The sequence below is a fragment of the Gossypium raimondii genome, chromosome 2, assembly GCF_025698545.1.
Source record: "Gossypium raimondii isolate GPD5lz chromosome 2, ASM2569854v1, whole genome shotgun sequence".
In the NCBI taxonomy this organism is placed as follows: domain Eukaryota; kingdom Viridiplantae; phylum Streptophyta; class Magnoliopsida; order Malvales; family Malvaceae; genus Gossypium; species Gossypium raimondii.
The window spans coordinates 46,877,598-47,156,640 of NC_068566.1; the positions used below are offsets into that span (position 1 = coordinate 46,877,598).

At 32.2% G+C, this 279,043-nt stretch overlaps 20 protein-coding genes and 4 long non-coding RNA genes across 40 annotated transcripts; 8 read left to right on the forward strand and 16 right to left on the reverse strand.

The window, feature by feature from the left end:
- Positions 1 to 2,839: 2,839 nt before the first annotated feature.
- On the reverse strand, positions 2,840 to 5,419 carry LOC105789246 (vesicle-associated protein 1-2). 2 transcript variants are annotated; one of them, XM_012616547.2, is made up of 8 exons: positions 5,237 to 5,419; positions 5,080 to 5,150; positions 4,848 to 4,929; positions 4,417 to 4,532; positions 4,166 to 4,330; positions 4,022 to 4,072; positions 3,424 to 3,504; positions 2,840 to 3,258 (listed from the first exon to the last, which is right to left on the reverse strand). In XM_012616547.2, the coding sequence occupies exons 1-8, from the start codon at positions 5,286 to 5,288 to the stop codon at positions 3,151 to 3,153; spliced, it is 726 nt and encodes a 241-aa protein (XP_012472001.1). In that variant the 5' UTR covers positions 5,289 to 5,419; the 3' UTR covers positions 2,840 to 3,150. The 2 variants fall into 2 exon arrangements, with proteins under 2 accessions (XP_012472001.1, XP_012472002.1); XM_012616548.2 differs by having other exon boundaries at positions 3,424 to 3,501; positions 5,237 to 5,417.
- A 4,151-nt stretch (positions 5,420 to 9,570) lies between these two features.
- On the reverse strand, positions 9,571 to 11,470 carry LOC105789247 (probable aspartyl protease At4g16563). Its single transcript, XM_012616549.2, has one exon. It carries the CDS (start codon positions 11,208 to 11,210, stop codon positions 9,747 to 9,749), a length of 1,464 nt encoding a protein of 487 aa, XP_012472003.1. The 5' UTR covers positions 11,211 to 11,470; the 3' UTR covers positions 9,571 to 9,746.
- Positions 11,471 to 22,209: 10,739 nt separating this feature from the next.
- Positions 22,210 to 26,710, forward strand: LOC105789248 (protein arginine N-methyltransferase 1.6). 2 transcript variants are annotated; one of them, XM_012616552.2, is made up of 14 exons: positions 22,210 to 22,589; positions 22,931 to 23,138; positions 23,219 to 23,344; positions 23,435 to 23,599; positions 23,686 to 23,804; positions 23,888 to 23,967; positions 24,038 to 24,309; positions 24,376 to 24,612; positions 24,803 to 24,876; positions 25,080 to 25,173; positions 25,286 to 25,435; positions 25,509 to 25,583; positions 26,139 to 26,235; positions 26,348 to 26,710. In XM_012616552.2, exons 1-14 carry the CDS (start codon positions 22,246 to 22,248, stop codon positions 26,503 to 26,505), a joined length of 2,199 nt encoding a protein of 732 aa, XP_012472006.1. In that variant the 5' UTR covers positions 22,210 to 22,245; the 3' UTR covers positions 26,506 to 26,710. The 2 variants fall into 2 exon arrangements, with proteins under 2 accessions (XP_012472006.1, XP_052483654.1); XM_052627694.1 differs by having other exon boundaries at positions 22,446 to 22,589; positions 22,920 to 23,138.
- Positions 26,711 to 27,382: 672 nt separating this feature from the next.
- On the reverse strand, positions 27,383 to 32,517 carry LOC105789249 (chaperone protein dnaJ 13). The gene is made up of 13 exons (XM_012616554.2): positions 32,305 to 32,517; positions 31,910 to 32,196; positions 31,609 to 31,806; positions 31,412 to 31,526; positions 31,204 to 31,290; positions 30,959 to 31,047; positions 30,212 to 30,296; positions 29,834 to 29,887; positions 29,124 to 29,204; positions 28,932 to 29,009; positions 28,217 to 28,456; positions 27,740 to 27,847; positions 27,383 to 27,634 (listed from the first exon to the last, which is right to left on the reverse strand). Exons 1-13 carry the CDS (start codon positions 32,449 to 32,451, stop codon positions 27,578 to 27,580), a joined length of 1,626 nt encoding a protein of 541 aa, XP_012472008.1. The 5' UTR covers positions 32,452 to 32,517; the 3' UTR covers positions 27,383 to 27,577.
- Positions 32,518 to 42,435: 9,918 nt separating this feature from the next.
- On the forward strand, positions 42,436 to 45,831 carry LOC105789254 (probable pectinesterase 68). Its single transcript, XM_012616568.2, has 5 exons — positions 42,436 to 42,764; positions 42,854 to 43,043; positions 43,862 to 44,068; positions 45,103 to 45,341; positions 45,508 to 45,831. The coding sequence occupies exons 1-5, from the start codon at positions 42,472 to 42,474 to the stop codon at positions 45,662 to 45,664; spliced, it is 1,086 nt and encodes a 361-aa protein (XP_012472022.1). The 5' UTR covers positions 42,436 to 42,471; the 3' UTR covers positions 45,665 to 45,831.
- A 934-nt stretch (positions 45,832 to 46,765) lies between these two features.
- Positions 46,766 to 49,175, reverse strand: LOC105789252 (peroxisome biogenesis protein 19-2). The gene is given in 6 exon segments (XM_052623221.1): positions 46,766 to 46,937; positions 47,603 to 47,919; positions 48,386 to 48,550; positions 48,552 to 48,645; positions 48,848 to 48,908; positions 49,061 to 49,175. Coding segments are annotated over 6 exon segments (789 nt in total). The 3' UTR covers positions 46,766 to 46,900.
- A 289-nt stretch (positions 49,176 to 49,464) lies between these two features.
- LOC128031887 (pentatricopeptide repeat-containing protein At1g63330-like) lies at positions 49,465 to 51,795 on the reverse strand. Its single transcript, XM_052627695.1, has 2 exons — positions 49,893 to 51,795; positions 49,465 to 49,650 (listed from the first exon to the last, which is right to left on the reverse strand). The coding sequence occupies exon 1, from the start codon at positions 51,740 to 51,742 to the stop codon at positions 49,946 to 49,948; it is 1,797 nt and encodes a 598-aa protein (XP_052483655.1). The 5' UTR covers positions 51,743 to 51,795; the 3' UTR covers positions 49,465 to 49,650; positions 49,893 to 49,945.
- Positions 51,796 to 52,940: 1,145 nt separating this feature from the next.
- Positions 52,941 to 60,179, reverse strand: LOC105789250 (protein transport protein SEC16B homolog). Its single transcript, XM_012616555.2, has 14 exons — positions 60,027 to 60,179; positions 57,928 to 59,870; positions 57,371 to 57,691; positions 56,987 to 57,106; positions 56,779 to 56,901; positions 56,497 to 56,652; positions 55,913 to 56,038; positions 55,667 to 55,801; positions 55,148 to 55,275; positions 54,959 to 55,067; positions 54,560 to 54,883; positions 54,334 to 54,483; positions 53,943 to 54,241; positions 52,941 to 53,743 (listed from the first exon to the last, which is right to left on the reverse strand). Exons 2-14 carry the CDS (start codon positions 59,590 to 59,592, stop codon positions 53,224 to 53,226), a joined length of 4,176 nt encoding a protein of 1,391 aa, XP_012472009.1. The 5' UTR covers positions 59,593 to 59,870; positions 60,027 to 60,179; the 3' UTR covers positions 52,941 to 53,223.
- Positions 60,180 to 73,741: 13,562 nt separating this feature from the next.
- Positions 73,742 to 75,893, forward strand: LOC105789255 (probable aquaporin TIP-type). Its single transcript, XM_012616569.2, has 3 exons — positions 73,742 to 73,953; positions 74,441 to 74,691; positions 75,329 to 75,893. Exons 1-3 carry the CDS (start codon positions 73,827 to 73,829, stop codon positions 75,701 to 75,703), a joined length of 753 nt encoding a protein of 250 aa, XP_012472023.1. The 5' UTR covers positions 73,742 to 73,826; the 3' UTR covers positions 75,704 to 75,893.
- A 9,029-nt stretch (positions 75,894 to 84,922) lies between these two features.
- On the forward strand, positions 84,923 to 89,599 carry LOC105789256 (VAN3-binding protein). The gene is made up of 6 exons (XM_012616570.2): positions 84,923 to 85,409; positions 85,956 to 86,343; positions 87,230 to 87,394; positions 88,097 to 88,146; positions 88,581 to 88,638; positions 89,244 to 89,599. The coding sequence occupies exons 1-6, from the start codon at positions 85,158 to 85,160 to the stop codon at positions 89,486 to 89,488; spliced, it is 1,158 nt and encodes a 385-aa protein (XP_012472024.1). The 5' UTR covers positions 84,923 to 85,157; the 3' UTR covers positions 89,489 to 89,599.
- A 594-nt stretch (positions 89,600 to 90,193) lies between these two features.
- On the reverse strand, positions 90,194 to 93,058 carry LOC105789257 (formyltetrahydrofolate deformylase 2, mitochondrial). Its single transcript, XM_012616571.2, has 8 exons — positions 92,884 to 93,058; positions 92,646 to 92,758; positions 91,672 to 91,822; positions 91,529 to 91,602; positions 91,276 to 91,435; positions 91,028 to 91,126; positions 90,860 to 90,946; positions 90,194 to 90,478 (listed from the first exon to the last, which is right to left on the reverse strand). The coding sequence occupies exons 1-8, from the start codon at positions 93,022 to 93,024 to the stop codon at positions 90,332 to 90,334; spliced, it is 972 nt and encodes a 323-aa protein (XP_012472025.1). The 5' UTR covers positions 93,025 to 93,058; the 3' UTR covers positions 90,194 to 90,331.
- A 581-nt stretch (positions 93,059 to 93,639) lies between these two features.
- Positions 93,640 to 97,663, reverse strand: LOC105789264 (phosphatidylserine decarboxylase proenzyme 1, mitochondrial). The gene is made up of 12 exons (XM_012616580.2): positions 97,380 to 97,663; positions 96,959 to 97,047; positions 96,791 to 96,844; positions 96,620 to 96,685; positions 96,320 to 96,380; positions 96,081 to 96,190; positions 95,734 to 95,993; positions 95,395 to 95,501; positions 95,231 to 95,298; positions 94,850 to 94,927; positions 94,592 to 94,714; positions 93,640 to 94,066 (listed from the first exon to the last, which is right to left on the reverse strand). Exons 1-12 carry the CDS (start codon positions 97,546 to 97,548, stop codon positions 93,911 to 93,913), a joined length of 1,341 nt encoding a protein of 446 aa, XP_012472034.1. The 5' UTR covers positions 97,549 to 97,663; the 3' UTR covers positions 93,640 to 93,910.
- An 11,728-nt stretch (positions 97,664 to 109,391) lies between these two features.
- Positions 109,392 to 116,210, forward strand: LOC105789259 (disease resistance protein RPV1). The gene is given in 8 exon segments (XM_012616573.2): positions 109,392 to 109,912; positions 111,212 to 112,355; positions 112,460 to 112,810; positions 112,892 to 113,254; positions 113,256 to 113,768; positions 113,852 to 114,299; positions 114,830 to 114,960; positions 115,041 to 116,210. Coding segments are annotated over 8 exon segments (3,960 nt in total). The 5' UTR covers positions 109,392 to 109,436; the 3' UTR covers positions 115,575 to 116,210.
- Positions 116,211 to 122,189: 5,979 nt separating this feature from the next.
- Positions 122,190 to 174,695, reverse strand: LOC105789749 (disease resistance protein RPV1). The gene is given in 9 exon segments (XM_052627696.1): positions 122,190 to 122,286; positions 131,500 to 132,020; positions 132,105 to 132,235; positions 132,590 to 133,037; positions 133,119 to 134,012; positions 134,094 to 134,444; positions 171,705 to 172,700; positions 172,702 to 172,867; positions 174,177 to 174,695. Coding segments are annotated over 9 exon segments (3,999 nt in total). The 5' UTR covers positions 174,644 to 174,695; the 3' UTR covers positions 122,190 to 122,261.
- Positions 153,444 to 155,649, forward strand: LOC105789269 (TMV resistance protein N-like). Its single transcript, XM_012616596.2, has 2 exons — positions 153,444 to 153,959; positions 155,259 to 155,649. The coding sequence occupies exons 1-2, from the start codon at positions 153,493 to 153,495 to the stop codon at positions 155,287 to 155,289; spliced, it is 498 nt and encodes a 165-aa protein (XP_012472050.1). The 5' UTR covers positions 153,444 to 153,492; the 3' UTR covers positions 155,290 to 155,649.
- LOC105789258 (disease resistance protein RPV1) lies at positions 163,343 to 222,471 on the reverse strand. 4 transcript variants are annotated; one of them, XM_052627698.1, is made up of 7 exons: positions 221,974 to 222,471; positions 219,535 to 220,678; positions 219,075 to 219,425; positions 218,115 to 218,993; positions 217,566 to 218,013; positions 216,689 to 216,804; positions 163,343 to 163,955 (listed from the first exon to the last, which is right to left on the reverse strand). In XM_052627698.1, exons 1-7 carry the CDS (start codon positions 222,447 to 222,449, stop codon positions 163,410 to 163,412), a joined length of 3,960 nt encoding a protein of 1,319 aa, XP_052483658.1. In that variant the 5' UTR covers positions 222,450 to 222,471; the 3' UTR covers positions 163,343 to 163,409. The 4 variants fall into 4 exon arrangements, with proteins under 4 accessions (XP_052483658.1, XP_052483657.1, XP_012472026.2 ...); XM_052627697.1 differs by lacking the exon at positions 163,343 to 163,955 and adding an exon at positions 200,866 to 201,419; XM_012616572.2 differs by lacking the exon at positions 163,343 to 163,955 and adding an exon at positions 216,021 to 216,592 and having other exon boundaries at positions 216,674 to 216,804.
- On the forward strand, positions 163,417 to 216,404 carry LOC128039272 (uncharacterized). The gene is made up of 3 exons (XR_008193788.1): positions 163,417 to 163,565; positions 201,030 to 201,180; positions 216,354 to 216,404. It is a non-coding gene; the product is annotated as an uncharacterized LOC128039272 (long non-coding RNA).
- On the reverse strand, positions 183,107 to 184,032 carry LOC105789279 (uncharacterized). The gene is made up of 2 exons (XR_001132258.2): positions 183,726 to 184,032; positions 183,107 to 183,426 (listed from the first exon to the last, which is right to left on the reverse strand). It is a non-coding gene; the product is annotated as an uncharacterized LOC105789279 (long non-coding RNA).
- A 5,739-nt stretch (positions 222,472 to 228,210) lies between the features above and the next one.
- On the reverse strand, positions 228,211 to 232,775 carry LOC105789267 (uncharacterized). 2 transcript variants are annotated; one of them, XM_012616586.2, is made up of 9 exons: positions 232,568 to 232,775; positions 232,291 to 232,373; positions 232,138 to 232,206; positions 231,609 to 231,858; positions 231,168 to 231,426; positions 229,330 to 229,377; positions 229,204 to 229,252; positions 229,009 to 229,093; positions 228,211 to 228,928 (listed from the first exon to the last, which is right to left on the reverse strand). In XM_012616586.2, the coding sequence occupies exons 5-9, from the start codon at positions 231,309 to 231,311 to the stop codon at positions 228,547 to 228,549; spliced, it is 708 nt and encodes a 235-aa protein (XP_012472040.2). In that variant the 5' UTR covers positions 231,312 to 231,426; positions 231,609 to 231,858; positions 232,138 to 232,206; positions 232,291 to 232,373; positions 232,568 to 232,775; the 3' UTR covers positions 228,211 to 228,546. The 2 variants fall into 2 exon arrangements, with proteins under 2 accessions (XP_012472040.2, XP_052483660.1); XM_052627700.1 differs by having other exon boundaries at positions 231,609 to 231,876.
- A 3,980-nt stretch (positions 232,776 to 236,755) lies between these two features.
- On the reverse strand, positions 236,756 to 239,697 carry LOC105789275 (uncharacterized). 4 transcript variants are annotated; one of them, XR_001132253.2, is made up of 3 exons: positions 239,327 to 239,489; positions 238,345 to 238,625; positions 237,225 to 238,251 (listed from the first exon to the last, which is right to left on the reverse strand). It is a non-coding gene; the product is annotated as an uncharacterized LOC105789275 (long non-coding RNA). The 4 variants fall into 4 exon arrangements; XR_001132251.2 differs by having other exon boundaries at positions 236,756 to 238,639; positions 239,327 to 239,697; XR_001132250.2 differs by having other exon boundaries at positions 236,756 to 238,736; positions 239,327 to 239,697.
- Positions 239,698 to 245,070: 5,373 nt separating this feature from the next.
- Positions 245,071 to 249,194, reverse strand: LOC105789265 (uncharacterized). 4 transcript variants are annotated; one of them, XM_052627705.1, is made up of 12 exons: positions 249,029 to 249,194; positions 248,820 to 248,902; positions 248,565 to 248,633; positions 247,661 to 247,847; positions 247,313 to 247,563; positions 246,768 to 246,788; positions 246,620 to 246,638; positions 246,390 to 246,459; positions 246,200 to 246,302; positions 245,994 to 246,057; positions 245,764 to 245,863; positions 245,071 to 245,676 (listed from the first exon to the last, which is right to left on the reverse strand). In XM_052627705.1, exons 2-12 carry the CDS (start codon positions 248,877 to 248,879, stop codon positions 245,370 to 245,372), a joined length of 1,251 nt encoding a protein of 416 aa, XP_052483665.1. In that variant the 5' UTR covers positions 248,880 to 248,902; positions 249,029 to 249,194; the 3' UTR covers positions 245,071 to 245,369. The 4 variants fall into 4 exon arrangements, with proteins under 4 accessions (XP_052483665.1, XP_052483666.1, XP_052483663.1 ...); XM_052627706.1 differs by having other exon boundaries at positions 246,390 to 246,489; positions 247,751 to 247,847; positions 249,029 to 249,193; XM_052627703.1 differs by having other exon boundaries at positions 246,390 to 246,489; positions 249,029 to 249,193.
- Positions 249,195 to 252,660: 3,466 nt separating this feature from the next.
- On the reverse strand, positions 252,661 to 255,090 carry LOC105789276 (uncharacterized). Of its 2 annotated transcripts, none has more exons than XR_001132255.2 (2): positions 254,980 to 255,090; positions 252,661 to 254,523 (listed from the first exon to the last, which is right to left on the reverse strand). It is a non-coding gene; the product is annotated as an uncharacterized LOC105789276 (long non-coding RNA). The 2 variants fall into 2 exon arrangements; XR_008193789.1 differs by having other exon boundaries at positions 252,661 to 254,646; positions 254,980 to 255,062.
- Positions 255,091 to 261,154: 6,064 nt separating this feature from the next.
- On the forward strand, positions 261,155 to 264,492 carry LOC105789268 (uncharacterized). 2 transcript variants are annotated; one of them, XM_012616593.2, is made up of 8 exons: positions 261,155 to 261,326; positions 261,446 to 261,528; positions 261,629 to 261,697; positions 262,433 to 262,667; positions 262,745 to 263,004; positions 263,513 to 263,533; positions 263,621 to 263,721; positions 263,808 to 264,492. In XM_012616593.2, the coding sequence occupies exons 2-8, from the start codon at positions 261,469 to 261,471 to the stop codon at positions 264,181 to 264,183; spliced, it is 1,122 nt and encodes a 373-aa protein (XP_012472047.1). In that variant the 5' UTR covers positions 261,155 to 261,326; positions 261,446 to 261,468; the 3' UTR covers positions 264,184 to 264,492. The 2 variants fall into 2 exon arrangements, with proteins under 2 accessions (XP_012472047.1, XP_052483667.1); XM_052627707.1 differs by lacking the exon at positions 263,513 to 263,533 and having other exon boundaries at positions 261,156 to 261,326.
- Positions 264,493 to 265,775: 1,283 nt separating this feature from the next.
- LOC105789263 (uncharacterized) lies at positions 265,776 to 269,694 on the reverse strand. Of its 3 annotated transcripts, none has more exons than XM_052627708.1 (11): positions 269,482 to 269,694; positions 269,190 to 269,310; positions 269,038 to 269,103; positions 268,828 to 268,911; positions 268,659 to 268,724; positions 268,349 to 268,562; positions 268,200 to 268,261; positions 267,909 to 268,106; positions 267,214 to 267,318; positions 266,454 to 266,577; positions 265,776 to 266,363 (listed from the first exon to the last, which is right to left on the reverse strand). In XM_052627708.1, exons 1-11 carry the CDS (start codon positions 269,592 to 269,594, stop codon positions 266,005 to 266,007), a joined length of 1,512 nt encoding a protein of 503 aa, XP_052483668.1. In that variant the 5' UTR covers positions 269,595 to 269,694; the 3' UTR covers positions 265,776 to 266,004. The 3 variants fall into 3 exon arrangements, with proteins under 3 accessions (XP_052483668.1, XP_052483669.1, XP_052483670.1); XM_052627709.1 differs by having other exon boundaries at positions 269,190 to 269,288; positions 269,482 to 269,649; XM_052627710.1 differs by lacking the exons at positions 268,200 to 268,261; positions 268,349 to 268,562.
- Between the last annotated feature and the right edge of the window lie 9,349 nt (positions 269,695 to 279,043).

Genomic DNA, 279,043 nt, shown 5'->3' on the forward strand with positions numbered 1-279,043 from the left:
TCTTAGCTAATTGTCAGTATTTCTAGCAATATTGGAAATATGTAACACCCCTCACCAGGTTCTGTCATCGAATCTGAGCGATAAGATGCTACGGCAATTATTGGAACAATTACACACAATTCATAAATAAAAAATTCAATTAAATATTGAATAACTACATACATCCACATAAATCATGTTTTACAAGCAAAATCGGGTTTAAATTGAGCTTACGAAAACTCTAGAATTGACCTAATATCAAACAATAATCATTTTGAAACTTTTACAAAAAGAAGAGCAATTGTGCAAAACATGGGTCACACGGCCGTGTGCTCAGGCCGTGTGGTAAGCTGTAACCGTGTGAAATTAGAGTCACACGGCCATGTATCAAAACCGTGTACCTCACTATGGTCGTGTGGGTAAAAAATGCAATTATTCAACAAAAGTCACACGACCATGTAGTTAGATTGTGTAACAAACTGAGGCTGTGTGAAATCTAGATGACCATATCTATAGTAGTCACACGAGCGTATGGCTAGCTCATGTATCCATTGGAAATCGTGTGTTTCCTATACGTCCTATATTTTAGTGGCATACAGCCATGCCACTAACTTGCGTGTGACACACAGCCGTGTGGTCAGACCATGTGACATAAAATATGTCATTTAGGGCCTACTTCATGCCTAACCATATTCAAACCATAATCTATGTTCAAATGCACAATGATACCTACTCAAAACCTGCATAAATCCTATAGAAAATATACTAATTTGACGTAGCACATTCATTCAAAATACCAATATGCCTCAAATGACATCCAAAACATTTCAATTCACAATAAAAAAATATTCCCAAATTCAACCAAGTCATCCACAATACATGTTCAATCTATCAACAAATGACCATTTCATGTCTAACATAACCAATATTTTTCTTACCAATTCATATTAACATTAGCATGCTATTTACTTAATCATTTCACTATTAATCATCATTCAATATACCTTATCTATTTACTACCTTGCATTGTATCTATTTCATCTTTAAGCATATCCAACACATTATAAGCACAGGATCCATATCATCAATAGCTAACATTTACACATGCACCAACAATGCCAAAATATCAACATTCATCCATTTAGCAAAATATAGGTATGAGGCCCTTAAGTACATGCCAATAAACTAACTAAAGTATCACCAACATGATAAGTCCGAGATCACGACTGAATGTTGATATCAACAAATGTATGTGATCCAACACTTAACCTATGGACGGAAAATAAAAACGTACGTTGAGTATGAACTCAGTGGTATTTCCATAATCTGAATATTAGAACAAAATATAAAACATATAAAGATATGGATTAACGATCATAAGGTGTATCTACTAACCAAATATTAAACTATATCTACTATCATTATAATATCGAATGCAATCTTATAACATAGTTAACATCTCAACAAAATATATCGTCGTATGTCTATCTCAATTTTGAGCTTTCAATAACAATTAATATTATCGGTCTTTATATCAATTTATTTCATAATTCATGATTTCTGTTTTCACTTTTAACCCCCTATTAACTTGGCTGGAATTCAAACAGATATACGAATCCAACTAATCACACGAGTTTGACACCCACTTTTAAACTAGCTTGTGTCCGTACAACCGAACCTGCTAGGGACCTAAAGGGACCATGTTTGCACTTTAGGCAATAATGTTTTGTTTTGCAATGCAAAGTACAGCCATGCTCAAGCTCATTTCTTGAGCTAGCAAGCCAATTGTTGGTAAATTTCCATCATTCGGTTTCAATGTTTTGACGTGTCTGTTAATTTTATTATTCACACTTTAATCCTTGATTCCATAGGCAAATGGATGAACTCTCAATTAGTCAATTCCATTAGCTGATTTTATGGTCTTGCTTTCTTTTGTTTATCCAAATTGACTCCATCGATGTTTTTTCTTTCGAATCAGTTCATTCAAGTTAATGATAATAGTTAAGATGATCTTATAAGAGATCAAAAATTAATTATATCCATCGATTAGCAGTTATACCCAAATCAATGGACTTGCAGATTTTAATATATACACATATAATTTTTTAAAATATCTACGGAATATAATAAATGTATATAATGCAAAATATACAATTTTAACCAAAATTAACCAATTTAAACGATCAAACTAACAAAGGTTCAACCCGTTAAAACCTAAATCAATTTGTTAGTTGATTAAAGTACGAAATTGGTTAAGTCGAAGTTTCAAATTTTTTAACCAAACTAATTGATTGGTTCCCTTCAACCGAAGGAAAAGTCTTCGAAGTATGATACTAATATTGTTGAACAGGGTCGACTCTTTCGGAAGAAGTCTTCGAAGTGTCGTTCGTCGGGCAACCAACTCGGACCCCCAACAACCGAAAATATTGTCCCTTGGGGGAGGGTTTTGTCCCCAGCCTTCGAGGAGAGACAGCGTGTCGTGAGCGGCTGCCCAGAGGGCCTGGTTCATGGAGGGGGGCGTCTCGCCCATGGTGGGTGACTGTACATCCACTTACAGTCGAGGTGCTCCCTGCTCCATGAACCAGACCTTTAGGGCAGCCGTTCACGGCATGCTGGCTCTTGGCTGAGCACAGGAGACAAAACCCTCCCTCGGGGACAATACCTTCGGTTGTTGGGGGGTCCAAATTGGCTGTCCGGCAAACTACACTTCAAATACTTCTCCCGAAGGAGTCGGTCCCCCTCAACAAGTATGATATTCAATCTTAACCAAAAATAATTTTAAAAAAGATATGATATTCAGATTTTAATTCAAAGAATTAGGTATAAACTTTATAAATACATGATGATGCATCAATCAGTATGCATGGAAAAAAATGGTAGCTGATTTAAGCATTACAAAGCTATGTATAATCATTAACAAAATTTCTCACTTTTTTTCTTTTCTAAGTTACAGAAAGAATGCATGCTACAACTAGCAACTACAAGAATCAAAGAATTAAGAATTCAATTGTAATAAGTCTTTGCTAATTGGACTGAGCTAACCTTTTTCTAACCTTTTTCCTTCATCAAATTCATAAAGATCAACTAAAATATGCAGGTGCCACGTGTCACAATCCGCATTTGAAGTCTTGGCCCGTGCACAGGCAGGAGATAATTGAAGAAAACAGTCGCTTATGACTTCATCATATATCCCATAAATATGCCAAGCAAGCCGATGATGATGACAAACATGAACGACACGCCGCCGCCGCTTTTGTTGCCTTCGCGCTTCAACAGTTCCTAAAACATTTGTAATCTTTATGTGTAAGTTGGCTCAGAGATGAAGAGAACATAATAAAAAGGGTGGAGATTAATGTTTGATTAAATTTTCATTAACTAGCAAATTAAGGGGTCAAGGAACTTTACTACTCTACAAGCAATCAAGCCACAATCTATTCCCCTCACCAGTTCATGACGAATCTTGTTACATTGTTGAAGTGCGCTTTTTTTCTCCTCGGTCAGCTTCGTTATATGAGTTCTTGTCTGCTATTATAGAAAGTATTATTGAGGATTATATACTTGGCATGTATCAACATCACATTCAATATATGTTAAAGATTACAGAGCTTCAGGACTCAATACTGCAAAAGTCGGTTAAGCATGCACATGAACAAGGGGGAAAAATCGCAAGAACAATTGTTCCTTCTAGCTGCAACACTACATTCAATGATCAAATTGAATATGAGACAAATTCCAGGTACTCCAATAGATCTCCTGTTGTCTGACTAACAGAATCAGACTATGGGCCGGTGGGTTCCGTTGGTAGCTCTATACATTTTGGTCTGAACAATTAGAACTAAAATGTTTGTAAAAGCAGATAATTTGACTCGAAACCATCCATTTAACCAAGCAAGTGAATGGATATATCTGACCCAAAAATATGGACGTTACTAAATCTGGTCCAAAACTAATGACTATTACCAACTTACAAACATGAATTAAAATCAACTATGCATATGCAGCAGCAAACAATTACACAGCAAATAAAGAATAAGAAATTTACCTCGGGAGATAAATCTTGAGCTTCAAGCTGTTCGTTAAATGCTTTAGCAGCCTGCATTCAGCAACAAAAATGCACACCATTAGCATCTGTAGAATGAACTGCAGACAACAAGAGAAACGATAAGTATATGCAGCAAGATCTGACTGTAGAGAATTCTGCGGCATTGACATGTCCGTTGTCTGAAACCGAGCCTCTCGGTGAAGACCCTTCTTCTGAACCTTCATGTACTGGTGAAGGTGGTTGTGGTGGTGAAAGGTAAACAACTTTCAACTTGCATTCCTCAACCACATGCCCAGCTTCCTTGTTAAACTGGGAAAAATAAAAAAAGATCCCCATAGATCATCCTAACCATCAAGCAATAATACTAATACAATATAATATAAATAATTAGATACCAGTTCTGAAGTTATATCCTTTGCAGTTATTCCATCATTTACTTTTACACTTTGAAGGAGGAATTTATCCCTGCAATTCATATCAGGAGGTGCCTCTTTTTGCGCTTGCATGGTAACTAAATTAATATCAACAAATCAATTACAAGTTATCTGGAATCCAATCGATTTACTTATATTAGTGTAAACTTTCAGTAAAATTAAATATTTTAACAATTCAACCATCATGTTTCACGGTTAATTCCTGTATTCTGGATGGATACCATAGAAATATCAGATTGATTTGATACTTTACATGACAAGTACAAAATATTGACGAATTCAATGATCGGAGTGTTAAAATATTAGTTTTACACTAATGTAATAGGATTCATCCCTTAATAATAAGAAATTAACAGTAAATGAGCTAACAAAATGTAATTTATTTAGTGTACCTATAACATCGGATGTGGATCGAGGCAAGACGACACCAGCGTTAGGACGAACGCAATACTTCTTCGGATTTGTTGTTTTCACCTGAAAAGAAAAAAATAAAATCAATTAACTCACAAACGGAATCCACAATTTCGAATTCGAGATTCAAACAATTTTCAGGTTCACAAACAGAGCAAAAAGAATAAAAAAATTTAAAAATTAAAACACCGATATGAATGATGAAGAATATACCTTGAAAGCTACATAATTATCGGTTTTATTCGATAATTGAAGAGAGCAAGAGATCTGTTTCCTCAGCGCAACTATCCATAGAAACAAAACCAAAAAAAAAGAAATAAAAAAAAATCAAAGAAAAATAGAAATTACAGGAGGGAAGAAAATGACTTACAAGGAAACTTGAGTTCTAAAGGATGGATGCTGAGGAGATCGCCCCTGCTCATTTCGAAACAATGGCTTAATAATCGAGAAATTAATCAAAAATAATAATACAGAAATTAATCACTAATCTCTCTCTCTTCTTATTTTGGGGGAATCGGCTACTATTAGTAAACTGTGTTTTTCTTTTCTTTTGAAAACTAGTGATTTAAATTGATTCAATTAATTTTTTAAATAAAATTTGAGTTTGTTAAATTCGAAAATAATAATTTATTTGAGATTCTAATATATTTTAAATATTTAAAATTTGAAATAACTTAAAATTAAAATTACTTAAATCCAAAATAATAAAACTTCAAACCAATCAAATCGAAAATATTGTAAAACTGTGATTTTACACTCTAATTTAATATTTTATACAATTAATATTGTAATGATTCAACATATTTCATGTTCTATTGATGTAGATTATGTATGTTAAGTTATTTGTTTTATTTAAAAAAAGTTTCTCTGTTAAATATATATTAATATAGACAATATTTTAGATCGATATAATAAAGATATTGGATTGGTTCAAAAATTTACATACATCACAAATATAAATATCTTAGTAAAATCAATGATTGAATTATTAAAATATTAACTGTATAAAAAATTACGAAATAATGTTAAAAAAATGTTGAAATTCCCATTCAAACTATCCATTTCAAACTCCAACAATGACCCAACATAAAACCTCGTTGATAAACATTAATGATTCATACCTAAAATGAACCAAACTCAATATACTCGAAATTGCAGTAATTTGGTATGGTCCATATTCATTTTACGATCCATTAAGATTAAATCTCTCGAGGTTCGTAATTACTCTTCTGAACAATAATATCTTTAAAATTCGAACTTAAAATTTTTTTTAAATTACAGCGTGTTTTACGTTACTCCCAACACTTGTTAATAAAGACTAAGATGATTCAAGTTATTCTTTAAGTGGAAAAGTTAAATTAAGTTTTAAATGAAGTTAAATTTATAAACCAAAAATGAAAATGGTAACTTAATGGGCTTTCATGGCCCAATAACTAATTTTTTGAAGTATTTATTAGAGCGAGTCTAATAACTAGTTTTTCGTATTTTATATGTCCATTAAGGGAATAGATGTTAGAAACAAGTTTATATAGTATTTTTAAATTAATTTCACTAATTTAAATATAAAATGTTTATTTCATATCATAAATTAAATAAGAAAAAATGGGATTAGATTAGAATAATATGAAATCAAATTTGGGCCGTCAGAAAGCGAAAAGGCTTGTACTGTAAGAGGCCCACACGTGGGAAAATGGGCCCAGAGCAAAAGGAAAACGTGGAGAAACAACTAGAAGCACACGTGTGGTTTTAGCAGTACACACTTTTAGGCGTGCTTTTTTACCGCATCGGAAATCGAGCAACTAAAAAACATGTTAAAATGACGTCATTGTCCAAACCACGACAAAATATTATTCCAGGCGGCGTCTCTATCGTACTTTGCCACCTCTGAATAAATCCGATTTGTGATGACTCAGAATGTCAAAAAAAACACTCTTTACTTTATATTAAATACCAATGTTGTTTGAACGAAACCGGATCCGTGCTTGAATCAAAATTTTATTTATTTTTTTTATAAATTTTTAATAATTTATTTAGTTAAATTAAGCAAACCAATAAATTAACGAATCGATAGTTTGATTGGTTTAATTATAGGCCTGATTTATTTGAGCTGATTTCATGAGTCGATAGATAAAAACTAAAAAAATCTATAATATAAGATATTTTTTATGAGGGTGTATGTCGATATTTATTTGAAATCAGTAAAAATGAGATATTTCAATTCTCCTAATTCTACGCATAATCTTTTTCCACCTTAAAATTAGATAAAATATGCATTTAAATATGCTCAAACTCTATTAAAAAATATCATAACATAATAATTTTAGAAAATCTAACCATAGCTAAATCCAATGCAGTGGATTCATATATTAAACAAAACAAAACAAATTGGGTTTATTAAAATAAAGGTATTATCTTAAAATAATTATATGATTAGGTGAATAAAGTGTGGCTTACCTTTGAGGCATTGGTTGGTGAGGATAAGATTAAAGAATGATGGGCTCTTACATATATTTTAAATAAAATCACTAATATATTATTTGGTATTAAGTTTGATTTAAATATTTAATTTGATATTAATTTTTTAATAGTTTCTTGAGTTTGATTTGATGTTCAAATTGGTAATTAATTTATTTTATTCCAATTAAGTACATTATTGAGCCACATGATACTTGTTCGATTCAATTACCAAATTAAATATTGAAGTCAAACTCACATACTAAATTTGAGATAAAAAAACTCAAATTCCAAATCATACATTAAAGTTAAACTCAGATACCAAATATTAATTAACCTTAAATTTAATCAAAATGTTATATGTATGCATCTATAAAAGGATAAAACAACTTTTAGTCCCTGAACTTGGTATTATTTCCCAACATCGTCCTTAACTTGACAACTATTTTTAGTTTTAGTCCACGACACCACTGAAAAATCATTTTTTTATAAAAAAAATTAGGCAATGAAGTGTCACATTATCATATGGACTAAAATTTAACAAAAAATACAGATTTAAGGATTAATATGGACAAAAAAAGGATTTAAGGATCAAGCTAAAAAGTTTTTACATATTAAACAACTAAATGTTAGTAACGTCTAAAGTGAGATATTATTATAGTGAGATCCTCTTAAAATTAACATTTGTAGTTAAAAGACAAAAATAAAATATTATAGCCATTTGACCAAAACACGTTAAAAACTAAAAAATTGTGTTGATACTTTGAAATTTATTAAATCGATTATCGAATATGTTATTTTTTTAATTTAAATATTACGTAACATGGTCAACCTTTTTATTTCAGCCATTAACACAAAATCTCACCCTTTTTCCGAAGTAGTTTTGGTTTTTAGTATATAGAAATGAGAGTTGAATGGGAGACAGCTAATTTGCATGAGCAAGCACAACCAGTACAATGTGGTCCGCACACCCTGACCTTGGGGTTATCACTCATCGCAGCCCCAAAGGCATCAAATAGGACTGACCCTTTTTCTTTGAAACTAGTGTTTTAATAATTTTGGGACTAATATTCCTACTCATTGCCATGCAATGATTTTGATTTTGCCTGCCATAACATCACCCATATGAGACGCCAAGGTTGTACCAAAATGTCTCTTAATGGATGTATGTGCCCACTAAACAACACAGGCAATGTTTTTGGTCCACTTGATTCATTTTGGATTTTGCTTAAGAAGGTGCCAAAGTAGATAAATATCGATATTTGTTCCACTTGATTCATTTTCATCACGGCATCCTAATTTTAACACGTCCCAGGCTAAATTTGGAAAAGAAAAATATCTTAATCCTTTAGGGGAAAAAAATCAGCCATTTGATAACCTCTTGTTCGATTAGATTTTTTTTATCAATTTGAATTTTAAAAATTTCAAATTGTTTTAGTTTAAATCGACCCGTATAAACAACGAACAAGAAAAGTAGAGAAGATTGAACATAAATATTTTACGTGAAAAACTCATCAAAAAATGATAAAAAAAGGGCAAAGGAGGCTTCGGTTTTTTACTAAATGAGTAAACACATGAGAGTACAATATGGAGAAAATAACTTAAATGTATTAAACGTATATTATCCAAAACCCTGAATACAAAGCTTAAAATCTCAAAAAACAAATCGATAAATAAAACCCTAAATCTCATAATACACTCACAAAAGGGGTATAAAATACTCTCCGTAATCACCACGAAACTCTCACCAAAACTTATATACAACATCTTGTCGCCCATAGAAAAAGCCATTGCCGATTGGCATATCAAAAACAGAGATGTAGTGACCCCTTTAAATAGACTTAAATTAGAGTTCTAATTATACTAAAATATTCCTAGTATAGTCAAAGCACAATTGGGAAAAGAAAGTAGAATTTAACTAAGAGAAAAATACGAGAGACATCCCATGCTGATTTTGGGTTTGAGGTATTCAAAATTTGAATCATTTAGAATTTTGGGTTTAGATTATTCCAAGTTCCGAGTTATTTGATTGGAAAAGTAAGTGTTTTTTTGTATGAATTTGAATATAAAGTTTAAATTTGGACATATTTGAAGAGTTAACTTTTGGATAATATAAAATTTCATTTTGATCCATTCATCAAGGTGGAGATAAATTTTGAAAGTTTAAAATCGAATTAAATCAGATCAAGTAATAACTAAAATTAGGGTTTTTAAAAAAAAATTCAAATATTTTATTTTCAAATTGGGATATACACAAGCTTTTGCAATTTATTTATTTACTCTACACTTCAATTATTGGTTCATATATTCAAACACAAACTTTGACATCAAAGTATTAACAATGCACTGAACTGAAGTGCAGATACTGAAAAACGAAATTTACGAGCAAAACCCAAAAAGTTTCACTTTTTACCCAAAATCAAAACTTAATTTTTCAAACTATCCCACAAAGAAGAACATTTTCTTCTTGCAAATCCAACCTTCCTTTTCTCCAAATCATAAACCACTTCAAAACCTTGCTGTTGGTAATTCCCAAGTGTAGCCCCTGGCCCACCACTCAATTCCTCTTCATCACCACCGTTCATCAACATCAAACACCCTACATTCCTCTTTTCCCTTACTCCATCACCTCCGTCGATGAACTCGTAAAAGTAATTCTTCCTCGGCAGTACCACACTGGATCCGTTCCCCGCGAAATGCAACGTAATCGCGGGTACTTTGGCGGCTACTACCTTGTTATAAAAATAACACGGACTCAACCCGGTTGATTCTTCGACCGTGTTTGCTCGCTTGTAAAACCGGCTAACTCGGTGATCGAACTCAGTCACCACCGAGTCGTATAAACTCGCTGGTAACATAGTGAAAGTTGTACCTGAATCCACAACCATTCCTCCACTTCCTCTTCTATCAACCCTTTTTAAATTCTCCGGTGCCGGAATATTCCTTTTTCCGACTGAGATTCCTTCTAACCCAACAGAATAAAAGTAGGGATGTTTAGGATTAGAAAGCATACCGGTATAAACGAATTCAACGAGTTCGTTACCGAACTGATTTTCTTTATCCTCGTACCGACCGAGAATGAGTGGACTCGGTCGCCTGACTCTGTTAGAATCAAACGAGTGAGAAACTAAACAGTATGAGAATCTATTACCGAGTTGCGGCGACACGGAGGAAAGCTGAGCCGGTAAAGACAACCGGCCGAACCCGAACCCGGCTACACCGACCGGTTCACCCAACGTGGTGTGAGAACAGCCGAAAGTGAAGTTTTGAACCGAAAGTGAGTTCGGGAGAGTTAACGAGTCTTTATAAAGCCGGCCGATTAAACTGCCGTCACCGTACGCATAGTAAAACGGCGGACAAGGAAAAGAGTTACATTCCGACATTTCGATAGAATCAAGTGGACACCGTGCGATGGCACAAAGGTCAGAAGAATGAAGAGAAGAATGAGCGGCGGAGCAAGCGGAGGATTTGCATGGTACAGCAGTAGCAGATGAAGAAAGATTAAGCGGAGGAGAAAGCGGTGGCGTTTTCGATTCACATAAAATACATTCAAATGGTGAACAAGGAAGCCAAACGAGATCACTACCAGTATCAAGATAAAGTGAAATAGTTGAAGAAGAAGGTGAACCAAGAGTAAACGAAAGTGTATAATCACTACCAGGTGAAAGAGGGACTGACACTTGTTTGTGACGGTGGTGAAGATGGTGGCGGAACCGAGTTGCTGAACGAGTTGAGGTGGTTTTAAGCAAGTGGTGTGGAGTGGTGAATTGGGTTTTTGATAATGAATGAGTTAATGGAATCAACACCATTCCTGACGTTGAAACCATAAGGCACCATGTTGAAATTAACAGCCAATATAGCAAGCAAAGTGGAGTTACCTTTACCACCATGACTTAAAAACAGAGCAAAAACAGAGTACTTTTATGCTTTGGATTTTGAATTTTAAGTCATAAGTGAAAGGTGGTGCTTATAAAAGATGGTGAGTGGGGGAAGATGAGAGAAGGAAGGTTCTTGTTTGTTGGTTGGTATGGTGGGGGATTATGTGGGAAAGGTATTATTTTCTTCATTTCAATGCAGCTTTTAAGCCCCCAGGGCTAAACGAAAGCTGGCCATTGTTAGGTAATAATGATACCTTGGGCTGCACATTAGAATTGAACTCAATTTTCAAGTATATTTTGATTCCCTATATTTTTTTTATCATAATTAGGATATTTACTGCCTACAGCATTAACTAAGCCCCTTGAGTCCTTATATTTTAATTTGTTATAATTTCCTTCTCTTGATTTAATAGCCTCACATTAGTTCTTTTTGGGTATTTTTCATATCCATTTTATTGTCCATATTAAAGGTTGTGGTTGCCCCTCCCAATAATATTATCTCCAAGTTTCAAACATACGTCTTTTCTTTAGAAGTGCAATGTACCTTACAGCTACACGTAACACTTGTTGGTTTATGTCACACTAGTTAGTGTTAACTATTAGTGGAAAAAATACAAAGAGTAAATTACACCTAAAGTCACTAAAGCTATTCGTAAGTTTATGTTTTAATCACTCAACTTTGAAAAGATATAAAATGACCATTGAATTATTTAAAAGTTTTTAATTAAGTCATTGGATTATTACAATCGTCATTGTATGACCTTCTCCGTTCGCACTACCTGCACCCATCGAAAGCTTTTTTTTCCTTCCTCTTTTAAAGTTTAGTTTTGTTCATGAAACAACTTTGAATGTCATGAATTTACAAACTAAAATTTGAACAGTTTTTTTTTTCGATCTCCAGCACTAACTATTAGATTGACTTGAAGCTCGCTAACAAGACTTTAAAAAGAAAAAAATAGAGTTAATAATCTAGTGACTTAAATGAAAACTTTCAAATGGTTTAGTGACTATTTTGTAATTTTTTAAAGTTTAGTGACTTTGGGTATAATTTATCTAAATACAAAATAGTACATTTGAGTATAATAAAAGGACCACAATCAGCATTTGACCAAAAGTTTTTATTAAAATTCTTTGGCTGTTATTGAAATTTTTACTTTGAGCTGTTACGTCTGAGTTGATTGATGGTCCATTAAAGTTTCTAATACATGGGAACTTTAAATTTCAAAATTCTATAAAATAGAAAAATAAATAAATTTTGAATACTTGCATCATTATGATTATATATATTACATTATACAATACTTATATAAAAATTTAAATAAAATAAATAAATATTGGTTGAAATAGTAGAATTGAAATTATACTAAAAAGTATTAGGTGTAGTAGTAAGTTACATTATATTTTTAACGGAAAATATAAGTTTGAATATTAAAAATGCATTATTTGGAGAAGCAATCATAATTACTCGAAAAAATTAACTTTCATAAATTGTAAAACGGACATGAAAGGAACCTCAATTATGTTAAAGAAAAATACTATATGTCAAAAATAAAGCTGATGGTGCAGGGTCTAATAAGTTGAGTCGTTTGCAGGAGGGGGAGTGTTGCGGAATATAGAGGGAGCTATGCTAGGAATTTAGGGGTTATGCTCGATGTTTCAGGCGGAGGCCTGGGCGGTGACCTTATTTCTATCCTTTGCCAATGAATGGATGAACAAATGATGAAGCTATTGTACAACATATCAGGTCATTGTTAGACTCAATTGGAAAGTCTGTTTCAAGCATATCAACCGGGAAGCTAACAAAGTGGCTGATGCAATAGCAAAGATGGGGCTAGGATTTGCATTTGAGACAACTTTCTTTGAACAACCCTTTTTCGATGTGATTAGTCTTCTTAAGGAAAGGATTGTATCAAATAGTGATGTCACATCATTAGTATCTATTTTTTAATAGTTGTCACATCAATATTTTTATCTGGAAAAAAATCAAATACAAATAAAAATCCTGAAATTCAGGATGAAATTGTTGATGTGGCATTAAACTATTGGAAATAAATAATCCCTATTTTACACAATATTTTCTCAGTCTCCCTTATGGCTAATTTTGGAACCGTCTAGAGATTTTTGTTTTTAAGGTTGTTTAAAGCCTTCATTTTTTTACCAAAAAAAATATTTTTTTATAGATTTTATATAAACATATAAAAAGATAGACATACCCTACATTAACAATTATTACATTGTAAAAAGAACAAAATTTTAATCATTTCTCAGTTTAGTAAGTGTTCGATTGACTTGTGGCAATAACTAAATCAAATATTTAAAGGTAAGATACGTCAAAGGTCACTAAACTATTTGTATGTTTACGTTTTGATCACTCAACTTCAAAAGGTTACGAAATGATCGTTGAACTATTCAAAAAAATTTATCCAAGTTACTAAACCGTTAAGTTTTTTCTGAAAAAAGAAGGTTCAACTAATAAGTTCCAAGCAACAATTCGATGATTGGTACGGTGAATCAATACCCATCAGCGAGTTAAAGAACATACCTTAAAATCCAAGTCAATTTAACGGTCAGTGTTGGAGATCAAAGAAGAAAGTTTTTTGGATTTTGATTCATACATTTGTGACATTCAAAGTTGTTTTATGAAAAAAAATTGAATTGTATAAAGGAGAATGAGAGCTTTCGATTGGTGCAGGTGATGCGAACAAAGAAGCTGATACAACACCGCTTTTAACAATCCAGTGACTTAAATGAAAACTTTCGAATAGTTCAATGGTTATTTTGTAACCTTTTGAAACTGAATGACTAAAACATATAGTATAGGTAGATGGAAATATGTCAGACGTATCATTTTCCTATAACTTAATGTATGTTAAGTGTACGTGTAGTGTTGGGCTTAATTTGGTGTATCATAAAAGATTAGATGAAAGGTTTGAATGCATTTGACACCTTTGAGTAAAAGGCAAAATTGTAGTCTTATTTTTAACTCATATTCTAAATTGAACATTGCCATGTCTCCAAATAATGCAAGATAATGATGTAATTTAATGACTGAAAAAGGGGTTTTTCAATTTGGTCCCAATCACTTCATTATTGTAACTTCTTATATGATAAAATGTTATGCATCTATTTTTGGTCAATTCTTTTGAAGAGGGTCGTGTTAATGAATAATGGGGGAGGTTGAATTTCATATCAAAAATGAAATAATGCATTGAACTTCTTAATATACCCTACCTACATCTAATTTATAAAAAAATTAATTATAACATTAATTGATAATAGTGTTAATAAATTCATGGAAATCTACATGATCACTTTAGTGTTGGTAGTTAATAATTTATCAATTTGGATCTATTAATAAAATCATGAAATTGGAGTGCTTAAATCTTAAAATTTGAAATTGTAAAAGGACTAAAACCATAATTAGACACTTTCTTATTTATCTTGCTAACACTGGCATGTCTTTTATTTTTGCGACTCACTTATACTAAAATCATTGGTAAACTTTCAAAATAATTATCATTTACTTCATCCATAAAATGTGTCGTAAATTATTGAGTTTGAAAAAAAATCAAGAAAAGTATAGGAGGTATGATGATATTGATAAGTAAAATTGAAACTGAATTTAATTATCATTTCGATATTCAATTATTACATCGGGTCTCGATTAAATTTAGAAAGGTAGGTTGGAGATCTGAAGTAAAGTAAAGCTCTCTCACTAATGGTGACACTAGGAGATTGACAAGCTCTCCTTAAAACGGGAAATCTTATCTTTGACCCTTTAAATTTTATAAAATTTTATATTAGTAAATGGTATAATTACACTTTGATCTCTAAAAATGAAAATTTTGATTTAGTCCTTTAAAGAATTAAAAAGATATAAGCTATTACAAAATATATAACTTAATTTCGCCCACCAAAAAAATTCAGACTTTGCCCCTTTCTTCAACCATTGTCTTCTTCATCTAATGAAACTCGAATCTAAAACTTTACTTAAAAAGCATCAAACTCTTTACCATTCGATAAATCTAACATTTAGCATGTCAATAGGACCTACCTGGGACAATGATTTTATTTTGGTGGACAAAAACAAAAGAAAGGAAGGGTATCTTTTAGAAGCTATTGTGTTAAAAGGAAACCAAATGAATGATTTGTTGTGATGGACTTTCTACTATTGAAATAAGTCAAGTAATCCATTATGTGGACATGAGAAAACATGGAAGGCTTTGATTTGTCCTCTATGTAGCTTTAGTTTGTGAAATTTGGGCAAGGAGGGAGGGACCCTTTGGACCAACCATCTCTTTTATTTTCTTATGGCTAACTTTTATAATGAAGTTTGGGACTATATTTAGTCATATACTTTATGTCTTCGAAACATAGTTCATGTATTTGTTCCACAACCATTGAATCCATCCATCTACATGTGTCCCCCCAATTAATGATAGAATTGTGATTTCGAAAGATTTAAGATTTTAAGTTCATATTCCATAAGATTTAAGCTTTGAAAATCTTAAAATTAAATTTTTACAAACATTCATTTAAAAAAAATCATTTTAAATCATGCCACACGAGATTTTACATCTTATAGGTTGATAACATGTTAATTTGCAAGACTTTTTGTGTTTAATTCGGTTAATTTTTGAATTGACCCCTACTGAATTAATGTTTTTATATAATAATCTTGTCAGGGATGTAATTGGGGCGCTAAGAGTCAAAAACGAGCAGAAAAAGGACCAAATTGAAACACAATCAATGAAATGAGGCCGAATCAAAAATTGGGAAAAAGCTAAGGACTTGTCAAATTCTTTTGACTTTGTAAAAGCCAAAAATAGAAAAAATCTTTTTTTATTTTATTTTAATTATATGTTGAAGTGGTTAAAGCCAAAATTAGTAAATACCATGTATATAAATAGGGCTTTAATGTATTTACGAAAGACACATTCAATTTCACATTTTGATTCAAATTGGAATTGAATAGAATTATTTTCTTTTTCTTCCAATTTGGGCATGAGCATTCTGTTGCTGCCACTTGAAATTATTCATGCTTTGTAGATTTTGAAAGGTGATTTGATGATGATGGTGAAGAATGGGAAAGATAGGTACTTAGAAAGCAATTAGACCGATTTTGAAAGAACAAAGAAGTGTAAATGGAAGCAACAGAGAAGAAAAAGAAAATAATTCTATTCAATTCCAAATTGAAATCAAAATGTGAAATTGAATGTGTGTTTACTAAGTACATTAAAGCTGATATTTACTAATTTTGGCTTTAATCACTTCAACATATAATTAAAATAAAATAATTTTTTTTCTTTTTTTGGCTTTTACAAAGTCAAAAGAATTTGATGAGTCCTTGGCTTTTTCCCCATTTTTGATTGGCCTCATTTTATTGATTAATGTGTTTCAATTTGGTCCATTTCTGCTCGTTTTTTACTCTTAGCGTCCTAATTGCATCCTTGACAAGATTAAAACATAAAAGTACTAATTCAGCAGGGATCAATTAAAAAATTAACCGAATTAAACACAAAAAGTCATGCAAATTAACATGTTATCATAGGTTATTAAAAGGACCTCACTGAATGTAATTAGAATATTTTAAAGTTCAGGGATCAATTTAAAATAAAGGTTATAAGTTGGGGATGTATGACAAAATTAACTAATAATAATGAATGAAAATTCTAATTCAAAGCAAAAGGTTAAATGACTTTAAAAACATGTTGACCATAAATTCATTATTTTTAGGGTCTATTGGTCTAAGATAATCAACCAAATGGGAGCCATCATAAAATATAAAAATACAAGGAAGAAAAAATTGACCTGTCACCGGTCCATCATCATCACCTATAGTCTTTTGGCTAAAGACACGTAACTGGTGTGAGCTGGCATTTTTTAGCCGGTTCTGCATGCCGACGTGGCAGTCTGGGTCCAAAAGGATCCGGTTCCTTTTAATGGCAGACACAAACTTTGTTGCTTAGTTTAATCATTTTTTTTTTGTTTTCACTTTCTTTGGCTTGCGACAAACCCGGAATGCCCGAGCCGACCGGGTTTTTTAAACTAAATGAAAACTATGAACATATTTGAGAGGTCCTCTAGTTTTATTACGTTTTTCGTCTTGTTTTTGCCATTTTGCAGAAAAGTGTTGGGTGGTGAAAGAGATGATGCAGTTGTTGGAAGTACAGAGCAAAGGAAGAAGAAAAAATGGTGGAAGCAAGGGGTGGCTTGGAGGGAAAAAAATGAATTGAGGAAGAAGATGATGAACAGTAACAGGGGTAAAAAAGAGAGAGTCAAATTTGATGACATGAGCAGCTAACCGTGGTTAGGGATTTAATAGTTGGGTGGTCAAAATGATAAATTATTATAACAATAGTGATCAAATTGTAAATTTTTTTTATTTGGGTAATCAAAATGAAAGCGTCCAAAAAGTTGTGTGACTGATTATGTAGTTTACCCTTTTTTAACTAAATAAAATTGCTATTATAGGGATATAATCAAATTAGTCATTCTATTATTAAATGGATCAAATTAATTCATTTACTATTAAAAGAATAAAAAATGCCAAATTCAATAGATTTAACATTTGCTATTTAAAAAATTTTAATGTAATATTTTAATATTTTTATAGTTTTGTAAACAAAGCCTTTTGTTTGGAATTCATTTGCAATTGAAAAATAATTTTCAAGACAATTTTTATACAATAAATAATAACTATGTTACAATTTGGACTTATTTGATTCCTTTTAATAGTATAGAGATTAAATTAATTCATTTAATAATAGAGAGACTAATTTGATTTGGTCCCTATAATTCAGGGACATCCCAGTTATTTTAACCAAATCAAAGCCTATTCAAACTTAAACCGAAAGTATTAATGCTTTTCTTCAAACTGGTACCTTAATTGACTTAACGACAAAAAAGACTTTTGACAATTTTGAAACTTAATTAAAGATATATATGAATGTGATGATTGATGAAACTTAATCATGTTTACTTGTAATTTCAACATTAAAAAAAAAAAAAAAGCTTGAAAATGATATGTTAATTCTCAGCCATGCCTTTTTCAAAACCATGGGTGCCATACTTTGAGGAAGAACTACTAGTTGGTGCCTTTAACATCATATTCACCTAAGTCCCTTTCGAGATGTATTGCAAAAGCCAGTTGCTTTGGGTCACCAAACATCACAAAAAAGGATTTGTTTGATTCTATTTTTCTTTATCATAAGTAAACCAGACGCATAAAAAAAAACCATTTTCTTCCTATCAAGGAAAGTGATTTTAAAATATAAGCCCGAAAAATATAAGCCCGAAAAGTGAAAAGGTTTAGATAAAAATTTAAGCCCGATAAAATAAGCTTGGGACAAATAAATTTTATTATTTGACTGAATTAAAATTATTTTAAATTTATAAATTAATAAAAAACGACTACTTTAATAAACATAATTAAGCTTTTAACAGGCATGAAAAGGTTTAGGTTTTAAGTTTGGAATTTTTAAAGAAATATTTCACTTCAACCAACTAACATAAATTTTAACTGTATTAATAATTTAGACTAATTAAGACAGAACATTAATTATAGTAAGAGCCAAGAGGATGAAATGATAGGAAATTAACCAAATTAAGTAAGTACAAGTAGTATAACCGCAAATTGACCAATCCAAAATGTACCATTTGATGCAAATGGTTGCCGGTCGCCAACCCATGCATGCATGCAAACAAACAAAGCAGTCTATTATATATGTGTGTATAATTGCTTAATCCAGAACCTCATAAATCAAAAGAACCTGAAAATGATTTATTGTTTGTCAGCCATGCCTTTTACAAAATCATGGGTGCCACGAGGAAGAAATAGTCGGTGCCATTAACGTCATTCTCAAGTCTCAACCAAGTCTTTTTCGACTGCGCACCAGATTAGACCTAATTTATATGGTAGAATATATATGTGAAATAATTTTATATAAAAATTTTAGTATGTGGTATAATTATATTTTATCGTCTTCAAATAATAAAATTTTGATTTAATTTTTTAAAATATAATATATATAAATTATTAAAATGGTAAATTCTTATTTTGACTCTAATAAAATTTAGATTTTTTGGCTTCCCATGCCAATAATATCAATTGAATGGAATATTGACCCATTGATAATAAAGGTTTCAGAATTGTCGGAGTTTGTTGAAGACGAAGATGAAAATTTTCTTATAAGTTTAATTTAATATTTAAAGTTATTTTTTGGATAATATAATTTTAGCCCTGAACTTAGAAATTCAGTTTACTTTGGTATTTATGTTTTTTTGGCCCATTTGGCATTTGAATTTAATAAATAGGTCTATTTTGGTACTTAAACTGAAAAATATAAATGTTTGGTGATGTGCCACAATTAAAATTAAAAAAAATTTATATAAAATTCTAGGTGATGATGGTGTGGTTGAGCATGTTAGGTAACCGGTTCCCATTTCAATTGGTACAACCGCTAGATCAACAATAATTAAATAAATAATTAAAAATTCAACCTGTTTAACTGTCGCTTTTTATCCTGATTTTCAATTTTTACCTATTTTAAGTAATTTTCAAGTCAATCAGTTCAACATATTTGTTCGGACCATTATATCGATATTCTCAACCCATTTTGATTCTTTTATTAAAATTCTTCCTGTCCCACATTTGAAATAATAATTATATAACAAAAATAAATGATGTTATAATGGATTTAAATTTAATAACAAAATTTTAATAGTACTAACAACTGAAACTGAAGTTACATTTTAAATCGAAAAAGTAAAGTGCCTAAATTCTTGAAATAAAAATACAGAGACTAAATTTTAAATATATGATAAATATAAAGACTTAGAAACATATTTTAACTTTGTTATTTTACTTCTTTTTATAAGAACTATAATTGTTTAGGAATCGAACCCGAACGTAAATGGAAGACATAGCCGCTATATATAGGCATGATATGGCTAAAGAGGTATGAGCTATTTTAGTTTCGATTTCTTTTAAATTTGGGTTTTAATTTTAATGTAATACTTAGTGCAATACCTTAATTTTGATTTTTATTAATAGTATAGATGATATTCTAATTTTGATTTAATTCTAAAAAAGAACTAATGTCACACTATTTTATGTTTACTGAACAATTATATTTATTAAACGCGAAAAACAACTTAATTTATTTCTTTTAAAAAATACGTACCAATGGATTATAATCAAATTTTTATACAAATTAATGACACAAAATCAAAATTTATTTATTATATTGCATAAAAATCAGAATTTATAAATAATTTCAAGATTTATCTTCGGGCAAAATATCAAAAAAATCCTTATTTTTTTAAAATTTACCGAAATTGGCCCGGTATTTTATTATTTACCGAAATGGGTCATTTTCCCCAAAATCGCGTTCACGTCAGCGCGATGTCAGGGGACGTGTTAGAAAATCGCGTACACGTCAGCGCGCTTTGCTTACGTGGACACAAATCACGCCTACGAGGATGCGATTTTCTGACACATCAGCAAAACGCGCTGACGTCCACGCGATTTGCTGACACTCCCCTGACACCGCACTGACGTGGACGCGATTTTGGAGAAAATGACCCATTCCGGTAAATAATAAAATACCGGGCCTATTTCGATAAATTTTTAAAAAATAGGGCTTTTATGTGTAATTTGCCCCTTTTTTTTGGTATTTTTCCCCTAATAATACATATTAACGTAATATTGAAGAGTTAATTGATTAAAAAAATAAATGCAACAAATACAAAAAAGATTCAAAATAATTACCAACAAGATTTGAACCAAGGTACTAAAGCAAAAGAGCAAGCATCTTAACTAACTAAGCTAAACTAATTAATTAACATATTATAAAAATACTGTTATTATCTTAATTATATTACTTACGTTCTAATGATTTATCGGACCTATTCCATACACGTGTCAAATCAGAAAAAATAATACAACAATTCTGTAAAAAAAATTCGGTGTTTACTTCAAATAAATAAGGAAAATAATGATTTGAATGTTTCAAAATTCAATTTTAAACCGAAAAATCAAAATTTAGAGGTAAAAAAGGATATTTTTCGACAAAAACTACGGCAAACCGCCTTCGGCCGTTTGTCAGTGCGTAGATCTCCAAAAGTTATTCGAAATAAAAAAAAATCGTCTCAATCGGACAACCGAGCGAAAAGTTATGGCCTTTCAAATTTTTTCAAGCTAAAAAACATAAACTGTTCATGAATTATTGCTCCCACGTCAGCAAATCGCGCTTACGTGGACGCGATTTGTTGCCACGTAAGTAATCGCGCTGACGTGGACGCGATTTGCTGACACATCCCCTGACATCGCGCTGACGTGGAATCGATTTCGGGGAAAATAGCCCATTCCGGTAAATAATAAAATACTGGGTCCATTTCGATAAATTTTAAAAAAATAGAGCTTTTATGTGTAATTTGCCCTTATCTCCTTCCATATATATTTTTTAGACTTGAAATTCTTTTGGGTTTGAAATTTATTGAGTTGGGATATTTGGCCCAATTATTTTAGATTAATTTAGCATTGGCTTAAGTATAGTAATAACGGTATTAGGTCGAATTTCTATAAATTTAGTAATATCTCAATTTAAATATATAAATTTATAAATAAATTTGAATAGAGCTGAAGTATGATAATGCGTTGCTGATTGGATCTCTTTTGGCTGGTAATGCTGTTAGTAGTAAAACGGTGGAATTACATTTGATTCATGAAATGCTACGCCAAGAATAGAAAGTTCGAGTACGTTATGTACCGAGATCTTAGAATGAAGCTGCGGATTGCATGACCAAAGTTGCACCGACTTGCTACTTTACAATTGTTTGTTGCTCCTCCAATGACAGTGAAGGACATTTTGTTAAAAAGATTAAAAAACCAAATGAGAGGACCCATTTATGATTTTTTAAAATTTGTAAAGTTGTAATTAATTAATTATTAAATTAATAATTAAACCAAATAAAAACGAAAATTGATAATTTGATAATTAAGAGCAAAGCACCTTGCGGTCTGAAGTAAAATCAATTTCAGCTCATGAACTCACTTATCTCCAAAACCCTAATTCCCCCCATTTCCCTTAGCTCCTCAACTCGTTTGACTTTGACCCCCAACTCACTGCGTCACTTCAAACTACACTTACCTCGACTCATGAGTTCCGACTCTTCCCATCGACTCTTCCAACTCAAACTCGACCCACTCACCGGAAACTCGGAATGGGTCGTCATCGAAGACAATGACGATCTCCCTGATTGTCCCAAGGAACCACTTTTAGCTACGACGTCGTATCTCGACATGCTCAACGACTCTTGCCGGAACAAAGCCTTCCGTTCAGCCATTGAAAGAACTGTAACCAAACCTTGCCACGTGCTCGACATCGGGTAATAATTCCTCAATTTTTTTTGAAATTTATTTGATCTTTAATAAAATGATTATTAATAGGGTAATATTACTTCATATTTCCATAAAGTTTAATTTTTTAAGTTCAGGTGAACTTTAATATGCACATAGAACTTTGATTTGATGTAATTATGTTTTGATTCAATTGTATACATAAAGTTTTGATTTTGATTCAATTGTATGCAAAACTGCAAAAATTCAATAAATGTAGTATACAATTGCATAAAATTAAAGTTCATTGAATTCGAGTTTATGTGTAGTTTTGACATTAATGAAGTTGGAATGATTATATATTGAATTGGCCATTGAAGATATTTTGCAGTGCTGGAACTGGGTTGTTGTCGATGATGGCTGCGCGAGCAATGGGATTAAATGGGACTGTAACAGCATGCGAATCTTATCTTCCAATGGCGAAGCTGATGAGGAAAGTTTTACATCGAAACAGAATGGGGAAAGCCATCAGTCTTTTTAATAAACGTTCCGATGAACTCGAAGTCGGTGTTGATATTCCTTCTCGTGCCGATGTCCTCGTGAGTATATCATTTGGTTTTGTTTTAATCGATTGTTTGCTAATGTTATTAGTGATTGTTATCCGAAAATGTTAGTGCAGGTTAGTGAGATTTTGGACTCGGAGTTATTGGGGGAAGGGCTAATTCCGACTCTACAACATGCATACGATAAGCTCTTGGTGGAAAACCCGCTAACGGTGCCGTTCCGAGCTGTTACTTATGGCCAGGTCTTCATCTAAAGGACTTGAATTGTTAATCTATTACATGGTTTGGAGGGTCTTAGAATCTTAATTCTTTTAATTTTGTATTGTTTCCAGCTGGTTGAAAGTACATACTTGTGGAAGCTACACGATTTATCCGGTATTGAAGCAAAAGTATCGGATGGTATTCATCTTGTTCCTACAGGCTCAGATAGTATTATACAAGTCAAATCACGACAGTATCCGATGCATTGTGATGCTATCAGGGAAGAAATAAAACTGGTAATCTCATTAATTCGTCTACCGTTTTATATACTTTCAAGAAAGTCCTTTCAATTTAATTCCTACTTAATTCAGAACTATTCCAGCTCTCAGAACCCTTTGAAATATTTGAATTTGACTTCTGGAAACGACCAGAAAGCAATGGAGAGACCAAGGTGCAGGTCAAGGTGATTGATGACGGTAACATTCATGCCATAGTTTCATGGTAACTATATTCATGGCTGCACTTTTGTGTCAGAAATTTTTGCTTTAAGGAACTTCGATAAATTGTGTGTGTTCGTTTTGCAGGTGGGTTCTTCAACTTGATCGTGAAGGAACAGTCTTTTATTCTACTGCCCCTAGATGGATAAATTCACCTGCTAATATAGGTTAGTCAGGTCTATAATAGAAACTATTCTATGAGTTTATGGCCTCAATTGCTTTCTGATGCTTCATTAGGATATCGGGATTGGTGTGACCATTGGAAGCAGTGTGTTTGGTTCTTTCGAGGGAAAGGTATGTCTGTGTCCCAGGGAGAAGAGCTTCTTTTGGAAGCTAGTCATACAGAGACTAGTGTTTCATATAATCTCAATGTCCAAGTCCCTAAAAATGATACAAGGCAGCATGATCACAACATTCGGGATTTTCAGCTGTTATTGTCTCCGGAAAGAATTGCAATCTACGGAGACAGTAAATGGCGATCATCTGTGTTGGCAGCAGTGAGAAATGCCGTAAGCTCTCCTCACACTCTCTGTTTTTGAGCGCGTGTTTACATCACCTGACTCTATTATTTGCAGTTGCAGGGAAGAGTTAACCCGTTATGTGTTGTTGTTGATGATAGCATTTTCTTAACACTTCTCGCTGCAAATCTTTCAAAAACGTCTCATGTACTATCATTGTTTCCGGGGTTGAGAGAAAAAGGAGCCCAATATTTGGAAACTGTTGTTAAGGCAAACTGTTTCTCTATGGACCGTGTAGAAGTACCTGAAAAAAGGAAACCTTGTTTGACCTTGCACGATACTCGTGGGAAAAAGGTAATTCTTTTCCCGCTTTACCTTTCACTTACATCACATGCTCCTCGTGTACGGCTCTGATTTTGTGTATTTAATGTCACTCGACTTTTCATTTGTCCTCTGAAACACTGTTTTTGATTATGAGATTTTAACGTTCGAATACTCTCATATACAGTATTCAAACAAATTATTATTACGCTTTCTTTCACAGGTTGATATGTTGATTGGAGAACCGTATTATTATGCAAATGAAGGGATGCTTCCATGGAAGAACCTGCGGTTTTGGTACGTTCTTTTCTCAACAGTTTCAATAATGCAACTTGTTTAAAGATCATTCGGTTTTGTTTCACAATTTAGCTTTAGCCTAAGGATGGCCAAGTCATTTATAGTCTCCCATCATAATTTAGCTGCTTTTCATTATAAGTTTGTCAGTGAGCTCGTTTATAGAATTTCAATCATCTGTTTTTAACCTTTTGGCTCGGGTTTAGGAAGGACCGTACCTTGCTCGACCCTGTCCTTTCAGAAGATGCGTTGATAATGCCTTGTAAAGGAATCCTAAAGGCTTGTGCTATGTCTCTCCCTGTAAGTTCATACTTTCTACTCTGTCACCGAGAAAAGGAATAAAGAAAACACTAGACGGAACTTCTTGTCTTATTTACGATTTGTGCATGTATTTTCGTGACTACCAATCCAGGATCTTTGGAGCAGTCGCTGTTGCTTAGGTGATGTCGAAGGCTTTGACCACTCTATAGTAAACACCACCTTAGGTGCATGCGGTGAATTACCAGCACCGAAAGAGGGTCCCTTTCTTCCTTTCTCAATATGGCAATGTGGTGAAATTAAGGTAAGTGATGCATACGAAATTTGTTTTCAACAATGACAATGGATACTAATCCAACTGCATTGAAATGTTTTAGGAGCTAAGTGAGATATTTACCATCTTAGAATTCGATTTCTCGAAACCTATAAGTTCATGTCACGGAACAGCACAGGTACACCTTTTCGAACCAACCTATATAAAGAAAAGAGTAAACTATTAGTAAACTTTTTTTCTGATTACCCAACTATTTGATTTTTTCTTTTTCTGGTCGTCAGCCGTTAAATTACTAACGGAAAGATGACGTGGTAACTTTTAAATTTGGCATAATAGCAACTTTAACTCTCAACATTTATACATTGTTTCAATTTAGTTTTTATTCTAAAAAAAATTAACCTTCAACATTTATACATTGTAAAAAAATTATCAGCTAAATTTGATCGAAAATATACTAAAAATGGGAACACCAAAAAAATCAAATTAAACAATGTATACATGTCGAGGGCTAAAGTTGCCATTATGCCAAATGTAAAAGTTATCATTAGCCATTTAACGGCTAGTGACAAAAAAATTTGAATAATTGGGTGACCGTTTTATAACTTCTCATTATTGGGTAACTAAAAAAGAAACTTACCAATAGTTGGGTGACGACGAATGTAATTTACCCCAGAAGAAAGCCTACACAAGTACAAAAACTAAGATGATGATGTTATTATATCCTTTCTCATAGGTTAAATTCACTGAAGGTGGTGTATGCCATGGATTTGTTCTATGGGTGGATTGGATTATGGATACAGATAATTCTATTGTAATATCAACTGGACCAGGTACAGTTTGTATTTTTATATCTTGACCCTTACTTGAAAAGTATAATATATGTTGCACGGGATGACATTTTTGTATATTATAAATGATCAAACTTTTTGCATGTTGGTTCAGAGCATAGATATTGGAAGCAAGGGGTTAAGCTTTTGAGCAAGCCAGTTGCAGTTGGGATTAATGGATGTAATAGCAATAGTGAATATGGTTCAACCATAGTGGAAGCCTTATTCGAGCCATCGAGTAGTGAACTCATCCTTAAGCATGCTTTTCTGTGACACTTGTATCATTTGGTTTGTTGGTTTTTTGGGTTAAATTCTGCCATTAGTCTATGTATCTTACGTGAGTTGTGAATTTAATTATGTATAATTTGGTTTTTGTATTTTTTAAATTTTAAAATTTTAGTACTATCAAAAAGTTGTTAAATTCATTAAGTTGATACTGAAACATATTATCACATTTAATGCCATATATATTTTTATATATTACTCGTAAAAAGTAAGTTGGATTTGATTGATGTCAAATTACTCACAATTTTAATAGAAAATTTTAACTAGATTTAATTATTAATGTTTGGATTAAGATTGGAATTCAGATATTAAGAAATGCTAAGGATGAAAATTGATCAATTCAAAAATATAAAAATTAAAATTGATCAAATTATAGGATTAAATTTATAACTTAATAGTAAAGTTCAACCTTTTCCCTCATAATTTGTGGCAAAAACTATAATAATTGTAAGTGATCTCAAGAAAATGCAATGTTTGAATTGAACTAGACCAATTGAATAAGGAGAGGTTTTGAATTGCTTTGATCAAGAATCAATACAGATCATTAAATCAGTTAAAAACAATTGATTAAACGAATTTCTAAAATTTTTTTAATAAACAAGTTGAACCGACGAAAAGATTTAAAGAATATTGAGAAAATGTTGCATTTAACCCCCCCCCCTTCTTTTTTTGGTGCAAAAAGGAATGGCAAACTACTTATCTTCCTAGCACTATTACTCCCAAGGATAAAAGAAATATAACAAGAATCCAATTGAATCCCATGAATCTACTTATAGACTAGACATTTCAATTTTAACTCAAAAATTAGGAAAAAAAATAAGTGATACATGTATTCCAACCCATATGCATTGTCTCCAAAATATAGTTTTAAGATAAAATATGAAAGGAATTTTATTGAACAAGCAGAAAATTACATCAAATAACCAGTCTTATTATCAATGATACAATGTAATATAAATTGAAAATTTTGGTACCTCCATGTCAAGCATTGCAAGCAAAAATTTGTAAGGAGGTAAACCAGTATAGGTTTCAAAGTTCAAAAACAAAAAAAGAAGTGAAATCAGACTCTGTGTGCTATCTGGGGTATTATCAACTCCTCATAATCATCAACAGCAACCTGGTTCAGAAAATTTTCAAGATTTGTCAAACGCGCTTTTATTGCCATTCATTAAAGATGATTTTGGATTAAGACAATTGGGAAGAGTAATTCGTTGTAGTATACCTCGTATCTTTCGCCGTGATAAGTGTACTCCACGTGCAATTGCTTAGGTTCTCCGGGGCAAGGATCACAGAAGCCCATGATACCTGACTTCTTTACACCATCATGAAGCTGTGACAAGAGGATAAACAACCAAGGTTATGCTGATGGGATTTCTATAGTAAAAGTATTATGGATGCCCTTGTACTAGGTAGTCAGATTGCATTTTGCCTCCTTTACTAAAAAATAGGCAATTTAGTCATTGTACGTTAAATTAAAAAGCAAACTGGTCATTTCTGTTAAAGATTTCAATCCATTTCTGCCAACATGCCTTGTACCAGACAGTTACATGTAGAGAGGGCAAAATGCAATTCGACTTCTAGTACAAGGGCCTCCATAGTGCTTTTACTGATTTCTATCATAAGCACTTCTAGCAATATATGTATATATGTGTGTGCATGCGTGATATGTTGCAAACAAGCAGGATTCGAATAAACAAACCTTAAGTTGCCCTGAATCATTAACAAGGAAGTTAAGAGGTACTGTTACATCCAACACTTGTGAGGCTAACTCATCGTTTGTTTCTCTCAGCTCATCTCCTTTCTTTAAAGCTTTATGATTTCCGTAAATTGCTTTGGTAATAACGAGTCCACCTGTTTCTTGTTGCTTATTTCTTTTCCTGTTGGCTACATTCTCTAACAACTGCTGAGCTTTTGCAGCTGCTTTCCTTGCCTCTTCAACCTTTACAAAAATCGAGTAAAATTCACCTTTAAACCATTTGTTTTGGAACAAGACTAAGCTGGCTTATAAAAGTAGTGCACAAGCTGAAAATGTTTAATCTCGTAATCATTAAAAGTTATATGCACAACACTCCCTAGTAAGAAATCAAGAAATATATTAATCAAAGCATGACTAATGTATGGTAAAGGACTATACAGGTTTGCATCTCTGTTTTCATTCATGTGAGAAACACTGACCAACGATAATACATACATAATTAGAAAGAAGTTCCATCAGAAATATACAGCAGCAGAACATTTCTAGCCTGGAGGTCATATCCCCATATCTGTGTGTCGACACAAGTGTCAGATAGAAGTACTTCATGAAAAATGAAGAGTCCAAGCAATGTAGTTTCTAGCATCTTAAGAAACGTAATGGAAAGGCCAAAAATGAAACTAAAACTTTATGAATACCTAAAGCATTTGAGTAAACATACCTGGGTTGCAGTCCTTTCCATATTCTCTAATGCCTTCTGCTTTTCCCTCTTAAGGTAATACGGTTTAAACACAAATTTCTGCAAATGTATATATAACAATAGTTATCTAATAGCATTAAATATTTTTTTTTCAAAAGGCAGAAAATCTAGAAGCAATAGGTCGAAACTATAAGGAGAAGCATAAGTGATTACCTTCAGTATAAAGTAAATTGATGTTGGAACTACAAATGCCCCAGTAGCTAAAACAGGATTCAAATCCCTGGAAAGCAAAATCTGCATATAACAAACATAATTAACACATTGAATTGTAGGATAACTAATTCAGAATTGTAATCAATACAAGAGACCAATCTCCATTACAAAATCCCAACAGGAAACATTAAGTTTCAGTATTCTTCCTTGCATTAAGTCTACGAACTTTTTTTTTGTTTAAATCATGCTTTACATACAAAGCACATTGCTAAATTGTTACCACACTTCAATACTCGGATCTTACACTTCAATATATCCCAAGGATATATGATTCATTTCAGATAAGTCATATACACTTCAATATATCCCATGTAGAAAGCTCAAGTCATATACACTTGCAATGGTATCTTTTGATTTCTACTAAAATGTTGACAATTTGACAAAGCTTTCTAAATAATATCATAAAATTTAACATCAATCTGCTGTAACTTTAAAGCATTTCATTTCAGATAACTGAAAATCATACAAGGATAGAAAATTCTATCCTATGAAATTCTACAAAAGCACAACTTCACATTCTGGATCCTACTCCAGCGAAACTCAGCACTAAAAGAAATAAGTACAACACATTCAAGTTCATGATACAAAATCAGAAATGACTCAAATATAATACCCTTTTGAAACACGTCAAAGGACAAGAATATTCTTACAGGAATAAGTAACTTTTGGCCTCCACGGTGCAGCTCAAATCTCCAAAAGATACCCTGTCAACAAACAAAATGCTTAAAGATCTTGTTGTTTAACTCCTATATGACAATATCATCATACATATAAAGCAGGTCCATTTAGTTGATGGTTTTGCCATTTGCTTTGTCAAATAAAAAATTTTGAGAAGAGAGAAAAATAGAAAAAGGACCAGCCAAATGGAATCTTAAAAAGTTGCGATGACACAACAGGTGCCAACAAAATAAAATCCTTTGATTGGTTGCAGGTACGCAACATTTTTTCATAGCTATATTTATAAGTAAGATACAAAATATGTCATTATAATTTGTGGAATCCCTTTGCGTTAAGACAGATGCAATTACCCGAATTCCAATTGTATACAACATGCGAACAGTGCTAAAATCAGACACTTTCCTCCCACCACCAACTTCAACCTCAAGAGCGGCGCTGGAGAAAAAAATCAGCAGTAAGTGCAAAGCCTTAAGCTTAGCAGTTATGATCAAATGCTTTGTAAATTTGCTTAACATGTAATGATAATCAAATTGATCACTTGGACTATGATTGAAGTTATGCCTCAACAACTTCTCTGAACTTCTGGACAAATTATGAGAAAATGAATGAGCGTATATATGCTAGCAACTATGCATTTCAATTGTTTTAGACCAGCTCCTTATCAAACATTTGTGATACTTCTCATAGTGAGATGCATCCCTTTTGAATTTTTTTTTAATTTTACAAGTAGCTATATAACCATATATCAAGAAGTCCCAAGGGAAAGCGAGGATTGTTGTTCAGCTTTAGGACAGTATTGTGCAATATATGACAATGCAGAAAAGGCTATTTTCTTTTGCTGAGTATTCCCTTCAATTATGGTATTCCGATACATTTTATGCATTGACTCATAGTCCAGATCATGCAGTACACTTATATGGAAACCTGATAAACAGTTTGGAAGAATCAAGTCACACTGACATAATGAAACTGCAATAGATAATATTAAAAGAAAGAAAGGCAAAAGAAACTCATTTGTCACCATAAACAGCATAGAAGAAGAACAAATACTAATTTCCATCCTTTATTAACTATCAATATCGGTTACGCTAACCTACCTTCCAATTCTGCCTGCAATACGACCATGAGATTTTGAGGAAAAACGACGAGTATAACGAGCTGATATGCCAAAAGAATTTGTGCCAAACTGCAGTTCTTAACATGAAAAAAAATATTAAAAAGATTCATGTTGGCAGAAATAAATAAATAAACAAAAACAACTAGGATCATACACCAGTGGGATTTTTCTGGGTTAGTTATTCTGCCATAAACTCGGTAATCTAGATAGTGAACATAGACTTGCCTTCACTTCTCCAGCAGCAGACGTATTTTGGTCTTTCTTTTGCCATCCAACCCCAATAGATGACTGTGGACCAAGTAAAAGCTCTATCTGTAGAAATGGTGAAGACCAAAAACAAATTGAAAGAGATTAGAATCCTCAGACAGATCAGCAATAATTAAGACTCAGCATTTCATAGCATCTCAGCTGAAAATGACAAAAAGTAGCTTACATTTCCACTTGCTGTATCGGAAAGTTGACGAGTCCATACATTGGAAAGATTAATCGAGCCATCATGAAAAGACTTAGCAATACCCAGTGTCGCAGTTGAGTGTAAAGATAACTGACTGAAATAGAAAAGGAGACAATGAAGATACCGAGCAAAACTACAAACTAAGTAGACAAACAATTAAAACCCGAATTCCCTACCGTGTCATTTGCACCCCTATTAGACTACCTAAACCAACCGATCCCATAAACTCGATAGTAGAATCAGAAGCAATCTGATGCCTAAACACAGCCGAAGCAGCTCCAGCACCGGAATTCTCTTCGACTCCCAAATTTCCACTTAATGAAAGAGCACTACTTTTCGATAATTGAGATTGAACTGCACTAGCCATAGCCATTCTAAAATACAAAACAAAATTACACAACATGCTATATCAATGCAACAATCAATCAATCAAAATTAAGGAACCAAAACAAAAAATAAAAGGGCAAATACCCTTACCCTCTCATAATACCATCACCATCTAGAAACCCAGGCAATGACAAATTGGCAACTATTGAACCCTTGGGTAGAAAAAGAGCCGACATCTTTTGTTGTTCCTTCATCCTTTTTAGCTTCTCAAGCTGTTCTTTAATCTCTTCTACTTTATTCAACTTTGGGCCAAGTTCTAATCCAGAATTCAATCCTTCCATACCATAAATATCGTATATTTGTCTCTTGTTTTCATCAGATAAGATTTCGTATGCTTCACAGATTCTTTGGAAATTCTCTGTAGCAATTTCCTTCATCTATACATATTCAAATATATATATATATATAAAATAAAATCTCATGTAAAACATCGAATTGAAGAGTAAAAAGAAACATAATTTCCCCCTTTTTTCTTTAATACTTACATGAGGAGCTTGGTATTTGTCAGGATGGTAAACTTGAGCCCATTGACGATAAGCTCTACGGATTTCTTCATCGGAGGCTTCCGGTGATAGATGTAATAGTGCGTACAGTTCTCTGTTCGGAGGTCCGGTGCCGTCGTCTTCTTTCATCGTCTTGATTTTCTAGGAGAAATCAAAGAAATTGCTTCTTCTTTTTTGGGGTTTTAGGGGTTTTTGGATATTACATTGTTTGGTAACTGTTAAATTTCAGCTACTATATACTAAGTGTTTCAAAGGCCCAAAAGCCCATATCTTTGGGTTAATAAAACAGTTTGAACTCAAGCTCGACTCAATTTTGAGCTTGGTACTTGACTCGAGCTCAATTAAATACTTATTTTCAAGTTTGACTCAAGATATAATCAGGTCACTCGAGCTTAATTAAGTTTGCTTATCAATTTTTATACTCAAGCTTGAACCTAATTAAGTTCATATGTTATCATGCTTGAACTGAACTCGATAATTAAGCTTAGAATTATTAATATATATTACAAACAATGACTTGATTATATTAATACAAAAGTATTTATAATATATATTATAAATAAAAAGTTTTATAAGAATTATTAGCCGTTTGAGTCGAGTATTATTAATTTTAAATTCTACTCAATTAATAGCTCGATCTACTCAAGCTCAGCTTGATAATTACTAAATTGAGTTCGAGCTTTTTTCGACAGTTAAAAACTGTTAAAACGGAGTAGCTGCCGAAATAATCAAACAGTTACATATGGCGTGCCATGTGTACATCATGTTAATAAAATAACTAATTTGCTCTTTGATCTAATGTACAATGATTAATTAACTCTTTTTTTCAATTTACGAGTAAAATACAAAATGACTTTTAGTACAATGTTAGGATACTATCTTTGAGCTAAGACTCAATCAACAACAAATAAGAGATTTAATCTATTTATTTTAAATAAAAAATCATATATATTTTTCAAAATTAAAATATTATTATATTTAAAACAAGTTTTAAATATTCAATATCTATTTAAATTAAAATATAATTTAAAAGTCAATTTGATAGTAATTAAAATAATTTTTATGATTTTATAGTTAAAAGAAGTATTGTATAAAAATAAAAATAAATAGAAATTTAAGAGATAATTTTGTTCCGTTAGAAATTACCAGCAAGTGTTGAAAAGAATCGGTTCGAATATTAAAGACGATATTATTAAAGAAGGTAGTCACGAATCTTAAATATAAAAAGTAAAATCAACATATTAACTTTTTTTATGCAAAACATATTTTAAATATATGTCTTATATATCCAATAAACTATGAGATCAAGCCTAAGCACATAATTTCATTATAGGTAAAGGAAAGTTGTCATTTGCTTACTTTATATTTTTGGTTGACATTCCATTATTATAATATGCTATAATGCTAACATAATTACAATAAATTTTTTCAAACAAGTATGATAAATGAGGCATTTTTATTTAGATTTTTGCATTCAACTCTACTTGTTTATTCACTTTTCAATACTATAAAAATTAAATTATTGGAACTAACTTCCTCTTGAGTTTTGACCTAATAGTTTTTTTTTTTATAAAAATAGTTAGCCGATCGATAGTCCGTTTCTTGGGTATTTTGAACGGGCTGAATCTACTTAAAAATGGGCCTGGATTTGAAAATTTTTTGGAACTTGGTCTCGATCTCTAGTGGTGACATGACATTCTAACATTATGCAATGTCATCACCTAAAATTTTTTTTAAAAAAAATTGAGAAATGTTATCAAGTTTCAGGACCAAGTTAAAAAATTGTCAATTTTAGGGATTAAATGTTGCATTATCTCTTTTGACGAATATTAAATGGCTACCAACCCTAAAGTAAAGGACCTCCTGAATAATTATTCCAAAAGGGAAAAAAAAAGCCAACTAAGGTAATCCATCATTTGTTTGTGGTTACCACATCTGGGTCTCCCAAAAATGGTAAAATCCTCTTATAGATCTTAAAGTTTTACAAAATTACTTGATAATATAAAAGTTAATCTTTTAAAAATTTATAATTAATATTTTACCCCTACTGTAATTGTCTAGCTTCCCCCTATTTTCTTCCATCTCTCCCGAAAGACTCCAAAACAGACCATATATTTCTTAACATTTTCATTGGTTCAATTATCCAAATTGTCCCCATATTTCATTAGTCCACGAGGCTTCACTTAATAGCAGCACTACCCAAACTCCACCTCATTTTATCATCTTCCACCCATAGTTTCACCTCTTTAGGCTTCATCTTCCCTTTTGCACTCAAGCTTTGCTCCGGTTTCGGGATAGTTCATCGGCTCTACATCGACGTGGTACATGCATTCAGGCTCTTCTTTTTTCAGTTGAATTAGATAGTTGACCAGACATCTCCGGCCTGCAATGGTAACAGATGGCGGCTAGCTCTTTGTTTAGTTTCCCAATGATAATCTGTTTATATTTGAATCACAATCAAAATGAAAGTTTCATATGTATAATTGTACAAAATCAAAATTCATGTATCAAATTGCACATTAAATCAACAGTTATGTATAATTTTAAGATTTATTCTTACAATTTCTTTTCGGAAGTAAGCTATCCTAATTTTTTTTATTAGCTTTAAATTATAATTAAATGAAATCCATATCTATACATGTTTTTGATTTAGTATGCAATATTATATATAAATTTTGATTTAATATAATTATATACATACAAATTTAATTTTAATTCAATTTTCACATATTTATATGATACAATTTTTCATCATATCATGTGGAATTACGAATATAGCATTCTATTAAACTAAAAAAAAATTTACATTATTTCCACATAGATTTAAAAATACACCCATTTTATTAGTTTGATAAAATATTGCATAAGAAAATTATGCAATATAAATAATATTATAAGTGTGTTGTGAAAATTGAATCAAAATTAAAATTATATATAATCATATTATATAATAATATATCCATTTTATTTCAAATACTTTAAAAAATTGAAGGGGCATATGCACCTACCTTGACGTTGTCATCCACTATTATATATTAAAAATAATGATGATCTTTTCACGTATACAACTCCAATAAATTTAGAATTTGATTGAACAATCATAATGTGACATATATACTCAAAAATGAAGTGACCAACTTTACCTTAACATAATGTGACAAACTCTATGAACGATAAATTCGTCCCAATCATAATGTGACATATACACTTTAACATTTTGTACAAGTAAACAAACTTTTGACGCTTTAAAAAATAAAAAAGAAGTTATAATATTTATCAAATTGTAAAAAAAAAAAACCATATATGACACATCTCGATATGTTTTAAAAATTAAATCACGTCGAATTATTTGATGAAATTAAAAAAAGAGATAAATTATTATATATTACAGGTGCATAGGGCCTATGCACCTTTAGTTCATAATAAGATGACACATTATTATAAATGTAAAGTAAAAAAAATTAAAGGACTTAAAATTAAATACTATTAACTATATTTAAACATAATTAAATATTAACTATAATTATTTTGTTTCCTTTCAAGGTCTGAGCTTCGGAGTTTTAGATTTTGGGTTTTGATTTTTAGGTTTCAGATTTTAAATTTTGAGTTTCATGTATTTGTATTATTTAGTTTTATAAACTCTTTGTTTTTCTTTTTGTTTTTGTTGATGCAGTGTATAACAAGGAAGATGATGTGGTGGTGCTGAGAAAGCCAATTCACCTTAAGAGACGAAAAGCCGAAAAAGGCAAGAGGATAGGGAGAAGGCTAAGGAGGATTAGTGCTCCATAGTTGCTTAAGGCCTCAAAAGATTTTTTTTTCCCATTGTTGGAAGGGTTTTATCGGGGAGGTCCTCTTGTCTGCTAGCATGACGTGGCAAACCGTTATAGATGGGTTGCCATCAGGGAGTACGTGCAGAACGTGCATCGCGGACTCATTTTGTTATGGTAGTACGAGATTGTTATACTCAGGTGGGGCCCAATGGTCTCTAAGGGCATGTTCACACTTGCCAAGAAGATGGGTTATCCTTGGAAGTGGGAGGTCTAGGTCTTCTAGAGGGAAGCGAGTGGTTCTAATCCCTTGCCAAGACTGAGGGTCGAACGGAGAGCAGGGATTCGAGAGGGCTAGTCATCGAGGAGTCCGAGTAGAGTCGGATGGTTCGTCATGGGTGTTTCTCAGGTGGCCCTTCATGCTAGCACGTGTCCAAGTCTAGAGGAGGTGTAATAGTTTTGCATCGATGATGATGTATTATCTTATTATTAACTGATGTTACATGAAATTTGTGCATCAATGGTATACCAAATTATCCCCCAAAAAATTTTATTCCAAGACAAAAAAAAAAAAATACACATTCGTAAAGAGACTAAAAATGATCAAATTACAATATAAAAGACTAAATCCACCCAAAAAAATGCATAACACAAGGGCCTTATATAGAATTTTGCCAAAAGTTTCAATCTCTCTCAAAAGACTCCAAATAGACCCCATCTTACAATTTGTCCATATATATATTTCGTAGCTAATAGAAACCAAACACCCCCATATTTTTATCATATGATCCATGGCCATGGGGCCGCACTTAATAACAGCAGTAGCCAAATTCTATCTCTTATCATCAACCCCTAGTTTCTCCCCTTTAATTGTAGGCTTGATCTGCCCTTTCGCACTCAAATATTGCATCAATTTAAGGGTTGGTGTTGCTCGGCTTTACATTGATTTAATCCATGCAGGCAGGCTCTTCTTTTTTCAGTTGAATCGGATAGTCCTTGAAGCTGATCATCAACCAGCAGCAGCTCCGGCCGGTAATGGTAGCAGATGGCAACGAGCTCTCCGGTTAGTTTGCCGGAGGATAATAACCCATGCGAGAAGGTCGCCGCCAGCGTTAGAATTCAACGTGGCTAGCTTCCATACTCTCACCATGCTTTCACTGTAAGCACTCAGATTCTATTTCAGGGTGAGAAACATAAGAATCTTATATGATCCGGAAAACCAGAAATTTAATTTTCATACGAGTGTATATATCTGGGTTTCAAATCTCTTTAAAGGTTTAATTTTGATATTAATCCCTTTATTATGCTGAAATTTAAGATTTGATCCCTATATTTGGTAAAATTTAATCATGTATTTTGTAAATTGTTATTACTATGTGTGAATTGATAACACGTTTGTTGTTGGCATTAAAGCAATGGTGTTCATTATTTTTTTACTTTTACGTGTCACATCAAAATTCGAATTCGGTTAACCATGTTGAACCAATAATAAAGTGGCTAACAATGTTACTAATTCGGACATACTAATAATATTATAAAAGTAGAGATCAAAATATGCTAAATCAAAACAAAGGGATTAAATTCAGCATAGTAGAAGGACTAAAACTACAATTTGACCTTAAAAGAACCCTTAAAATTTCGAGTGTCAATAAATTGTTTAATTCTACTTTTAATCCTTTTGTTGTGTTAAAATTTGAAATCTAATCTCTTTTAATTTGATATAATTTGATATCTTTATTTTTATAAAATGTTAAATAGTAAGTATTTTGATTTAGTTATTATAATTGTGTGTTAGAATAAGTATTGTGTGTAAATTACAATACATGGGATTCCATTTTTATGAGTTTTGTTTAGGCATAATGATTTATTTGGTTCTCTAATTTTATAAAAAATTTAATTTTTCACCTCTTTTAGTCCTTAAACTTACATTGTTTGTCAAATCACTTTAAAATAGATAGAAAAGATTCAACAATTAATTAATTTTTAAAATTAAAAATAATAAAATATTTTTATACTTTTTTATAATTTGATAAACAATGTAAGTTTAAATATTTAAAAGAACGAAAAATTAAATGAAAGATTAAAATAATTTTTATAAAATTGAAGGACCAAATAAATTATTATTCTTTTTATTTAAAAGTTTGGGTTGCCTTAATTTTATTTTTCCCTTTTATGCATATTGGATACCGCGTCGTGGAAAGGGCATTGTATTTCATTTTCTAATAGCAAAATACCAAGTAGAGTCCTTTTCGCCTTCGGGTGCCAAATCCGAAAGCAAAAGAAGAGACGTCTCACTTGTGCCGTATTGCGCACTACCTATAGACGGACAGACGCCTACTCATGAACCAATGATATTTGCTCAAGCCAACTACTTAGAAAGTCCAATCTTGGTCCATAGAATTAGAGCTACCAAATTTTTTTTGATTCAAAATCGTACTATTCGGTTTGATTTACTTGTGTTTAGCAGTATTTATAGAGCGAGGAGAACTCAACTTAGATATGATATTGAAATCAAACAAGGCAAGGATGAGAGTGGTTTGGGGCGGTTTACAATAAGGTGGAAAGTCGTTGTATGTGGCGATCGGGGAATAGAGGTTGTTAGTTCAAGGGAGTTAGATGTGGAGAGAGAGAGTTCTCGGGACTGAGGGCTTATATACTCTCAGTTATGATCTCGTGATGTGTCATTTTTTATTGGTAGTCTTAAAGTAAGTTGGCCACATGACCTGTCACTATAGACTTAGGTAGGGTGGCGATTGGACATGATGTCAATCACTTTAAATGGGACATGACAATTAGTATCAGAAATAACAGTTAATGTATGAGACCCATTTGATTGTGTGATCGAAGAGTGGTTGCAAAGGGTTGCTCTTAGGGATATTTTCAAGGAGTATCTCCAGTGGATTCCTGAAGAGCATGTCTAAGGGGTAAAGGTCTAACAAATATATTTTATACTCGCTTAAGCTCAATTTGGCCCGAAATAAGGGTTTAAAAGTTTGCCCCAAATTGCTCATATTTGTAAATAACTAAACGAAGTCCACTTTAAGTCCACCCATATTAATTTTTTGATTTTTTAAAAGAAATTATATTATTTTTAATTTGATATTTATTATTTAAATATTTACATTATAATATTATATATTACTATAGATGCTTAAGGATTTAGATTCAGGCTCTATCATTCGCATGTTTTTTTTTTAATTTAAAGTATTTTCTTATAAATTTTATATAAAGATATATGGAAATATAAAATATCCCTTACTATTTATTAATTGCATAAAGCTTGGTTTTTGGTTTTTCATTGATCAAATTGGTGTTGAATTGGCTCGTGAAACTAACCCGATCATACACTTAAATAATAGTGTAAATTATAAAAACATTGTTAATTGCATAATATATTATATAAGTATTAAAGTTGAAATTTTTTGAACTAACAAATGGTTGAAAGAAGTGAAAGTGGACTTCTTCTTTAAGCATTTGGACTAAGTTTGAATTTTAGAGTCGATATTGTTTAGATGATTTTACTTAAATACCACCCACAGCTCGAACAGAATTGGCATCGAATTGTAAAATGGATGAAAACACAACACTTATACCAAAAACTTGAAAATTTTTAATATTTTTCAATTAAATTAGTATCGTGTTACCTGATGATCAACTCAATCAATACTTTTAATAATAGTATGGGTAAACTATGCCCAAAGTTGCTAAACTATTAGCAAATTTACATTTTGGTCACTCAATTTCAAAAAGTTCAAAATGATCACTAAACTATTTGAAAGTTTTCATTTAAGCGACTAAATCATTCGAAAGTTTTTATTTAAGTCACTAGGTTGTTAAATTTTTTTTAAAAGTTCAGTTAATGAGCTTCAAGTAACGATTCTATAACTAGTACGGTAAATCAATACCCATCAATGAGTAAAATAGCATACATTAGATCTAAGTTGATTTGACGGTCAAAAGTTAAATATTAGAGAAGAAAGTTATTTTGATTTTGATTCGCAAATTCATGACTTCAAAGTTGTTTCATAAAAAAAACTGAACTATAAAAGAAAAGTGAAATAAAAACTTTCAATTGAAAAAAACTACAATAATAATTTTAACAACTCAATTACTTAAATAAATAATAAAAACTTAAATTTATTAATAATTTAATATTCACCATGAATGCAGCTTACCCTAACGAAAGTGTGATTATCAATGGGAGACCAAAAGTCTAAGCAATGTGGGAAATTAAAAAGAAAACATCAGCACTAGATTATATGTAATATATTCCCTCGATATATCCACAAAAGCCATGATTTTAGGGCAAAACCTGTCACCACTCACCATGTTGTTTGCAAATCAACGTTAAAAAGAGTATATATATATATATACACTATAGCATCTTTTTTAGTAGGTCCCAAACCAATAATCAACCCAATCATCAGCATCATCATAATTCATAATCAAAGACCTCTTTTTGGTGTTGCAACTTTTTAATAAATCTAGAATTTATTTATTTATTTTCGTCGTAAAATTAAGAAGGAAAAAAAAACATATATATATATATATATATATATATGTACCAGAGTCTGGGCAATTTTGTCTGTAGCCGTAATGGTGAAAATGTTTTTTTGTAGTCCCAACGTTCAAAAGAAATACAAGTGGATCCCGGTAGGGACCAATGTGTGTTTTTTTAGGGGCCAAATTGGCCAAAATTCTTAGTTTCACTTTTAGAAAACAGACATTTTAGCCATGTCTAGTCCATTCAGTATTCTTCTACCATTATCAAAACCTTTAAATTCAGCATGGTTGAATGTTGTGGTGAAATATATTGTAACTTTAAGAAAAGATTTAAGGGTGGGTTTGGATGAACGGTAAGATATGTTTAGCTTATTTTTTGTCTTATCACTGTTTGTACATTAACTGTAAGTAAGCACACTACCCATCTGAACCCACCCTAAATTTGAATTTTAAAAATAACATTATTAAAAAAAATAATCATGAAGATTAAAAAAATAATTTTTATAAAACGTAAAAGTGACATGAAATGAGACATTTACATAGAGAGAGATTTACTAAGATATTCCTAGCTTTGGTAGAAAAGGAGTTTCCTTTTAGCCCATCTGTTGATAATTTGGTTAAATTCTGATTCTGATTTCTCTATTATTTTTAAATTTGAGATACAGTCATTATACTTTAATTTAGTATAATTTAATCTTTAAATAATATCATTAGTTAATTTAAATAGCTAACATCTTTTAACTATTTCGGTTAAAATATCTGACATGATTTTTCTTAAAACACCTACTCCAGCAACACTAAACAAAAATTTCATTTCAGCACGATAAACTAAAAGGGATGTTTTAAGAAAAAAATCATGCTAGCTTTTAAACTAATTAATGACATTATAAAAATATATGAACCAAATTATGTCAAATTAAAGAATGGGATCTGAAAATAGTAGAGCGATCAAAATCGTAATTTAACACTAATAATTAGCAAGGACAACACTACAAAGAAAGATTAATAGGTTTACCCAATTAGACTAACTTCTCAATTTTCGTAAAATAAAGAGATGAAATTCACAATTAGACCAATATATATGTATATATAAAGATGTTAAAATATCTTTCACAGAATTTTAAATTTAGTTCATATACTTAATAAGCTAAAATTCAGTTCTCCTACTTTTGCAATTTAAAGATCCTAATCCAATCATAATCGTTGTTGGTAATTTTAATCAATATTTATCAATTTAACATATATATACTTATTTTTCATCAATCATATGTCACGTTATATAAAAATTTTATCAAATTACAATATAAAGATAATAATATAGTGTTATGTATATAATTAGATACTCTCTCTTTTTTTTTGAATAAGCTCATTATAGATTATGATCATATCTATTATTTTTGACATAATATCTAGAACTACCAATAGCCCTTCTCCAATCCATAAATAAGAGGATAGTGCGTTTTAACGCACTCAAACTCATGTCCTCATACATTAGCAACAATACCCGCACCAATCAAGTTAAAACTCAATCAGCCTTTGTAGTTAGTACTAAAAAAAATCTAACACATTCCGAATTTTTTAATAAATAAACAACAAGCAAATCTCTGTCGGAAAATGACAAAAAAAAATTCAGAAACATATACTAAGAAATTATATTCGTTGGTAGATAATGCAAATCCAACCCCACAAATTTACGTATAATACAGCCAAGAACACCATAAGGAGGGAACAAAAAAAATGACCGTTGCAAACACCCAAAAAATTTATTATTAAAAATTAAACTCAATTTGTGGTACAATATAAATACCATGAAAACCAAATCTATAATCATGAAAAAGAAAATCCCAGTTTTTTTTTGTTTGCTTAATGCTCTATTTTAATGGAGTTTTCATCTTCATCTTGTTTCAGTTCCTTTTTATTATTGTTTTACGTATGTTTTTGCTTATGTCTTGCAACGCCGCCGTTAGTGGTGGCAACAGCAAATGGTTCTTCTTGTAATAATACTAATACAACGAGGCATCACCATAAATGGATTGGACCCATTGGTCACCGGTTGATTACCGTTGATGTTAACGGGTCGGGTCAGTTCCGGTCAGTACAAGATGCCGTTGATGCTGTACCGGAGAATAATAGAAAGAATGTTATGATCTTAATCAGCCCTGGACAATACATGTAATAATTTTGTTTCTTTTTGTTTTTTGTTTTTTATGTAGTAATAGATATTAAAGCACTTTAAGAATAATGTGTGGTGGTGATGGCAGAGAGAAGGTGGTGGTGCCGGCGACGAAGCCATACATAACGTTTCAAGGTGCCGGTAGAGAGACGACGTTTATTGAGTGGCACGACAGAGCTTGTGACCGAGGGTCTAATGGTCAACAGTTGCGTACTTATCAAACGGCTTCCGTTACTGTGTATGCTAATTATTTCTCTGCTAGAAATATTAGCTTCAAGGTAAATATAAAGAAAGGTTAAATTATGATTTTGGTATTGAGAATTTAATATTTTAATTTGCTATAAGTTTGTGTTTAAATAGCTAAATATTATTGTACTGAGGCTTGAACTTTTTTTTGTTTAAGTTAATTCCTAAATTCGATAATTATTCTCATATTGGGGCCTGAATTTGACAATTGTTCCCACATTAGGGGTCTAAACTTTAGGATTTTTAAGGAAATATCAGGGATTAACTTTGACCAAAAAAGTGTTTAGGCCCCAAAGTGAGAACAATTATCAAGTCTAGGGATTAATTTTGACAAAAGAAAATCCAAGTCTCAATGTGGAAATAATTACCAAATTTAGTCCCCAAAAGTGATTTAACCCCTTTTTTTTAAAACTAGAATAGGAAGCAAGGTTAACTATTTAGATTAACTAATGATATTAGAAAAGCAAATATCAAATTATGTTAGATTAAAGTATAAGGATTAGATCTTAAATTTGAACATATTAGAAGGACCAAAACTATAATTTGACTAATAAGAGAAACATTTCTCTTCTTAATGTTGCAAATAAGCTTCGTGTGTATAATTCTATGCTTTATTAATGGTTATGATGATAACCCATCAAACTTAGAAGATTGTTGATTATGCGACCTCATCTAGTTTATTAGCTCGGCATAAAATTATAAAATTATACACCCTCAATGCATTAATACCGTATTATAATATATATATATATATAATATAGCCGATGTAGCTAGAATTCAAACCCTAGTAACTCATCGTCTAAATTTGTAATGATAGAGAGAAAAGGTTACAATGCATTAAATCATGCAGAATACAGCACCGGCTCCGAAGCCGGGAATGCAAGGGTGGCAAGCTGTGGCGTTCCGTATTTCTGGTGACAAGGCATATTTCTCGGGGTGTGGATTCTACGGTGCACAAGACACTCTTTGCGACGATGCCGGACGTCATTATTTCAAGCAATGTTATATTGAGGGTTCCATCGACTTCATCTTCGGGAATGGCCGTTCCATGTACAAAGTAAGAACAAATACTATTTTTATTATTTAGGGTAAAATATGTCATAAGTCTCTATACATTTTGTAAATTTAAAATTTAATCGTTGTACTTTTTATTTTAATAACTCAGTTACTCTACTTTTCAGATTTAAAAATTTAAGTCGAGTTGTTAATGTTGTTAAAATTATTTTAGCTACCGAGTGTTTTTAATTTTAAAATGTCATACCAATAAATTTAATTAGATAATTTTTAACAATGTTAGCAATTAAACTTGAATTTTAAAAATGAAAAGTGGAGGGCTAAGTTTTTAAAAATAAAATCACAAAGACAATTCTAAATTTTTGAAAAGTATAGGGACTTATGGAGTATTTTAACCTATTATTTATTATTTATTATTATAGTGTAGGGCCAATCTGACTCTCTTATCCATAAAAGCTTTAAAAAACCAAAAGGAAAAGGAAAAGATCTTTTCTATGTCAGAAAGTTGTTCATTTTAAATTTTAAAAATTTTAATTTATTTTGAGTTGTTTTGTTTTTCTGCTATTTGGGGTAAGAAATATTTTACGTTTGAGTAATTAGAGTTTATCAATTAAGTTTTTAGATTTGGATAATTTTGAGTTTTGTTATTCGATTTTGGAACATTTAGATCTTAATTGAGATATTTTAGGGTTTTATCATTTGAGTTCGAGATTATTTTAAAATACGAATGGAATGAGTTCAATTTGTTGACTATTTATAGTCAAATTATGATAAGTCGAGTTAAGATTCAGATTAATCCAATCAAGCTTTTGAGTTCAGATATGAATTGAGAGGTCTACTCATACTAGGTTGAATCCAAAGGGGTCATGAATTGGCTTTGGTCCTTCCTTCGTTTAAATGGTTAAATTACTTTTTTACCCCTTCACAAAAAATTATAATTCAATTTAAGCCTTCTTAATAAAAAATTTTATGCCTTTAGCTCAAGATTTTTTTTTTTAATTTTTAGTTTAGGGTTTAAATATTATTACTTGCAATACGAGACTAAAATAAAATTGTGAGAAATGGAATGTTTTACAGGAATGTGAATTACACTCCATAGCTACGAGATTTGGATCCATAGCAGCCCATGACAGGAAATCACCAGATGAGAAAAGCGGGTTTGCTTTTGTAAACTGCACAGTGACGGGTACTGGCCCACTTTATGTCGGTCGAGCCATGGGTCAATACTCCAGGATTGTCTATTCTTACACCTACTTTGACAATCTCGTTGCTCAAGGCGGTTGGGACGACTGGGACCATGTTAACAACCAGAATAAGTATGTCCCCTTTTCTTTCCTATGAATTCTTATATGTACATGAATGATCTAGACTCAAACTGATCTGAACTTGAAAATGATCTCAATATGTAAATTGAAATTCAAGCTCAAATTAATTTAATCCAAATCAATTCAACTCAAAACCGTTGTTCCCTTTGATTTATAGGACAGTGTTTTTTGGAGTATATAAATGTTGGGGACCCGGAGCTGCCGCTGTTGGTGGAGTAGGAAGGGCCAAGGAACTAGATTTTGGGACAGCCCATCGATTTTTAGCCAAAAGTTTTGTCAATGGGAGGCATTGGATAGCACCATGGGATGCTTAGCCCCAACACTCACAACATTCACCATAGTCTAATTTATTCTATTTCTTTTGCAAATTTCATTGATTCATTTCATTTTTTTTTTTTGCATATATTGTAATGAACACAATGTACCATTTCTCATTCAACTCATTCTTTAAGATTTAATACATTTTATCTTTAGAAAGAAACCGATGTTTTTATTTTGGTCTAATTGCGATGTTAGTCCCTCTATTAGGCTAATTTGAAATAATTTGACCTTTCTACTTTTTGTAATATTATTAATACATCCAAATTGATAATATAGTTGTTTCCACTTTTCATTGAGATTATGAGGTGAAGTTAATTTTTTTTCAATAAATTGCACCAAGCATCCTCAAACTATGACTCACATTTTAAAATGGTTCTTAAACTTTAAAATGTTCTAGTTACATCCCTAACTTTGACGGTTATATCAATCAAGTCCTTTTGCTACTAAAACAATTAATTTCACCATTAAGTGACACTTTAGATCTTATGTGGCATAACTTAAAATTAAAAATTAAACTAAAATAAAAACAAACCTTGTATTGAGTGAATTGCACCAAAGTTTCACTGTTTTGCTTTTTTTTCTTTTAATTTTTTAACTTTAAGGTTTAATTTTTTAAAATTTTAAATTAACACAAGATTTTATGTGTCACTTAACGATGAAACTAACGGTTTTAGAAATGAAACGCTTTGATTGATATAACTTTAAAGTTTGAAGATGTAATTAAAATATTTTAAAATTTAAAAGAATGTGAGTCATTGTTTGAAAATGTTTGGTGCAATTTACCTCTTCTTATTGTTCTTTGATCATACAAAGACTACACAAAATTTTAGTCAATCATGTAACATGTACAATCAATAATAAATTTTAAAAATTGCATTTCACTTTAACAATCATTATAAAAGTTTTATAAAAGAAACCCATTTATACCAAATTAAAATAGAAAGATTAAATTTCAATTTCCAGTATAGTAGGAGGGCTAAAACCATGATTAGACCTTTTATTTTATTTTAAAGAATCACCTAAAGAGCACAATTGAACCTTGGGCTAATGAACATCTTTCACAATAACCATATATAAGCTTGACAAAAAAAAAAAAAAAAAAAACTATGCTTGAACATTGAGTTTACAAGGATCAAATTACTTGGAAGTTAAAAAGGAAATCTACATTTCTTTTATTCCCTCAATCTATGGAAATATAAAGCACACATAATCTGCATTAGGAAATTGCCTCAACGTTTCTGCTGTGAATCCACCATCTCTGGGGATCTGCAAGAGTATAACTGTTTGTTACCACAACGATAGATATACCTGATTAAAAATTGATACAAGTGTTTTAAATATGTTCAACATCAGATTCAAGCTAACATTTAACACCTAAATCAACATCAAATTCAAGCTAACATTTAACACCTAAATTAACACCAATATGATATTGATACTTTCGAGAATACGAATTTGAAGTCTAGGACCAATTTAAAATCGATGAAAGTACCTAAGAAATCCTTGTATCATAAAGACTATATCAAATTAGTCCTATTATTAAATGGATCAATTTAGCTCTGTATTATTAAAAATAATCAAATAGGGGCTAAATTGGAATAGAACTAATATTTTAAATTCTTTTATGGTTCTTTAAATGAAATCTTTTGTTTGTAATTAAATTGCAATTGAGAAAAATAATTTTCAAGATATTTTTATATAGTAAATGTTAATTCTATTACAATTTGGACTTAATTGATTTTTTTTAATAGTATAGGGACTAAATTGATCCAGTCCCCATAATACAGAGACCTCCTACGTACTTTAACCATTTAAAATTTGTGCCATAGCTCGGGAAGACATTGGCTAGTAGATTGGACAAAACTAGAACATTGAAAATGAATGTTCTTTTATTTCCATTATTAGACTGCTTCAAAAGAAAGGGAACTTACAGCTAGTCAAGATTCCATAAACCGAATTCAGGAGCAAGATCTTGCAGGATATCATTTGGTGGCTGGCCACATTCTTGCATTTTCTGCATGAGGTCAACGATCCAGGTGAAGTTACGAGGATCATTTTCATAAACTCCATTAAGTTCCTTTATCAGCTCGTATTGGAGGGAGTATCGTTCGTGTTCTTCTTTGCTCAAACTGGTTTTGTGCTCATCTAACCACTGTGGGTATCTTTCTTCGATTTCCTTCATCGGTCCATGAAGAATCTCTTTGGAAAAAAGTTTTTGCATCACAGTCTCTACAATCGATTCCATGTCCTGGTCAAAATGAAGGAATAATTAAGAACGTATTCCCTAGCATGTGCTACTAATGAAACCTAAAACCTGTCTCAATTGATAACACACTAAAACAGGCTAACAATGTATTTTAAAGCAAAACATTAACGTGCATATATTTAACCTGTCGGGAAAAAAACCCGAGCCTCAAACTCAAACCCAAACCCAAAATGACTAGAACCTAAAATTGACCCAAACCCAAAATGATCGGACTAGAAATTGACACGGAATCAAAATGATCGGTAAATTTTAAAACCTGAATTGATCTGATCAAAAACTAACCCCATCCCCCCAACAAGTTTGAAAGTTTGAGATGGAACTAAAGTAGAAAAAGGTTAATGGATGAAAATACCGGAAATGTGAAATTACACCTACAGCAAAAATCTGAATTATAATTGCGATAAACAAGGCCTTGAAAGGAAAAAAGAAAACATTCAAGTAAATATACCTGAGACCCGGCAAGCTCCTCAAACTGCTTGAACCAATCCTCCATCATTGCATCCTTACTGAGATCATATCCGCCAAGTTTCGACATTGGTGCCAATCCTTTTACAGCTTCTCTGGTCTGTTCTCTCAGTTTATGAAGAGCTTCTGCAATATGAGACTCCCTTGAAAACCTTTTGCTTTCCCTTTTTCTTGCACTTCAAGTCAGGTAATCCAATTCCTAACCTTTGAAAACTAGGCAAAGTATCAGATTCTTGCTTTTCTCTTCATCATCTCCTCCTGCACACCAAATATAAAGTTACATATTTGGCAGAAATTTCACAAACACTAAAATATATAGCTTTTGAGGGGGGAAATAGAAGAAATGGATTTTAGCTTGGGGGAAAAAATTGGACTTGAATCAAAAAGGGATATTGAGAGAAAAATAAAAAAAATATAGGATAAATATGTAGACATATAAAAGTACATGTAAAGAGACCTTTGAGGACGAGGGGTAAGGTTGAGATTCTGGAAATCATCCAAAGCATCTGAGATAAAAAGGGTTCAAACTTCAGAGGTTTAAGAAAAACAATTAAAACAAAGATTAAAGACAGAGAATCATAGTACCATGAAGTAGGTCTATATATCATCAGGTTGAGCTCAAGCAGCCTTCATTTGCCTTAAGGTCAGAAATTATCACCAGTAACTTCAAGTGAAAATCCAGGAAGTTGAGAAGCATGTTGCAAAGATTGAGCGACCAACAGGAATAGTCTGCTTCCTGGTCGCCAAGGATACCAACGAAATTCTAAACTCATGGAAAACCTTGTTGATATTGTTGAGAAGAGTCACCACCAAATACACAAAAAAAACATGGTTCACAAGCTGCTCTGACATTGTGAAAATGATATTCAGTGATTGCAGGCGGTTACCTCTCTATTCCACTTAATCTTTATCTTGGCATCAAATTTACATTCCTTTAAAATGATGGCTTTTCGAATTTCATGTGCGCAGGTTGGCCTACTTGAACTGTGTTTCTCAAAGCAAGAGGTTGACTGTGTTGGGTGCCTTCATTCTGGCTTTAGTCGCTCGGTAAACTGAAATTTAGATATAAAAACTATAGAAAACCTATATAGCAGGTGGAGTAAAAACATTGAACTATACTTGGTTATTTGTATTGTTAAATCTTGATCATTATTTACCAATTCGGCTGTGAATGAATCTTTTTTGAGCTTTTTTTGCATTGTTTTTGTACTTTTGCTTCATTTTCCCTTTCTGATTCACTTCAACAAGCTAAATTCAAATAAAGGGTGGTTCATTGTTACTAAGGTTACAACTAGCTAGAGATAACAATAAAACTCGGGTTTTGGGACAGGTACATTAGCTTATACTTAAGCATTTCAATGATGCAGCTCCTACCATTTCATTAAGAAGCTCTAGTAAAATAACAATAAAAATTGGCTCAATAATGTTAACATTACCTGAAGAATGCAAAAGAATGAAAGTAATAGAAACATAAAAGATACGTTGCATACCTAGTAAACGTTCATATTCACTGTGGAACTTCCTCTTTATTGTTTGACAATCTTCACAATGCCTGCCTTATCTCATAAGTTGGTTGATCTTCTTCAGTCACTGCCAATAGAGTCACTAACTTGACTACTGTTAATGAATCAGCAGAAAATCCTTTATCTACCATTTCATGAAGAATTTTCATAGCTTTAGACATGTCATTTCTTTGAAGGAAACCCCGAATTGTAATATTGTAAGAGATGTTATTTGGAAAACAATCATCTTCTTCCATCTTCCTGAAAAGATCATATGCTTTTTCAGGTAGTCCTTCATTGCAAAGTCCCTTGATCATTATGTTATATGTCGGCAGACTAGGCTTTAAACCAATAGCAAAGACGTGTGAAAAGAGTCTTGTTGCAGCTTCGAAATGCTTGGCTTCGATCAAGCCATCAAGTAGGATATTATAGTGGAAAATATAGGGTTCTAACTCATTGTTTTGCACTGCATGAAATAGTTCTAATGCCACATCAATTTGACCACGTTTGCATAAACCATCTAGCAAAACTGAGTAAGTAATATGATTTGGAACTTGACCACAAGCACGCATATTCTCGAAGAGTTCTTCTGCATCTGAAAGCCTCCCTACTTGGAACATGCAACGCATAAGACTAGTGTACGTAGCAACGTCGGGAGCCGGTCCTTTCTGAGTCATTTCATGAAAGAGCTTTAGCGCTTCCTCTATCTTGTTAGTTTTACAATATCCATTGATCATGATATTGTAACTAAATACATTACGTTCACATCCAAGGTTAACCATCGAATCAAAAACCTTTCTAGCCTCATCCAATTCACCCTGCAAACAATACATGTTTATCAATTCACTATACGTAATAACATTAGGCCAAACCCCTTTACGAGTCATCATTGCAACCACACCTAAAGCCTCAGAAATTTTCCCTTCTTTACAAAATCCACCAACCAATATATTAAAAGTCACAACATTCAGTTTCAAATCGTTACTCTCCATTTCATTGAGTAATCTCTTCACCTCACTCCAATTTCCCAAACTACACATCGCTCGAATTAACGAACTGTAAGTAACAACATCCAGTTGAATACCTTTGCCCTTCATTTCATCCACAATGTCCAAAGCCTCTGATATATACTTAGTCTTAAAAAGGCAATCTATAACAGATGTATACGCCACTAAATCAAGCCTGAAACCCCTTTCTTTCATCTCCCTCAACATTCTAACAGCGCCATCGCTATTACCCATTTTACAATATCCATTAACCATTATCGTATATAAATACAAATCCGGTCGAAACCCCATTAAAACCATCTCATCAAACAACTTACCAGCTTGACCAACTTTACCTTGAGTACAAAACCCTTTAATCAAAGTAGAGTAAGTAACTAAATTCAATCTATAACCAAGCTTCAACATTTTCCCTAAAACCGAAAACCCGAAACTGACACAATTCGAAAGACAGAAACAATTCATCAAAATATTAAGAGTATAAACATCATGTCTTATCCCCAACAATTCCATTTGTTTACAAAGAGAAACAACAATGGCATAATGTTTCATTCCCACAATAGAACCTAATAGTTTGTTGAATTCAACAATACATGGCTTGGGAGAAGCATGGGTCATTTTATTAAACAAAGTAAGGGCATCAACAATGTTATGAAACTCATACTTTTTTCTATTTCCTTTCTCGGATGAATTTGTGGTGCTGTATACGCCATTAAAAGAAGAAGAGGAGGAGGAGGAGGAGGAGTTGGTTTTTATATGAAGAAGTGAATAATGGTTACCGATTTGATGAAAACGAGGAAGAACAGTTTTGTGCAGCTTCCACTTCATTATCATGGAGGGGATTTTGCGGCTACCAATTTGAGGGTCGGCAGCTTTTGGCTTTTGGGGGGGGGGTGATAGTGGTTTGGTTCCTGAACTTTTGAATAAGCCCCTAAACTATTTTTAAATTCAGCTCCAAATTCCAAATTTTTCTATTGGCTAAAATTTTGGAAAAGCCCCTAAACTATGGTACTTTATTTATGTAAGTCCCTATTTAATTTTTAACCCTAATAAGCCTATATAAGTTAACTTTTTAATTTGTGAGCGTAAAATTAGATATTAGTTAAAATTAAGGATTCTTCGGAATTCTTTTAGGTAATGATTAAATAATTTTTTTACATAGTAAATTATATTATTATTATGAAGATATTTTTATATTTTTAAAATTTAACTTAATCATTGTTTTACAAAATAAACTATATTATTATGGGGATATTTTTATTCTTTGGGATAAATCTCAAAATTATACACAAATTTTGATTTAATTTACAATTATATACATGAACTTTAATTTGGTGTAGTTATACACATGAAACTTTAATTATAATTTAAATGTATACTTAAAACTTTAATTTTGATTTAACCATATACATTTAGAGAAATAAATACATCAATTTATTTTTATATTGGATAAATATAATTATTTATGTATTTAATATATAAACATAAAATGATGTTACATCAATAATTGTGTTAATAATTTACAAAATTGGGTAAAATCAAAATTTCATGTGTACAATTGTACATTAAATCCTAATTCATATATAGTTTCGAATATACCCTTATCCATTTATATCTTTTAAAAATTATATTTTTACATCTTTTATATAAAAATTTGAAGAAGAATACACACATTTCATTTCATTTATCACAAAATTTCAAAAAGTAATGCTTCTTATATTTTATTTTTGAATATTCTTTGACCAATAGTGTTAATGTACTAAAAAAGGCTTATTCCAAGAAGTATGTACATTGAAGTTATTTTTGGTTGTAAAATAAAATCCATGTATGGGTAGCATTTTGATATTTAAAACTATATAATATAATATAATATTTGTGTCATATTGCTTTGTCCTCAACACAATATTTCCATTCTTCAACAAATGAACAAATGCTGTACAAATGATGCCTACTCTAAGGCATTTGTTTCTTTTTAGTAACCAAAAACAAATATAAATATCCAGCCGTAAATACATGTAAAAAATAACCCCTATTAATACAATTAAATAAGACTCCATTTGATTGATTTCATGCTTTTGTTTCTTTTGCTATCTGTTTCTTGTTTCCCTTTCTATCCAAAAATTTACCAACCAAATGAAACCTAAGAAAATTACCTCAAAAATATCAAAATACAAATGCTGAAAAAGGGGGACGGTAAAGAGGGTTAAAAAGTTAATACTGGTGCATGCTGCCATTGTTGTATATGCTCGGAAATATCGTATTCAGATCCAAGGAACAAAACTTTTTGATATTTACATCGTCGACGAATCTTCAGGTCAAAGTTCCACCTCATGTAGTTGTTCATCTCCAAAACTACCATTAGCTGGACCAGGCATGAACAATGGTGGAGGTTTTCCCGGTGCTTCTCCTGAAGGTCTTATTTCGGGTTTACTAGGAGGACTTAATGGATCATCAAAGTTGCCTCCACTCCACGAGACTGTTCGTCGTGAGTGTGGTGATGGATAGGCATTGGCATTTGTCGTAAAGACTTCTTGAGGGATGTTATCCATGCTTGGGAACCTTGGCCTAGTCACCGCCGGCAGAGGTCTGGGAGATTGACAAAAGTCATTGACACTAGAAGTGGAAGTGGGAGTGCTGGGATTATTGTTAGTAGCATTCTCTTCTTGTGCATTTTCAGTAATTGCCTCCATTGATTGTTCGCTCATTGTTGTTGATATGGGCATGGGAATAAAGAACTTTGCATTTGCGGCAGCAGCAGGTTTAACGGAGGAAACAGCAGGTGACTGAAATAAATTCGCTTGGCCACCACCTCCTTTGTTGAAAGTGTCCACGTACCTGTCGAGAGATCATAATGGCATAGGGAAATCAAACGAAAAACGTAAATATTAGCCAGGTCTATTGAAATACTGCATTTACTACCTTATCATACTTTTGACATCCATTTCCCTTTTAGCCTATTTTCCACCAAGTTTGTTCCATAGCATCATTCAAATGAAATAATGGGCATTGCTAAAAAGTAAAACTTTAGAAGTACCTTGCTCGAACACCCATCCGTCCACGAGCTGAGAATTGATTGGAGCTTGTAGGAATGGGAGGGATCCCAGAAGCATGTTCTATTGGGGTTGGATTTCGGAATTTTGGGCTTCCATTAGGGGGAGAACTTTCACTCTTCAATGCAGAGTTCAAGTTGTAATCAGATGTTCCATTCTGGAATGAAGCAGTGGTTGGAGGTGGTGGCAAGGCTGGTTCTTTGGCCAGAGGTTCAGCGCCTTCCTCCACCCATCTCTTAAGTTTTTCATCATAGTAGAATTTGTTCTTTTCACCCAGCTTAGCCTTCAGATAACGATGCAAATTAAATTAAATCAAACAATTTATATATCAGGAGTGGTTATCCATCTAGTTTGACAGTAGGTAAAAGGAATTACCTGTTTATCAGGGCGAGGTCTTAAGACTAACCCAAAAGTTTTCTGGAAAAGCTGTGAGCCAAAACTAAAACGAGAAAAGCGAGATGCCCCTGGTGAGACTGATTGTTTGCCTTGTTCATTGGATGGTCCTGTTTCCTTTGATGAATCAACCTGATCCCATTAAATATCAATAAGATGCACAAGCAGCTAATAGCAAATATATTTTCAAGTGAAGGTAGCTGTAAACCTGTCTTGTTGTTCTGCCAATGTCTGGTTCTGAAACACTTCTATTATGCATTGTCATTTTACCATCAGCCCCCCTACCCTCCCAATCATTTATAGGTTCCATTGAAGATGAGGGCATCAAAGATGACATAGCCATTGTTGATTGGCTAGCTGAGACTCTTGGCCCGGTTTGTTGGTTGAAATGGTCATTACCTTGAGAATTTCCATTTGATGCTGATGTAGGAGGTGGTGGTAGACCCCCCACAACTCGATGCGCAGTGCTATCAAAAAAGTTTAGCAACTTACCAACTAATTTTACTGGAGCCAAGTTCGTAGCATATCCCCCCTGCAAAAGCAAAGCCCAATATGAACAGAGAGAAGATATTGATGAGAAGGCGTAAACTGAGAAGCTAAAACTTACCTGTTGATGGATTCTTATCCTCTCTTCAAGAGATAAAACTAAATGTTTCCAAGTTTCTACCTCAGGCACTCGACTAGTTTTCAGAGATTTTAATACGGCTTGACAGTACCTGAACTAGCCTTGTTATGTTAACAAATTGAATGAAATGTATGTTCAGAAATCAAATGCAAACAACTTAAACATGCTTACTTTAATGAATCTGAAACTTTTCCAACTTCAGCCAGCATGTGCGCATAAATAAGTTTGTATGGCTGAAATGGTAGCAAGACAAACTGAGAGTTCCCCAGCACCTTTGAATATTCATATAACTCTGTCCTCTGTGAAATAAACAAGAACAGAAATTTTGAAAGGCATAAGTGACAGGGTGATGTCTTAAAAATTACACACTAAAAATTGAGAACCTTGCCCATCTGAAAAGCTGGGTTTTGGCATTATATACAATCAGTTACAAGAGATGGCTTTACCATAGAATTAAAAAATTATACAAATTTCACGAAGAGAGAGAGATGCAGAGAATGCACACTGAAGATTGATATTCCATTTACATTTCCCCAACTAGGAAAAAACATCCTCAACTACACAGAGTAAAACAGTCATAAAAGGGAGGGGGGGGGGATAAACTCTAGTAAACATGCTAAAGTACCAATACCATGCTTAACATATAGTTAATAACACAATGATTAAGGACCAAAAAAACTTGAGGAGCACCTGGATAGCCTCTGGACTAGCATAGGTTCGGGGAAACTTCCAGTGGTCTGCTCCAATAAGACAAAGTCTAGCACTACCTGAATATGACTCAAAGTTTGCTTCCGCAACTAAATAACAGACGTGTGCTGCCGTTATCTGGATTAGAACTCTCGAGTAAGAGGCATTTTATAAACATTAAGGATAAATAAATATGTAAGTGTGCTATCCAAAAGTGAGAAAATGAGGCTAGAATGGACAATAATGTACCTCACTCCTTTCCTTCCACAGGCAATCTCCAAGATGGATAATTACAAGCTCATCATCTTTGGTTCTATTTGCAGTTATTACGGCCAAATTCTCTTCCCAATCATCAAGCATTAAATTAGTCCTTACCTGCCCATAAAAAAGGAGAAGCAAGGGAATTCAGCTGCTTACAGGTTACAGCAAAAGTAGTCCTATTACTTTGACTTCAAACATATGGACGTCACATGAGAAGAAACATGTGGTAAAATGAAATTTGAGATGAAACAAAATTAACAGGCAGTGGCTGAATGAAGCATGAATTCTCCACAACTAACTTACACTTCTTCCCAATAGCATTGCATGATCATTCCAAAAAGGTATACAAAGAACAGAAGCATCAGAAGTATGTGTAAAACAATCCCTTTAACCTATGTCGTTCTTCTTGTGGGTAACCACTTCACCGCACGGGCATATTTTTTTCTTAAGTCTTTTATTGAAGAATCAAAAAACAATCAGATCATTTATTTGTCTTAATACCTCTTTGGTAGAAAATTTTCCTCCCTGAAAAATAACCAATTAGAATTAAATTCCATGCACCAATATATTACCTCTGCATGCTGTTGAGACAAATCCATGCCATCAATTGTGGAGCCTGTGGAAAAAACATCTGCCGGTTGCCCTGCAATTAGCAGGCATAATGTCCGTAAAGGAGACCCTGCTACCAGCTGATGAAGTGCCATTTGCTTAATAGTATCAATGTAGAACTACAATGACCCAAAGTCACCGCCAAGAACCAATGGTAAAAAAGAGAGATTGCAGCTTCAGTCAAACCTTCCTCAACATGAAAATAAGAATATGTCACAGACAATTTAATGAACAAAAAAACAAACCTGTTCACCAACTTGTGACGCGAGAACAAGTGCAGGTCCCCACAACTGACCCTCTTGTGCACGCTGTAGAGCCTCTTTCTTTCTACCAGAAACCAGAAGATTCTGCACCTCAATTGCGGTTGCCTATAACATATATTAAAAATAACTGAGAAAATAAGACAAAGCAGTTTGTAATGATAAAAAGAGTGAAGTATAGTTGATGGCATACCCGAACTTGTCCTTCAGAAGGCAATAGCTGCAAGCAGTGGCTAAGAGCACCATAAGATGCGTCCTTCCTCTTTGCAGATGCAAAGAGTTTAGCAACTGCTGATTCTGGAGTATCAGTCTCCTATAAATGGGTGCATGCCAATAAGAATGAAATACAATATAACACGCAAAAGAAAGCAGAGAAGAACAAAAACAGTCTGACTTTTAAGGAATAGCTATTTCTTGAGTTGTATGCAAGAAAGCCTAAGACCATTAGATTGAATGAAAAGAAAAAGGACAAGCATCTTTACAAGATACAATTAAAGCGAAAATGAAAACTTTTAAGGCAAGTGAAACCTCATTGTTAATAAAAAAAGAAGGTTAAAATTACAATAAAAGCATTTACCTTCAATAGAGTGTCAGAGCCAAAAGGAGACCGAAGTTTTCCATAATGCTGACAAGCTATTTTGAGCAATGAGAGAAGCATTCTCATATTTTCACCTTTTCCGTAGTCCATGTTAGGGGATTCACAGCTGGCAATTCGGTCATCAATCCATTTGCTCAAGTCTTTATTGCTTACATTTCCACCAACCAATGGACCAGGGAAGGATTGTTGGCACAGAGTATTAAAATAATCACAGGCTGCTGGTGCAGCAGCAGAAACACTTGTGTTTGAATTGACAACTTCCAACATATTGAGAACAGAAATATAGGCTCCCACAGAATCCTTCAAATAAACATAATCATACAACATTAGCAGTTAGAATAATTAATATTTACAGCAAGAGCATCATGTTTGGTACTTAAAACTCAATAAGGGATCCCCTGGCTACAAAACCATGCTTTAGACCCTCAATCAAGAAAGATATATTTTCTGGAAACTAGAACAAGAGACACAACTTCATACTATTTCTTACTTCCATCAGCTTCTACAAAATAAATTATATTATAAAGTAGTCTAACCTGGGTACCAAATGATGAGTTTTGCAGAGGACTACCATCCTTCATTATAATGAGTTTTCCACCAAACCCAAAACTAACAAGTGCATGTGGAGGACGGCCAGCAGACGATCTCCCTGTGTTGGAAGCATAAGGAAACGGCTGGCTACTCTGAAGCGGCTGCGGGGCAACATTAACAGATTTTTGGCTTCCATAGAAATCATTTGAGAAATTCACTTGCTCATTTTGGTTTAAATTTGTCTGGATAAACTGGTTGTTGAAGTTTTCACTAGGAAGAAAGCTTTGCAACCCAGTAACCCCATTGGCCTCAGTATGAACCTGATTAGCACTATTGACAGACTGAGCTTCCTGCAGAGAATTATAGGATGACTGGAAGTTACTTGCATTGTTGTTCACAGGCATATTCAAACCAAAAGATGTATCTGATTGCTTGTTTGCATCAAAGCTTGAAAGTGCCCCACTATTGGCAGCAGTCCCAGGCTGCCACATATTGAAACCTTGACTTTTATAAGTACCATAGGAGTCACTCCAATTATGATGTCCACCAGGGCTTCCAAGGCCTAGTGACCCATAATTATCACCTTGTCCATGTTCACCATACATACTAGAACTATCAGTTTGAGAATTCTGAACAGTAGAAGCAAATCCATTTTGATTTTGCTGACCATCATCTTGAACAGTTGACTGAACAGAGGCATTATAGCTGTCAAGTGCAAACCATTGTTGAGCAATTAAATCGTAGTAATAACCAGGGTATTGAGGGTCAAAAATCATATGTTCTGGATAACCATTATTCACTTGTGAAACCTGATTCCAATCTGCCACATTCTCCATGGCACCATGCTCTAAGGTTGTCATAGTCCCCGCAAAAGACTGAACCGTCTGTTGCAAATAAGAAGCCTCCGCTTTCACATCTGTGTTCCAACTGCCATCACCACCTGAACCGTCCACGTGATACCACTGCCCTGAATTTGCATCATACTTCCACCCTGGATACATTTTCTCCCAATAGTCAATGCTATACAAATCTTGCTCATTTCCATTATTTGCAGCAGAAGCTTCATAAACTTGATCATGGCTGCCATCATGATACTGCTGGTAAGTACTAGCTGAATTATGATCTACAAAACTCGTTTTTGCAATTTCACCTGCTTCAGAAGGGAAAACCCCTATGGGATTCTCCCCTAAATCACTGAAAAAATCGGAATAATGACCGAACCCATGCACCCCATTCTCGTTAGAATCAGCAAAAAGTGAATTCCATCCTACTTCCTTAACCCCAGAATTCTTAGATCCAACATTCTCACCTAAATCCTGATTGAATCCAGCCTCCGACAGTTCTCCTTCTAGGAGATGATCAGACGTTTCGACCACACTATTATCAAACCCCAATGAATCATTTGGCTCATTAACTACGGGTACATTGGCCTGTGCTGGACCTGTATCCACAGGATCTTTTTCCTTTACAGCATGACTATCAACCTCTTCATCGCCGGAATCTTCTCCCATTGATAAATTGGAAAAGCCTTTAGTATCATCGGAATCAATACCCTCCGTGAATTTAGGAACAGTGGGACCCATACTGTCATCATCATCATCATCTACTAACTTATCAAAAAAATCTTCATCCGTGTGATCCTCCACCTGGAATGGAGGATTCGAAGCCATCGAACCAAATTGAAAGAAAAAAAAAAACGCTAACGAGCTAAAATGCCAAAGAAAACCCTAACGATCTAATAACAAAATCAAAATAAACAAACAAACAAAAAAGGCTTTAATATAAAGAAAAAAATTAACGAAAAGTGTAATTATAAAGAAATATCTTCGCAATTCGAGCTGGAAACTGTTATGTAGGCATCGAGATCCAATTGCTAAACGCCTCAATCAGATGATAATACATCCGAAACGAACCAGCAAGATCTAGGGATTTTGAGATCCCTGCAATCCTAATACAATAAAATTCAACTTCAAATTACAAAAAAGAACCGAATAAATAAATAAATTGAAACAAAAACTTAACGCATTAAATTCAAAAACAATAAGAGAAACCTAATGAATATTAAAAATAATCAAATCGAAATACAACATATTAAACTACTTACAAATTCAGGCGAAAACATGTGTAGTTACAACAAAAAAATTTAAAAGGGAAGAGAAAATAGAAAGCTCGATTTCGTATCAGCCAAAGCCAAAGAGAGAAAACGTTGTTTTTGTTTTTTTTGTTTTTGTAGGAAACTATTTTTTTCCTGTTTTTGTTTTTTTTTTCTTTTTCTTTTTTCAGATGTGGAGTGTGTTAATTATTATTGGGGTAACTGCACGAAGATCCTCAATTTATGGATTAAATTGTTAAATTGATCTTTAATTTCAATAGGTTTCAATTGGATCCTCAAAGTCAAGTGTTGTTCCAATCAGACCCTTGCATATAAGGGTGAGCAAAAGTCAGTTAAAACCGACTTAATTGACTTGTTTGGTTTTTCTGTTTTGATTAAGATGTTTATATTGGTTATATCGATTAAGGTCTCGATTAGAATGATTAAGTTGATCGATTATCAATTTATTGAAATTCATAATCGAATCAACCAATTTAATCAAATTAATATATTTATAATATATAATTTTTTTAATTTATTTTAAATAAGAGGGGAGGAAAAATCGGTTAATCAACTGAAAACGATTAAAACCAAGAAAGGTCCATTAATTATTTATGAGAAAACCAACAGAATCAACCAAAATTGTATGGATTGATAAATAAATTTTCACACTTTAGATCCAAGCCAACATTTAATATAAAATTTGAAGGCTAGACCAAAAGGAAAACCTAATTAGAAAATATTTTAAATTAAGGATTCAATTGGAATATTTTGAAATTTAAAGACTACTTTAAAATTTAACTCATAATTTGAGACTTTTGATGCAATTAATCCAATTAACGTTTTTATGCAATTGCCCAAATTAAGTAAAAAAAAAAACAAACTTGCGAGCCAAATGCCCGAGTCTACTCTCTATACGTAAACTGTAAATTTTGTAAAAATAAAATAAAAATAAAATGATTATAATTGTAACAAAAGACATTTTATTTTATCCAATAAAAAATAATATTGTTTGAATTGGCATAAAAATATTTAAGATTATAATTTTATTCTAGTAATTAATTTTTGTTATTAAAGTGATCTTGCATTGCTTTAAAAATAAAAAAATAAAATTAAAGCTTTTTAACTATTTTTATTTTTTATATAAAATTTTCAACTACTATTTCTTCGAATCATTTAAAAGTATCAATGCATCTTAATTTAATAATTTAATAATTTAATAATTTATTTAATGATATATAAATACAAATGATTAATTTATTTATGATGATAAATTCTGATTATTAATTTCAAAAACAGCTTTTTAATTAGTTGAGTTGAGTTGGGACATCATAATTTTTCTAGCCATCCAATTTTGTGGAGAAAATATAGGGACAATTTTCACCCACACCCTTGAAACTTGATCCTAATTAATCTCTAGTCCACAAAATTGTTAAGCTATGTTAACAGAAATTATAGAATTATTAGGAAAACCATACACTTGTAACCTTCAAACCTTAATAACTTATAGTAAGTACAATTTTGATAAATTGTTCTAAAAATTAATAAACCAAATTTAAATACAGTTTTTTTCAAATCGGTTTTTTTAAATTAAATATTGTGTATTGATCGAACGGAATATTATCGCTTAAAATTAGGTAAAAGTATTGTGGAAACCCTTTGTACTAAAAGTTAGATTGCATTTTATTTTCTTTAGTAAAAAATTAGGTAAATTAATTCTTGCATGTTATATCAATGAGCAAATTGAACATTTTTATTAAAAATTTCAATTATTTTTACTTTTAAAAACTGGTGGCGGGTAGAAGAACCAAGACAATTACACGTATACTTATCCATGGGCCGAGAAGGCCCACCTAAAAAGTGAGAGAGTTTGAGTAAAAATATATGGCCCAAAAATAGGATTGGACAAAAAATAATGCCCGTTTTCTAAACGGGTCAGGCCTCAAGGTAAACTTTTTTTAGCCCAGACCCGAATTTGCAAAAAAATGAATTGTTGCTTTTTTTTTTACTGTTTTTCATTGTTTTGCTATCATTTCGCTATTATATTATTACTATTTTGTTGTTATTGTTTGCGTATTGTATAACTTTTATTTTATTATTAATTTTGTTACTATTTTAGAGATATTTGTTTGCTAAGTTGTACTTATCTTAGTGTTATTTAAGTTTTTTTTTTAAATTTCTTTCCCATTTATTGGGAAACATTTATTTTAATATTTTTATTATATTCGATGTGTTATATTTTTTAATTTATTTTTATATAAAAAATTTAATATGAGCGGGTTGGGTCGGGTTTAGATTTTAGCATTTTTATCTCAATTGGACATGGGCAAAATTTTAGACTCATTTTTCAAGTCGAGTCAAGCCTGGGCCTAATTGTTTTACTTGGCTCGACTCATGGACAACTCCAGTTACACGTGATGTGTCATGTGTACCTTATTCTGACGTACAAAGACTAATTTTTAACAAAAAAATGGATGAAATCTTTAACAGAAGTCTAGTTTTCTCTTTAATCTAACATGTATAGACTAATTTGCCTATTTTTTAGTAGAAAGACAAAGTACAATCCAACTCTTAACACAACTACACAAGTACCTCCACAATGCTTTTACCTGAAATATTATTTTGTTAAATTTTTTTCCTAATTGAAAAGCATTTTAGGAATTTACAATTGAATTACATAAAAATTGTTAAACATTTTACAACTTATAAAATTGAAGTGATATTTAAGTTGATTTCTGCACCCTTTCTTTAGCATCATTTCATTTTGCTATCGATCAACAATTGTCATTGGAACATTTTCATGAAATTGGGATATTGATTGAGAGAAGTCCATATGATCAACAAAAACAAGTCCTTACTATTTTTGGGGTTAAAGTCTTTTTTAGTCCCCATGCTTGTCTTTAATTATTACTTTGGTATTTAAAGAAATTTTTAGTTCAATTTAATACCTAAAGTTGCACAATATTAGTTACATTAGTCCAACCTCCAAATCCGTCTCAAAAAAATTAGCGTGGCTTGTTGGGAAAGTGCCACGTGGCACAAACTTTAGTCAATTATGAAAAAAAACTAAAAAAACATAGAGAATATTTTTAAAAATGTAAAGAATTTAGGACAAATTTAGATAATTCTCATTTTTTTTAAAGTAAAAAATTCAAATCTGTAAAATTTAGGAAAATGCGGAACTCGAATCTGTAAAACAAGTTCGTGAAATTTTAAATAGAAAGATTTACATATTTAATATGAAAAATATTAATGGACGGTTAAGTAATTAAATCAAGAAAATCATTAATTGTAATATAGAGACTAAATTGTAAAAGTGCAATCATTATTGAGTTTTAAATTAGAAAATACATGAGGACTTAATTAGCAATTAACCAAAGGACTTAATAGTTATTTAACCATTTGTGTAACATGGATAGTGGAATATGATGTTCATTCACCCATTTTAATTAAGGAAGATTATTTATTAAACTAAGCATGTTTAAAAGTTAAAACTTAAGTTAATTAAGTTTAAATTACATCACTAATCAATGTATAAATAGCAAATGTTAGTGGAAGAGAGAATATCATCATCATTCTTCCTTCTTGTGTCGTCCCTAGCTATTGAAAGAAAGGAAAATATTTGCTCAAACCTTAGCCAAAATTGATTCAAATAATAAGTTAGGGATTGATTTTAATTTTATAGTTGATTTATGACATTAGTGACAAAATTGAATAAATTAAATTCTGTTAGGAAATTATCTTATAGATCAAAAGTTTTGAGTTCCTAATGAAAGAATGTGAAATCGGATTTTAATTCAATACTAAATATTGAAAAATATGACCATTTTCGGATATAATGACTAAAATGAATAAAATATAAATTATGTTAAATTGTTGTGCTTTCATGTGTTTGTGTGAAACTTTCTATTATAGAATTTATCGTACGTTGCTAAAGACGACCCAAGCCATCTTGAGATAAAAGAAATGCGAAGGTCGTAGACAAATAGCCTATTCTAGTTTGTGCTTTCATGATTGAATTCAAATTATATATATTTTGTTGTTGCAATTAGATTGCTTAAGGTAATGATCTTACTTGTCTCATGAATATGTAAGTATGAAATAGTAGGTGCTTTTAAAAAAAATGTGATAATAGTCAGGGTCGAAATCAGAAGATTTGTTTAGGGAGGTCGAAATTAAATTGTAATTCTTATAATAGCAAAATGAAATTTCACCATTTTAATAGTCTATATCTTTATAATTTTTAAAGGATTAAATTAAAATTTTATATTATTAAGGTGGCCAAATTGCAATTTTGCCTTACTAATTTAAAATTTTAAAAAATTTAAAGGGCATAAATAGAAATTTTCCCATTTTAAGGGCCCCTGCTATCCCCTAGTTTCGCCATTGATAATAGTGCATATGATGATATGAAATAGTATGAAATTGATTTGAGCATGATGTGAATTTGTTATGTATCAATTCATGATATATGAACCGTTATGTTTGAAACATTGAATATCTTATTAACGATCTCGGATAAAGTCGGGTATAATTGGCATGTCATAAGATTAGTGTACGAGATTTTACTTTGGTTTATACTGATGAGGTGCAGAGCGCAAATTATACTTCGAATGTGCCAATGAGGCACTGAGTGCCAGATATATTGGTGTGACGGTCGGATGATCCATGTATCCATGTATCTATCTTAAGTTTGTATCTGGTTAATAAGGATTATGAAACATGTACTTTGCTTATTGACATTTGATATTGAATGTTAAAGGTGAATTGTATAAATGTAAATTAATGTTAAAGTAATAAAAGATGACGCGTGAAAGACCATGTGATCTGGTTAATACGAGCCTTGAGTGCCAATAGAGTTATAAAATTAATTTATCATAAATTTCATAAAATTTTTATAATTTTGGAAAAGTTTCTGTTTTTAAAAATTGTGAAATTTTTTTATTTTGTTGGAGTTTTTTTATACTTTTTCAAAAAAATATTTTTTCTGATTTTTAAAATATTTGTATATTTTTAAATTTGTTTTAATCAGTGACTAAAGCTTGTGCTCTCGATGAACCGTGCTAGCTTTTTTTAAATGGATTTGAAGGTTAGACTAATATGACTAACTTTTGTAAGTTGAAGTATTAAATCGAATAAAAAAAATTAGTACCAAATGGCAAATAGGGACAACTATAAGAGCTAAATAAGGATTTAACCTTTATTTTTATGGAAACAAATCATTTCTAATTGATTGCTTAATTTTCATGGTCAAATCATGAAATTATGTCGTCAAAAGCCTATCATTAGAAACTATGTTTGTTTGGACAAAGTGTGCTTCAGCCACAATGCTACTTTAATCTTAAAAACATGGGTTAATATACTAATTGGTACCTATGTTTGGCTTCAACGTTGAATTTGATATTTAGAGATTTTTTGTTCCACTTATGTACTTGAGTTTAGTTTCACTCTTCAATTTGATATTTGAATTTCTTTTTTTTCTCACTTAAGTACCTATATATTTTTTACTGGAGCACATGTGTCAACTATTCGTTGGGCCACGTGGTGCTATTTGGTCTAGATACCAAATTGAACATTGAAGCCAAACTTAGTTACTAAATTGGAATAAATAAGGCTCAAGTACTAAATTGAATATTGAAGCCAAATTCAAATATAAAATAATATATTAACCTTCAAAACATACATTATTGGGAGTTCTTCAAAAGAAGAAAAAAAACTATAATTAAGATTTCTAGTTCTATGGCACATCCATATTGTGGGTAAAAAAAAGTGTATGTACATATATTTATAAAAAAAATTATATTAAAATCAAGTGAGTCATTGGTTGAAATGATTTAAATGTTTAAAATTCATAGTTTATAAGTTTAAATCCTGTTATTGTTATAGTATTAGTTTACTAAAAACATGAAATAATAAATATACCTTTGTTATACCCTTACTTCACAGGGGCAACCCCTCGAGCGGATTCCTTGGATAGACTTCTTAGTATGGCACTCACAAAGGTCCCACCTACTCCTTGAGCACACTCTTCAAAAATATTTCTTGGCTTAATATTCGTGTAGACCCCATTAACTAATTGTCATCTTTGAATCCAATTACCGCATCCCATTTAAAGTGATTGACAACACGTTCAATTGCCACCCTACCTAGGTATATAGTGGCGGGCCACTTGTTTGTGAGCCACCAATATGGACTTCACATGTGACACCTTAAGACTGTAGCTAAGAGTATAAAATCCCTTGACTCCAATAGAAAAGGGGATTCTCTTTTCTCTCTCATCCCCCTATTCTCCTTCAACCTTCTTTTCTTGTAATGACCCAAAATTCACAAGCATCGAAAAAGTACATTATCGGGCCTCTGTCTTAGTAAATTGAGTTCGAAAATAATTATTAGAAATATTTATTAGACTAGTTGTGTGTTTAATTAGGTTTTAGATAGGTGAATTTAGCCTAATTAAAGTAATTAGTAAAAAGGATTAAATTACAATAGAAGTAAAAGTTTAATTATAGATTAAAATAAAATAAGAGGGACTAAATAGGTAAATAAGCCAATAGCTAAAGTTAGGCGGCAATAGATGGAAAAATCTTAGATTTTTATGTTTTATATATATTATTTTATTATATAATATATATTATATTATATTATATTGTTTTATATTATATAAATTAAATAGATAACAAATGTATGGTAAAGATTAAGGCAAGTGTAATAGTAATAATTACATAGGTACACTTGTAATAAAATAAATATATGCTTAAATAATAAGTAAAGATTTTTTAAAATATATTATTATTAATATTATTAGTTAAAATAAAAGAAATAAAGTAAAAGAAACAATGAAACAAAGAAGAAAAGAAACAGAATAGCTAGAAAAGAAACAGAGAAAGAGACAAAAACAGGGGAAGAAAAAGGGAAAGAAAATAAAAAAGGGAAATTGAGATTTTAAAGCTTCAAGTTAATTGGTAAGCTAAATTTAGCCATTTTCTCTTCATTTTGATGTTTTAGAAGCTTTAAAACAAAGTTTTGTCTCTAACAAATAAACCCTCAATTCCACCATTTATTCAACATAAACCCTAATTTAAGGCTTTTTGTAACTTAATCCCAACTATGTAAAACTTACAACTTAGTTTACAAATCATTCTTTTTATCTATTCTAACTAGAAATTCTATCAACTAAACCCCTAATTTAACAACTTGTTCAAAATGAATCATGTTCAAAAACCTATGAACTTCCATAACCTCCACTTAACTTCAACAAAACTTTGTTTTAAAGCTTCTAAAACATCAAAATGAAGAGAAAATGACTAAATTTAGCTTACCAATTAACTTGAAGCTTTAAAATCTCAATTTTCCTTTTTTATTTTCTTTCCCTTTTTCTTCCCCTGTTTTTCGTCTCTTTCTCTGTTTCTTTTCTAGCTATTCTGTTTCTTTTCTTCTTTGTTTCATTGTTTCTTTTACTTTATTTCTTTTATTTTAACTAATAATATTAATAATAATATATTTTAAAAAATCTTTACTTATTATTTAAGCATATATTTATTTTTATTACAAGTGTACCTATGTAATTATTACTATTACACTTGTCTTAATCTTTACCATACATTTGTCATCTATTTAATTTATATAATATAAAATAATATAATATAATATAATATATATTATATAATAAAATAATATATATAAAACATAAAAATCTAAGATTTTTCCATCTATTGCCGCCTAACTTTAGCTATTGGCTTATTTACCTATTTAGTCCTCTTATTTTATTTTAATTTATAATTAAACTTTCACTTCTATTGTAATTTAATCCTTTTACTAATTACTCTTAATTAGGCTAAATTCACCTATCTAAAACCTAATTAAACACACAACTAGTCTAATAAATATTTCTAATAATTATTTTCGAACTCAATTTACTAAGACGGAGGCCCGATAATGTACTTTTTCGATGCTTGTGAATTTTGGGTCATTACATTTCCAACTCTATTTTATCTCCTCGAAGCACCCTCTATGGTGGCTCTCCGCCTTGTACCCAACTAGGTGAACCACCTAGCTCTCCTATCCACTCCACCTATTAGATTCAAGTCAGGGGTGAAGAAAATTTTTTTTTTAGGGGGGACGAATGAAATTTTAATTTTAATAGTCTATATATTTATAGTTTTTAAATGATTAAATCAAATTTTTATAATTTTAAGGGGAGCCAAAGTACAATTTTACCTTTATTAATTTAAAATTTTAAAAATTTTTAAAGGGCCTAAATAGTAATTTTCTATTTTAGGGGGGCGGGGCCCTTGCCAGCCCCCTAGATTCTCCTCTGATTCAAGCATCAACAATCTTGTATTAATATTTGTTGCTTTATGAACATAAAAATATTTTGATAATTTTCAAACTAAATTTGTACCTGGTTAACTTGTATGCCAACTCAATCAAGCTTAATATAAGTATAGACATAAGATATAGATATTCAATGTTAAAAGAATAGGATTACGATTATGTGTTTTGTTATATATATATATTTAAATTTTTAAAATAAATAAAATATTTATCATCGTTTTAATATAGAACTTATCATGGATAATAATCATGTCAATATCTATATCTATACTTATATTTAAGATTCTTATTGAGTTGGTGTCGCTCTTCAATCTACCTGGTCTAATGAAAAATTTACCAAAACCCCTTGTTTTTTAAAGTAATAAATATTATTTTGAAGATAATTTTAACCTTTTATATAAAAATTTTAAAAATATCTACAAATAATAAAATTAAAAGACAAAACATTATAATTTTTAATAATTCAATTTCATCCTTTCAAAGTCATATTTAACGGCTCTTTATCCAAGTTTCTCTAATTCTATATTGGACTAAACTCAAGATATCCTCAAATCACGTTAAATTTAAGATCAACTTTTTCATACCAAAAACGTTTAAATTCCTCTCAAGAAATAATAACTCCCATAAATTTGGTCTATGTATAGATGCAACAAAATACAAAAAAGAAAAAGGAAAAAAAAATTGAAAACTAATTTCAACCATGATGTTTGAATTTTTCTTTTAAATACAAAGAAAAATATATATTTATACTAATTGAGTCTTAACTAAATTGGCATGAGTATTGTTGTCAATGCAGGAGGATGTGGCTTTAAGTGTACTGAAGCGTATTATTTTTCTATTTATAGGCTGAGAAGGGGTTATGAGTAATTCTAGACATTGTGTCTAAAAAGAGCAGATATGATCAGAATTTATAATGAAATTTACTCGGTATTGAAATTGAGAGGAACCATAAAATATGTTTTTACCTCAAAAAAGTACATGTGGTTGGAGATGATAATAGGTTTTCCTTATTCATCATCAGCATCATCATTACTGTATTCAGACAAGTAAACCCTACAAGAGAGGCTGAAGAACAAAGAACTGCTAGGGCTAGGTGAAAGCGTGATGGTGCAGGCAAGGTGCAATTTCGTAATGCAAACCCACGTATCTGGGTTGAATATACGTAGTTGAAACTTGAAAAACCAGCAAATCCAAAAAGGGTTATATTCTGTCATTAATCCTTGTACTAAGTAAAAGTTGTGGATTTAGTCCATATATTTTAATTTGGTCATTTTAGTCTCTATTCTTTATGAATTTTAAAATTTCAAATTTGATTAAGTTAAGTTCTACTATTTCCAAAATATGATGTGTCAAACATATTATCTCATATATAATATCATGTCAACTTCTTATTTCCACATATATATTATTTACAAAAATGTCACTATGAATTTAAAGGTCATCGTTTGCATTTAGATTGAGATTTCAAAATTCGAAAAATATAGGGACTAATAAATGATTTAGTTGGAGGATATAGACTAAATCTATAACTTTAGACACAATACAGGACTAACAGCAAAATTTAACCAAACAAAATTAATTGCTACCATTTGATCCGGACTGAAATTTCAAAATTTTAAAAATATAAAGACTAAAATTGATCAAATTTAAGTATAGAGACTAAATTCATAACTTATATAAAAGTACAAAGACTTATTACAGAATTGGACCCTCTTTTAAGTTCTCATCCATTCAACAATATATCCTATATGGCTCGAAACAACAAAGTAACATACGCTAGTACTTATATATATAGCTGAAATAATAGCTCAAGGTATAGCAGAATGCAGACACACCCTATTGTGTACTTATATATATATATATATATAAAATAACTTTAAGACTCGAAATAATTTGATTCGAGAAATTCAAATTTAAAATGACCCGAATCTTAAAAAAAATAATCGAATCACATTAAAAAGTAAAATATGGAATTAACTTACCTACTCTATCAGCTGGTGTAGCTTGAGGCAGACCCCCAATAAGCCATTGTAGATAATGCAGATGCTTGACCTCTTCTTTTTTATTTTTTTTATTTTTATATATAATAGAAAAATGAGTTGCCAAAAAGTAGGTCAATGTTTTTGCTATATGATTATCAGGTTTTCTCCTTCATGAAAACACTGTTTCATCTAATCCTATATATATATACCACTTTAAATGGTTGAATTTGATTGCTTCTTCTTCATTCTTCAAACAGTACCTAACCTAAATTATGCTGATCCTGAAATGGAAATGGAAATATTTTCTTAATTAATTATATACAATGAATTAATTCTCTTTCCATATTTTTTTATTATTTCTTATCAAATTTTGAAGTCAATTTATGAATTAAGCTGCCATTAAACTTCCAATAATCTTAAGGTGCCTTTGGATAACTCAAGTGCGTGGCACGTTTATCGCAGAAAGTGCCTCAGCGATTCCTTTGGATTGCATGTTTCGATGAATGGTTTTCAGACTATACTTAACGAGAGATTTATCGGGATATCAGTTGACTTATAAATCAATATGAATTAATTAAATTATATTAAATTAAAATTTTAATTTTTTTTATATTTTTAAATTTTAATGATTTTTAAATGAATCGATTGAATTGGTAAACTATAATTTGATTGGTTTAATCATCTTTTCGATTCTAATTTATTTCATTTTTAAAAATCATTTATTATTTTAGTTGTTAATTATTTTGGTTTAAAGGTTTTTTAAATATTTTCATATTAATATAATAAATGTATTTATATAATTATATGTTAATTAATCAGAATATTTAAATTATTTCTATATTTTAGTAATTTTAATGTTTTTAATTATTTATTAATTTTCAAATATGTTATAAGTTTTACTATGTACAAATGTTATTTTAATGTACCTAATAGTCATTTTATTTTCTCATTATAATTTACCTTATTGCAATCATTGCGATTGAAACCAAACACATGTTTCATCACTGATTTGAATCTCACCACTACCGTAAATAATCTCATTGTCACTATTGTTTCAATGTCACCAAAATCAATTTCATCACCCATCCAAATAGATCCTTAGTAGATAAGCTCTATTATTTTAAATATTTTAATCGATTAAATTGTATCTTCGACATTTTTGTTGAGATAGATAGAGTATATTGATAAATAATTCACATACGATATATTACAAGCTCAGATAAAAGTACCACGGAGGCCCCTATACTAGGAATCAGATTGAATTGTCTCTTCTTCTAAAAAAAATGGGCAAATTAGCTCATGTATATTATATCAAAGAGCAAACTGGTCATTTTGTTAAAAATTTCATCTATTTCTATTGTTAAAAACTGGTCTATGTTTATCCGCATGAGGTACATGTGACACATCACATGTTACTGTCTGGTCATTCCATTAACCACATCAAAGTTTAGTAGTACAAGGTTATGGGTAGTTCTGAACATTATATAAAAAAACGAAGATTAAATATCTTGATGCTACGCTCATATGAAATAAATACCAAAAAGTAAAATATGAAAACAATTTAAATAAACTTTAATTTTCATGTGATGCCACAATTGCCCTTAAGCTTTAATTTATGACATTTGACTATGTGGCATGAATGAAGAGCCCTAAAATTTTAAATTGAGCATTCTCACATACTTTTGGGGATAACTTTTAATGTAGGTATAAAATTTGGCATTAAAGAGATTTCCACTATATGGAAGGCACAATTCCACTAGTCACACTTAAACATTAAAAATAAGAAATAAAATATATACATAAAGTGCTTTTTTTCTCACATCTATATCCACAATTTATTTTATTATTATCTTTGGTAAGCCAAATTAAATTAATCACCACCACCACTGAAAACATTAATTTATAATTACTTCATCAATCACTACATAACTAATTCATAGTGTGATATCATCTATTTAAATCTAAAACATTTTATCAATGAATGTCAAAAGCTACCCTTTTTTTTATAATGTTTGAGCTTTTCTTTTATACATTTTAATAATAGAATGTTTTTGTTTTGTTTTATCACATATTTTGCTAGAAACCTTGAAAATTATTAATAATAATACATGAAATAAAAAACTATTGTTTGCGCTTCAATATGAGTAGTTAAGAACAATATCGAAATTCTATCACACGTGTATGTATATAAAAATCACGTATTTAGAATATAGATATGTGTTTAAAATAACATACAATAAAACTAAAATATATAATTTAAAATAATTAATAATAATGTAAAATATGTAAACTTGATGGAGGTAATAAAATTAGCATAATAAAATTAAAATGTACAACAAAATAACTTTTTAATAATAATTAATATTATTATGATAACGCTTTTTCTTTTCATGCTTTTATATCATCTTTAAATAAAACAATTATAAATTATAAATTCAAGGATCGAACATGTATATTCAATAGTAATTAAATACAAATTGTTACCACCCCACCTAAATTCATCATTAAATCAATTTTAAAAGCAAATATTTTTAATATAAATTTTTTCTTTTACCTACACTGTAGTTGTGACAAAATCTAGTTTTACATTTAAACTTCCGATTGAGTTGATATTATAAATCAATCAGTCACCAACTCGATCGGAAAATGATTAAAATACTTTTCTAGATACAAAGTAAATTATATTATTATAAGAATGTTTTTATTTAAAACTATAATATAACGAGATCTGAACCTATGATATAATAAATTTTAAATATTTAACTTTACTATTTTAACAAACACTTCATTTAATTTAACTTAAATTTTTAATAAGCATATTAATTATATAAATTTTCCACCATATCATAATATGATATAAATAAAATTAAACTTTATTGATTAAACCAACATCATAATTACAGATTCCTCTTCAATAGCTAAATTAATACATAAAATAGTCCATTTTTGTTTTTTGGTGAATTACGAAAGAAAAACAAAACCCTAATAACAACGTGACTAACGCGACTCAAACTCAGACAAAACCCCATTTTTTAAAACACATAATCATTGGCATTACCAACAACAAAGCCATTTTCCATTTAAAAAATCACCTTGTTAAGATAATGACATCAAACCTCTACCAATAATGTAGATAAAGCATACAATTCATAATATTCCATCATAAGCATACTTATCCTATAGAGTTCTTTTTAAAAAAAAACATTGTCTATTTCTTCATAAATTACTAGTTAATATAGTTGTCTTATGCTCATAATTCGTATAAATTATCACAAAAGGCGGTTGGTCGGTTTGCCAATCATGTTATGCCAGTTCAACCATGTAGGCCCATGGTCGGTGCCGGCGATGGCTATATACATTTTTTTTAACCTACTGGTGGGTGTTAAGCTATATATAAATAGCTTCGTCATTAATGTAAACTCACCCAAAGCAAAGGTGTAGATATAGGCACAAATAGGAGTTCCTTACTTGTGTTGTAGAAGCCGAAGAAAAAAAAATGGTGAAGATAGCTTTTGGTAGCATTGGTGATTCTTTTAGTGTTGGGTCTCTCAAGGCTTATTTGGCTGAATTCATTGCTACTTTGCTTTTTGTGTTTGCTGGTGTTGGATCAGCTATTGCTTATGGTAAGAGTGTCAAAATAATCATTCTAAGACTTAAAATTAACTAAAAATCTAGTTTAGTGTTTGGTTTATTGGTTATAGGTGTTCATCTTAAGCTTATTTCGTAGTGTGTGCGTGACATGATAATTGTTTAAAAAATTAACTAAAAATAACAAGGGTATATAGATCATTTTACAGGTGAATGGGTGAATAGTAGTAAATGCTTGTACTGTTCTATTCACCTGATTTCAATATCTAAAATTATTGTTCTACTTTTAAGTAGGACTTAGAAATTTAATGGTACACCTTAAACTATTATTATTGAGAAGTTAAATTTTAGTTCTGGACATGTTTTCAGTCTATCATGTTCATTACAATTATAAATATTAACAATAAATGCTATCACAATTAATTACGATATAAATATTATCATGTTTTCAATATTTAAATATTTGATTATTTTCAACAACAACAAAAAATTAATCATTTGATTTTAACTTTTTTTTTATAGGGAAGCTAACGTCGGATGCAGCACTAGACCCACCAGGCTTGGTGGCCATAGCGGTAGCTCATGCATTTGCGTTGTTTGTTGGGGTAGCCATTGCAGCCAACATCTCAGGTGGTCATTTGAACCCAGCCGTCACCTTTGGTTTGGCCATCGGAGGAAACATCACCATCTTGACCGGCCTTTTCTACTGGGTTGCCCAATGCCTTGGCTCAATTGTTGCTTGCCTTCTTCTCCAGTTTGTTACCAACGGATTGGTAAGGGATAATCTAACTCGATTTGATCATAAAAAGTCTACAACCCAAACATGTCAAACTCGAAACTTGAAATTGACCTCCAAAATCACTCGAAACCCAAAACGACCTGAACTCAAAATAACCTTAGCACATAACTCAAAATGACCTGAACTAGAAGTGATCAAAACTTAAAATGATTAGAATATTAAATGATCAGACTCGAAAAACTCAAACCTCAAATCTAAATAACCTAAACTCAAAATAACATGAACCCAAAATGTTCAAAATTAACTTTAACCCGAAAGACCTCAACCGGAATGATTAGAAAACCTTAAAATCTAAATGGATTCTATCTAGATTGACTAGACTTAAAACCATGACATTCTCAACTTACAATTAGAAGTGTGCATAAGTTTAGCAACTAGGTTGACTTAATTCTTTTTAGACAGGGTTTGGGTTTATATTTTTCAAATCCGGCCTAGTTCAATCATTTTTAACTTAAAGAATAAAATAGACTATTTGAGTGGATCTAAACAAACTAAGCTTAAACTCGAGTTTATAAATTTTTTGAAATCGGACTTTAAATTAGTCTAACTCGATCCATAAACGCATATTTGGACCCTATTATTAATTTTCAATGTATTAAATATGTTTGCAGAGTGTACCAACCCACGGTGTCGCTTCAGGAATGAATGCCGTCGGAGGTGTTGTAATGGAGATCGTAATCACTTTCGCGTTAGTCTACACCGTCTACGCCACCGCAGCTGATCCCAAAAAGGGTTCTCTAGGAATCATAGCACCCATTGCCATTGGTTTCATCGTTGGTGCTAACATCTTAGCCGCTGGTCCATTCAGTGGTGGTTCAATGAACCCAGCTCGTTCTTTTGGACCAGCCGTAGTCAGTGGGAACTTTGCTGATAATTGGATCTATTGGGTTGGTCCATTGGTTGGTGGTGGGTTAGCTGGGTTGATTTATGGTGATGTTTTCATTGGGTCATATTCTGCCGCCCCAGCTTCAGAAGATTATGCTTAAAAGTTTGAAACTTTGAAACTGTTTGCTTATGGCTTTTGTGTAAAATGCTTTGAATGCTTTTGATTATGGGGATGTGATGTTTGTGGGTGTTTTTCATGAATGAAAAAAAAAAAAAAAGAAACAGGAATTTGTTCTTGCTGTTAATAAGGAAATGTAAATAAACCTTGATTATGAATGTTTCCCTTAAATATTTCTCTTCGTCTAAAATTTCTTTAGGTTTGTATCGGTATACATTTGTTTTATATTTTTCATATATGTTTTATTGTGCATATTTGAGATTCGTATTTGTCTCTTTCAATAATAATATTTTTAAGGTTCAATTATTGTTCTCTCTTTAAACGCAATATGCTTTACAACTACATCCAACACTTATTATTATCGATAGACAATTTTTGTTTGACCTATCAATTAGACTGATCAATTAGACAAATTAAAATTTCTAGATATGAAAATAATTTATCTTACAGACTTTTATTATGCCTTTAGGATGCAACAAAATAATAAATAATCAAATCATATCAATGAAAATGATATGAAAGTAGTCTTTACATAGGGAATATAAAATTACAATTAATGTAACATCTAAATGGAGATTAGATGTGTTATTTCGTAACACTCTTTTAAAAATATTGTATTTTTTCGATATAACTATTCAAAAACATTTCGTTGTGAGATGAAGTATGAAAAATTTTTATCAGTTCATAAGTATAGTTGTCTGAATCAAATTGAATTAACCAGTTAAATTAATTGGATCGAAAATCGATTACCGTACTGGTCTGAAAGGAGTCATCAGGTAAGTTAATTTATGAACAGGATGCCCTTATTGAATCAGGCTAAAACCATACAAACCACGAATTTAGATTCTAAAAAATTCTTCATAAGCCGGGCAGAAATTATAATTTACCTAGAATTTAGAAAAAACCCAAAATAAATTGGGTCGTCAAACTTCTAAGCCTACAACTTCTAAGCCTACAAACCCAAAAATGACAAATCTACCCATTATTTTAGTAGGCAACCTATTTGACTATATTTTCTAGACTACAAAGACTAGTAACATGGGATTACCAATATTGCAAATTTGGTGTGGGTAAATTCGGATCAAGTAATTTCAAACTTTAAAATTTTTGGGAATTTTTGGGTCATGGTTGCTTCTATTCGAGTTATTCATTTGGGTTTGAAGCTCGATTATTACATGATCAAATAATTTCAAGTTTAGATTATTTTAGATTTGATTCAGTGAAACTAGAAAATTGCTTCAAGTTCAATTTTATTATTATATTAATATGTAATTTTATAAAAAATTAAGAGATTAAATGACAAATCTACCATTTTTAAGGCCAAGCCCACAATCTGCCAGTTTGTATTCATCGTGTTTTGATTCATTTCAAGTTACTTATTTAGATAATTTCAAATTCGAATCGAATGAGTTTAAGTCGTTAGTTTTATGATAAATCAGATTAAATTAAACTTAAATTTGAATAAATCCATCTAATTTTTAAATTGGAATGAGAGTAAATAAAATAATCCATGGGGAGTTGAAAGGCAGTGTAATTAGCAGACAAGAAACATGGTATTACGTTGGAAAAGTCCCATGCGCAAGCAAATGGGAGGGATAGAATAGAAAAGATTTCTATCAGATCATAATTTTTAAATTCAAATGATAGAGGAATCGATTCCTTTAGATAATGTGGTGAAGTGATTTGAGTTAGATCTGCTTTACTGCAATGTGGAACTCAAACTTGATTTTGTTTTCATTGGTTAAACACCATTGATGTGTGCACAAAAGAAAAAAGGGTTTTGGTTAGTGGATCTCTTTTATAAAGGCAAAGCAAGTGGTGGAAGAAGATGACATAACCTTTCTTCTTTTTCCACCCAACTACTTTTCCTGTTCCCCTTTTTTCCTTTTCATTTTATTCTACTTTTATGTGTGGATATACCTTTTCCCCTTTTTCTTCTATATAAGATATCTAGTCCTAGATTTAGATATCTATATATATTTGAATATTTTTAGAATTTGTTGATATACGATATCAACAGTAGTGGAAAAAGAGGGGAGGGTGTTCTGGTGAAGAAGCAGAGAAGAAAAAGATCTCGACTCCCTAAAGAGGGAATTTAGAAATGTATACAAGGGAGTTTTTCAGGACGAATTTCGGATCGGTGATGGACACCTGGTCTCGACAAAATAAATACTTTTTTTTTGTTTGGTAATAATAAATATTAATTTTTTAAAAATTATTTATTTCATAAATTTAATTTAATTTTCTTGAACTTAATCATTTTATCTAATTAATATCATTTTAAATAGTTTTGCTTAAAAGTTAAATATATAAGTTGAATAGTCATTTAAAGAGAAAAGAGATAATATTTGACAATGGCAACTCAAGCAACCGAACAAAAAAGGGGGAAAAAAGTAGCTTTCAATGGCAAATTATTTTTGTTTCAATACTTTCAATAGCAAAAAATAGGCAGTCTATATTGGTATGTACTATACTCGTCCTTGATCTACCTACAATATGATATTTTTTTATGTAGCTCAATTTCATTTTATTGTTAAAAAAAATTATATATTAATTTTTAAATATAAATAAATTTAAATACGATTTATGATAAAATTGTATTTCAACAAAGATTGAAATCGCTAGGAACTTAGTTTCAATTTGGTCGATTGTCATGTTGTGTACAATGGATCCATATCACCCCTAGAAGATATATAGAGAAGAATACTTGCTAACACTTATCAATCTATCACATCTCTCCGTGTAATTACTTCACATTCATTCCAATAGTATTCCTAATTGACAATTTGTCACTCTATCATCTCTACCTATAGAGTAGAGAACTTGATTATTAGGACTCACGCCAAGCCAACCTTCCTCCTATTAATGAAAGACCATTTCTTATTTAGTTTTGTTGGTCATTATTTTTTATGTAATTATCCCTTAGTTTTCTCCTATTCTTAATTATTTGGTTTATTTTTGTATAATTTGAAAATTTTATCTTATTTGTAAATCACCTATATATACAAGTGTTTTCATTATCTAGAACAACTTTCTATCTTTTTTTTCTAAAAACCTCTTATGATATCAAAGCTTTTTCTTTTTTATAATATAATCACCTTACCATGACTCTCTCCCAAATTCTTTTTATACTTAAACTTTAAAATTTTAGTGGCTTTCCACACCATACATGACGTGAACCACCATTGTAGTCTATCACAATGCCTTGTATAACTTAATTGTTATGACAATTGACGTTGTCCATGAAAAATTAAACAAAAAGCTATGTCTTTACTTTTAGAGAACTATCATCATCATGAACAAGAGATCAAGATTCCATCCATTATCATCACTAAGGTGGACCAAACACCAAGACCAAATGATATTGTAAAAGCTTATCATTCATCATTTCCATAATTTCAACGACGGAGCAACAACTTTACCCTTTCATTTTTGCTATGTTACATTGTCAAACAAAGTCAATTCCTTTGAAGTCACATTATTCGGGGCTACACCTTCCAAGAAAAAATCTTTAAAAATTATTTAGGAACCACACCTCATTAAATATTAGCGACCCTAATCTTAAATGATAGAATTGATTCTCGACGAAGTCTTCACCAAGTGAAGAAGCCAAAAGTCTTGCAAACAAAGGGAGGATCAAATTGATAGGAAAGGGAAAATCTCCAACTTAATTTCTATAAGAATGTATAGAAATAGATATAGCAGAGATTCTGTTATTCGTATTAACAACTACTTTAAGAGGAATGTTTTTATGTGGTGCTATCAATTTAATAATTATTTGTGTAGTTTTAGAATGTTTCAATTTATGCTCCTACCCATTATCTGGATATACTAAGAAAAGTGTATATATAATGAGACTACTACGAAATATTTACTCATGAGTAGGGCAAATTCTTCTTTTTTGGGGATAAAAAATAATATTTTTTAGGAACTTGTTCACCTCAGGCTTATGATTCCCTTGTGGTTTAAAATAACCGATGCAAAGAGATGCTTCGAAGTTAGGGTACATGTTCCTAAATTTGACTGAAGAAGGTGATTATAAACTCCTTTGACAAGCTAAAAAGTACAATACTAATAAGTGCCAAAAGTCCTTTGATAATTGTCCAGAAGAAATGTAGTACAACTATAGCATCTCAACAAACCAAGGATGAAGAGGTAAGTGAACTCGCTTCCAATAGGTGTAAAGGAAGATAGAAGCATCTTCCATTAGCCAGAACATCGCTTATCCGATGTGTACCTGATGTAACTAAGAACTTCTATTTGTAATGAGGATGTTTAAGACATTGGAGTTTCAACATTATCATTCCTGCAATGGTAGTGGAACACGATCGTTCTTCCCTAGCCACCAAAACATTCTCTGTTTGGAATTTCAAAAAATTGACATCCATTCTAAAGAACAAAATGATAAGAATGAAAAAACAAGAAATAAAAAAAGGAATTTTTCGACCAAAGACAAATAAAAGAAGAAAAAGAGCAAGTGCAAAGAAAAAGTAGAAGCAAATAAAAGTTTCAGCTCCACAACGGGACTAAAATGAACCACAAAAGGAAACAACTGTGACAACGAAACAATGTTGTTTCAAAAACCCCAATTAGAGTTGAGCAGTCTAAGAACATCAATGAAGAGGCACGATGATTCAGAGAATTAATTTTTGATGTCCAGAACTTCTAAAGCCTCACCAAATATTCGCTAAACCTGAGTCACTTAATAATCTCTTTAATCTAGGGGGCATTAGTTATACGCAATTAAGTCAAACCCCTGCCATACCATCCAACGCATGAAGATGAAGATATAATTCGACGAAGCTCGACCTTGCCAAGAGCTTAGTCCGCCGAATGCCATGTCACATAGTTGGTCTTTTAAAATCTCCGGATGATATAGGGGAAAAAGCACCTACTAGCACCCATTAACCTGTCACCTCATCATATTTAACATTTTTTCGCCTAGTCATCTCATATAAACTCCGATAGTATTCTTAGCTGACAATCCACCATTCATCATTTGTACCTATGAAGTAAAGTGCTTAATGATCGAGACTAATTACAAGCTAACCTCCTTCTATAAATACCTCCCTTCAGCACCAAGGAAGACACATAGAAGAGCTCAACTACTTATAATACAATCACCATGCCACGACACTCTCCTAACTTTTTATACAACCTAAACCTTCAACTTTAGTGGCTTTCCGCACCATACACAATGTGAACCACCACCATAGTTTGTCCCAACACCTTGCATAACTTAATTGCTATAACAAAAGTCAAGAAGTTAGTTCCTCAAGCTCTAGTTTTATTTGTGAAAATTGTGAAGTTGATTCAATTGTTGATAAACGCGTCAACTTAAACTATTAAAATTTTCTATTTTGTTGTATATAAATGCTTGAACTACTGATTTTTTGTTAATTCCTTTCATATAAATGGTGAAACTATTAATTTTCAAATTAACGATTTAGATGTAACCCAATCAAATTAATTTCTCAATTTTTGTAAGATATTTTCATAGATGAAAAGTATAAAATAGACCCATAATAAGTAACAAATGTGATTTCGTTATCATTAATTTGGTTAAAGGTAGCTTTCAAGTGGTCAAAAACCACCTAAGAAATTCCCTCCTCTCAGTCATAGATACATCCATATCTTAGGGCTCTCGAAGTGAAAGGATATATGATAATAACAGGCCATATCCAACTATGTTCATTGAAATCTAATCACATAACCTTTGCTATGGATTGATTGACCCACCTTTTTTTCAAATAAAAAATTGGGGTCCCTAAAAATCCTTATAATAATACACATATTTCTTATACTAGTAGGTATTTCTCACCATATAATGTGAGCTATACATAGAAGGCCGAAATCTATCCCAACACCTTGTTAAAAATTTCAGAAATAACCCAAAATCCAATTTTATTACCTCTTTCGCTTCTCGTTTTCTAATTTTTTTACCAATTTAGTTAGTTTTTTCTAATCCAATTTTATAATTAAACCGTCAGACCAATAATTTTTTAATTCAACAGGTTGGATTGATGGATCCGATTTCACGACATATGATACATACGACAGGAGGCACTTGTTTCTTGCAACCACACATATATATATTCTATGAATTATCCAAAGGACTTAATTTTAATGATAATTTAAAGAGGGAAAACGAGTACAGCTATGCATGTATATGGAGCTTCAAAAAAAGTTGCTGAATTTGACTTTATTTAATTTGTTAGGTAGCCTTACGAAATTGATTGATGATTTTGGGTCATCATCGGAAATAGCTTCGAAATTGACATTACACCGATGTTTAACTTATTAGTCTCTAAATCAATCATCATGTCACATTCCATATTAGCCAAATAAAAACCTAAGATTTTTAAGTATAGTAGTGTATCTTTCGTATTTGTTTTAAAGTTCATAAAATTTAATTCTTTTAAAGTTATAATATCGTTTTCAGAGTTTGAATTCGAGTCCTCTTCTTCAAGGATGAGAGGTAGATAATGGTCTTAACCCTCAAAAATGATATATTTGTCATTTAGTCTCTTAATATTTTATGAAATTACATGTTAGTATAATGATAAAGTTACATTTTGACCCCTCGAAAAATTTATAATTCATTTTTGGCTCTCTTAAAATAATTTTCTAACTTTGTCTCTACTTCGCTTAAAAATGTAATATACATTACCAGTATACCAAATATTTGGTAGGAGGCTACTAATAATCATTGTATTTATTTGTTAAATTCAACTTAATTTAACACAGCTTATCAAAAGGCAGAAGAGTCAACTACAAAGACAAAAGTTTGGGACCCGACCCGACCCGACCTGATCAGACCAGAGCAGAGCAGAGCCTTAAGGTTTTAAATAATTGGGAGGCGGTTTTAGAAAGAGAAACAGACGTGAACCTAACCATGCAAAAACCACGTGAACATCGTTTACTTGTCTGGCCAAGAACACTACCAGATAAGGCTCTTGGGGGATGGCAATTATCAACTTCACACGCTATTCATTTTAATTTGATGAATCAACTTCCATAATTCCAAAACCCCAGTTTACAGTAGTTTTGTTTTGTCAAATTATGGTTTTCGTCTTGTACTAAACTTAGTGATCCATTTAGCTTTTATACCTGTTGAGGTTTAATAGATTTTTTCTGAAGAAATTCTCGATTTGATGTTTTTTGGGAAGTCGACCAAACCCCCAATAATGTTGAAGTATTGTCTTCGTATCAGTATTTTTCTTCCTTCTTTATTTAAAGTCCTGTAAAGTTTATGAAAGAGGAGTACCTAAGTTAATGAAGATACGAAGATAATAACTATCATTGTTGGGTGTACATCAGTTTAAAGACTTTCTCGAAAATAATTACTTTGTTAGGTGTAAGCTAACTGTGGGATAATTCTGACAAAAAAAATGCTAGCGTTCATTATGAGATTTTGTGAAGAGTGTTATGGCTTCAACCACACATATAGAGCTAATGGAGATAACCATATACATTAAAGTCTCATAATGACAATATATTGAGAAATAATTATACAAATAAAGTGTTATTTCTCATTCAATGAGAGGCTGACAAGCTTAATATTGACTTCACTCTAGCCAAACTATTTTCAAGCACATAATTATAAGCAACTTTTTGTTGCAATGTATAAAATTCAATTCCAATTGGATTGAATTTATTATATCCATTTAATTGATTGATTGATTAATTATAATCCGAATAAATATAAATTTGAAGGAAAATTCATATATTTAAGATTCGAATTTAAAATTTTAAAATTCTCAAAATTTTTAATATTGTTTTTAAATATTGAGTCAAGACTTCATTGGTAGCCAATTAATTAAACTGACTTTTGTTTTGTTTTTTTTAATGTTATTATTCGTATCGGGTTAAACTTATCAATTTTGACATTAAATGAAAAATTCACCTCGATTAATCCGAATCTAAAGTTGACCCAGTCTGAGTTTATCATAAAAAGTTAGTAATTCAAACCCATCCAAACTTGCATAAAAAATTATTTGAATTGAGAATTACTTAAACTCTGAATAATTAATTTGGACATGAACTGATCAAATCCAAATGATCTAATTGGAAAATTTGAATGATTTGAACTCAAAGCTTAAGCTCAAATTGATTAGATAATCTAGATTAAACCCAAAATAATCTAAATTTAAGATGATCATGAACTCAAATGTAAAACTCATAATCCAAATCCAAGATGATGTGATTGAAAAACTTGAATAACCTAAATCCAAAATGAATAGATATCCTAGATAAGTTAGCTTGCATTAATAGCCGACAGTATGGACTCCTAGATAAGCAAAAGGACAGTAGATTCAATCCATAGGATTTAACTATTACAATGAAAATGAAAATGAGAATGAAAATGTAGATTTGTGGTTATTAGAAGATTGCAACTATATATCTTGACCATTAGATTAACCCCAAAAAGACCCAATGTGGCAAACATCCATTATTGGGAACACATTTCAAAGGAACCCACCGTCCATTCAAAGCTTCATGCATGGCCATTGCCATTGGTTGGTACAATTTCTGCTCACATACATTATCAAACAATCCAACAACCGAAAGCGAAATGGCTCTAAACCCACCAAAAAAAATAAATAATTAAATCTTTATTGTTTTTATTAGTTCTAAAGCAAGATTTAGAGATACTCTTAATTACAACATTTATGTTTATGGATATAGGAGCTTAATTGCATGTATATTGAGAAACAATCACCCCTTTTTTCAAGGGCAAATGCTTCCTCTTTATAATGTATATTTAATTTTGCTTTTGGTACTTGTATTCTTCACATATTTGAAATTTAATCTATTTACTTTTAATTTAATCTATTTTAGTAATTGAAGTACAATTGATAATGCCATAACCCTGTCAAGTCGAGTCAGAACTTTATCTCCCAACTTTGTAAAAGATCCGAGCTTGAGGTTGGGTTCACGAAGATGGAGCGCCTCAACATTGTTGGACTTAAAAGGGGCTAAATTCCTATATTAAAAATAGAAGGATCAAATTTCAAATATACAAAAAAAACAGGGACTGATAGCAGATTTAAACCTATATAAACATACAACAAAATTTTGGGTTTTCGTGGACTACGACTCACCGAGTCCACATCAGTAAAAACAATACCTGAATTCGTGAACGGTTCAAAGCACTAGATCTTAATATCTGTTCCCATGTTTAATTATATTTTTGTGTCACTCACTCACTCACTGAGTCACTGTTCCAACATATATTTCTTTACAACACCATCTCTATACTCTATATAATTACCAACAAGACAATAACTTTTGTTCTTCCATAACCCAATAATTTTCTCTCTTTTTTTCCTCCAAAAACTTGGGTTTTCTTTCATTTACATCCAAGTCCTAAAATACCCAAAAAATTTCATAAAAAAAGTGTTCCTAAAAGCTCAAAAGATTTCATAAAAATAGAAATGGAAACTGGGTTTTATTCAGCATGGGAGAATGGTTCTTTATTAGAAGAAGATGGTGATGATGAACTGATCCCTCAGCCATTAACACCAAAGGAGCCAATGGAGTTTTTATCAAGATCATGGAGTTTATCTACATCAGAAATCTCTAAAGCTCTTGCCCAGAAACACAATCACTTTGAATTTGATCATCATAATAATGATAATAAGAATCAAAGTTCATTGTTTTCAGAATCCTTTGATGCACCACAAATTGTAAGTAAATTTTCAATCTTTATTTGTTAAAACATCATTAACTAATTAATTAATTACCCCTTTTTTTATATACGATTTGTTTCATCTTTTGTGCTTCCATGGATCAAAAACTAAAATTTTGATCCTTTCTTGATAGATATCATTGCAAATCCTGGTTTCCTGGTTCTAGTATTTTTGGTCTAATTTAGGTTTTAGTCCTTCTACTATGTTAAAATTTAAAGAAAAGTTTTAAATTTTTAGATTGATTAAACTTTGACGTGAATGGTAACAATTAACAATGTTATCTGTTTTAGTCCGAATTAGTCGGTTTTGTATAGATTTTTTATTTCTTTATCTACTTGTGTCGTAATAATTTGATTTTACTTTTCGATTCTACCGGTTCGAGATTTGTATTTATATTTATACTTTAATTTATCGTTATTGTAAACTTAAAAGGAAATAAACATTATAAAAGTAGATAGTTTAAATTATGCCAAATTAAAAATAGGACTAGATATAAAATTTTATCATAGTACAAGGACTAAAAATTGATTAAACCTTTTTTAGGCAGGGAAAGGGATGAACTCCATTAATGGTCGAAGAACAGGCACAATCAGCAAATGGTTTAATCATCACAAAGAAATAGGAACCAACACAGTGAAGAAGAAAGACAAAATACGTGCAGAAAACGCTCGGCTTCACTCCGCCGTTTCCATCGCCGGATTAGCGGCAGGTTTGGCCTCGGTAGCCGCCGCAGGGAACTCCAACGGCGGCGGCGCAGGCTCGAAAATGAGCATGGCATTGGCATCCGCTACTGAACTTCTGGCATCCCATTGCATCGAGTTAGCTGAGCTAGCTGGGGCTGATCACGACCGAGTTGCCTCAGTTGTGAAATCAGCAGTGGATATTCAAAGTGCAGGTGATTTGATTACACTCACTGCAGCAGCTGCAACAGGTGATTTAGCTTATCTCTAACTGTATATTTTATCTGTTTACTGTTCAAGTTAATCGTTTAAGTGGAAGAACCATTTGAAATATGAGTTGAATTCGGGTTCAAATATTTAAAATTTGAACTTGATTTCCTTCGGTCGGTTTTTGAGTTTATAATATACTATAGATTAAAATATATCATTAGTTTTCGTATTTTTATAAATTTAAAATTTAACCTCTATGCTTTTATTTTTAAGAATTTAGTCCTTTCAGATTTTAAAATTTAGATTTATTACTACTGTTAAAATTATTTTGTTAAATTTAAGTTTATTACAATGTTAGTTTTTAGTTACACCAACAAATTTAACAAAAAAATTAACAGCGTTACTAAACTTGAATTTTTAAAATTTGAAAAGTATTAAGACTAAATTATAAGAAATAAAATTATATAGACTAAATTCTAAATTTATGAAAAATACAAGAATTTATGGCATATTTTAATTTACATTATATTATGTTAATTTTACTATTATGTATCTTATAACATATTAATTAAATTTATAGTTATATATAATATTATAATATATTCATTCAATAATATTATAATTTTAAATTACTTATATATAAAATTTTAATAAATAAAATTAATATAAAATTAAAAGAATAGTATCCACATACTTAAAATGAGTTTGGATTATCTATTTAAAAATATGAATGGGCATGAGTAAAATTTTAAGTTTACATTTGAGTTGGGCTTGAACAAGCATAAAATATATTAATATTATAATTAAAATTGTCTCGATTTTAGTCTAGTTCAACTCATGAACATTTATATTGTATATGAATTTTGCAGTACTTTTTATGAATTATAATTTTGTAATTTTTTCAATTTTTTATTGAAATTATTATAGCATTGAGAGGAGAAGCAGCTTTGAAGGCAAGAATACCAAAAGAAGCAAAGAAGAATTCAGCAATAAGTCCATATGCAGAAACTCAATGGTCTGATGCTTTGCATACTCAAATGAAAGAGCAAAATCCTCCTTGTCAAGGTGAACTATTGCAACATACAAGAAAAGGTAATTTCTAGTTGAGTGAGTCGGATTGAATTTGGATCGGTTCAATTTGAGTTTAAAATTTTCATGTTAATTAGTTTTTAGATTATTTTGGGTTTGAATGATTTTGATTCGAGTTCATTTTAAATTTTAGGGTTTATCAATCAAAACTTTTTTATTGATCATTTCGAGTTTGACATTCTATTTTGTATCATTTAAGGTAAAGGATGAAGTCAAAATTTTTTAAGAGGCTAGAATTTTACTGTAAAATTTGCGGAGTTAAAATGTAAATTTATCATCGTATTAATTTATAATTTTACTATTGCAACACACACGAGAAGGTAATTCCTAGATCTGTCAATCAATTTGAGTTTTGGTTTTAAAACTTTTGGATCATTCTATGGTCGACTCATTCAGATTTAGTTGTTGTTAGGTTCGTTTTGGGTTCAAGTCACTTTGAGTTATCGTCTTTCGAGTTTATCAGTCAAGTTTTTTGAATCCGATCATTTTGGATTTGACACTCAAATTTAAAATTTTTTTCGAGCTTAGATAATTTCTTATTCAAATTATTTTCAAGTTTGAGTTGTGAGGGTTGATGTTGTTTAACTTTTAACTATTAAATCAGATTAGACTGAACTCGAGTTATGATTAACCTATTCGGATTTTTTGATTAATTGAGCTACTTTAAAGAATTACAGCTAAGTCACTTGTTACTGCTATTCTCAGGTGTGTTGAGATGGAAACGGGTCAATGTGTACATCAACAAGAAATCTCAGGTACTCAAATACAAATGCACCAAGAAACCATATTCAAATTTCCCCTTTTTTTTCTCATGATAAAGAAGGTAAAAGTATCATGAAGGTCCTTGGATTAGGAGTCAGAATACATTTTGCTCCACTTATTAAAAAATTGGGCAAATTAACCTATATATTATAGATTAAAAAGCAAATATGTATTTCCGTTAAAAATTCTATCCATTTCTATGCTAAAAATTAGTCTTTCTACATCCGTATGATATACCAAAAGACATGTCATTACTGATTATTTCATTAATCACACTAATTTTTAACAATAAAACGTACATAAATTAAATTATCTATTTTTAAACCTAACTACCTATGGTAATTTTACCAATAAAGAAATCATATTCAAAATACAAAGTAATGCAGTACATATTGCAAGCTCTTATAAAGAAAGCTGCCATTGTCAGGTAATAATTAAGCTCAAAAGCAAACACGTTGGGGGAGCATTCTCCAACAACAATAAATGTAAGCACCTCTCTTATTTTATTAAGTTAAATTTTGCTATTAGTCCTTGTATTTTATGAAAGTTGTGTATTTAGTCCTTGCACTTCAAATGATCAAATTTAGCCTTTATACTTTTCAAATTTTGAAAATTTAAGCTTAACCCAAATAGTAACAATTAAATTCGTTTGGTTAAATTCAACTACCAGTCTTATATTATGTGTACAATTTTAGATTTAGTCCATATTATATATTTAGATAATTCTAAGTTCCTATACTTTTCGAATTTTAAAATTCTAGCATTGATGTAAACCATAGTCGTTAAACCATTAAATGAGTTTGTAATGAGTGATATGTTGAAATAACATGCCGATGTAGCATTATACATATGATAATATGTTTGTCGTATCATATCTTGAAAATAGCATAACTTAATAAATTTAACGGTGACCATTTGGTGAGGACTGAAATTTTAAAGCTCGAAACGTACAAGGACTGAAAATGATCAAATAAAAGTACAAAGACTAGTAGCACAATTTAATATTTTTTTACCATTTTACAAAAGAGTACAGGGACTAAAACAACAATTAAACCGTTTTATTTTTCTCTAACATTTATCCTGTTTGCAGGTATTGTTTATGGAGTGTGTGATGAGACATCAGCATGGCCATATAGAAAAGAAAGGGAAACTTCAGATTCAGAGGAACTCTATTTTGGTCTCAAAACAGGGCAGGGGCTGTTAGAATTCAAGTGTAAAAGCAAAATTGACAAGCAAAAATGGGTGGATGGGATTCAAAATCTACTACGACAAGTCTGCCATGGTCAACCACCTGAGCTTTCTCTTGAATCTTTGAGTATTAACGATGGTATATAGTTTTTGTAGTATATAGTTCATCTTTGTTTGTGCATACACAGTGAATTTGGGGTTGTTGAAATTATGAACTTTTATACATGAAGAATGAAATAGGTTGAATTCAGGTTGAAATCATTTCGAGTTTGAAATATTTCAAATTTATTATTGTGAAAATAGATAGGATTTGAATTCAAATTAATCGTGTCCAACTTGATGAGTCTAAGCCAAAGCTAAACTATGAGTTTTATAATATGAGTTGACCTAATTAGAATCGTAATCATATTGTTTAAGTTGTTAAATAGAACATGTGTTAATTTACTTAAAGGTTCGATACATAATAATAAAGTAAAATATTTTGGAGACCTTTGTACTAAAATGAATATGCAAACGTTAGCAAGTGAGTAAAATGGATCAAGGGGGTATTATGGGCTTGAGCATGGAGTATTAAAAGCACATTTACCTCCATTGTCGTCAGGGCAAAGGTAAGGGGGAAGCAATGGCTTGGCCCCAAACATAGTAAAGGGGTAGAGGAGGATGGGGGCAGGCAATGACCTAGGCCCAACATGGTAAATTTGTCTCTTTTAATCTTTTTAAAAAATATGAAATTACAAAAGGTAAAATTATACATTAACCCCTCAATGCATCCCTTAAACAATATTCTAACTTTCCCAGTACTGTTGTTTTGTTGGGGTCACAATCATTGCACCTTAACTTAGAGCAATGGTGTATACCTTGATAGTTTTCATTTTCTTATATCCAAAGAAACCATGAACAAATGTCTGCAATTACAGTTAATGTGGTATATAGTGCCATATATATATAAATGCAAATTATAGATGTGTTTTTATCTTCTAATTTCTCTCATCAGAATACAACAGTCCTGTTTTCCTCATATGGTAACACTCGCAATTCACAGTACCATCTCAAAGCCTTTGCAAGGCATTGCTTCTCAAGGTTCTCGGATTTTTGCACAAAGCTCTGCAAATTGTCTCTGTGAGAAACTCTTTCAACCTGTCAAAAAACGAAGGCATTAAGGATTGCATGTTAAGAATGGTCGTAAATCGAGAACCATACCAACTTCAAAAGCAAATCATTATGAATTCAGTAAGCATAGTTGATAGTAAGCAAATTTCAACGGAAAATACTAATAGCATGAACGATGAGGGATTTGGATGTTGCAGCCAAATAACTTGAAGAATTTGTAGAAACTACAACCATGAAAGGACCCTTTCATCTCAGTCGAAAGAAGTTAACTTCATGGTCCAAAAACCGGGAATTTTTGAACAGTGATTATATATACATGTTGAGACAACAAGAAACTGCAGTTTCAGCTATTACTTAAAGATCAAGAAACAATGTTTAGAGCATCAGTAAGAAAAGATAGAATAATACCATCTGTTCGATAATAGGCCCCGAATCGAGTTCTTCGGTTACAAAGTGACTTGTTGCACCGATTAACTTCACACCTGCATCAAAAGCCTGCCAACATAATCTAGAAAAATTTAACATGCATCTATAGTTTTTCAATTACTAAAGGATATAAGCAAAAAAATACCCCACCTGCTTACATGGATTCCCACCTTTAAATGATGGCAAAAGGCCATGGTGTATGTTAATTACATCCTTCCCATATGTCCTCAAAAATTGACCAGATAAAACCTGCAATAATAACACTAGTTTGATTCATTGAAATGCATATATGGTTTAAGACCTCGTATTTACTCTCGTTCGCGTGTGTATCGCATTATGGTGATGCATACACACACACACACACACATATATATATATATATATATAGCCTCAGTTACCTGCATGTACCTGGCAAGTACCAAAAAATCAGTATTTAGAACCAACTCTAGGATCTCCCTTTCTCTTTTATTCCCTTCAGTTGTGTGCAAATAATGATATGGGATACCATTCCTTTCAAGAAAGTGCATCACATTATTGTTTGGACCTCTATGATGATTACTGCCATACAATTGATAAACACTGAAATCAGAATTTTCGAAAACGGAACTTGAATAGGACTCAAAAGACAAAGAACTACGGTTTATGTAGTACCTTATCACACAAGTAATATCAACTGGAAGTCTTCCTTCTTGCCAACCATAAAGCAAATCTACCAGGCAATGGTCCTAGAGCAAGATAAACATGGTTCAATCATGCAAAAACATGAAATTAGGGGAAAAGAAACAATGGTATACCTGTTTCGAAGCAAGGACCGCAATTTTAAACTTCGGGTCTAGGGCAGGGACTCTAGCAACAGATCTTATGGCACTAAACATGTTTGAAAGCTTTAGGAAATCTTCATCCATTTGCTTTCGAGGCCATCGAACGGGGTCAAAAACGAACTCACTGCAAATTTGTACACACAACAAGAAGATCCATGTCTAATTATGGTTGAATCAATCACCTGTTGTCACAAAGTACAGTTACCATTGGACATATTAACCGTTTTTTCAGACTAAAACAATATTCATTCTTGGAAATTCACAAACAAGCAAAAAGATGTAATTGAGAAAACAATTAAGATAATGGTATCTCTTCTTTATTCTTATAACTTATGTCTCAGCCAAAACAAGAAGTATTCAACATCAACAACACATATCATCCAAAAATTCTTTGATTGCAAGTCACAACCCTACTCAACTTGTTGGACCGTATTATGAATGCATAATCCGAAATTGTTAAATACCACGAGTTCTCAAGGTTTTGTCACTACTTCCGATTAGTACTCGTACTCCAAAGTACATTCACTCGAAGGTGACAAAACCTTGAAGATCTTGGTCAAGGTTTTGTCTCCATACTCTACTAAGAGTGCTAACGGATTTATTGAACAAAAACGCCTCGGAGTATCTGAACAAGTAGAACCATGGCAAATTGAAAAGTTTTTGCAAGGATAGACTCGAAGCTATAATCTACGGCATATAGGTCATTTATGGGGAACATGCTACCACTTGAGGCAACAAAGCTCCAACCAAAGACAATACTAGGACTCCCCGCAGAGCCGAGTCACATCAACAATGAGGATAAACTGAGTTATATATGACATTGGCATAAAATAATGGCTACCCAAACTCAAACTTTGTATCTTGCATTCATCAATGGAAAACAACTAGCATTAAATTAGAAAATCTTTAAACCATTAAATTTAAAAAATAAATAAATAAAATCTTACCTTCTGGAATAGAAAACATTCTTGTTTTGAGGAACAAAAACATCAGCCCCAAGTATGTTTCCTCCTCTTGAAGCTATACGTTCGGATAGTTTTGCAACTATTCCAACTTCATCCTATAAAAAAAAACAGATTTCAATTAAAATACAATTAGATAAAATCATCCATTATTAAATAGGAAAAAGAACTGGAAATGGGTGAAGAGCAAAGTAAAAGAGAGAGGAGGGACGGGGGGACATACAGGGCAGTGGAAGATATGGATGCCATAGGTAAGAGAAGGAGAAGAAGAGGGATCTCCGGGTAATTTATAAGAATTGAAGGACCTGTTTGCAAATCCCAGAAACTGGGAGAAGCAGGATGATACTCGTCTTGTGAAAGTCATATCTTTAGAACTTCACTTCCCAGTGCCTCCCCGCCACCAAATACTTGGCTATTGAATCTCTCGGATAGACGGTAATACGACAACGTATCAGGCTCTTTTTTATTTTATTTTATAACTTTTATAATTTTTTAATAACTATTTGATATGTTTAACTGACTAAAATTCTTTTAACGATAATAATAATTTAAACTAAAATATAGCATCTACGGGTTAAAATACAGCAGAAGTCCCTCTACTATGTTGAGAAGTTCAAATTAATCCTTTTACTTTAAAAGACATTTTAATCCTTGTAGATTAAAAAAACATAGTAAATTGGTTAAAAATGTTAGATGTACTAGGTGGCTTAAATGTAAATAACATGTGAATAAACTTAATTAGTGAGTTAGATTAAGAATCTGACATAGAAAGGACTCCCTCAACTCATAAATCTTAAGGTTAAAGTACTTGAAAGATCCTGTATTATATGTACGGATTTCATTTACAAAAACATAAAAACTTTAAAAATATTAATTTTGTTATACGGTAAATGATATTATATTGATTCTATTCTAATTTGGAACTATTTGATTCTTTTTAATAATACAACTAAAATCTATTTAATAGTAGATGGACTAATTTGATCAAATTCCTAAAATAGAGGAACTTTTCAAGTACATTCATCTATATTGACAGTCATTCCATGTCTTGAAGTATAAACTACAGAATTTAAGGATAAAATTCAAAACCTCCTATTGCTTTGTAATCAACCGATGATATAGATTGAAGCATTAATTAGGGTGGTGGCACCACATTTGCTTAAATGACCATTTACACGGTCAGTGCTGCTCCAATGCCAACAATGGCAATCCATCCCATAGTTAACACTACTGATCGCGCTTCGCCATCGCTATGCATGCCATACACCTAATGCTTCTCCAACACGGATTTTATCTCCCCGTCTAATAGAAAACTCAAACTCTGAAGCATCATTGTTCTTTGGTGAATTTGATGTTGGGGCTTGGAAAACAAGGACAACCGTTGATCCCATATTGAAAGCCGCGACCTAGAATGAAGTGCATGGAATTATATATATCTTGATACTACTTCCAAATATGAAACAAATTTTACACGATATGCATAAGAAGACCAAAAGTACAACTCTAGTCAGTAAAAGTACCATAAAAGCCCCTATACTAAGAGTCAAATTGTATTTTATTCTCTCTACTCAAAAAATAAAAAATTAATTCCTATACGATAAATCAAAGAGCCAATTAATCATTTTTACTAAAAATCTCATCCATTTGTATCCTTAAAAATTGATGTGGCTCATGGAATAACCAAACAGTGACGTGGTATGTCACCTCATGTTAAGGTACAGGAACCAGTTCTTAATGGCAAAAATGGATGAAATTTTTAGTAGAAAAAACAGATTGCACTTTGATCTAATGTACAGGGACTAATTTGCCTATTTTTTGAGTAGAAGGACAAAACACAATCTGACTCCTAGTACAAGGGTCTCCATTGTACTTTTACCAATTTTAGTTGTCTGTGAGGCATCTGGTTTTGAAAGAAAAGTTGTGTATCGAACCTCATCTCCCTTTTTAAGCATCACACCGACTCCTTTAGGTTCATATAAATGTTCTTCCGGAGGCTCTGATGGTATCAACTTTTTTCTTGGCCTGTTTGTCCGAAGTTCTGGTTCGATGAAAAGCTGTGAAGTACAAATTATGGTGTCAAAAGACAGATTCCAATTGAAGAACATATTCGTGTCTATGCATGTATCTGCTGTCTAAATAGGATTCGATTTTTTTAAGGTTCAGGGTAGAAAGGGGCATTGGCACTGAACCTCAATTGAACCAATATTCGTTGCGCCAACTGCTGCAATTGCCATAAAACCTTGTTGCCATAGACCTTCAAGGACAACCTGATGATAGGAAAATTGCAACAGCAATTCAGAGAAATTTAAATATAACTAACCAAAACAATTTAGCACTTGAATGTAAGCTCAAAAATCTCCAAATATCATGATTCTCAGGAAATTTAAATAATGTTCTAAATACACCACTCTATCTTCATCTTTCAGATATCATGTCATCGGCTTGTTTTATCCTTTCCCAACTTGCATCTTTTAATCCAACAATTTGCACGCATCAAGACCATAGAATCATATAAGAAAACTGACAAAGTACATAGAGGGCATTTTAAGTTGTTGACACATTAGATTTACCCTTTCATTCTCGACATAAAGGTTCCTGATTGTTCTTGTAGCACGTTCATTCACAGGAAACAAGCGGCCTGCGAAATATGCAACAGATCAAATGATATCATTTGATACTATCACTGTACAAAGAAACTCCTTGGCGTAGTATGCAACTATAAAATCAAAGTTACCTGAAAAATGCCGTCGAACAAGAACATTCCAATCAACTGGTGAATGTATGCGATGATAGTCTCCTGGTTTCAAATATATTACACAGTAATAGAGGCCTTTCATTGGACTGCAAAAAAGATTTTATGTATAAACTTACTTTAACTCATAGATGGTTTATAGCAGTTAAATCATGTAAATTACTTCCAGAGATAAAACTGCTTAACAAATTCGAAAGCAAGTTTAAGGAAAACATCAAAAGACTTACTATCGAATCTAAACAAAAACAAATTACTGTTATAAACAAAAAAAAAGGGCGAATATTGCACAAACTGAATAGGCGAATATTTTTACAAGATTACCACTCCGAAATTGTTTCCCGGACTTTAGGAGAAGCCAATGAAACGCGCCACCATGACTTCTTACTCTGTTCTCTCTGAGTGCTTTCCTGCTCAATAGTACTACCGTCATCTTCAGTATTTTTCTCAGCTAGCATCGAGAGCAAAGGACTAGCACCAAGAAGAGATGAAACAGAATAGGAGAATCCTTTGACTTGGTCAATCATAGCCCCTGCACCGTTCAACTTCCCAAATCTAAGAATAGTACCATCCACAGGACTGACCTGTTATTTAACAGAACACTCTTAGCAATGCTTCAGAGTGACACAAATGAAAATATTAACATGTCCAAGATGCTCGTTACCAGTTACCAGACTATAGGGATTAGGATTGATAGGCCTGCAACCTTCTTTCAATGTGCGAACAAAGAAATCCCTTAAAGACGCATATTCTTCAAGAGGGAGAGCTGCTTCTTCTAGGTCTTAAATGCAAACCAAAATACCACATCATAAGTTATTCTTCATTCTCAGTTGACTGTGCATTTATCTCATCAATCGACAAAAGCGATCTAAAGGAAAATGAGAAGGGAAAAGATATGAGGTAAACATACTTGAGTGGAAAGCACGAGCCCATGCTCTATAAACATGCGGCCGCAGCCAAACTGGAATGTCCTAAAAAACAATCTTTAAGCAGGTAAAAGGATAACAAAACAATACAACAAAATAAAATAAAATAAAAAGCAAGAACAGGAGCATGGGAACTGTCATCAATCAAACTCTAAGAGTACTTTTAAACTCAAGTCAAGCGAGTTTAACTTGAAAAACAAAAAGGAATTTCAAAAATCCAATTAAAATAAGAAAAAAAGAAATCTTAAAAGAGCCAATGATTCAAAATTAAGAAAATTACTCACCACACTCATCAAGAAGCCCCAAGCTCTAGAAATAGATCGCAATGGTAGTATCCTTAGAAATGAAGCCTAAAAGTTGGTAAGGTTCAAAAGATATATGAAAATCATATAAAAAACGAAAATAAGAAAAACACATGAGAAATTAAAATGGAGAAATTAATATAAATATACTACTTTTACATCCGGTCGGAACTCGAATTCAATCCCTTTCTCCCGTGCTTCTTCAACCTACTACCAAAAATACATATATCAGTAATAGCCAGAAACTAGCACTGCCCTGACATATAAGAATCAATAGCATGCAATGCATCAAACAGTTTATATAATAAGCAAATTTAATACCTTCTTGTCATCGTAGAGTCGTCGAGCATGAAGAACACCAAGCATGAGTAAAGTAGCTACTGTGGCACCCGGCACCAGAAAAGCGTTACCTATAGAAACCAGAGCAAGTAAAACATAACTAATTTATACACGGTACTGAATTTGCTGTATTTTAAATTTATATTTGCATTAATTAGAAAACATTATTGTTTATTATCAATGGTTTTCTCGCCAATTTTCTCAGAATACAAACAAAAACTACTAATTTGAATTCTTTTTAAAGAAAAAAACAAGCCAATGAAAAAAAAAAACGAACTTCATATGCTTCTCCGAGAAGTAAAACAGAACAAACTTATGCACAAGAATTCGCCGTATCTAAATGTGTTTTTGCCTAAATCGGTGAGAAAATAAGTAAGAAAGTTTGTTACAACAATGATTTCACCTTGAGAATTGCTGCTGCTGCTGCCGCCGCCACTGAGAGAAGAGCGAGCTTGCGACGTCGTACGGAAGTGCTTGACGTACCAAGAGAACAACCGGCGACGGTTGTGGACATTGGCGAAATGTAGATAGGGACGGAATACGGCGACGTCTCGCGGGAACCGGAAATTCATCGTTGCCTTTGTTGTTGGTTTAACAAAGCTTTTTTGCTTTCCGTCGTCACCCGTTTAGGGTTAGTTTCTGTGTAAGAATTTGCAGTGATTATTAAGCCATAAAACGGTGTTTGTTTACGTCGTTTAGGCAACTTTGCTTTACTGCTCTGAACCGAAAACTTGTAATTATTCAGGCTAAAATTCTAACCTTCTTCCGTACCGTAACGTGGAAACAATCGATCTTGTGCCTCTGCTAGAGGTGCTCATAGGTTGGGCAGCCTGGCCCGGCCCGAAGGCCCGCCCGAAATTTAGGAGGGTTTGGTAAAAAAATAGGTCCGAAATATGGGCTCGGGTAAAAAAATAGGCCCGTCGAGTAAAATTTTTTCGGCCCTGCCCGAATCTAAATAATATTTTTTATTTTTAAAATTTATTATTAGAATTTAACTTTCCCAATTCCCCTCCCCAATTCCCCGACACCCTTCCCTTCCCTTTTTTATCTTCAGAGACAAATCCCTAACACATTCCCTTCCCTTTTTTTCCCCCAAATCGGAAACCCACCTCGCCCGACCCACCATTCCACCTCAGGTGACCGGTCCTCCACGACTCCACCTCCGCTCTAACGGTGCTTCCAGTGAATCTAGCCTTCAACGTCTTCAAAGGTGAGTTATCTGTTAAGTGTTAACCCTATTTCCTGTTAACGGTTTCCTAATTTTTTAAGGTCTTCTCCCTTTTTTGCTTTTTGATGTTGGTTGTGATTTTGATTTTTGCTGTTAATGGTGTTCTAACTTTGATTTTGCTGTTAATGCTATTAATGGTTATGTTTTTTATTTTTGCTGTTAATGGTGTTCTGTTAATGTTGCCATATTTATGGCTTGAAGGTGTCCCTGACACATAAATGGTATCAACACAAAATGAGGTTGAGAAAATGAGTTTAAGGCCATCGAAATTGTCAGTGTTTAAGCTATGACAAACCAGTAACAATGAATGGAAAATCTCAAACGAATTGGAATATGATGTTTTTTTTTTCCTTTCTTTTACGGTTGTTTTCATTAGTTTGATAAAGTGGGTTATTTATACATACTGTAGTGGGTCTGTAATTTATACATGCTGTAGTGGGTCTGTAATTTGTTTTCATTAGTTTGACCATATCTAAGAAATTGAGGGTCTGTAGTTTGACCATGTCTAAAAAAACCGGGCAGGGCCGGGTCGGGCGTCATATTTTTTCCACGGGCCGGGCTTGGGCTACATCTCAAGCCCATATTTCGGGCCGGGCCATGCCCGAGCCTAGTAAGTGGGCTGAATTTTTTTTGGGCCCTGCCCGAACTCGGCCCGACCCGGCCCATGGGCACCTCTAGCTTCTGCTACGCATAGATAATTTTTTTGGTAAATTTTCGTTATTAGTCCCTATACTATGTATAAATTATGAACTTAGTCCGTTAGGCTGTTTTTGTTTCTTTCAAAACAATTTCAAAAAGTTTATTTTTAAAGAATGTTTTTGTTTCTTTCAAAAACAATTTCAAAAGTTTATTTTTAAAGAATGCTAATTTTGCTAATTTTCTAAAACAACAGATATTCCAAATGATAATCTATAAAGTTTTTATTACATTAACAAAATTATAAAAAAATAATTTCCTCAACCAATCCATGTCATTAACATTGTTTTTTTCTTCTCTTCACTATCGGTAATTGACTTTTATCTTTTGGCAACTTGTTCTCGCAAGGAAAACATGATAAATTTTCCAGAATCTTTGTTTGGCTTTCTGAAAAGCTATTAATTAAACTGGTCAAATCATCCCACTTGACCACTTTGTCATTTTCATACAAATTCTACTTTTGCTTCAACAAATCTTTCCCATGGCATTGCACCCACTTCTAATGCATAATTTTTTTCTCCCATGCAGGCAATGGTTCAAGTTTGGAATGAGTAATCCTTAAGTAAAATTGTGACAAGTAGAATTGTGAAAATGACGAAAAAATAATGAAATTAATATTTGATGCTTTGATGCAACAAATTCCAAGTAGGAATAAATATTCCAAGTAGAATTGTGAAAATGTCGAATAGAAAAATCCTTCATATAAATACCAAATAGATGTTTCTTTCCGTAAAATATAATGTATCTTTTTACGAGATACCCTTGTATTGTTTTATAAATTTAACTTGTCTTTATATGATACTTTTATGTACAAAGTTACATCTTCTCTACAATATTATTATTCATTAATCAATAATCATAATATACTTTTCACATTATAATTTTTGTTCATTTAAGACATATTTACATCGGATATCATATGATATAATCATTTTGGCCGTCGCATTGGTAAATAAATAAAATTTGTTTTCAATATTTTGGTCATTATATTCAAATTTGAAGTTTAATTTTTTTGACCGTCGCATAGGTAAATAAATAAAATTTGTTTTTAATTAAATTATTATTTTAATCGTTATTTTCAAATTTGAAGTTATTTATGTTTAAGTGAAAAGTACTCCTTAAATTAACATTTCCGATTCATTATACTTGTTTGATTTTGTTTTTATTTTAAGGAGAACTCAAATTAATTTCTATAAACAGAACAAATGATAAATCATATTTACAAATAAATATCTATTTACGAAGTTCTTTGCCTTTTTTCGTATTTATTGTTCTATGATCCAACTATGGTAGGCAAGCATGGTGTAAACTCATCGTACTCTCATCTAGCAACTTTAAATTGTTCTAGCGGAATAATTCAATCCCTTTCTCTCGTGCTTCTTCAACCTACAATTAGAAAGGACATATATATCAATAATAGTTAGAAACTAGCACTGCCCTGACATATAAGAATTAACAACATGCAATGCACCAAACAATTGATATAATAAGCAGATTTATACCTCCTCGTCATCGTAGAGCCGTAGAGCATGAGTAAAGTAGCTACTATGGCACTCGGCACCAAAACTGTGTTACTTATCGAAACCAGAGCAAGTAAAACATATACATGGTAATGATCATTAGTGTTCAAACTAGAAATCGTAAAAAATAATATACATTGATTTACCATGCATAATATTATTCAATCACTTGATAATGATGATTAGTGTTCAAACATATTGGTATTTGATTCAAAAATAACAATAAGTCCTTAAGAATATGAGGAAAATATTGAATATTAATAATAAAGTTTTTAGCAGATGTTTACCAATTTTATTGTGATTTTATTCTTCCATGATCCAACTATGGTGATCCCACTATTCTTGGCAAGTGGGGTGCAGGTTCTTCAAATTCCTCTAACAAAATTGAAAACCAATCCATCTCTTTAGCATTTTCTTTCTCCTCATCTTCATTGTCAGTAAGTGATGACTTAATTTCTGAGAAAAGTTCTGGATCTATTTTGGTATTCCAGTCAATATCATCATTATACAAATTTGCTGCATTACTTGGCAACTTGTTCTCGCAAGGAAAACTATGATAAATTTCCCAAAATCTCTGTTTTGCTTCTTGGAAAGCTGTTAAACCAGCCGAATCATCCCACTCGTATACTTTGTCATGTTCATACAAGTTCTTCTTTGCTTCAACAAATCTTTCCCATGATATTGCACCCACTTCGATGCAGAATTTTTTTCTCCTATGCAGGCAACGATTCAGGTTTGGAATGAGTAGTCCTTTGTCTGTAGTAACTTGGTTGACGATTATTCTCTCTTTGACCATATGGCATTCCTATATGATGACATGACATTATAATTAAAATAAGAAAGATGAATATAATGTTAGTAAAATATGATTGCCTTTGAAACATGCCTCCAAGATGCAACAAATTCCAAGTAGTATTGTGAAAATAATGAATAGAAAAATCCTTTATATAAATACCAAATAGATATATCTTACCGTAAAATGTAGTGTATCTTTTAATGAGATACCTTTTCATAGGGCTGTATTGTTTTATAAATTAACTTTGTATAAGATTATGTCTTTATATGATAATCTTACGTACAAAGTTACGTCTATACAATATTATTATTCATTAATTAATAAGTATAATATATTTTATTTTTCTAGATAAGTAAAATCCAAAATTATAAACATTTTTTTATTTTCTTTTCATCATATTTATACTTTTGGATGTCACATTATATAATCATTTCGCCGTTGCATAGGTAAATAAATAAAATTTATTTTTTAATCAAAATTTGTTTTAATCATGATATTCAAATTTGAAGTTTAATTTTTTAATTTCATTATGGTGGTATGATTTTGTTTTTATTTTAAATGAGAAGTTAGTATAAAATCCCATTAAACCTTTAAAAATAAACAATTTAGTACATTGATTATCATGAAGTTGCATTAAAATTTAAGCACAAAGATAAGCATGCATTTATTATAGATGCGAACAAAATATGTTTAACATACATTAAAATAGATTCAAATTTTAAAGACTACATCATTGAAAAGAGTAACTATACTTACAATTATATATTCTATTAGCTTCTACTAAACTAATTACAAAGTTCTTTGCCAATTTTCTTTGTATTTGTTCTACGATTCAACTATGGTAGGCAAACGAGGTGTAGGATCATCAATCATCGTACTCCCATCCAGTGACTTTAATTTGCTCTAATGAAATCGAAAACGAATCAATTTTTTTAACTTCTTCTTTCTCCTCAGTTGATTTCAAGATTCCAGTCAATATCATTGATATATAAATCAATTGCATTACTTGATAATTTGTTATTACAAGAAAAGCTATGATAAATTTCCAAGAATCTCTATTTAGTTTATTGGAAAACTTTTAAAGCAGCTGAATCATCCCACTCGAATACTTTATCAGTTTTAAACAAATTATTCTTTGCATCAACAAATCTTTTCCATTTATCAGTCTTAAACAACTTATTCTTCGCATCAAATACTTTATCAGTCTTAAACAAATTATTTTTCGCATCAACAAATCTTTTCCATGACATTGCACCCACTTTCATGCATATTTTTTCCTCCCTTGCAGGTAATAATTTCCATGAATTACTGGTCTTTAGGTTTAAGATGAATAAATTAACTTCTGCTTATAGTAATTTTCTTGACTATTATAATACGATATGGTTTCTTGTGATCCAAGAATCTCTCAAAAACAATCAATGACTTGAAATTGAAAGAAGAAAATGATAGCCAATGATATTAGTGTAGTGAAATATGGATTTAGCCAGTGATATAGTGTAGTGAAATATGAATTTAAAGTGAAGGGACTTTCCTTGTTGTGAAAGGAATTTCAGTAACTATTTGTATAATAAAATTGGACCATGATTTTAAAGGACTTGGGTTTATGTAAGATTATATAGGTGGTAATTCAATTTCCTTTTCCTTGTTGGATAAGGAATTCCATTTTGACTTTAACTGTAATTTTAAGTTGTTGTTTTCTTATTGTTAATTATTTAAAAAATAATCGCATTTTAAGTTGCAAACTTAAATCTTAAACTATTATCTTTATGTTTACTTTTTGATGATAATTAACAAAAATATTTGGTTTTAAAATTTTAATACAATCAATAAAACACAATTCACATATAAATGATGAAATTTGACGTGATTAAATAAATATTAAAATTTGTTATATTTTAATAATGAATATAGGTAAAATAGTAATAAACCGGCATTTTAATGTCATTTAAAACGTGTCAAATAAATATCAGATTAGATATACAATATTAATAATTAATATATATTAATTGAATTAGACATTATAATTAGTCATGACTGTTGAAATTCAAAATTGTAAAAATTAATATATTTTGAATTAAATGACTACCATACATAATTTTATTCAAAAAATAATAATGAAAAAAAGAGGGTGTTTAAGACAATTTCGTTGTATTTGTTTGTTCTATGATCCAACTATGTTAGGTAAGCGTGATGTAGCCTCATCGTCCTCCCATCCAGTGGCTTTAATTTGCTCTAATGGAATTGAAAATGAATCAATCCTTTTAACTTCTTCTTCTTCTTCCTCCTCTTCGTCATCGGAAATCGATTTTATTTCCAAAAAAAGTTTTGGGTCGATTTTGGAGTTCCAATCAATATCATCAATATACATATCTGCTGCATTACCTGGCAACTTATTTGTGCAAGGAAAACGATGATAATATTCCCAGAATCTCTGTTTGGCTTCGTGAAAAGCTTTTAAACCAGCTGAATCATCCCATTCGAATACTTTATCTGTTTTGAGCAAATTATTCTTTGATTCAACAAATTTTTTCCACGGCATTGCACCCACTTTTTTGCAGAATTTTTTCTCCCATGCAGGTAATGGTTCCCAAGACTTATCACTATCATTCAATTTGGGACGAGTAAATTTCGAACTGTAGTACCTTTCTGGGCGATTATGATATCTTCTTCGATAGTATGACATGATTTCTTGTAATCCAAACAAATAAATGAATTGAAATCACTAATGATATGAATTCATAGTGAAGAGATTTGTTGGGTTTATATAATATTATTAGAGTCGGTGGTGACTCAATCCTTTTCCTTGTTGGAAAAGGAATTCTAATTTCAGTTTGACTATGATTTCTATTTTCTAAATATTTGTATAATAAAATTATTAAAAAATAACTATATCTGTATTGCCTGCATGGGAGAAAAAAAAAGAGAAGAACACCAAGCATGAGTAAAGTAGCTACTGTGGCACCCGGCACCAGAAAAGCGTTACCTACAGAAACCAGAGCAAGTAAAACATAACTAATTTATACACGGTACTGAATTTTCTGTATTTTAAATTTATATTTGCATTAATTAGAAAACATTATTGTTTATTATCAATGGTTTTCTCGCCAATTTTCTCAGAATACAAACAAAAACTACTAATTTGAATTCTTTTTAAAGAAAAAAACAAGCCAATGAAAAAAAAAAACGAACTTCATATGCTTCTCCGAGAAGTAAAACAGAACAAACTTATGCACAAGAATTCGCCGTATCTAAATGTGTTTTTGCCTAAACCGGTGAGAAAATAAAGACGAAAGTTTGTTATAACAATGATTTCGATTTCACCTCGAGAATTGCTGCTGCTGCTGCCGCCGCCGCCACTGAGAGAAGCGCGAGCTTGCGACGTCGTACGGAAGTGCTTGACGTACCAAGAGAACAACCGGCGACGGTTGTGGACATTAGCGAAATGTAGATAGGGAGGGAATACGGCGACGTTTCGCGGGAACCGGAAATTCATCGTTGCCTTTGTTGTTGGTTTAGCAAAGCTTTTTTGCTTTCCGTCGTCACCCGTTTAGGGTTAGTTTCTGTGTGAGAATTTTCAGGGATTATTAAGCTATAAAACGGTGTTTGTTTACGTCGTTTAGGCAACTTTGCTTTACTGCGCTGAAGCGAAAACTTGTAATTATTAAGGCTAAAATTCTAACCTTCTTCCGTACCGTAACGTGGAAACCATTGATCTTGTGCCTCGGCTATCCATAGATAATTTTTTGGTAAATTTTCGTTATTAGTCCCTATACGATGTATAAATTATGAAGTCAGTCCGTTAGGCTGTGTTTGTTTCTTTCAAAACAATTTCAAAAAGTTTATTTTTAAAGGATGCTAATTTTGCTAATTTTCTAAAACAACAGATATTCCAAATGATAATATATAAATTTTACATTGTCTTTTTCTTCTTTTTTTTTTCTCCCATGCAGCAATGGTTCAAGTTTGGAATGAGTAATCCTTAAGTAAAATTGTGACAAGTAGAATTGTGAAAACGAAAAAAATAATGAAATTAATATTTGATGCTTTGATGCAACAAATTCCAAGCAGGAATAAATATTTCAAGTAGAATTGTGAAAATGTCGAATAGAAAAATCCTTTATATAAATTCCAAATAGATGTATCTTTCCGTAAAATATAATGTATCTTTTAACGAGATACCCTTGTATTGTTTTATAAATTTAACTTTGTATAAGATTATGTCTTTATATGATAACTTTATGTACAAAGTTACATCTCTACAATATCATTATTCATTAATCAATAATTATAATATACTTTTCACATTATAATTTTTGTTCATTAAGACATATTTACATCATATATCATATGATATAATCATATTCGCCGTCGCATTGGTAAATAAATAAAATTTGTTTTTCAATATTTTGGTCATTATATTTAAATTTGAAGTTTAAATTTTTTGACCGTCGCATAGGTAAATAAATAAATTTTTTAATTAAATTATTATTTTAATCGTTATTTTCAAATTTGAAGTTCAACACAAGAATATGTTAATTTATGTTTAAGTGAAAACTCCTTAAATTAGCATTTTCGATTCATTATGCTTGTTTGATTTTGTTTTTATTTTAAGGGGAGAACTCAAATTAATTTCTATGAACAGAACAAATAATAAATCATAATTATGAGGTAAACATACTTGAGTGGAAAGCACAAGCCCATGCTTTATGAAATTTGTTCTCACAAGGAAAATCATGATAAATTTCCTAGAGTTTCTATTTGGTTTCTTGGAAAGCTGTTAAACCGGCTAAATCATCCCACTTGAACACTTTGTCATTTTCATATAAATTCTTGTTTGCTTCAACAAATTTTTCCCATGGCATTGCACCTTTTCCATGTAGAATTTTTTTTCTCCCATGCAAGCAATGGTTTGGGTTTGGGATGAGTAGTCCTTTGTTGTGAAAATAACGAATAGAAAAATCCTTTATAGAAATACCAAATAGATATATTTTTCCGTAAAATATAATACATCTTTTAATGAAATATTCTTTCATAGGGTTATATTGTTTTATAAAACAATTTTATATAAAATTATGTATTTATATAAAAATTTTATGTACATCTACACAACATTATTATTCACTAATCAATAAGTATAATATACTTGATTTTTCTAGATAATAAAAAGCCACCGCCAAATGAATTTTTTTTTCAATCAAAATTTTGTTTTAGTCATTTTATTCAAATTTGAAGTTTAATTTTTTAAATTTGATATAAATTAACATAGTTAAATATTCTTGTGCTAATGTGAAAACTCTTTAAACTATTATTTTCGATTCATTATGCTAGTATGGTTTTGTTTTTATTTTAAATAAGAAATTGATATAAAATCTCATTAAACCTTAAAATTGGACTGATTTTAAAAAATTAAAAAGTTAAATTATATCTAAAAATACATTGATACAATAAGAATGCATTGGTTATAGATGTGAACAAAATATGTTTAACATGCATTAAAAGCATCGTGGTTCATTGGTTCTAGATGCGAACAAATTATGTGGCTGTATAACTTTTGAGAAAAGTTTTGAGTCGATTTCAAGATTCCTATCAATATCATTGGTATATAAATCAACTGCATTACTTCTTATAAGGAAAGCCATGATAATTTTTCGAGAATCTTTGTTTGACTGATTGCCACTGAATACTTTATCAGTTTTAAATAAATTATTCTTTGCATCAACAAACCTTTTTCAAGATAAAGCAATTTTAAAAATAATAATTATAGAATAAAGAATTATTTTTTATAAAAATTTCTAAATAATTAGATAAACATAAAGATGCATTATATATATATAATAAAGATAAAGATAAACATGATTAATTTTACCTTTATTTTTAAGTATAACTTTTATTATCCATTAAATTAAATATAAAATTAATTTTACCTTTACATTAAATATTTAATTAGATAAACAGAAATTATAGAAGTCCTTTTGTCATAGACCTTCAACTTGATAACATGATAATTGTAACAACAATTCAGTGAAATTTGACTAAAATTGCGAAATTGACTAAAAATGCATCTATATATAGATACAAATAATCTCCAATTCAACATTTATCATTCATTAATTAATAAGTATAATGTACTTGATTTTTGTAGATAATAAAAACGTTTGAAATTATTTCACATTATAATTTTTGTTTATTAAGATTTTATTTTGTTTTTCATCTTTTCGGATGTCATATGATATAATCATTTTAGCCATCGCATAGGTAAATAAATAAAATTTATTTTTTATCAAATTATTGTTTTAATCGTTATATTCAAATTTGAAGTTTAATTTTTTTAATTTGACATAAATTAACATAGTTAAATATTTTTGTATTGAAATGAAAACTCCTTAAAGTAGTATTTTCGATTCATTATGGTATGGTTTTGTTTTTATTTTAAATGAGAAATGAACATAAAATAGACCTATTCATTGGTTAGGCCACCCGACCCACCCAAAAAGTGAGAGGGTTTGGGCAAAAATATAAGTTCGAAAAATAGGCTTAGGCAAAAAAAAGGCCCATTTTAATAACGGGTTGGGCATCAAGTAAGGTTTTTTAGCAAAAAAACAAATAAAAATTGTTATTTTCTTATTGTTTTTCCACTACTTTGCTATCATTTTACTATTATGTTATTACTATTTTTTTGTTATTGTTTAGATATTGTATAACTCTTGTTTTATATTTAATTTTGCTATTATTTTAGAGACATTTGCTTGTTAAGTTACATTTATCTTAATGCTATTTAAGTATAAAGACTTTTTTTTAACTTATTTTCAATTTATTAAGAAATATTTATTTTAATATTTTTAGTGTATTTGGTGTATTATATTTTTTAAAATTTTTATAAAAAATAAAATTTAAAAATTAAAAGAGTCGGTGTAATATTTTTATCTGGTCAAACTTAAATAAAAATTTAAACTTTTTTTTAAATCAAACCAAACTCAAGTATATCAATCGAACTTAAAATTTTGTTAGGACTTGGAGAATGACCTAGTCCTATCCCATCGTCTTCACTACTTTTATTGCCCCGAAATTGGTTAGCCCATGAATTTATTATGTTGAGGCCACTCTTTAATTGCAAATTTGAGGTTGATAAATCATTATTTAATGTCTGAATTTGATAATATTTTTTTTTGTATTGTACAACTTTGACCTTTAACTTCCTTATTACCACTTCTGTTTACCACCAATTTTTGGTCGCAAACCAAATGGACCGTTTTCTAGTACCATTATTTTCAAACCAACTACTTTGGAATTAGTCTCCTTCTCTTGCGTCCCTCTCAATTCTCATTTTCAAATTTACTTTAGTGTATTTTTTTAATTTAAAAAAATTATTTACTTTAAATAAGATAAACAAATCAAATAAAAAATTAACAATCTGATCAATTTAATCACTAACTTTTTTTGAAAAACAATTGGTTAATAATATTTTATTCATGCATAAGTATTAAAATTGTATTTTATTATACTGAATTGAGATGTTTAATGTGACATCTCTATTTGATGTGTTGTGGTCGTAGTTTAATTATTGAGTGTTATTCACTAAGGTATTAGTTGATAAAAGTATTATGGAGGCTCTAATATTGAGAGTTAAATTGTATTTAATCCTTTTAATTAAAAAAGTAAATTAGTCTATGTATATTAGATAAAAGAGTAAATTGATTATTTCTATTAAAATGATTCATCATTTTTTGTTAAAACTAATATAGTTGACCAAATAACCAGACAATTTATCTCATGTTGATTACATGGATCAATTTTTTAATAATGGAAAATTTTTAATAAAAGAACTAATTTACTTTTTAAGCTGACATATAAAAATTAATATACTCATTTTTTAAGTAGAAAACACAAAGTACAGTCTGACTTATAATACTTTTACTGATATTAGGTTGAAGATGATGCTTACGTGTTGTTTATATTACGTGTTGAATACGTTGTATTTGTCAAGCAAAATTAATAATATAAAATAAGTCTCCCAAGTTGGTAGATTTGAAAAAAAGGAACATGGTCGACATGAATTTCTTCGGTGGAAGGATTGACCCACCATAGATTGGGAACTGCCACTTAACTGCTACTAATATCTGCTTTTCCATCCGTATATGTGTATATATATATATATATATATATATATGCTGGAACCTTGTTATTACATAAAAATACAGGACGACTTCATTTTCTTCTTCAATGGCAGTGTCAGAAATCTCGCGATGTAGTTATCATGTATTCTTGAGTTTTAGAGGTGAAGATACGCGCAAAAGTTTCACGGGTCATCTTTACACAGCTTTGGTGCACTTAGGAATTCAAACATTTAGAGATGATGAGGAAATCGAGAGAGGGAATAACATAAAAGATGAAATTGAAAAAGCAATACTACACCACTCCAAAATTTCTATCGTTGTTTTCTCAAAGAATTATGCTGCATCCACATGGTGTCTTAACGAACTTGTAATGATATTGGAGCACAAGAAATCCTCTAAACACATTGTGTTGCCAGTTTTCTATGATGTGGATCCCAGTCAAGTCAAGAACCAGACGGGAAGTTATGCAGAAGCATTTACCCAACATGAACAAAACTTGGAGTCCGCAACCAACATGGTACAAAGATGGAGGAATGCTTTAAAAGAAGTTGCGGATATAGGAGGCATGGTTCTACAAGACAGGTACGTTATACACATAATCAAGTTCCATATGGTTACTTCAATCCTTTTCATTAAGACTTGATAGAATAGAAAATATTGTTAGGTAGCGTTTGGAAATTAAAATGGTTACTTCAATCCATTTTAAAGGGTTAATTATAACTCAGATTTTAAATTATTTCTCAAATATTAACATGTTTTAATCGAGTCATTAAAATATTAGTATTGTATGAATAATGTCTTTCTATCAAACAAGTCATCAGTTTAAGCATTAAATATTAGCTCGAATCTGATGTGGGATGTTTTTAAAATACATAGATCAAATTTTAATTACGTTAATTTGCACCTATCACATGAACAACTAGGATTTGACGAGTTGAAAACAAAAAGAAATAGCCTCTTGAATTTAATGACACTATTTTTGGTTTTCTAAGATGTCATTGTTGGTAATGCAAAAGAATATTTTGAATTGTGGAAAATCCTCTAACTGTTGCAGAAAATATTTTTAAAATATTTTCAGTTAGGAAAATCCTTTGCTATTTTTGGAAACTAAAATTGTTATTTTATCATTTTGCCCATAAAAAAATAATATAAATAGGAGGCCATTCTCCCACCTAACACAATAAGAGAAAAACAACTTCTCTATGTTCTCTAAATTCTAGTGTTCTGTAAAATTACATGAGAGAGAAATTTTGTCTAAGAGATTAGGTTTTAAGCGGGATTGTTTGTGACTCCTTTAATCTTTCTTGGGAATTGAACTTTTTTGTCGGGAAGAGTAATGTCAATCGTGTTCCACCTTCTTTATTCGGATGTATGAATATTGGAGTATTGTATTGGGGCTAAAGTCCACTACACGATTACATCGGTCAAGGCGAATTTACCTCTAATGCAGTGGTTCTTCCACGACATAGTGATTCTTATTTTATTTACATTCAGTTTGGTCTCCTGCAACAATTCTAATATCCAAGTTATTCGTGTAATAGGTCTATACATATTCAAAATATTACAATGAATAAAAAATAAATATATAAATTCATATAAATAACATGAATTTATTAAACTTTCACAAAGAGAAAGTTGAATAAAAAATATAAATTTATGTAAATAACATTAATTTTTATGTTGCTTTATTTGATTGGTTTTGATTTTAAATATAATAATTCTATCATATATGTTGAAATGTTGCATTAGTTTCTTAGTTTTACTTGAACATATAATCTCATAAAAACAATCAAAATATATGCAAGAAAAGAGAAAATACATTAGTAACTTTTACTTAATTTCCAAGATTTTACCATTGAGTTGTATTTTTTAAATTTGCAGGCATGAATCACAATTCATCCAAGATATTGTTAAAGAAGTTCAAAATAAACTTCATCTTATTTCTTTGTATGTCCCTCCTTATTTAGTTGGAATAGATCCTCTCGTGACACAAATTAATCAATGGTTAGAACAAGATGGAGCAAATAAAGTTGGCATTGCAACTATTTGTGGCATTGGAGGCATTGGGAAGACAACCATTGCCAAAGTTGTTTACAATCAAAACATCCCGAGGTTTGAAAGTTTTAGTTTCCTTGCTCATGTTAGAGAAACAAGTCAAGATTACAATGGCTTAGTTCGTTTGCAAAGACAACTTATTTCAGATCTCCTTAAAGAAAAATCGCATAAAATATACAATATAGATAATGGAATTAACAAGATCAAAGAAATTGTATATTGTAGAAGAGTTCTTCTTGTTCTTGATGATGTTGATGAATTGGAAAAAATAAGAAAATTAATGGGAACTCAAATTCCTTTTCATCCGGGAAGTAAAATCATCATAACTAGTAGAAACCGATGCCTATTGAATGCACATTTTATAAGCCAAATGTTTGATTTGGAAGCATCAACTAGTTGTGGAGGCTTAAGCAAGCTATTTGAAGTAAAAGAATTAACTTCAAATGAATCGCTGCAACTTTTTAATTGGTATGCTTTTGGTCATAACTCTGTGCCTGAAAGTTCAATGGCATATGCAAGAAGTTTAGTGAAACACTGTGGTGGGCTTCCGTTAGCTCTTCAAGTTTTGGGCTCTTCATTATCTAGCAAAAGTGTGAGTTCTTGGAAAAGTGCATTGGAGAAATTGGAAGAAATCCCTGACAGCAAAATTCAAGAGATTCTAAGAATAAGCTATGATTCTTTAGAAGACGATCATGACAAAAATTTATTCCTCGACATAGTTTGCTTATTCATTGGCAAGGATAGAGAGTACACGACTACAATTCTAGATGGTTGTGATTACTATACAACAATTGGAATTGAAAATCTAGTAGGCAGGTCTCTCTTAATCATTAATGAACAAAACAAGCTAATGATGCACCAAATGATTAGAGATATGGGACGAGAAATTATTCGTCAAGAATCTTCTGATATTGGGAGACGAAGCAGATTGTGGCATAAGAACGCGTTTGATGTAATAAGAGAAAAAATTGTAAGAAACATCATTTGACTCAACTTTTTTCTTGTGTGCATGTAAACTACTTTTTTTTTTATCAAATTTCTTTTTATTGTTTACAAAAAAATTTTCTGATGCAGGGTTCCAGAACAGTTAAGTGCCTCACAATTGACCTAAAAGGATTGCTGGAAGACAAGGCTAAAAGGACAAATACAACTCTACATTTTCCAAAGCATTCCAAAAGTCAGTTTCTCATGGCAAATGATGTTGATATGGAAACTCAAGCATTTGCAAAGATGAAGAGACTTAAACTGCTTCAACTGGATTATGTAAGACTTAAAGGAGACTTCAAAGAGTTTCCCAAAAGATTAAGATGGTTACGTTGGCATGGGTTTTGTATGCAATCTTGTCCGGTGGATTTTGATATCAATGAACTAGTTGTTCTCGACATGCGCAACAGTAAACTTAAACAAGTTTGGAAGGATACAGAGGTATGATATATACTAATATTCCTTCTTTTTGTGTGTGTGAGAAACAATGATATATAAATGAAGGGTTTTCCTTTTTTGCAGTGCCTCCCAAATTTAAAGATCCTTAATCTCAACCATTCACATAGCCTTCTTAAAACCCCAAGCTTTTCAGGAATCCCTAGCCTTGAGAAGTTGATGCTCAAAGATTGCATAAATTTGGTGGAAGTTGATCAATCCATTGGTGAACTAAAGATGCTTACTTTCTTGAACCTTAAAGATTGCACAAGTCTTAGGAAACTTCCAAGGACAATTGGTTCATTAATATCACTTGCAGAGCTAATTTTATCTGGTTGTTCAAGACTTGATGATGTCCCCAGGGAGTTGCATAATATGAAATCATTGAAGGTGCTTAATTTAGATGAAACTTCCATATGTCAAACAAGATTGGGATTGCATTGGCTCTTACCGAAAAGAAGTAAAGAATTGGGTTTCTTGGGCGTCTCTACCGTGCTCTTTGGTAAAGTTAAACCTTGAAAGTTGCAAATTATCTGATGATGTTATGCCCAATGATCTTTATAACTTAGCTTCATTGAAATCCTTAAATTTAAGTAGAAACCCAATTCGTTACCTTCCCGAAAGCATAAAAAAACTTACAAAACTTGATGAACTTCTACTGACTTCTTGCACTGAACTCCAAAAGATTCCAAAGCTTCCAGTCTTGCCCAATGTTTTTGAGTTCTTGACAGTATCTCCATTTAAAGGATATTGGGCAATTCTTCCATGCTTCTTTTCTTCCACACGATGTGTTATTTTTGGATGTGAAAAATTGACTGAGGTTGAAGATCTATTCAAGTTGGAACCAATTGAAAACTTTGAAGCAGAAGAGATTAGAAGATTATTCAACGTAGATTCCATTAAAAGAAATCGACTGCAACTTTATAGCTACCTAACAGACAGCATAATGCTAGCTACCCCACAGGTCCAGTAGTTCTCCAACTTAAATTTTAAATCTATTTTTTCTCTTATACTACTTAATCATCTAACTTGTTTTTTTTGGATCAGGTCTTGCAGGAATGTGGTATAACAAGCACATTTGTTATAGGAAGTGAAGTTCCGATTGTGTTTAAGCATCGCACTAACGAGCACCGAATCTCTTTTTCTTTGCCAACACCATCTCATCCAGATGAAAAGATCCATCGGTTCAGCTTATGCATTGTTTTCTCTTTAGCTAGTGATCAAATATTGGAGTTTCTACCAAGTGTCCACATTTTCAATAAGACCAAAAGGATCATGCAGAGATATCGCTCAAGTTTCATGGGAATCCCTGAGGCTAACGATAACACAATGTTGTGGTTGATCCATTGGCCAGTAACGGATTGCGAGTTTGAAGGTGGTGACCTTGTGAGTTGCATGGTAGTGCCTATTCATCTCAGCATAAGAAAATTTGGCGTTACTTATGAATCACAACACAACGTTAGAAATAAATATGGCTTTTCACACTTATCTACAGGTATGACTATGACTTGAAGTGATTATGTTGATGGAATATTACCCCATGCACTATTAACACTTATCTAAACTAAAGATATATCCTTATTGAAATAATAAATTTTTTTGACAAAGGAAATAATAAATTATATGAATATTTAATGTGTTTTCAATGACAAGATTATATATTAGTGAATACATCCTATTATTTTTTTAATGTTTCCTTTTAGATGTCAATAACAAATGATTAAGAAATGATAAATGTTGCAATTGGGATCTAATTAAAATAATTTAATTGTTTGATAAATGATTAATCCTATTGTTAGTTTACAAGTCTTATAATACATTTTAGTGATAATAATATTAGTATTTTGATTTTTTTTCATATAATTTTGAGGTTCACACGGTTTGAATTTGTATCAAATAAGTATATGACAAAAGTTGTAATCAGCAACCTATTCAAGTTAAGACTACTATTTTAATATTCTAATAGGCATATCATGTTGATGATCACTAGAATTGATAAATAACACATTATTGTACATATTTTAGGAGATGAAGTTGCCACAAGAAATATGATGATGGACCTAACTAAAGACTTACTCAGTTTGGAATCTTATGGAAATGTTAAAGTGCAACTTTGCAGTTATATAGAAGAATCAAAAGTGGTTGCTTCCCCACAGGTTCCCTTTACAAGTTTCAACTTTTAAAAATTATTTATATAATATTTTTTAAAATCTTATTCTATAACCCAATGCTACAGGTATTATACGATTACGGCATAATTACAACATTTGATCCATTTCCATTTGATTACATTGGCCACTACCATGGCCATCAAGCTGGCAAGACTGAGGTTTCAATATCAGTGCCCCCAAACTCTAGTCGAAAGATAAGTTGCTTCTTAAATTCGATTATCATTTTTTCTGCCAAGAATAATAAAACATATAGATTTTTACCATGCCTTGAAATTGTGAACGAGACCAAAGGTACAAAGTGGACCTACTCCAAACATTTCATGGGAATTCCTGAAACCAAGAATACCTTATACTGGACGACTTGTTGGAACTTTAGGGGTGATGAACTAGAAGCTGGTGATCATATTAGTCTTCGGGTTCTTTCAAATTTATCTGTACTAGAATTTGGGATTGACCTTGTATATGATTATGAGCTAGATGACAACCCAAATTTTTTCAGTCAGTTGCCATGGATGAGTAAATGTTTTAAGTATCTTTTGGTGCTTTTGTTCTTATTTCGTCAAAATCCCAAAAAAACTTGTATAGGTTGCAAAGTTTAGTCAAATGCTGATTATCGTAGGATTGAAATGGAGCAAATGAATATTTTGGTTTAGTCATTGCCGCCTTGGCTTGGCTGATTTCATCTATATTTAATCTCTAATTCTTTTATGTATGCTATCGATATTGATTTTTGCTCAAGTTCTCCAATGAAGCACCTTGTTCTTGGTAATTTAACTTGTGCTTTTAACCAGATGTCGTGGAGTTATTTTTAACTATTATTAGGCTAAATCGTTAGAGAAAATGGTGATTTCTATTTATGTTTCTAATATTCACGCTTGTTTTCATTGGAAGGGACTTTGGAAAATCTCTAAGTACCATGGCAAAGTGTTGGACGTGTTTATTCCTAACAATAGGAATTGAAAAGGTCTATCTTTTGGTTTTGTAAGATTTGCAAGAATTATGGATGCTAAGAGGGCGACTAGTACTAGACTTAATTGATTTTGTATATATGGAAGTAAAGTGAATGTGAACTTAGCTCGCTTTCAGGGAAGAGTGGTGTACTAAAAGAAAGTTGAAAATGGTAAGCTAGGAGGTGATGATCGTAGAGATGAATTAGGAGGAGAAAACGAGAACAAGCATTTTTGGGAGATGAATTGATTACTATTTGTGGAACACTAATTCCTATAACTACACATGCTTGTTCATAATAGTTATCTTAAACTATCGAACAAATATCAAGTGGATGTTCTGGTTTAAATATATAATTTTCAAGAGAATGTATTCTTACCTCATTCTACCCCTTCGAAGATTTGTGTCAAATCCAAATTGTTGTGAGTTGTTAGCCATGATGAAAATCAATTCTGTAATAGTTTAATGGGGTGGAGCTAGAAAATTTTTTGAAGGGAGGCCGAAATAAAATTATATATTTTTATAACAGTAAAAATAAAATTTTATTATTTTAATAGTTTACATCTTTATAATTTTTAAAAAATTAAATTAAAAATTTCTCGTTTTCGCTCTAACTGTTTCACTCAACATAATAAATTCATGGGCTAATCGATTTCACGGCATTTAAAGTAGTGAAGACGATGGGATATGGCTAAGATTGATGTGGGATGTGAAAAAGCATGTAAGAGCAGTAGACTATGAAAAGTCGTAATATGTTATAAACATTTCTTACGTTACATTTCAACCACCTCTTTAATTCCACTAGAATCCGGTACTACTCGCTCTTGAGTTTAATTATTCGAATAGGGATCATATCTCTTTTATAGTGGAATACTAATTTGTCTTATTACATGGGCTTGTTCATAAGAGTTATCTTAGAATATTGAACAAATATCAATTGGGTGTTTTGGTTTAAATAGTTAATTTTCAAGAGAATATATTCTTACCTCACTCTACCCTCTCGAAGATTTATGTCAAATCCAAACTGACGTGTGAGTTGATAGTCATGATAGAAATCAATTCTCTAGCATTTCAAGGAGTTTTGCTCGTAAGTAAAAGTCTTTCGTAAAAATATTAGATAAGTAATTGGTAAAAAATTTAATTCTAAAGGCAACTGGCAAAGAGCTGTTTAATATTTTTCAACATTCATGAAGGGTTTTTATGTACTTTTATTGAATGGAATAGATTTTTTTTCCTCATAGAGGAACCACGATAAGCATAATGTTTTCCATGATCTATGAACTTCTCAACTAGTTCTTGCAAGGAAAATCATAATAATTTTTCCAGTTTGAAATCTTGGAAATTTTTTAAATCAATCGAATTCTCTCACTCGAATACTTTATTAATTTTATACAAATTTTTCTTCGCATCAACAAATATTATTCATGACATTGCACCCACTTTCATGCAGAATTATTTTTACCATGCAAGGAATTATCTCCATGAATTACTGTCATGTTTTAGTTTAAGATGAGTAAATTTCGACAAGTAATAACTTTGTTGATGAACATAATATCTATTTTGATGATATAACATGCTTTCTTTTGATTCAAGAAAGACTTTCACTGACTTGAAATTGAACTAGGCGGTAATTCAATTTCCTTTTCCTTCTTGGAAAAGGAATTCCATTTTGACTTTAACTGTGATTTTTAAGTTGTTGTTTTCTTATTGTTAATTATTTAAAAATAACCGCATTTTAACTTGCAAACTTAAATCTTAAACTATTATCTTTATGTTTACTTTCTGATGATAATTAACAAAAATATTTGGTTTTAAAATTTTAATACAATCAAATATGAAACACAATTCACATATATGAATAATGATGAAACTTGACGTGATTAAATAAATATTAAATTTTGTTATATTTTAATAATGAATATAGGTAAAATGGTAATAAATCGGCATTTTAATGTCATCTAAAATGTGTCAAATAAATATTAGATTAGATATTCAACATTAAGAATCAATATATATTAATTGAATTAAACATTATAATTAGTCATGACTGTCGAAATTTAAAATTGTAAAAATTAATATATATTGAATTAAATGACTACCATACATAATCTTATTCAAACCATAATAATGAAAAAAAGAGAGTGTTTAAGACAATTTCGATGTATTTGTTTGTTCTATGATCCAACTATGGTAGGTAAGCGTGATGTAGGCTCATCGTACTCCCATCCAGTAGCTTTAATTTGCTCTAATGGAATTGAAAATGAATCAATCCTTTTAACTTCTTCTTCTTCTTCTTCTTCATCATCGGAAATCGACTTTATTTCCAAAAGAAGTTTTGGGTCGATTTTGGAGTTCCAATCAATATCATCGATATACATATTTGCTGCATTACTTGGTAACTTATTTGTGCAAGGAAAATGATGATAATATTCCCAGAATCTCTGTTTGGCTTCCTGGAAAGCTTTTAAACCAGCTGAATCATCCCATTCGAATACTTTATTTGTTTTGAACAAATTATTCTTTGATTCAACAAATCTTTTCCATGGCATTGCACCCACGTTTATGCATAATTTTTTCTCCCATGAGGTAATGGTTCCCATGAATTACCATTATCATTCAGTTTGAGACGAGTAAATTTAGAACTGTAGTACCTTTCTGGGTGATTATGATATCTTCTTTGATAGTATGGCATGATTTCTTGTAATCCAAACAAATAAATGAATTGAAATCGCTAATGATATGAATTTACAATGAGGAGACTTGTTGGGTTTATATAATCTTATTAGAGTCGGTGGTGACTCAATCCTTTTCCTTGTTGGAAAAGGAATTCTAATTTCAGTTTGACTATGATTTCTATTTTCTAAATATTTGTATAATAAAATTATTAAAAAATGAATATATCTGTATTGATTCGTTTCCAACTAATTGATACGTTACATCCCTAGCTTCACTAGAATCCTCATTGACTATCTGATCTCTTCACCCATTGGTGTTCCCCCAAGAATGTTTTTTCTCGTTTTATCCTCCTAATTCATCTCCACGACCATCACCTCCTAGCTTATAGTTTTCAACTTTCTTCCAATACACCACTTTTCCCTTAAAGCGAGCTAAGTTCACATTTACTTTACTTCCATATATTCAGAATCCATTAAGTTTACTAATTGCCCTCTTATCATCTACAATGCTTGCAAATCTTACTAAAACAAAAGGTAGACCTTTTTGATGCCTCTTGTTAGGAATAAACACGTCCAACACTTTGCCATGGAACTCAGAGATTTTCCATGGTCCCTTCCAATGAAAACAAGAAGGAAGATTAGAAACATAAACTGAAATCACCATTTTCTCTAAGGATTTAGCCTAGTAATAGTTAACAATAACTCCACGGCATATGATTAAAAGCACAAGTTAATTGAATTACCAAGAACAATGTTCTTCAATACTATTCCAAATTCAATTTTGGAACTTCTGTTATCATAGCTTTCAACTGTTTGAAACTCTGTTGGCATTATTCAATCGCACATAACTAACATTTTCTGTAGCAACTTCGTAATGGTAGAGCTATCATCGACAAGCCTGAACAAATCATCTGTAGTATACAATAAATCCTAGAGAACTACACACTTCTATATTATTTCTCAGAGATTCCCTAATTCTCATTTATCAGGAGTTCATTCAAATATCTTCTGCTGTTAATGAAAGGTTTAGAAAACTTATTTCTTGAAATTAAAATTCACATTTATTGATCTTCACAAATAATTATTTCTCTCGTAATATCTGTAACACTGTTTTTCCAATACTAATCGTGTTCAATTTTTTTTCGTCACATGAATTGAGTATCTTTAATTATATAGCAACAACTCTGATAAGTATTAGAATTGTGTGACCCAAATTCTAAGAGATTGCTTGCAAGTCAAGTTAAACAAAAACATATTTTCTTTCTAGAAGATTTAGTATTTATTAGTATAATATATTTAGCATTTATTAGTATAGTTTATTTGACTTACTAATTTAGCCTATAAATAGGCTCTTTTGCAATCTTAGAAATTAGACACACCCATTAGATTAGAACTCATAACACATTCAGAGAATTTTGTGTTTACGTTTTCGGGTTCTTTGTTTTTCGGGTTTTCGGGTTTAGTTTTTATCTCCATCTTTTGTACTCTTCATTCTTTTGCCATTATAGTAAAATTATCTTTACCCGTGGTTTTTTATCCTCTTTAGAGGGATTTTTCACGTTAAATTTGTGTGTTCATCTTCTCAATTTCTTCTGCTATTTTCTCTTGTTTGTTGCTTAAACGGGACGATCCTAACAAGTGGTATCAGAGCTAGTTTAACTTTCATAGATCAGCCCGTTTAGAGATGGCAGCAACAAGGTTTGAAATTGAGAAGTTCGATGGTGAGACAAATTTCAATCTGTGGCAAGTTCGAATGGTGACAATTCTAGTTCAAAATGGCTTAAAAAAGGTTGTTACAGGGAAAAAGCCTGAGAATCTAAATCAAACAGAATGGGAAGAGCTTGATGAAAAGGCCTTGTCTGCAATCCAGTTGTGCCTAGCGAATACAATATTGCAGGAGGTATTGATGGAGAAGACCTCATTTGCCTTGTGGAAAATGTTAGAAACTCTTTATGCGACTAAGTCTCTGGCTAACCGTTTAGTGTTGAAACAACGTCTATTTACGTTTCGCATGAACGAAGGTGAGCTTCTTAAAGATCACATCAGTCACTTCATTACTCTTTTAAATGATTTAAAGAACGTTGAGGTTCATATTGACGATGAAGATCAAGCTATGCTATTATTGTGCTCTTTACCCTCTTTATACAAGTCTTTCAGGGAGACCCTGATTTATGGCAGAGACAAACTCTCTAATTCGAAGATGTGAAGGGTTATTTGTTGAGTAGAGACAAAGTCGACAATGAGTTTGGTTTGAATAGCAAAGCAGATAGGCAAGCTTCCGTTTTGGTAGCATCAAAGAAACGAGACAAAAGGTGTCGCTATTGTAAAAAGTTAGGTCACGCCAAAGCGATTGTTATAAATCGCGAAATAAAAGAGTCTTGAGAGTAACAAGGAAGATGTAGCTGGTGCTAATTTGGTCGATGAAAGCGATGATGATTTCTTGTTAGTGTCAACGAGCGATAATTCCAAGCTTACGTCTGAGTGGATCCTAGATTCAGGATGTTCTTTCCACATGTGTCCCAATAGAGAATGGTTCTCCACATACAGTTCAGTTGAAGGTGGAGTTGTGCACATGGGAAACGATTCATCTAGTAAAATAATCGGTATTGGTACTGTTAAAATTAGGATACACGATGGGACGATTAGGAGACTCTCAAATGTCAGGTATGTACCTGATTTACGAAAGAATCTCATCTCCTTGAGTATTTTAGACTTGAAAGGATGCAGAATCAACATCGAGTCGAGCGACATTAAAGTATCTCGTGAAGCTCTCGTTTTGTTAAAAGGTAAAAGAACCGGCAGTTTTTATATTCTGGAAGGTTCTACAATGACCGGTGAAATCGGACGTCCCTCGTCCGTTACAGAGTCAAAGTCAACTCATTTGAAGCGGAGGCAACTTGGTCATAGGAGGGAAAAAGGTATGACCATTTTGTTGAAGAGAGGTTCTCTTTTGGATGTAGGTTTTGAAAAGTTAGGGCACTGTATTCGTGAAAATCAGACCGGGGTTAGTTTTGATTTGGCAGTGCACAAGTCGAAGGCTAGATGTCTTCCAGCTTCTAAGCATAGATTCGACTCAGTTAATTCCCTGCATAGTTAAAGATAGGCCCGTGGCGGGTTTTGGCAAAGATGGCATTGAAAGAATTCGTGTCAAGGTGGAGATTGTTAGAATTGTGTGACCCAAATTCTAAGAGATTGCTTGCAAGTCAAGTTAAACAAAAATATATTTTCTTTCTAGAAGATTTAGTATTTATTAGTATAATATATTTAGCATTTATTAGTATAGTTTATTTGACTTACTAATTTAGCCTATAAATAGGCTCCTTTACAATCTTAGAAATTAGACACACCCATTAGATTAGAACTCATAACACATTCAGAGAATTTTGTGTTTACGTTTTCGGGTTTTCGGGTTTAGTTTTTATCTCCATCTTTTGTACTCTTCATTCTTTTGCTATTATAGTAAAATTATCTTTGCCCGTGGTTTTTTATCCTCTTTAGAGGGGTTTTTCCACGTTAAATTTGTGTGTTCATCTTCTCAATTTCTTCTGCTATTTTTACTTGTTTGTTGCTTAATCGGGACGATCTTAACAATAAGATACAAATAGAAACTTTTGTCTATTAAATATATAAAGTGACTATGCAATTGATAATCATATACAATAATCAACATTTGACTAAGCTTTGCAACCTATACAAGTTTTTTTGGGATTTCAACAAAATAAACACAAAAATCCCGAGAAGATACTTAAAACATTTACTCATCCATGGCAACTGACTGAAAAAATTTGGGTTGTCGTCTAGCTCATAATCATATACTAGGTCAATACCAAATTCTAGCTCAGATAAATCTGAAAGAACCCGAAGACTAATATGATCACCAGCTTCTAATTCATCACCCCTAAAGGTCCAGCAAGTGGTCCAGTATAAGGTATTCTTAGTTTCAGGGATTCCCATGAAATGTTTGGAGTAGGTCCACTTTGTACCTTTGGTCTTGTTCACAATTTCAAGGCATGGTAAAAATCCATATGTTTTATCGTTCTTGGTAGAAAAAATGATAATCGAATTTAAGAAGTAACTTATCTTTCGACTAGAGTTTGGGGGCACTGATATTGAAACCTTAGCTTGCCAGCTTGATGGCCATAGTAATGACCACTGTAATCAAATGGCAATGGATCAAATGTTGTAATTATACTGTAATCATATAATACTTGTAGCATTGGGTTAGAGAATAAGTTATTAAAAAGTATATAGTATATAACTAATTTTAAAAACTTGGAGCTTGTAAAGGGAACCTGTGGTGAAGCAACCACTTTTGATTCTTCTATATAACTGCAAAGTTGCACTTTAACATTTCCATAAGATTCCAAACTGAGCAAGTATTTAGTTTGGTCCATCTTGTTATTTCTTGTGGAAACTTCATCTCCTAAAATATGTACAATAATGTGTTATTTATCAATTTTAGTGATCATCAACATAATACGCTTATTAGAACGTAATAGTATTGACTTGAATGGAGTGATAATTAAAGCTTTTATCAGACACCCATTTGACACGAATTCAAATCGTGACCCATCTCCCATACTCAATATTATATGAAAAAAAGATATCAAAGTAGAATGTTATTATCACTAAAATGTATTATAAGACTTGTAAGAAATAATCAATTATACACATTATATCTTTATTTTCATTTTATATAAAATATAAACTTTAAAACTATTAAATATGTTAATCAAAACACCACTTTTATAATTTTATCCATTATTTTAGTTTCCACTTCTATTAGTACTATTGGATTAATCATTTATCAAACAATAAACTTATTTTCATTAGACCCCAATTGCAGCATAACTTTATAATTATCATTTTATTATTAAGCTAAATTTCTCTCATAATCTATTAAATTGTCACATTTCTTGATAATATTTTTATTGTATTAGAAAGTCTTTTGGAGAAACATTCATCATTTCTTGAACATTTGTTATTCACATATAAAATGAAACAATAAAATAAATATAATAGGATGTATTTACTAAAATATAATTATTTGAAGTCTACTCATACCTGTAGATAACTGCGAAAAGCCATATTCATATCCAATGTTGTGTTCTGATTCATAAGTAACGCCAAATTTTCTTATGCTGAGATGAATAGGCACTACCATGCAACTCACAAGGTCACCAGCTTCAAACTGACAGTCCGTTACTGGCCAATGAATCAACCACAACATTGTGTTATCGTTAGTCTCAGGAATTCCAATGAAACTTGAGCAATATCTCTGCTTGATCATTTTGGTCTCATTGAAAATGAGGACACTTGGTAGAAGCTCCAACATTTGATCACTAGCTAAAGAGAAAACAATGAATAAGCTGAACCGATGGATCTTTTCATCTGGATGAGATGGTGTTGGCAAAAAAAAAGAGATTTGATGCTCGTTAGTGCCATGCTTAAACCCAATCGGAACTTCACTTCCTACAACAAATGTGCTTGTTATACCACATTCTTGCAAGACCTGATCCAAAAAGAACAAGTTAGATGATTAAGTAGTATAAGAGAAAAAATAGATTTAAAATTTAAGTTGGAGAACTATTGGACCTGTGGGGTAGCTAGCATTATGCTGTCTGTTAGGTAGCTATAAAGTTGCAGTCGATTTCTGTTAATGGAATCCACGTTGAATAATCTTTTAATCTCTTCTGCTTCAAAGTTTTCAATTGGTTCCAACTTGAATAGATCTTCAACCTCAGTCAATTTTTCACATCCAAAGACATTAACACACCGTGTGGAAGAAAAGAAGCATGGAAGAATTGCCCTATATCTTTGAAATGAAGAATTGCCTCCAGAAATAAAGATGCACGCAAAAACATTGAGCAAGACCGGAAGCTTTGGAATCATTTGGAGTTCAGTGCAAGAAGTCAATACAAGTATGTTTTGTAAGGTTTTTTAAGCTCTCGGGTAGGTAATGAATTGGGTTTCTACTTAAATTTAAGGATTTCAAGGAAGCCAAGTTACAAAGATCATTGGGCATGACATCATTAGATAATTTGCAACTTTCAAGGCTTAACTTTACCAAAGAGCCCGGTAGAGATGCCCAAGAGAAACCCAATCCTTTGCTTCTTTTCAGTAAGAGCCAATGCAACCCCAATCTTGATTGATATATGGCAGTTTCATCTAAATTAAGCACCTTCAATGATAGCATATTATGCAACTCCCTAGGAACATCATCAACTCTTGAACAACCAGATAAGATAAGATCTTCAAGTGATATTAATGAACCAATTGTCCTTGGAAGATGCCTAAGACTAGTGCAATCTTTAAGGTTCAAGAAAGTAAGCATCTTTAGCTCACCAATGGATTGATCAACTTCCACCAAATTTATGCAATCTTTGAGCATCAACTTCTCAAGGCTAGGGAGTCCTGAAAAGCTTGGGGTTTTAAGAAGGCTATGTGAATGGTTGAGATTAAGGATCTTTAAATTTGGGAGACACTGCACAAAAAAAAAAAAACCCTTCTGTTATAAATGTATTATTGTTTCTCACACTCACAAAGAAGAAGGAAAAGTAGTATATATCATACCTGTCTATCCTTCCAAACTTGTTTAAGTTTACTGTTGCGCATGTCCAGAACAACTAGTTCATTGATATCAAAATCAACCGGAAAAGATTGCATACAAAACCCTTGCCAACGTAACCATCTTAATCTTTTGGGAAAGTCTTTGAAGTCTCCTATAAATTTTACATTATCCAGTTGAAGCAGTTTAAGTCTCTTCATCTTCGCAAATGCTTGAGTTTCCATATCAACATCATTTGACATGAGAAACTGACTTTTGGAATGCTTTGGAAAATGTAGAGCTGTAGTTGTCCTTTTAGCCTTGTTTTTTTGCAATCCTTTTAACTCAAGTGTGAGGCACTTAATTGTTTTGGAACCCTGTATCAGAAAAACTTTTTTAAAAATAAAAAGTAATCTTATAAAAAAAAGTAGTTTACATGCATAGAAGAAAAAAGTTGAGTAGAATGATATTTCTTACAATCTTTTCCCTTATTACATCAAATGCGTCTTTATGCCACAATCTACTTCGTTTTCCAATATCAAAAGATTCTTGACGAATAATTTCTCGTCCCATATCTCTAATCATTTGGTGCATCATTAACATGTTGTTTTCATTAATGGTTAAGAGAGACCTGCCTACTAGATTTTCAATTCCAATTGTTGTATAAAAATCACAACCATCTAGAATTGTAGTCGCGTAATCTCTATCCTTCCCAATGAATAAACAAACTATGTCAAGGAATAAATTTTTGTCATGACCGTCTTCCAAAGAATCATAGCTTATTCTTAGAATCTCTTGAATTTTGCTGTCAGGGATTTCTTCCAATTTCTCCAATGCACTTTTCCAAGAACTCACACTTTTGCTAGATAATGAAGAGCCCAAAACTTGAAGAGCTAACGGAAGCCCACCACAGTGTTTCACTAAACTTCTTGCATATGCCATTGAACTTTCAGGCATAGAGTTACGACCAAAAGCATACCAATTAAAAAGTTGTAGCGATTCACGTGAAGCTAATTCTTTTACTTCAAATAGCTTGCTTAAGCCTCCACAACTAGTTGATGCTTCCGAATCAAACATTTGGCTTATAAAATGTGCATTCAATAGGCATCGGTTTCTACTAGTTATGATGATTTTACTTCCCGGATGAAAAGGAATTTGAGTTCCCATTAATTTTCTTATTTTTTCCAATTCATCAACATCATCAAGAACAAGAAGAACTCTTCTACAACATACAATTTCTTTGATCTTGTTAATTCCATTATCTATATTGTATATTTTATGTGATTTTCCTTTAAGGATATCTGAAATAAGTTGTCTTTGCAAACGAACTAAGCCATTGCAATCTTGACTTGTTTCTCTAACATGAGCAAGGAAACTAAAACTTTCAAACCTCGGGATGTTTTGATTGTAAACAACTTTGGCAACGGTTGTCTTCCCAATGCCTCCAATGCCACCAATAGTTGCAATGCCAACTTTATTTGCTTCATCTTGTTCTAACCACTGATTAATTTGTGTCACCATAAAATCTATTCCAACTAAATAAAGAGGGACATACAAAGTAGTGAGATGAAGTTTATTTTGAACTTCTTTAACAATATCTTGAATGAATTGCGATTCATGCCTGCAAAATTTAAAAGTAAATTCAAAATATAACTCAATGGTGAATTTTGAAAATTAAGTAAAAGTTATTAAATTGTTTTCTTTTCCTGCATATATTTTGATTATTTTTGTGAGATTATATGTTCAAGTAAAAATAACAAGTTAATGCAACATTTCAACATATTTGATTGTTAAGTATGACTCCTATTTTCAGTCAAATTTGAAAAATAATCTTTTAGTTAAACTCTGTTTATTTATTTTAGTCAAACACTGATTAGTTTAGATTATTTTATTATTATTTGACATATAAATTTAGCCTATAAATAGGCTCTTTTACAACCTTAGCAAATACACCCATTAGATTAGAACTCATAACACATTCAGAGGATTTTGTGTTTATGTTTTGAGGGTTCTTTGTTTTTCGGGTTTTCGGGGTTTAGTTTTTATCTCCATCTTTTGTACTCTTCATTCTTTTGCCATTATAATAAAATTATCTTTGCCCGTGGTTTTTTATCCTCTTAGGAGGGGTTTTTCCACGTTAAATTTGTGTGTTCAATTTCTCAATTTATTCCGCTACTTTTGTTACTTGTTGCTTAATCGGGTCGATCCTTACAAATGTTCATGCTTGCAAATAATAGGTATATAAATAATGACAGGATCTTTAATTACCTCTGATGTCAGATGTCACAACAGCCATCGTCAACAGATACGAGATTCATCAACACAATGCTGACGCGCTCAACAAAATATTTCAAAACCATGCTCACTTTGCTGACCAATTTCAATTGAATAATCGAGTGTTTCAGAGCAACAATATGAATGCAGTCGCTGAAATTTATCAGAAATTAGAAAGCAATCTGAATAAGCTTGAGCTAACTGATATCAATGATATGTTAGTAAGGGTGAAAGACACGGAGGTCCCCGGTTTGGAGCTTTCATGGCTAAAGGATAAGTTGGCAAAGACTCATCAAACATTGGAGGATCAAGCAGAGATAAAGAGATTGTAAGAAACTATCCGAGAAGCCAATCTGAAGTTGGCCAGGTTAGAGAAGAAACAACAGCTAGAGTAATTGCTGCTTCTCGTTATTCCTTTAAAGTAATAGCAGCCAAGGTTCTGTCTAGTCTCTCGTACAAATTGCCGTGACACTAGGTGAATTTTGGTCTTTGGAATCCCAGGTCACATAGATGATTATTAGAGCAAAACGATTGGAAATGAGAACACCCCCTACCGCCTTTCCATTCATCCATACTTAGAATAGAGTTAAAAGCACCACTAAGAATCCATGGTTTTGTCATATTATCTACAATCAAACTTAAACATTCCCACAAACTATGCCTTTTATTGCTTTGAGGACTAGCATAAATGATCGAGACAAAGAATTGTCATTGAAGAGCAGACTCTTTAATCTTAACAGTAGTTGAAATACTTTCATCGCCCAATATAATTCGTTACATTTTGTTGGTGTTAGAAACAAAGAATAGACAAATTTAGCTTGCGGCTTGAGCAGCAAGGCTCGATGCTTGCTGAAGAAACAATGGAGCTCGAGAAAGAAAATGAAAAGAAAAGCAAAGAGAAGTGAAGAGTATTGGAACAAAAACTGATAATTTTTTATTCATCATAATCAATGGCATAATGCCAATACATAAATCAAACTTTCAGCTTGTCAAAAAGCAGTATGCCAACCTAACCAATACCTACTACCACTAATACATTGAAACTTGAAGTAATTAACTTGTACACATAAGCAAAGCTGAATTAATCAGCTCAATCACTGTCAATATTACATCAAATATCAACCTCACATAGTTCAAAATGAACTAATTAAATTACATTACATCAACTAAGGATTACAAAAAAGAAACAAAACATCCTTGTTTGCTCGACTAACCAGCAGCTCCTGCATGACATATGTTTGGTTGGTTTTGTTGCTGCATGCTGACCAACCTTCAACACATTTTGACCACTACAGCCCAGCTACCCTGCATATCTTTTCCGAGGAATATTCTTACTTGATCTATTCAAAATGTACTTGGCAACTAGTTCTTGCAAGGAAAACCATAATAATTTTCCCTATTTGAAATCTTGGAAATATTTTAAATCAATTGAATCATTTCACTCGAATACTTTATTAATTTTATACAAATTATTCTTCGCATCAACAAATATTACTCAGGACATTGCACCCACTTTCATGCAGAATTATTTTTACCATGCAAGGAATTGTCTCCATGAATTACTGTCATCTTTTAGTGTAAGATGAGTAAATTTCGACCAGTAATAACTTTCTTGATGAACATGATATCTATTTTGATGACATTACATGCTTTCTTTTGATTCAAGAAAGACAATCAATGACTTGAAATTGAACCATGATTTTAAAGGACTTGGGTTTATATAAGATTATATAGGCGGTAATTCAATTTCCTTTTCCTTGTTGGAAAAGGAATTCCATTTTGACTTTAACTGTGATTTTTAAGTTGTTGTTTTCTTATTGTTAATTATTTAAAAAAATCGTATTTTAACTTGTAAACTTAAATCTTAAACTATTATTTTTATGTTTACTTTCTGATGATAATTAACAAAAATATATATTTAGTTTTAAAATTTTAATACAATCAATGAAACTCAATTCACATATATGAATGATGAAATTTGACTTGATTAAATAAATATTAAATTTTGTTATATTTTAATAATGAATATTGGTAAAATAGTAATAAACCGGTATTTTAATGTCATTTAAAACGTGTCAAATAATTATTAGATTAGATATTCAATATTAATAATCAATATATATTAATTGAATTAGACATTATAATTAGTCGTGACTGTCGAAATTCAAAATTGTAAAAATTAATATATATTGAATTAAATAACTACCATACATAATTTTATTCAAATAATAATAATGAAAAAAAAAGAGTGTTTAAGACAATTTCGTTGTATTTGTTTATTCTATGATCCAACTATGGTAGGTAAGCGTGATGTAGGCTCATCGTACTCCCATCCAGTGGCTTTAATTTGCTCTAATAGAATCGAAAATGAATCAATCATTTTAACTTCTTCTTCTTCCTCTTCATCATCGGAAATCGAATTTCTTTCCAAAAAAAGTTTTGCGTTGATTTTGGAGTTCCAATCAATATCATCGATATACATATCTGCTGCATTACTTGGTAACTTATTTGTGCAAGGAAAACGATGATAATATTCTCAGAATCTCTGTTTGGCTTCTTGGAAAGCTTTTAAACGTGCTGAATCATCCCATTCGAATACTTTATCTGTTTTGAACAAATTATTCTTTGATTCAACAAATCTTTTTTATGGCATTGCACCCACTTTTATGCAGAATTTTTTCTCCCATGCAGGTAATGGTTCCCGAGACTTATCGCTATCATTCAGTTTGGACGAGTAAATTTCGGACTATAGTACATTTCTGGGCGATTATGATATCTTCTTCGATAGTATGACATGATTTCTTGTAATCCAAACAAATAAATGAATTGAAATCACTAATGATATGAATTCATAGTGAGGAGACTTGTTGGGTTTATATAATATTATTAGAGTCGGTGGTGACTCAATCCTTTTCCTTGTTGGAAAATGAATTCTAATTTTAGTTTGACTATGATTTCTATTTTCTAAATATTTGTATGATAAAGTTATTAAAAATTAACTATATCTGTATTGATTCGTTTCCCTCTGATTGATACGTTACATCCCTAGCTTCTCTAGAATCCTCATTGACTATCTGATCTCTTCACCTATTGGTGTTCCCCCAAGAATGTTTTTTCTCGTTTTCTCCTCCTAATTCATCTCCACGATCATCACCTCCTAGCTTACCGTTTTCAACTTTCTTCCAGTACACCACTTTTCCCTTAAAGCGAGCTAAGTTCACATTTGCTTTACTTCCATATATACAGAATCCATTAAGTTTACTAATTGGCCACTTATCATCCACAATGCTTGCAAATCTTACTAAAACAAAACGTATGTAGACCTTTTCGATGCCTTTTGTTAGGAATAAACGCGTCCAACACTTTGCCATGGAACTCAGAGATTTTCCATGGTCCCTTCCAATGAAAACAAGAAGGAAGATTAGAAACATAAACTGAAATCACCATTTTCTCTAAGGATTTAGCCTAGTAATAGTTAACAATAACTCCACGGCATCTGATTAAAAGCACAAGTTAATTGAATTACCAAGAAAAATGTTCTTCAATACTATTCCAAATTCAATTTTGGAACTTTTGTTAATCATAGCTTTCAACTGTTTGAAACTCTGTTGGCATTATTCAATCGCACATAATTAACATTTTCAGTAGCAACTTCGTCATGGTTGAGCTATCATCGACGAGCCTGAACAAATCATCTGTAGTATACAATAAATCTTAGAGAACTACATATTTCTACATTATTTCCCAGAGATTCCCTAATTCACATTTATCAGGAGTTCATTCGAAATAACTCAAATATATTCTGCTGTTAATAAAAGGTTTAAAAAACTTATTTCTTGAAATTAAAATTCACATTTATTGATCTTCACAAATAATTATTTCTCTCGTAATATCTGTAACACTGTTTTTCCAATACTAATCGTGTTCAATTTTTTTTTCTTCACATGAATTGAGTATCTTTAATTATATAGCAACAACTCTGATAAGATACAGCTAGAAACTTTGGTCTATTAAATATATAAAGTGACTATGCAATTGATAATCATATACAATAATCAACATTTGACTAAACTTTGAAACCTATACAAGTCTTTTTGGGATTTCGACGAAATATAAACAAAAATCCCGAGAAGATACTTAAAACATTTGCTCATCCATGGCAACTGACTGAAAAAATTTGGGTTGTCGTTTAGCTCATAATCATATACAAGGTCAATACCAAATTCTAGCACAGATAAATCTGAAAGAACCCGAAGAGTAATATGATCACCAGCTTCTAATTCATCACCCTTAAAGTTCCAACAAGTCGTCCAGTATAAGGTATTCTTAGTTTCAGGAATTCCCATGAAATGTTTGGAGTAGGTCCACTTTGTACCTTTGGTCTCGTTCACAATTTCAAGGCATGGTAAAAATCCATATGTTTTATCATTCTTGGCAGAAAAAATGATAATCAAATTTAAGAAGCAACTTATCTTTCGACTAGAATTTGGGGGCACTGATATTGAAACCTCAGTCTTGCCAGCTTGATGGCCATAGTAGTGACCACTGTAATCAAATGGCAATGGATCAAATGTTGAAATTATACCGTAATCATATAATACCTGTAGCATTGGGTTAGAGAATGAGTTATTAAAATGTATATAGTATATAAATAATTTTAAAAACTTGGAACTTGTAAAGGGAACCTGTGGGGAAGCAACCACTTTTGATTCTTCTATATAACTGCAAAGTTGCACTTTAACATTTCCATAAGATTCCAAACTGGGCAAGTGTTTAGTTAAGTCCATCTTGATATTTCTTGTGGAAACTTCATCTCCTAAAACTATTAAATATGTTAATCAAAACACCACTTTTATAATTTTATCCATTATTTTAGTTTCCACTTCTATTAGTACTATTGGATTAATCATTTATCAAACAATTAACTTATTTTCATTAGACCCCAATTGCAGCATAACTTTATAATTATCACTTTATTATTAAGCTAAATTTCTCTCATATTCTATTAAATTGTCACATTTCTTGAAAATATTTTTATTGTATTAGAAAGTCTTTTAGAGAAACATTCATCATTTCTTGAACATTTGTTATTCACATAAAAAATGAAACAATAAAATAAATATAATAGGATGCATTTACTAAAATATAATTATTTGAAGTCTACTCATACCTGTAGATAAGTGCGAAAAGCCATATTCATATCCAATGTTGTGTTCTGATTCATAAGTAACGCCAAATTTTCTTATGCTGAGATGAATAGGCACTACCATGCAACTCACAAGGTCACCACCTTCAAACTGACAGTCCGTTACCGGCCAATGAATCAACCACAACAATGTGTTATCGTTAGTCTGAGGAATTCCAATGAAACTTGAGCGATATCTCAGCATGATCGTTTTGGTCTCATTGAAAATGTGGACACATGGTAGAAGCTCCAACATTTGATCACTAGCTAAAGAGAAAACAATGCATAAGCTGAACCGATGGATCTTTTCATCTGGATGAGATGGTGTTGGCAAAAAAAAAGAGATTCGATGCTCGTTAGTGCCATGCTTAAACCCAATTGGAATTTCACTTCCTACAACAAATGTGCTTGTTATACCACGTTCTTGCAAGACCTGATCCAAAAACAAAACAAGTTAGATGATTTAGTATAAGAGAAAATTAGATTCAAAATTTAAGTTGGAGAACTATTGGACCTGTGGGGTAGCTAGCATTATGCTGTCTGTTAGGTAGCTATAAAGTTGCAGTCGATTTCTGTTAATGGATTCTACGTTGAATAATCTACTAATCTCTTCTGCTTCAAAGTTTTCAATTGGTTCCAACTTGAATAGATCTTCAACCTCAGTCAATTTTTCACATCCAAAAATAACACATCGTGTGGAAGAAAAGAAGCATGGAACATTAGTTATCCCAGATCCTTGAAATGGAGAATTGTCTCCAAAAATAAACTTGCACTCAAAAACATTGAGCAAGACCGGAAGCTTTGGAATCATTTGGAGTTCAGTGCAAGAAGTCAGTAGAAGTTCATCAAGTTTTGTAAGTTTTTTTATGCTTTCGGGAAGGTAACGAATTGGGTTTCTACTTAAATTTAAGGATTTCAATGAAGCTAAGTTATAAAGATCAATGGGCATGACATCATCAGATAATTTGCAACTTTCAAGGTTTAACTTTACCAAAGAGCACGGTAGAGACTCCCAAGAGAAACCCAGTTCTTTACTTCTTTTCGGTAAGAGCCAATGCAATCCCAATCTTGTTTGACATATGGAAGTTTCATCTAAATTAAGCACCTTCAATGATTTCATATTATGCAACTCCCTGGGGACATCATCAAGTCTTGAACAACCAGATAAAATAAGCTCTGCAAGTGATATTAATGAACCAATTGTCCTTGGAAGTTTCCTAAGACTTGTGCAATCTTTAAGGTTCAAGAAAGTAAGCATCTTTAGCTCACCAATGGATTGATCAACTTCCACCAAATTTATGCAATCTTTGAGCATCAACTTCTCAAGGCTAGGGAGTCCTGAAAAGCTTGGGGTTTTAAGAAGGCTATGTGAATGGTTGAGATTAAGGATCTTTAAATTTGGGAGGCACTGCAAAAAAAGAAAACCCTTCATTTATATATTATTGTTTAACACACACACAAAAAGAAGGAAAATTAGTATATATCATACCTCTGTATCCTTCCAAACTTGTTTAAGTTTACTGTTGCGCATGTCGAGAACAACTAGTTCATTGATATCAAAATCCACCGGAAAAGATTGCATACAAAACCCATGCCAACGTAACCATCTTAATCTTTTGGGAAAGTCTTTGAAGTCTCCTTTAAGTCTTACATAATCCAGTTGAAGCAGTTTAAGTCTCTTCATCTTTGCAAATGCTTGAGTTTCCATATCAACATCATTTGCCATGAGAAACTGACTTTTGGAATGCTTTGGAAAATGTAGAGTTGTATTTGTCCTTTTAGCCTTGTCTTCTAGCAATCCTTTTAGGTCAATTGTGAGGCACTTAACTGTTCTGGAACCCTGCATCAGAAAAACTTTTTTAAAAAATAAAAAGAAATTTGATAAAAAAAAAAGTAGTTTACATCCACACAAGAAAAAAGTTGAGTAAAATGATGTTTCTTACAATTTTTTCTCTTATTACATCAAATGCATTCTTATGCCACAATCTGCTTCGTTTCCCAATATCAGAAGATTCTTGACGAATAATTTCTCGTCCCATATCTCTAATCATTTGGTGCATCATTAGCTTGTTTTTTTCATTAATGATTAAGAGAGAGCTGCCTACTAGATTTTCAATTCCAATTGTTGTATAGAAATCACAACCATCTAGAATTGTAGTCGTGTAATCTTTATCCTTCCCAATGAATAAACAAACTATGTCAAGGAATAAATTTTTGTCATGATCGTCTTCTAAAGAATCATAGCTTATTCTTAGAATCTTTTGGATTTTGCTGTCAGAGATTTCTTCTAATTTCTCCAATGCACTTTTCCAAGAACTCACACTTTTGCTAGATAATGAAGAGCCGAAAACTTGAAGAGCTAATGGAAGCCCACCACAATGTTTCACTAAACTTCTTGCATATGCCATTGAACTTTCAGGCACAAAGTTATGACCAAAAGCATACCAATTAAAAAGTTGTAGTGATTCACTTGAAGCTAATTCTTTTACTTCAAATTGCTTGCTTAAGCCTCCACAACTACGTGATGCTTCCAAATCAAACATTTGGCTTATAAAATGTGCATTCAATAGGTATCGGGTCCTACTAGTTATGATGATTTTACTTCCAGGATGAAAAGGAATTTGAGTTCCCATTAGTTTTCTTATTTTTTCCAATTCATCAACATCATCAAGAACAAGAAGAACTCTTCTACAACATACAACTTCTTTGATCTTGTTAATTCCATTATCTATATTGTATATTTTATGTGATTTTCCTTTAAGAATATCTGAAATAAGTTGCCTTTGCAAACGGACTAAACCATTGCAATCTTGACTTGTTTCTCTAACATCAGCAAGGAAACTATAACCTTCAAACCTCGGGATGTTTTGATTGTAAACAACTTTGGCAATGGTTGTCTTCCCAATGCCTCCAATGCCACAAATAGTTGCAATGCAAACTTTATTTGCTCCATCTTGTTCTAACCATTGATTAATTTGTGTCACGAGAGAATCTATTCCAACTAAATAAGGAGGGACATACAACGAAATAAGATGAAGTTTATTTTGAACTTCTTTAACAATATCTAGGATGAATTGTGATTCATGCCTGCAAATTTAAAAAATACAACTCAATGGTAAAATCTTGAAAATTAAGTAAAAGTTACTAATATAATTTCTTTTTTCTTGCATATATTTTGATTGTTTTTATGAGATTATATGTTCAAGTAAAAATAAGAAACTAATGCAACATTTCAACATATTCGATAGAATTGTTACATTCAAAATCAAATCAAATCAAATAAAGCAACATAAAAATTAATGAAATTCATTCAAGAAACAACCTATACTCAAAATTTCAACCTTCTCTTTGTGAAAGTTTAATAAATTCATGTTATTTACAAGAATTATATATTTATTTTTTATTCATTGTAATATTTTGAATATGTGTAGACCTATTACACGAATAACTTGGATATGATTGTTGAAAATATACTACTGCAAAATAGAATTGTTACAGGAGACCAAACTGAATGTAAATAAAATAAGAATCATTGTGTCATGGAAGAACCATTGCATTAAAGGCAAATTCGCCATGATCGGTGTAATCGTGTAGTGGACGTTACCCCCCAACACAATACTTCAATATTTGTACACCCGAATAAAGAAGGTGGAACACGATTGACATTACTCTTCCCGCAAAAAAAAATGCTATTCCCAAGAAAGATTAGAGGGGTCACAAATAGTCCCACTTTAAACCTAATCTCTTAGACAGAATTTTGCTATCGTGTAATTTTACAGAACACTAGAATTTAGAGAACATAGAGAAGTTGTTTTTCTCTTGTTCTCTTAGGTGGGAGGATGATCTCCTATTTTTTGATGAGCAAAATGGTAAAATAACAGTTTTAGTTTCCAAAAATAGCAAAGGATTTTGCTAACTAAAAATATTCCAAAAATATTTTCAAAATATTCTTTTGCATTACCAACAATGACATCTTAGAAAACCACAAATAGTATCATTAAATTCAAGAGGCTATTTCTTTTTGTTTTCAACTCGTCAAATCCAAGTTGTTCATGTGATAGATGCAAACGTATTTAAAATTTGATCTATGTGTTTTAAAAACATCCCACATCGGATTTGAGCTAACATTTAATGCTTAAGCTGATGATTGTTTGATAGAAAGACCTTATTGATATAATACTAATATTTTAATGACTCAATTAAAACATGTTAATGATTGAGAAATAATTTAAAATCTGAGTTATAATTAACCCTTTAAAATGGATTGAAGTAACCATTTTAATTTCCAAACGCTACCTAACAATATTTTCTATTAATTTTATTTCTACTCTATCAAGTCTTAATGAAAAGGATTGAAGTAACCATATGGAACTTGATTATGTGTATAACGTACCTGTCTTGTAGAACCATGCCTCCTATATCCGCAACTTCTTTTAAAGCATTCCTCCATCTTTGTACCATGTTGGTTTCGGACTCGAAGTTTTGTTCATGTTGGGTAAATGCTTCTGCATAACTTCCCGTCTGGTTCTTGACTTGACTCGGATCCACATCATAGAAAACTGGCAACACAATATGTTTAGCGGATTTCTTGTGCTCCAATATCATTACAAGTTCGTTAAGACACCATGTGGATGCAGCATAATTCTTTGAGAAAACAACGATAGAAATTTTGGAGTGGTGTAGTATTGCTTTTTCAATTTCATCTTTTATGTTATTCCCTCTCTCGATTTCCTCATCATCTCTAAATGTTTGAATTCCTAAGTGCACCAAAGCTGTGTAAAGATGATCCGTGAAACTTTTGCGCGTATCTTCACCTCTAAAACTCAAGAATACATGATAACTACATCGCGAGATTTCTGACATTGCCATTGAAGAAGAAAATGAAGTTGTCCTGTATTTTTTATGTAATAACAAGGTTCCAGCATATATATATATATGAATGGCAAAGCAGATATTATTAGCAGTCAAGTGGCAGTTCCCAATCCATGGTGGGTCAATCCTTCCACCAAGTTCATACAACTGCCCGAAGAAATTCATGTCGGCCATGTTGTTTTTTTCCAAATCTACCAACTTGGGTTACGTATTCTATATTATTAATTTTGCTTGACAAATACAATGTATTGATTAACTTGATGGTTATAGCTAACACAACACGTAATATAGACATCATCTTCAGGCTAATATTAGTAAAAATACTATGAAGGTTCTTGTATTTTAAGTCATATTATATTTTGTTTCCTCTACTTAAAAAATAGTAAATTAGTTCTTTTGTTAAAAAAATTATCCATTGTTATTGTTAAAAATTGGTCCATGTAATCAACATGAGGTACATGTGACACGCCACATGCAACTATCTGGTTATTTCGTCATTCACGTTAGTTTTTAAATTTGTTATTTTATCTAATGTATATGGACTAATTTGTTTGTTTTTAAATAAAATGGGTTAAATACAATTTGACTCTCAATAGAATGATCTCCATGATACTTTTACCAGCTAATACCTTGGTAGATACACTCAATAATTAAACCACAACCACAATATATCACATAGACATCACATTAAACATTCAAGTTCGGTATAGTAAAGAGACAATTTTAGTATCTATGCATAAATGAAAAATTAATTATTTTGGAAAAGAATTGATGATTAAATCGATCAAATCGTCAATTTTTATTTAATTTGTTTGTGTTATCTAAAATAAATAAATTTTAAAAATAAAAAATAATAAAAATTCACGTATATTGCACATTAAAATTTTAAAAATTTTAATCATAGTTCAGAGTAAAAGTTTATATTTTGGCTTTATTTATTTGGATGAAGATAAATTTGCATTGTTACATAATCTCCCAAATAATAGTAATTTTATTTAGATTTAATATTCATTTAGTGCCTAAGGAAACATTAACATAAAGGAATATATATATATACACATATATATATATATATATATATATGTATAATGTGTCGGCAATTTTGTTGTCAAACAATAAGTAGTAATTGTTTATATGTGAATGTGGTATGTATGTTCAACATTATCCTCCTGTTTTTAATTAAAGTTTCAGATTTCTTTTAAATGAAGAAAATTGGAAATTTTTCTCAAATTTGACTTTGAATATATTGAATACTTAGAAATCTAGACCAAAAGAAAATTATCACATTATTTTTTGGTTTTATATATGTCATGTTTGTATCAAAATTGTCAAATCTAAATTATATTAAATTTAATGTTTTGTAATTTTTCTGATAAGAAGTTGCTATTATGAGTCAAACGGGCACCAACTCGATTAAGAAAATTATTGAAATGTTCTTTCTTAATTGAAATCAATTATATTATTTTAGGATATTTTAATATTTTATTTTAACAAAACTAATAAAATAAAAATATGCGATTTGTAAAATTCATGTATATTGCACATTAAAATCGCCTTTCATTTCGGAGACATGCTTAGGGTCCATTTGGTGCTCAACATTTTTAATAAAAATATTTTAATAAAAATGTTTAATAGAAAGTTTAAGGAAAAGAACTAATTTACACCGTGTATATAAGTATTGATAACTCATTGATACCAAATGTTTAGACTAAATCGAGAAATCATTATATAGTATTTTCCTATACTATGTGTTATGTTTATTAATAAAACATATTTTTAATTTAAACGATATACTAAAAACTGCTCATCCACACAATCATTGATATGTTGATTTAGGATCCAAACTTGAATCATATATTCTTACGTAGTGAAACTAAAAAGGGCCTCGTCGCCATTCTCCATCTATTCCTATATATTCATCTGTTTGAAAGAAACCGAACTTAACAAAACACCATGAAAGCATAATCGATATTTTTTCACTTTTAAGAAATATAAGTTGTTAATAATATCAAACCCAATAATACATTATATCAACAATCAAACCAAATCAACGACCATAACACAAGCAAAAAAATATAATCAATTCATTAGGAAGGGTCTTCCACCTCATTATCTGCATGATTTTCATATGAATTCAGTTGCAAAGTAACAGTGTTTAACACTTTGAATCAATTCATTATTGTTTGAATCGATTCAAACTCCAACATAAATTTACTGTTGATGTTCATTTGGACCTTTATCAATACTTGCACAACATTTGTCCCTTATCAATACTTGCACAAAAATAACTTGTGAATACTGCTTTTTTCGAATAGATTGTTTTTATGTTTAAATTGATTGTCATGTTGGAATATTGCTTCTTTTGAATCGATTGTTATGGTGGAATACTTCTTCTTCTTCTTTTGAATCGATTGTTTATATGTTTAAATCGATTGTTATGTTGGAATATTGTTGCTTTTGAATCAACTGTTTATATGTTCAAATTGATTGTTATGTTGAAATACTACTTCTTTTGAATCGATTGTTTATATGTTTAGATCAATTGTTACGTAGCACATCTAATTTTAGCTTGGCCCCCAAGATTAACATATTGGCTCCACCACTACGGATTGATATATTGGTCAATTCTTGATTCAATTGGTCGACTAATCCTATTTATTCCGATTTAATTAACTATGCCACATATATACATATTTCTAAAATAATATGTTAGTATAAAATATTTAATCAATTTGAGTTATGAAATTGTCGTCTAACAAAAGTTTTGGGTATCTTATAAACTCAAAATTTTCAAATTATGCTGGTGTCCATTTGTGCTTTATTTTTGGTACAAGTTCTTTTGGAGTTATACCATATATTATATAATTTAAAATATTCTTAAAAATAGATTGAAGTAAATTAAGCCTAAAATTTAAATGTTTAAGTCAAAGCTTAATTGATAGTTTAAATGAGATTATTCTTTTTTAAAACCCGTTTTTTTAATTTTATCAAACCGCCCTAAAAAATAAATAAAAGATGGTTGTTAGTCTTTTCCTATATATGAGCAACAATCTTTGCGCACAGTATAAAAGATAGTTTTATAAAAAAAAATTTACGGAATTAAGGTATCTGATTTTACAGTGGTGACTAATCTTTTATCGTGGCTGTTTTTCAAAAGGTAATATGTAAAAATAAAATTCAATAAAATAGTAATACATAAATTACTTATAATTATGGTACGTTTAGTTCGTTAGAGTGAAATATGATAATTTGGTTGGGTAGAATGAATGAGCTGGTAATAATATTTTGTATCTTGATTTAAAAAATGATAGTAAAAATCATCTGAAAATAAGATGAAATTCAAAGTACAACACCAAGTCTCCATCAAGCAGTGTACATGTCCAAATTACTATATTGATTAATAATAATATTGAATAAATAAGACATAAATAACCTTCAAGATTCAATCCTTTAAGTTTTCTTTCTCCTTTATTTACTTCAATTTTGTATATGTTATTTAGAATTATTAATGGGTTGAGTTATTGATCCAAATTAAACTTAAAAGATTGTTTAAATTTTGAAGGAGTTTTGGTAAAAATATTAAACCCTAAAAATAGGGCTGGGCAAAAAATTAAACTTGTTTAAAATATGAGTTAAACTCATATATGAACATTCAAGGTCCGAACTAGGCTCAGCTCATTTTTAAAATTTGTAATTTTATATTATATTATTTTTATATATTATGTAATATATAATACAAAATTAAATCTATAGTAATATATAATATCGTAAACATTAAAAAAAACATTAAGATGAATATATATATATATATATAAAAGTTTAATAAATAAAATATATAAATTATTAAATAGCATTAAAAATAATATAAATAATTTTTTAAAATAATATGGGTAGATTTAAAATGGATTTGGGTTAACTATTTACAAGTGTGGATGGGCTTAAACAAATTTTAGGTACATATTTCAAATTGAGTCTGGTTTCTTGACAACCAGAATATGCGCTAACATCATGCTTAATTCTAACTCAAACTCAATCCTATGCATAGGGGAAAATGTTTAAACTTCAAATAATATTAGTGATATATGATTAATTTTTAGATATTCTTTAAGTGGCTTATGAGTAAAACTTTTTTATTAGTTTGAAGAGTTGTGAGTTTAATACTCTCTCTGAATCGATTCTTTAATCAATTTTCAATTTAACCAGTTTGATCAGTCGATCTGATTCGATTCAGACAACCTTAATCATATGAATTTCAAGCTGTTGAAGTTACAACTAATATTAAGATAAATCGGAACCTTCTCGGTCTCACCAAACTTACTCTAAACCAAGAGCATAAAAATAAATAATAAATAAAAAATCCTCTAAACCATGCAGTGTCAGCAGTCATAAGATCTGTTAGTGAAACATTGAGTAGAAACTATAGATGACAACAAGTGGGAACCCTCACGATGTCAGAGATCATGGAAGTATCGAACTCTTCTAATTAGAATAATCAAGTTCCACTGAAAATAACGATCAAAACCCACAAAATAAAACGCATACCATGAACATGTAGTTCATAATATTCTTTGAAGTTTTAGACTCTTGACAATAACCAGAAAATTCAAACACAAACATAGTCTGTATCTTCAGTTCATAAACATCCCAATAAACCATTGGGATTCAAACACAAAACCATCACTCAAACACCAATGAACAAAGATTGGCCTAGGAACAAAAATAAATGTGTTGACACTATTTTTTTTGATGAAATCGGGGTCGACTTGGGTTTTGAAAAATGAAAATGGGAGTCGCCACCAATCCTTTTTGATGAGGTGTGATTGGATCACCTCGAAAAGTGGTTATTTTTAATAAACGGTTTGATTTTATTAAAACAACGACTTTGGTCCACGAAATTCAGAAAAAAATAGGTTCGGGAGTCGGTTACGTACGAGGAAGGATTAGCACCCTCGTAACGCCCAAAATTGGTACCTAGTTGATTACTTAGTGCCTTAATGTCGAAAATTGAAAACTTTGAAGAATTTTAAAAATACGATCCTTGTATTAAAATGTTGAAAATTTTAGAAAAAGGAGGGGCATATTTCACGTTAATCGAGAAAGAGAATTATATCCAGTAAGTTAGGACACAATGCCTCGAATTCTTGATACGCGAATGAATTCCAAAATTTACTTATTTAAAAGATATTTAGCTATCTCGGATTTAAAAAAGGGATCACGACCAGTAAGTTAGGACGTAATCTTTTTAAATTCCCAAGATCATTTTAAACTTCAGTTTGGAAATATTCACGTATTTAGATTTATCGAAACCCAGTAAATTAGGGCACGACTTTCTCAAATCTAAATGCAAAATATTGCCTTTATTGATTTTTAGAAAAAATCCTCATATCAGGAAAACAACGCGTTTGTTGTGCGGAAGCGTGTAAAAGAGTAAAATTATTGTACTAAAAAATCACACTAAGTTCAATTCCCAGGAAAGAGAGGTGGATCACAAGGATCGCTTAAGTACCAGGTCTTTCCTAGCCAGAATATCCCTCAATCGTAATTTAATAGCACAATAAATCACTACAATCACACTCACAATTCATGCAGAATAATATAATAAAGAACACAAGAATTTAACGAGGTTCAGCAAATTTTGCCTACATTCTCGGGCACTACCAAATATATTTCACTCCAAAATACAAGTGAGAATTTACAAAGAGAGAGAGAGAAAGCAATGTCTTAAGTAGAGAATGGCAAGTTTGAGATACAGAATGAGAGATGGTCATGCTTATTTATAGTTGAGGTTCAGGGATCAACTTGCAAAGTTACTTTACAATTAGGGACCATATATTGCAAATATCTCAAATTTTATTATGCCAATATCTCGGTACCCATATATTTGACTTTCCAATATTTGATACCCATATCTTTGACTTTCTATTATTTAATACCCATATCTTTGATTTTCCATAAATATGGATAATTCCCAATAATCTCCACATTGAAGATTTGATTCGAGTAATCTTATCTTCACACAATTTTCTCTGCCTTTGTCAACAACACTTGATAGTGCCTTCTTCAACTGTTAAACATGTAGAATATTGATCAAGTTCAAACAATGTTCGAACTTGATTGTTGTTACCACCTTGGTCATCATATCTGCGGGATTATCTGCAGTCTTAATCTTCTGAAGGTGAATTTTCCCCTCATCAATAATTTCCCACACAAAATGGAAACGTACGTCGATATGCTTTGTACGTGCATGATAGACTTGATTCTTTGCTAAATGAATAGCACTTTGACTATCACAATACACATTAATATGCTCCTGAACCAATCCCAAGGTTTTAACCATACCTTGTAACCAAATAGCTTCCTTTACAGCCTCTGTTACAGCCATGTATTCAGCTTCTATGGTTGACAACACAACTGTAGACTGCAGTGTAGACTTCCAACTTATTGGTCCTCCAAGAAGAGAAACACATAACCAAGGGTTGATCTCCGTTTTCCAAATCACCGCATAATCGTAATCAACGTACCCAACAACACTGTACCAAGTGTAGTATCCTGCTTGAACAAGAATCCAATATCCATGGTCTTATGAATATATCGTAGAATCCATTTCACACTTGCCAATGTCCTTTTCGTGATTATGCATATACCGCTCACTATACTAACTCACTGTGAAATGTCGGGTCTTGTACACACCATTGCATACATCAAGCTACCTCTCGCATTAGAATACTGAAACTTGTAACATGTATTCTTGTTCCGTATTTGTCGAAGGAGATAGTTGTGCAGAAAGCTTGAAATGAGAAGCCAATGGGGTACTTACAGCTTTAGTCTGCTCGTTCATGCCAAACTTCTGTAGTATCTTCTTTAAATATTGCTTCTGAGACAAACTAACTCTGCCATGAGCTCTATCCCTACATATTTCCATGCCAAGGATCTTCTTAGCTTCACCTAGATCTTTCATCTCAAACTCAAGGTTGAGTTGAGTCTTCAATCTCTCAATTTCAACTTTACTCTTAGATGCTATCAACATATCATCAACATATAAGAGCAAGTATACGAAAAATCCTTCTTGTAGCTTCTGAAAATACACGCAATGATCAAATTTACTTCTTGTATACCTTTGCCCTTTCATGAACTGATCAAATTGCTTGTACCACTGCCTCAGAGATTGTTTCAATCCATAAAGCGACTTTGTCAGTTTGCAAACCCAATTTTCTTTATCAAGAACCTTAAATCCATCCGGTTTGAGTCATATAGATTTCTCTTCCAAATCACCGTGTAAAAATGAGGTCTTCACATCGAGCTGAACTAGTTCAAGATCATATTGCGCAACTAAGGCTAGCAAAATCCGAATAGACGAATGCTTCACAACTGGAGAAAATACTTCATTGTAGTCTATTCCTTCTTTCTGAGCGTAACCCTTTGCTACCAATCTAGCCTTGTATCGAACTGCATTTTTATCAGGAAATCCTTCCTTCTTTGCATATACCCATTTGCATCCAATTCCCTTCTTTCCTTTGGGTAGTGTCACCAACTCCCAAGTCCTATTTTTATGAAGAGACTGCATTTCTTCATTCATAGCTTGCTTCCACTTTACACCATCAGGGTTACTTCTTGCTTCTGTGTAAGTAGAAGGAACATCATCATCTGCAATTGGAAGTGCATAGGCCACCATATCATCAAAGCGAGCAGCATACGAATCTCTCTTCTTGGCCTTCTATATGCAATTGAATCATGTTGTCAGAAGTTCTTGGGTCGAAACTTCATCATCATTTGTTCCTTCAATATTAGTGGATCATCATTAACCTTTTCAAGCTCCACCGCCGCAAAGTGCCACCGGTTGTGTTATCCTTTGTGAATCATTGTTCTTCATCATGGTTGATTCATCAAAAGTCACATCTCTCTGAAAATAATTTTCCTTGTATCAGACACCGAGACGGTATCCTTTTACTCCACCAGCTTATACCCATGAATAATGCTTTCTTTGCTCTTGGGTCTAACTTAGATTCTTTACATGATAATATGCAAGGAACCAAAACATGTAAAGAATCATAATCAGAAGGTGTTTACCACCCACCTCTCTATAGGAGTTTTTCTATTTATCGCAATGATGGCAACCGATTAATTAGATGGCACGATATGTAATCGCCTCATTAAAATTTTTGCCCAATCCAAATTGGACAACATACATCGAACTTTCTCCAAGATAGTCCGATTCATACGTTCGCCACCCCATTCTGCTGTGGTGTATCTCGAGCAGTGAAGTGTCGTACAATGCCTTCATCGTGACATACTTGTAGAAATGGATCATTCTTGTACTCGCACCATTGTCGATCAAGTCGTTTGACTTTTCCACCATCTGGTCTCCACCATATTCTTCCATTTCAGAAATACATCCAAAACTTCATTTTTCCTTTTCATTAGATACACCCATACTTTTCTTGAATAATCATCAACAAAAGTAACAAAATAGTGCATACCTTCCAAAGAAGCCACTTTAGTAGGTCCCTACACATCACTGTGAACGTAGTCCAGAATTCCTTTTGTATTGTGAATTGCTGAACCAAATTTTATCCTCGTCTGCTTGCCCAGAACACAATGTTCACAGAATTCCAATTTGTAAGAATTTGCACCTTTCAACAAGCCTTGCTTCGCCAAACTCTGCAAAGCTTTTTCACCAGCATGTCTCAATCGCATATGCCATAACCTGGTAGCCTTTGAATCTGCATCTTTCGTAGAAGCTGTTGATGTTGATCCAATAACTATACTTCCATTTAAATAGTACAGATTATTCCTTCTTGTGCCTTTCATCATCGTCAATACCCCAGCTACTACCTTTAGTAATCCATCTCTCAAAGTGATTGTGAGCCCTTTAGATTCTAGGACCCCTAATGAGATAAGATTTTTCTTCAAGCTAGGTATGTAGCGAACATCTGTCAAGACTTGAATTGAGCCGTCGTGATTCTTCAATTGGATTGTACCTACTCCTATTGTCTTACAAGCGCTATCATTGCCCATAAAAACAACTCCACTTTCTAGTTCATTAAGACTAGAAAACCAGTCCTTATTAGGACACATATGGTAAGTACATCCCGAATCCAAAATCCACTCATCTGTATGACATGCCATTTCCATGCCAACCAAGCTAAAGTCTGACTCCTCATCATGCTCCGCTACACATGCATCAGAAATAGCTTTACCCTTTTGTAACTTAAGACAATTCTTTTTCCAATGCCTTTTCTCACGACAAAAAGCAAATTCATCTTTGGCAGGTCTCCCTTTGGACTTACTCCTTCTACAGTTTGTTGTCATGCTGAACGACCTCTTACTGTTAAGACTTCTGTAGTTGTATCTCTGTGATATTTTTTATCTTTCTTTCGAGTCTCAAATCTATACAACGCACTACAGACTGCATCAAATGTGATTGTATCCTTCCCATGAAGCAATGTGGTGGTAAGATGATCATATTCATCAGGAAGAGAATTCAACAATAGTAATGCCTTGTCTTCATCTTCAAATTTCTCATCCAAATTTAGCAAGTCTGTTAAAATTTTATTGAATAAGTTCACATGGTCATTCATCGACATACCGGGTGCATACGTGAATCGATAAAGTTTCTTTTTCATATAAAGTCTATTTTCAATACTTTTTGTTAGAAACTTTTCTTCCAGTGTATCCCACAACTTCTTCGCTGATGTCTCCCTCATGACAAAGTACTTCTGCTCTTTGGCCAAACATAGGCGAATTGTTCCACATGCCTGTCTATTGATCTTGGCCCACTCCTTGTCATCCATCTTGTCAGGTTTTTCTTCAAGGGCTATATCCAGCTCTTGCTGACATAAGACATCCAGGATCTCACATTGCCACATACCAAAATTATTGGTACCATCAAATTTCTCTACTTCAAATTTCGCATTGGTCACAGTAGTCTTTGTTGATGACGATGCCTTTTCCATTTTTTCTCCTCAATCCCAACTACAGTACGTGAACAGTGCCGTGAACGATTGTATTCCCCAAGTGCGAATCTAGCTCTGATACCAATTGTTGTGCAGAAGTGTGTAAAAGAGTAAAATTATTGTACTAAAAAATCACACTAAGTTCAATTCCCAGGAAAGAGAGTGGATCACAAGGATCGCTTAAGTACCAGGTCTTTCCTAGCCAGAATATCCCTCAATCGTAATTTAATAGCACAATAAATCACTACAATCACACTCACAATTCATGCAGAATAATACAATAAAGAACACAAGAATTTAACGAGGTTCAGCAAATTTTGCCTACGTCCTCGGGCACTACCAAATATATTTCACTCCAAAATACAAGTGAGAATTTACAAGGAGAGAGAGAGAAAACAATGCCTTAAGTAGAGAATGGCAAGTTTGAGATACAGAATGAGAGATGGTCATGCTTATTTATAGTTGAGGTTCAGGGATCAACTTGCAAAGTTACTTTACAATTAGGGACCATATATTGCAAATATCTCAGATTTTATTATGCCAATATCTTGGTACCCTTATCTTTGACTTTCCAATATTTGATACCCACATCTTTGACTTTCTATTATTTGATACCCATATCTTTGATTTTCCATAAATATGGATAATTCCCAATAGCGTCATATCCAATGCGTTAGGACACGACGTATTGAATTCCCGATAATGAGCTTTTTATTATTTTTAAAAGAGTAACCTCGATTATTTAGATTCAACGAAGAAAATCGAAACCCAATACGTTAGGGCTCTATTCTCTCGAAGATCCCAAATACCGAGTATTACTTTTCTTTTGAAATTTTCCATTTTAGATAAATCCGAGTGAGAATGGAAGCGAATAACAATATGATGATAATGTGAGTAAAATAATATACACAAAGGCTATAAAAGACAAAATAATATAGTACACCATGGCAAACATAAGCAATAAAATTAAAACATTCTTTCAAAATAAATAATGAAAATGTAAGTAAAGAAATAAACAAAGAAAAATATATAAAACTATATATACGAAAAGATATATATATGTGTATACATAAATTATGGAAATATGAAAATATATGTATGTACGTATTCTAAAAATATTATACACGAAAATACATAGGTATATATGAACATACGTATATATGTATATAACCATTATTTTGAAACAATATATTTTTGAAAATATAATGAATACGTAAGAGTATATATATATATACATGTAAGAAGATGAAATATATATGTATAAATATTATAACCTAAAGAAAATATATAGGAAGAATGTGTATGTGAAATATATATAAAAAATAAAATAAAATAAGATAAAAATATATATATAAAATATTTCAATATTTCAATATATATATATATATATATATAGTATGTATACATATATTCGTGAGAAAAGAGTATATAGATACATATATAGGTATGTATATATAAAAAGTATTTATGTATATATTAAATAAATTATATAAAATATATATATGCATATATAAGCACTTATATAATAATAATGATAATATAATATGACACATATATTTAAAATTACATAAGTAGATGTAAATGAAAATATAATTAATAACAATAATATTAATACTAATAATAATAGTAAAGATAATAATAATAATAACCTAACTAGATTAATAATAATGAAGACAACAATAACAGGACTAAATCGAGATAAAAAATGAAACTGAAAGGTCAAAACCATAATAAATGGCACAGAAAAGGACCAAAATGAAAGGGCATGGAAGCGCGAGGGGGCCAAATGGGAAATAAACCCAATTTTAGGCCACGTGTCCCTTCCTCAGTGGTCCAACGAATTAAGGACCTAATTAAAAAATGGGACAAATCTACTGTCCAAATTAAAATATAAGGAAAAATATCGTAAAAGGACTAAATTGCATCAAACCGAAAACGCGAAAGGGCCTAAAGCGTAAATTGCCCAACAGTCAAAAACACGCGGACCCTTGGCAGATGGGTCGGGTCGACGCGCAGGTTAGGGACCAAAAACGGCGTCGTTTCACATAGACTATAAAAGCCAAAATTTTGCCAAAAATTTTAATTTTCACTCTTTTCTTAAAAAAAAAACAGATAGAATCCTCTCAAATGCCCCCTTTCCTCCGGCCTCAGGTCCGGCCGAGGGCCACCGTATCGGCCATTGATCGCCAGCACCGGCGATGCCGTGCACGGCAGCCGGCAAGGGTAAAAAACATTTTTTTAAAAATCTCGCCCCTCTAAGCCCGAATCTGGCCTCTAAACGTCCAAAAACAAAAGGGAAGAGGACGTTAGGCTCCCCTACAGTCGGTTTCATCACCGGAGAAGGAACCTCCGACGAATAGAAAGCCCGTGACCCTCCCGGTGAGTTTCTTTCCCTTTTTATTCTATTATACGTATATGTAAATAAATAAACAAAAAAAAAGAAAATAAAAGAGTTAAAACATCTAAAACAAAACAAAATAAAAATAGCAAGCCATCACCTTTATGTTTTTTTTTTGTTTTTATTTCTGTAAATGTTCTCTCAAAAAAATGAAAAAGAAAACAACCCCCTTTCTTTACAAAATGTTTGGCTTTATAGCCGAAAGAACAGAAAGTAAAAGATTCATTATTTTTTTATTATTATGTGTTGTCTGCTTCTCTTTTTCCTTGTTGCGTATTTGCAGGTGTCTGTAGTAGGGTTGGTGGCGGCAGATGGTGATGGGACAAGGCGAACGACGGTGGCAGAGGGGTGGGTGCGGCGCTAGGCAAGGCAGGTAACCCTAGGGTTCCCTGATGCTGTTTAATTTTTGGGCCTAATTGGGCCAATTTAGATTTTGGGCCTTGAGATATTGGGCTAGGTTTTGGGATTTTCGTTAATGGGCCCCGGGCAAATTTGGGCTTGCACAGCTGCCCCTCTTTGCTCGTTGTCGTGTAACGAGAACAGAGCAAAGACTAAGAAAGACCAAATTTGCCCGGTCTTACCGAGTCTTGACTTCTTTGAATGCTTCTCTTTTCCAAGTAGCATCATTACAGTCCACTGTGTCTTGTCTCTTCAATCCACTCCACTGCACTTCAAGGAGATCTGATTGTAGCTTCAATCTTCTTCGCAGCAACTTCAAAGGGGACGAGATTCGTGATTTTAGTCTACTCCACTGCAACTTCAGGGAGATAAGACTCGCTATCTTCAGCCTACTCTACTGCAACCTCAGAGAGATAAGGTTTGTATCTTCAACCTGCCCCACTACAACTTCAGGGGGGATGAGATTTGTTTTCGATCTGCTTTACTGCCAGTACAGAAAGACCAGATCTACAATCTTCAACCCATTCCACTGCTGCTCCGGGAGATAAGGCTTGTGGCTTCAATTTGCTTTACTGCCAGATACAGGAAGACAATATTTGCTATCTTCGATCTACTTTGCTGCCAAATACAGGAAGACAAGATCTGCTATCTTCGATCTCCCCCGCTGCCAAATACAGGAAGACAAGATCTGCTATCTTCGATCCCCTCTGCTGCCAAATACAGAAAGACAAGATCTGCTATCTTCGATCTCCTCCGCTGCCAAATACAGGAAGACAAGATCTGCTATCTTCGATCTCCTCTGCTGCCAAATACAGGAAGACAAGATCTGCTATCTTCGATATCCTCTACTGCCAAATACAGAAAGACAAGATCTGCTATCTTCGATCTCCTTCGCTGCCAAATACAGAAAGACAAGATCTACTATCTTCGATCTCTTCCGTTGCCAAATATATCTTTGAACTCCTCCGCAGCCAAATACAGGAAGACAAGATCTGCTATCTTCGATCCACTCCGCTGCCAAATACAGGAAGACAAGATCTACTATCTTCGATCCACTCCGCTGCCAAATACACGAAGACAAGATCTTCTATCTTCGATCTCCTCCGTTGCCAAATACAGGAAGACAAGATCTGCTATCTTCGATCCACTCTGCTGCCAAATACAGGAAGACAAGATCTGCTATCTTCGATCTCCTCCGCTGCCAAATACAGGAAGACAAGATCTACTATCTTCGATCCACTCTGCTGCCAAATACAGGAAGACAAGATCTGCTATCTTCGATCCACTCTGCTGCCAAATACAGGAAGACAAGATCTGCTATCTTCGATTGAATACTTTATCAGTTTAATTGATTGCCATTGAATACTTTATCAGTTTTAAACAAATTATTCTTCGCATCAATAAACCTTTTTCAATATAAAGTAATTTTAAAATAATGATTATAGAATAAAGATTTATATTTTTATAAAATTTTTGAAATAATTATATATATTTTAATTTTCAAAACTAAAATTGTTTAAAAGAACATTATATTTCTTTTCTTTTCTTTTTAAACTACGTTGCTAAAAGATTTTCCCACTCTCGTGATTGATTGATATATATATATACTTGTCGCAAATTTAAGTATTAATTTTGCATCGTATAGGTAAATAAATAAAATCTGTGTTTTTAATCAAATTATTGTTTTGGTTATTATATTCAAATTTGAAGTTTAATTTTTTTAATTTGACATAAATTAACATATTTTTATGTTGAAATGAAAACTTCTTAAAGTAGTATCTTCGACTCATTATGTTGGAATGGTTTTGTTTTATTTTAAATGAGAAATTAATATAAAATAGACTTGTTTATTGGCTGGGCATTCGATCCACCCAAAAAGTGGGAGGATTTGGAAAAAAATTTAAGCCTGAAAAATGAGCTGAGGCAAAAAAAAAAGGCCCATTTTAATAACAGGTTGGGCATTAGGTAAGGTTTTTTTGGACCGAACCCAACTTGACTCAAATTAGCAAAAGACAAAGAAAAATTGCTATTTTCTTGTTGTTTTATCACTATTTTACTATCATTTCACTATTATGTTATTATTATTATTTTGTTATTGTTTAGATATTGTATAACTCTTGTTTTATATTTAATTTTGTTGTTATTTTAGAGACATTTGCTTGTTAAGTTGCACTTATCTTAATGCTATTTAAGTATAAAGATTAAAAAAAATCATTTTCAATTTGTTAGGAAACATTTATTTTAATATTTTTTAGTGTATTTGGTGTATTATATTTTTAAAGTTTTATATAAGAAAAATTTTAAAAATAAAAAGGGCCGATCTAGACCGGACCTAAATTGTAGCATTTTTATCTAGGTCGAACTTAGGTAAAAATTTAAACCCATTTTTCGGGTCAGACTAAACTCAAACATATCAACCGAACCTAAAATTTTATTAGTGAATACCCAGCCAATCAACAAATCTAGTGTAATCCCATTTAATTGAAAATTTGAGGTTGATAAATCATTATTTAATGTCTGAATTTGATAATAATTTTTTGTGTTGTACAACTTTGACCTTTACCTTCCTTATTACTACCTCTGTTTACCACCAATTTTTGGTCGCAACATTAAGAAAAAACTCTATTCAAATAATGAGCACCAAATGGACCGTTTTCTAGTACCACTATTTTTCACACCAAATACGTTGGAATTATTCTCCTTCTCTTGTGTCCCTCTCAATTCTCATTTTCAAATTTACTTTAGTGTACAATATACGTGAATATTTAATAATAATAATATAGATTATATGGATCAATTTTTAATAATAATAATGGATGAATTTTTTTAATAAAAGAATTAATTTATTCTTTGATTTTATCTACAATGACTAATTTATTTATTTTTTAAGTAAAAAGAAAAATATAGTCTAACTTATAATATAAAAACCTTCATGATACTTGTTGATATTAGGTTGAAGATGATCTTTACGTGTTGTTTATATTACGTGTTGTGTTGACTATAACGAAGAAGTTAATTAATACATATTGTATTTGTCAAGCAAAATTAATAATATAAAATAAGTATCCCAAGTTGGTAGATTTGAGAAAAAGGAACATGGTCGACATGAATTTCTTCGGTGGAAGGATTGACCCACCATAGATTGGGAACTGCCACTTGACTGCTACTAATATCTGCTTTTTCATCCATATATGTGTATATATATATATATATGCTGGAACCTTGTTATTACATAAAAATACAGGACGACTTCATTTTCTTCTTCAATGGCAGTGTCAGAAATCTCGCGATGTAGTTATCATGTATTCTTGAGTTTTAGAGGTGAAGATACGCGCAGAAGTTTCACGGATCATCTTTACACAGCTTTGGTGCACTTGGGAATTCAAACATTTAGAGATGATGAGGAAATCGAGAGAGGGAATAACATAAAAGATGAAATTGAAAAAGCAATACTACACCGCTCCAAAATTTCTATCGTTGTTTTCTCAAAGAATTATGCTGCATCCACATGGTGTCTTAACGAACTTGTAATGATATTGGAGCACAAGAAATCCTCTAAACATATTGTGTTGCCAGTTTTCTATGATGTGGATCCGAGTCAAGTCAAGAACCAGACGGGAAGTTATGCAGAAGCATTTACCCAACACGAACAAAACTTCGAGTCCATGGTACAAACATGGAGGAATGCTTTGAAAGAAGTTGCGGATATAAGAGGCATGGTTCTACTGGACAGGTACGTTATACACATAATCAAGTTCCATATGGTTACTTCAATCCTTTTCATTAAGACTTGATAGAGTAGAAAGAAAATTAATAGAAAATATTGTTAGGTAGCGTTTGGAAATTAAAATGGTTACTTCAATCCATTTTAAAGGGTTAATTATAACTCAAGTTTTAAATTATTTCTCAAAAATTAACATGTTTTAATTGGGTCATTAAAGTATTAGTATTGTATCAATAAGGTCTGTCTATCAAACAAGTCATCAGTTTAAGCATTAAATGTTAGCTCGAATCTGATGTGGAATGTTTTTAAAACACATAAATCAAATTTTAAATACGTATGCACCTATCACATGAGCAACTTAGATTTGACGAGTTGAAAACAAAAAGAAGTAGCCTCTTGAATTTAATGACACTATTTGTGGTTAAGATGCCATTGTTGGTAATGCAAAAAATATTTTCAATTGTGGAAAATACTCTCACTGTTGTAGAAAATATATTTTCGAATATTTTCAGTTAGGGAAATCCTATGCTATTTTTGGAAATTAAAACAATTATTTTACCATTTTACCCTTCAAAAAACTGTATAAATAGGAGGTCATTCTCCTCATTTTTCACCGAACACAACTAGAGCAAAGCAACTTCTCTATGTTCTCTAATTCTAGTGTTCTGCAAAATTATGCGTGAGGAAAATTCTGTCTAAGAGATTAGGTTTTAAGCGAGATTACACCGATCAGGGCCATTTTGCCTCTAATGCAATGGTTCTTCTACGGCAGAGTGATTCTTATTTTATTTACATTCAGTTTGGTCTCCTATAACAATTCTATTTTGCAGTAGTATATTTCCAACAATCATATCCAAATTATTCGTGTAATAGGTCTACACATATTCAAAATATTAAAATGAATAAAAAATAAATATATAAATTCATGTAAATAACATGAATTTATTAAACTTTCACAAAGAGAAAGTTGAAATTTTGAGTATAGGTTGTTTCTCAAATGAATTTCATTAATTTTATGTTGCTTTATTTCATTTGATTTGATTTTGAATGTAATAATTCTATTATATATGTTGAAATGTTGCATTAGTTTCTTATTTTTATTTGAACATATAATCTCATAAAAACAATCAAAATATATGCAAAAAAAAAAGAGAAAATACATTAATAACTTTTACTCACTTTCCAAGATTTTACCATCGAGTTGTATTTTTTAAATTTGCAGGCATGAATCACAATTCATTCAAGATATTGTTAAAGAAGTTCAAAATAAACTTCATCTTATTTCTTTATATGTCCCTCCTTATTTAGTTGGAATAGATTCTCTCGTGACACAAATTAATCAATGGTGAGAACAAGATGGAGCAAATAAAGTTGGCATTGCAACTATTTGTGGCATTGGAGGCATTGGGAAGACAACCATTGCCAAAGTTTTTCACAATCAAAACATCCCGAGGTTTGAAGGTTATAGTTTCCTTGCTGATGTTAGAGAAACAAGTCAAGATTGCAATGGTTTAGTCTGTTTGCAAAGGCAACTTATTTTAGATATCCTTCAAGGAAAATCACATAAAATATACAATATAGATAATGGAATTAACAAGATCAAAGAAATTGTATGTTGTAGAATAGTTCTTCTTGTTCTTGATGATGTTGATGAATTGGAAAAAATAAGAAAATTAATGGGAACTCAAATTCCTTTTCATCCGAGAAGTAAAATCATCATAACTAGTAGAAACCGGTGCCTATTGAATGCACATTTTATAAGCCAAATGTTTGATTTGGAAGCATCAACTAGTACTTGTGGAGGCTTAAGCAAGCTATTTGAAGTAAAAGAGTTAGCTTCAAGTGAATGGCTATAACTTTTTAATTGGTATGCTTTTGGTCATAACTCTGTGCCTGAAAGTTCAATGGCATATACAAGAAGTTTAGTGAAACATTGTGGTGGGCTTCCATTAGCTCTTCAAGTTTTCAGCTCTTCACTATCTAACAAAAGTGTGAGTTCTTGGAAAAGTGCATTAGAGAAATTAGAAGAAATCCCTAACATCAAAATTCAAAAGATTCTAAGAATAAGCTATGATTCTTTGGAAGACGATCATGACAAAAATTTATTCCTTGACATAGTTTGTTTATTCATTGGGAAGGATAGAGATTAAACGACTACAATTCTAGATGGTTGTGATTTCTATACAACAATTGGAATTGAAAATCTAGTAGGCAGGTCTCTCTTAATCATTAATGAAAAAAACAAGCTAATGATGCACCAAATGATCAGAGATATCGGACGAGAAATTATTCGTCAAGAATCTTCTGATATTGGGAAACGAAGCAGATTGTGGCATAAGAACGCGTTTGATGTAATAAGAGAAAAAATTGTAAGGAATATCATTTTACTCAAATTTTTTCTTGTGTGCATGTAAACTACTTTTTTTTATCAAATTTCTTTTTATATTTTAAAAAAGTTTTTCTGATGCAGGGTTCCAGAATAGTTAAGTGCCTCACACTTGACCTAAAAGGATTGCTAGAAGACAAGGCTAAAAGAAGTAGTTCGAAAACAAAGCCTAGCCTCTATTGGTTGCAGTGGAGCTGGTTGAAGATAACAGATCTTGCCTTCCTGCGTTAACAGCGAAGCAGATCGAAAACAAAGCCTTGCCTCCATCGGTTGCAGTGGAGCTGGTTGAAGATAGCATATCTTGCCTTCCTGCGTTAACAGCGAAGCAGATTGGAAACGAAGCCTTGCCTCCATCGGTTGTAGTGGAGCTGGTTGAAGATAGCAAATCTTGCCTTCCTGCGTTAACAGCGAAGCAGATCGAAAACAAAGCCTTGCCTCCATTGGTTGCAGTGGAGCTGGTTAAAGATAGCAGATCTTGCCCTCCTGCGTCGACAGTGAAGCAGATCGAAGATTATAAGTCTTATATCCCTGGCAAGCAGTGGCATAGGTTGGAAATTACAAGTCTTATCTCCCTGATGTCACAGTGGAGCAGATTGAAGCTAGTAATCCTATCTCCTTGAAGTTGCAGTGGAGTGGATTAAAACCACAGATCTTATCACTCTGAAGTTGCAGTAGAGCAGATCGTATCCAAACTTATCTCCCTAAAGTTGCAGTGGAGCAGATTGAAGAAACCAATCTTATCTTCCTGAAGTTACAGTGAATCGGATTAGAATGATGGAACTTATCTCTCTGAAGTTGCAGTAGAGTAGATAGCATCAGACTTTATTTCCTTAAAGATGCAGTAAACCAAGTTGAAGCTACAAGTCTTATCTCACTGAGGTTGCAGTGTAGTAGACTGAAGATAGCAAATGTTTCCTCGAAGAGCCACAGATCTTATCTCTCTGAAGTTGCAGTAGAGCAGATTGCATCAAACCTTATACCCCTTAAAGTTTCAATTGAAGCTACAAGGCAGATCTCCCTGAAGTGCAGTGGAGTGGATTTAAGTGACAAGACACATTAGACTGGAATGAAGCTACTTGAAAAGAGAAGCATTAAATAAGTCAGGACTCGACGAGACCGGGAAAATTGGTCTTTCTTAGTCTTTGCTCTGTTTTCGTTATACGATAACGAGCAAAGAGGGGCAGCTGTACAAGCTCATTTGCCCGGGCCCAATTACAAAAACAAAAAACCCAAAACAGACCCTAAACAAAACCAAATTAACAGCCCAATTATATTTTAACCCAAATATAACACCCAAAACCCAATACCCAAAATAGGCCCAAAATATTTTCAAAAAAAAAACCCTAGCATCACCTAACTTTGACACTGCCGCCGCACGTCCCATCAGCCACTTGCCCTGCCACCGCCTCTGACCAGTGCCGCATCTGCCACCACCGACCCTCACCCTACTTGCACCATCAAGTACCTGCAAACAAGCAGCAAAAAGGGAGAAATAGAAGCAGACTACAAAAACAGTAGCAAAAAGAAGGGATTTAGGGGGGCCCTCATTTTTTTCTCTCATTTTTTTCATCTTTTCTTTTGGCTATAAAGCCAAGTATGCTGTAAAAATGAAGGGGGGATTTTTGAAAAAGAAAAGAAAAAAGGATTCAAAAAAAAAAAGAGGGGGGATTCAAGAAGAAATAAAAGTAACCTTTTGTTCTTCTTTTGTTTTTTATCTCTTTCATTCTATTTTCCATTAATCTTTTTGTTCTTTTATTATTATTTTTTACTTCTGTTTGTTCTAAAATATATATGTATATATGTACATGCATATTTTATATTCTTTATAATTCTTATGTATTCTCTTTATTATTATTGTTTTACTTGATGATTATTTATTTGTTCATGTGCATATATTATTTCAAAGATATTTTAATTTTATTTGTTTATGGGCTTGTTATTTAGTATATTATTGATTTGTCCATTTATTTATTTATCTTATTTTCGTTGCTATTGCTCGTATTATTTATGCATACATTATCATAATTGTCATTACATCAATTTTTACCCAGATTTAAAAAACTTTCAAAATAAAAATAGTACTTGATATTTAGGATCTTCGAGAGAATCGAGCCCTAACGTATTGGGTTTCGATTTTCTTTGTTGAATCTAAATAATCGAAACTTTTTTTAACACATAACTAAAAGCTCGTTATTGGGAATTCAACCCGTCGTGTCCTAATGCATTGGATATGACACGTTGTTCTCTCGAGATGAGGATTTTTCTTGAATGCAATATTCAATGTTTAATATTTTGAGAAATTGTGCCCTAACATATTGGGTTGCGATTTTTTTTCATTTGATTTAAACGATTGAATATTCTTTTAAACTTTATTACACAAATCTTTTCAAGCTCAAGTTTTAAACGATATCGAGAATTAAAAAAGTATCGTGTCCTAACTTACTGGTCGTGATCCCTTTTCTAATCCAAGATAGTTAAATATCTTTTAAATAAGCATTTTTCATTCGCGTATCGGGAATTCCAGACATTGTGTCCTAACTTACTGGATATGATTCTCTTTCTCGAATAACGTGAAATATGCTCCTTTTCCTGAAAATTTTCAACCTTTTAATACAAGGATCGTATTTTTAAAATTCTTCATAGTTCTCAATTTTCGACATTAAGACATTAAGTAATCAACTAGGTACCAATTTTGGGCGTATCGAGGGTGCTAATCCTTCCTCGTGTGTAACCGATTCCCGAACTCATTTTTCTGAATTTCGTGGACCAAACTTGTTGTTTTAATAAAATCAAACCGTTTATTAAAAACAACCACTTTTCGAGGTGATCCAATCACACCTCATAAAAAAGGGATTGGTGGCGACTCCCGTTTCATTTTTCAAAACCCAAGTCGACCCCGTTTTCATCAAAAAAATAGTGTCAATAGTAGGAATTGAAATGGAGCAAATGAATAATTTGGTTTAGTCATTGCCGCCTTGGCTTGGCTGATTTCATCTTATATTTAATCTCTAATCCTTTTATGTATGCTATCGATTTTGATTTTTGCTCAAGTTCTTCAATGAAGCACCTTGTTCTTGGTAATTCAATTAACTTGTGCTTTTAACCAGATGTCGTGGAGTTATTTTTAACTATTATTAGGCTAAATCTTTAGAGAAAATGGTGATTTCTATTTATGCTTCTAATATTCATGCTTGTTTTCATTGGAAGGGACTTTGGAAAATCTCTAAGTACCATGGCAAAGTGTTGGACGTGTTTATTCCTAACAAGAGGAATTGAAAAGGACTATCTTTTGGTTTTGTAAGATTTGCAAGAATTATGGATGCTAAGAGGGCGATTAGTAGACTTAATTGATTTTGTATATATGGAAGTAAAGTGAATGTGAACTTAGCTCGCTTTCAGGGAAGAGTGGCGTACTAAAAGAAAGTTGAAAATGGTAAGCTAGGAGGTGATGATCGTAGAGATGAATTAGGAGTAGAAAACGAGAAAAAGCATTCTTGGGAGATGATTTGATTACTATTTGTGGAACACTAGTTCCTATAACTACATATGCTTGTTCATAATAGTTATCTTAAAATATCGAACAAATATCAATTGGATGTTCTGGTGTAAATATATAATTTTCAAGAGAATGTATTCTTACCTCATTCTACCCTTTTGAAGATTTATGTCAAATCCAAACTGTTGTGAGTTGGTAGCCATGATGGAAATCAATTCTGTAACAGTTTAATAGGGTGGAGCTAGAAAATTTTTTGAAGGGAGGCCGAAATAAAGTTATATGTTTTTATAACAGTAAAAGTAAAATTTTATTATTTTAATAGCTTATATCTTTATAATTTTTAAAATATTAAATTAAAAATTTCTCATTTTCACTAGAACTGGTTCACTCAACATAATAAATTCATGGATTAATCGATTTCACGACATTTAAAGTAGTGAAGACGATGGGATAAGGCTAAGGTTGATATGGGATGTGAAAAAGCAAGTAAGAGCAGTAGACTATGAAAAGTCATAATATATTATAAACATTTCTTACGTTACATTTCAACCACCTCTTTAATTCCACCAGAATCCGGTACTACTCGCTTTTGAGTGTAATTATTCGAATAAGGATCATATCTCTTTTATAGTGGAATACTAATTGTTCTTATTACATGGCTTGTTCATAAGAGTTCTCTTAAGATATCGAACAAATATTAGTTGGGTATTCTGGTTTAAATATTTAATTTTCAAGAGAATATATTCTTACCTCACTCTGCCCTCTCAAAGATTTATATCAAATCAAAATTGATGTGAGTTGATAATCATGATAGAAATCAATTCTTTAGCATTTCAAGGAGTTTTGCTCGTAAGTAAAAGTCTTTCTTAAAAATATTAGATAAGTAATTGGTAAAAGATTTAATTCTAAAGGCAACTAGCAAAGAGCTGTTTAATATTTTTCAACATTCATGAAGGGTTTTTATGTACTTTTCTTTTAATGTAATAGATTTTTTTCCCCTAATAGTGGAACCACGAGAAGCAGAATGTTTTCCAAGGAATATTCTTACTTGATCTATTCAAAATGTACTTGGCAACTAGTTCTTTCAAGGAAAACCATAATAATTTTCCCTCTTTGAAATCGTGGAAATCTTTTAAATCAACCAAATCATCTCACTCGAATACTTTATTAATTTTATACAAATTATTCTTCGCATCAACAAATATTATTCATGACATTGCACCCACTTTCATGCAAAATTATTTTTACCATGCAAGGAATTATCTCCATGAATTACTGTCATGTTTTAGTTTAAGATGAGTAAATTTCGACAAGTAATAACTTTGTTGATGAACATAATATTTATTTTGATGATATGACATGCTTTCTTTTGATTCAAGAAAGACAATCAATGACTTTGAAATTGAACTATGATTTTAAAGGACTTGAGTTTATATAAGATTATATAGGCGGTAATTCAATTTCCCTTTCCTTGTTGGAAAAGGAATTCCATTTTGACTTTAATTGTAATTTTTAAGTTGTTGTTTTCTTATTGTTAATTATTTAAAAAATAATCGCATTTTAACTTGCAAACTTAAATCTTAAACTATTATCTTTATGTTTGCTTTCTGATAATAATTAACAAAAATATTTGGTTTTAAAATTTTAATACAATAAATGAAACACAATTCACATATATGAATGATGAAATTTGACATGATTAAATAAAATATTAAATTTTGTTATATTTTAATAATGAATATAGGTAAAATGGTAATAAATCGGCATTTTAATGTCATTTAAAACGTGTCAAATAAATATTAGATTAGATATTCAATATTAATAATCAGTATATATTAATTGAATTAGACATTATAATTAGTCATGACTATCGAAATTCAAAATTGTAAAAATTAATATATATTGAATTAAATGACTACCATACATAATCTTATTCAAATAATAATAATGAAAAAAAGAGAGTGTTTAAGATAATTTCATTGTATTTGCTTGTTCTATGATCCAACTATGGTAGGTAAGCGTGATGTAGGCTCATCGTACTCCCATCTAGTGGCTTTAATTTGCTTTAATGGAATCGAAAATGAATCAATCCTTTTAACTTCTTCTTCTTCCTCTTCATCATCGGAAATCGACTTTATTTCCAAAAAAAGTTTTGGGTCGATTTTGGAGTTCCAATCAATATCATCGATATACATATCTGCTGCATTACTTGGCAACTTATTTGTGCAAGGAAAACGATGATAATATTCCCAGAATCTCTGTTTGGCTTCTGGAAAGCTTTTAAACCAGCTGAATCATTCCATTCGAATACTTTATCTGTTTTGAACAAATTATTCTTTGATTCAACAAATCTTTTCCATGGCATTGCACCCACTTTTATGCAGAATTTTTTCTCCCATGCGGTAATGGTTCCCATGAATTACCGTTATCATTCAGTTTGGGACGAGTAAAATTTGGACTGTATTACCTTTCTGGGCGATTATGATATCTTTTTTGATAGTATGGCATGATTTCTTGTAATCCAAACAAATAAATGAATTGAAATTGCTAATGATATGGATTTAAAGTGAGGAGACTTGTTGGGTTTATATAATATTATTAGAGCCGTTGGTGACTCAATCCTTTTCCTTGTTGGAAAAGGAATTTTAATTTTATTTTGACTACGATTTCTATTTTCTAAATATTTGTATAATAAAATTATTAAAAAATAACTATATCTGTATTGATTCGTTTCCCTCTGATTGATACGTTGCATCCCTAGCTTCTCTAGAATCCTCATTGACTATCTGATCTCTTCATCCATTTGTGTTCCCCCAAGAAAGTCTTTTCTCGTTTTCTCCTCCTAATTCATCTCTACGATCATCACCTCCTAGCTTACCGTTTTCAACTTTCTTCCAGTATAACACTTTTCCCTTAAAGCGTGCTAAGTTCAAATTTACCTTACTTCCATAGATACAGAATCCATTAAGTTTATTAATTGCCCTCTTATCATTAAGCTCACATTTACTTTTCTCTAAGGATTTAGCCTAGTAATAGTTAACAATAACTCCACGGCATCTAATTAAAAGCACAAGTTAATTGAATTACCAAGAACAATGTTCTTCAATACTTTTCGAAATTCTATTTTGGAACTTCTGTTATCATAGCTTTCAACTGTTTGAATCTCTGTAGCAACTTCGTCATGGTAGAGCTATCATTGACAAGCCTGAACAAATCATCTGAAGTATACATTAAATCCTAGAAAACTACACACTTCTATATTATTTCCCGGAGATTCCCTAATTCACATTTATCAGGAGTTCATTCGAAATAACTCAAATATCTTCTGCTGTTAATAAAAGGTTTAGAAACTTATTTCTTGAAATTAAAATTCACATTTATTGATCTTCACAAATAATTATTTCTCTCGTAATATCTGTATCACTGTTTTTCCAATACTAATCGTGTTCAATTTTTTTTTCTTCACATGAATTGAGTATCTTTAATTATATAGCAACAACTCTGATAAGATACAGCTAGAAACTTTTGTCTATTAAATATATAAAGTGACTATGCAATTGATAATCATATACAATAATCAACATTTGACTAAACTTTGCAACCTATACAAGTTTTTTTGGGATTTCGACAAAATATAAACAAAATTCCCGAGAAGATACTTAAAACATTTACTCATCCATGACAACTGACTGAAAAAATTTGGGTTGTCGTCTAGCTCATAATCATATACAAGGTCAATACCAAATTCTAGCACAGATAAATCTGAAAGAACCCGAAGAGTAATATGATCACCAGCTTCAAATTCATCACCCCTAAAGTTCCAACAAGTCGTCCAGTATAAGGTATTCTTAGTTTCAAGAATTCCCATGAAATATTTGGAGTAGGTCCACTTTGTACCTTTGGTCTCGTTCACAATTTCAAGGCATGGTAAAAATCCATATGTTCTATCATTCTTGGCAGAAAAAATAATAATCGAATTTAAGAAGTAACTTATCTTTCGACTAGAGTTTGGGGGCACTGATATTGAAACCTCAGTCTTGCCAGCTTGATGGCCATGGTAATGACCATTGTAATCAAATGGCAATGGATCAAATGTTGTAATTATACCGTAATCATATAATACCTGTAGCATTGGGTTAGAGAATGAGTTATTAAAAAGTATATAGTATATAAATAATTTTAAAAACTTGGAACTTGTAAAGGGAACCTGTGGGGAAGCAATCACTTTTGATTCTTCTATATAATTGTAAAGTTGCACTTTAACATTTCCATAAGATTCCAAACTGGGAAAGTGTTCAGTTAGGTCCATCTTGATATTTCTTGTGGAAACTTCATCTCCTAAAATATGTACAATAATGTGTTATTTATCAATTTTAGTGATCATCAACATAATATGTTTATTAGAAAGTAATAGTATTGACTTGAATGGAGTGATAATTCAAGCTTTTATCAGACACCCATTTAACACGAATGCAAATAGTGACTCATCCCCTATAGTCAATGTTGTATGAAAAAAAGATATCAAAGTAGTAATGTTATTATCACTAAGATGTATTATAAGACTTGTAAGAAATAATCAATTATACAATTATATCTTTATTTTTCATTTTATATAAAATATAAACTTTAAAACTATTAAATATGTTAATCAAAACACCACCGTTATAATTTTATCCATTATTTTAGTTTCCACTTCTATTAGTACTATTGGATTAATCATTTATCAAACAATTAACTTCTTTTCATTAGACCCCAATTGCAGCATAACTTTATAATATCATTTTATTATTAAGCTAAATTTCTCTCATAATCTATTAAATTGTCACATTTCTTGATAATATTTTTATTGTATTAGAAAGTCTTTTAGAGAAACATTCATCATTTCTTGAACATTTGTTATTCACATATAAAATGAAACAATATTAAAATAAATATAATAGGATGTATTTACTAAAATATAATTATTTGAAGTCTACTCATACCTGTAGATAAGTGCGAAAAACCATATTCATATCTAATTTTGTGTTCTGATTCATAAGTAACGCCAAATTTTCTTATGCTGAGATGAATAGGCATTACCATGCAACTCGCAAGGTCACCACCTTCAAACTGACAGTCCATTACTGGCCAATGAATCAACCACAACATTGTGTTCTCGTTAGTATGAGGAATTCCAATGAAACTTGACCGATATCTCTGCTTGATCATTTTGGTCTCATTGAAAATGTGGACACTTGGTAGAAGCTCCAACATTTGATCACTAGCTAAAGAGAAAACAATGCATAAGCTGAACCGAAGGATCTTTTCATCAGGATGAGATGGTGTTGGCAAAAAAAAAGAGATTCGATGCTCGTTAGTGCCATGCTTAAACCCAATCGGAACTTCACTTCCTACAACAAATGTGCTTGTTATACCACATTCTTGCAAGACCTGATCCAAAAAGAACAAGTTAGATGATTAAGTAGTATAAGAGAAAAAATAGATCTAAAATTTAAGTTGGAGAACTATTGGACCTGTGGGGTAGCTAGCATTATGCTGTCTGTTAGGTAGCTATAAAGTTGCAGTCGATTTCTGTTAATGGAATCCACGTTGAATAATCTTCTAATCTCTTCTGCTTCAAAGTTTTCAATTGGTTCCAACTTGAATATATCTTCAACCTCATTCAATTTTCCACATCCAAAAAATATTAACACATCGTGTGGAAGAAAAGAAGCATGGAAGAATTGACCTATTTCCTTGAAATGAAGAATTGACTCCAAAAATAAAGTTGCACTCAAAAACATCGAGCAAGACTGGAAGCTTTGGAATCATTTGGAGTTCAGTGCAAGAAGTCAATAGAAGTTCATCAAGTTTTGTAAGGTTTTTTAAGCTCTCAGGTAGGTAATGAATTGGGTTTCTACTTAAATTTAAGGATTTCAAGGAAGCCAAGTTACAAAGATCATTGGGCATGACATCATTAGATAATTTGCAACTTTCAAGGCTTAACTTTACCAAAGAGCCCGGTAGAGATGCCCAAGAGAAACCCAATCCTTTGCTTCTTTTCAGTAAGAGCCACTGCAACCCCAATCTTGATTGATATATGGCAGTTTCATCTAAATTAAGCACCTTCAATGATTCCATATTATGCAACTCCCTAGGAACATCATCAAGTCTTGAACAACCAGATAAGATAAGCTCTTCAAGTGATATTAAAGAACCCATTGTCCTTGGAAGTTTCCTAAGACCTGTGCAATCTTTAAGGTTCAAGAAAGTAAGCATCTTTAGCTCACCAATGGATTGATTAACTTCCACCAAATTTATGCAATCTTTGAGCATCAACTTCTCAAGGCCAGGGAGTCCTGAAAAGCTTGGGGATTTAAGAAGGCTATGTGAATGGTTGAGATTAAGGATCTTTAAATTTGGGAGGCACTGCAAAAAACGAAAACCCTTCATTTATATATTATTGTTTCACATATCCACAAAAAGAAGGAAAATTAGTATATATCATACCTCTGTATCCTTCCAAACTTGTTTAAGTTTACTGTTGCGCATGTCGAGAACAACTAGTTCATTGATATCAAAATCCATCGGAAAAGATTGCATACTGTGAAATTATAAGAAGAAAACTCTGAAGAGAAACATCTTATTCAAAGACTTGCTTAATACATGCAGGTTGCACGTATTTATACATGCATGAGAGCTGAAGCTTACAGACGTTACAAAGAACCTTTCTAATCGCTATCATCTTTAACGCTAATGCACTAATTGCTAATGACTTACAACGGTACAACGGTTTTGACTATATTACAACCGCTTTGACTATATTAACTCTAACATTCCCTTAACATTTCTTTGGACTTTTGATCACTAATTTCACTTATTGACAAAGACTTGAAGAGCACGTCGAAAAGAGACAAACATTTAGGAGGTATTGGTTTAGTGAGACCATCGAAATCATTGAGCAGATGGAACAAAATTCACTTGCAACATTCCAAAGATGAACTTTTCTCGAACAAAATGATGATCTATTTCACATGCTTCATCCTAGCATGATGTGTGGGATTTTCAAGAATTGAAACTGCAGAAGAATTATCACACCATACAATTGGCGCCTTAGTCAAAGAAATCCGGACTTCATCCAAGAGTTGTTTGATCCATAGTAACTCGACACGCAATTGGCAAGGCTACGGATTCGCTTGACAGATGACCGGATACCACAGTCGCTTCTTTGAGCACCAGGTAATTGGATTTGATCCTAAGTACACCACATACCCCGACGTAGACCGTCGATCCTCAATTGAGGAGGCCCAGTCAGCATCTGAATAACACACCAGTTCCAACGATCCTGCTTCAAAATACAAACCATGATCCATAGTGCCAGCCAAGTACCGTAAGACCCGTTTTACAGCTTTCCAATGAGTGACAGTAGGAGAGCTCATGTACTGACTCAGTTTGTTCACACAAAATGATAAATCTGGTCTAGTAATGCAGACATATTGAAGCATGCCCACTGTACTACGATACAAATACACATCTGTAAAGGGAGAGCTTCCATCTGAAACCGCCAACTTAGGAGTGACGACCATGGGCGTTGGTGTAGAGGCTGCACCAAGCATGCCAGTCTTGAGTAGCGATTCGAGAATGTACTTCTTCTGACTGAGTAACATTCCTTGGGACGTACGTTGAACATCAATTCCCAAAAAATAACTAAGATTTCCCATATCCTTAAGGGCAAACTTATCATGCAAACGACGAACCATTGCATCTATATCTTGACTACTGCTACCAGTGATCACGATGTCATCTACATACACCATTAGTAGCATGTAATTCTCAGTAGACACCCGAATGAACAAAGATGAATCTGCTTTTGATGCATGGAAGCCAAGCTCAGTGACAAGGTACTGTTTGAGCGTTTGAAACCATGCTCGAGGAGCTTGACGCAAGCCATAAAGTGCCTTATTTAACTTACACACAAGTGACTGACCAGAGGCATTCAGGACTTCAAAACCAGGTGGTTGCTCCATATATATTTCCTCAGTAAGCTCGCCATTAAGAAAAGCATTGTTGATATCAACTTGACGCACAACCCACCCCTGCATAACTGCTAATGCAAGAATGGTCCGAATGGTAGAAGCTCGAACAACAGGACTAAAGGTATCATGAAAATCAAACCCTGCATGCTGAGAAAAACCTTTTGCAACTAATCTTGCTTTGTACCTGTCAATAGAACCATCAGCCTTCTTTTTAATTTTAAACAACCACTTACACCCGATTGCCCGTCTATTCTCAGGAAGGGAGCAGAGAGTCCATGTATTATTACGACTCAAGGCTTGTAACTCACTATGTACTGCCGTTTGCCAGCATTCAAACTTCATTGCAGCATGTATGTCAGAAGGAACATCACTTGAAGAAGTAGACACCTCGCTCAGATAAGCTTTTGGTTTGAAAATGCCAACTTTACTCCTTGTGATCATGGAATGAGTATTTATCGGGACAGAATGAGTGGTTTGTATTGGAATAGGTGGTGAGGCTGAAGGTGATATGGATGGAGTGGACGGTAATTGGGCTAACGTGGAAGAAGAAGGTTGTGTTGGTATATGTGATAAAGCCGTAGGTAATATGGGTGAGGTGAATGGTGAGTGAGCTAATGTTGAATAAGTGGGCTGTGAAATAGGCATTGTAGTTGTTGGAGTAGATGAGACAGGTGTTGAAGAAATATTAGTAGAAATGATATTAGGTGAGGTGTTATGATGAGCTACAGGACTAGGCTTTATGACAAACAATTTTGAATTTATTTGTGAAGTGTTAGATATGGACGGCTTGACTATTGAGGTATGAGTTTTATAGGGAAAAATAGCTTCATTAAATGTGACATGACGGCTAATGTAAATTTTGCCTGTAGGGTCTCTACATTTGTAACCTTTGTGCAAGGTAGAATAGCCAAGAAAAACACAGGGAGTGGATCGAAATTGTAATTTTGTTTTGTTGAAAGGTCTCAGATTAGGAAAGCATAGACAACCAAACGTTCGAAGGAAAGAATAATTTGGCTTTGTTTTAAAAAGTTTTTCATATGGGGATATATCACCTAAGGGTTGAGAGGGTAATCTATTAATCAAGAATATTGCACTGCAAAATGCTTCATTCCAGAATAACAAGGGCATAGTGGCATGAGCTAGCATAGACAGACCGATTTCAACTACCTGGCGATGTTTCCGTTCGACAAGCCCATTTTGAGCTGATGTGTATGGACATGTGAGCCTCAGAGAATCCCATGTTGACTCAAATAGTTCTTCAAAGCCCAAACTCCCTCCCCATCGGTTTGTAGAACTTTGAGTTTAGTACCAAGCATCCTCTCAGCTTGAAGGTGAAACTGTGGAAATACAGCAGCAATATCAGACTTATTCTTCAAAAAATAGAGCCATGTGTAGCGTGAATAAGCATCAGTGAATGCAACATAGTAGCGAAAACCGTTGGATACAACAGGAGCGGGTCCCCAGACATCAGCCACTACTAATTGCAAAGGTGAGGAATACTCAGTGCATGACTTTGAAAACGGAAGCTTGCGTTCTTTACCCAAGTGACAGGCAACACAGTCAACAAATTTATTACTGTCTATAAACTGTATATTACACTGAAGAAGAGCTTTTGTAAGTGTTGCTTTACATGGATGGCCTAATCTAGCATGCCAAACACTAATAGGAAGCTTTGTGCTTGTTGTAAGACATTGAGCAGCATGAGACAGAGTTGTAGGTGCAGGAGACTTGTTGAGTTGAAGCTTATATAACCCATGATGCACCAACCCTCGAAGAAGCACTTCTCTGGTCCTTAAATCACGCACCCGGCACTGAGTAGGCAAGAACTCAAACATTACCTGATTATCTTTAGCAAACTTTGACATAGATAATAGATTTTTAGTAATTCCAGGAACAAGCAGTAAAGATCACATGTACAATGGTCAAGATCTCGTGATTAATGAGGACTGCCCAGTAGATAAAACAGGTAATGCAGAACCATTACCAACAAAAACCTTACCTGGTCCGTTACATGACCCACCGTCACCAACCAAAGTAGCTGAATTGGTGAGGTGGTGTGTTGCACCAGAGTCTGGATACCATGCATTGTCAGCTATTGTTTCAGGAGTTGCAACATAAGCTTGAGGTGGTGTGACACCAGCAGATGGCATACTGACTTGTTGGGGCATACTAACCTGTTGTGGAGAGCTACCAACAAACGGGTTAGGCCAGACAGATGAAGGAGGAGGAAAACACCAACCTGGAGAACCCCACGGAGGACTTTGCTGAGGATAAGAAAACCAAGGTGTAGACGGACTCCAAGGTGCGGATGAACTAGAACCAGTCATGCACATATTTGCTTGTGGAGGGGGTCTATAGTTGCTACTCTTGTATGATGAGTCAAAACGATGGTAGCAGCGGTCAACAAGATGACCAGCCTTCCCACAAAGCTGACATTGAATTCTTGAGCTAGACGAATGCCCTCGCCCACGTCCTCGAACTGAAGATGATGGCTGATAAGCAGGTAGTGAACCAGGATCATCAGAAGACTCATTCAACACCAAGTTTGCCCATTGGATACTTGATGCCACGACCTGTGACGAGCCTCGAGATCAAGAAGCATAGAGGTTACTCCTTGTACCGTGTAGGGAATCTGACTCGCCGTAATAATTGTGATAATCGATTCATAATCTGGAGGTAGGCCATTAAGGATTGCAGTAATGTGTTCATGCTCTCCAATGATTTCTCCACAACTAGCAAGATTGTCACAACAACCCTTAACCTTCATCAAGAACTCCTTCATGCCAAGGTCACCTTTGCGTTGAGAGTGTAACGCTCGACGATATGCCATCAGTTTAGAGGTTGTTTTACTACCAAACAAAGTAACAACCGCATTCCAAATCTTGGCGCTAGTATCCATGCCAATGAGATGAGGAAGCACCGTTTGACTAATAGAAGAGAGTAACCACGAAGCAAGGGCACTATCCTGCTGTTCAAACAATGCAAAATCTAGATTTTCATACGAACCACCATTATCATCGACAAGTAACGAGGGTGGCGGAGTTTCTTGAGAATCCAAGAAGCGCTGTAATTTATGCGCTTTCACAGCCAAGAGAACTTGCTGGCGCCAGAGTAGATACGTATTATCATCAAGAAGAACACTAATACGCTTTGTTGAAAAGAAACGACTGTCAAGAACTCCATCAGAAGCACTGGATGTCATCTTGCCCAATACAAAACTGCACAGCGAAAGAGAAAAAAAACCAGGAAATACTTACATCTGATACCATGTGAAATTATAAGAAGAAAACTCTGAAGAGAAACATCTTATTCAAAGACTTGCTTAATACATGCAGGTTGCACGTATTTATACATGCATGAGAGCTGAAGCTGACAGACGTTACAGCAACCTTTCTAACTGCTATCATCTTTAACTGCTAACAGACTAACTGCTAACAGACTTACAATGGTACAACGGTTTTGACTATATTACAACTGCTTTGACTATATTAACTCTAACACATACTAAACCCATACCAACGTAACCATCTTAATCTTTTGGGAAAGTCTTTGAAGTCTCCTTTAAGTCTTACATAATCCAGTTGAAGCAATTTAAGTCTCTTCATCTTTGCAAATGCTTGAGTTTCCATATCAACATCATTTGCCATGAGAAACTGACTTTTGGAATGATTTGGAAAATGTAGAGTTGTATTTGCCCTTTTAGCCTTGTCTTCTAGCAATCCTTTTAGGTCAAGTGTGAGGCACTTAACGTTCGAACCTCGCATCGAAAAACTTTTTTAAAAAATAAAAAGAAATTTGATAAAAAAAGTAGTTTACATGCACACAAGAAAAAAGTTGAGTAAAATGATGTTTCTTACAATTTTTTCTCTTATTACATCAAACGCGTTCTTATGCCACAATCTACTTCGTTTCCCAATATCAGAAGATTCTTGACGAATAATTTCTCGTCCCATATCTCTAATCATTTGGTGCATCATTAGCTTGTTTTTGTCATTAATGATTAAGAGAGACCTGCCTACTAGATTTTCAATTCCAATTGTTGTATAGTAATCACAACCATCTAGAATTGTAGTCGTGTAATCTCTATCCTTCCCAATGAATAAACAAACTATGTCAAGGAATAAATTTTTGTCATGATCGTCTTCTAAAGAATCATAGCTTATTCTTAGAATCTCTTGAATTTTGCTGTCAGGGATTTCTTCCAATTTCTCCAATGCACTTTTCCAAGAACTCATACTTTTGCTAGATAATGAAGAGCCCAAAACTTGAAGAGCTAACGGAAGCCCACCACAGTGTTTCACTAAACTTCTTGCATATGCCATTGAACTTTCAGGCATAGAGTTATGACCAAAAGCATACCAATTAAAAAGTTGTAGCGATTCACTTGAAGCTAGTTCTTTTACTTCAAATAGCTTGCTTAAGCCTCCACAACTAGTTGATGCTTCCAAATCAAACATTTGGCTTATATAATGTGCATTCAATAGGCATCGGTTTCTACTAGTTATGATGATTTTACTTCCCGGATGAAAAGGAATTTGAGTTCCCATTAATTTTCTTATTTTTTCCAATCCATCAACATCATCAAGAACAAGAAGAACTCTTCTACAACATACAATTTCTTTGATCTTGTTAATTCCATTATCTATATTGAATATTTTATGTGATTTTCCTTTAAGGATATCTGAAATAAGTTGCCTTTGCAAACGGACTAAACCATTGCAATCTTGACTTGTTTCTCTAACATCAGCAAGGAAACTATAACCTTCAAACCTCGGGATGTTTTGATTGTAAACAACTTTGGCAATGGTTGTCTTCCTAATGCCTCCAATGCCACAAATAGTTGCAATGCCAACAAATAGTTGCAATGCCAACTTTATTTGCTCCATCTTGTTCTAACAATTGATTAATTTGTGTCACGAGAGAATCTATTCCAACTAAATAAGGAGGGACATACAAAGAAATAAGATTAAGTTTATTTTGAACTTCTTTAACAATATCTTGGATGAATTGTGATTCATGCCTGCAAATTTGAAAAATACAACTCAATGGTAAAATCTTGAAAATTAAGTAAAAGCTACTAATGTAGTTTCTCTTTTCTTGAATATATTTTGATTTTTTTAATTATGAGATTATATGTTAAAGTAAAATAAGAAACTAATGCAACATTTCGATAGAATTATTACATTTAAAATCAAATCAAATAAAACAACATAAAATTAATGAAATTCGCTTAGAAACAACCTATACTCAAAATTTCAACTTTCACTTTGTGAAAGTTTAATAAATTCATGTTATTTACATGAATTTATATATATATTTTATTCATTGTAACATTTTGAATATGTGTAGACCTATTACACGAATAACTTGGATATAATTGTTGCAAATATACTACTGCAAAATAGAATTGTTACAAGAGACCAAGCTGAATTTAAATAAAATAAGAATCACTGTGTCGTGGAAGAACCACTATATTAGAGGCAAGTTTGCCCTAATCAGTGTAATCGTATAGTGGACGTTACCCCCCAACACAATACTCCAATATTCATACTCTCGAATAAAGAAGGTGGAACACGATTGACATTATTCTTCCCGGAAAAAGTTCAATTCCTAAGAAAGATTAAAAGGGTCACAAAGAGTCCCGCTTAAAACCTAATCTCTTAGACAAAATTTTCCTCTCGTGTAATTTTGCAGAACATTAGAATTTAGAGAACATAGAGAAGTTGTTTTTCTCTTGTTGTGTTAGGTGGGAGAATGACCCCTCCTATTTATACTATTTTTTGATGGGAAAAATGGTAAAATAACAATTTTAGTTTTCAAAAGTAGCAAAGGATTTTTCTAACTGAAAATATTCTAAAAATAGTTTTTGCAATAGTTAGAGGATTTTCCTCAATTCCAAATATTCTTTTGCATTACCAACAATGACATCTTAGAAAACCACAAATAGTGTCATTAAATTCAAGAGGCTATTTCTTTTTGTTTTCAACTCGTCAAATCCAAATTATTCATGTGATAGGTGCAAACGTATTTAAAATTTGATCTATGTGTTTTAAAAACATCCCACATCAGATTCGAGCTAACATTTAATGCTTAAGCTGATGGCTTGTTGATAGAAAGATCTTATTGATACAATACTAATATTTTAATGACTCAATTAAAACATGTTAATGTTTCTGAGTTATAATTAACCCTTTAAAATGGATTGAAGTAACCATTTTAATTTCCAAACGCTACCTAACAATATTTTCTATTAATTTTCCTTCTACTCTATCTATCAAGTCTTAATGAAAAGGATTGAAGTAACCATATGGAACTTGATTATGACGTACCTGTCTTGTAGAACCATGCCTCCTATATCCGCAACTTCTTTTAAAGCATTCCTCCATCTTTGTACCATGGACTCGAAGTTTTGTTCATGTTGGGTAAATGCTTCTGCATAACTTTCCGTCTGGTTCTTGACTTGACTCGGATCCACATCATAAAAAACTGGCAACACAATATGTTTAGAGGATTTCTTGTGCTCCAATATCATTACAAGTTCGTTAAGACACCATGTGGATGCAGCATAATTCTTTGAGAAAACAACGATAGAAATTTTGGAGTGGTGTAGTATTGCTTTTTCAATTTCATCTTTTATGTTATTCCCTCTCTCGATTTCCTCATCATCTCTAAATGTTTGAATTCCTAAGTGCACCAAAGCTGTGTAAAGATGATCCGTGAAACTTTTGCGCGTATCTTCACCTCTAAAACTCAAGAATACATGATAACTACATCGCGAGATTTCTGACATTGCCATTGACGAAGAAAATGAAGTCGTCCTGTATTTTTTATGTAATAATGAGGTTCCAGCATATATATATATATATGAATGGCAAAGCAGATATTATTAGCAGTCAAGTGGCAGTTCCCAATCCATGGTGGGTCAATCCTTCCACCAGTTCATACAACTGCCCGAAGAAATTCATGTCGGCCATGTTGTTTTTTTCCAAATCTACCAACTAGGGTTACGTATTCTATATTATTAATTTTGCTTGAAAAATACAATCTATTGATTAACTTGATGGTTATAGCTAACACAACACGTAATATAGACATCATCTTCACGCTAATATTAGTAAAAATACTATGAAGGTTGTTGTATTTTAAGTTATATTATATTTTGTTTTCTCTAGTAAATTGGTCTTTGTGTATTAGATTAGAAGGTAAATTAATTCTTTTGTTAAAAAAATTATCCATCATTATTGTTAAAAATTGGTCCATGTAATCAACATGAGGTACATGTGACACGCCACATGCAACTATTTGGTTATTTCGTCATTCACGTTAGTTTTTAACAACAAAAATGGATGAATTTTTAATAGAAATGATAAATTTGTTATTTTATCTAATGTATATGGACTAATTTGCTTGTTTTTAAATAAAATGGGTTAAATATAATTTGACTCTCAATAGAATGATCTCCATGATACTTTTATCGGCTAATTCCTTGGTGGATACAGTCAATAATTAAACCACAACCACCATATATCACATAGACATCACATTAAACATTCAAGTTCGGTATAGTAAAGAAAAGTTTTAGTATCTATGCATGAATGAAGAATTAATTGTTTTTAAAAAAGAATTGGTGATTAAATTGATTAGGTCGTCAATTTTTTATTTGATTTGTTCATGTTATCTAAAGTAAATAAATTTTTAAAAATTAAAAATAATAAAAATTCAGGTATATTGCACATTAAAGTAAATTGAAAATGAGAATTGAGAGGGACAGAAGAAAAAGGAGAATAATTCCGAAGTATTTGGTGTGGAAAATAGCGGTACTAGAAAACGCGTTTCATTTTGGAGTCATGCTTACGGTCCATTTGGTGCTATCAACATTTTTATTAAAAATATTATTTGAGTAGAGTTTTTCAACAGAGGTAGTAGAAAGGAAGGAAAACGTTAAAGTTGTACACTATAAAAAATATATATTATCAGACCTTAAACAATGATTTATGGGCCTTAAATTAGCAATTAAAGAGGATGGGATAAGGGTAAGGTTGAGTAATTGATCCAAAATTTCATGCTGAGGGCAACTAGCACAAAATTGATTAAATATTTTCCAATACTCATTAAGGATCTTCATATCCTTTTTGTGGTATGCCATAGATTTCTTTCCTAATTTAAGCACCAAGTCAAGAAAAAGGAAATTCAATAAATATTCTTACCATATCTATTTTAAAATTTTAATGTAATTAATCAAAAACAATTCACATATATGAATCACCAAATTTGACGTGCTTAGAGAACCCATGTGATAGCCTGATGATTAAGGTCGTTCAAAATACATGAATGATAAAATTTAACGTGATTAAATAAATATTGGATTTTGTTATATTTTTAATAATAAATATAGGTAAATGGTAATAAATTGGTATTTTAATGTCATTAAAACGTGTCAGATAAATATTAGATTAGATATTCAATATTAATAATCAATATATATTAATTGAATTATACATTATAATTAAGGATGAGTGTCGAAATTCAAAATTGTAAATATTAATATATATTGAATTAAATTACTACCATACATAATCTTATTCAAATAATAATAATGAAAAAAATGAGTGTTTAAGATAATTTCGTTGTATTTGTTTGTTCTATGATCCAACTATTGTAGGTAAGCGTGGTGTAGGTTCATCGTACTCCCATCCAATGGCTTTAATTTGCTCTAATGGAATCGAAAACGAATCAATCCTTTTAACTTCTTCTTCCCTCTTCATCATCGGAAATTGACTTTATTTCCAAAAAAAAGGTTTTGGATCAATTTTGGAGTTCCAATCAATATCATCGGTATAAATATCTGTTGCATTACTTAGCAACTTATTTGTGCAAGGAAATCAATGATAATATTCCCAGAATCTCTATTTGGGTTCCTGAAAAGCTTTTAAACTAGCTGAATCATCCCATTCGAATACTTTATCGGTTTTGAACAAATTATTCTTTGATTCAACAAATCTTTTCCATGGCATTGCACCCACTTTATGCAAAAAATTTTCTCCCATGCCGGTAATTGTTCCCAAGAATTACTGTTATCATTCGGTTTGGGACGAGTAAATTTCTTTTTTTTAGTAACTTTGTTTGCGATTATGATATTTTCTTTGATAGTATGACATGATTTCTTGTAATCCAAACAAATAAAAGAATTGAAATCGCTAATGATATGGATTTACAGCGAGGGGACTTGTTGGGTTTATATAAGATTATTAGAGTTGGTGGTGACTCAATCCTTTTCCAAAAATTCTAATTTCAGTTTGATTATGATATCTATTTCCTAAATATTTGTATAATAAAATTATTAAAAAATAATTATATCTGTATTGATAATATTTTCTTATTAAATGAGTTTTATAAGTTAAATAGCAATCAAACCAAGACTGGGAGACTGAACTGCTTCAGGTCTTGGGGGTGATCCATCGATTCAACCACTACATCCTTCCCCTATATAAACTCTGGAAAATATATACATACATAAAGAGAGAGAGAGAGAGAGAGACACATACACACAAATTATGGAAGGCAGGAAAGTTAGATATCAAATACGGTTGGCATGGTGGTTTCACTACGACCGCTATTTCAAAATAGCTGAAGATCTCATTAGCTGTGTGAACAAATTTCAGATGTTCTTCGAAATCCAAAGCAGAAAAATCACTTACAGAGGCTGAGATCAGATAACTGATACTCAAGTACAAATTTAAGGGCTTCGAATTTACCTCATTTGATCAGAGTCGTGGTGAGATGCTCGCTTGGGGCAAAGATCCGTACGAAGAGAGATGAGGGTAGGAAGGAGTTCTTAAAAAAACGAAGGGTTAAAATCTTCTATTAGTCCCTGCACTTTGTAAAAGTTGTGAATTCAGTTCTTATATTTTAATTTCAATAATTTTAGTCCCTTTACTTTTTGAAGTAGTAGTTACATCGATTAAGTTCAATTACTAGTATTACACTACACATACGGTTGTAGACTTAGTCTATATGCCCCAATTGGATCATTCCAAGTCTCTATACTTTTTAGATTTTAAAATTTTAATTCGATGTAAATGATAGTTATTAAACAATTAATTAGATTTTTAGTGAGTAATATACAGAAATAAAAAACTAATATAACATTACACATAGGATAATATGTTCATCACATTAGATTTTAAAAATAGCATAACTTAATAAATTTAATGTATCGTTTGGTAAGGATTAAAATTTTAAAATTCAAAAGTATAGAAACTAAAATTGACCAAATTATAGAATCTAAATTCACAATTTTATAAAATACAGGAATAATAACATAATTTAACCTTTTGTCAAAAATAAATTATATATAATTTTAGATAGAGAAGATCCCAAAACTTCTTCTGTACTTTTATAATTAAATTAAATTAATATACAACTTAGAGTAAAATACCTAATTTTTTAATCATTTTTTATACATGTAAGTTTAACTTTTATATGTCATCCAAGTGCAAAGGAAACTCCTTTTGATGGAAGAATCAACTTAAAACCCTCATCATATAAAAGTTGTTGGTTCAAATTTAAAAATCTCATCCAATTTTTGGAATTGGAAATTTCTTATTTAAAATAATTCTTACCTGAAAAATTTGTATCTCATCAAAACATTTTCACTAGCGTAATCAATGTTCACAAAAAGTACCATGTATGCATTAGTTGAACAAAATAACGAGAAGCAGTAATTATTCTTCTTTAACCTAGCCACCTTCAGATTAGCTTCTCAAATAGTTTCTCACAATCTCTTTATCTATGCTTGATCCTCCAATGTTTGATGAGTCTTTGACAACTTATCCTTTAGCCATGAAAATTCCAAACCGGTGACTCCGTGTCTTTTACCCTTACCAACATATCATTGATATAAGTTAGCTCAAGCTTATTCAGATCGCTTTCTAATTTCTGATAAATTTCAGCAACTGCATTCATAATGTTGCTCTGAAACTCTAGATAATTCAATTGAAATTGGTTAGCAAAGTGAGCATGGTTTTGAAATATTTTATTGATCACATCAGCATTGTGTTGATGAACATCGTATCTGTTGACGATGACTGTTGTGTCATCTGACATCAAAGGTAATTAAAGATCATGTCTATACGTATCATTACATATGATTGAGAAGAAATGAAATGCTAAATACACAAAGAAACAATAAATTCATTAAATAGTAGCTTAGCCATTACTTTGGAAGAAATCATCTATCCATCTTCATGAGGATAAAGAATATTCAGAGTCAAAGGACAAGTCCCCCAAAGCACCCATACAATTCGAAGATTCATGATTCAAATGTGTTGGAGGAACCTATAAGCAAAACAGAATCAAATATTGATCCAAAAATAAGAGATACAGTTAAAAACTTTGCAACATGATAACACAATAAATAAGGAGAAAAGTAAACAACATTGCGCATAGATTTAGAAACTGAAAGCTTTCCTACTTAGGATTTCTTTTTTTTATTTTTATTTTTATTTTTTATTTGTTTCTACCTGATGTTTCTAGTTTGGTTTGGTATCTTACCATAAATGTGGGATTAATCAGACAGTCCTGAAATAACTATTTAAAGTTTAAAGTGTTCATGTCTTACGGTATAATATTACAATTACAAGTACAAGAGAAGAAAACGATTTTAGTAATATACATTTATGATATGACACACTTATCTTACTACACTTTTCTTCTTTACCATTACCTCTCACATCTCTTGCTTATGACTCTTTTTTACACCATAGTAAGAATTGAAGCTCTCACTCTTATTTATAAAGTTTAAGGGTCGTTAGATTGTTAACACATGTAAACATCCTTATCATTTATTTTATAAATATCTAATAATTAGAATGTTCATCTAAAATATCTAATTTTCTAGATAATATCTTTTTTTAATTTTATATTCTGAGAATTTTCCCAAGAAAATATTTCTTAAAATATAAGTATAGATACACAACATTTCCATCTTTTAAACATTGTACGTACATATTTTTTATGATTGTGTAAAATAAATATTGTACATACATACCTCTTTAATGTCTTTTAAAATAATAAGAATATAAATACATATATTCACGTACAACCCACGCCATTTTGAACATTAGTTTTACTAAATGTTGTAATTAAGTGCCTTGCCTTATATTTCCTCTATATCGTATAATTTAACATAAAAAACCTAACAGAACACGTGTTACTACAGTATTTTTGGGTGTCTTATAAACTCAAATTTTGTTATATTCTACTTTACCATCTTTCTTATTCATAGTTAATATTTATTTTTATGTTTAAAATAATATTAAAAGTAAAATTTAATTAAAATAGTTTATTGCATAAAATTAATATATAATTTAATATATATCAAGAAAATTACGAACTTTTAATTTATACCATTATTTTTATATTTTAGTTTTTCAATATATTCAAATTAATTTTTAAGTAAATAAATGCAATTAAATAAAATTAATACACATAACCAACTCGGGTAAAGAACCTAATTTTTAATTTTTTTCTTATTCATATGATTTTAACTTTTGCCTTTTTATGTCATCTAAGTGCACATATAGTATCATTCATAACCAAACTACTATTAATGGAAGAATCAACTTAAAAACCCTTATCCAACATAAAAATTCCTCTTCAAATTTAAAAATCTCATCCAATTTGAATTTGGAAATTTCTTATTTGAATAATTCTTACCTGAAAAATCTCATCTACCATGTATGCATTACTTGACCTAGCCGTTGTTTCTTCCTTAACCTAGCCAACTTCAAATTGGCTTCTCGGATAGTTTCTCACAATTTCTTTATCTCTGCTTGATCCTTCAATGTTTGACGAGTCTTTGCCAAGTTATCCTTTAGCCATGAAAGTTTCATGTCTTTCACCCTTACCAACATATCATCGATATCAGTTAGTTCAAGCTTATTTAGATCGCTTTCTAATCTTCAGTAAATTTCAGCAACTGCGTTCATAATGTTGCTTTTAAACTCTTGATTGAAATGCCGTTGCTGATTCGGATCATCTCAATCAATTGATTGGGAAAATATTACTTTTTGAATGCTAAAATTTTCTTATCCTCTTTCCTCGGTATTTACCGCTGTGCCCCTGTGCTATCAAGAAGAAGGAATACCAGGCAAAGTCCCATCCACGTTCAATCGAAATTGGTCAGCAAATTGAGCATGGTTTTGAAATATTTTATTGAGCGCATCAGCATTGTGTTGAGAAACCTCGTATTTGTTGATGATGACAGCTGTGACATCAAAGGTTGAGAATAAATGAAATGCTAAAATTATCTTCAATATAACTCAAAGAAACAATAACTTCATGAAATAGTAGCTTACAGCCATTACTTTGGAGCAAATCATCTAACCAACTTTCCTCGGCCACAAAATCTCCACGTCTCCCAAAGCACCCACATGATTAGAAGATTCAGGATTCAAATGTGCTGGAGGAACCTATAAGCAAAACAGAATCAGATATTGGTCCAAAAATAAGCAGATAAAATTAAAAACTTTGCAACACGATAACACAATAAATAAGGAGAAGATCAGAAAACAGCATTACGCATAGAATTAGAAACTGACAGCTTTCCTACTCAGGATTTCTTTTTTTTTTTTTTTTGTGTGTGTGTTTCTAGTTGATATTTCTTGTTTGATTTGGTATCTTACCATAAATGTGAGATCAATCAGACAGTCCTGAAATAACTATTTGTTCATGTCGTAGCTCTCTTACAGTATATATTAAAGTTTTGGATTCAAACTTCAACCTGGTACATAAACTTGAATGGACAATAGCAGGACAGCATTCTCTCTACAACTACATGTAAACAAGAGAATGAATGAAGAAATTAAAGAAAAAATGAATAGTGATGATCGGATCAGTTTATAGTTTGCAAAAGATAAAATAGACAGCTCGTTGAAGAAATTAAAGGAATAACAAGTTCTACATACATGCCAGTAGAAGTAAGTGAGATGAGTTAAAAACTTAATTGGTGATAACTGAATATTGAACTTCATTTTTGCATCATTCATTAAAATAATAGAAAAGAAGTTAGTGGACGATACATGCTTGCATTTTCAGGTCATAATTTGCTCTGTGAAACTCAAAATTCAATCCTTACCATCTTTTGGTCGCTTGTTTCCATTTTCAATGTTAATTTTGTTGACACCATTTTTTTGATGAAAACGGGGTCGACTTGGGTTTTGAAAAATGAAAACAAATGTGGGAGTCGCCACCAATCCTTTTTTATGAGGTGTGATCGGGTCACCTCGTAAAACGGTTGTTTTTAATAAACGATTTAGATTTTATTAAAACAACGATTTTGGTCCACGAAATTCGGAAAAACAGGTTCGGGAGTCGATTACGCACGAGGAAGGGTTAGCACCCTCGATACGCCCAAAATTGGTACCTAGTTGATTACTTAATGTCTTGCTGTCGAAAATTAAAAACTCGAAAAGAATTTAAAAATACGATCCCTCTTTATTGTGTTATTTTAAAATTACTCGAATAAATAAAAATGGAAAATGCTTCCTTATCTCGAAGCAACAAGATGTCACATCCAGTAAGTTAGGACCCGACATCTTGTATTTTGAGAATAAACTTGCCTTTTATTTTTTATTTAAACCTCATTTATTTCAATTTTAAAAGGATATTCGGTTATTTAGGATCAACGCGAGAAAAATCGAAGCTCAATAAGTTAGGACACGATTTTCTCGAATTTTCTAAATACGAAATATTGCCTTTGAAATTTTAAAAAAGATATTTGGCTATTTTGGTCGAACGAGAAATCGAAACCCAGCACATTAGGGCACGTTTTCTCGATTTTCCAAACGCAAAATATTGTCTTATTTAGAAAAAATTTTCTTTTTGATGTATGGTGTTAATATGCATAGTAAAACAATAATGAATATGATGGCATAAAAACAACAGGAGCAATAGCAACGAAAATATGATAATAAAAGGGACCAATCAATAACTTACAAAGTGACAAGTACATAGGCAAATAAAATTGAATCCTCCTTTCTAAATAATAATGAAAATGTAAATAAATAAATAAATAACGAATAGATGTAAAAATGTATATACATGAATGTACACAAAATTATGAAAATATGAAAAATCTATGTACGTATACATATTGTGAGATTATTAAATATAAAAATATATGTAAGTATGTATATACATGTATAGGTATATAAATTAAAATATGTAAACATATAAGTATATATATGCATGTAGAAAATATGAAATATGAAAAATATATATTTAAAATAAATAAAGAATATGTACATATATATATATAAATTATAAGATATAGTAAGAAATGTATATGAGTGTAATCAGCCCAAATGGTCCAGGCCTTACAAATAGTAAAACAACCTAATAAACTAAACCTAGGCCCAAACCCCAACAGCCCAGTAAACAAATTTTCTACTGAAAACCCTAGCAGCTTTGACCCCAACGCCGCAAGCCCCAGCAGTCTCCAGTACCACCCTCGCACACCGCCGCGAATCTCGCACCACGACCCTCCCCAACGTGCACCGCTCCATGCGCCAACAATACCTGCAACAGCAAACTCAAAACAGAAGAGCAAAAATCGGGCAAATATACCAACTATATCAGAATATATCTCTTTTTGATTTGGTTGATTTTTCTTTTTCATTTCGGCTATTTAAAGCCGTGAAAAATCTGTAAAGGGGGGAAAGACTGTAAAGGAAAATTTTTGAAGGAAGAAAAGGAATAAAAAAGGAATTTTGAAGGTAATCTGGGGGGTTCTGTTTTTCTTTTTTTTTACTGTCTTGTTTTTTTATTTTCTTGTTCTTTAAAACAAAAACGAAACAAAGAAGAGAAGAGGTTTTTACCGGTGTTGGCGCGCCGTCGATGCCCTTGTTATGCTTCGTCGGAATCAAAGTTGAAAAGGGGGGAGTTTGGCTTGAAAAACAGAGAAGGTGCCGCAAGAGGGAATAGGGTTTTAATTAGAATCTGAAATAGGTTTTAAGCATTGAGGGGTTATTTATGTTTTGAGTCCTTTCATGTTTTCCATCATTTCAAAATCTTTTTTTTTGTTTTCAAAATTTTCCATGATATATTGAATCTGTTTTAGTTTAATCCAATTCTACACAGCGTTTTGGAGGGTAGTATTAATTTCCACTTTAGTCCCCCATAGTTGTTCGCGTGTTCAAGTTTGTCTTTTTTATTTATTTTCGAATCTACCCCAATTTTTTTGTTTTAGTTCAAATCAGTCCATTTCAAGTTATCTTATTATTATTCTTTTTTTCGCTTTTTGTCTTTCTATATTATTATCATTTTATTATTTATTTATTTATTATTAATATTATTAATATTATTTATTATCAATATTATTAATATATTCCTAAATACGCATGTTTATATATACATATATGCATTTCTATGTAATGTGCGTACCTACATCTATATTTTATACATTTTTTTATTTTACATTTTATTTCTTAATTCCTATATATATACATAATTTTATATTTTCATTTTATTGATTTTCATATGTACATATTTGATTTATATTTTACTTATTATTATTTTATTTTCACCATTCTCGTATTTTATAATGCATATACATTTTATAGCATGGCATTTTTCACATTTCACACTTTAAAATACACGTACATTTTCTATAATATATTTGTATACACGTTTTTCCTTTAAATTATAAACGTTTTTATTCTTTTATATCTCCTATTAATTTATACACATATTGTACATATATATATGTATTGGAATATATACGTATGAGGATTTTCATGATTTACCTATGTATGTATACTTATACATTTCGTTTTTCTACTTTGTAAATATATACATATCTGAACATTTTATATATATATATTTTATTTTCATATACTTTATACCTTTTTTCGTAAATATATACACGTATATGTTTTTATCTTTGTTTTATTTTTATGATTTTCATGTTCATATATATACATGCATTTTATTAGCTTTTTGGTTTGGTTTATTTCGTTCCTTCTTTTTGTTTGCAAAGTTACTTGTATATTGTACTTGTGTATATTTGTAAATATTTATTCATTTATGTTTGAAGTTAAGGTATCCGTTTCATGTTATACCTTAACCCTTTTTAGCATCCATTTTAAAACTACATTTTTTGATTTTCTCAAAGCGTTTAAATCATCCTATTTTATAAATTCCAAAATATTTGGCATTCATGATTCTCGTGAAAGATTGTGTTCTAACTTACTGGATCGCGATTATTTTTCGATGAATTTGGAAAGCCTAGTATTTGTTTCGCAATAATTTGCAAATTTTTAATAAAAGCTTATTCTCGGGAATTCAAAATGTTGGGTCCTAACTTACTGGTCATGGCATTTTCTTCTCGAAATAAGAATTTTCAAAAACGAAAGGCAATATTCGGGTATTTTGAAGATTTAAAAACATTGTGCCCTAACTTACTGGGTGTGGTGTTTTATTTCTTTGAAATAAGAATTGTCTTATTATTTTAATCCATTCATGAAATAAAAAGTTTCCTTTTAAAATCCTTTCGAATTTTCGACACCAAGGCATTTTAAAAAAATCAGTTTGGTACCAATTTTGGGCGTTACGAGGGTGCTAATCCTTCCTCGTGCGTAACTGACTCCCGAGCCCATTTTCTCAAATTTCGTAGACCAAATTCATTTTTAAGGTGAGCCGATCACACCTTAATCAAGGATCGGTGGCGACTCCAATTTTTATTTTAAGTCGAAACTAAAAATTTTTGTTTTCAAAAAACGGTTTCGACAATGAGTATATATATATATTATAGAAAAAATATGTACGTGTATATATGTATTATAAAAAATGCATGTACGTATATATAATGACTTAAATAAAGTAATACAAATAACAAGAAAAATATTAGGTAAATAAAATACACACACACACACATATATATATATATAACTTAAAATAAATAATAAAGGAACTCCCTTTTCTTTTTTTTTAAAAATAATAATAAATTAAATGAACTAAAGGATGAAATTAAAATCAAACCAAAATTCGGGGGTCCAAACTGTAAATAAATAAAAAGGGATTGAAATGAAACGTGCTCAAACTCAAGGGACCGATTGTGAAAATTCCCCGCCCCTTATGCGCATCGTTTTGCATAGGACTAGGTTGGAATAGGCGCCAAATTATGTGGCCAAAATCAAAAATAATAAAAAGGTCAGATTGCACCTCAGCGCCAGATGGAGGGACCACGCAAATTACCCATTAGGGAAAAGAGGCGCAGGTCACCCCCTTCAAACGGCGCCGTTTTAATTACTATAAAACTAAAAATTTTTGTTTTTTTTTGCTATTTCATTTGCTGTCAAAGAACACACAAAAAAAATTTAAACGGGAAGTCCCCTTTCTCTGCTAGGGTTCCAAGCCTAGCCTTGGAACCCCACCGCCGTCACGCCTCCCCTGCCCGGTGGCTGGAGCCATGCAAGGGCGCCTTCAAGCCGCGCGTTGAAGCGCATTCCGAGATCGGGGCCATGGAACAGGGAAACGAGGGGAAGAAGAAAAGCTTTGGCTTCTCCCTATACCCGCGTCCGGCGACGGCGAAGGGCCGATGACGACGACGGACTCAGGGGGCCGATTCAGGTGAGTTGATTCCCTTTTCCCCTTTTTTATCGTCTTTGTTAATTATTTTAAAATGGATTTGAAAGAAAAAAAAGAAAAAAAAGAGAAAAAAACAAATAAATAGAAAAAATATCAAAAGAAAAATGGAGAGAATAGTCTAAAATCAACTTTTGGAATTCGGTTTCTGAGTTTCGATTGACTTATATGTGTAAAAAAAATACAAGGATCTGATCTAGGCTTTTATAGTCGATTTGAACAACTCTCTATTCTACTATTTTTATTTGTTTCTGTTGTCTGCTTGTGCTTGGCTTCTTGGTTGTTGCGTGTTCACCTTTCCTTGCAGGTAGCAGTGGTAGAGGCGGCCGAGGTGTCAGACGCAGTGGCAGAGGCGTGCATTAGAGGTGTGGCAGACGAAGAGGCCACGCATGGAAGCTTGCGGCGCCAGGGGACTTAGGGTTTGGCTGAAAATTTTTAAGTCTTGTGGGCTATTGGTCTGTTATTAGTTGGGCTAATTTAATTGTAATGGGCTGGGGTATTTTGGCCTCTGCTTGTTGGGCCGGGCAGAAATTGGGTTCTACAGCTGCCCCTCTTTGCTCATTGTCGTGTAACGGGAATGGAGCAAAGACTGAGAAAGACCAATTTTGCCCGGTCTCACCGAGTCTTGACTTCTTGGTGCCTTTCTTCTTTAAGTAGCCTCATTCTAGTCCGCTGCATCTTTAGAGGGATACGGCTTGTAGCTTCAATACACTCTGCCGCAACTCTATGGGGATGAGATTTATGGTTTTAGTCTGCTCCACTGCAACTTGAGGGAGATAAGACTCGTATCTTCAACCTGCTCCACTGCAACTTCAGGGAGATAAGGTCTGTGGTTTTGATAAAGTCCGTTATCTACAGTCTGCTCCACTACAACTTTAGGGAGATAAGACTTGTTATCTTCAACCTGCTCCACTGCAACTTCAGGGAGATAAGGTTTGTTATGGCGTGATCTGCTCTACTGCAACTTCAGAGAGATAAGATATGTGGTTTTAATCCGCTCCACTGCAACTTCAGGGAGATAGGATTAGTAGCTTTAGTCTACTCCACTACTGCTTAGGGAGATAAAACTTGATGCGATCTGCTCTACTGTAACTTCAGAGAGATAAGATATGTGGTTTTAATCCACTCCACTGTAATTTCAGGGAGATAGGATTGGTTTCTTCTGTCTGCCCCACTACTGCTTAGAGAGATAAGACTGAATACGATCTACTCTACTGCAGCTTCAGAGAGATAAGATCTGTGGTTTTAATCTGCTCCATTGCAACTTCAGGGAGATAGGATTGGTTTCTTCTGTCTGTTCCACTACTGCTTAGGGAGATAAGACTGGATGCGATCTGCTCTATTGCAACTTCAGAGAGATAAGATCTGTGGTTTCAATCCGCTCAACTACAACTTCAGGGAGATAGGATTGGTTTCTTCTGTCTGCTCCACTACTGCTTAGGGAGATAAGACTGGATGCGATCTGCTCTACTGCAACTTCAGAGAGATAAGATCTGTGGTTTCAATCCGCTCTATTACAACTTCAGGGAGATAGGATTGGTTTCTTACATGCGCTCCCACTCTCGCTTAGGAGATAAGATGGATGTGATCTCTCTCTCGCAACTTCAGAGAGATAAGATCTGTGGTTTCAATCCGTTCCACTGCAACTTTAGGGAGATAGGATTGCTTTCTTCTGTCTGCTCCACTACTGCTTAGGGAGATAAGACTTGCTATCTTTGATCTACTTCGCTGCCAATACAGGAAGACAAGATCTGCTATCTTAGTCTACTTTGCTGCCAATACAGGAAGACAAGACTTGCTATCTTCAGTCTACTTTGCTGCCAATATAGGAAGACAAGACTTGCTATCTTCAGTCTACTTCGCTGCCAATACAGAAAGACAAGACTTGCTATCTTTGATCTACTTCACTGCCAATATAGGAAGACAAGATCTGCCATCTTCAGTCTAATTAACTGCAATGTCGGGAACAAGATTCACCGTTGTAGCTTCAATCTATTCCACTGCACCGCTAGGGGAGTAAGATTCGCCGCTGCAGCTTTAATATTTTAAATTGCAATGTCGAGGAAGCAATATTCGTTGTCGTAGCTTTAATCTGCTCAATTGCACTGCCAGGGAAATAAGATTCACCGTTGCGGCTTCAATCTTTTTAATTACAATGTCGGGGGTATAATTAACTCCATTAATCTGTTCTCTAGGGAACATGACCTGCAAAATCCATTTCATGGACCTATTTATGCCTAGTGTTTAGGATGTCATGATTAGAATGAATCAAATGCTCCTAACTAGATGTGTATGTATGATATTTGTAGAATGTCATGAGAAATGATCCCTTTTTAATGCTTAGGTTGTCATTACTCATTGTTCATCAAGGTTCTATCACTGATGCTTTCTTGTTCGGCTGGTATCTTTGACAGAGAAAACCAAAGAAATAGTCGCAATTTAGACTATTCTTTCTCCAATATTTCTAACCCTCAGGTTTGGCCAGTTCTAAACAATAGTCCTGTTTCAGGTCTTGTATTATTTAGAAACTTTCAGAGTAATATGCAGAACTCTTTCTGCATGAGTATTATCAGTCCATTAATCGTTATTTCAATGAAAAATGCTTGAAAAAGGTTATCAAAATGGACAAGATGAAATTTTGTTGAGAGCAAAGCTATAAATGAATGAATTAATCAAGATAGCAAATTTTGCTAAGATACAAGATGAATAAGATGAAAAAGATTATCACAAAGGATAATATGGAAATTTATTGAGAGCAAAGCTCTAAATGAACAAATTAATCAAGATAGCCAATTTTGCTAGAATACAAATGAGAATAAATTAATCAAGATGGTGTACTTTTTCAAAATACAAGAGAAATGAATGGAAATAGGTGCCCCAGATATCGTAGCATGAGCTTCTCTGCCCCAAACTTCTTGAGGACCCTTTTGAACTTGATATGTGCTTAGAAGTCCTAGAAGACTTTGTTGATGCCCCAAGATGCAGCGTCTCACATTCTTACTAATTCAGAGAGGACAAGGCTATCGCATGCCCCACCTTCAATCAAAATTTGAACTTTCCATTCCTGGGTTTTCAATTCAATACCCCTTTGGTCTCAAAGTGCCATTTGCGGGTTTTCACCCTGGCCTCTCCTTTTCTTTTTTCGTTCTTCTTTTATTTTCTTTTATTTTTTGTTTTTTTCTTTTTTTTCAAGTGAAGTATTTTTTCCTTGAATCAAAATTCTCAAGATTAGGCAAGTTCTTGCCATCCATCTTGGTTAATACCGACGCTCTCCTAGATAAGGCCTTCCACATATGGTCCTTCAGGCTTGGCATCCACTTTCTTCTGAAGTCCCCTTTGTATGGGAAGGATCTTCATCGATATCAGGTCCCCCTCATGGAATTCTCTAGGGTGAACCCTTTTTGGTGAGCTCGTATCAATCGCTTTTGCTACGTTTGACCATGACGGATAGCTTCAACCTTTTCTTATCAATCAAATTTAACTGATCATATCGGGTCTGGATTTATTCTGCTTCATCCAACTTTAGCTCTGACAAGACTCAAAGGGTAGGAATATCAACTTCGATGGGTAAAATTGCCTCTATTCCATATACCAATGAGAAATTAGTTGCCCCGGTAGAGGTTTTTTTGTTTTTTCATTCTCGTTTTCTGTTTTGTTTTATTTTTTTGCCTCTTTTTTTTACTTTTTTGCTTCTCTTTTTTTGCCTCCACTATACCATTCATTTTGGGGCTACATGGTGTTAATCTTGAACAGACTACAAACTCTTGATATTGTGCTGTTGTTCAAATTTAGTGCATTGTCCAATATGATTCCTTCTTGGCATTCTATACTGACATGATTTTCAAGAATTTGCTGACTGTTGCCTTCATGAGATTGGCATATGAAGCAGATTCCACCCACTTGATGAAGTAATCGACGACCATAAAGATGGATCGATGACCGCCAGAAGCTTTTGGTGAGGTCAGCCTAAATGGCATCCATGCCCCTCATAGAGAAAATCTATGGAAAAGTCATAACATGAAGAGATGAAGGAAACACATAAATCTTGTCTTCGTAAATTTGGCCCTTGTGGCGTTTCTTGGTATAACTGATACAATCTCCTTCCATGGTGGACCAGCAGTACCCAAATCTCATGATTTGCTTGGCCATTGCAAAACCATTAGCATGTGTTCCTCAGACACCCGTATAGACCTCTTCCAAAATCTACTTTACCTCAAGAGCGTCCACACGTCTTAGTAGCTCAGACATATCTTGGTACAATCATGCGAAATCATCCTTGAATTCTTAAAGTAACTCAATGACGTCTCCCTTTGTCTCTGCGGTGATACAGGCTCTGGTTTTCACCTTTTTCCCTTTTCTTAAGCTCACAATTTCCAACTGATTTTTTTGAAAGGTAGGATCTATTTTTTGACTTGCTCTACCATCCTTAACAAATCAGGAGATAAACTACAATCTCGATCGTCTTCGAAGTCTTGAGGTTCCTCTAGGCACATATCTTGCTCAAAAGAAAGTTCTCAGTCAATAGCAGTATCACTCATATCATTGATATCTGGAGACCTGTTCTAGAGACGAAGGAAGACTCAAAGAGTTAATGAATCAAAGGGTAATTATCTGTATGGTATGAGTAAAAATGGAAGGAACAAAAGAATGTTTGCCAAGGCAAAACAAAAAGATGCATTTCATTGAAATAAAAAAAAATAGTGGACATGTGCCTTTTCACAAAAGAATTTCCTATTACTCTCAGGCTTAGAGCAATAAGAGTGTTCTGAATATTACTTTGAAATGGTCTTGAAAATTACAAGAATCTCCTCCATAGTCCAGTTGTTTAGAACGCTTCTAGAGATGTAGAAACAAATTCTTGATAGTTTTTTTCTTAGTTCCTTCTTCAAAGGTACAAACATCTTTACCTTCCAAACCATCGATATATTCAAAGAATCCCAATTCTTTATCATCCATCTGGCTCTGTACTAGAGTTCTAAACTCGATGTACTTTTGGATTTTGGGAAATTTATTGTATACAATGAAATGTAATGTTAATGAATGAAAAGATGCATGCAATGTAATGTAATGCAGATACATGAATACAAAAAGAGGCGTTGATCTTGATTCAATTCAATTAGAACAACTTTTCTAGAAAAAAAATCTCTTTACATAAAATGGATATTTACACATACGGCTTGTCCTCATACTCAAAGTGAAGACATCGACCCTCTTTATCATATCCAAATGCTAAGATCGAATCTCGCGAACTCCCCAAAAGAGGTACCTCTTCGATCTCCTTTGCTTGATTTGAGTTGCGACCCATTGTTTGCCCATCCTCGTGATACTCGTTGGCTTCTCATTAAGAAAGTTCAGTGGCTCTCGAATAATCTTTGTCATCTTGAGTCTTCGGGCAACGAGGCAAAGTCGTGTACTCATTCACCAGACTATCACTCTTCTCTTATCACATTTTCTTAGACCATATTCAGACAACCGTATTGTCATCCACTTTATCAAGAAACCCATTTTCTTATGACAAGCTCTCTATTTAGCAACTGAACGTGAATCAACACCATTTTTTTTATGATGAAAATGCAATGCAATCATATCCAAAACAAAAGAAAACAGGTTAGTACAAAGCAAAAGCAAGCAAGAATAAATAGAACACATATTCGGGTGACCACTAGGGGTTTGAAGTGGCTCTACCTAGGGTAGGCTCCTAAGGCTCATTATATGCGGTTTGGTTCTAAAGTAAGTGTACCTAAACTAGCAGATTCCTCAATCCTCACCCATTATAGGCTCATACGGACCGAGTTTGGTTCAGGAGAATACATTTCCCTATGTCTGCACGGAGATGAAAATCTCACGAAGACATAGGTACGGTTGTATCCAGAAAGCGATCCACTACCTTGCACGGAGGTGAAAACCTTACGAAGGACTAGTTTCTCACTCTCACTTAAAAGGGTGTGACCAACGGTCATGCAATGCAATGTGCAGAGATATAAAAATAAAATACAGAACATGATGAAAAATATAACTCAAAACAAAGGATATGCAATGAGAGGATCGTAAATTTAAATCGAATTTTCAAATTTCGACAAAAAGACAAGAAATAATCAACACGTGGCTTGCCTCTCTTATTTTTCATCCCCAGTTGAGTCGCCAAGCTATTGACACCATTTTTTTGATGAAAACGGGGTCGACTTGGATTTTGAAAAATGAAAACAAATGTGGGAGTTGCCACCAATCCTTTTTTATGAGGTGTGATCGGGTCACCTCGTAAAACGATTATTTTTAATAAACGGTTTAGATTTTATTAAAACAACGATTTTGGTCCACGAAATTCAGAAAAATAGGTTCAGGAGTCGATTAGCACGAGGAAGGGTTAGCACCCTCGATACACCCAAAATTGGTACCTAGTCGATTACTTAATGTCTTGGTGTTGAAAATTAAAAACTTGAAAAGAATTAAAAAATACAATCCCTCTTTATTGTGTTATTTTAAAATTACTCAAATAAATAAAAATAGAAAATGCTTTCTTATCTCGAAGTAACAAGATCTCACATCCAGTAAGTTAGGACCCGACATCTCGTATTTTGAGAATAAACTTGCCTTTTATTTTTATTTAAACCTCATTTATTTCAATTTTAAAAGGATATTCGGTTATTTAGGATCAACGCGAGAAAAATCGAAGCTCAGTAAGTTAGGGCACGATTTTCTCGAATTTTCTAAATACGAAATATTGCCTTATTTTGAAAGTTTAAAAAGGATATTTGACTATTTTGGTCGAACGAGAAATCGAAACCCAGCACGTTAGGGCACGTTTTCTCGATTTTCCAAACGCAAAACATTGCCTTATTTAGAAAAAATTTCTTTTTGATGTATGGTGTTAATATGCATAGCAAAACAATAATGAATATGATGGCATAAAAACAAAACGAGCAATAGCAACGAAAATAAGATAATAAAAGGGACCAATCAATAACATACAAAGTGACAAGTACATAGGCAAATAAAATTGAATCCTCCTTTCTAAATAATAATGTAAATGTAAATAAATAAATAAATAACGAATAGATGTAAAAACATATATACATGAATGTACACAAAATTATAAAATGTGAAAATCTATGTACGTATACATATTGTGAGATTATTAAATATAAAAATATATGTAAGTATGTATATACATGTATAGGTATATGAATTAAAATATGTAAATATATAAGTATATATATGCATGTAGAAAATATGAAATATGAAAATATATATTTAAAATAAATAAAGAATATGTACATATATATATATATATAAATTATAAGATATAGTAAGAAATGTATATGAGTATATATATATTATAGAAAAATATATACGTGTATATATATATTAAAAAAACGCTTGTACGTATATATAATGACTTAAATCAAGTAATGCAAATAATAAGAAAAATATTAGGTAAATAAAATATACACATATATATATAACTTAAAATAAATAATAAAGGAACTCCCCTTTTCATTTTAAAAAAATAATAATAAATTAAATGAACTAAAGGATGAAATTAAAATCAAACCAAAATTCGAGGGTCCAAACTGTAAATAAATAAAAAGGGATTGAAATGAAACATGCTCAAACTCAAGGGACCGATTGTGAAAATTCCCCGTCCCTTATGCGCATCGTTTTGCACAGGACTAGCTTGGAATAGGCGCCAAATTATGTGGCCAAAATCGAAAATAATAAAAAGGTCAGATTGCACCTCAGCGCCAGATGGAGGGACCAAATGCGCAAATTACCCATTAGGGCAAAGAGGCGCAGGTCACCCCCTTCAAACGGTGCCGTTTTAATTACTATAAAACTAAAAATTTTTTCTTTTTTCTGCTGTTTCATTTGCTGCCAAAGAACACAAAAAAAAAATTTAAAAGGGAAGTCCCCTTTCTCTGCTAGGGTTCCAGGCCTAGCCTTGGAACCCCACCGCCATCACACCTCCCCTGCCCGGAGCCATGCAAGGGCGCCTTCAAGCCGCTCGTTGAAGCGCATTCCGAGATCGAGGCCATGGAACAGGGAAACGAGGGGAAGAAGAAAAGCTTTGGCCTCTCCCTATACCCGCGTCCGGCGACGGCGAAGGGCCGATGATGACGACGGACTCAGGGGGCCGATTCAGGTGAGTTGATTCCCTTTTCCCCTTTTTTATCCTCTGTGTTAATTATTTTAAAATGGATTTGAAAGAAAAAAAGAAAAAAAAAAGAGAAAAAAAACAAATAAATAGAAAAAATATCAAAAGAAAAATGGAGAGAATAGTCTAAAATCAACTTTTGGAATTCGGTTTCTGAGTTTCGATTGACTTATGTGTGTAAAAAAAATACAAGGATCTGATCTAGGCTTTTATAGCCGATTTGAACAACTCTCTATTTTACTATTTTTGTTTGTTTCTGTTGTCTGCTTGTGCTTGGCTTCTTGGTTGTTGCGTGTTCACATTTCCTTGCAGGTAGCAGTGGTAGAGGCAGCCGATGTGTCAGACGCAGTGACAGAGGCGTGCGTTGGAGGTGTGGCAGACGAGGAGGCCACGCATGGAAGCTTGCGGGGCTAGGGGACTTAGGGTTTGGCTGAAAATTTTTAAGTCTTGTGGGCTATTGGGCTGTTTTTAGTTGGGTTAATTTAATTGTAATGGGCTGGGGTATTTTGGCCTCTGCTTGTTGGGCCGGGCAGAAATTGGGTTCTACAAATTTCTCTACTCTTCCTCCCACATGTATTAGGGTAAAGTTCACTTTCTCAGCTAGTTTCTCTTGATCAGTCATCTTCATTCGAAATATATAAAGATGAGTGGCAAAGTAAAACAGAGAACAGAACAATAGAGGCAGACAAGTTACTAAATGCTCACCTCTTTAAGATTGTTCTAACAATTTATTAAGACAGAAATGTTATGGCAACGTTAAAAAGTCTACTCCTTAATTAACTTGATGATAAGCTACTTTGCAAGACTCATGTTTGCTACAATTACATTTTTATTTTCTACAAAAGGGTTTTCATGATAAATGTAAAACCTTATACTCCATTGATTAAAAGAGCACATCCTAACACTCCTTTTGCTATATAAAAACCTTATATATAATCCCTGCATGTAAACTTAAAATCGTACAATAGACTCATAATTCATACCTGTAAATGTTCATGCTTGCAAATAATAGGTATATAAATAATGACAGGATCTTTAATCACCTTTGATGTCAGACGTCACAACAGCCATCGTCAACGGATACGAGATTCATCAACACAATGCTGACGTGCTCAATAAAATATTTCAAAACCATGCTCACTTTGCTGACCAATTTCAATTGAATAATCGAGAGTTTCAGAGCAACATTATGAATGCAGTGCTGAAATTTACCAGAAATTAGAAAGCAATCTGAATAAGTTTGAGCTAACTGATATCAATGATATGTTAGTAAGGGTGAAAGACACGGAGGTCCCCGGTTTGGAGCTTTCATGGCTAAAGGATTAGTTGGCAAAGACTCGTCAAACATTGGAGGATCAAGCAGAGATAAAGAGATTGTAAGAAACTATCCGAGAAGCCAATCTGAAGTTGGCCAGGTTAGAGAAGAAACAACAGCTAGAGTAATTGCTGCTTCTCGTTATTCCGTTAAAGTAATAGCAGCCAAGGCTCTGTCTAGCCTCTCGTACAAATCGCCGTGATACTAGGTGAATTTTGGTCCTTGGAATCCCAGGTCACATAGATGATTATTAGAGCAAAACGATTGGAAATGAGAACACCCCCTACTGCCTTTCCACTCATCCATACTTAGAATAGAGTTAAAATTGTTGGAACAATGGCAGCAGCAAAAAGAAAAAGAACAAGACAGAGAACAAAGGAGGAAGAAACAAAAACAATTTACTTGCTCACAAACATGCAGCAAGGAAGCAATCTGAGTTTCACAACTGATATGCTTAATTTTTCAATAAGAAAAACAATATATTTATAGCCAACTACATCAGTTATTACTACCTACTACCACTAAGTAGCCTAGTAACTTTAAAAACATTGCTTGTACACAAACAAACCACCTAAACTAGTCATTCAACACCTAAACATATCAAGTCATCATCGACTTGTTCATTTCAAGTAGTTTAATCAACAAAGAAACTAAAGAGAAAACTTAACTTGCACACAAGTCGATTATGTCAATCAGCACCTAAAAACATCAAAACAATACCAACTTAGTTCATTTTCAACTAAGTAGCTTAACAAAGAAACTAAAGAGAAAACCTTGTCACATAAAGAAGTATATGTCTTCTGACATGTCATCAAGCTGCATGCACTTCAGCCAAAACATATAACAGCAGCATGGTTGGCCAATTTTCAACACTCCTCCTTGGACTCCATGCTGCAAATACATATCATTCATCAAGTTTTTGAACTCGGCAGCCCTTAGATGCTTTGTTTCAAGCTGACCAATTAATTTTCAACCTTGGCTTCATTCACAAACAACAAATCTGACTTACACACTTGACTATCCCAGTCTTTTGTGTCAAAGATTTGTTCACCAAATGGAGTCTTCTCCTCCTTCACAGCCTTGGTTGACAACACATCTTGCCTTGTTTCTTTGCTTCTTCTTGCACAAACAGTTCGTGAGTATAGTTTGCTTGCCTTCATTCTACCATTTTGGCTTGCAATTCGACAGGCTCACACTTTGCTTACTGTCTTCAACAGGCTTGCAACTATACAACACGCATAGAGCTTCCACATGTTGCTGAACTCACACCTTTGATAGACTCACATCTTTGCATATTGTCTTCAACAGTGTCTTCATCAACAAGACTTTGCTAAGCTTGCAGCTTTGACATCTTGCTAAGCTTGCACATTTGGAAAGCTCACACCTTTCCTTGAAACTCCTCCTTCAGCTTATTCAAGCTTGTTTGGGGGTCTCATAAGTTTGAGCTGATGTTGTCTTCTCTACAAGCAGTCCATAATGACTTGCTTGTGCTTTGACAGCTTCTTTCTTTTTAACAAGCAACAGAAGAAAAATCAATGGTCCCGTAAGACATAGGCTCTGATACCATTTGTTGGAACAATGGCAGCAGCAAAAAGAAAAAGAACAAGACAGAGAACAAAGGAGGAAGAAACAAAAACAATTTACTTGCTTACAAGCGTGCAAAGAAGGAAGCAACTGAGTTTCACAACCGATATGCTTAATTTTTCAATAAGAAAAACAATATATTTATAGCCAACTACATCGCTTATTACTACCTACTACCACTAAGTAGCCTAGTAACTTTAAAAACATTGCTTGTACACAAACAAACCACCTAAACTAGTCATTCAACACCTAAACATATCAAGTCATCATCGACTTGTTCATTTCAAGTAGTTTAATCAACAAAGAAACTAAAGAGAAAAACTTAACTTGCACACAAGCCGATTATGTCAATCAGCACCTAAAAACATCAAAACAATACCAACTTAGTTCATTTTCAACTAAGTAGCTTAACAAAGAAACTAAAGAGAAAACCTTGCTGTTACAGCAAGTATACGTGCTGTAGCATGTCATCAAGCTGCATGCACTTCAGCCAAAACATGTAACAGCAACATGGTTGGCCAATTTTCAACAAAAATCACCACTAAGAATCCATGGTTTTGTCATATTATCTACAATCAAACTTAACATTCCCATAAACTATGCCTTTTATTGCTTTGAAGACTAGCATAAATGATCGAGACAAAGAATTGTCAATGAAGAGCAGACTCTTTAATCTTAACAGTAGTTGAAATACTTTCATCGCACAATATAATTCCTAACATTTTGACCACTACAGCCAGCAACCCTGCATATCTTTTCCGAGGAAAATTCTTACTTGATCTATTTAATATGTACTTGGCAACTAGTTCTTGCAAGGAAAACCACAATAATTTTCCCTGTTTGAATCCTAGAAATCTTTTAAATCAACCGAATCATCTCACTCGAATACTTTATTAATTTTATACAAATTATTCTTCGCATCAACAAATATTATTCATGACATTGCACTTACTTTCATGTAGAATTATTTTTACCATGCAAGGAATTATCTCCATGAATTACTGTCATGTTTTAGTTTAAGACGAGTAAATTTCGACAAGTAATAATGTTGATGAACATGATATCTATTTTGATGATATAACATGCTTTCTATTGATTCAAGAAAGACAATCAATGACTTGAAATTGAACCATGATTTTAAAGGACTTGGGTTTATATAAGATTTTAACTTGACAAACTTAAATCTTAAACTATTATCTTTATGTTTACTTTCGATGATAATTAACAAAAATATTTGGTTTTAAAATTTTAATAAAATCAATGAAACACAATTCATATATATGAATGATGAAATTTGACGTGATTAAATAAATATTAAATTTTGTTATATTTTTAAGAATGAATATAGGTAAAATGGTAATAAACCGGCATTTTAATGTCATTTAAAACGTGTCAAATAAATATTAGATTAGATATTCAATAGTAATAATCAATATATATTAATTGAATTAGACATTATAATTAGTCATGACTGTCGAAATTCAAAATTGTAAAAATTAATATATATTGAATTAAATGACTACCATACATAATTTTATTCAAATAATAATAATGAAAAAAAGAGAGTGTTTAAGACAATTTCGTTGTATTTGTTTATTCTATGATCCAACTATGGTAGGTAAGCGTGATGTAGGCTCATCGTACTCCCATCCAGTAGCTTTAATTTGCTCTAATAGAATCGAAAATGAATCAATCCGTTTAATTTCTTCTTCTTCCTCTTCATCATCGGAAATCGAATTTATTTCCAAAAAAAGTTTTGGGTCAATTTTGGAGTTCCAATCAATATCATCGATATACGTATCTGCTGCATTACTTGGTACCTTATTTGTGCAAGGAAAACGGTGATAATATTCCCAGAATCTCTGTTTGGCTTCCTGGAAAGCTCTTAAACCAGTTGAATCATCTCATTCGAATACTTTATCTGTTTTGAACAAATTATTCTTTGACTCAACAAATCTTTTCCATGGCATTGCACCCACTTTTATGCAGAATTTTTTCTCCCATGCAGGTAATGGTTCCCAAGACTTATCGCTATCATTCAGTTTGGAACGAGTAAATTTCGGACTGTAGTACCTTTCTGAGCGATTATGATATCTTCTTCGATAGTATGACATGATTTCTTGTAATTCAAACAAATAAATGAATTGAAATCACTAATGATATGAATTCATAGTGAGGAGACTTGTTGGGTTTATATAATATTATTAGAGTCGGTGGTGACTCAATCCTTTTCCTTGTTGGAAAAGGAATTCTAATTTCAGTTTGACTATGATTTCTATTTTCTAAATATTTGTATTATTAAAAAATAACTATATCTGTATTGATTCGTTTTCCTCTTATTGATGCGTTACATCCCTAGCTTCTCTGGAATCCTCATTGACTATCTGATCTCTTCGCCTATTGGTGTTCCCCAAGAATGTTTTTCTCGTTTTCTCCTCCTAATTCATCTCTACGATTATCACCTCCTAGCTTAACGTTTTCAACTTTCTTCCAGTACACCACTTTTCCCTTAAAGCGAGCTAAGTTCACATTTACTTTACTTCCATATATACAGAATCCATTAAGTTTACTAACTGCCCTCTTATCATCCACAATGCTTGCAAATCTTACTAAACCAAAACGTAGACCTTTTCGATGCCTCTTCTTAGGAATAAACGCATCCAACACTTTGCCATGGAACTCAGAGATTTTCCATGGTCCCTTCCAATGAAAACAAGAAGCAAGATTAGAAACATAAACTGAAATCACCATTTTCTCTAAGGATTTAGCCTAGTAATAGTTAACAGTAACTCCACGGATCTGATTAAAAGCACAAGTTAAGTGAATTACCAAGAACAATGTTCTTCAATACTATTCCAAATTCAATTTTGGAACTTCTGTTATCATAGCTTTCAACTGTTTGAAACTCTGATGGCATTATTCAATCGTACATAACTAACATTTTCTGTAGCAACTTCGTCATGGTAGAGCTATCATCGACAAGCCTGAACAAATTGTCTGTAGTATACAATAAATCCTAGAGAACTACCTATTTCTATATTATTTCCCAGAGATTCCTTAATTCACATTTATCAGGAGATCATTTGAAATAACTCAAATATCTTCTGCTGTTACTAAAATGTTTAGAAAACTTATTTCTTGAAATTAAAATTCACATTTGTTGATGTTCACAAATAATTATTTCTCTTGTAATACCTGTAACACTGTTTTTCCAATACTAATCGTGTTCAATTTTTTTTCTTCACATGAATTGAGTATCTTTAATTATATAGCAACAACTCTGATAAGATATAAAGTGACTATGCAATTGATAACCATATACAATAATCAACATTTGACTAAACTTTGCAACCTATACAAGTTTTTGTGGGATTTCGACAAAATATAAACAAAAACCTCGAGAAGAAACTTAGAACATTTAGTACTCATCAATGGCAACTGACTGAAAAAATTTGGGTTGTCGTCTAGCTCATAATCATATACAAGGTCAATACCAAATTCTAGCACAGATAAATCTGAAAGAACCCGAAGAGTAATATGATCACCAGCTTCTAATTCATCACCCCTAAAGTTCCAACAAGTCGTCCAGTATAAGGTATTCTTAGTTTCAGGAATTCCCATGAAATGTTTGGAGTAGGTCCACTTTGTACCTTTGGTCTCATTCACAATTTCAAGGCATGGTAAAAATCCATATGTTTTATCATTCTTGGCAGAAAAAATGATAATTGAATTTAAGAAGCAACTTATCTTTCGACTAGAGTTTGGGGGCACTGATATTGAAACCTCAGTCTTGCCAGCTTGATGGCCATAGTAATGACCAGTGTAATCAAATGGCATTGGATCAAGTGTTGTAATTATACCGTAATCATATAATACCTGTAGCATTGGGTTAGAGAATGAGTTATTAAAAAGTATATAGTATATAAATAGTTTTAAAAACTTGGAACTTGTAAAGGGAACCTGTGGGGAAGCAACCACTTTTGATCCTTCTATATAACTGCAAAGTTGCACTTTAACATCTCCATAAGATTCCAAACTGGGCAAGTGTTTAGTTAGGTCCATCTTGATATTTCTTGCGGAAACTTCATCTCCTAAAATATGTAAAATAATGTGTTATTTATCAATTTTAGTGATCATCAACATAATATGCTTATTAGAAAGTAATAGTATTGACTTGAATGAAGTGATAATTAAAGCTTTTATCAGATACCCATTTGACACGAATTCAAATCGTGACCCATCCCCTATACTCAATATTATATAAAAAAAAAGATATGAAAGTAGTAATGTTATTATCACTAAAATGTATTATAAGACTTGTAAAAATAATCAATTATACACATTATATCTTTATTTTTATTTTTATATAAAGTATAAACTTTAAAACTATTAAATATGTTAGTCAAAACACCATTGTTATAATTTTATCCATTATTTTAGTTTCCACTTCTATTAGTACTATTGGATTAATCATTTATCAAACAATTAACTTATTTTCATTAGACGCCAATCGCAGCATAACTTTATAATTATCACTTTATTATTAAGCTAAATTTCTCTCATAATCTATTAAATTGTCATATTTCTTGATAATATTTTATTGTATTAGAAAGTCTTTTAGAGAAACATTCATCATTTCTTGAAAACTTGTTATTCACATATAAAATGAAACAATAAAATAAATATAATAGGATGTATTTACTAAAATATAATTAATTAAAATTTTAAACCCTAAATCTTAGTTAAAAACGTTTATCTCCCCTTTTTAGTTTTTTTTTAGTTGACTAAGAAAGCTATTATCAACAAAAGAGGATTCAATGGAGGGTCCAGGTATGTCTTCTTTACCGATAAAAATTCTGATGATAATAGCTTTCTTAGTCAACTGAAAAAGAAAACTAGAAAAAGGGGAAGATGAACGGTTTTTAAACTAAGATTTAGGGTTTAAAATTTTTAATTAATTAAATTTAATTAATTATAAATCTATTCTCATCCCATTAGGAAATTCAAGTTGGCACTTAAAATCTAGTTGGACTGCCACGTAGGATTACCGTTAGGGAGATAACGGAACTTAACGGAAGAGTGATCACTTCGTAACAAAATAATAACATAAGTGACTAAAATGTAACCTGAGGTAAACAAAAGTGACTATTTTTGTAGTTTACCCTTTACTAAAATAAAATTATTTGAAGTCTACTCATACCTGTAGATAAGTGCGAAAAGCCATATTCATATCTAATGTTGTGTTCTGATTCATAAGTAACGCCAAATTTTCTTATGCTGAGATGAATAGGCACTACCATGCAACTCACAACGTCACCACCTTCAAACTGACAGTCCGTTACTGGCCAATGAATCAACCACAACATTGTGTTATCGTTAGTCTGAGGAATTTCAATGAAAGTTGAGCTATATCTCTGCATGATCATTTTGGTCTCATTGAAAATGTGGACACTTGGAAGAATCTCCAACATTTGATCACTAGCTAAAGAGAAAACAATGCATAAGCTGAACCGATGGATCTTTTCATCAGGATGAGATGGTGTTGGCAAAGAAAAAGAGATTCGGTGCTCGTTAGTGCGATGCTTAAACACAATCGGAACTTCACTTCCTATAACAAATGTGCTTGTTACACCATATTCCTGCAAGACCTGATCCAAAAAGAACAAGTTAGATGATTTAGTAGCATAAGAGAAAAAATAGATTTAAAATTTAACTTGGAGAACTATTGGACCTGTGGGGTAGCTAGCATTATGCTGTCTGTTAGGTAGCTATAAAGTTGCAGTCGGTTTCTGTTAATGGAATCCACGTTGAATAATCTTCTAATCTCTTCTGCTTCAAAGTTTTCAATTGGTTCCAACTTGAATAGATCTTCAACCTCAGTCAATTTTTCACATCCAAAAATAACACATCGTGTGGAAGAAAAGAAGCATGGAAGAATTATTCGGAATGAAGACTTGTCTCCAAAAATAAAGTTGCACTTAAAAACATTGAGCAAGACCGGAAGCTTTGGAATCATTTGGAGTTCAGTGCAAGAAGTCAATAGAAGTTCATCAAGTTTTGTAAGGTTTTTTAAGCTTTCGGGTAGGTAATGAATTGGGTTTCTACTTAAATTTAAGGATTTCAAGGAAGCCAAGTTACAAAGATCATTGGGCATGACATCATTAGATAATTTGCAACTTTCAAGGCTTAACTTTACCAAAGAGCCCGGTAGAGATGCCCAAGAGAAACCCAATCCTTTGCTTCTTTTCAGTAAGAGCCAATGCAACCGCAATCTTGATTGATATATGGCAGTTTCATCTAAATTAAGCACCTTCAATGATTCCATATTATGCAACTCCCTAGGAACATCATCAAGTCTTGAACAACCAGATAAGATAAGCTCTTCAAGTGATATTAATGAACCTATTGTCCTTGGAAGTTTCCTAAGACTTGTGCAATCTTTAAGGTTCAAGAAAGTAAGTATCTTTAGCTCACCAATGGATTGATCAACTTCCACCAAATTTATGCAATCTTTGAGCATCAACTTCTCAAGGCTAGGGAGTCCTGAAAAGCTTGGGGTTTTAAGAAGGCTATGTGAATGGTTGAGATTAAGGATCTTTAAATTTGGGAGGCACTGCAAAAAAAAAAAAAGAAAGAAAGAAAGAAAACCCTTCATTTATATTATTGTTTCACACACACACAAAAAGAAGGAAAATTAGTATATATCATATACCTCTGTATCCTTCCAAACTTGTTTAAGTTTACTGTTGCGCATGTCGAGAACAACTAGTTCATTGATATCAAAATCCACCGGAAAAGATTGCATACAAAACCCATGCCAACGTAACCATCTTAATCTTTTGGGAAAGTCTTTGAAGTCTCCTTTAAGTCTTACATAATCCAGTTGAAGCAGTTTAAGTCTCTTCATCTTTGCAAATGCTTGAGTTTCCATATCAACATCATTTGCCATGAGAAACTGACTTTTGGAATGCTTTGGAAAATGTAGAGTTGTATTTGTCCTTTCAGCCTTGTCTTCTAGCAATCCTTTTAGGTCAATTGTGAGGCACTTAACTGTTCTGGAACCCTGCATGAGAAAAACTTTCTTAAAAAATAAAAAGAAATTTGATAAAAAAAAAGTTGAGTAAAATGATGTTTCTTACAATTTTTCTCTTATTACATCAAACGCGTTCTTATGCCACAATCTGCTTCGTTTCCCAAAATTAGAAGATTCTTGGCGAATAATTTCTCGTCCCATGTCTCTAATCATTTGGTGCATCATTAGCTTGTTTTTTTCATTAATGATTAAGAGAGACCTGCCTACTAGATTTTCAATTCCAATTGTTGTATAGAAATCACAACCATCTAGAATTGTAGTCGTGTAATCTCTATCCTTCCCAATGAATAAAGAAACTATGTCAAGGAATAAATTTTTGTCATGATCGTCTTCCAAAGAATCATAGCTTATTCTTAGAATCTCTTGAATTTTGCTGTCAGGGATTTCTTCCAATTTCTCCAATGCACTTTTCCAAGAACTCACACTTTTGGTAGATAATGAAGAGCCCAAAATTTGAAGAGCTAATGGAAGCCCACCACAGTGTTTCACTAAACTTCTTGCATATGCCATTGAACTTTCAGGCACTGAGTTATGACCAAAAGCATACCAATTAGAAAGTTGTAGCGATTCACTTGAAGCTAATTCTTTTACTTCAAATAGCTTGCTTAAGCCTCCACAACTAGTTGATGCTTCCAAATCAAACATTTGGCTTATAAAATGTGCATTCAATAGGCATCGGTTTCTACTTGTTATGATGATTTTACTTCCGGGATGAAAAGGAATTTGAGTTCCCATTAATTTTCTTGTTTTTTCCAATTCATCAACATCATCAAGAACAAGAAGAACTCTTCTACAACATACAATTTCTTTGATCTTGTTAATTCCATTGTCTATATTGTATATTTTATGTGATTTTCCTTTAAGGATATCTGAAATAAGTTGCCTTTGCAAACGGACTAAACCATTGCAATCTTGACTTGTTTCTCTAACATCAGCAAGGAAACTATAACCTTCAAACCTCGGGATGTTTTGATTGTAAACAACTTTGGCAATGGTTGTCTTCCCAATGCCTCCAATGCCACAAATAGTTGCAATGCCAACTTTATTTGCTCCATCTTGTTCTAACCATTGATTAATTTGTGTCACGAGAGAATCTATTCCAACTAAATAAGGAGGGACATACAACGAAATAAGATGAAGTTTATTTTGAACTTCCTTAACAATATCTTGGATGAATTGTGATTCATGCCTGCAAATTTAAAAAATACAACTCAATGGTAAAATCTTGGAAATTAAGTAAAAGTTACTAATGTATTTTCTCTTTTCTTGCATATATTTTGATTGCTTTTAAGAGATTATATGTTCAAGTAAAAGTAAGAAACTAATGCAACATTTCAACATATATGATAGAATTATTACATTCAAAATCAAATTATAGAATTATTACTTTCAAAATCAAATTAAATCAAATAAAAAAAGCAACATAAAAATTAATGAAATTCATTCGAGGAACAACCTATACTCAAAATTTCAACCTTCTCTTTGTGAAAGTTTAATAAATTCATGTTATTTACATGAATATATATATTAATTTTTATTTATTGTAATATTTTGAATATGTGTAGACCTATTACATGAATAACTTGGATATGATTGTTGGAAATATACCACTGCAAAATAGAATTGTTACAGGAGATCAAACTGAATGTAAATAAAATAAGAATCTCTGTATCGTGGAAGAACCACTGCATTAGAGGCAAATTCGCCATGATCGGTGTAATCGTGTAGTGGACGTTATCCCCCAACACAATACTTTAATATTCGTACACCCGAATAAAGAAGGTGGAACACGATTGACATTACTCTTCCCGAAAAAAAAGTTCAATTCCCAATAAAGATTAAAGGGGTCAAAAATAGTCTCGCTTAAAACCTAATCTCTTAGACAGAATTTTCCTCTCGTGTAATTTTGCAGAACACTAGAATTTAGATAACATAGAGAAGTTATTTTTCTCTTGTTGTGTTAGGTGGGAGAATCACCTCCTATTTATACTATTTTTTTATAGGCAAAATGGTAAAAAAACAATTTTAGCTTCCAAAAATAGCAAAGAATTTTCCTAACTAAAAATAGTCTAAAAATATTTTTTATAACAGTCAAAGGATTTTCCAGAATTCAAAATATTCTTTTGCATTACCAACAATGACATCTTAGAAAACCACTAATAGTGTCATTAAATTCAAGAGGCTATTTCTTTTTGTTTTCAACTCGTCAAGTCCAAATTGTTCACGTGATAAGTGCAAACGTATTTAAATTTTGAAGGTTCTTTGTAAAAATATTATGAAGGTTCTTTGTATTTTAAGTTATATTATATTTTGTTTCTTCTATTTAAAAAATAGTAATTTAGTCATTGTATATTATATTAGAAAGTAAATTAGTTCTTTTGTTAAAAAAATTATCTATTGTTATTATTAAAAATTGGTCCATGTAATCAACATGAGGTACATGTGACAAGCCACATGCGATTATCTAGTTATTTCGTCATTCACATTAGTTTTAACAACAAAAATGAAGGAAATTTTAATAAAATAATAAATTTATTCTTTTATTTAATGTATATGGACTAATTTACTTGTTTTTAAATACAATTTAACTCTCAATAGAATGATCTCTATGATACTTTTACCACCTAATACCTTGGTAGATACACTCAATAATTAAACCACAACCACAATATATCACATAGACATCACATTAAATATTCAAGTTCGGTATAGTAAAGAAACAATTTTAGTATCTATGCATGAATGAAGAATTAATTGTTTTTGAAAAAGAATTGGTCATTAAATTGATCAGATCGTCAATTTTTTATTTAATTTGTTCGTGTTATCTAAAGTAAATAAATTTTAAAATAAAAAATAAAATTCACGTATATTGCACGTTAAAGTAAATTGAAAATGAGAATTGAGAGGGACATAAGAGAAGGAGAATAATTCCGTAAGTATCTGGTGTGGAAAATAGTGGCAGTAGAAAACGCGTTTCAATCGCTTTTCATTTCGGAGTCATGCTTACGGTCCATTTGGTGTGGAAAATAGCGGTACTAGAAAACGCGTTTCAATCGCTTTCCATTTTGGAGTCATGCTTACGGTCCATTTGGTGCTCAACATTTTTATTAAAAATATTATTTGAGTAGAGTTTTTCAAGAGAGGTAGTAGAAAGGAAGGAAAACGTTAAAGTTGTTCACTATAAAAAAAATAAATATTATCAGACCTTAAACAATGAATTATCGGCCTTAAATTAGCAATTAAAGAGGATGGGATAAGGGTAAGGTTGAGTAATTGATCCAAAATTTCATGCTGAGGGCAACTAGCACAAAATTGTTTAAATATTTTCCAATATTCATTAAGGATTAGAGGTGATAATGGGTCGGGCGGTCCGGCCCGGCCCGACGGCCCGCCCAAAATATGAGAGAGTTTGGGTAAAAATATAGGCCCAAAGTATGTATTTGGGAAAAAATGAGGCCCGTTTTCGGGCCTTGGGCAAAAAAATTTTGGTTCGGGCCCGACCTAGCCCAGCCCGAATATAATAAATATATATTTTTTTAAAAAATAAATTTCTCATTTCCCCTCCCCATTTCCCATTTCCCATTTTCTTAAGCCCATATATTTTGAAATTTATTTTTTATTTTTATTTTAAAATTTTTAATTTTTATATTTCAAATTTTAAATTTTAAATTTAATTATTAGTATTGTTAAATTTGTTGATATGATATTTCATGGGCAAGGGTTCTACTCTAAAATAATAATAAAAAATTCTTTTTTTAACTCTTTATAATTTATAAAATTTTAAAATAGTAATGGTAAAATTACACTTTGCCCCTCAAATGATAAAAAATGTTAATTTAATATTTTAAAAACGGGTCGGGCTCGGGCTTAGTATTTTTCCCCGGGCCGAGCCTGGACAAAATTTTAGGCCCATATTTCGGGCCGAGCCAGGCCTGGGCCTAGGAAGCGAGCTGAAAATTTTTTCTGGGCCCATGATCACCTCTATTAAAGATCTTCATATCCTTTTTGTGGTATGGCATAGATTTCTTTCCTAATTGAAGCACCAAGTTAAGAAAAAGCAAATTCAACGAATATTCTTACCATATCTATTTTAAAATTTTAATATAATTAATGAAAAACAATTCACATATATGAATCATCAAATTTGACGTGCTTAGAAAACATCATGTGATAGCCTGATGATTAAGATTGTTCATCACCCTAAATGTGGCCTAAATTTGAATCGCGCTACTTGCGTTGGTTATTCAAACTTTACTTGTTATTGTAATTCAAAAAATTAACACACTTAAATAAATATTGAATTTTGTCACATTTAATATAGAGGACATAAGAGGAGGATAATTCCCAAGTACTTGGTGTGGAAATTAGTGGTACTAGAAAATGCGTTTCAATTACTTTTCATTTTGGAGTCATGCTTACGTTCCAAGACTTTAGACCATTAGCAATTAAAGAGGGGCCTCAACAAAATTATGGCCCCAACTGTTTCACCTAACATAAAAAATTCGTTGGCTAACCAATTTCAGTGCAATAAAAGTAGTGAAGAGGATGGGTTAAGGTTAAGGTTTACATTGTTGGTAATGCAAAGTAGAATCCCTCGTTGCAGCCTTCAAATTTTTTGGTTCACAATATTTTAGGAAGAACTCGATTCAAATAATATTTTTGGTGATTGTTTTTTCAATAATATTATCTTTAAAATTTAGATCTATATTTTTTAAAAAGTATAATATGTCTTACCATTATGTCTAACACTTACTAATTATTCAAATAATAATGTTAACAAAAAGGTTGAGCACCAAATGGTTTGATAAGTACCAACAAGCTCATGGTCTAAAGTCTAGATCGAGTAGCACTATTATCCAAAACATAGTGCAACAAATCAATTCTTTCTCCGACGTTTGTTATAGGGAACTCTACAACCTAGTCTACTAATTATCAATTTTATTGTTGTGACTCCACAACTAAAATTTACCCGATCCCTTCATTCAAGAGTATAATTATTCGAATAGGATTATGTCTCTTTTATGGTGGAACACTAATTCATTTTATTACATGGATTTGTTCATAAAAATTCTCTTAAAATATCGAACAAATATCAGTTAGGTGTTTTGATTTAAATATTTAGTTTTTAAGAGAATATATTCTTACCTCATTATGACTTCTCGAAGATTTATGTCAAATCCAAACTGATGTGAGTTGGTAGCCATATATTTTTATTTTTAAGGATTTTAGTCCTCTATATTTTTGAGATTTCAAAACTCAAATCCAATTGTTAACACTGCTAATTTTTTTGTTAAATTCAAGTTAATTACAACATCATTTTTGTAATTACGTGGTTACTAAATAAGTTTTTTTTTAATTTTAAAATGCCACCCTAACACATTTAACAAAAAAATTGAAAATGTTAACCATAAGAAAGTAAAGAGACTAATTTTTTGGAAATGAAAGTACGTGTTCCAAACTCCAAAATTTGTAAAAGTACAAGAACTTATGACATATTTTAACCTTTTAACTTATGGGTCGAGCTACCCATCCAATCCCCGCTCGAGATTTGGGAGGATTTAGACAAAATTATCAAGCTCAAAAAATGGACTTGGACAAAAAGTTAGTCCGATTTAAAATACGAGTTGGGCTCGGGCATAAAAATTCAAGGCCCGAGTCATTTACTAATTTTCTAATATATTATATTATGTTATTTTTAAAATTATATAATTTATATCAAAAAATAAATCTATAGTAATACATATGATACTATAATGTAAACATTAAAAAATGTTAAGATGTCTATATAAAATGTTAAGAAATTTGGGAAAAAATTCAATTCAATTAGGCTCAAAACAATTTGTGGGTCAATTAATTTAACATCTCTATTCAAATCGACAATGGCGAAACCTAATAGAGGCTCAGGGGGCCATGGCACCCCCAAGGATTAAAATTTTTTCAATTTAGCCCTTTGTAGATATACTATGGCCCTCCCAAACATATAAGTAGCACCCCAAGGTTTAAGATTTTTGTAATTTTCCAAAAATATTGCTTCTTTTGGATCGATTATCACGTTGGAATAGTGCTTCTTTTGAGTCAATTCTTTATATGTTTAAATCGATTGTCAAGTTGGAACACTACTTCTTTTGAATCGATTGTGTATATGATTAAATTGATTGTTATGTTGGAATACTGCTTCTTTTTAATTGATTGTGTATATGATTAAATCGATTATTATGTTGGAATATTACTTCTTTTGAATCGATTGCTTATATGTTTAAATCGATTGTTACATAACACATCTAATTAATTTGTTCTTTGCTTCTTTGATTGTTGCGTAGCATTTCCTTTTATTCTCTACTTCTTTGATTGCCTAAAATGATAAGGGACCAAATGAATATCAGCAAAGAATTTATGTTGGAGTTTGAATCGATTCTTCGCTTATTTCAATTGATTGTTTGTTGTTTTGAATTAATTCATTATTGTTTAAATTGATTCAAACTCCTACATAAATTCACTGCTGATATTCATTTGGTCCCTTATCAATATTGACTTACACAGGTGTATGTAAGTTCTTTTTCCCTCAAACCTCCTGCTGTACTTGTGAAGCAAGCAAAGGTATATTTACGGTTGTTCTTACTCTAGAAGAGAAATGATTCCTCATACTTTATACAGTGTATTTACATATTTGCCCTCAACCGAATATTGAGGGAATCTCCCTTTACTTTTGACACGGTCAATAGAAAGTTTAAGGGAAAAGAACTAATTTACACCGGTGTATATAAGTATTGATAACTCATTGATACCAAATGTTTAGATTAAATCGAGAAATCATTATATAGTATTTTCCTATACTATGTGTTATGTTTATTAATAAAACATATTTTTAATTTAAATGATATACTAAAAACTGCTCATCTACACAATCATTGATATGTTGATTTAGGATCCAAACTTGAATCATATATTCTTACGTAGTGAAACTAAAAAGGGCCTCGTCGCCATTCTCCATCTATTCCTATATATTCATCTGTTCGAAAGGAACTGAACTTAACAAAACACCATGAAAGCATAATCGATATTTTTTTCACTTTTAAGAAATATAAGTTGTTAATAATATCAAACCCAATAATACAATATATCAACAATCAAATCAAATCAACAACCATACCACAAGCAAAAAGATAAAATCAATTCATTAGGAAGGGTCTTCCACCTCATTATCTGCATGATTTTCATACGAATCCAGTTGTAAAGTAATGGTGTTTAACACTTTGAATCGATTCATTATTGTTTGAATCGATTCAAACTCCAACATAAATTGGTTCTAAATTTACTTATCTATCATCACTATTTTTGCATGTTTTCGGTAAAAGGTAAATTTTTCTTTTGATAAGTTGGGATGGTACACTTATGGTTTGACCTATTTAGCTATTTAGTTCTTTACACATAAACTTTTTAATAACCTAGACTTAGTGGGTAAGAAATTTTTAGGAATTATGAGTTTGCTTGACTGCCTACCTTATATCGTCTTTCAAATAAAAAAACAAAAAAAAAATAATGCGCCTCTGATATGAATGTTAAGAGTGAAAAATTGGGGTTATACATCGGGCTGAGTAACCGGAACATGGTGCTTGGGTTGTCATCATATCTCGCGTAAAAAGGTTTGTGTGGCTGTCTAATTTCTTTGCACTCACTCCGCTAACAAGGTATCACGACTAGGGTGAAATAACCCGCTTAGAGACGTCTGAATTGAGTAACCGGAACATGGTGCTTGGGTTGTCATCATGTCTCGCGTCAAAAAATTCGAAAATGTCCTAAGTACAAAATAATAAAATAAAGGGTAAGTCTATCAAGCTCTAATAAATTCCAATATATATTTACTTACTTCTTAGGCTAGGTTATTTGAGATGTTAATGTGCTAGGATTAAATTGTTGAATTGTACAAACCATGAGGGCCAAGTCCTATTTTGGAGGAAATTTTTTCCCTTTTGCAGATACATGCATAATGCTCGAGGAGTAGCATAAGCTAAGTAGAGGGGATTTGATTAAATGCTAAAGTTACATATTTTATGTAATTAAATTGGTTAATTTATGAAAGTGCACCACTAATTTTTCCATGTTTTTATTGAATTTTGTGCAAGGGTGCAATTTAGGGCTAAATAGAAGAAAAAGAAAACAATTGGGCTAGATTGAAGAAAGAAGCAAAGAATGAGGGGCCAAAGTAGAATTTTTCCAAGAATAATTAGCTGAAATTTTTATTGACTTAGTGGGAGATTATTTTGAGATTTTTGTTATATCATGGAATATTTTTCCTTGATTTTCTATACTAGTTTGCTCTGAATTTAGCAAAGCGACTAGTATAAATAGTGGTCTATTTTGTTCATTTTAATCATCAATTGAAATATCAAGCTTTCATCTTTCAATACTTTCTCTCCTTCCTATTCACGAATTTATTTGCTGCCTTTAGTTTCTTTTCCTTCAATTTATTAATTCCTAGTAACCACCAACTTAAGCCATTTGCAATTCCTTTTTCAAATTCCCTTTTCATTTCCAGTAGTCAACCACCCCACTTTAATAAATTACTAAATTTCCAGCCCCCATACTTAATCACGCCACCAATCCTTTTCACCCAATTTTACCTTATATAATTTATCCAATACCAACATGCCCCAAACCTTAGTTAACTAAATTCATTTTCAGCTTTAGGTTGGAATTAGCCTCATCAAAACTCGTGAGTTACGAACCCGAGCTATTTAACTCCTAAATTCCAGTACTTATTATTTCTCTGGATTAAGAGTATGATTTTGTCAACTCACAAAGTCAGATCAACATTAAGTCAAAAAAGACGTCGTTTGATTTAGTGTGGTTAGACGTATAGTTGAAATTTTGAAATGATCGATTGTCTAATCGGTTTTCCGTGAACATATTGGCGTGCCAAGTAGAGATTGTTGTTTGGTTCCGTCAAAGGAAGTAGTAACTGGATTTAAATATCCCACGGGTTGAGGGTATTGGTTCGAGCTAGGCTCTTCTAGAACGCAAAGCTGCCGGAGTTCTAAATCACTAACGTTTCGTTGGTTGTTCGATCGATAAGGGTTAGTTATTGGACGTTCCATAACTAATTTACACAAGGAAGAGTTGGTGTCTGAGGCGTCCCTGATAGCTATAACTAGCTTATTGGTAAAAGGAGTTCATCTAATTTCGAGGATCGATTCAAAAACGAGGAAAAATTCGTGCCTAAAGCTGAGCTTATTTTAATTAATTTTTCTTCAGATTTATTTAATTTATTTTATTTTATTTTCAGCTTTTACTTTTTACGCATTTTGTTTATTTATTTCAGGTTCCTGGTTTTCGATTTTATCCTCCCCCTAACTTCTTGGGCACGACAACTGCCCCGACATAAATCTGGTCAAGAGAGCAACAATTTGCAGTAAACCCAGTCTCTGAGGGATCTACCCTACTCCCTGTACTGCTTAAATTTGCAAAATTAGGTGTAGGTTTATATTGGTGGATTCGACACCCATCAGGGCAAACGATGTACTCAATTCTGTAAGATGATCCTTAATTTGACAGGTATTTGTAAGTGCAATTGAAGCTAAATGTCGAAATAGAAGTTGACATCTGATATTGAGCTCGATTGGATAGATTCATTGTTTGAGATTGTGGTTGGCAGGAAATGTTGAATTTTTATTTGTTTATTAATGTTGTTAGTGAAATTTTGGTAAGATTTTATTATGAGCCTATGAACTTACTAAGCTTTCTGTAAGCTTACTTGTGTGTGTTTATTGTTTCTTGTAGATTGATATATATATGTTCAGAGGATCGGATCTACATCAACGATCACACTATCCCGATTTACTCCGGTAGATTTTGTTAAACAACTTTTTGATTTATATGGCATGTATTGGGAGTTGGTCAGTTTGTGTGTATTTTTATGATATGGCTAAGAAGTAGCAAGTAAATATTCGATAATGATTAACTATTGAATTGGCTATATAAGAATGTGTTTTGGTATTGTGTATGCTTAAATGATAGTTAAAGCAAAGAAATTATAAAAGAGTAAAAATTATAAAGAAATTATAAAAGAAATTGAGTGTATTTTCAATAGAAACAAACGAGAATGTTATCCGAATTCTGTACAATGAGATAATTAATTTTTAGTGAATAGGGGTCAGAGTTGTCAAATAGTGAAACAGAGGAGAGTTTAAAGAATAAACTGTACTAATTGGCTAAACCAAAAATTCTGAAAATTTTATGGTAAGAAGATATATGAGTCTAGTTTCAGGGAAAATTTACGGATCTAAATTTTGAGTTTCGTAACTTGAGTTATAATTAATTAGTGACTGTTGCGCAGGTGGACAGTTTTATTGTGAATTTGTTTTAGTATTTGAAAAGTAATTAATGTTCCCGGTTTGGACTTGAACTGTTTCTATTGCATGATTTAGGGTCTCGAGATTCTTTTTTAGGGACATATTGAATGAACGTGAGTGAATTAATTTTTAAAAGCAAATTTTTATGCTCTAAACTAGTAAGTTAAGTTAGGTAATGCCTCGTGCTCGACTCCGGTAACGGTCTCGGGTAAGGGGTGTTACACTATGTATGTATTATATTTGATAATTCTTTAATACCTTAAGGGTCAAGATCGTATCACCAGCTCAAGATACCCTAAGGTACAAGCATATTCTGGTGTGGTTGGTGAGGTCGATGCATTTATGCTCGATTAGCACTTCAGTACGTCTACTTCTTTTTCCTCCTCTTCTCCATCATGAAATCAATTTAATTTTTCAGAAAATTTTTGGATCAATTTTTGGATTCCAATCGATATCATCAATATACATATCAGTTGCATAACTTGGCAACTTATCCTTGTAAGGAAAATCATGATAATTTTCCCAGAACCTCTGTTTAGGTTCCTAAAAGCTTTTAAATTAGTCGAATCATCTCATTCGAATACTTTATAAGCTTTATACAAAGTATTCTTCGCATCAATAAATATTTTCCATGACATTGCACCCACTTTCATGCAAAAATTTTAAAACGAATAAATCAATTAAGATTTTAATTATTAAACCCATTAGACCATAAGCTATTTACAAACCCAAACCCAAAGTAAAACATTAAATCCAAATTCCCATTAAAACTCGTTATTCTTACAAAATTATAGCCTATTAAAACTTTAAAATCCAATACCTTTTCTAAGTCATGCTATTCCATAAGTGCAGAGGTAACCCATGAACTTCAAGCCAAGTTGCCCTCCGCTCAGGAAGGAAATCAACTAACCTACATCATCTGATTGAAAGCACAAGTTAATTGGATTACCAATAATCAATATCAATAACTTACATAAAAGAATAGAGATTAAATATAAGATGAAATCAACCAAGCCAAGCTGGCAATGTCTATTCATTTACCTCATTTCAATCCTACAATAGTCAAGATTTGACTAAACTTTGCAACCTATACAAGTCTTTTTGGGATTTTGACAAAATATAAATAAAAGCCCCAAGAAGATACTTAAAACATTCACTCATCCATGGCAACTGATTGAAAGAATTGGGGTTGTCATCTAGGTCATAATCAAATACAAGGTCAATACCGAATTCTAGCACAGATAAATCTGAAAGAACCCGAAGAGTAATACGATCACCGCTTCTAGTTCACCACCCCTAAAGTCCCAACAAGTAAACCAGTATAAGGTATTCTTGGTTCCAAGAATTCCTGTGAAATGTTTGGAGTAGGTCCACTTTGTACCTTTGGTCTCGTTCACAATTTCAAGGAATGGTAAAAATTCATTTGTATTATCATTCTTGGCAGAAAAAATGATAATCGAATTTAAGAAGCAACTAATCTTTCGACTAAAGTTTGGGGGCACTGATAATGAAACCTCAGTCTTGCCAGCTTGATTGCCAAAGTAGTGGCCATAGTAATCAAATGGCATTGGATCAAATGTTGTAATTATGCCATAATCGTATAGTACCTGTAGCATTGGATTAAGGAATTAGTTATTAAAAATATATAGTATATAAATAAATTTTGAAACTTGGAACTCGTAAGGAACCTTTGGGGAAGAAACCACTTTTGATTCTTCTATATAACTGCAAAGTTGCACTTTAACATTTCCATAAGATTCCAAACTGAGTAAGTTTTTAGTTAGGTCCATCTTGATATTTCTTGGGGCAACCTCATCTCCTAAAATGTGTACAATAATGTGTTATTTATCAATTTTAATGATCATCAACATAATATGCCTATTATAATACCAAAGTATTGGTTTTGACATGAAAAAAAACGTTGATTAAAGTTTTTATCAGACACCCATATAATACGGGTTCAAACTGTGTATGAAAAAATATCAAACAACTAATTTTATGCATTATGACTAAAATATGTTATAAGACTTGTTAGAAATAACCAATTATACACTTTTTGAAAAAAATCAATTATATCTGTATCTTTTATTTTATATAAAATATCAACTTTAAAAATACCACTTTTAACTTCATCCATTATTTTAGTTTCCACTTAGGTGATAGATTAATCATCTATCAAACAATTATTTATTTTGATTAGACCTCAATTGCAACATAATTTTATAATTATTATTTTATTATTAAGCTAAATTTTTCTCAGAATCTATTAAATGATCAGATTTCTTAAGTAATATTTTTATTGTATTGGAAAGTCTTTTAGAGAAACATATATCAATTTTTGAATTTTTTATTGACATCTAAAAGGAAACATATGTTCAAACAATCTAAAGGGGCATTAAAATAAATATAATAGGATGTATTAACTAAAATACAATCTTACCATTGAAAACACAATTAGATATTCATATAATTCATTGTTTCAATAAGGATTTATCTTTTTAGCCATGTGTTTTACTCATTAATGTTAATAGTGCATTGGGTAATATGCCATAAACATAATTATTTGAAATCTACTCATACCTGGAGATAAATATGAAAAACCATATTCATATCTAATGTTGTGTTCGGATTCATAAGTAACGCCAAATTTTCTTATGCGGAGATGAATAGGCACTATCATGCAACTCACAAGGTCACCACCTTCAAACTGACAATCCGTTACTGGCCAATGGATCAACCACAACATTGTGTTATCGTTAGTCTTAGGAATTCCAATGAAACTGGAGCAATATCTCCCCGTGGTCCTTTTGGTCTCATTGAAAATGTAGACACTTGGTGGAAGGTCCAATATTTGATCACTATCTAAAGAAAAAACAATGCATAAGCTGAACCAACGAATCTTTTCATCTGGATGAGATGGTGTTGGCAAAAGAAAAGAGATTCGATGCTCGTTAGTGCGATGCTTATACCCAATCGGAACTTCACTTCCTAAAATTAATGTGCTTGTTATACCACATTCCTGCAAGACCTGATAGAAAAGAAAACTGTTAGATGATTACGAATGTGTTGATTAAGTAATATAAGACAAAAAGAAAAAGATTTAAAATTTAAGTTGGAGAACTATTGGACCTGTGGGGTAGCAAGCATTATGTTGTCCGTTAGGCAATTATAAAGTTGCACTCGATTTTTGTTGACGGAATTCACGTTGAATAATCTTCTAATCTCTTCCGCATCAAAGTTTTCAATTGGCTCCAACTTGAATATATCTTGAACCTCGGTCAATTTTTCACATCCAAAAATAACACATCGTTTGGAAGAAAAGAAGCATGGAAGAATTGACCTAAAGCTTTTTACTGCAGATACTGTCGAGAACCCAGAAACATTGGGCAAGAATGGAAGCTTTGGAATCATCTGGAGTTCAGTGCAAGAAGTCAGTACAAGTTCATCAAGTTTTGTAAGTTCTTTTAAGCTTTCGGCTAAGTAATGAATTGGGTTTCTACTTAAATTTAAGGATTTCAAGGAGGCCAAGTTACAAAGATCATTGGGAATGACATCATCAGATAGTTTGCAACTTTCAAGGCTTAACTTTACCAAAGAGCCCGGTAGAGATGCCCAAGAGAAACCCAATCCTTTGCTTCTTTTCAGTAAGAGCCACTGCAACCCCAATCTTGATTGATATATGGCAGTTTCATCTAAATTAAGCACCTTCAATGATTCCATATTATGCAACTCCCTAGGAACATCATCAAGTCTTGAACAACCAGATAAGATAAGCTCTTCAAGTGATATTAATGAACCAATTGTCCTTGGAAGTTTCCTAAGACTTGTGCAATCTTTAAGGTTCAAGAAAGTAAGCATCTTTAGCTCACCAATGGATTGATCAACTTCCACCAAATTTATGCAATCTTTGAGCATCAACTTCTCAAGGCTAGGGAGTCCTGAAAAGCTTGGGGTTTTAAGAAGGCTATGTGAATGGTTGAGATTAAGGATCTTTAAATTTGGGAGGCACTGCACAAAAAGAAAACCCTTCATTTATATTTTATTGTTTCACACACACACAAAAAGAAGGAAAATTAGTATATATCATACCTCTGTATCCTTCCAAACTTGTTTAAGTTTACTGTTGCGCATGTCGAGAACAACTAGTTCATTGATATCAAAATCCACCGGAAAAGATTGCATCCAAAACCCATGCCAACGTAACCATCTTAATCTTTTGGGAAAGTCTTTGAAGTCTCCTTTAAGTCTTACATAATCCAGTTGAAGCAGTTTAAGTCTCTTCATCTTTGCAAATGCTTGAGTTTCCATATCAACATCATTTGCCATCAGAAACTGACTTTTGGAATGCTTTGGAAAATGTAGAGTTGTATTTGTCCTTTTAGCCTTGTCTTCTAGCAATCCTTTTAGGTTAATTGTGAGGCACTTAACTGTTCTGGAACCCTGCATCAGAAAAACTTTTTTAAAAAATAAAAAGAAATTTGATAATAATAATAAAAAAGGTAGTTTACATGCACACAAGAAAAAAGTTGAGTAAAATGATGTTTCTTACAATTTTTTCTCTTATTACATCAAACGAGTTCTTATGCCACAATCTGCTTCGTTTCCCAATATCAGAAGATTCTTGACGAATAATTTCTTGTCCCATATCTCTAATCATTTGGTGCATCATTAGCTTGTTTCTTTCATTAATGATTAAGAGAGACCTGCCCACTAGATTTTCAATTCCAATTGTTGTATAGTAATCACAACCATCTAGAATTGTAGTCGTGTAATCTCTATCCTTCCCAATGAATAAACAAACTATGTCAAGGAATAAATTTTTGTCATGATCGTCTTCCAAAGAATCATAGCTTATTCTTAGAATCTTTTGAATTTTGCTGTCAGGGATTTCTTCCAATTTCTCCAATGCACTTTTCCAAGAACTCACACTTTTGGTAGATAATGAAGAGCCCAAAACTTGAAGAGCTAACGGAAGCCCACCACAGTGTTTCACTAAACTTCTTTCATATGCCACTGAACTTTCAGGCACAGAGTTATGACCAAAAGCATACCAATTAAAAAGTTGTAGCGATTCACTTGAAGCTAATTCTTTTACTTCAAATAGTTTGCTTAAGCCTCCACAGCTAGTTGATGCTTCCGAATCAAACATTTGGCTTATAAAATGTGCATTCAATAGGCATCGGTTTCTACTAGTTATAACGATTTTACTTCCCGGATGAAAAGGAATTTGAGTTCCCATTAATTTTCTTATTTTTTCCAATTCATCAACATCATCAAGAACGAGAAGAACTCTTCTACAACATACAACTTCTTTGATCTTGTTAATTCCATTATCTATATTGTATATTTTATGTGATTTTCCTTTAAGAATATCTGAAATAAGTTGCCTTTGCAAACGGACTAAACCATTGCAATCTTGACTTGTTTCTCTAACATCAGCAAGGAAACTATAACCTTCAAACCTCAGGATGTTTTGATTGTAAACAACTTTGGCAATGGTTGTCTTCCCAATGCCTCCAATGCCACAAATAGTTGCAATGCCAACTTTATTTGCCCCATCTTGTTCTAACCATTGATTAATTTGTGTCACGAGAGAATCTATTCCAACTAAATAAGGAGGGACATACAAAGAAATAAGATGAAGTTTATTTTGAACTTCTTTAACAATATCTTGGATGAATTGTGATTCATGCCTGCAAATTTAAAAAATACAACTCAATAGTAAAATCTTGGAAATTAAGTAAAAGTTACTAATGTATTTTCTCTTTTCTTGCATATATTTTGATTGTTTTATGAGATTATATGTTCAAGTAAAATAAGAAACTAATGCAACATTTCAACATATATGATAGAATTATTACATTCAAAATCAAATCAAATCAAATAAAGCAACATAAAAATTAATGAAATTCATTCAAGAAACAACCTATACTCAAAATTTCAACTTTCTCTTTGTGAAAGTTTAATAAATTCATGTTATTTACATGAATTTATATATTTATTTTTTATTTATTGTAATATTTTAAATATGTGTAGACCTATTACACGAATAACTTGGATATAATTATTGCAAATATACTACCGCAAAATAGAATTGTTAAGGAGACCAAACTGAATGTAAATAAAATAAGAATCATTGTGTCGTGGAAGAACCACTGCAATATTAGAGGCAAATTCGCCCTGATCGAGTGTAATCGTATAGTGGATGTTACCCCCCAACACAATACTCCAATATTCGTAAACCCAATAAAGAAGATGGAACACGATTGACAATACTCCAAACAGTCCTGCTTAAAACCTAATCTTTTAGACAGAATTTCTCTCTCGTGTAATTTTGTAGAACACTAGAATTTAGAGAACATAGAGAAGTTGTTTTTCTCTTGTTGTGTTAGGTGGGAGAATGACCTCCTATTTATACTATTTTTTGATGAGCAAAATGGTAAAATAACAGATTTAGTTTCCAAAAATACCAAAGGATTTTCCTAACTGAAAATATTCTAAAAATATTTTCTGCAACAGTCAGAGGATTTTCTGCAATTCAAAATATTCTTTTGCATTACCAACAATGACATCTTAGAAAACCACAAATAGTGTCATTAAATTAAAGAGGCTATTTCTTTTTATTTTTAACTCGTCAAATCCAAGTTGTTCATGTGATAGGAGCAAACGTATTTAAAATTTGATCTATGTGTTTTAAAAACATTCCACATCAGATTCGAGCATGCTTAAGCTGATGACTTGTTTGATAGAAAGACCTTATTGATACAAAACTAATATTTTAATGACTCAATTAAAACATGTTAATGTTTGAGAAATAATTTAAAATCTGAGTTATAATTAACCCTTTAAAATGGATTAAAGTAACCATTTTAATTTCCAAACGCTACCTAACAATATTTTCTATTAATTTTCTTTCTACTCTATCTATCAAGTCTTAATGAAAAAGATTGAAGTAACCATATGGAACTTGATTATGTGTATAACGTACCTGTCGTGTAGAACCATGCCTCCTATATCCGCAACTTCTTTTAAAGCATTCCTCCATCTTTGTACCATGTTGGTTTCGGACTTGAAGTTTTGTTCATGTTGGGTAAATGCTTCTGCATAACTTCCCGTCTGGTTCTTGACTTGACTGGGATCCACATCATAGAAAACTGGCAACACACTATGTTTAGAGGATTTCTTGTGCTCCAATATCATTACAAGTTCGTTAAGACACCATGTGGATGCAGCATAATTCTTTGAGAAAACAACGATAGAAATTTTGGAGTGGTGTAGTATTGCTTTTTCAATTTCATCTTTTATGTTATTCCCTCTCTCGATTTCCTCATCATCTCTAAATGTTTGAATTCCTAAGTGCACCAAAGCTGTGTAAAGATGATCCGTGAAACTTTTACGCGTATCTTCACCTCTAAAACTCAAGAATACATGATAACTACATCGCGAGATTTCTGACACTGTCATTGAAGAAGAAAATGAAGTTGTCCTGTATTTTTATGTAATAACAAGGTTCCAGCATATATATATATATATATACATATACGGATGGAAAAGCAGATATTAGTAGCTGTCAAGTGGCAGTTCATGGTGGGTCAATCCTTCCACCGAAGAAATTCATGTCGACCATGTTCCAATCGCTTTTCATTTCGGAGTCATGCTTACGGTCCATTTGGTGCTCAACATTTTTATTAAAAATATTATTTGAATAGAGTTTTTCAACAGAGGTAAAAGTTGTACACTATAAAAAATATATATTATCAGACCTTAAACAATGATTTGTCGGCCTTAAATTAGCAATTAAAGAGGATGGGATAAGGGTAAGGTTGAGTAATTGATCCAAAATTTCATGCTGAGGGCAACTAGCACAAAATTGTTTAAATATTTTCCAATACTCATTAAGGATCTTCATATCCTTTTTGTGGTATGCCATAGATTTCTTTCCTAATTGAAGCACCAAGTGAAGAAAAAGAAAATTCAACGAATATTCTTACCATATCTATTTCAAAATTTTAATATAATTAATGAAAAACAATTTATATATATGAATCATCAAATTTGACGTGCTTAGAGAATCTCATGTGATAGCTTGATGATTAAGGTTGTTCATCACCCTAAATGTGGCCTAGATTTGAATCGCGCTACTTACATTTGTTATTCGAGCATTACTTATTATTGTAATTCAAAAAAAATTTAACGTGCTTAAATAAATATTGAATTTTGTCACATTTAATATAGAGGACATGAGAGGAGGAGAATAATTCCCAAGTACTTGGTGTGGAAAATAGTGGTACTAGAAAACGCGTTTCAATTACTTTTCATTTTGGAGTTTCCAAGACTTGAGACCATTAGCAATTAAAGAGGGGCTTCAACAAAATTCTGGCCCCAACTGTTTCACCTAACATAATAAATTCGTGGGCTAACCAATTTCAGTGCAATAAAAGCAGTGAAGAGGATGGGATAAGGTTAAGGTTTAAATTGTTGGTAATGCAAAGTGGAATCCTCGTTACAGCCTTCAAATTTTTTGGTTCACAATATTTTAGGAAGAACTCGATTCAAATAATATTTTTCGTAATTATTTTTCTCAATAATATTATCTTTAAAATTTAGATCTATATTTTTCTTAAAAGTATAATATGTTTTACCATTATATTTAACACTTACTAATTATTCAAATAATAATATTAACAAAAAGGTTGAGCACCAAATGGTTGATAAGTACTAACAAGCTCATGGTCTAAAGTCTAGATCGAGTAGCACTATTATCCAAAACATAGTGAAACAAATTAATTCTGTCTCCGACGTTTGTTATAGAGAACTCTACAACCTAGTGCTACTAATTATCAATTTTATTGTTGTGACTCCATAACTAAAATTTAGCTGACCCCTTCATTCAAGAGTGTAATTATTCGAATAGGATCATGTCTCTTTATGCTGGAACACTAATTCATTTTATTACATGAATTTGTTCATAAAAATTCTCTTAAAATATCAAACAAATATCAGTTGGGTGTTCTGATTTAAATATTTAGTTTTTAAGAGAATATATTCTTACCTCATTATGCCTTCTCGAAGATTTATGTCAAATCCAAACTGATGTGAGTTGGTAGCCATATATTTTTATTTTTAAGGATTTTAGTCCCTCTATTTTTTGAGATTTCAAAACTCAAATCCAATTGTTAACACTGTTAATTTTTTTTGTTAAATTCAAGTTAATTACAACATCATTTTTGTAATTACGTGGTTACCAAATAAGTTTTTTTTTAATTTCAAAATGCCACCCTAACACATTTAACAAAAAAATTTAAAATGTTAACCATCGGAAAGTAAAGAGACTAAATTTCTGGAAATAAAAGTACGTATTCTAAACTCCAAAATTTTTAAAAGTACAATAACTTATGGCATATTTTAACCTTTTAACTTCTGGGTCGAGCTACTCATCCAATCCCCGCTCGAGATTTGGGAGGATTTAGACAAAATTATCAAGCTCAAAAATGGACTTGGACAAAAAGTTAGTCCAATTTAAAATACGAGTCGGGCTCGGGCATAAAAATTCAAGGCTGAGCCATTTACTAATTTTCTAATATATTATATTATGTTATTTTTATAAATTATATAATTTATTTCAAAAAATAAATCTATAGTAATACATATGATACTATAATGTAAACATTAAAAAATGTTAAGATGTCTATATAAAATGTTAAGAAATTTGGGAAAAAATTCAATTCAATCAGGCTCAAAACAATTTGTGGGTCAATTAATTTAACATCTCTATTCAAATCGACAATGGCGAAACCTAATAGAGGCCCAGGGGGCCATGGCACCCCCAAGGATTAAAATTTTTGCAATTTAGCTCTTTGTAGATATACTATGGCCCTCCCAAACATATAAGTAGCCCCCAAGGTTTAAGATTTTTGCAATTTTCCAAAAATATTGTTTCTTTTGGATCTATTATCATGTTGGAATAGTGCTTCTTTTGAGTCAATTCTTTACATGTTTAAATCGATTGTCAAGTTGGAACACTACGTCTTTTGAATAAATTGTGTATATGATTAAATTGATTGTTATGTTGGAATACTGCTTCTTTTTAATTGATTGTGTATATGATTAAATCGATTATTATGTTGGAATATTACTTCTTTTGAATCGATTATTTATATGTTTAAATCGATTGTTACATAACACATCTAATTAATTTGTTCTTTGCTTCTTTGATTGTTGCGTAGCATTTCCTTTTATTCTTTATTTCTTTAATTGTTGGTTGTTTTAAATCGCTTCTTTTCCTAAAATGATAAGGGACCAAATGAATATCAGCAAAGAATTTATGTTGGAGTTTGAATCGATTCTTCGCTTATTTCAATTGATTGTTTGTTGTTTTGAATTAATTCATTATTGTTTAAATTGATTCAAACTCTTACATAAATTCACTGTTGATATTCATTTGGTCCCTTATCAATATTGACTTACACAGGTGTATGTAAGTTCTTTTTCCCTCAAACCTCCTGTTGTACGTGTGAAGCAAGAAAAGGTATATTTACGGTTGTTCTTACTCTAGAAGAGAAATGATTCCTCATACTTTATACAGTGTATTTACATATTTGCCCTCAACCGAATATTGAGGGAATCTCCCTTCACGTTTGACACGTTCGATAGAAAGTTTAAGGGAAAACAACTAATTTACACCGGTGTATATAAGTATTGATAACTCATTGATACCAAATGTTTAGATCAAATCGAGAAATCATTATATATTATTTTCCTATACTATGTGTTATGTTTATTAATAAAACATGTTTTTAATTTAAATGATATACTAAAAACTGCTCATCCACACAATCATTGATATGTTGATTTAGGATCCAAACTTGAATCATATATTCTTACGTAGTGAAACTAAAAAGGGCCTCGTCGCCATTCTCCATCTATTCCTATATATTCATCTGTTCGGAAGAAACCGAACTTAACAAAACACCATGAAAGCATAATCGATATTTTTTCACTTTTAAGAAATATAAGTTGTTAATAATATCAAACCCAATAATACAGTATATCAACAATCAAACCAAATCAACGACCATAACACAACCAAAAAAAATAAAATCAATTCATTAGGAAGGGTCTTCCACCTCATTATCTGCATGATTTTCATATGAATCCAGTTGCAAAGTAACGGTGTTTAACACTTTGAATCGGTTCATTATTGTTTGAACCGATTCAAACTCCAGCATAAATTTATTGTTTATATTCATTTGGTCCTTTATCAATACTTGCACAACATTTGTCCCTTATCAATACTTGCAAAAAAATAACTTGTGAGTACTGCTTTTTTCGAATAGATTGTTTATATGTTTAAATTGATTGTCATGTTGGAATATTGCTTCTTTTGAATCGATTGTTTATATGTTTAAATCGATTGTTATGTTGGAATACTGTTGCTTTTGAATCAACTGATTATATGTTCAAATTGATTGTTATGTTGGAATACTGCTTCTTTTGAATCGATTGTTTATATGCTTAGATCAATTGTTACGTAGCACGTCTAATTTTAGCTTGGCCCCCAAGATTAACATCCTGGCTCCGCCACTACGGATCGATATATTAGTCAATTCTTGATTCAATTGATCGACTAATCCTATTTAATCCGATTTAAATAACTATCTCACATATATACATATTTCTAAAATAATATGTTAGTATAAAAATATTTAATCAATTTGAGTTATGAAATTGTGGTCTAACAATAGTTTTGGGTGTCTTATAAACTCAAAATTTTCAAATTATGCTGGTGTCCATTTGTGCTTTATGGTACAAGTTCTTTTTGGAGTTATACCATATATTATATAATTTAAAATATTCTTAAAAATAGATTGAAGTAAATTAAGCCTAAAACTTAAATGTTTAAGTCAAAGCTTAATTGATAGTTTAAATGAGATTATTCTTTTTTTAACTCATTTTTTAATTTTATCAGACCGCCTCTAAAAAATAAATAAAAGATTGTTGTTAGTCTTTTCCTATATATGAGCAACAATCTTTGGGCAGAGTATAAAAAATAGTTTTTGTATTTTTTTTTTACGAAATTAAGGTATCTGATTTTGCAGTAGACCTGTCCCGGGCTCGGAAAAAATTTTCGGCCCGGCCCGACCAAAAATATGGGCCTAAAATTTTGCCCAGGCCAGGCCTAGGAAAAATATCATAAGCCCGAGCCCGGCCCGGCCCATTTTTTAATAAACATTAAAAAATTGTTTTAAAAATAAAAAAATAAAAATAAAAATATTTTAAAAGTATTTTAAAATTAAAAAATAAAAATAAAAAAATATATATTTATTATATTCGAGCCGGGCCCGGGCCAAAAAAGTGATGCCCGAGGCCCGGCCCCTTTTTTAAACGGGCCTCGTTTTTTTGCCCAAGCCCATATTTCGGGCCTATATTTTTACCCGAACCCTCCCATAAGCCCAACGGCCTGCCCGGCCCATGGACAGGTCTATTTTGCAGTGGTAACTAATCTTTTCATCGCGACTACTATTCAAAAGATAATATGTAAAAAATAAAATTCAATAAAATGGTAATACATAATTTACTTGTAATTACGGTACGTTTAGTTCGTTAGAATGAAATAAAATTATAATAGAATAACATTTTTTAGGAATGAAATAGAATTGTAATTGAATGGAATAAATATGATAATTTGGTTGGGTAGAATATTTTTGTATCTTGATTTAAAAAATGATAGTAAAAATCATCTAAAAAAGATGAAATTCAAAGTACAACACCAAGTCTTCATCAAGCAGTGTACATGTCCAAATTACTATATTGATTAATAATAATATTAATATTGATTGAACTCCTTTTTTAAATGGCTTATGAGTAAAACTTTTTTATTAGTTTGAAGAGTTGTGAGTTTAATACCCTCTGAATTAATTCTTTAATCAATTTTCAATTCAACCAATTTATCAGTCGATCTAATTCGGTTCAGACAACCCTAATTATATGAATTTCAAGCTGTTGAAGTTACAACTGATATTAAAATAAATCGGAACCTTCTCGGTCTCACCAAACTTACTCTAAACCAAGAGCATAAAAAATAAAATAAAAAAATCCTCCTCTAAACCATGCAGTGTCAGCAATCATAAGATCTGTTAGTGAACCATTGAGTAGAAACTATAGATGACAACAAGTGGGAACCCTCACCTTGTCAGAGATCATGAGAAGTATTGAACTCTTATAATTAGAATAATCAAGTTCCACTGAAAATAACGATATAAAAACGCATACCATGAACATACAGTTCATAATATTCTTTGAAGTTTTAGACTCTTGACAATAACCAGAAAAGTCAAACACAAACACAGTACGTATCTTCAGTTCATAAACATCCCAATAAACCATTGGGATTCAAACACAAAACCATCACACAAACACATATTGTCTGTATCTTCAGTTCATAAACATCCCAATAAACCATTGACATTCAAACACAACCATCACACAAATGCATACTGACAATATCTTCAGTTCATAAACATCCCAATAAACCATTGAGACTGTATTTCAAAGAAGCAAATTACTCAACCCGTGGCTTTTTCTGCAACCTGGCTAGCTTCAGTTGGTTTTCTTTTAACTCAGCTTCGTCCTGATCCAGCTTCAGTTTCTTCTCTTTTAAGTCAGCTTCGTCCTGATCCAGCTTCAGTTTCTTCTCTTTTAAGTCAGCTTCATCCTTCTCCAGCTTCAGTTTGTCTTTTCTAACATTAGCTTTCCTCTTCTCAAATCTCTTCTCCTCTGCTTGATACTCCATTTCACGAGCCTGCATCAACTTATTCATGATGTCTTGCACCATTGCCTCCATAGTTGTGATGACTTTTAGCTCAAGTATCTCTGGGTTACTTTCTATTTTATGGTAAACTTCAGCTAGTGAGTTCATAATGATCCTTTGAACATCTCCATGACTACATAAAAAAAAATTGTTATCAGTATAAGGGTGCTTTTGAAATGTCGGTGAGCACTTGAGTTCATAAATATTGTATACCCCTGGACAGTTGACAGCTTCATATCGTCTTGATTTGCTCTGACATCACCGCTGCCTTCAGTCAGATCATTGTATATCTTGTCGTCTAGAAAACAAAGTAATTAAAGTAGGAAACATAAAAGATATTAATATTTACAACTGACAAGTAAAAAGCTGAGGATTTTATAAGATCATTTATCAACTTGCAGCAATTACCTGACAGAAGAAAGTCTTCAACATCAAAAAACTGAAGTGACAGAAGAACCTGTAGAAAAAGAGAATCAGATCTGATCCAAAAATAAGCAATTTGAATTTAAAAAATATATACAGGCCAAAACTTACTGGATCAACATTAAGCCCCTTTTCTAGTGAGTCTACTTCATGATAACCCTGCAAATAAGGAGAGAAGTACACAACATAATGCGTCTTTTCCGACTCAGGACTTTTGTGTGTGTTTGACTAATATTTCTATGATTGCGGTTATCTGGATTTGATTCCAATTCATTGAAATCATCCATGTATTCCTTGAATGAACGTACAATCTAAGAACCATAAGAAAAAGGACATAAAAGGATCATAAGACATAAAAATCCGAATATTTAAACTACAAATATTTCTGTCTGCTAACTAATGTTCAGGTAGAACAATCTGAGTTCAACAATTGCTTACAAAGAAAGTAACAAACATTTCTGGCCAATATATATATGTGTAACCCAGAGAATTAATAAAAAGAAGTGATATTTTTGGTTGTATCACCTTATAGTTTGCAAAAGATGAAATAAACTGCCCGTCAAAGAAATTAAAGGGATGACAAGTTGTACTTATATGACAGTAGGAATGGCTGAGAAGGGTTAAAATTTTCATTGGTTAAGAGAGAATCTATTATTACAACAGAGGATTAAACTTGATTTTTGCATCATTTATTGAAAGGATTGAATAGAAAACTAGTCGACAATACATGATTGCCTATTCAAGTCATAATTTGCTCAACAAAAATCAAAATTCGGGTCTAAGTGAAAAAAAAGAACAGAACAGAACATGAGAGCCAAAAGACAAGTTATTCTGTGTACACCTCCAGAAGACTGTGATATGGAAATCAACGCCAATTTCAATCACCATTGGCTAGGACTGCTGATCTTAAACCTCGACAACAAGTAAACCTCTTTACTGTCGGGTTGGTAGAGGAACTTAGAATTGATATTGAGATGCAACAACCGGAAAACCTTGGAGTTGCAATGAATATGGCTCAAACATTGGAACGTAAACAAAATGTCTTTTTCTAAACTGTCATCTCCAGCTATCCTGAACTGGCTAACTTCCCAAAACACTGGCAGCAATTCAATCATTCAAACAACTAAGAGCATTGTAAAGAAAGGGGGACAAACAACAAAACCAACAGGGAACAACGGCAAAATAGGTTCTTCTGCACCATTTGTTAAGAGATTGACACAGACAGAAATGGTGGAAAGAATGGCTAAGGGGTTGTGTTATAATTGTGACGAGTCCTATTCCATGGGACACAAATGTAAAAGGTTATTTTGGATAGAAATACCAGATGTTGAAGGCAAGCAAGATGATGATGAGGTAGATGATGAGCTTGAGGACAAGCTCAACTCCAAGGAGGGGAGTAATGATATGGACGTTTTTATTACAATAGGAGTTTTAGTTTTATTTATTTATTATATTAAGTTTTACCAAGAGTTTTAGTTTTACTTATTTTCTCTATTATATTAGGTTTTTATTTCCTTCATACACTCTAAGTTAGGAATTCTATTAGGACTCTTTCCTTTGTTATTAACAGTCTATAAAAGGTTGTCAATTGAAATAAAGAGATAAGCAATTATTCTATAAAAAATAAACCTTATTCTGAGAGGGGTTCAATCAAGGACGAATCTGCCTTTTGAGTAAGCATAGGTCGAGGCAAGAATTCTTTCTCATCTAGACTTATGATTAGATCCTACGCTAAGGCGCATATCAGACTGTTTCTAAATAAACTTCCCACATCAACTCTAAAAATTTAATAATGCAAGAACAAATTACCAAGAAAGAAAAGTCATGCCGCTACTACTAAGTTACAGAGTCATGTTTTCTACAATAATTTTCATGATAAAAGTAAAATCTAAAGCTCCATTGATTAAAATACTAATGACAAATTGGGTGCTTCTACTCAAAATGTTTACCTGTAGATTGATGTGAATCTTAGCACCACTGGTACAATCAGGGGTTAGAGGAAAATGGAATATTAAGTGTTCATCTTCCATTTGCACAAGATCTTGAATACTAACAGGATTTGTAAGCTTTTGGTTCTTAAAATCTTGTAGCATTACTAAAAAGAAGCCAAAACTTTGTTTACTATTTTTGCCACTATGCTAAAGACCTTAGCCTCTGAGATTAATTCCTCTGTTTGGTCCACAATAGCCTCTCCCTGCAATGCTTTTACTGAAATATAAAGAAAGCAGATAACAAATTTTAATTTAAATGATTAAATCAAATCAAGATTAATATATTTATATATGTAAAAAGAGTTATTAAAACATGCCTAGGATGTCTATCTCTGGCATTCCTTTAGCAGTCTCCAGAACATCAACAACAAATGGCATTAATCAACATAAAAATCGTACCTACGAGTGAGATTAAGTGAGGAAGGTCCTTGCAAATCTCATCAGCACACTCTATGTTCCGGACTGGATTTGTTGACTGATTCAAAAATGAATCAAGCTCTTGAAATGCATTTTCGATGCTAAGACTGGAACTGGCATTATCGACAATCCTGGGCTGCATCAAATTTCTCAATCGTTGCAGTAAGAGTTGAGGGTCATGAAGCCGATTCATCCCTTCCACTACTATCTCTTTCTTTTCTTCCCATTTCCTCTACATTCAAAAAAGTTACTAAAAGCAATTAGAAACATAAATGAACTTGCACCCTCAGTTTTTTAGCTCAATATTCTTTTGAGTAAAAACAAAACCACAATAATCTGATACTTGTAGTAAAAAGTTGGACACACTTCTGCTATTTGGAAAAAAAGAGTCAGAAATTGCAGGATTGACATGTTACGTTGTAGTGGGAGTCGGATTGACATGGATTAGTTTGCTCTTTTTCTTTTTTTTTTTTTCAAAATACAAATTATAAAAAGAGAGGAAAAGTCTCACAGCAGCTCGATATCTGTCATCACCATCCAATAGCATACGCATCAATTCTCCCACCAGCTCGTTACAGTCCTGCATATATATGGAGAGTAACTATTATTAAACAAACCCTAAACGATAAAGAATTGCAAGAAAGGAAAGAAAATGAATAGGTACCTTGATTCTTTTACGGCTGAGCTTATCTTTATCTGATTCCAATTCAATGAAATTCCCCATATATTCCTTGAACGAAGTACAATCTGAGAATCAAGCAAAATGATATAAAAAGATCTTAGAATATTCTGTAAGTTCAAATTTTGCTTTAAAAGCAAAATATATTTCTAAAAAAAGCAAAGTCAAACTCAATTCTATCCAGTAGACCAGAGAAAATATAAACGAAACTGGATTATATTCCAGCAAAGAGAGAAGAGAAATGAAGCTTAATATTGCTTACGATTGCAGAGTAGAGACTTGTTATGCCGTCGCAGAAATCTTTTATCACTTTTTTCTCAAAACTTTTATTTCTGATGCATTCGCACGATCGTGCGAATTTCGCTTTTCTGAACTATTCGAAAAAATATTAAAAAGAAATTGATTCAATCCCAAATTTTGAAAAAGTAGTCTATTTTCCATATGTGTGTTCACAATAATCTGCATTTACTGTTGAAGTTATCAATAATTCTCGTTTATCCTGTTTGAGAAAATTTAAGTTGATACGTTTGCAGGGGTATTGCCAAGGGTGCGTTAGCAAATGTCAGCTAAAAAATTAAATTACTCAACTTTCAATAAAAAAAAATTCCTCTAAACTATAAAAAGTTATATTTTAATCACTAATATTTTTTAGTGAAAAATAATAAATAGAAATACAATGTATCAACTATTGAGCCTCTAAAGGTTTTGTCTTGTTGGATAGCTCTAACCACTAAATCAGAAGGTACTTCAAATATCTGAAGGGGTCTGCCAAGAGAAATTAATCTTTGTCAATTGATTTGCAATTAAATTACACTCTCTAGGAACATACTTAATTTTCCATTGACCTACAAAATGCAAAATAGGTTTAACTCTTCTAAACAAGGTAATACTAGAGTCCATTGACTCCTCCATGGACAAGGCACTAACCACCTCAAGGTTATCTGTCTAAATCCTGACTTTCTTGTAGTCCTTATTTAATAAAATGAGAATTTCATCAAGAATACTCCAAAGTTCTGCCTCCAAAGGCGAACATCTGCCTAAATAATGATTAAAGCCCAAAATCCAATTGTCAACCTAATCACGAACCACCCCACCCATGGATGCATTTCCGGAAGCTCTAGCCATTGCTCCATCAGAAAATAAATAGATCCAATTGCCTTTATAATGGGAATGAATTTTCGAATTTGGTGAACTAGGCTTGGCCTCATTTAGAAAAGGTTCAAATTGTTAGGCCCAATTGAGAGAGACTTTTACAATTTCATAAGTCGTCTAGTTAATGTTTTGGAAGATGAAAAGATTCATGTTCTTCCAAATTCTCCAAGTAATTAATCCAAATAAGCTTGACCAAGTAATTTCCTTATCCTGCATCTTAAAATGGCAACAAAGGTTAGTGGAAAACCAATTTTGAAGGAATCAGAAAAAAAACCTAATTTGTATCTTAGGAAGGACTACAAGCTTCCATGCTTCCTTAGCCATCAAATAGTCTCGGAGTACATGCATAATGTCCTTAGTATCATGATCACATAAAGAGCACGCAGTGTTCTGCCCAATTCCTCTCTTAACGCGCTTTGAATTAGTAAGAAGCCTCTGTTTGACCACAAACCAAAGAAAAAGACGAACTCTCTGTGGGCTTTGATATTTCCAAATAGACTTTCAACTATCATCTTTAGGACTCCAAGAATCTTCTTTTAAAGCCCAATAAGCATTATGAACAGAAAAAGACCCTCAATCAGATTGAGCCCAAATGATCCCATCCTCTCCACCAATAGAGTGAGAATGGGGGATACTTACTATACGCTTTATCACGTCATCAGGTAGCCAAATACGAAGCAAATCAACTTTCCAAGAACCATCAAGAAGAACCCAATCCCTCAAAGTGCTCTCCAAACCGAGGCTTGCATGAGCTGGGACATAAGAAAAAAGAGGACCAACTTCCAGTATCCAAGAATCTTTCCAACAACAAATTATAGAGCCATCACCTACAGACTACATAAGATCCTCACAAAAAAGGGTCACACCTTAGAAAGGGAACGGCAAAGATGAGAGCATTGATTTTTGTGGATAGAATTTGGAAGCTGATTCTTCCACCCATATTTCGAATAAAGGACACAAACTCATAAAGCACCCTTTGTAGAGACTAGATTGAACCCAATCTTCATAAGGAAGGAATTATTTTGGTCTTGAAGGTGCTGAAACCCAAGGCCCCTCAAGACCTAAGCTAACAAATGGACTCCCAATCTACTTTTGGATGCCCAGCAGAACCCCTCAAGACCTAAGCTAACAAATGGACTCCCAATCTACTTTTGGATGCCCAGCAGAACCACCCCAAATGAACTGCCTTGCTATCTTCTCTCCTTTCGGGATTAACAAGGACTGCATAAAGTAGTTTGAACTATTAAAAGAAATGAACATTAGCACTATACTCTTATTATGTTTTATACTTATTTTAATCAAAAGATAAAAAATATCTATATTTCAATTAACTAACCAAATTAACCAAAATATTTCAATACAATTAATGTATTTAAAAAAACTTCAATTTAGTTTGCCGAAACCACCTTTTTAGATTTAAAAAATGGGGATCGACTTTAAAAAAAGGAAAATGGGAGTCGCCACCGATCTTATATTGAGGTGTGATCGGTTCACCATTAAAAATGATTTTGGTCTGCGAAATTTGAGAAAACAAGTTCGAGAGTCGGTTATGTACGAGGAAGGGTTAGCACCCTCGTAACACCCCAAAATTAGTACCAAATTGATTGTTTAATGTCTTAGTGTTGAAACTTTGAAAAGATTTTAAAATACGATCTTTGGGTGAGAAAACTTGAATGAACTAAATTGAACGATAAGACTCACTTATTTCGAAAAAATAAATTGTCACACTCAATGAGTTAGGGTGCTACAATTCAATCTTTAAAATTAAATTTGTCCCTTTTTTTTAAAGAAAATCATGAACTTTAAGAAGGTTATTTGATTATTTAAGTCAATCGAGAAATCAGAGTCCAGTAAGTTAGGGTTCAATTTCTCGAAATTCTTAAACATCAAATATTGCCTTTATTTTAAAATCGAGATAACAAAATGTCATATCCAGTAAGTTAGGATCCAACATTTTGAAATCTTAAAAACTTTATTTTTAACAAAATTGTATGGTTTTAACAAAATGAACACTTGATGATCTAAGTTTATCGAGAAAAATTGAAGCTCAGTAAGTTAGGGCACGATTCTCTCGAGAACTTATGAACACTAAGCGTTTTTAGTAGTTTTGCAATAAAACTATTATAATGTTTAAATAAAAATGCAATTCTTACAAACAATATAATTGAATAATCATATATAAAGCAAACGATAAATAGAAAACTAAATTTACAACATGGAGCAATCAAACATATAATGTATCAACATTAATAATCAAATGAACAAATGATCCACCCTAAAGATATTTTGATTATAAACAAAATGATGATAATTGATGTGAAAACCTAAAATAATTTAATCTCAAGTAAACTAATTAAAATAATCGAATGAATAAATTTTAAAACATGGAGTATAAAATTTTATAAGTTACGAATCATAATATATTTTGTACACACATATACACCTAAAATAATTTCATATAATTTATTATATATAATAAATACTATTATTGTGAAAACAAAATGTGGAATTCTAAAATATAATATCGAGAAATATAAAGTAACATATCAAATCTTCAAAATATATTAAGTGTGATAAAATAAATAATAACGTATCAATTTGGAAAAACAAAAGTATATAGAAATTTTTTTACAAAGGTTAGTAAATTTGGAACATATTGATAATAATTTTAAAAGAATAGTATATCACATCTTAGAAATTATACTAATAATAAGTTTAAAAATAATATTAAGTTTAAATATTAAAATAATGTAGAAAATAACTATGTCAAAATAATAATTAAATATATCTAACAACAAATATGTAAAAGTTAAATTTCAACTAGAATAGAAAAACGAACTAAATTATTAATCGATTCAAATTTAAGGGACCAAAACGGCAATTAAATGCAAAAATAAATAATCAAAACCAAACACAAAAAACGGCACCGTTTAAATATGGATCAAAATGGAATCGAAACCAAATGTGTGGTACAAATTGAAAAAAATAAACAAAATCAAATTGAAACAACACAAAAAAAGGGACTTGTCGTGCAAATAGACCGAAAAACCCAAGTGCGCGGATCCTGCCCTCGGGTCCCTTTCATGCGCCGCTCGGCGGTTCATCGCCCCCTTCGGAGACTCTCCGAACCTTACCCCCAAACTCCGATGAAGACGGAGAAAGAGCAAAAGATCCAGTCACGAGGTACGCCTTTTCTTTTCGTTTTATATTTCCCTCTTTAATAAACGTTTCATGAACGCAAAGATCAAAAAAGAAGAAGTAAATAACAAATAGCAAAAAATGAAAAAGAAAAACCAGAAACCCAAAAAATCACCTTTTGTTTTTCAATTTTTGTATTCTCGATTGTATATTGAATGCGTGTGTGAGGGTTTTTTTTTCGTATCCCCCTTTACAAAGGCCTTTTTGCTCTTTTTTATAGGCCGAAAATCTAAAACAAAAATAAATAAAAAAGAATACAATTTTCTTTTTCTTTGCTGCTTTTTTTCGTTTGCATTTGCTGCAGGTACGGCCGTACAGTGTCAGGGACGTGGCCAGCCTGGAGAAGGCGCGCGTGAACCTGGCGCAGAGGCGCAGCACGCGCAGGGGTCTGACTCAGCTGCATTGTTCATCTTTCGTTTGTTGCAGAAATGGCCGTACGATGACATGGCAAGGCGCAGCGCGTGGAGGCGTAGGGAGAAGGAGGCGCACGAGACCCTTACTGAATATTAATCGAATATTCGGTTCAAATATTAATCGAACCAACCATTTGAACAATACAATCGAGACCCTTACTGAATGCTTTTAACTGGACCGATTAAATTATCCAACGAATTCTACAATAATAAATTTAGAATTGAATTGGAGTTTGTTCGTATATGAAATACACACAAAGTCCATGTAAACCATTCTTGGCAAAGCCAATCCTTGAATATCCTCTTGTAGCACTTGAGCAGGTCCTGCTGGCGGCACACTAAAAATTTGCATGCCAACATTCTGGTTTGAAGAAAGACAAAGCATCAGCTAGCCGATTCGCTTCCCTATGCACATTCTGAATTGAAGTCAGCAAAGCCAAACCATTCTTCCAAGTTGTAAAAACTCTTGATTCAAACACAAAAACATCCCACTAAACCATTAAAAGATTCTATTCCAACGTCAAATAGATTTCGACTTACTTGACCGCAATAACAAGTAGCAATTAGTCAAGCCGTGGTTTCTTGGCCAGCTTCAGTCTGCCTTCTCTTTTTCTTAGAGAAGCACAAGCAATTACTGAGATTTATAAATATAGACACGAACCATAAATGAAAATTAGGGGTTGGAGTATTAACAGTTCATTCACTATTTGCACAATGTCCTTGAAAAGGATTTGCCAAGTTCAAAATGTCGTAGATCTTAACATAAGTCGTTGCTTGTTTCTTCTTGCCTTCTTGTGGTCACAAAAGACATTTTCCTGGATATGCAAAGTAGACAATTAATAATGATTTATCTGAAGAAAAGAAATGAGAGAAAGGAGACAAAAGACGAGATGATTGGTACCTGTCTGCATAAATTACGGCTAATACACTGATGTAAATCATAAATGAAGCACTTTACCGTCCATCAGTCTGGCTTCTAAGTTAATAATTTTGATCTAAATCCAATATCTACTATTGCCATAGATATCGCACTTAATACTATCGGTATAGTCTTCAGAACTGGATTCTTCGAGGGAAAAAGAAAACTTGATTCGCTTTGCTAAGAAAGCTTATTTGGTCCCTATCTGTTGAAATCAGCCAAGAAATATGGGCATGCACTTTGCAGCTTAAAAGACCATACACTCTGAGCATCAATTAGGAAAAACATTACGGTATGTTTATTGATTATAAAAAAATGTCGAAGAGAGGGAAGAAACGACTGCAAACTAAACATTACCTAGTAAAATTTAAAAGTAAATTTCAAAAGAAAAGAACTTTCCCCGAATCAGACTGTTGAATTGAGTGAGGAAGGGGTTTGTAAATCTCAGCCCAATCTCGGCTCAAACTGAATTTGTTGACTGGAAAAGCATTTTTAGATTTGTTGTTATCTGCTTCAAAAATGCATTTGTCAACAAATCCAGTCCGATCCAAGACACCGGAATACTGAACTGCATCTTGAATTAAGGGTCTTGGGGCGATTCATCGCTTCAAGCACCATCCACTATCAACATCCTTCCCCTATATAATATAAGCTTTGCAAAATAAAATACTGAAACAATTTAAAACAGATTATAAAAGAGATTGTGGATCTTGGTTCATCGCTTCTTATACTATCTACTATCTACATCTCTGCAAAAATATATTAAAACAAAATATAAAAGACAGTGGTTGGTTCATTGCTTCTTTTACCATCTACTATCTATTTCCTAAAAGTTACTAAAAAGAATTAGTAACAGAAACATCAGCAGATAAGGAAAAACAACTACAAAATTTGCATCTGTAACAGGAAACACCAAAATGGTGAGAATGAGACTCAAGACTAGAGTGATTTTGCTTACGGACGGGCAAAAACGGTAAAGAACAAAAATGACCTAAAGTGAAAAGAACTCCCCACACAACTAAATAGCATTTATGTTCTCCAATAACAAAATTTACCCTTATATAAGGCAAATGGCCGAATGGCCTCAGGGTTTCAAATAGGGTAGGCATAGTGGTTTCACAGCCGCTAATTCAAAATAGCAGCAGCATCCGCTACCGCTAAAGATCTCAATAGCTGCGTCAACATATTTTCAGATGTTCTTCGAAACTAAGTAAATAGAGAAAGAGTACAAGATAAGGCGGAATCCAAAGTAGAAAATAAATTGTAGAGGAGTAACGTAGAGGCTGAGATAAGGTTATTGACACTGTAAGTAGAGATATTTTAGGGTTTCGAAATTTACCTTGCAAAAGAGGATTTGGATCTGAGTAATGGTGAGATCCTTGCTTGCCGGCCTACGCTGAGAGATGAGGGTAGGAAGGAGTTTCCTTTTAAAGAAAATTTTACTATTTTAGCCCCACAAAAATTTTTTTTGGAAAAATAAAAGTTGATTAATAATTTTAGCAAAAATTAAATTAATTAATTTCATAATAATTGAAAGAAATGGAATTAAATCAACCCTGAAATTAAATACATGCAAATAATAAACTAAATAATAAAATAGATTTAATTAAAAATAGGGACTAAAATGAATAAAAAAAACTAATAAAGCTTTACCGTGAAAAAATTCACTAATAAAGGACTGACCTAAATCAAATTTACAATTTAATTTTGAACCGGCAACAAAAAGTATATGCTAAACAGCGCAACAAAGGTACAAAGCAAAGGATAAAACCCTAAACTACAATAAAAATAAATGGGCCTATAATTATTGGGCTCTACTTGGGTTTTAATTTTTGTTCCCTCTTACTTTTGTTTTGTTGTCATTCTCCCTTTTTTTTTATGATAATTTATGTATAATTTCGGTATGATGGTTAATGTGTTCATCACCCCAAGTGTGATTTAGGTTTAAGTTGCATTAGTCGCATTACTGTTAGGACTTAATTTCAGTTTTATTAACACAGTTACATTTTAATTTAATATTCAAGTTTCATTTAATCCTTTCTCTTAATTCCAAATCTTGGTTCTTACCTTTTTTTTATCAACACGGTTCAAATAATTATAATTAAAATAAATCCAATTTAAAATACAATCGAATTTAAAATCAAAGTATATTCGAACTTAGACTGAATAAATCTAAACACCACTCATGATTTTAGTTCAGAATAAATCTAAAAAGAACCTAAACTAGAATTAATGGGCAGAACCTAAACAGCATTTTGCAATATGGTCCTTATATTCCATTAAAATGTAATACTGCGACATGATAATATTGTATCACATTATCACTTGGGCTTATTTAATTTTTAAAATTTTCAAGTGATGAATTGACATAATCTCTTATTATCACATCATCACACATTAACAGAATTTAAGTTCATGGACCAAATTAGAAAGAATTCAATGATGACTAAGATGAGACATGAGTGCTTGATATAATTTTTCTTTCATAGGGCTCAAGCTTGAAGGACAAAACATGGGTACTTAACATTATCGATTCGTAACATTTTAATCATTGTGTCCAACCCAACTAAGTCTAGCATGACAGAAGTTCTATTTTAATTATTTACACATAATTGTTTATTATTATATTGTGAAATATTATATTAACAGTTATAAAGTACTAAAGTAATGGATCTTTGTAGGTTAGTTAAAGTTAATTTTATTGACATGACATGTGATTGTCTGGGTATATGCTTCATTAATTACTCAAAAAGAAATCACTAGTGAAGCTTTACCAGGAAAAAATACTAATAAAGAGTTATAATCGAATATAAAAGCCCAAGGAGCTAAATTGGAAATAACCCAATTTTATTTTGAACCGGCAACAATAGTAAAAGCAAAAAGATAAAACCCTAAACTATAACAAAAACAAATGGGCCTGAAAGTATTGGGCTCTACTTGGGTTTTAGTTTTTATTGGTTTTACCTTTGTTTTGTTGGCATTCTCTTGTTTATCTTTGAAAAAATTCTTCCCAAATTGTTGGGTATAGATACTAGTTGTTACATTTTTGGTTAGTTGGTAGAGGGTGAAACCAAGAAATTGTTTTAAAGAGGGCAAAAAATAAGTAAAATTTAAAGAAACAATATGTAATTTTGTTATATTAATTTGTGATTTCTTAAACACTAAAGGACCATATAAATAATTTTTTATTTTTAAGGGTCAAGACTATTGCCTATATCTCCTTTCGACTCGCTGCTGGTTGGTGCAATTATAACTAGAATGAACCCAATTCCAAGTACAAAAAGACTTAAAACCGAAACAACTCTAAACATGGTACACTAATGGTAAGACTTAAACTCGAAACACATCTAGATACCCAAACTAAAATCTATGCATGGTGACAACTTGAACCACTAGCCATAAACCATCACCTTATCAGGGATCTATTTGTAAAGTATTGAACTCTTAATAAGAATAATCAAGAATAAGTAACTCTAAAAACCAAAATAATCCATAACATGAACATAGAGTTCATATTACTCTTTGAAGTTTTAGACTCTTGATAACAAACCAAAATTCAAACACAAACCCTCACACAGAAAATATACTGTCTGTATCGTCAGTTCATCAACATCCCAACAAACCATTAAGATTGTGTTTCAAAGGCAAAAAGACTTTGACCTATTGTTACTCAGTTAAAGTAAAGAAAAGAAGCAATTACATAACTCGTGGCCTCTTCTGCGTCCCAGCCAGCTTCATTTTTTTTTCTTTCCTCCTTCTCGATCCCTTCTTTCAATCTCTTCACCTCTGCTTGATCCTCCAACATTTCACGAGCCTTTGCCAACTTATTGATGATGTTTTGCACCTTTGCCTCTATATCTGTGATGTCTTTTAGCTCAAGCATCTCTGGGTTACTTTTTATTTTATGATCAACTTCAGCTAGTGAGGTCATAATGATGCTCTGAATATCTGCAGGACTAAATAAGAAAGTTGTTATCAGTATGAGGGTTTTTTTTGAAATATCTCAGTGAGCACATTACATTGTGTTCATAAATGTTGTACCCTGGGACAACAGACTTCTTCTCTTGTGACAGTTTCATATTGTCTTGATTTGCCCTGGCATCACTGCTGCCTTCACCCAAATCATAGTATATCTCGTTGTCTACAAAACATAAAGGTAACCAATACAAGTAAAAAGGCTAGGGTTTTATAAAACCATTAAGTTTGTTATACTGACGGTTTAAGTATGTCCAGAACAAATTGTCCAAATCACAAGAAGGACTTGTATAATTTGGCACGGGAAAGTCCAGCAGAAACTGAGAAGCCTATAGGAAAAAGAGAATCAGATAATGATCCAAAAAAAAGCAGATCAAATAAAGAAAATGATGCCAAAACTTAACATATCAAATTTATATCCTTTATTTGGTGAGTCTGCCTCATGATAACCCTGTAAAATGTAAACAGCAACTGCATAGAATTAAAACTTGACGACTTTCCTACTCAGGATTTTTTGTGTCAGTGTTCGTCTGATATTTCTTGTTTTGATTTGGTCTCTTATGAACAAGTGGGAATCAATCAAACAGTGTTGAAATGACAGTATGAAGTTTAAATGCTTATACTCTCTAGTAGTATCTCTCCTATAGTAATACTGAATTTTTTAAACTGGAACATAAAACTTGAATGCACAGTATGATCTCCAATGCATGATTGCATATTCAAGTCGAATAAAGGTCATAAATTTGCTCTGTAAAACTCAAAATTCAGTCCTTACCATCTCTTGTTTTGTTTGTTGCGGTTTCCATATTAGTTTCACTACTATCTCCCCACATATGCCAAGGTTAAATTTACCTCCTTTGCTGGTTCCTCTTGATCGATCACCTACATTTGTAATATATAGATGGATAACAAAGTAAAAGAAAGAACAGAACACGAGATGAAATAAAAATTAGTATATATCCATCACTCGAAGATTGTTTCTCGATGAACTTACCCCATTGTCCATATGAACTCAATAACACCAAGACACATTACCGACAAAGTAAAGTTATGCCTCAACTAGTCTTTATTAACCTGATGACAAGGTTGTTATACTAAGTTACAAACTTATTGTTCAATTATTTAACATGGTATCACAAAAGGGTCTACCGTTCCTTTTGCCATATATAATCCCTAGTTCTTACGTCAGGGTTGTTGTGAATCTCGGCTCCTTTCCCAGTGTCGGGGGCAGAGGAAGGTAGAGTATTAACTGTTCATCCTCTTTTTGCACAAGATCTCCTTGAATACTAAGAGGATTTGTTAGCTTTTGGTTGGTAATAAGCCGTAGCATTTCAACACAAGAATTCAAAACGTTGTTTAGCATTTTTGTGACTGTGCCGAAAACCTTTTCCTCTTTTATTAATTGTTGCATTTGGTCCACAATGGCCTCTTTCTGCGTTGCCGGAATAGGAAATGAACAATGATATATCAAAGTTAATTCTATTGATCTAAAATGTCTAAATCCACCATAGCTAAGTCCAAACCCAAGCAAAGGTTGTGAACATTTTACAATAGGTGAGCACTTTTGATCTAAAATGTTTGTATTGCATGGGAAAAAGATTAGAGACACATGGAGATTGAATGCGACAATGCACTACTTGTAGAGTCTGTTCTTATGGGTAGTGCTGCCAGTAGTAACCAAGTTGAATTATGTTTAATCAATGTTTACCTTACGATGAATTGAAAGATAAGAATCCGTCATATTCCTAGATCTCAGAATATGACTGCTGATCGAATGACGAAATGTACTTATGATAATCGGTTTGGGTTGAAGCTTTTTTGAGGATCTCCCAATTTTAGTTCAAGAGATTTTACAATTAGAAGTGATTTCCTAAGTAGAGTTGTGTGATTTCATTATTTTCGCTTAATGTTGTTTATTTCTACTAAAAAAAGATGGGTGTTAAAAAGTACATAATATATATTATATAAAATAATATATTACATAATAAAATTTTAACAATTTTATCAATTTTTTCACTAATGATTATAAGGAATTTTGAGTAAAATAATTTTAAAAAACCTAAAAGAAATTAGCATCATTACCCTTCACTTCTATTATAAAAAATGCTAGACTTTAATGATTAGATTTAACAATAGAAATATCACTAGTAAAAATCATCTAAAAATAAAATTCAAAGTATGTACACACCCAAATTACTTCCTCAAGTTTTCTTTCTCCTTTGTTTACTTTCGAATTATTATCAATGTTTTTTATTTATTAATTTTATATTTGATATCTAGATCTAATGAGTTGAAATATTGGTGTTTGAAATTTGAAAGAATTTAAGTAAAATATTAAATTTTAAATAAGTTTAGCACTTATTTAAAATATGGATCGAGTTTAGACTTTAAAATTTAAGGTTTGGCTCACTGTTTCTTAAATTTGTAAGGTTTTATATTATGTTATTTTATATATTATGTAATTTATAACATAAAAATTAAATCTATAGTAATATATAATATTGTAAACATTAGAAAACATTAAAATAAATATATATAAAAGTTTAACAAATAAAAAATACATAGATTATTAAATATTAAATTAGGAATAATACAAACATTCTTTAAAAATAATATGGGTGAGTTTAAGACGGGTTTAGATTAGTCGTTTACAAATATAAATAGATTTAAGCAAATTTTAGGCACATATTTCAATTCAGATCGACCTAAGCTTAATAAGTATAAAATTTGTTAATGTTATGCTTAGATCCGATCCGAACTCAATGCAATGCATCAACACCTCTATTGATATTTACCGACAAAGGGAAAAAAGTGTTTAACTTCGTATGATTACTTTTTAGGTATTCTTGAAGTAGGTCGCAAGCAAAACATTTTTATTACTTTGAAAAGTTGTGAGAAAGTTATGATCAAAATTTTTGTAATTAAATCAGTGGTCAAATTAATTAAATCACCGATTAAATTAAATAAATTAATAAAAAAATTTAAAATTTTGATTCAATTACGTAATTCAATCAATCACAACTATTTAACTGATTTTTAATTTAACCAATTTGAATGCTACAACTGATATTAAAATCTAAAATCGGAACCTTCTCGGTCTCACCAAACTTGCAACTTGCTCTAAATCAAGAGCATAACTTCCTTGGCTAATCAAATATAAACTCACACAACCCAGTTACATATCTTGAAAGCTCCCAATAGACCATTGAGATTCAAACACAAAAACATACTCTGTATCCTCAGTTCATAAATATTCCAATAAACCATTGAGATTCAAAACCATCAGACAAACACTTACTGTTTGTATCTTCAGTTCATCAACATCCTCAATAAACCATGGACAATGTATTTTAAAAAAGCAAATTACTGGTCAGCTTCAGTTGGTTTTCTTGTAATTCAGCATCGTCCTACCTCAGCTTCATTCGTTTTTCTTTTAACCCAGCTTCGCCCTTCACCACCTTCAGTCTGTTTTCTTTTAAATCAGCTTCGCCCTTCTCCACCTTCCGCTTGCCTTTCGTAATGTTAGCTTTGTTCTTCTTGGTCTCTTCTTCCAATTTCTTCCATACACGAGGCTTCTCCAAGTTACTCCTCTTGTTTTGCATCATTACCTCCGTATTTGTGATGTCTCTTAGCCCGGGCCTCTCTGGGTTACTTTCTATTTTATGGTCAGCTTCAGCTAGAGAGCTTGTAAGGATGTTCTGAAAATCTGCATGCCTAAATAAAAAACTTGTTATCAGTATGAGGGTGCTTTTGAAATATCTCAGTGAGCACATTAGCATTGCGTCCATAAATGTTTTTTACCCTTGGGCAGGAGAGGTGTTCTCATGTGACAGCTTCATGTTCTCTTGATTTGCTCTGGCATCACTACTGCCTTCACCCGGATATTGATGTCCAACAAAATCTAAAGGATATTAATGTTGACAATTGACAAGTATAAGACCATTAAGATTATTATAGTCACAGTTTAAGAATGTAGAGACCAAATTATTCCTGTAAGTTGACATAATAGAATATCAACTTGCAGCCATTACCTGGCAGATGACGGTTTTCCATATCATATTTTCCAAAATCAAAGAGCCGCAGTAGCGAATAATCCTGTATTCAGAAGAGAATCAGATTTGATCCCAAAAAATAAGCAACTTCAATTCCATATACATATATATGCCCTGATCTCTTCTTCCAATTTCTTCCTTTCACGAGCCGTCTCCAAGTTATTCCCTATATTTTGCACCATTACCTCTATTGTGGTGTCTTTTTGCCCGAGCCTCTCTGGGTTACTTTCTATTTTATGGTCAGCTTCAGCTGGAGAGTTTGTAAGGATGTTCTGAAAATCTGCATGCCTAAATAATAAACTTGTTATCAGTATGAGGGTGCTTTTGAAATATCTCAGTGAGCACATTAGCATTGCGTCCATAAATGTTGTATACCCTTGGACAGGAGAGATGTTCTCATTTGACAGCTTCACGTTCTCTTGATTTGCTCTGGCATCACTGCTGCCTTCACCCGGATATTGATGTCCAAAAAAATCTAAAGCATATTAATGTTGACAATTGACAAGTATAAGACCATTAAGATTATTATAGTCAGAGTTTAAGAATGTAGAGACCAAATTATTTCTGTAAGTTGACATAATAGAATATCAACTTGCAGCCATTACCTGGCAGATGACGGTTTTCCTTTTCATATTTTTCCACATCAAAGAGCCACAGTAGCGAAAGATCCAGTATTCAGAAGAGAATCAGATTTGATCCAAAAAAATAAGCAACTTCAATTATATATAGATATATATATATGCCAAACCTTACCGGGTCAACCTCATGATAACCCTGTAAATAAGGAGAAAAACACACACAATACACAAAATTAGAAACTGGCAGCTTTCATACCGTGGAGTTTTTTGTGTGCGAATGTTTGTCTAATATTTCTTGTTTTGATTTGCTCTCTTACAAACAAGTCGAATCAATCAAACAGCGCTAGGGCTAAATTCATTATCATTACTTGTTCCTCTTGAGGGGTCGTGTACATTTGCAATATGCAGACTACAGAGTAAAGATTAGTAACAAAGTGGGAAAAAAAAACAGAACATGAGAGACAAAAAAAAAAAAAAAAGTTATTATATGTACACCTCCTCAAGACTGTTTCTAAATAAACTTACCACATCATCTCTATAAATTCAACAATGCGAGAACAAATTACAAAAGAGAGAAAGGTCATGCGGCTACTACTTGTGATCTAACTTGATGAATGTACTAAGTTACAGAGTCATAATTTCCATGATATAAGTAAAGTCTAACGCTCCATTGATTAAAATACTAATGAAAAATTGGGTGGTTCTACTCAAAATTTTTACCCGTAGGTTGATGCGAATCTTAGCACATCTGCTAGAGTTAGGGGTTAGAGGAAAGTGGAATATGAAAGATTCATCGTCCGTTTGCACAAGATCTTGAATCCTAACAGGATCTGTAAGCTGTTGCTTTGCAACATAAGAAGCCCAAACTTTGTTTAGAACTCGTGCCACCATGCGAAAATCCTTAGCCTCTGAGATTAATTGCTCTATTTGGTCCTCAATAGCCTCTCCCGGCACCTCCTCCTCTTGCAATGCTTTAACAGAAATATAAAGAAAGCAGATGACGAATTTTAATTTAAATGATTAATCAACATGTAGTAAATGAGATTGAGTCAGGAAGGCAATCCGCACAATCCAAGTCCTGAACTGGATTTGTTGGCTGGCTCAAAACTGGAAATGCATTGTTGGAGCTAAGACTGAAACTGGGATTTTCGACATTACCGGACTGTAATTTTCTCAACCATTGCTGTAAGAGGTGTGGGTCACGAAGCCGACCCATAGCTTCCTCTACTATCACTTGTTTATCTTCCCATCTCCGCTACATTTAAAAAAAAAATTACTAAATTAAAAAGAAAAGCTACACTGTATCTTGTGATCTATTTGTCATGTGTTCATCTTTTTCGGGAATAGTTCAGTTCAAATCATAGTTGTATCAAAATTAAATTTTCTTTCAACTAAAGTTATGGTTATTGGTTGGATGTTCATTTATTTCATAATAATTTAAATTCGAATTGTACCCGGAGAAAAAATTGAATTTTTCTTTTCACTCATCTGTTTAAGTGACTAATAAAATATTTAGGTACTATTGATATGACCAAGTAAATTAAAATTTGGATTTTTAATGCAGAAGCAAGGAAGAAAAGAAGAAGAAACACTGCATTAGAACCATAAGATGATAGTCCATGACTACTGCCTTTAAATCCTATACTTCCCTTTTTCTTCTTTGCTCGAACACAATATTCCTAGCATTCAAAAAGGAAAAACACACACAACGTTCCCTCTTCAACCCCAGGTATTAGCTTTAATGCCTAGTTTGCGTATTTCCCACTTCACTTGACAAAGAGGATTTTATCTTTTGTTCCCACTTTTAGCTCTATCTTGAGAAAAACAAAAGAACAATAATCTGATACTTGTACAAAGTTAGCCACACTTCTGGTATTTGGGGGGGAAAAAGGAGTCAGAAATTGCAGGATTGGCATGTTAAACAGCATAGTTTACCCTAAAACAAATTATAAAAAGAGAGGAAAAGTCTCACGGTAGTTCGATATTTGTCATCCCCATCCAATATCTTACATATCAAGTCTGCCAGCAGCTCATGACAGTCCTGCATATAGGGAGAGTAACCAAAAAATTGGAACTATTATGAAACCAACCCTAAACAATAAAGAGTATGAGCAGACATTAGCAAAAGCAGTTTAGGGAAGCAACTAAATAGCTACTATTAGTTAGCCTCAACCAATTCTAGCTATGAATTAGTTATAACCTTCATGTATAAATAACCAATAGGTACCTTTGCGCTTTCCCGAGAGCGTTTATCTTTATTTGATGTCTCTCCATCGAAATCCGCCATGTGTTCCAGGAGCCAAGTACAAGCTGAGAATCAAGGACAATGATATAAAAAAGATGATAAAAAATCTGAATATCTAAACTAAAATAATTTCTGTCTGCTTATGAATCAAAGAAGATTCTATCCAAGCAATGGAGCTCACTATTGCTTACAGTTGCAGAGTAGAGACTTGTTATGCTGTCGACGCACTGTCTGTCATTGTTTTAAATAGACGGAAGCTTGAATGAATTCGCACGATCGTACGAATTGGGCTTTTGGAATTATTTGAAAAATATAAAAGAGGAATTAATTCAATCCCAAAGTTCCAAAAGTATCTGTGTTCTTTTTGTTTGTTACTTTAGATGATTAGACGGTCGAGATTCCAACAAAAAGATATATACTTCAGCATATATTTTATTTTTTTTGTATTTTTGGACTATAAAGCCGTTTATTTGGCTTTCTCATCCCAAGCACGTAAATGAAAAGGAAATATATTTTCTGTAATCTTACCATCAAACCAAATCCAACGGTCTCAAGCAACTTGCTTTTTGCACGGTCGTCACAGCGTAAGAGCAACTTGCTTTTTACACATTGTTCAAAGCGTAAGATCCCTATTAATTTACCTCCAAGATGAATATATATTACCTGCTTCACGTTATTAATCTAATATATCAAATTAATCTTCACTTTTAATTTTTTTAGGCCTATTTTAGGTATGGGAAAAACCCAATTTAAGTAAAATAATAATAATAATAAAATTGAAATGATTGAACACAAATATTTTACGTGAAAAAATCACGGGTAAAAATAAATTTACTATAATAATGAGTAAAGAGTACAAAGTTAGATATAAAACTAAACCTTGAAACCCGAAAATAAGAACTCACAAAACATAAACACAAAATTCTATAAAAGCTAATACCTAAATGTGTAATGGGTTATTTTTCTAGAGTGGAAAATGGAATATTTATAGGTTAAATTCGTAGGTCAAATAATATTACAATAACATACACTGATCAGAGTTTAAGTGAAAAACTAAAAATAGAATTTAAGTGAGGGAAAAAAAGCCAAAAAATGCGAGGCATAACTCCAAAGTATAAGTACTAAGGAGATCTTTGTACTAGGAGTCGAATATCTCCTCTACTCAAAAAAATAAACAAATTATTTTTTTGTGCATTAGATCAAAAAGCAAGACTTAAATATCAATAAATACCGAAATTATTTTAAATTTATTAGATTAGGCCGACTTTTGGGATAATTATGGGAATAGGCCGCTTGACACCCCAAACCCGACCGAAACGGGCCGACCCGAATCCGAAACGACACATTGGCCACCGAGTTGACTCTCTAGCACAAACCCACCCCAAAACACACCCCCAACATTATAACACCTCAATTCTAACTAATAACTATCTAATTTTATTGCGGAAGCAATTTGCGAACCATATTAAAACTATTTTCAAGGATTTAAACTTAAGGGTATTTAGTCATTTTACCACTTAAAACTAAGCGATCTCGATTTTAATTCTGAATGATTATCAACCTTCTTTTAGTCAATTTATGAAATCCCTAAAATTCTTTTAATTAACTATTTTTCTTTAATCGATTTACTAATTAAGACTATATTAGCTAAGTTTTATTTCTTTAATCATATATACAATTCTATTAATTTAATTACAACTAATAAACATCCACTCATAAGTTAAACATTCTAAATCATGCTTAACAAACAACAATTAAATCATACAATGGACTTACCTTAACCACAAAGCTATCCACTCCTTTGCAAGCTACAAATAAAATGTATTAGTGAAAAATTCACGCTTCAATCACCATGTTTTCAATCACCATGATATCACTTAGCAACATATCATAATCCACACAACATTTAACCATAAAATCAAACATAAAAAAAAAACCAAGTATAACATTTCAAAATTAAAAATCTAAATAAAAGTCTCAAATATCCATTACAAGTATATTAAATTATTCCAATTGAGTGCCAGAATGCCCTCTAATGTTTCTAAAGAAAGTCATTTACCTATACTACTAAATAGCCTTAAATTTGGACCAGCCTTGCCTTTGCTCCTCAACTTCCTAAAGCCGAAAAAAAAACAAAAAAAAACCTCTGCACAAAGCTGTGATGTTGTAACCTGAAAAAGCTTAGTGAATGACCATAAATTTATATTTCTACATTTAAAAGGTAAATTTCTTTAAACCTCTGTATTTAAAGATAGATTGTATTTCTGTTCCTTTACTAAAAATTGGTAAATTAGCCCTTATAAATTTCACAACGTGCAAATTAGTCCCTCCATTAAATTTTATCTATTAAATAATGACATGTAACATAATTTAAATGGTTAATTATTAATTTGGTCCCTAAATTACAGGTAAAATATCATTTTACTTTAAAAAATTCTTAACAATAATTCTAAATTTTTAAAAAATATATTTAAAATAAATATAAATTATTAAAATTATGTTAAAATATTAAATAAATTTAACCTTCAATGTTTACAAAATTTTTCATTTTAAAAATTCTATAATCACTAATGTTATCGAATTGATACACTTTAGTCATTTATCCATTTAACTACCATTAAAATACATTTTAAATAAATCCACTATCATTCTTTTTATCTTTTGTTATCTTTTTCCTTTAGAAATCAAAGCTTGATTTCAGTTAAAACAAAATCAAACCTAGATTTATTAAAACCAAAACTTACATTCTTCAAAGAAACTCTTTTTGGTGAATCGTTGTAACTTTTCTTCTTTTTTTTTTTTGAATAATTGAGCTCTCTTTTAATAATGAGGAAACATTTTTATTTTTAATAAAATTCTCGATTTAATGGGAACTATCTAGTGCAATGAGACACTAACCTTACATGTTGATGACGTTCTCTAATGTAATTCTAAAAGCAGTCATTCATTTCAATAAAATAATGGTTCTATTACTATTGAAATACAATCAAACTAAAGAAACGACACATTTACAGTAAACAAAATCATTCAATTCTGCATCTCTTTTGCGACAAAGAAGAAGATGAAGACAATGAGCTTATTTTGCTACTTCACCTCTAGAGATGTGTTAATGGTTAACGTTTTATCTTAAATTAAAATTTCACTTTTTATCTTTTATTTATACCCATAATTTATTATTTTCTAAAATTTCAAAATTCATGGAGTACATGTTCAAATAAAAAATGTTAAACCCAATAACTTAAAGATTAAAGAATAAAATCTTCAAATGTGAAAGTTAGTAATAGCTAAGGGAGGCAGTAATAACTAAGGGAGGCAAAAATAAGTAATCAAAATTTTATAACAATGACTACAAATAGCAGATACAAAAGCATAAGAGATGCAAAATGAGTATTCACTAAAGTAGAAGAAAATAAACATTAAATAGATTTTTATACACCTTTTAGTTGGAAGTATGAGCAACGAAAATGAATTTTTTCTTTTGCTTCAATCATGTTTTTATTTATTTATTTATTTTTACTTCAATCAAGTATTGGAAATTTTTTATTTTTCTAGATTTTGTAAAATACCAACGATTTCTAGGTTTCGAAAGTTTGGTAAAACCTTTTTTTTTTGTAAATTCTTTAGAATTTTATTTTAAAAATATTTTAACATAATTTTTAACACATTTTAATGATTTTAATTTATTTTGAAGATTGTTTTAATTTTTAAAATTATTATTAAGAATTTTATAAAAGTCAAAATAACATTTTAGTTATAATTCAGGAACTAAATTAGTAATTAACTATTTTAATTAACATTCTATATCATCATTTAATAGAAAAAATTTATCAAATGAACTAATTTACACGATTTAAAATGTATAAAAACTAATTTAGTAATTTTATCCAAAATTACGAATGTGGTTAATTTAACCGTACTAATGTTACATTTCTTCAAATTCAACTAGACTCTACAAATATAAACTCCAAAAAATTAGTATATAGATCTCGAATGTAAAAAAGAAAGGAACACCCCCATTCTTGGCAAAGCCAATCCTTGCATGTCCTCTTGTAGCACTTGAGCTGGTCCTGCTGGTGGGCACACGAGATTTGCGGGCCAACATTCTGGTTAAAAGCCAGCAAAAGCTAAAGCATCAGCTAGTCGATTTGCTTCTCTATACACATGGACGACTTCAACTTCCGTAACATATCTCTAGTTGCTCTGAGCACAGTATAGTGGTGAGTAACAACCTCCTGGCAATTCCTCAATCATCATACACACCTCAAAGTTCGGCCTCTAAAACAGTAACACTCTTTAAAGTCGTAAAGCTCCTGATTCAAACACAAACCCTCACACAAAAGCATTCCAATAAACCATTAAAAGATTCTACTCCAACGTCAAATAGATTTTGAATTGCTATTACTTGACCGCAATAGCCGGTTGCTCATTAAGGAATTGCAGCCCACCTTAATATTGAAGGACTATAAAGCAAATACACTATGATATAAATCATAAATGAAGCACAGTTTAACGTTCATCAGTCTTGCTACAAAGTTGATACTTTTGATCTAAATCCAACATCTACTATTTTCATAAATATTTAATCAAAACTTGATACCTCCTCAAAGATCCTACCTATGCAATTAATACTATCAGTATAGTCTTGGATCGGAACTGGATTCTTTGATCACTTCGAAATTGATTCAATCTCGTGCAATGATTCATGACATTCCCTAAGAAATTAAGTAATTACAATCATCCTGCTAAGAAAGGATTTTTTTTTTTTTTGGTCCCTATTTGTTGAAATCAGTCATGTACTCCTAGAAGCTAAAATATGGGCATGCACAGTATGCTTATTAATGATGCATCAAAATTATCGTTAAAATGTTGCAGAGAGAGACTGCAAACTAAAGCATTACTTAGTAAAATTTGAAGTAAATTTCAAAAGAAAAGAAGAACCTACCCTGAATCAGACTACCCAGTAAACGAATTTGATAATATCCAAGCAGATTGAGAAAAGCAACGGATGAGTTGAAAACCAAATTCAAAGAAAAAGAAGATACTCCACCAATTATAAGTTACAGGTGAATATTTCCTAAATATTCTGAATTATAAGTAACAGGTAAATATCTCCTAAAATATTTGAGTAGGGACCTGTAAATCTCAGCACGATCTTGTCTTGTGTTGACTGAATTCATTGACTTGAAATGCATTTTTATGAATTCGGTTTTGTTAACAAGTCAACAAATCTAGGTCAAAGCAAGACACTAGAACCGGTATTTTCTCCCATGTCCTCTGCATAATAAACCTTAATTCAACAAATTATAGAAGAGATAAAAGTTAGATAATTGTTATCTAATGCCATCATCATACATCCCTGAATAAGACTAACCAGAAAAAGATCCTCACCTGAATTATTATTAACACATACTACCTCCTTAAATATATATATATATCAGTTGAACAGAGTCAGGAAGGAGCTTGTAAATCTCAGCCCAGTCCTGGTTAGAACTGATGTTGTTGGCTCCTGAAAAGTGTTTTTATTAACTAGATTTGATATCTGCTTCAAAAAAGCAGATCAGCAGCCAACAAACCCAGTTCAAATCAAGATACTGGAATACTGAACTGCATCATGAATTGCAGGTCTTGGGGGTGATTCATCGAGTCAACCACCATCCACCATCTACATCCTTCCCCTATATAAACTCTGTAATATATATATATATATATACACATAGAAACAAATTAAAACAGGTTATAAAAGAGATTGTGGATCTTGGTTCTTCGCTTCTTATACTATCAATTATCTACATCTTCCCCCATATAAACTCTGCAAAAATATATTAAAACAATTTGTAAAAGACAGTGGTTTGTTCATTGCTTCTCTTAACATCTACAATCTACTTCCTTCCCCTATATCCTAAAAGTTACTGAGAATAATTAGTTCATCCTTCCCAATAAAATTCTCACATTTTATGATAAAAAATAATAATAAAAGAGACGACTTAAAACAAATTACGGAAGGCAGGAAAGTTAGATATCAAATACAGTTGGCATGGTGGTTTCACAGCCGCTATTTCACAATAGCTAAAGATCTCACAGTAGAATCCAAAGCAGAAAAATCAAATAGAGAGGCTGATACTTTAAGGGTTTCGAAATTTACCTTATTTGATCGGAGTCGCGGTGAGATGCTCGCTTGGCGGTCAGATCCGTGCGAAGAGAGATGGGGGTTGGAAGGAGTTCTTTAGCATCTTTTATAGTATTTCTTTGGGGTTAAGTTATGCTATTAATCCCTGTACTTTGTACAAGTTTTGAATTCAGTTCCATTACTTTAATTTGATCAATTTCAGTCCTTTACTTTTTTAGGTAGTAGTTAAATCATTTAGGTTAAGTTCAATTACTAGTATTATACTACACATATAGTTGTAGGCTTAGTCCATATTCTCCAATTGAATCATTCTAAGTCTATACTTTTTTTAATTTTGATATTCCAATCTTGACGTAAATGATAGTTATTAATCCATTAATTGGATTTTTAGCAAGTAATATATGGAAATAATAAATTAACATGACATTATACATAGGATAATATGTTTGTCACATCAAATTTTTGAAATAACAGAACTTAATAAGTTTAATAAGTATTGTTTGGTAATGATTGAAAATTTAAAGTTCAAAAGTACAAAAATCAAAATTGACCAAATTAAAATATAGAGACTAAATTCATAACTTCTATAACGTACATGGACTAATAGCATAATTTAACGTTTTTAAAAATAAATTGATAATAAACAAATTAACTTCATTATAATTAAACAAAATGTATTCAGCATTATAAATTAAAACAGAAATTAAATACATGCAAATAATCATAGAAACTTAACAAATAATTTAAAAATAATCAAAAAATAGATTTAATTAAAAACAGGGACTAAATTGAACCAAAAAAATCACTAATAAAGCTTTACCGGGAAAGAAAATTACTAATAAAAGGTTGATAATCGAATTTAAAAGGCCAAGGAGCTATATCGGAAATAAACCAATGGCAGCAATAGTAAAAGCAAAAAGATAAAACCCTAAAGTACAACAAAAACAAACGGGCCTAAAAACCATTAAGATTGTGTTTCAAAGGTTTGTGAAACGAGCTATAAACATTCTTATCAGGCTGTAAACCATTAATACTGCTATAGATTCTTAATGAATGGACAATTGATTCAAACCATCGTCTTTTACAAATAGTTCTAATATATTTTTGCAGAGTTTATATAGAGGAAGATGTAGATAGTTGCTAGTATAAAAAGCAATGAACCAAGATCCACAATCTCTTTTATAATCTGTTTTAATTTCTCTCTCTATATATATTGCAGAGTTTATATAGGGGAAGGATGTAGACGGTGGATATAGTGGTTGAAGTGATGAATCACTCCCAAGACCTGCAATTCATGCTGTAGTTCAGTATTCCAGCATCTTGATTTGAATTGGATTTGTTGGCTCTTGAATTGCTTTTTTGAAGCAGATATCAAATCTAGTTAATAAAAACGTTTTTCAGGAGCTAAATCCAGTTCAAACCAAGACTGGGTTGAGATTTACAAGTCTCTTCCTGACTCAGTTCACAACTGACATATATATATATATAAGGAGGTATTATGTGTTAATAATAATAATAATTCAGGTGAGGATCTTCTTTTTCTGATTAGTCTTTTTCAGGGATGTATGATAATGGCATTAGATAACAGTTATCCAACTTTTTTTTATCTCTTTGCTTAATTGAGGTTTATTATGAAAAAGACATGAGGTAAAATGTCAGCTCCGATGTCTTGCTTTGACCTAGATTTGTTAACATGAAATGCGTTGGCTAACAAAACCCAATTCATAAAAATGCATTTCAAGTCAATGAATTTGGTCAACCCAAGACAAGATCGTGCTGAGATTTACAAGTCCCTGCTCAGATATTTTAGGAGATATTCACCTGTTACTTGTCAATCTGCTTGTGTATTATCAAATTCAGGGTAGGTTCTTTTCTTTTGAAATTTACTGATCAACTTGTCATTGCGGAATAACAATTCAAAATCTATTTGACCTTGGAGTAGAATTGGAATGCTTTTGTGTGAGGGTTTGTGTTTGAATAATGTAACACCCCAATATTTTAATTTTTGATTTCGTGTATGTGTAACACACAATGTTTATCTGCTTCAGTGGTTATGTGTTCTAGGTGGGTGTGAGATGTCCCAAGTTTAAGCCTTACTTTGGCAAATTTTGGTATTTTTATAAATAAAGCCTTAACCTTGTGCAAAGGGCTTAAGTTTAATTGTTGGTAAGTTTATATCAGAATGGGTTTGTCGCTCTGCTGGTTAAGTTGAATGTTGAAGGTTCTGTGTTCAATTATCGATGATGGCGTGGAGACAGTATTTTTGCTCTAATTTTGGCTAAGAGTTGTGTTGGGGCAAAATTCTGAGTAGTTGTGTTTTAGTATGTTAATAGGGAGTGATTTTAGGAGATAATTGGGGAGAGGTTATCAGAAAATAATCTGATTATCTTTTTTGTTGAAAAAAATAGAGTTTCAGTTTTCTCTCCAATTCTCCATACTTTTTCTGACGTTTTCTTCTCCTTCTTCTTTTTTTGCTCTCCTCTGCCGATTCTTTCCCCTAGTTGCTGCCGAAATTTCCATTATTTTTTTCTTTTTCGTTTCTTTTTTTCCAATTGATTTGGTTGTTCATCGTTGGTTGCGAGTGTTCGGTAAATAACGATTTTGGCTATTGTTAATCGTTCTTGGTTAATCTCTAAAAAGGGGATTCCTTTTTTGTGTTTAAGAGTTAATCAAGGGATTGGTGGTTTTGAATCGACGCTGTGATTGTGCAAAATTGTGGTTACTCAAGCAAGGTAAGGGTTTTGTTAGGTTTTTAGTTGAGTTCCTTTCGAAATTGGTTGATCAAAAACGAATTAAGTGATTAATTTGGAGATATGTTGGTCGATTTTTAGGTTTTGGAGGCTTATGAGTGCTTACGCATCAGAAACGATACCAGGTGTGTACCCGAAACACAGAAAACGGGATTCAGCAAAAAGCCAAAATTGCTTGTTGTCGAGAAATAAGAGAAATAAGATAAAATAATGCGAAAAATTGTAGAGAAAGGAAATAAAGGTGTTATAAACTTGGAAATCAACATTTTACACTAAAATAGTTTTGGATAACAGCAGTAGTTTAACTTTGAAAAATCATCAAAAATAGTAGAAATTGAGTTCTGAGTTGAATAAAATATGAAATTAAATTTTATTGAGTCTAGTTTTTCATGGAAGAAATAGTGTAAGCAATAGAATTGTAAATTATGAGATATAATAAATTTTGTGAGACAATGTCGAATGATTTTAGGTTCCCTGTTCTAACTTTGGAAAATCATCAAAATTATAAAAAAATAATTAGGGCTTAAATTTATATGTTTAAATCCTTAATGATTCTATTTTCAAGAGAAACAAACGGAAATATCATCCAAATTCGTACTAAGAGATAAATAATTTTAGTAAGGAAATGTTGAAGCTGTCAAATAGCGAATAGAGATAAATTTGAAGATTTTATTGTACTTATTTGATAAACTATAAATTCTAAAAATTTTATGATAGGAGTCTGGTTTCAAAAAATCAAGTGGATCTTAATTTGGAATTATGTATCTCAAGATATAAATAATTTAGTGACAATGACTCAAGTAGACAGCTTTGAATGAACATATAAGTAAATAGTGAAAACATATATGAATATTTAGCTAATACAGGTTACATTAAAAATGGATCACACGGCCAAGGCCAATTTGGGTCGAGTGGGCCACACGGGTAGATCACATGGGCGTGTGAGACCATTTTTACCGAAATGTTTCTAAGGTTGCACGGGTCGCCCAAGTCGATTGTGAACCTACTGTAAGATCGGTAACCACTACTTAGACCCCTAAATGTGTGAAATTGACTGAATGATATCTGCACTGAGCATGTTAATAGCTGAACTGAATATATGTACTGAAATTGCATAATAGCATGTCATATATTTTATGTTGCATTACATCGGGTTGGATTGATTATATTTGGAGGAAGTGTATTGAAATGCTCTTAAGCCTAATATACTGGCAGCTTAACTGAAAATTACTGTTTTGTGCCGCATTCGGTACTATTTGGAGTGTAGGGATGAGTGGGTTTGATTAAATCCCCATATGGAGTGTAGGGTTGGACGGAGATTGTGTGTAGAGGCTGGTTGGGTAGGACTTTATTGTTGAACACTGCATGACTGTATATTGATACTATGATGGGCTAAGATCCTAACGCATACTGATACTGTGATGGGCTAAGGCCCCACTGCATATTTGATACTGTACTGAGTTAGGCTAAGGCTCAAACTGTCACTGATACTGAAAAAGGCTTAGGCCCAAGACTGTTCAACTGTGCACTGTGAATATTGATTGTTTGTTTGTTTCTGCGGGATTACACATTGAGTTTACGTAAACTCACCCTTTTTGTTTAATGTGCACAGGTAATCCCCAGACTCAGACGGATCGGTGCGACGGAGGACTCAACGGTGACCACAATAATTTTTGGACTTCATGGTTTTCAATTTACGATTTATGATTTGATTATTATTGATTATTTGGGTTGTAAGTTAAGGACCCTCTGGGACTTTGGTTTTTATTTATTTATTTTACTTTATGGATTTATACCTGTTGGTCATAAGAAATTCAGTTTTTAAAAAGTTAAAGTATTTTCTAAACACATGATCACTTAGACTGTTTTATTAAAGCTTCCACATCGAGGGATGTTTCAAAACGAAAGTTTACAAAAGATAATAGCATGGAATGTTTTCATCGTAACAATGAGGTTTCAAAAACACTATCGTGTGACATTGTCAGATACGACCATAATGTCTAGGCCGGGTTTGGGTGTTACAAATAAGAAGCTTTACGACTTCAAAGAGTGTTCTGTTTTAGAGGCCGAACTTTGAGGGGTGTATGATAGTTGAGGAATTGCCAAGAGGTTGTTATTCACCACGATACTATGCTTAAAGCAACTAGAGATATTTTACAGAAGTTGAAGTCGTCTATGCGTAGAGAGAAGGTAAATGGCTAGCTGATGCAAGTGTCACGGGTCCCAGTTCAAAGCTAGTGACCATCGCACCAAATGTATCCAATGGAGGTCTATTGGTTAGAAGGGGATCATTTGGCCCACAAGAACTGACTCAATTCAATAATCTGTTGGAGAAACCTGTCAGATTGAAGCTTGAGTGGCCCAATGATTAAGATATGACAACATAGACTATCTTGTTAAATATTGCAACTAATATTAGAAGATTGATAGGAATCATATAATGTGAAGATTAGATTAGATTAGATTTGATATGGTATATCTTGTAAATCTCATGATTTAAGGGATAAGATTAATCTTGTCCGTCGATTTTGGGGGAGTATAACTATAAATAGAGAGTCTTCCCCTCACTTGTGGTGGTTAGGCTGACTTAGGGGAATTTGGAGCAAATGGATCGCTTAAAGTCACATGGATTACGAGATGAAAGATCTAGCCCCATGACACAAGGATTGACTTTGCCAAGAATGGCGGTGTTAGAGTTGCATCCGTCATTGAAAATGTGTATATGTGTTTAGGGTTTATATTTGAACAAAATTTCTTTTAGTGAATTACAATAACAAGGAAAAACCTTTACAACAAATGTGACTAACGCGACTTGAACTCATACTACACTTGGAACGGTGAACACCCTTAACCATCAGGCCATCACATGGAGTTCTATTCGAACAAATTTTGATTCAATCATACTTTTATAATTGCTTAATTGGATAATTCAATAAGCTAATCTCGTAATTTGAGACTATATGAGTTTAGGGTTCATATTTGAGCAAACTTCAATTTAATTGTAATTGTAATTGAATTTAATTGACTATGTTCGTAATTTGAGATGTATACACAAGTTTATAAACTTTATATTTGTATAAAGTCTAGTTCAATTCAAATGTAATATTTGTACGGTTAAATTAACCACATTTGTAATTCAATATGTGTATACAAGTATAAGTTTAGTAAAAGTACTACGAAAGTTTTGCATTTAAGGGTTGGACGGATTATATTTCAATTTATTTACTAAAAAAGAATAATTAGTTAATTAATAATTTAAGTTTATCATATTAAATTATTATTATTTATTTTGCTTTAATTTTTTTAAATATATATTGATTCAAATTTATGTGTTTTAATATAATAATAAAATTTTAATTTGACATGTTTAATTTTTTAGTCAAAATTCACTCGATTGAGTTTATTTTTAATCAAAATAAGATATGAACAAGTCTCTACTCTGCAACTGTACACAATATTAACCTCCATCGATGGAATCGAGTTTGGTCTTTATTTTATGTATGAACTTTCTTTTCATTTTCTTCTAAATCATTAAGGGGAGGGTTTGACTTCGCTTGTTTCCTGGATAGCTGCAATTTCTTCTTCTCCTTAAACATTTTTTTTACATTCTCTGTAAGCAAATTTTGAACTTCTCCTTATTCTAATCCAACATTAATAAACAGACAGAAATGATCTTAGTTTTGATATTCAGATTTTTATCATCTTTTTATATCATTTTTCTTGATTTTCAGATTGTACTTCGCTCAAGGAATACATGGGGGATTTCATTGAAGTGGAATCAGATAAAGATAAACGCAGTCGTAAAAGAGTCAAGGTACCTTTTCATTTTCTTTTCTTTTTCCGACTAATTTCTTTATAGTTTAGGGTTTATTTAACAATAGTTCCAATTTTTTGGTTACTCTCCATATATGCAGGAGTGTCATGAGCTGGTGGCAGACTTGATACGGATGATATTGGATGAGGATGACAAATATCGAACCGCTGTGAGACTTTTCCTCTCTTTTTATAATTTGTTTTAGGGTAAACTATACCAGACTCTGTTTAACATGCCAATCCTGCAATTTCTGACTCTTTTTTTCCCCAAATACCAGAATTGTGGCTAACTTTTTACAAGATTGAGCTAAATGTGGAACAAAAAAAAAACTGAGGTGCAAGTTGGTCCTCTGTCGAGTGAAGTGGGAAATAGGCAAAGTAGGCATTAAAGCTGACATGGTCTGCATTAAATCCTTGGGGTTGAAGAGGGAATGTTGTGTGTGTTTTTCCTTTTTGAATACTAGGAATCTTGTGTTCGAGCAAAGAAGAAAAGAGTAGTATAGGATTTTAAGGCAGTAGTCATGGACTATCATCTTATGGTCCTAATGTAGTTTTTCTTCTTTTCTTCCTTGTTTCTGCATAAAAAAATATTATATATATACATAATATTAGGTGGAATATTGAGTCCAAATTTTAATCTACTTGGCCGTATCAATATTGCGTAAATATTTCATTAGGCACATAAACAGATGAGTGGTTACAACAAATATTCGAAATCAAATTATTATTGAGATGGATGAACACTCGATCAATAATCACAATTTGGGTTGAAAGAAAATTCAATTTTGATACAACTAAGATTTGAATCAAACTATTCTTGAGAAGGATGAATATCCGGCCAATAGGTTACACGGTACATGTGTAGTTTATTTATTTTTCTAATTTAGTAATTTTTTTTAATGCAGAGGAAATGGGAAGAAAAGCAAGCGATAGTAGTGGAAGCGATGAATCGGCTTCACGAGCCACAAGTCTTACTGCAATGGTCGAGAAAATTGCAGCCAAGGATTGTCGAAAATGCCAGTTCCAGTCTTAGCGTCAACAATGCATTTCAAGAGCTGCCTTCATTTTTTAACCAGCCAACAAACCCAGTTCAGGACTTCGATTGTGTGGATGACCTTCCTGACTCAATCTCACTCATAGGTACTATTTTTAGGAGGTAATAGGTGTTGATTAATCATTTAAATTAAAATTTGGTATCTGCTTTCTTTTTATTTCAGTTAAAGCATTGCAAAAGGAAATAAAGGTGCAGGGACAGGCTATTGTGGACCAAACAGGGCAATTAATCTCAGAGGATAAGGTTTTTAACATGGTGACAAAAGTTCTATGCAGAGTTTTGGCTTCTTATTTAGCAATGCTGCAGCTTACAAATCGTGTTAGTATTCAAGATCTTGTGCAAATGGAAGATCAACCTTTCATATTCCACTTTCCTCTAACCCCTGACTGTAGCAGATGTGCTAAGATTCACATCAACCTACAGGTAAAAATTTTGAGTAGAACCACCCAATTTTTCTTTAGTATTTTAATCAATGGAGCATTAGACTTTACTTTTATCATGAAAATTATCACTCCGTAACTTAGTATAGTATAATATCCATATCATCAAGTTAGATGAAAAGTAGTAGCCGCATGATCTTTCTTTTGTTCTCGTATTATTGAATTTATAGAGATGATGTGGTAAGTTTATTTAGAACAGTCTTGATGAGGTGTACATATAATAACTTGTTTTCTTGTCTCTCATGTTCCCACTTTGTCACTAATCTTTACTCTGTAGTCTGCATATTGAAAATGTACATGACCCCTCAAGACAAACAAGTAATGATAATGAATTTAGCCCTAGCTTTGTTTGATTGATTCGACTTGTTTGTAAGAGATCAAATCAAAACAAGCTATATTAGACCAACACTCGCACACAAACAAATCCTGGGTAGGAAAGCTGTCAATTTCTAATTTTGTGTATTGCTGTGTATCTTTCTCCTTATTTACAGGGTTATCATGAGGTCCACCTGGTAGGGTTTGGCATATATATATATATATATATTTAATTCAAGTTGCTTATTTTTTTTGGATCACATCTTATTCTCTTCTGCATATAGGATCTTCGATTACTGCCGTTATTTGAATTGGAAAACTATGATGCCAGAGAAAATCAAGACAATACGAAGCTGTCACATGAGAACATCTCTACTGTCCAAGGGTATACAACATTTATGGACGCAATGCTAATGTGCTCATGAGAAATTTCAAAAGCACCCTCACACTGATAACAACTTTTTTATTTAGGCATGCAGATTTTCAGACCATCCTTACAAACTCCCTAGCTGAAGCTGACCATAAAATAGAAAGTAACCCAGAGATGCTCGAGCTAAAAAACATCATAAATATGGAGGTAATGGTGCAAAACATGAGGAATAACTTGGCGAAGGCTCGTGAAATGAAGAAATTAGAAGAAGAGATAAAGAAGAACAAAACTAATATTAGGGAAGGCGAACTGAAGGTGGAGAAGGGAGAAGCTGATTTAAAAGAAAACAAACTGAAGGTGGAGAAGGGTGAAGCTGAGTTAAAAGAAAACCAACTGAAGCTAGAGAAGGACAAAGCTGAGTTAGAAGAAAACCTACTGAAGCTAGCGGGATTGCAGAAGAAACCACGGCTTGCGTAATTTGCTTTTCTGAAATACTTTCTCAATGGTTTATTGAGGATGTTGATGAACTGAAGATACAAACAGTATGTGTTTGTGTGATGGTTTTGTGTTTGAATCTCAATGGTTTATTGGGATGTTTATGAACTGAAGATACAGACAGTCTGTGTTTGTGTGATGGTTTTGTGTTTGGATCTCAATGGTTTATTAGGATGTTTATGAACTGAAGATAGAGACAGTATGCATTTGTGTGATGGTTTTGTGTTTGAATCTCAATGGTTTATTGGGATGTTTATGAACTGAAGATACAGACACTATGTGTTTATGTGATGGTTTTGTGTTTGAATCTCAATGGTCTAACTGAGATTTTTTTTATTAGGTTCGAAAAATGGATTTAGATAAAAGATTAGTCCAGTTTAAAATATGAGTCGGGCTCGGGCTTAAAAATTCATGGCTCAAGCCATTTTCTAATTTTCTAATATATTATATTATGCTATTTTTATATATTACGTAAATTTTATGGAAGATAAATATGTAGTAATATATATAATATTATAATGTAAACATTAAAAAATATTAAGATGTCTATATAAAATTTTAATAAATAGAAAACTATATAAATCTATTATATATTAAAATAAAAATAATATAAATATTTTCTTAAAAAATTAGTTAACTATTTATAAATATGAGCGATTTCAATAAAATTTTAAATTTATATTTTAGGCCAAGCGGACTTGAACAAACATAAAGTGTGTTGATATTACACTTAAATCCGAATAACTTAACTCATATCATCTTTAAATGCAAATGAGTTATACCTTATTCTCATTTTGATATTCAAAAGATTTTTTTAATTTAAGGTACTTAAATTATTATTTTATCTCTTCTTATCTGAATATATATATTATATCTAATGAAAACATGCCACATAGTATGTTTTTATTGGTTGATATTATTTTTAATTGTGAAAAATAATAGTTTTCTGACCAAATATTTTTAATATATATATATATACACACACTAAACTAGGAATTAAATTATATACCAGTATAATATCATTTTACATTTTTTATATTTATTTTTAAAATAATTGCATTTATTTATTTTTAAATGTTATAATTAAAATTTTATACATATATTAGATTACGACACACCCACAATGCAAGTGAAAAATTATATAATATATATTTATTAAAATTCATATAAAAACAAATGAAACTTTGGTTGAAACAGTAAAATTAAATGTTTGAAAATAAATTAAGCATCAATTAAAATGGTAAAAATAAATGTTTAATATTCAAATAATGTCTTAGGTTCAAATCTCACTATGTCTGATTTTTATTTATTTATAAAAATACAAAAGATAAAAAAACTTCATAATAATATAAATTATTATATAAAATGAAAATTTTTTTTTCATTTCTTGATTGAATTAATATAGATTGAATCGTGACACTAAATTAAAGGTATAAACAATTGTATCGAATTATTATGTAAAATAAAAGTACGCTTGAATTATGTTTTGCTAATTAAGTAAAATAATGGTCGAGTCTTGATCCAACTGATAGCATAGTCCTGTGCAATCTGGGTTAAACAACTATCCCACGCAATTATCAAAAATGTGAACAGCCATATAATCTATCAATAAAGTACTGAAATTTTAACCACAAATATCAACTGTAAAAAATACCAAAAACAAAACAACTTTTAAATACCAAAAGTATCAAACACAAGCGCTCACACAAAAGCATACACTACTAGCAGTTCATCAACATTCCAATTAACCAATAAAAAACTTCTTGACTGCTATTACTTGAACGACATAACTGGAAGCAGCAACTACTCTAGCCGTTGTTTCTTCTTTAATTTGGCCAACTCTAGAATGGATTCTTGGATAGCTTCTTCCAATCTCTTTATCTTTGTTTGATTCTCCAATGTTTCACGTAGCCATGAAAGTTCCAAACCAGTGACCTCCATGTCTTTCACCCTTACCAAAATATCATCAATCTCAGTTAGCTCAAGCTTACCAAGACTGCTTTCTAATTTCAAGTAAATTTCAGCGAGAGCATTCATAATGTTGCTTTGAAACACTCGATCTTTCAATTGAAATTGGTCAGCAAAGTGAGCATGGTTTTGAAATATTTTGTTGAGCGCATCAGCATTGCGTTGATAAACCTCGTATCCTTTGATGACGACAGCTGTGACATCAAAGGTAATTAAAGATCCTGTCTTTATATATTAATTCAAAGAAAAAATAAATTCATTAAATAGTAGCTTGCAGCCTTTACTTGAAATCAAATTATCGAGCCAACTTTCCAAGGGCGAATCAGTCTGAAGCTCTTCAATGTCGAATGAGTCCCCCAAAGCACCCATAGGGTTAGAAGATTCAGGATTCAAATGAGCTGGAGGAATCTATAAGCAAAAGAGAACCAGAAATTGGTCCAAAAATAAGCAGATAAAATCAAAAGCTTTGCAACGTTATAACACAACAAATAAGGAGAAAAGTAAACAGCATTACGCACAGAATTAGTAACTGACAGCTTTCCTAGTCAGGATTTCTTTTTTGTGTGTTTCTACCTGATATTTCTTGTTTCAGTTTAGTTTCTTACCATAAATGTGGCATCAACTAGACAGTCCTGAAATAACTATTTGAAGTTTGAGTGTTCATGTCTTAAGGTATAATATTAAAGTTTTGGATTCAAGCTGGTACCTTAACCAGAATGCACAGTAGCAGGATAGCATTTTCTCTACAACTACATGTAACCAAGAGAATTAATGAAGAAATTAAACAAAAATGAATGGTGATGTATAGTTTGCAAAAGATAAAATAGACAGCTCATTAAAGGAATGACAAGTTCTACATACATGGCAGCAGGAATAAGTGAGAAGAGCTAAAAACTTAATTGGTCGACGAGTATTGTTATAACTGAATATTAAACTTCATCTTTGCATCATTCATTAAAATGATAGACAATAAGTTAATGCACAATAAATGCTTGCATTTTCAGGTCATAATTTGCTCTGTTAAACTCAAAATTCAATCCTTACCATCTTTTGGTCGCTTTGCATTTTCAATGTTAATGTCTCTAGTCTTCCTCCCACATATTTTATGGCAAATTTCATTTCCTCAGCTTGTTTCTCTTCATCAATCATCTACATTCGAAATATATAAAGATGAGTAGCAAAGTGAAACAGAGAACAGAACAACAGAGGCAGACAAGTTACTAGATGTTCGCCTCTTTAAGATTGTTCTAACAAATTACTAAGACAGAAATGATATGGCAACCTTAATAAGTCTACTCCTTATTTAACCTGATAATAAACCATTTAGCAGGACTCATGTTTGCTACAATTACAATTTTTTTCTTCTACAAAAGGGTTTTCATGATAAATGTAAAATCTAATACTCCATTGATTAAAAGAGGACATCCTAACACTTCTTTTGCTATAAATAATCCCTGCATGTAAACTTCAAATCATACAGTAGACTTATAATTCCTACCTGTAAGTGTTCATTGTGATAGGTATATTATATTTTTAAAAGATTATTCCGAATTTGAGAATTTTAGTTACCTTCAGCATTTGGTTCTACTCTTGTTCTAGTAAATAAAGAAAAGAAAATCATAAATGAGAAAAACTATATGTAGGTAGATAAAATTCGTAAATTAGTGATATTTAGAAAGTATCTACACAAACCATAATTTATCACATTCAAAGTCCAAGTTGGATCTCAAAGCTATTACCTTTGAGCCAGGAAAGTGGAGTGCGAATTGTTCATCTTCTATTTGCACGAAAGGTCCTTGAATAGAATTTGCAGAGTCCACAATATCATACATCTTTGCACAACAAGACTTGAGCACATTACTTAGCATACCCGAGACCTTGCAAAAAGTCTTTGCCTCCGTCATTGATTGCGCCTTTTGGTCACAAATGGCATTTGCCTGGACATGCAAAATATAAAGTTAATAATGTTTGATCTAAAGGAAAAGCATAATGAAAGAAAGGAAACAGAGTTACAAAGCAATCGGTATTGCCTGTACAAGGTGCTCTTTAAGTGATTGTAGCTCCTTCTTTATCAAGTATACTACTGTTTGATCTAAAAATATAAAGAAAACAAACAAGAAATAATAAAATATTAATGTAGATGATTAATCAACACGTAATATCTCTTCAAAGATCATACCTAAGCCATTAATCTCATTTGTATGGTCTTGGTTTGGAACTGAATTTTCTGATTGGTTCAATACTGATTCAATCAATTGGAATGCCTCTTTCACTTTCGTATTTTGACTAATACTCTCCTTCATCATCTCTTTCAACATTTTAAATCCAAATTGCGGGTCTTTGAGTTGCTCAATTGCCTTTACTACTTTCATTACTTTTAACTCCCATGAGGTCTAAATAATAAATTTAAGAAAGATATGTAATAAGAATTTGCCTAAAACATGTGGTCTGCATAACAAAATTTCATAGAGTTGAAAAGAAAACATTACCGTAGTTGAAATACTCTCATCACCCAATATTATACGTAACAGCTTTACCACTTCAGTCCAGCAACTCTGCACATAGAGTTGGAAAAAACTCAACCATTAAAAGAAAATAAAGAACTAAGTACTCTTCGTTCGGAGCTGAATTTTTTTACAGCTTTAGAAACGATTCAACCTCTTGCAAGGCATTTTTGCTCATCATATCCTCCAGCTGCGTAAATGCCTCTTGTATTTTCACTTTTTTCTCCTTCCACAACCGCTGCATAATAAATTTAGAAGGGAATGTTACTTAAAAAATCATCAAAAACGAATTGTAATAATAAATTTAAATTTATTGAAAAGAATTAAAAAAAAAAAAAACTATAAAGCAGAGAGAAAACTTTACTATATTTGAAATACTGTCATCACGCAGTATCATACATAACACCTTGACCACTTCATCCCAGCAATCCTGCATACGGTGGAGAAAAAACAGGTAAAGTGTTAAGTAGTCAATTATGAGAAAAGAGGAAACTTTTTCAAAAAAAGAAAATTTACATTCTTCCTCCCACGATGATTAAAACTTCTTTGACATTTTGGTTGTTCACTGCCATTAGCCTCCATGAATTCCTTCAAGCTAAAATATGGGAAGTGCACCTTGCAGACCAAAAAAAAAAAACTAAACATAAAAAAGATAATAAGATCTAAATTGGAAACTATAGCAAATCTACAACAAACTACATAAATCCTAATAAATTTAAAGTCAAATTTCAAAGACGAAGTATATCCTCCTCAGTTCTTTTCCATAAAAGCAAAGAGAACAAGAGCAAAGGGAGATTTGATTCCTTACCTTTTCAGAGAGAACTTTTCTTTGTTGCACCCTTCCCCTTCTGTGAACATGTTAAGTCGTTTTATAAATGAAATTAAGCTATTTTTCCCGTTCTTTTTTTCCGTTCTCGCCATGAATATTAAAGAATCGCGCAACTGCAGTTTTCTTCTTGCAAAGTGTACAAGTCAAAGCACGCACTCCCCAATACCTCATCCTTTTTTATCATTTTCTGGATAAACTAATATCTTAAAATATTAGGAACATTATTATTTAATAGAATAAAAATTGTTTAAGAAATCTAGTGTTTAATAAATGAGACGCGAGTGAGTTAGTTTGCTTTTTATTATACAAAGTTTACTTCTCGTTATTTTTGTCTGCTCTTAATTATATTTAAGTACACCTGATTTTATATTTTACTAATGAGTGCAGTAATAGTAGTTAGAACTCAATTATTTTTTTAAGTTGAATACTTGTAATAGTTAATATAACTGTGAATTCTAAGTTTGAATTTTATTTTTATTTTTTTGAGTCGAATTGAATTTTACGTACCCTTCCATTAGATATGCTTTGCAATGACTGTCCACTCAAGACTATTCATAATCAGAACCCCCCATAAGCCCTAATTGAGTTACCTTAGAAATGATCTGCTATGGATCATCTGTAGGGACTGTTGAGCCATAACAACCTCGTATAACCTTAGCAATGAGAATGTCAAAGCAGAATCACATAGTACCACATATGGCGACAACTGACCTATTACGGCCCTACCACCTGATTGGCCATATGACAGGCCTACCCTTTGTATTGTTGGCTACATGACACTACTAAACAAAATGACACTCTCTTATATACACCTCCACATGAAAGCACAAGATCTAGCTCCTTCTTCCCCAAGAGAAATCTAAGTGTTCTCCTTCCGGCCTTTATCTTCTCCCTTAACCTTCCACTTAAGACTCTTCGACTATCAAAGGTGAACCGACCATTCTATGTCCATTAGCTTCTCTTCCTTATTACCTTTTTTGTTAAAATATTGTATCAACAAAATTCAAAAAGTAATTAAGTTTAACCAAACAGATTTTATTGATACAGTTTGGTGGGTTAAGACTAAAATTCTAAATTTTAAAAAATAAATAAACTAAAATTGACCAATTCAAAAAATACAAAAATAAATTCAATCAAATTAAAGTATAAAACTAAATCCACAACTTTCACAATACAATAACTAATAGCAAAATTTAACTTTATTAAAAGGAAATGGTGGTTGGAAAAGGTTTTCTGTTGCAAACAATATTCTAAATTTCTAATATTGTAAATAAGATTTTCCTTTCATTATTATTTTTATTTAATATAATATTTGATGCTTGATTTTTTTAATCTGATATTTATTTCTTTTTCGATCAATTTAATATTTAAATTTGTCAACCGTTATATAAATAGACAAAAATAATCAATGTATACTTTATTGGTAGCAAATGGCATGAAATCCATTTTTTTATTTTAAATATTAAATCATCTTTATTTTTAATTATTTTTATTTTAATTTAATATAATAAATTGTTTTTATTTTGGATTCTTAAAACTTGATTTCTTCTCCTATATCTATCTATCTATCTATCTATCTATATATATATATATATATATATATATATATTCCTAAGGAGGTATGATTAACATTTATAAAATTATATTTTAAATCCCACAATAGACTCATAATTCTTACACCTAAATGTTGGTGCCTTATGATAGGTACACTAGATAACAGATTTAGATGGCTAAATTACTAATATCACTTCTAAATCCAACATTTACTACTGTCACAACTATTATTTTCTAATAAAAATATCATTAATTAACACGTAATATCTCCTCAAAGATCATATTTATGTCATCAATTCTATGTTGTACGGGATTGCCCAGCTGCAGCGGGTGTTTGGCGGCAGCTCCTACCGACCAGTGCTCTGCACAGGTTTTTCTCTATTGATTTTTTGGGCTCGTTATCTGGGGCTTATGGAAATATCAGAATGGGATGATATTTGGTACACATCATCCTTCGTTACAGTCTATTGCGACTAGGTATCAGCGTTCTTCGTCTGATGATTTTCCATCCTGTTGAAGGGTGGACCAAGCTGATCTCTGAGCAATTTACAAACGACTTTTATTTGCTTGGGACACAGGCTTAAGATATATTGAAGTAGGGAGTGACAATCTTTCGGCCGTTACTCAGCTGAATTCCTGTGATGCCAGAACTATCATTGTGGCTTTGGTTAGGAGTACTTTCATGTTTATGCAAAGGAAGTGGAAAGTGAAGATAACACTTGCTTACAGGAAAGCTAATTTACTGGCAGACTTTATGGCTAAAAGTGCAGTGGATGGTAGAGGCACAAGGATGTGTTACGATGAACCACCACAAGGAGCCGGCGTTCTCTTGCTAGCTGATGCCCAAGGGTCTCAATGCTTAAAATAGTTGCTTTCAACCTTTGAAAAGATTTAACTTTTCAAAAAAAAATCAAATTCCTATTTTCTAATGAAAATATTGATTAAAACATTAAATTTTTAAATATAGTAATCTAAGTTGATTTAGGCTTTACTTTACTTGGTAGAATGTAAAAAATATTGGAATGACAGAAAATTAAAAGAGTAGAAAAATAGGAAGATCGAATATAAAATTTTTCTTTCCGTCGGTTTGGTTGTAAAAACTTTGTAAATAATTATACGCATAAAATAGTTACATACATAAGCTGAGTTAAAAGAAAACCAACTGAAGCTGGAGAAGGACAAAGCTGAGTTAGAAGAAAACCTGCTGAAGCTAGCCAGGTTGCAGAAGAAACCACGGCTTGCATAATTTGCTTTTCTGAAATACATTCTCAATGGTTTATCGAGGATGTTGATGAACTGAAGATACAAACAGTATGTGTTTGTGTGATGGTTTTGTGTTTGAATCTCAATGGTTTATTGGAATGTTTATGAACTAAAGATACAGACAGTATGTGTTTGTGTGATGGTTTTGTGTTTGGATCTCAATGGTTTATTGGGATGTTTATGAACTGAAGATACAGACAATATGCGTTTGTGTGATGGTTTTGTGTTTGAATCTCAATGGTTTATTGGGATGTTTATGAACTGCAAACTCAGACAGTATGTGTTTATGTGATGATTTTGTGTTTGAATCTCAATGGTCGAAGTGAGATTTTTTTTATTATTTCAAAAACCTCACGCCAACAAATTTAACAACTAAAAAAATAAAAGTGTTAATAACTGGACTTGAATTATAAAATTTGAAAATTAAAGCGATTAAATTCTTAGAAATAAAATTACATACTCGAAATTTGAGAGAGTTTGGACAACGCACTACACCAAAACAGGCTTTTAGCGGCGTTTTTAGCGGCGTTTAGATAAAAAACGCCCTAAGGATCGATCATTAGCGGCGCATAACAGGAAACGCCGCTAAAAATAAGCATTAGCGGCGTTTTTGAGAAAGCGCCGCAAAAAACCTAAGCCCAACGACGTCGTTTCCCGAGCTTTCGGGGATTTAGCGGCGTTTTTATGAAAGCGTTGCTAATGCTCAGGGCTTTAGCGGCATTTTCGAAAAAGCGCCGCAAAAAAACCTAAGCCCAACTACATCGTTTTCTAAGCTTTCGGGGATTTAGCGGCGTTTTTGAAAAAGCGCAGCAAAAAACCTAAGCCCAACGACGCCGTTTTCTAAGTTTTTCGGGGATTTAGCGGCGTTTTTAGAAAAGCGAGTCGGGCAAAGGCTTAAAAATTCATGGCTCAAGCCATTTTCTAATTTTCTAATATATTATATTATGTTATTTTTATATATTACGTAAATTATTATGGAAGATAAATATGTAGTAATATATATAATATTATAATGCAAACATTAAAAAATGTTAAGATGTCTGTATAAAATTTTAATAGATTGAAAACTATATAAATCTATTAAATATTAAAATAAAAATAATATAAATATTTTCTAAAAAAAATTAGTTAACCATTTATAAATATGAGCGATTTCAGTAAAATTTTAAGTTTATATTTCAGGCCAAGCGGACTTGAACAAACATAAAGCGTGTTGATACTGCACTTAAGTCCGGAATAACTTAACTCATATCATCTCTAAATGCGAATGAGTTATACCTTATTCTCATTTTGATATTCAAAAGATTTTTTTTAATTTAAGGTACTTAAATTATTATTTTATCTCTTTTATCTAAATATATATATTATATCTAATGAAACATGCCACACAGTATGTTTTTATTGGTTGATGTTATTTTTTAATTGTGAAAAATTAATAGTTTTCGACCAAATATTTTAATATATATATATATACACACTAAACTAGGAATTAAATTATATATCAGTATAATATTATTCTACATTTTTTTATTGTAGGCATAAATAGTTATATTTACTTTTTAAAATAATTGCATTTATTTATTTTTTAAATGTTATAATTAAAATTTCATACATATATTAGATTATGACACACCCACAATGCAAGTAATAAAAATTATATAATATATGTACAGCTCAATTTTGCCCCAATCCCAATAGCCAGAACAATTAACCTCAGTCCACTACCCCCAAAACCAAAATGGCCCAAGATCCAAAACCAGGCCCAACTAAACCTAACCCAAATCAAAGGCCAAATTTCCAAAAAAAAAAAAATTTTGCCTGAAACCCTAGGCGCTGCCCCTAGCCATTTTGACCTTTGGCCTTCTGACGCCGCCACGGTCACGTCGCCATCGCCGCACGTCACCGTCGCCCACTTGCTCACCCCACTTGCGTCGTCACCTGTAAGGAAGAAAACAAAGAAAGCAACCAGACAAACAGTAGCAAAAATAGGCTATAAAAGTCGAAAAATGTAACTTTGAGGGGGGTTCCTTTTCCTTTTTCCTATTTTTGTATCAAAAAACACATATCAACAAAAGAAATAAAAAAAATCGAATCAAGCTTCAAGGATGTGTTACGATGAACCACCACAAGGAGCCGGCGTTCTCTTGCTAGCTGATGCCCAAGGGTCTCAATGCTTAAAATAGTTGCTTTCAACCTTTGAAAAGATTTAACTTTTCAAAAAAAAAAATCAAATTCCTATATTCTAATGAAAATATTGATTAAAACATTAAATTTTTAAATATAGTAATCTAAGTTGATTTAGGCTTTACTTGGTAGAATGTAAAAATATTGGAATGATGAAAATTAAAAGAGTAGAAAAATAGGAAGATGGAATATAAAATTTTTCTTTCCATCGGTTTGGTTGTAAAACTTCGTAAATAATTATACGCATAAAATAGTTACATACATAAGTGAGTTAAAAGAAAACCAACTGAAGTCGGAGAAGGACAAAGCGAGTTAGAAGAAAACCTCTGAAGCTAGCCAGTTGCGAAAGAAACCACGGTTTGCGTAATTTGCTTTTCTGAAATACATTCTCAATGGTTTATCGAGGATGTTGATGAACTGAAGATACAAACAGTATGTGTTTGTGTGATGGTTTTGTGTTTGAATCTCAATGGTTTATTGGGATGTTTATGAACTGAAGATACAGACAGTATGTGTTTGTGTTAGTGGACAATGCATGCTTGCATTTTCAGGTCATAATTTGCTCTGTTAAACTCAAAATTCAATCCTTACCATCTTTTGGTCGCTTGTTTGCATTTCCAATGTGAATTTCTCTAATCTTCCCTCCACATGTATTAGGGAAGAATCCAGTTCCTCAGCTAGTTTCTCTTGATCAATCATCTACATTCGAAACATATAAAGATGAGTAGCAAAGTAAAACAGAGAACAGAACAGTAGAGGCAGACAAGTTAGTAAATGTTCACCTCTTTAAGGTTGTTCAAACAGACAAGTTACTAAATGTCCTTGCATAGGATTTGCAGTGCATGTAAGCTTCTATTACAGAATAGGAGTTGTTAGCTAGTTAGTGAGTCTGGTAGGTTGTTACTAAATTTAGTGTAGTCACTAAAGTCTATAAATACTGTAGATTAAGAATTAAAGAGTGAAATGAAGAAAATAATAGAATAAACTTCTTATTTTTTTGTTTCTTCAAATTTACTTATCTCTTTAATTCTTAATGTACAGTATTTATAGACTTTAGTGACTACACTGAATTTAGTAACAACCTACCAGACTCACTCACTAACTAACAACTCCTATTCTCTAATAGCTTCAAATCCGCTGCATAATAAATTTAGAAGAGAAGAGAGAGACAGTGCTAAACTATCAAGAATATTGAATAAACTGCTTCTGTCATTTCTTCTGCATATTTCTCATGCAAAGTGCGTATGTATATATACAGTAAGTCAACAGCAGTTACAACTGCCCTTACCTAACTAACTGTTAACAACTAACCAACCCTTCTTTATCTCCTAATATTCCTCATACTCATCCATTCCCTGACTAACTAAAACCCTTCTAGTTTATGTTAACCACTCGAAGCAAATCCCGAAACCGGTTAAACCCTGGAGCTGGCAAAGGCTTTGCTAGTATGTCTGCTAGCTGATGGGTCTCTGGGACATGACCAACTTGAACAACTCCAGCTGTCACCTTCTCTCTAACAAAAAAAAATGTCTAGCTCCACATGCTTGAACTTGGAGTGCATGACTGGATTTCCTACAACCGCTATAGCTGCTGAACTATCGCACCAAATCAGTGCCTTTGGTAAGCTTGGAACACACAATTCAGTCAATAGGGATTGTATCCATGTTATTTCAGCGGTGACATGTGCAACACTCCTGTATTCTGCCTCTGCTATGGAACGAGACACAACGTGCTACTTTTTCGAGCTCCACGAGACCGGATTTCCTCCAAGGAAGATACAATACCCAGAGGTGGACCTTCGATCGTCAACGTCCGATCCCCAACTTGCATCCGAATAACCTTCAAGAAGGAATTTGGAGGCCCGAGTAAACTGTAACCCGTAATTCATTGTTCCTTGTAAGTACCGAAGTATCCTCTTGACTGCTTTGAGATGACCAGTTAGAGGCTTGTGCATGAATTGGCACACCTTGTTGACTGAATAGGCGATATCAGGCCTGGTGATAACGATATATTGTAAGGCTCCTACGATGCTTCGATACTGATGTTCATCTTCAAGGGGGCTTCCTTCCTCAGCGGTCAGACGATTATTTGCAACCATTGGTGTTAGAAGAGCATTGGATCTGTCCATAGCTACTTTTTGAAGCAAGTCTCTAATGTATTTAGTTTGAGACAGAACTATCCTATTCGACGTGTGCTTGACTTCAATACCAAGGAAGTAGCTCAACTGGCCAAGGTCCTTCAACGCAAACTGAGCATCAAGTGTCTTGACAAACTTATCAATTTCCTGTGAGTCACTGCCTGTAATGATGATGTCATCTACATACACTAGGACGTACAACAAAACATCCCCGTGATGTCGAATAAAGAGCGAGTTATCCGCTTTGGAAGTGTCGAACCCCATGGTCACCAAAAAATCCCTTAGTTTTTGAAACCAAGCTCGTGGAGCTTGTTTGAGACCATAGAGAGCCTTCTTTAGCTTGCAGACCAGAGGCTCTCCATGTAAGCCATACTGTTCAAATCCTGGTGGCTGTGACATATAGATCTCCTCGCTCAAGTCTCCATTAAAAAAGGCATTGTTTATGTTGACTTGTCGAAGAGACCACTGTTGAGAGACGGCCAGAGTCAAGACGACTCTAATTATGGTGGGTTTGACGACGGGACTAAAAGTGTCTTGAAAGTCAACACCGACTTCCTGGAGGTACCCTTTGACCACGAGTCTGCCCTTGTATCTAGCCACAGAGCCATCAGCATGCCTCTTAATACGAAAGAGCCATTTACAGCCAACGGCTCGTCGACCTTCAGGTAAAACAACCAGCTCCCAGGTTTGATTGGAAATCAAGGCATTGTATTCTTCCTTGGCTGCTGTAGTCCAAGCTGGACTCTGAAAAGCCTTATGAATGGTGGTAGGCTCAACTTCATTTACGACTGAAGCTAGCACTTTAGGTCGAAATATCCCATTTTTCGAACGTGTCTGCATGGGGTGATGATTGACTCGCGTAGGTGGTGATGGAGATAGGTCAGAGTTATCAGGTGGATCATTTGTGTCTTCTGGAGCAGGAGGCTCTGTAGGATTGTGTTGAAACTGGCCAGGAGAGATGCCTACAGCGGACGGGCTACTAATGCCCGTGTCGTAGCAGGAACATGCAAACCACCAGCTGTAACTATTGGGAGAACAGACCGATGAGGCATCGTCCGCGAACTTTGTGATACAGCCTTAGTTTGGAACCCATCTTTGAAAGGGAATTTTTTTTCATCAAAGTTTACATGTCGAGACACAAACATGCTACTATCTTCTGCGAGACATCGATAGCCCTTGGTATTAGGAACACTCCCAAGGAATACGCATTGTTGAGACCGAAAGCTCAGTTTGTGGGGCTGAAAAGGCCTGAGATTTGGGAAGCATGCACATCCAAAAACCCTTAAAAGCTCATAACTCGGTTTGACTTTGTAGAGAGCCTCATAGGGACTCGTCTGTCCGAGGACCGGAGTTGGTAGTCGATTGGTTAGGTGAACAACATGCATAACAGCATAAAACCAAAACTTCAACGGTATACTTGCATGAGCTAAGAGAGACAACGCCATATCAATAAGCTGTCGATGTTTTCTCTCAGCAACCCCATTTTGCTCCGAAGTGTGGGGGCACACAATCCTGTGTTGGACACCAAGAGAGGACAACTCACGAGCTAGTACTCGAAACTCACCACCACCATCAGTTTGCAGCATTTTAATAGACCTATCAAATTGTACTTTAACCAGCTGATAGAAATCCCTAAAACACCGAGCCACTTCAGATTTGTTTTGAAGAAAATAGACCCAGGTAAATCTGCTATGCATGTCCACAAACGAAACGTAGTAACGAAAACCATTGGAAGGTAACCATGCAGGGCCCCATACATCAGATACAACGAGTTCAAAAGGAGAGGAATACATTGTTTTAGATGTTGTAAACGGAAGTTTGTGAGCTTTACCTAGTTGGCAAGCTGTACACATATATTGAACACAGTTCTTTTTAACTGGAATATTACAAGTTTTTAAAACTCGTTTAAGAACCTCAGTACACGGGTGGCCTAATCTGTCATGCCACAAAGAAGAGGGTGCAGACTGAACGAAATTGGCAGTGTTCAATACAGTTGAATTTGACTCTGGAGATTGAGCACCTGAAGTTGACACAGGCTTAGCGAACCGAAACTTGTAAAGGCCTTCATGCATGCGGCCCTCGAGAAGCGTCTTCCCTGTCTGTACATCCTTCACAAAACATAGAACAGGGTAAAATTCAAAATAAACATTGTTATCTCTAGCAAACTGACCCACAAACATTAGATTTTTGCACACTGCAGGGACATGTAGTACGTTCTGAAGCTTTAGGAGTCGGGTTCCAGTGGAGAGAACGGTTGAACCAACATGAGCAATAGGCACCGAATCACCATTACCTATGGTAACACAACTCTTACCTGTATATGAAGAAGGAGCCGCAAGATTAGACACCTCTGGTGTTATATGGTTCGTCGCTCCTGAATCGGGGTACCAGATAGAACTACTT

Excerpts from the sequence above, each read along its gene's own strand:
- LOC128031887 (XM_052627695.1), bottom strand. The coding sequence starts at position 51,742 with ATGATAATGAAGTGGAAGCTGCACAAAACTGTTCTTCCTCGTTTTCAT.
- LOC105789246 (XM_012616547.2), bottom strand. The coding sequence starts at position 5,288 with ATGAGCAGGGGCGATCTCCTCAGCATCCATCCTTTAGAACTCAAGTTT. Across the intron at positions 4,533-4,847 it reads ATCCACATCCGATGTTATAG|TTACCATGCAAGCGCAAAAA; the intron begins GTACACTAAATA and ends ATATTAATTTAG. Across the intron at positions 3,259-3,423 it reads ACAAGATTCGTCATGAACTG|GAACTGTTGAAGCGCGAAGG; the intron begins GTGAGGGGAATA and ends CAAATGTTTTAG.
- LOC105789257 (XM_012616571.2), bottom strand. The coding sequence starts at position 93,024 with ATGACTTTCACAAGACGAGTATCATCCTGCTTCTCCCAGTTTCTGGGA. Across the intron at positions 92,759-92,883 it reads TCCATATCTTCCACTGCCCT|GATGAAGTTGGAATAGTTGC; the intron begins GTATGTCCCCCC and ends TTTTTTTTATAG. Across the intron at positions 90,479-90,859 it reads GGCCTATTATCGAACAGATG|GTTGAAAGAGTTTCTCACAG; the intron begins GTATTATTCTAT and ends GTTTTTTGACAG.
- LOC105789248 (XM_012616552.2), top strand. The coding sequence starts at position 22,246 with ATGAACTCACTTATCTCCAAAACCCTAATTCCCCCCATTTCCCTTAGC. Across the intron at positions 23,345-23,434 it reads GAGCTGTTACTTATGGCCAG|CTGGTTGAAAGTACATACTT; the intron begins GTCTTCATCTAA and ends TATTGTTTCCAG. Across the intron at positions 24,613-24,802 it reads ACGATACTCGTGGGAAAAAG|GTTGATATGTTGATTGGAGA; the intron begins GTAATTCTTTTC and ends TTTCTTTCACAG.
- LOC105789254 (XM_012616568.2), top strand. The coding sequence starts at position 42,472 with ATGGAGTTTTCATCTTCATCTTGTTTCAGTTCCTTTTTATTATTGTTT. Across the intron at positions 42,765-42,853 it reads ATCAGCCCTGGACAATACAT|AGAGAAGGTGGTGGTGCCGG; the intron begins GTAATAATTTTG and ends TGGTGATGGCAG. Across the intron at positions 44,069-45,102 it reads ATGGCCGTTCCATGTACAAA|GAATGTGAATTACACTCCAT; the intron begins GTAAGAACAAAT and ends AATGTTTTACAG.
- LOC105789265 (XM_052627703.1), bottom strand. The coding sequence starts at position 248,879 with ATGGCGGATTTCGATGGAGAGACATCAAATAAAGATAAACGCTCTCGG. Across the intron at positions 248,634-248,819 it reads GCTCTCGGGAAAGCGCAAAG|GACTGTCATGAGCTGCTGGC; the intron begins GTACCTATTGGT and ends CCCTATATGCAG. Across the intron at positions 245,677-245,763 it reads AACACCTCTCCTGCCCAAGG|GCATGCAGATTTTCAGAACA; the intron begins GTAAAAAACATT and ends TTTTTTATTTAG.
- LOC105789258 (XM_052627697.1), bottom strand. The coding sequence starts at position 222,449 with ATGACAGTGTCAGAAATCTCGCGATGTAGTTATCATGTATTCTTGAGT. Across the intron at positions 219,426-219,534 it reads ATGTAATAAGAGAAAAAATT|GGTTCCAGAACAGTTAAGTG; the intron begins GTAAGAAACATC and ends TTTCTGATGCAG. Across the intron at positions 218,014-218,114 it reads TAATGCTTGCTACCCCACAG|GTCTTGCAGGAATGTGGTAT; the intron begins GTCCAATAGTTC and ends CTTTTCTATCAG.
- LOC105789268 (XM_012616593.2), top strand. The coding sequence starts at position 261,469 with ATGGGGGATTTCATTGAAGTGGAATCAGATAAAGATAAACGCAGTCGT. Across the intron at positions 261,698-262,432 it reads ATGACAAATATCGAACCGCT|AGGAAATGGGAAGAAAAGCA; the intron begins GTGAGACTTTTC and ends TTTTTAATGCAG. Across the intron at positions 262,668-262,744 it reads TGACTCAATCTCACTCATAG|TTAAAGCATTGCAAAAGGAA; the intron begins GTACTATTTTTA and ends TTTTTATTTCAG.
- LOC105789263 (XM_052627708.1), bottom strand. The coding sequence starts at position 269,594 with ATGGCGAGAACGGAAAAAAAGAACGGGAAAAATAGCTTAATTTCATTT. Across the intron at positions 268,912-269,037 it reads ATGACAGTATTTCAAATATA|CGGTTGTGGAAGGAGAAAAA; the intron begins GTAAAGTTTTCT and ends TTTATTATGCAG. Across the intron at positions 268,563-268,658 it reads ATGAGAGTATTTCAACTACG|ACCTCATGGGAGTTAAAAGT; the intron begins GTAATGTTTTCT and ends TTTATTATTTAG.
- LOC105789267 (XM_012616586.2), bottom strand. The coding sequence starts at position 231,311 with ATGCTACAAGATTTTAAGAACCAAAAGCTTACAAATCCTGTTAGTATT. Across the intron at positions 229,378-231,167 it reads AGATTCACATCAATCTACAG|GGTTATCATGAAGTAGACTC; the intron begins GTAAACATTTTG and ends CCTTATTTGCAG. Across the intron at positions 229,253-229,329 it reads AGGGGCTTAATGTTGATCCA|GTTCTTCTGTCACTTCAGTT; the intron begins GTAAGTTTTGGC and ends CTTTTTCTACAG.
- LOC105789247 (XM_012616549.2), bottom strand. The coding sequence starts at position 11,210 with ATGGTGGTAAAGGTAACTCCACTTTGCTTGCTATATTGGCTGTTAATT.
- LOC105789256 (XM_012616570.2), top strand. The coding sequence starts at position 85,158 with ATGGAAACTGGGTTTTATTCAGCATGGGAGAATGGTTCTTTATTAGAA. Across the intron at positions 85,410-85,955 it reads CCTTTGATGCACCACAAATT|GCAGGGAAAGGGATGAACTC; the intron begins GTAAGTAAATTT and ends AACCTTTTTTAG. Across the intron at positions 88,147-88,580 it reads ACATCAACAAGAAATCTCAG|GTAATAATTAAGCTCAAAAG; the intron begins GTACTCAAATAC and ends TGCCATTGTCAG.
- LOC105789250 (XM_012616555.2), bottom strand. The coding sequence starts at position 59,592 with ATGGCTTCGAATCCTCCATTCCAGGTGGAGGATCACACGGATGAAGAT. Across the intron at positions 55,802-55,912 it reads TGTGGAAGGAAAGGAGTGAG|ATAACGGCAGCACACGTCTG; the intron begins GTACATTATTGT and ends GTTCTAATCCAG. Across the intron at positions 53,744-53,942 it reads CGGATGGGTGTTCGAGCAAG|GTACGTGGACACTTTCAACA; the intron begins GTACTTCTAAAG and ends ATCTCTCGACAG.
- LOC105789255 (XM_012616569.2), top strand. The coding sequence starts at position 73,827 with ATGGTGAAGATAGCTTTTGGTAGCATTGGTGATTCTTTTAGTGTTGGG. Across the intron at positions 73,954-74,440 it reads TGGATCAGCTATTGCTTATG|GGAAGCTAACGTCGGATGCA; the intron begins GTAAGAGTGTCA and ends TTTTTTTTATAG. Across the intron at positions 74,692-75,328 it reads AGTTTGTTACCAACGGATTG|AGTGTACCAACCCACGGTGT; the intron begins GTAAGGGATAAT and ends ATATGTTTGCAG.
- LOC105789264 (XM_012616580.2), bottom strand. The coding sequence starts at position 97,548 with ATGAATTTCCGGTTCCCGCGAGACGTCGCCGTATTCCGTCCCTATCTA. Across the intron at positions 95,994-96,080 it reads ATCCTAATCCCTATAGTCTG|GTCAGTCCTGTGGATGGTAC; the intron begins GTAACTGGTAAC and ends GTTAAATAACAG. Across the intron at positions 94,715-94,849 it reads CGAATATTGGTTCAATTGAG|CTTTTCATCGAACCAGAACT; the intron begins GTTCAGTGCCAA and ends TGTACTTCACAG.
- LOC105789249 (XM_012616554.2), bottom strand. The coding sequence starts at position 32,451 with ATGAAAGAAGACGACGGCACCGGACCTCCGAACAGAGAACTGTACGCA. Across the intron at positions 31,527-31,608 it reads ATAGGGGTGCAAATGACACG|TCAGTTATCTTTACACTCAA; the intron begins GTAGGGAATTCG and ends TTTCTATTTCAG. Across the intron at positions 31,291-31,411 it reads CCGATACAGCAAGTGGAAAT|ATAGAGCTTTTACTTGGTCC; the intron begins GTAAGCTACTTT and ends CCATTTCTACAG.
- LOC105789269 (XM_012616596.2), top strand. The coding sequence starts at position 153,493 with ATGGCAGTGTCAGAAATCTCGCGATGTAGTTATCATGTATTCTTGAGT. Across the intron at positions 153,960-155,258 it reads GGCATGGTTCTACTGGACAG|TTGGAATAGATTCTCTCGTG; the intron begins GTACGTTATACA and ends CTCCTTATTTAG.